Consider the following 265,514-nt stretch of genomic DNA (forward strand, 5'->3'; position numbering starts at 1 on the left):
ATCAAAATACTGGGAAATTATCATCGCAACTCGAGCGTCGCACATTGGGATAAGATTTGTACAGAACGAGACCAAATGAAATATACATACATCAACAAAAAAAATGTATTTCCATAAGAACATATATTTCTTGTGTTGGCCTTTAATGCTCAAGTTTTTGAGTTTATAAAAATCAAAAATAACAAACTATAATAGAAAATAAAGATAATTGGTCAAGAGGTATTGATTTTGTATAATAAAGTAAACAAAAAATGTATTTAAAAACCAAAGCACGCCAATTAAGAAGTAATTATTTATTTATAATTTAATTAACTCTGACTTAAGAAAGAGATTAGATAAACATAAACAATTTTCTTGGTTATGAAAAAACTTTAAATCTGCAGGTGCCAAACATCTTAGCATTTCGACTACAGGCCTTTCCTTACCTTACATTTTAAAAACAATAGAAAATTTTCGTACGATTGATTAACAATTCCATCAATGACCTTTAAAAATAAAGTCGTCTAAAATTAACTGGAAACATAAAAACTTTAACTTGGGAAAAATGGGCCCTTAAATCATTTTCCAATCGCCTTTGGATAATTTTTTTCTTAATTTTAGACCAATTTCGAGAAATATTTATGTCCAAAAATTCCCAAATCAAAAAAACATTATTTTCTTGCTCTGGCCGACCCACGGTGCAGACCACTGTGCGCCTCTCGAACATGTTCGAAGCAACACCCGCATGCCGATGCAGAAGGTTTGACGGCAAACCAGTTTTCGGTTGCGCCAGTCATCGACGGGCAGCTCGCGTTTTTGTTTCGTTATTTTGAATTTAACGCGCTCGAGAAGCGGACGAACGCTTCGCTTCGCTTCGGTCGCTCGTTTGCTTTGCGCGACCAACTCAGTTTGAAAATAAAATTTTGGCCAACCACAAAATTGGTTTTTTCAATTGCCAAAACCCTAAACCACATCGAGATACCGCAAAGAAATGCGACGCGACGCGCTGCCAACTAATTCAATCTAAAACGTAAAGAAGTATGTGCAACAAAACCAAGAAACCAATTACCATCGAAACCGAATTCAAGAATTAATATGTCAGCGGAAATATCAAAACAAACGTGTTTGGCATCCCATATGCGAAAGCAACGCGCCAAGAAAATATAAATAATATGCCCAACCGACGTCAGCAAACAAACTGATCGGGCCAATAAACAGCTCGAAAAGTGCCCGAGAATCGTTGCGAATGCCAAAAGATACATTTGTATCTTTCGGATTGCACTTTGCAGTTCAGTCCCCCTTCCCCTTCCCCTTTCCAAATACCCATCCACGCAGTGTTTTTATTGTGCGAAAGTAAAAACTACCTGCAACGGACTGCAAGACCTGCCCAGATCGAAAAACCCGAAAAAAGAAAACCAGTTTTGTGAAAATTATTGACTGCGCTCTTGTGTTGGTTTTAGTTTAGTTTGTATTTCTTTTTCTATTTCTTGGCTGCTGCACTCCTCTGTGGATTGCTGAAAGGAAAATGGCAACAATAACAAGCCGAAATTGGCGGCTGCCACTGCACAGATAGAGGAGTCATAAATTAAGTGAGCGGAATGGATAGCCGTGATAAGAAATGCAATTGAGGTAGACATAAATTACCCAAGGTGTCAAGGGTTCTAGCTTCAAAAGTGTGGTGTAAACAAGGGTTTGGTGGCGCATAAAAAGTTTATGTAGTTCAATTAATTGCTGTTAAACTAGCAATCACAGTTTTAAAAAGATTTAATCGATTTAATACATTTAAAATAGCATTTTTGTATCAGACTTCCGATCCACATTTGTTCTTAAGAAAATCTAGATTAAATAGTAAATAAAATTGAATCATCAGAGCAAACAATGAAATATATCTGAGAAACTGACGAACTAAACCAACACAAAGTTTGCTAAACACAAATAGAAAACCACAAACCTTATTCATTTTTAAACACACAAAGACCTGAAATAAAACGCAATAAACTCTTGTTTTATTTATGAAAAGTACCTAATGGAAACCTCCCTTCGATTCTCCACCCACAGTCAACTCGAAAAGTGCAACATTCCCCCATAAATAATAAGAAAGCGTTGCAGTTAAGTTACTGCTAAATTCAACGATCCAACTATATAAAAAAAAGAAAAAAACCCTTCAACCTAGGCTTAGTAAATCAAAAAGGAAAATGCTCATGCACACCACATCCATTTCCACAACGTCGACGGCCACCATGACCAACTCATCGTCCTCGGCCACGCCCACGCCGGGCTCGACCTCCTCCAACAACAGTGCCACACTGGAGACGCTGCACCAGCAGCAGCAACAACAGCAACAGCAGCAGCAGCAGCTGCAACAACAATTGCAGCAATTGCACACAAATGTGGCCAACAATTCGCGGCCCCCTTCCCGGGCGCCCTCCATCCTGGACAGTCCGACCCTGGCGCGTGTGGAGCGGGCTCGACTGCGGCTGGAGCAGCAGGAGCGCGAGCGGGAACGGGAGCGGAGCAGCCAGCGGGAGGGGAACGGCAGCATGGGCGGAGGAGGTGGCGGCGGAGGTGGAGGTGGCAGCAGCACTGGCACCGGCAGCACCGCCACAACCATGAATCGTGAGGATAGCCTAGAGCGCAGCATTTTGGATCCCAAGGTGAGCTTCCAATACACTCTACAAAATAAAGAACACCCAACAAATTGAAAACTTTTATCGAAATCAGTACAGACTGGTTTTGAAAAGTGGAGAACGCCTTGTCTAAAATCAAGGTTAAATACTCTACAAAAACTAAAAGAACATTCATTTTGGTCAAACTTTAAGAATCACTAAAAATATAGTTAAAATGTTTTTTTTTATTTGCCATTTTTTTATTTGATATATTTTGAAAGAATTTACAAAAATTACAATACAAGTTTGCAAAAAATCAATATTATCTTTGGGACTCTAAATTTTATACAATTGAAGACTAATGTAGTCTTGGATCTTTTGTTTTAAAAATTTTATAGTGATTTTTCTTCAGTGTGCCAGGTCTACACACTTGTAGGATATAAATTACAATTAAGAGGGGCGAGGTGAGGGGATCGAGAAAAGCCTACGTGATAATGAAAGCCCAAGTAAGCGAGTTCATTATCGCTGGGACTCATCTAAAAGAGCATCTCGACAATCTGGTCGAAGTATATATTTTTATCTTTTAATTTATTGAAAATTTGTCGTCAAATAATTCTTGAATACCTTGAGAGCTTGATAAATGGCTGGGCGGGATCTTCATTCGGGCTATAGACATTTCTTAAATGTTCAGACACTAGAGGTTTCATTATACGAAATGGAATTCTTTCAAATGGCTGGAAAAAATGTCTATCTCATATATATTAATTCTTTAAATGCAACATTCCTTAAGCTTACATCATCTAAAATAATCGCTAAAATGTGATCATTCAGATTACTTTAGAACCAAATGACTTGTTCTTGCAAAGAAAATATTCTAAATGTGGTTTCTTTACTGGCTTTCAAAAGCCAAATTAAGTTTCAACTGTTATTGATATTAATAATTATTTTAACTTTTAACTATTATAGAGTTTGGTTTAAATGAATATAAAATAGAATTCTATACCTCTTAAACTTATTGATAAAGAAATATGTTTATGATTACTTAACAAATATGCAAAATATCTTCCCAGACAAATCCTTATGAGTTTATCCAAATCCGAAAGCTATCCATAATGTTTAGTTAGATTTTCGATATTTTCCATCCCCATAAAGCTCTTATTAGATTTGGTCCATAAGCAAAAGAAACGCCTCCATGATGCTGCAAATTAGTGGCTACCTTCTACTAAAACCAAATGAAGCACGTTGAATGAGGAAAAGGCAAATAGAACAGACGTTAGGTGGATGGAGTGAATAAGGCCTTAACCAAATAAGCCATACACACATTTTTTTGCCGTCCAGACCGCAGTTCTTGACAGGGCCATTTCACTAATGGCCCAGGTCCCCTCCCCTTTGGGCTATAGGTGACTGACTTGCCCGTCTGAGAATATGGATACTGCAGGCTACTTTCCGCTGTCCGAACACGACCTTCTGGCTATATGTAAATGCTTTTTATTTTGTTATTATTTTGCTAACGCTCTTATCGCTGGCGGTTTTTTATCTTGACTGCGGTGGCCTCATCATCTGGCCAAAGCCTCTTTAGGCTCTGCTCATTTTTATTTCTTTAAAGCTTACTGAGGACCCCCAGAACCCAGTGCCTCTCGAGTATCTTTGCATACATGAAAATGAACGGGGCTGGGTTGTCTGGTTAGGTAGCTTAGAACCAAGTTCCCAGGTAGCTGGCCTCAGCCCATGGCTGAAAACATAAACTGAGATAATGAATGGCGAAATGTATATGTATATCTATTAGGTAGACAATAACAATGCTAGGCTAAAAGATAGCGATGAGCTAACACGAAATGTAGATAGGATTTGGTGAACTCTTATCTTTAAAATTTAAGGGGAAGTCTTTACCTCACAATAAATGGATATGATTGAAAAGATAATAGTTTTTTGTACCACTTTGATTAGCTTGAGTAACTTCCACTTAGTCCAGCCAAAGTTGTGCTCTCAGTTCTTATGTCACATCATCAATTCTGTTTGGCCCTTAGCCAGCCAAGTGAAGACTGATTACCTGATACAGGCAGAGCTTTTGCCTTGTCAACTCGTAACAAATTGTACGTAAGAGTTTTCGGGGCCAAATTGCCTGCATAATTTCAGCCGGGCCCAGGGGAAACTGCAGCCAAAATATTTGCCCAGCTTACTTGGTTGAACTATTCCTTTTTTTTGTGCTCTGTCAATGGCTGGCGCTCCTTGGTCTCCTAAATCTTACAGGATTTCCCCGCAATAAATCGATACAAATTGCGCAAGAGGCCTGCAAAAACGATTTTAGGTCAGCGTCAGCCCTTCTTGTAGCAAAGACCCCGAGTCCTCAGATCTTTGAACTCGTTGAGCGGCAAGAAAATAACACCTCAAGTGCCCGAGTCATAATTAGTCACACTTAAGAAGGCATTGGCCCAAAGACAACGCGGCCCGTTAGTTGGCCATGCGAAATGTGAGCAAAAGTGAGGTAGACACCGCAGAGCGAAGACAAAACCCGGTAACTAGAGCCCGAGTGGAGGAAAGCCAGAAAGTGCAGAGCAGCAAAAGCGGCGGACTATGAGGTATACCTATGTTTGACCCACACACACACACAGAGTGGAGGAGAAAGACCCATGTCCATGTCCATCTTGCAGCGGCTCGTTGCACTCGACTGCAGTTGCAAAAGGGCCCAGTTGAGGGCGGATCTGGAGCAGAAAGGTGGTTACAGTGAAAAGACCTCGAGAGGAGAAATCTCTTTCATTTTTTTTTTAACCTGACATCCGACTATATTATGAGGATCCACTGCCACGTAAACAATTTCAATAAATTTTACACTCAATGTCAATTTATTTTCTGCTCTTTTGGCGCGCAATTCAATTTAACGGCACACACATTCCACACGAATATGTGAAAATGTTCTGTTGGCCACACAGTGTTTTTGCCACAAATTACAAACAACAAAAAAATGTGGCAAAGAAATAGAATGATAAATGAAAAATATATGTTTTTGTATTTTACATGCCTGAATGCGCAGAGAGGCCTTAGAAATGGTCAGTAAATGCGAGTGGTCGAGTGTTGGGGTTGAGTTAAATTGAGTTGAGTTGAGTTGAATTGGGCCTTGGGCGATGAATGAGTCAGTTTTTGGGGGCACTGTATATTTAGAGAGAAAAAATGTGTGACGAGGAAGATCTGTCGGCGAAATGAGAAAGTTAACATCAGGGGGGCTGTGTTTTTATTGGTCAAATTGTTAATTCCCCATTTCTGGAAATCAAAAATATGACTCATATATTGCATTTAAGTCGGAAATGATATAATCGATTTAACAACCACTAACTGATTCAGACATTATTTGCACTCATGCACGAAAATAATAAATATACAATTATTTTGACACTGCGGTTACCAAATCAATATTGTATATATATTTAAATAATTTTCAAGTAGTAATGATTGTAGTAAAATATTTTTGTATTTCAAACAAACAAACCATAAAACCTTTTAAAATTTATATACATTGTCCTATCGATCCTATGATGGTATGATTTTATTTTGTTACCCATTTTTTTAACTAACCTCTGGAAAAAAGAACGCTAAGCTTATCTGTCCAAACCTCACAATAAACGAGATCTAAGCCTTTCCTTCAATTAGCCAGCCATAAATTTGTCCAAATATAGAAGTAGCTCACAAACACGGTTCGAAAAAGGGGAGATTGTTGAAGAAGTACAACAATAACAGTAGGCCCAGTAACCGCCGAAAGGTAAACAAATAGAAAACACAATTTTCGTGGGGTTAGGCCAAACTGCAGCCCGGTAATTTGAGTCGTTTGGCCATTTGCTTGTTGGAATTGCCTTCGTGCACGCAATGTTCGTTGAATAAATCGTTGAATAAATCGAGAGACAAGTGAGCGACGCACACACACACACACACACACATATTTTACTCTTATCGGCGAGGAAAATAGAGCAAACCCCACCGAAAAACCCCTTGGATAAACTAAAAGTAAACTAAACAACAGCAGCATTTTTCGGGGGAGTCGAAAAGCACAGAAAAAAAGAGCTGCTGAGGAAAGACAAAAGCGTTGCAAAGGCGACACGCAAGAAATGCGTAAAAATAAAAATGAGCCGAAAAAAACAAATAATACAGAGAAAATCATTTCATTCAACCCCACCCATTCCCATTCCCACCCCACCCCCTTCGCCAGCCCCACTGACAACCCCTCGATGTTTTCATTCATAAAGGCGAATAAGAGAGGAAAACTTTAGCGGAAAATATGCTCCACAATAAAATATACAAATAAATGGCCGGGCTTAATGCAAATAAAAGGGGGATGGGCTGTTTTTGGGAGGCTGTGTTGCTTTGATAGGCTCTTTGGAATGGTTAAGAGGGGGGTGGTAGGGGATGAAAGTGGGTGGTTTTGGGTGGTGGGGCAGCTGCTGTCAGCTACGCGAGGGAATTTTCCAGCCAAGGCAGCAAAACCAAATGGCACACAGAAGTGCAATTTTCGTCGGCGAATTGGGGTAAAAGGGGAGCAAATCACAAATGCAAAAAGGAAATGCCAATGGAAAAATATTTTTCCTGCTGCGGATTGGCGGAGCATGGGGAACCCCCACTGTCTTAAAGCCAATTTTTTGCGTTGAATTTTTCGATCTGAACAATTGCATTTAATATTTTGTGGCTTCTGTTTTTTTATCGGGTCTGTCGGAACGTTTTGAAGTTGCGTTCTTGTTTTTATATATATTTTTTTACATATCTCAATTTGGTTTCCCTCTCCGGGCGTGTAAAGTGATATATCACAATTAAGCAGTTCCACAGTGACCCACTAAATTCAACAGCAGCAACAGAAAGCACACTGAGAAAAAATTAAATATAGTACGTTTTATTAAATACTCTTTACAAACTGTGTTGTTAGTACCAAAATATGCAATGTAGGGAATACATTTGGTTTACATTTTGGGTTGTGCATTAATTAAAACTTATTTAGTTCGGTATGAATTTTGTTTCCCAATACACAACAGCTGCAATATTTCTCTCCATTTTCTTAATGCATTTTGATAGATTGCATTAAGTGCGTGGAGATGGCATAATGTAGAGCAACTTTTAAATTGATGGCGTTTGGAGACCAAAAGGGGTATTGTGGGTGGGTAAACGAAAAGTAAGTGTGAAAGGGCTGACCTCGACCGATGATCAAAAAACTTTGTTAAGCAGCAAATGGTTCAATTTGTTCCAGGCAAACATTTTAACATTTTATATTACATACGGCAATGGCATTAAGAAACACATGGTAGACTTTTATTCCGTCTGTATAGCCGGCAGATCCTTTTTCTATAATTTTGAAGTAAACGGTTAAAAGAAAACTGTTTACACAGTATATGAGAAATATGTTGGATAAAAATGGAAGACTTTTAAAGAAGAATAAATTTCTTTCCAAACATTTTAAAAAAGATTTTGGGGAAGATATACTTAAAAATAGTTTGTTTTATTTTTAAAACCAAACAAGGAACGTTAATAATGGTTTTTAAAATACCAAACAATTTAAGGATTTTATTATTTTAATTTTATTTCATTCATTAGGAAAACAAAATTGTTTAAATTTATTTTTAGACATAATTCGAAAAGATTTGACACACTTCTGCAGACGGTTATGGCTTAGTTTAATAGCCTTAACAATTTGTAGAGCCCATTAATTTCCTTGCTTTTTATCCATTACGATGAGTTAGAACTGCATTTTGAGCGGAATTTCCCAGATCATCACCCTCGGTCTGACAGTAAGTTCCATGGTTGAAAGCTTCTGGAAAAGCGGGATCTCAGCTTCCTGATTTTTCGCGACGACAGCAATTGGGCTGGGGGGAGAAATGTTTCTTAGGAAATCTGTCGAGACAATGGCAACGGCAAACGATTTGCATATTACATCAACATGTTGCATGCCGCCACAGTCAAGATTGCAGTTTGTTGCAACGAAATGTTGCATATGCAATTGAGTTAAGCGCCCTGCGCTCCCCCTTTGCCACGCCCCCCTTTGAGTTAAACGAGGCGTGGCAACGAGATGAATCCAAAGAAGACGATGATGATGATGATGATGACGATGATGATGATGTGGAAGACACAGCCGCATTGCAATGAGTTTTTGCTTTTGTTTTCGCCAGCATTTTTTCTGTGGCAAGTCGAATGCGTGAGTCGGGCGAGCATTTGTTTCCCAAGTTTCTGTAACTTTGTGGGGGGCTCTATACATGCACTTGCCTCACTTAAAGCCTGTCTTCGCATTAAATATTCACAAAACAGCGCAACGAGCAATGCTCAATATCTGCTTAGGCCTTCGGGCGACACGCCCCCTTTTGCCCTGTCGGAACAAAAAATTATTCATTGCTCTTTGTGTATAATTTCTTTATAATTGCCATTTCCCGTTTTAATGAATTGTTTATACTATAAAGAGGAATATACAACGAGGACTGCAATAAAGACAGGGGTCATGGCAACAGCAACAATGCAACCACACTCATGTGCCCCCAAAAGGGGCAACCTAAAACAGAGACCCAAACCCACTCCCAGATACGGACACACGCAGGTGCACTGAACAAAAATTTCATTTCTTAAAAATTCAAATTTGGTTCGAGAAATATTTTATCTGATTTTTTACAATTAATTAATAATTACACATAACAGTTTAACATCTTTGCATTAAAAGCTAACTTACCAATGAAGAAAATATAATAAATCCTTTCGGAATTTAAATTTAGACATATAAAATATAATACAATATAATAAACAATACAAGACAAGCATTTGATTAATGAAAAGTGTCTTCCCCGTTGAAAAAAATGTATTTAAAAAAAAAATTGTTATATATAATGCTGCTTAAATTATATTAAAACAAGTTTCTTTAACATAGCACATTTCTGTGGATCAACATTTTGAAAATAAACCTTTGATACAAAATTAAAAAAATAAAAAAAATTCGGATGTGATCATCAGTGCTGTAAAGCAAGAGTTTCTTAATTAAATAGCTAAAATATCTGTTTACCTTTTTTCATTTTAAGAAATTCATATACAACTTGTATTGTGAACTCAGTTGAATATTCATTCGGTTATATTGGCCTTTTTAAATACATTATTTTTTTCGGTGTATTGACAAATACAAGCTGAGGGGCAACCCATGGGCTGACCATTTTCATTGCTTCCGTTCTCCACTTGTTATGGTTGCTGTTGCACTTTACTCATTTTTTGGGGGTAGGTTGCAGCAACTGTTTGCATGACAAACGGAAATTGTTTTCATTTGATTAGTGCGAGTTGCGTGGAAGGTGTGTGTTGTGTGGGAGTGTGTGTGCCACATAGGGGGGTTTTTCGTTGAATCAAGGGGATGTTGGATACCCGTGAAACGACCCCCTAACCATAACCGCATTTTGCTACAAGGGCACGAACTCTTAATGCATTTGCCGACCGCTTTGGGGCTGCCAGCGTAAATTCCGTTGATCAAGATAATGACCGTGATGATGACGATGACGATGATGTGAATGTGGATGTGGATGTGGATGTGGTTGAAGGTGTGTTGTCCAGCCTAGACTTTGTTTTTTACGAGCTTTTAATGGCATAATAGGACCAAGGAGTGCTGCACTCACACATCATTAAGGCGAGTCGTGTGGGGCGGTATTTTATGGCTGTTTGTGGATAACAGTCATTCATCATGGTACTTAAACCCTAGTTACCTACATTTCATTTTTAAAGCAAAATAAAATTTAAGAAAAAAATCTATATCTCATAGCAAAACTGCAACAAGAAACTGTATGCTATCCCAAAAGCATAATTTAAAGTTTTATTACTCTCCATCCCACTGAGAGTGACTCATTTAAATGGATCGATTGCTTCAACCCTATTTATAGTTCACCTACCTCAACAACTGTGCTCATAAATTTTCTTAGGAATTTTATTTCTTGCTCCGGCTCTCTTGGAGCAAATTAGTCAACTCTATCAGAGAAGATAGCTTTATTTTTGTCGTCGGCTTATCAATCGATGGCGTTTAGTTTAACGTGCCTCGACTCTTATCGGTGATTTTCTAAATTCTTTAAAACACAGCGCCGGCGGCAATGAGACGCCAACCAATGGCCAGAAGTTGACATCATACCCCGGTATGTGTACTTACACCCGCTGGAAAATGAAAATGAAACACAACCAAGGCAAACAGAATTAAAATTGGTAGCGCGTTTGGCTTCGTATGACATCATAGTTGGGTGATTGTTTAAGGGAGGCAATATTTGTGGAGTGGAAGGAGGGTGCTGAGTGCTAAGTGGGTGTCAAGTGCGTGTGGCTTTTACATAACTTAGTCTCTATGTGAGGAACTTTTACCTATGTCATTTAATCTAAGTATGAAATCATTTTTTTTTGCTTTCTATATGAATAATTGAGAGCAAAAAAAACAAAAATAATAGTTAAATATTTATTAAGAGGATTTCTTTAGCCTTGTCTTTTGTGAATAAGTATATATCTTGACAAATCCACACAAATAATATACAATTTCTCTATTGAAAATCAGACCGATTTTTTAATTTGAGAAATTGAAAACCAGTTTAAGTCCCGTTTTACCAATTGCTTACTTAAGCTCTATATTGAAAAACATATCGTTTATATAATTTTATAAATTCCAAAACAATTTAAGTCTCGTTTTACCGAATACAACTTTTATTGCTTACATAAACCATAACAAAAACTATTTATTTTAGTTTTTCTCTATTCGAAAATTGGCAGCAATTAAATTGACAATAAAATTCCCATTTATTTCTGTTTTTTCGTTCCCACACACAAAACTCGAAACAAAAACCAAACCACCAATCTCTCTTACATAACCGCAAACAAAAAATATACAAAAAAAAAAAAACAATATTTACTCAATCCTACCCCTCGTTTCTACCTTTCCCCCCACCCCACTTTACAAAAACAACAACACAACAACAAATGATACTCCCCCCGAAAAAATGAAAACCCCCGTTGAACAACGATCATATCGGGAAAACGCAAAAACAATTTAGAAAGAAACGGCGCCCTGGCATCAGATGTGGACGCACATGAAACGCCTTTCGCACGCCTCCAAAGTCAATTCCACGAGCAGTCTGACCGCCCAGAAAACCGATGTGGGCGTGGGCCATCATCCCAATATGACACCCAATGCAACAACAACAAGAACAACAACAACAACAGCAACAACAACAGGGATTTCAACCACGCCCGGGAAATGCATTCTATTCCCGGATAAGATGTCCTCGCTGAAAAGCTCTATGTATACGCAACAGGTGTACTTCAGGCCCGATATGGTACGAACTTTAGTTAATTTTAGTAGATTCCTTAACTAGAGTTTATTGGCATGGTTTTGGATTGACTTGGTTTTGGTTCTTGGCTACCTCACAACTTTAGACATTGCTCTGAAAATTCGCTTTGAGTTTGTTACTCGTTACGTTTTATGGCACTTTCTTCCACCAATTTGCTTCATCTATTTTAAGACCTAATTTACGTTAATTTCATTTTTCGCTAATGGTTATATGGATCTTTAAATTTGGTTTCGTTATACAATAGTTTAAGCGTTTCGTTTCTTTAGCAAATTATTCAACCCTGAATTCATTGGCGATTTCGTAATGCATCCAAAACACTTCAAAGCTCAGCGTTTGCAGTAAACGCAGCATTGAGCAGAACAAATATATGAATGCAATAATCATAATCATAATAATAATCTTCATAAGCCAACGACATTGCAAAATGCCAGCAAAAACGGGACAAGTGCACCACAAAATCAGTAAGCATAGCTTTATGGTGCATGCAAAGTTGAACATTAAGGGGGTTGGCCATGTATTCTACAAGGGTACTACAGTGGAGCTCAACTAAAGATAAAGATGTTAAAAAATATACTCAAATCACAAGCTAACTTATTTTCAAATTGGTAAAATAAACATCAAAGTTGATTTTTTACGCCGAAGAAGATTAATAAACTGAAGAATATATTTAAATTTAATTTAATAAGAAAGGATGTTTTATAAACTGAAAATTTGTTTTACTGTGCAATTCCTGCAACATTTTATCACTTAAACCTCAGCTATCTTTGTTTTTTATAAGCAGATAAAGCAAAAATGTCGGTCTTAGACAAAGAAACAAGCTTCGGTATATATTTTAGATTTTTAGAATTTAATGGTTAGAAAAACTTTGAAAAACTATCTGCTAATAAAAATGCCATATAGTTTTTACTGTGCACGACATGACTGCTATCTCATACTCCATCATACACATAGCACATAAAAAGCTCCACAAATTTGCAACCCCTCAGTGGAAACCACCGCTCTTTATACGCACAGTACTATACTTATTTTACTACACAATATAAAAGTATTTTCATGCTGTGCCAGCACAAGACCACAACAAATTTAGTTTGACATTTTGCATGGCATTTTGTGCAACTTTAGGAAATGGCTTACAGAGAATATTTACAAGCCTTTACAGCGGCCAGCTATTTAATGTCAGCTACGTGCCGCTGTCATAAGCTTCAAGACAAATCAGCTCAGGGTCAGAAGTATCTTTAGTGGTGCCGGTGCCGATGGAAATGTAAACAACGCTTGCTCTAAACGAGAAACGAGATGCCAAGAATCTGGCTAAGGAGGGGCAGCTGAAAGGCGTGAAGGTGTAGGCAAAGGTCGGCATATGCAAATTGCATTTTTGGGATCTCTCAGCGATTCTAGTCGTTTGTGGTTCATTGTTAAGCAGCTGACATTTAGGTGGATGGACACAAGGGGGCGGTAAACAAAGGAAAACCGACTAAAGTTAAAACCAAGCCGGCCGCTATATTTTCGAAATAAAAAAAAAAAAAAAAAAACCTGTAAAACTCTGTTGTTTTGTTTTCAATATCAAGACACATTGGAAGCTTCATTAACATAATTGATGCGCCATTGGACGGCTCTGCGGCAGCGACTCTTCGAGCCATTATATCGTCTTCATGGCTTGGAGCAGAGCGAATCGTTGGACAGGTTTTCCGGCGCATGCGCACCGCCGAACCGGTTTCCGATGGCCAGTTACAACCCAACCATCCACCGATCCACCGATTTACCATCTACAAAATCCCCAGCCTGAAACTCTCATCTCCAATTCTGTACGCGCGATCCACACTGTAATTTTCAATTTCATTTCGAGATCTCTGCTTGTCGTTTGCTTTTTTGGCCGCCAGCGAAACCGACAAGAACAGCTTTGAGCCAACTTAATGGCCAGTCAAAAGCCAAGAACTGTGGAAAAACACACACATCACAACAAGTGATGGAAAACGTTCGAGTTTATCGAGTGGTTAGAGAGCTGCTGATTATCTAAGTAGAGTGAATAGGAGGAAACTATGATTGATAAGTGAATGTAGGCAATCGATAGCTCAACTAGGCGGTCCAAGTGGGTCATTTAAATGGGTGTGATGTCAGAGAGAAAAACTCCAGACTTCCAAAGTGATGAAATAATAAAGGCAACTTTCTGTGGCTACAAAAATAAAAATAGACTTTCCTCATCACAGATCCTCGATTTAGAATCCAGACACGCAACTGTTGTAATTATAATTTTGCCAACGGCCGCCAGACTTTTATTTATACTCGCCAATAAAAAAAAGCAAAGAAAAAACCCAACTCCACATGGCTATTAATTATGGCATCTGCTGTTTGATATGCGGGCAGCTGCTGAAAGTTAATGAAATTTTGCGGTTCGGCCATTTGACTTACATAAAATGGCTAAGCGATATCAATCAAATTCCCCTCTTTTTATGTTATTACATGATTCGTTTTATAGAGCAGAAGAAAATCCGCAAAAGGGGGCATGAAAAGGGAAGGCAAAAAGCCTCCAAGGCAAACAGGTTTACCCCAGACTTACTTAGCCGCAGGAAGATAAATTGGCCCACAAGGGAAGGGAAAAGTAGTCGAAGAATAATATCCCCATAATGCAGTCGCGGCGGCATCAGCACAATCTATATAAAGGCAATCCATATTGGAGTGCCAAAGGAGTGCAGTAAAAAGCAAAAAGCGAGTGTCTAGGACTCAGAGCAGCGACATAAAATCAAATTCAATTTATAGCCACTTTTCTCTGTGGCATCTCGAAAATCATATTTAATATTCCATATATAGTATGTAGCCGCTGGCCGCTGGCGATTCACTTGACAGATATACCACATAAAAATCAGCACACTAAAATCCCAGCCTCGTAGAGCGGAAGTAAAATTTTTGAAACACATTGGCCAAACAAAATAAGGGAATAGGAATGGAAAGCCCAAATCCAGCATGGCAATCACAACCTGACAGCTGCCTTTGGATAGAGAACAATGGATTGGACATGGCTATTGATATTGGTACTGGACACTGGACATTGGACCCTGGAACCTGGCTATTTCCACTTGATTCCTTCTGCAATTTTTTCATTTTCCATTGTGCAATTGTCCCCGGGAATCGAAGTGAGGCCACAGACGAACTGAACTGGCTTTTGTTGCATTTCGGCAATGTTTTCCTTTTTCCCAGCGACATGTGACGTTTTTGCGCAGGACAAGAGGAGTTGATTCGGCCACAACTCAACTGATATTAATTCTGTTTACCTTGATGACTTCAGTTGGTGGAGAAAAAAAATGGTTCAGCCAGTCACATGTTTCTCGCTTGTAAATATTTAATTGAAATCGATACGGGGCGCCGCCAGAGAACAGCTGCCGTATGACGAAATTCTAGTAAACTCCGGAGCCCAACTATTTGGTCAAATTTAATTTGCGGCTCTGCTGCAATTGCACTTCAAAGCGGCACCACTCGAGCCACCCCAACTCACCCACTTTCGTTTATTGGTCTTCTCGCTAATTAGCGGCCTGACCTTAATCACTTAAGAGTTTACATAAAGCCACCAGTGCCGCCGTCTTTTCCGCAGCTGAACTGAAATATATATAGATGACGCAATTAACACAGAATTTTGTATCTTTGGAAATTGCATCGTGAGAGTTTAAATCACAAAAAAAAAAAAAGTTGCACCCAGACCCGATAAGATAAAACTCTAACGATAAGTTTTCGTTCGCATGCCAGGCCAAAGTCAGCGGCAAGTGGCATAAAAAATAGACCCAAAAGCTTATACAAATATTCGCTAAAGTAGATCTCTGAGTTTTTATTTGGCCACGCGCTTAAACACTGAACAAGCACCAAAAAAATAGTTTAACCTTTTTGGGGGTGAGCAGCCAAAAATGGAAAAATTACTCGACAAATATTTCAAGTTTGGCTATTTTTTTTTTTATTTGTTTATTGAATTTTATTTGGTCGTGGGCTGATTTTAAAGGCGACATTTAAAATGTTCGACTGTCAGTTGGTATTATTTGGAGTTATTTATGGCGATGAACAGACCTTGTGTACGATGAAAAAGATGACTTCAGAGAAGAATAACTTCAGGTAGAATGGCGGAGTATACTCCTCTTCTTTTTCTTATAGTCGGGAGTCTACCACTTCCGCCTTTCAAAATTCCTCTATTAATTAGGAAAGCCGCCGCCGGATCGAAGCCCCCATACCAATTACAAACGCCACTCTCTCATCGGGCGCGAACAATGCAACGCTTTGTTGCCACTCAGGGTCAATGTGTTGCATGTTATATGTATGTGGTCTGTGTTTACGCCATCCATATCCATCCCCATGGCAGAAATCTGAAATCGAAGCTGACAACTGCGGCGGTGAAAAGGATGAATCTTTTTTTTATTTTAATACTGAATGTTTATGATCTCTATATGGTTCCATCTCTAGCAATCATTTTTGCCGGGTAATTAAGACGCCTGTCGCGCTGAAAGAGTTCGCTAACCCTCGATAAATAGTATATAAATAATTTCGCACTCAATTAAATGTCCCTCACAGTCGAATGCATATGCACACCAATAATGTATATATATACATATATATTGTGGTTCCGCTTGGTGATCTGGCTGCTGTTTTTTTTTCACTAGATCGCTCTCCTCGCATTTGACTCATTTTCCAACAAATTATTGACATTCTTATTCCTTGATTTCTTCTATTTCTAGGTAAGTCTTAGCATTGCTCACTTGACATTGATCTTCCGGTGACGTCAGTAAGTGGAAAGCTTTTAATAGAATCCCCCCACTCACCTTGAGTTGCGTTTGTGGTTCTCCGATTACCTTATCGACGTGAGTAATGCACCTTTAAAATGCCAAGCGATCAGTTGGGAAGCACTTCAGCTGCTATCAATGGGAATCCATTACTCCTCCGGGTCCGAGATGTATCGCGTGAATGTTTCACTCACTCCACCCTCTAGTTGTTGATGTTTTTCCAGTTTAGATTTTTGATTAATTGGGCGGGCCGAGATAAGTATGCAGGAAGTTAATTTGTCGGCTCCGCAAGCATGCAAGTAAAAAACACTCCGTCTAAGGTGCTCCACATGTGTATAAATGCACTCCAGTGCAGAAGCTCCAGAAATCGTGAGAAATGAGGAAATTTAACAGTGCTGATGAGACCTGAACGGCAATTATTTCCAGTTCATAGCTTTGAAAATAACTAGATCTAATTGGAATTTCTCTCTTTGAAGGTTTAATGAAGAAAGCAATTTCAGTCTAACCTTCTTCTGATTTCGTGTTTCCCATCATTACTTATTTCACAGTGATATTTTGTTACTATCTCCTCGAAAAATGTCTATAGTTATGTAATATTTGAAAACAAGACCCTTAAATACAAAAATGTTCCTAACTAAGAATAACAACTTTTTTTGTAATAAAATATTTTTGTCAATGATCTAAGCAAACCATTTTTTTTTATATATAACCCATTTAAGCTTTAATTTCTGAGCTTACTAATTTACTAATAAATTGGATTTGAAATAAAAAAACGAACTTATTACTTTAAAACACACAGAAAATACCCATTTTATAGTTTCCATTCCAACTAGTTTCAAACCTTATCTTGGATTAATTTGACCATTTGGCAGACTTAATCGGGAAATCGGTAAACTGGCTCCATAACTGGCTTCCTTATTTGTCAAGTTCTTATCTCGCTGTCACCGTGCACTCCTCAGCATTTCAATTAAGCGCCAACAGTTGTCCCAATTTACCGGCCAGGCCAGGAAGCCACCTGAGCCAAGTCGAAGTTAATTTCATTAGCAATCTAGTCTGGTCTTTGGACACACTTTCGTTGAGACCTGAGACTCCACAACTTCGATCCGTTCCGATTCGATCCGATGCGACCCTCGACGACTTTCACATACGAGTATCTGCACAGTGAAAAATTTTAATCAAATTTAACTGAATTTGAATGTTGGTATGTTTGGCTATAAGTTTGCTATTTGTTGATACTATGCGTAGATAATATTAACAGTTTAATGGCCACTTTAACTACCGGTTAGCCTGTGCATTTTAGTTTTGTTATGTCTTCTCAAAAGCTTATTTGCTGTTCGACCACAGGTAATATTATCACTTTATAAACCAACTTATATTGAAACCTAAACTGCCAATTAGCCAAACATAATTGGTGCTAACTAAAGATTAAATGAACGCTAAACCCAATTTAATGGTGACTAAAACAAAACTAAAACGTGAACATTTTCACATTATTGACTTAGCTGATGATAATTCAGAAAGCATTATTTCGCTAACTACCAAATTTAAAGGCAATACAATTTTAATAGAATCAGGGTTAAATTGAAAATCAAATATGTAATGATTGTATAAATTAGAAATAAAGATAGTGTTATGCTTTTGAACAACCGATTGCATTTAAATCAAGTCGGTAATCAAAAAATTATTTCCATTTTTTTCGGTGCGACGTGCAGCACATCTTCCATTGACTGTCCAAGCACACGATCTTTTTTGTGTTGATTAAAGAAGACGATTCGTGGCTTTTGCAAATTACTTTCATTTTCTGCACAAAAGTTGCTAGCTTGGCTTTTAGAAATTGCCATGGCTGTGGAGAAAATGCCATGGCTAACAAGTCATTGACAAACTGCCAGTCAAAGCCGAAGTTGTGGACGACTGAGGATTTAAGCCACCAAACGCCACTCCCTGAGTATCTCGTTGTCTGAGTATCTGAGTATCTCTGTATCTGTGTATCTGAGTAGCTCGACTCGACCTAAGTGTGTCATGCAAATTTTCCAGCTGCTCTGCTTGTAATTTGATATTGTCATTAGTTTGGTGTGTGTGTGCACTCGACTGTGCAACTGTGGAACTCGGCACTTGGACAAGGAAGTATCTTTGTATCTTTTTCCTGCCCCCATGCGAAGCGCTGCACTTGACAGCAGCGATTATGTTACTTGCGGTGGGCGGTGGGCGGTGGCTTGTGGGTGGTGGGTGGTGGGCCTTTGCATTATGCATGCCATGACGCTCATTAGTGCGGCTTGTTGAAGATGAGACAGTAAAGGGCAGTAAAGTGGGGAAAAGCGAGAACGGGCCAAAAGAACAATGGCTTTAAATTGCCCTCAAGGCAACGCGCCTCTTTCTCTTTAAATTAACCGGAAAAATCTGAGCGGTTTGACTTTCGGATTGCTATCATATCGTAGGCACTTTTTGTTCCCGCAACACCAATGACAAAACTTTTAAATGGTCCACTTTTGAGCGATTGCAACAGTTTTCAGTGGCACACCACTTAACTTTAATGTCAAATGTCAGTTTGCTATATTTCACAAGAACCCAAACTTTTTTCCTACATAAATCCACTCCCGCCCGATGATTTTGCAAAATCCATAGAAATTAGCTCTTTAAATGAAGAATGACACTTTTAGTGCCCCTTCTCGGGGTAAAATAAAAACACAATTGTGGGGAAGTGGGGAGATTTTGGGAGGGAAATGGGGATATGGGGAAGTGAGACAAGTGTTGACAGTTGCTTGATGGCGTCGAAATGTGAAAGTCAAGTGGGGAAAGATACTTTTTGACAGTTTCCTCTGCAAGATTTTACAGGCTATGTAAGGGGTTGGAAAGTGCGTGTGGATGGTAATTAGTTTAAATTTCAGGCAATTCTTCTTTGAAGTCATTCTATGACAGCAGATTTTGTTAGATTAAAATATCTTCAAAACTTCTTTGACACCTACTCCGCAAATGCAAAATTTTGATTTAAAGTTTACATTTTTTAAATGAAGTAACTCTCTTATTTGTAACTTAAACTTACAATTATTTAAAAATCGTTCGATTTCTTCTTTTCTAATTTAGACAATTCTAAATTTGTTTTTATATTTAATTTCCCATGTTTTATCTGTGATCAATTACATAATTAAGCTGTAAGCCACAACCAGTTTTCATTCGTAGGAGCACTCGCAAGTTATTTCAATCAAAGTTGCTTAACTCAAGCGATTTGATTGTGAGGCCCCAAATCATGTGTTAAGAAGAACCGTTAAAAATGACAGAAAATGTATATAAAAGCAAAACGACACAATAAACAATGGCAACGGCATCAAAACATGAATTTTACGATAAACTGACCTATCAGCCGCAACAACTCGACTATTTGTCCACTTTACGATTGGCCACATTAATGAAATTTATGCACTCCGGAAGACCACAACGAATGGGGAAAAGAAAAGTGTGGAGAGGGCAAAAACCATAAATACAAACCGCAGGCATTTTAATTTTTATATTTAAACATGAAAAACGCTTCGAAAATGTCACCCAGCATCAGCGCTACAGTAATTTGCATCCATCAGATACAGTTTACTTTGCTGGCCGCTTATTACAAACGCAAACGAAAAAAAAGAGCAGAAATAAATTTAAAAGTTGCAATTTGCATACAAATCACGTTTCTGAAACACAATTTGGCAAAAGCAGAAACGAAAATGTATTTTTAATTCGTAATAAGCAAACATTTCTTGAATGAACTTGCGTCATTTGTTTGGCTTTCGGCGAACTGCAGATACGTAGATCTATACGTAGATCGTATGTGTATTTGGGAAAGATCATCTGGTGATTCACTTGTCGCTCGAACTGCCCGGTAGACAACTGTGAAGTGAGTAAGCTCGCTCAGCGCTTTATGGTAATTTATGGCGCATAAACAACAAACACACAAAAACGGCAGCGAAAAAAACGAGATACTTTCGCTTAACTGGGGAATGCTATTTTGTGTCGGGATTATTAACTATATCTAATTTTCGAGAAGGCCTCAATTAGTCAGTTAGCCGGTTTGTTAGCGTGGGCAGGACTGGCTGTCTGGTAATTGTTTCAGATACATTTCGCAACTCTTAGATACGGGAATGACCGCTGAGGGAATGTCTCAATCTGATGCAGAGTTCGGCCTTCGCGGAATCCAGCTTGCATTTTTCTGTAAGCGTTTCATTTTTTTTTGTTAAACAATTAAATTAATTAAAATTCACGCTTATGGCACATTTTAATTACTGCTGCAAACAACTGTAAGTTGTGCCTCCATTTCATGCCATTCAGAGAAATTTACAACTTCAACGCATCTTTAAGAGACCAAAAAGGCGACAATCATCAGGTCTACACGGGAAACAAATGCCATTAAATACCGAAAATAGTAAATAATGATATATATTATTATTATACTTACCATATTTAAATTATGTGACCCGCTCACTTTGCTCAAATCACTTGCATTTATTTCCGTATTATAAGTATAAGTCAAATGGCTATTTAAAACATTACCATTTTTTCTTTCTCTGTCTGTAATTATAAGACAAATGACAATTGCATAAGACTCCAACTTGAACGGGAATATACCGCACCCTTTACACCCTCTTCAAACTTTTTCTTGGGTAATCGTTGCTCAAGTAGTTGAAGATACACATTGTGATAAAGAGCAACTCTAATTTGGTTTTGTTTCTATTCCATTGCCATTGTGCTTTCGTGTTTTCATTCATAATTTTCTGACTCTGGCTATGGCTCTGACACATTTCCAGATAGCCCTCGAAAAACTTTCCCAAGACTTTGTTTTGATTATATTCCATAATTTGGCAATGTCTTTGAACCCATTTTGAAACGTGTTAATGTGCATTTGAGCTTCTCGCCCGCCGACCATTACGAAATGGTCTTCAACTCCGAATTCAACTTCAATTCCGAGGCACAAAATCAGCTCTCTAGCTTTTCTCTGCCGCTTTCGCAAGTGAAATTGTTGGCAGAGTCGACGAAAAGAAAACCAAGTTGAACACACTGTGTTTAGTTTGTATACCTTTTTTTTTGGGCTTTAATGCCCGGTATAAATTATTTTTTGTTTATTTAGTTTTGCCGGGGCTTACTTGGGTTTGTGTGTTAATTAGATGAGTTCACATTTCGCTTAACTGCTGTGAAGAGGGTCGAAGGGAAAACAAAGCCGGGGTAATTACAAAACTTTACAAAAATTCTAGGTGAGTGGCTAGAAATATAATTGGGTTACCGCGCAGAAGTTCCGAAGTCCCCATTAAATTATTCTTAAATAACTAAAGTCGCACTGAAATCCCTTACATATGCTCGCTACCATTTTCCGATTGACATGGCAGCAAATTGCCATTTTATTCTATAGATTTGCTGACTAATGGCAAAACCCCGATTCTTTGGAAAACTTTAAAGAATGCTTTATTTTCGGGCTCCGTGCGTTTATCCCAAAAGTGTCAAACGGCAATTGTGTGGACCAATTCCGTTTCACTCTTGACATTGACACCAACAACTTTTCCCAACCTCAATTACAATCAATCACACATGGTGTCTGTTGGTCAGCTGGCCAAAAAGACCATTTCTGGCCACAGTCCAACTGAAACCGAAGTCGTGCGTGTTTTGTTCGAAAATTACAATAATGATAGAGGCCATTCATTTCCACACCCTCTCACTCCTTTTTGCTTTCAGCGGACAACAAAAGTTTGACCAACCGCTTGGTGCAGAAATTTCATTTATCATAAACTTCGTGCATCTCCTACTTTTGTGTGATAAAAATGACAAAGGACTGCCGTGGTTAATGATGATGATGCCGCCTGGCAGGAGACTATGCCATCTGATAAATCTCTTGAGCCACATGTTCCAGCCACTTGTTTTCCTAGTCAAGATTTCACTCTCTAGGCGACCGTCTATTCAGGACAAAAAAGTGGTTGAGAGCTGCCAAAGTTGTTTTCGCCACATTTGAAAATGTCACTCACGAACGCTTGACCAGTTTTTCATTTTCATTTGGCGGAAAAGCAACGAGTTTTCTCGCCACAAAACCAGCAAAATATTTATGTATTAATTTTTAATGTCTGTTAAATTAGGATCAGGTTTCTGGTTTTTTTTTTTTTGGTGGGCGTTGATTGCAAATTATTGATACCGAATGTGTGTGTTACGATATGGGAAACATAAGATATTTGATATTCACAAAACTATAAAACATTTGTTACTCTGTTTTTTTTTTTCGAAAATCAACTAAAGAAAACATTTTTCATTCGCCTTGGTTGTCATTTGGCTTCTTCGTTTTACATGACCCACTTGAAATATTTCCCCACGCCACTACGAATGCATGAAAATCAATGAAGCTTACAAAATATTTACCGCCCATTAGCACGTCATAAAAGGGGCGGGGTAGAACGACCAGAGGGCCGTAGCTATTTCCCACACAGCCTTGCCCCTCAGCTGTCGAGGGTCCTTCAAGTATCTACGCTAATAAGCAAACGCTGGGAAATACGAGACTTCTTTACTTTGCTTATGACATATGTGACAGGCGGTAAAAACAAAAGCGTTCAAACACATGTAAGACTTCTGTTTGGCATATTAAGGGAGGGGGAGGGGGGAAACATATATATATCTTCCTGAAGCGTAAGTAGTATGGCTTTGATTGGCGGAAGTTGGCAGTCTTGAGGGAAACACCAAGGAGGTTCTGCAGTTGGTCTTTTGTGGGTCAGACCACCCTCAATGAATTATTGAATATACCAGCCCGCTAGACGTTGAAAATGCAAAAATATTTTCAAGGGACAATCAGCACATATTTCAATATATTCTGTTTTAAGCATTATTTTCTTTTACAGTATTAAATTAACTTTTAATGGCAATAAGCGTTTACTTCTTTTGAATATCTATTAATTTTCTTCTAAAAATATGTTATATAGAAACAGATTCAATTAAAAACAGACTTGCCATTTTTGAGCAATACAAAACAGTTGTAATTTTCCGCACAAATTTCCATTCTAAACAATTATAAAATTTCCTTCGGTGCACAGTATTTGCGCATCAGTATTTTCCATTTCCCAAGAATCTTCCAGCCACTCCTTAAAAAAAATCAATATAAAACTACTGCCCAGAACTGGTTGCAGTTTAATTATTTATATACAGCGAGGAGTAGAAGGGACTCTGTGGCAATCACTACCCTACCTGCAGGATATGGTCTCCGACAAATGAGAGTACATTTTCTTAAGAACTGCAGCAGGTGCTAGGCGACAGGCGTTCATTAAGAACGTATCCCGGCATCCCATAGATACGCAGTTGCTCAGGCACTCAGATACTCAAATACATGTGGGTGTGCGCCAGTCTGGATCGGTGTTTGAGTTTGGTTGTGTGTGTGTGTTCTTCAGACAGTGTGTCTCCCTTTTCAGTCTTTTTGTTTCGCCTACCTCCTCTTTTTTTTGGCATGCATTACCCTTAATGAACTCAGGACAGTTTCTGGGGAGGTCTACCTGCATCGATGTTGCTTCCCGGGCATTAATGTCTGAAACCGGGCGCTATTATAAATAATTGCACAAGAAAATAGGTAAAATAGTGCAAACTTTTCCCTGCCACTGGCAACGGTTGACAATGGTCGAGAGGCGGAGGCGGAGGCAGAGGCATGTTCACCTGGCACAGTTCTCACGGCCCGGGGCAAATTGTTGGGCATGTGGGCAGGCCGACAAAGTGAGCCGACTTGGGTTCCTCTTTTGTCTGGCGCAAAGATTGAGATCGGAAAGTGGGCGACAAAGGTGTAAATCGATGATAAATGGAAAGCAAAATATTCAAGATCAATAATCTTATGGCGATCTATTTCAAAGAAACGGAAGTCTGGGCTCAAATCAGACTACTCCGATGAGAAAGAGAGGAATAAAAATGAATATACTTTCCATAACATTAAAATGCAAAGAATATATTGAATGAAAAGTCATTCGTTCTACTTTAATGAAAGTAAAAACAAAATAGACTCAAACGGAACATGAATGAATGAAAAATATTTGGTTTACATAAATCGGATTAAGTCAAAAGTAGAACATATTTACGTAGAAAACAAATTTGATCTTGGAAATTATGATATGATTTCTTTTGAAGAATTCAGAAATAAATCTTTTTTGTTCAGAATTCTTAGCTTAAAAAGCGTAGACCGACTTATCTTATCTTTTTTGTTAAAAATATATATTTACAACTTTTATTAATACATTTGTAATGCATTTTCCTTAATGATTTTTTTACAAATAAAGAATCATACTGTTTCTACAGACGAAATGGGAATGAACAAAATATAATAGAAAACTATATATCTATTCCTTAAAACTCTACTTAAGTGTAAGAGAAATAAACTCAAATGCGAAACATGAATAACAAATTTAAGTTTTAAAAATATTAAAAGTTGCTTAAATTAAAATAAACCGTAAGCGTAGAACATACTTTCTTACAAACAAGTTTGGGTCACATAAATTTCTAAAATAAACATATGATATTATATGATTTCCTATTAAATTGTCTTTTTTTTGTAATTTATTAATTAGGTTTAATGATTTGTTCAACTCTCACTGAATTTGGCGAGTACTTCAATTTCTTTAAACAATTTTCTGTTTATTTTTTTGTATATTCTTCCCATTTTCAATTAATTGAAAATCAAAATAACCCATTTTGGCTGGCTGACGGCAGACACCTTTCAGTTATTTTCGCCTAATCAAAACAAGTCATAAAATTGTTCACGATTTTTTTAGACAAAAGTGTGAAGCCCGCAAAATGATTGACAGCAAATTTAATTGAAGCATTGAACCTGAGAGCCGAGAGCTGGCCAAAACGTGATGGCCAAGTGGCGGTGGTTGTTAGTTGGCTGACCTGGCAACAGCCGTGACAGAGATGTCTCTTGTCATCGCTCAATCAAACGAAAGTCTAGACGAGTGCGACAAAAGCGAGTACTGAAAGTTGGCTAACTAACGGCTGGCAGGCAAAGCTAATTTGCCTGAACAGGACAGGAAACGGAAGTGGAAAGCCTGGTAGCTGGTATCTGGTGCCCGGACACATATGAAGATGGATGAACCGGCGAACTTTGCCCACCTGCCGATCCAACAAACCAACTGACAAGACAACTGACAGCCAATTTGGCCCGAAGCCACCAAGAGTTGTTCGAGTCAGTCATCGATTTTGGAATTTAGTTTGCGGTTAAGCCAAGCCCAGCCCCTCAACGAGCATCTTGTTAATATCGACTGGCTAATGTACTTCACACCTTTGTTTGCCCTGTGAATCAGTTTTGCCAGTCGTGCCAAGAGTAGCCAAAAGATACACTCAGATTTCCTCTGTTTCTGCCGATGCGCACATTCACTTCCTCGTCGTGTGTATTTAAATTGCTCATCAGTAGCCGGCAGCAAAAAATACAAAATTCTAATTTACATAAACAATTAAAGGCAGCGAAGCGAGCGAAAATAAGCCCCGAAACGGCAAGAGAAATTTTTAATGCAAACAAAAAAGATTATTGCACTTGAAAGCCACACAAATTGGGACTGTGCTGGATAATAGTGTAATTGTTTAATGCGACAATTAAGAAATTATTACTCATACGCACTGGTGAACGCCTGACCTTAGACAGGCCGGGTGTCAGTCTGTCAGAACGAGTGCTCAATCGCCCACACTCGGTCGCTGGGAAAAACAAAACATAACAAAACAAAACCGATATAGTGACAAATAAGTCGCTGGCACACTTGACTGGGCCAACTCGATTTTGCTTAATAGAACTCGTTTTTGTCGTTTATCCGCCACAAGCCAAGTTGTGAATACATATTTTTCCAGCACTTTAGGAATTTTTTTTCTTTTTTTTTGAGATTTATAACATTATCATCAAATGCATTTGCAGGTGAACTAAATTGAAGTTTTGAACAAGCTTAAACATTACAAAACTCTCATAAAATGTAGAGAAGTGTAAAATATTTGTCAGCTTAGCGACTACTCAACCTTTTAATGCCCCTTAAAAGTCAGGAATCACAAGGTATTAAAAATCCGAAAAGTACAAATTAGAATTTGTGAAAGGGATTATTTGGCTATTGGGGATTACTAAACACTACAAGTTTTTACATTAAACTAATGCAGTATATGTTTGATTTTTCTCTTTACAGGTGAGTTCCAATACCCAAAAAACGTGGATAAATTTCAATCAAGACGTAAGCAATATCCTCATATTTTTCGGCCAATTGTCTGCCAACTGCCATCAAAATTGTGTTTAAACTACCAATTTAAGCTATGAATAGGTAGCTCAAACTACTCAAATGTTGGCCCAAAGAACACTACAATGTTGGGGTAAGGAAAAGAAAAGAAAATTCGCTGGATTGCAGTTTTCTTGGTCGCTCTGTCAGGCGTGTCATGCTGTGAGCAGCGAACGAAATACCAAAAGACTGCGGAAAATACCAGAGCTGTCGCTCGCATGTGTTGCACTCGCTACGTGTTCATGTTAAATGTCATAATCAGGCACTGCAAACAGCTACAACCACTCGCACTTCTCACACACCAAGTTTATCTAGATACAAAGTTGACTTGAAACAGCATGTGAAATGGGTTTTTTAGGGGGCGGTCCTATGCTGGGCGTGACCTTACATAGTTGCGGCTAATAGATACACATAAGATACAGAAACATGTGAAGCCAGTGCCTTGGCCGAGAGTTTGCCATCAATTGCAGTCTCCCAGCATCTCGCACATCACCTCTGTGCGCTCCTGAGAAGCTGTCCAAATAACAAAAACCTCATGATTTTTATCGAGCCCGCATGACGCCATCGTCCCAAGAGGGAAATGTGGGGATACCGCAAGTGAGACGCAAGTGGCAAAAATATGCATAGAATTTTAAAAATACTACCAGGAGTAAATCGGCCTCTGTAAAGTCTGGCGAAGTTTACATACCCTTAAGTGTTTTTTTCTTGTTGGTTTGAATACCTTGAAATATGATAGAATTGGCATAGAAGGGTTAAAGTGTTAAAGTACATAAAACAAAATTATCCAAATATATCCAAATATTTTGTATTGAATTTAAATATTTCACCTTTGAATTAGGTATTTTAAATATGAGATTATTAAAAAGTCGTTTAAATATTTTTGGATTTGATTTAAATATATGAAAATTTATTTAGATTTGACCACATTTAACTCATATTAAATGAACTTTAATCAAATAGGAACTATTTTAAATATAATAATATCCACATTAATTTAAATTTTTAATATTAAAACAAATTGTAAATGAATCTTTTATAAGTAATTGTTGAATTAATTTGCCATTTCCTGTATGGTTTATTATTCTAAGGCATCTTGCTTTCAACCAATGCAATGATTTTTTTGTGAAAAACACCACATGTGTTGCAAAATTGAGGCACTCTGCCCATACCCCATACCCCATTCTCTGGGGATCAAAGAAAAAAAAGAGCATTTAGACTCGCATCCAATGGGCCAACACTTCCTGGGCCAAGTTCAAGGGCTGCTCCGACTTCCTGTCCTCTTTTTCTGCTCGCACACATGGCACGCCAAATTCTCAACACTTTTTTCGTTAGCATTTATTTCATTTAATTTTTGCCTTTCTTGGGCAGACCCAACGACGCCTGGGCCAGGGCCATAGCCACATCTAACATGATGGTGAAGATGATGGTGATGATGAATTTCTGAGAAGCCACGAGCACAACTGAAATTCTCGTTCTGGTTTCTGCTCTTTTATTCATTTCTTGGTGTGGCGCGGCAGGATCTCGTTTTCTTTGCTTTTATTTTTCTTGAATTTCTGGCCGTGCGAACATGGCTCGTTTTGAGGTTCTTCCTGGGCATCAAATGGTTTTCGGGCAGCCTCCCCACTGAGCATTTCCCATTTCCCGTTGCCAAGCCAAAATGCATTTGAAAATACCAAAAGGCACCAAAGCAATTGGAATTGAAACGCAGCTTGCCATTCTGAGTGACTGGCAGACAGGCACCGAAAAATGATAGAATGTATTTGGCTAGACTGGAGGGAGTCGGTTGAAGGTCGATGGGGTGAATTGCTTGAGGAGATTGTGAGTTATGGCTGCTGAGAGCTTAGTGGAAAAGTCCACAAGGAGTAGTCAAACACGAGCAACAAAGAATGGATTCAATCTTTGGCACACAAAAAAATGTGGCAATCAAAAGAATGGCTTTTTTATCAGGAAACTTGATCTAAACATTTAAGATAAGATACGTTTTTCTAAGTCAAACCAATATTTGCGTAGATAAACAGAACTTTAGATTAGTAAATTGTTTAACCAATTAATACATACATAATAATTCAAAAATACTTTTAAAATAGCTTGATAAATTGGTTGTCTGTTGCTTGAAACATTTGTTATTTACTTAAAGCCCGACATACACAATGGATGGAATTTTATTTTATACTGGCTCATTTATTTTTTCCTAGATCTTATTAGTTTCTTGAGAAATTTGACCATAAATATCTTTGATGTGGCAAAGCAGATAAAAACTCATTTCTCATTTTATATTCTCATTTACCACGCCCATTGCCACATTGGCAGCGAGTTGCGTTTGTTGTTTACCCGCCCAAAATGCCAACGAGAAGCATAGAAAAATCTCAGCTCTGTGGTCATGAAGGTCGCCTTATTAACACATAAACCATAAAAGCCAAAAACCGTAGGCACATGTTTGGCCAAAACAAGAACAGCAACAGCTACGGAAATCTTCATGGCTTGGCTGCTTAGAATTGCCCACATGTGTGTCACGTCACGGCAGACGACAATGCGCCGCAACAGATACAAAGATACAAAGATACACGCTCAGCTACTCGGATATTCGGATATTCGGATACTCAGATACTTTTTGCATGTGCTCACGAGCATGTGTAGAACACACACAGCCAGACCCCTTGAACTGGGCTTGTTTTCGCCATATGTGATGGGGAAAAAATCAAATGAAATAAATGTTTAGGCGGACTCTGCCATGAAAATCTTTGCTCAACAGAATTTTGAATAGTCGTCAATGGATGTTGGTGCGGTACGGGCTGATGCTGATCTTAGTGTGTCAGTGAAACTCAAGCGAAACTCGAGTGAAAAATTATTAAAAGAGACTCTTGAAAATATTTTATTGTGAAATTTTTTCTCTATCGAGCAATTAGTTTAAATTTCCATTTATCTGAAAGCAAGATGATTTTCTCTACGGATTTGCATTGGGTAAGCAAAAACATTGAAAGGCAACTTTCAACTTTAGTTGACTTTCAATTAAAACAGTGCAAACATTTGAACGTCGAACGTTTTCAATTTTTTTAACGTTGCCTTTTCCAATTGTTTCAACATGACTACTTGTTGGCAAATCGAAATTCATTTTCATTTGCGGATTATATTTGACTTTTGCTCAAAGCGCTGTTTTTCTTCAGTTTTATTTTGTTGCCTTTTGATGTTAACTCATCCAACCAGAGTCATAAATACTTGCTGTGCTCTCAACTGGCAAAAGAGAAAAAATTTTTATTAAATAAAAACCAACTTCTGGCCCACCTTTTCAAATGGCATATGCTTTTTCTTTTCCTTTCCCGATTTGGGCCCAACTTCCCCCACATTTCCAGCTGTTGCACAAATTTTCACTTTGTGTGTTCTTTTCACTGAACCCGCCAACGCTGAAAGTAGTTTGTGGATGCGTGTGCATAATTAAATTAAAAAAGTTTTTTGTTATAAAAGTCATCGACTCCGGAGGCTTCCTTTTAAAGAGCCGCCTTTGATAAAATATTTTTTGTTGGCTGGATTTTTACTAAATTGTCAAAGATTAATCAGCATCAACAGATAACACTTTTAATTGTTTAACCATATTTTTTCTGGGAAGAGACCATATGCTTACGTATTTTCATAATCATTATATTCCCTCCATATAAATACTCTTTTCTGGCCTTTCCCCAAAAAAAAAATACTGACATCATCGATTTAAATTTAAACATAATTTACACAAATAATTTCAATTTTCATCACGTTTTGACCATGTAAATTTTATTTCCCAAACGTAACCGTGTTCATTCAACATTTTCTGGCCCCATGGACAGGTTTGGGGTCAACGGAAATAAGGCATATAATTAAAAATATGTGCTCGTATAAGTCAAAGAACTATACAATTTTAATGCTTAAATTCAAAAATTTTAGATTTTTCTTAAAAATTAACTGATAAAATGATGGAAAATTGTTGTTTATCACTTAAGTTCGAAATCTCTGAAAAGATGCCCAATATTTTAATAGAGAATCCCATGGAAACAACCTAAAATGATGGTGATGACACATTTGGGTTGGGTGAGCGGAAATCAAAAGCCAAAGTGAAAATTTAACTATTCATAAGTGACTGAAGAGGCTGCAGGTTCTGTGTTGGCGTTGCAGTAGTACAAAAAAATATAAGCTGGGTGTGAATCCATCAAGATATTGTTGCGTGGCAGAGATTTTCAGTCCTCTTCCTCGGCCAGTGCAACCACAATTAAAAGCCACCATAAAAGGGGCGCCAGGCAGGCCAAACGTGGCCAGGTAATTATATAAGCCCAGTTGAGTGCAATCAAAAAGAAATACCAGAAATATATATTTCTGCCAGCTTTGGCGGCAACAAACACTAAAAACTGCAGCATAAATAATCAACTGTGTTGAGGGAAACGGAATTTCTGCCATTGCTAAAGTTTTCACACACGAAAAAATGACATGAAATGCAATGAAAATGAGGGCATTAAGACATTGAAGTCATGTGGGTTACGTAATCACTCGAACACAACAAAAATCAGACATCTTTTTCCATTTTTACCAACAATAGGAAGTCTGAAAAAATGCAACAAATTAGCTTGACTTCCAAAAATCTTTGACAACACCTTTTTTTTTGTCTTTTGAACTGTTATTTTCAGTTAAAGTCGAGCTGATTTGCTTTTTATAAATACCTTTGCTTGCTAATTACAAATACATAATCTTATTTAAATAATTGTTTAAGGAACGATAAGATATGATAATTTATCTTAAATAGTATACAAAGCAAAAAAGTAGCTGGGCAAAAAGATAATATCTGAATGAAAGGTAAACAGAGGTAGATCTCAGGGATATAAAGAAATCTATTGTAGCTAGCCAACAGTGGATTATTCCAGTTTTTAGGTTATAGAAGTTTATTCTTAAATATTGCACATATTTAGATAATTGATTTATTTTTGTATAATACAATTGTATGTCGGCCATTTGTTTTAGTTTTTCCACCCTTTAGTCATTCCGTTGACACACAATTCTATTTATTTTGGTCCACGATATATATATATATATATATATATATATATATATATATTGTTTTCGCCCTCGGCAGTACAAAAAAAAACCTACCAATTGGGGTACCAATTGCAAAAAGCAAACTCATTTTGCTCATTAACTGCAATGGCTGCAGCACGTTTCGTCCTTTCTCTTTTTCGCAGCATCATTCGTTCTCTTTCTTTGGCATTCCGGGGAGCACAATAGTTTTTAATGCGCCAAATTAAGTTTCAGCAGAGTTTTTTAGACATTCCCTCCCTTTGGTCGGGAATTATCCGCTCAAACTCTTTCGTTTTGCTTCGCCATTTCAGCCTGTTTCCCGCCCCTTGACCACATTGAGCTTGAAGTTGGCTTTTGTCTGGCCGAAGCTCGTGACTAACATTAATTTGACCAGAACTGGCTAAGAACTTCATTCCATTTATAGGATAGATGGCCCAGCACAGATAAAACAAGAAAAGTATCTTCAATTTCAGCGCCCAGAAGATTTATTGGCTCGTTTCGGGTATTTGCCAGATTTCGGTAGAAATTGCTTCTGCTACTTTGTAGCTTCCCAAATTCAGGGTCTCTTCGTCTCAATTATAATTCGATTTTCGCTTCACGCTATTGTCAATTTGCAAATAAAACGACCCGTTAGCATTTTGATAGATTTTCTCATTTAGTGTTTTGTTTCGGCTGTTGCCAAAATGCCTTTTGGCATTTTGATCATCTCATTAAGTTTCTGAGTTTTCGAATCAATTCGTTTTTAGATTGACTTGCCTGATTTTATGACTCCAACATTTTTGACATTTTTCACTGGGGACAAAGCTGATAATTTGCCAAAGGGGTTTCTGCATAAAGTTTGAATTGAGTTATTAAATCGATTTGGGCAATTCGATTGAATGTTTTTATTTCCGTTGAAGCTGAACCGTTGACATATTATATTGTGAAAATAATTTTTTAAAAGGTATTTTAAGATGGGCGATTTATCTTTATTTGATTTTTATCATATCTCCTTCTTTTTATTAAGCGTCCCGAGTTTTTGCTTAATAGTTTTAGATCGATGTGGCCAAAGCTGATAATTTGTCTTTGGGGTCACTGCCTAGAGTTTATATTGAGTTATTAATTCAGTTTGTCAAATCGATTAAATAGTCAATATTATTTTTCAAACTCTGTGTTTAAATTTATGTGCCATTTATCTATATTTGATTTCTTGTGTATCTCCTCTTTTATTAAGTGCTTTGAGTTTTTGTTTAACAGTTTCAGATCGATGGCAATTAATATTTACACCAAAATTAATCCCCTTATCCATCGATCACTGATGATCTATTTAAATATCTAAATTAATCTTTAACCGCAAAGGCACATTCAGATACAGACACAGTTACATGATAATTACGCCGTGCTACATTTGTTAATGTAAAATATTGTAACACTATGGTTGATAATAAATTGCCTTAATGCTCATAAAGCCAAAACAACAAACCGCACAGCACAACAAACAGAATTTATGGCAGAGTAATGGTACAAGTTAAGAACGGGAATACATAGACGGCGGTAGGCGGTGGACAGTGGGAGGGGCTAGGGGCCAGAGGGTGTTTGGGGTTGAAAAGTGGCGCAAGTGGCAGCGTTTTCAAAGCAACATTAATCATGGGCTCATGAGAGTGCCTCGCTTTCTCCCTACCGCTTTCTCCGCTCCTGTCTAGTGTGTGTGTGTGTGGGAAATTGGCTTTTTCATGCCGGGCTTTTTAATAATTTATAAAAGAATTTACGAGCAAAATAGCTGAGGCATAGAAGTGCGTTAACTACATGCACACAAATATTCCCATAATTAAATTTGAAGAATGCACAATCAGCAACAATTTCCCGTCTCTCCCGCTTTTGCAGCAATCCTTGCTGGCAGGACGCATTCCGGTGGCCTCCATGACAGGACCCATTAAACGAGGACTGCTCTGGCAGCAAAGGGATCGGCTCTTCTCTCGCTGGAAGGAACGGTAAGTACACTGAAAAGAAATTTTTAATTTTCAATTAAAATGCGAATTTTAATTACTAAAAGATTTTTGAAATTATAACGCAAATTCCAAATTATATAAACAGGAAATTGAAAACCCTTTTTGGGTTTGCTTTTAATTTAGGGCTGACAATGTTTAATTGAAAATTTATAATAGGGCATTGAAAACAAAAAAATTTTATAATTATATAAATATATATAAATTTTAAAACTAAAAAAATTCCAAACTTACGTTTATATATAAACCGAAAGTTGATATCAAAAAATTTAGTTTGCCCAGAAAAGATACAATTTTTAAATAAAATAGAAAAATTAAGTTGTGACCGTTTAACGGTGTTTTTAGAGTTTACGCTATTTATTTAAAAAGCCTTACAAATTTGATGACCAGTTTCTTTTGTGTGGTCGAATGGGGATGCATAAATGTTAAGCGCTTTTAAATTTACCTCCACCGCAATCTGCATCGGCTGAAAGACCAGACATGGACGCCCACACAGCCCCGGAAAATATGCAAATATATTTCACAACCTCGGAGGGTTGTTAATTGCAAAAAAGAGCATAATTGACAGTGGCTGCATGCTGGCTCGTCCTTTTCCAGATAATGCTAATAAGTGGGGGGGTTGAAGAGCCAACCGACTGATAGCTCTTTTGTTTTTGTTTCCCCATGCTGCATTTAATTGAAATTTAATTATGCTGCAATGCAATTCGGTGTTTTTGTTTGACTTTCGGCTGTTGCCCTTTGAACCGATAATTACATTTATCGCTTATCATTTATCGGCGCGATTTTAATTGACACTTAATTACCAAACTCAACTCGGTACTTCAATGGTCAATATTTGATTTGCATTTTTGCAATAAGCCAAAAACAATTTATTTAGTAGCTCTAAAGTCATGCTGATGAAAATATATTTCTGAGATTTCTGCAAACATGTTCAATATAATTAATTAATTTTAATAAGCAACTTGCCATGCTAAATTGGCGTGCAAAATAATTGATTTAGATTGGGCAACTATTTTAATCCTTAAAATGCATGCTGAATGGGATTTAGAGCATTAAACAATGTATGTACAAAATTAAAATTAATATTAATTGAAGTAACTATTGTTGGCAAAAAACAACCCAAAATAAATTATTTTTGACTATTTATTTTCATTTTTATATTATTTTTGAGCAATTTTATTTAAATTAGATTGAATTTACTACAAATTTGTACAAGTATTTTATTTTGCTGATCTTTCCCAGAGCTCAAGAAGTATTTACTGATTGAGCTTTCTCATCTGTGGTTTAGATCACCGCGCCCATTTGTGGTTGCATGACTCTAGCGTTTACCCAGCTCCACTAATAACTAAGCCGATCATTATCCCCAACAGACAGCCTTTCAAGGGAATGCCCCCCCCCTCTTTTGTAAACCACCCACCGAAGCAAACCGCTAGCCGTTTACCTCTTCCCCAACAATTTTCTTAGCTCAATTTGCTTGACCACATTAATAAGCTGAGCCGAACTAAATAAGAACTACCACCAGGGAAGTGAGCTATTAGTCGAACCGAAATCCAACCGAAACCGTTTAAAATTTCTTTTTAGCTTGGGAACTTTTTTGGTTTACTTTGTGTGCCTTATACGCTTCATACATTCTAAATAAATATGGAATTTATGTGCACCAGACAAATGCTCGGCACATTAATAAATCCGATTTTCATTGCTGCACAACAATAAAATAAAATATTAATATTATTATCGTTTTGAGGAAGTCATAAAACTTGAAGCACTTTTCAGCTTAAATCGAGTTTTCTTCGTTTTTTTTGCGCAAGATTTATGGATTATTAATAACATATCCAAATGCCATCAAGGGGAAAGGGCTCATTGAAAGCTTAGCTTTTTGATTTTGGAGTGTTTGATCTTTAACTGAAGACTGCCGGCAGATACACATTTAAAGGTCACTCCAGTCGTTAACAAATTTGTGTTGACTAAAGCCAATCTCTTCTTGCAGATACTTTGTGCTTACTCGTGACTACTTGCACTGCTTCAAGAGAGCCTCGGGATCGGCCAATGAACGAGCCTCGGATATGGGACAGTTTATCTTCAAGGTAAGTGGCAACCAAGTTTTGGTGAAATCTGAATAAAATACTTAAGTCCTCCTCACAAAGGAAGAGTTTCTTATAAAGTTTTGAGCCCAAATTCATTCTCTCTACTTTTCGCCTTTATAAATGTGAAGTGTCGAGCTAACTTTTTTATTTACTGCGCATTGTGTTAAATTCTATTGCAGTCAGCCAGAGATTTATGTTCAGCATTATGAGCAACCCATGACTATAACCAGTTCGCAGTGAAGGGGGGTAAAAGCGGGGGCTAGGACACACCTTTCGTGCAAAAAAAAAAAAAAAAAATATATATATATATATAGCTTATAAATGAAGTCTTTTTCGGTTGACAATGCCAGACACATCTAGTCACGTTTTGCAATTGACTTTTCAGCCAGATAGATGAAAGATATCCGGCCATGTAGGGGAGTCAATTGATAGGCAATCTTCAGTGGAAATCCGCTCGAACTATGCCAGTTGTCTGGGAGTTTTTTTTTCATTCTTATGCAAAACAAATCCTGATCGAAGAGGGAATAAAAACGGATAGAAAAACTTCAACTAAGCTCAACTAATTGGCTAAAACTTGCATCTACTGCATGTTAATTTGCCTAACTATTCCACCCCCCCTCCCCGCATCTTGGGGTTCCCCCATTTAGAGTGCCTCTCCCTAACCCCCCCCCTACACAAGTTTGCAATGAAAGCTTAACAAATACGAGAAATACTAAAGGCAAACGGCAAATATTGCACACAGGCAACAACTAAACACAAACAGGAACAACTGCAATAGCAACAAAAACTGTGAAAAAGAAAAACAGGAAAATGGTAATAGAAAAAAGACGAAGTATAAACACACTATAAAACTGTGAAGTCCAAAAGTTCATTTTTAGGATTAAGAACTTATTACAAAATTCAAACCTTTTTTTATTTATTATATATATATTAACATGTCAAAACAATTCTTTGGCACATCGAAAACATTTTAACAATATTTATGTCAGGCTTATAAGATTTCTACAGCCTACGGTTTAGATCATCGCACTATTTAAGGAACATATAGAAAATTTATAAATTTAATTTAAAATACAATTTTTCTTCACTTTACTATAATCATTACTTTATTTATATTTTAAGTCCTTTGTTTTCATTCCCATAAAAGCAAGACATTGTGTAGTAAGAGTATAAAGAACACGATTGCCGTGAAATTGTTCATTACCTCAGCTGCTGTTTAGAGTTGTTGTTGCTGATGACATTGTTTTTGTTGCTGCTTAAACAAATAAGGAAAATGCACACAAAACTGCAGTGGCTACAATGAAAACAACAAATGCCACGCCACTGCAAAGAGATCATGGGAAATTTACTTTAACGTAGTTTTTCCACTGTTGAATTGAATTTTATTTTGTTTAAATTTTGTGTCGTTTTCCTTTTTGCTGTCACTTTTCCGCTAAAATCTCTCTCTTAAAAGCAGTGCCAATACACAGACAGCAGCAGGTTGTTGTTGCTTACAGTTTAATTTAAAATTAAAATACATTTTTTTCTCTCAAATAAAACAAAGTGAAAAATGCTCCGTTGTTGTGCGGGCAATTTTCCAAAGTAAATAAGCAAGCGTGGCAGGGGAAATGGGGAAAAGCAGACACGGGGGAAAATAATGACATAGGTGGAACTAAATGGTGAAAAATCCCGCACCATGCGGGAGATTAACTTATTTAATGTGAGGGAAAACATTTATAAAGAAATTACGAGAAGAATTCGTTTCGTTGGGTAATTCGTTTCACGAAATTGGGGTTTTCAATTGAAAATCCCATCAAGAATATAATTAGGTATTTGGCTACTTTCCCAAATTTAAAAAGCAAATAAACACCCAACTACTGACCTTCAAGATTAAGACCAAATAAATTTAAATTCAACCAAAAATGGTCAACAAAACATCAAAGACGGCTGTCTGTCCCACTCACACTAAATTATCCAAGGGAAGTCAGTCATGAACGAGTCATTGAACAAAAGGGTGCAAAAGAGAGGCACTGCAAGGGTGTGAAAGAGATGACACTGCAAAGAGTGAAAGAGATAAAATATGTCTAAAAAAAGTTTACCTCATTAATGAGCAAGGATCAGCGCTTCTTTGTGATTTCGCTTGTTCATTGATGTTTTATCGACACTACAATGATTCAATATTATTGTCCCGTCAACGTAATCAACTTAGGCGAAAAAAGGTGCGACTGAGTAAGGTGACAGGAGCTCTTAGTCTAATTAATTTACTTGATTTTTGCATATATTCTTTCTTTATTTCTTTTATTTCTCAATTTTCAATTCAAAAAGTAATAAAACTGGTTAGTGCACAATTTTTTTATTTACAAATTAGGATAATGTTAATATAGTTATGTGAAAATGTATTATGCCTTATAATTTTTAAATTAAAAGTATTGATTTAAGACTAAAAACAAACCCTATAAGAAAATATTGATGACACTTTTTAAACTTCACTTTCAAAATTACATTTTTCAAATGACCCTTGTTTAGCAGACGTCTGGAGAAAAAAATATATATTTAATTTACAGGATCCTTACTTGGGTGAAATAATACAACATTTTTCACGTTAAAAAGGTTTGTAAGAAAAATTGATTCTGCAAAGATTTTAAATCTTGGCATGTGTAAGCATTTGATATTCTAAATTTCGTTTCAACAGTAAAAAATATTATTATGCAAATTGAGGTCGTATCAACGTTAGAGTTGATTAAACAGAATTGGTTTGATTGTCTGCCATCTACCTGGGGGAAATCAATCGGGCATAATTACAGGCGATGAAAGTGCAAGGGACTGAGGAAATCGGATGAGGATGACTTTGATGTTGATGTTTCGGTTCACCAGCCTGCGGGTGGATAAAGTTTTCTGCCTCAGAATTTTGCAAGTTTTGCACTTTGACAGTGATTGAAAGCAATATTGATTTTTGTCCTTGGATGGGTGGCAAGTGGATAATGTGAATGGAGGGGGCGGGAGCTGAACCTGCAGGGAAATGCAATTTCTGTCTGTTCAACGTTAATGAGCATTATTAATTGGGTTGCACTGAAGAGACTCGGATATCGATGCTGAAGTATTTAATTATGTTCAAAATGAGTGCACGCATAATTAAAACATGAAAGAGGAAAAAGGAAGAAAAGATATTAAAATTAATGAAGAAAAAAACGTAAATCAAAGGTTGATAGCAAAGTTAAATAAAGTATTAAGGCCAATAAATAATCCCTGTAAAACATTTCAATTACAATTGTTTTTTCGCTTAAAGCCGCACGCGCCTTAATTCAATTTTACTTTCCCAAATTGCAATGCCAAAATCTGAACCAATGACCAATTGAGCTTTTGTGTTAGTTTTGACAGCTCATGCTATTAAACATGTCAAAATTTAAAACGACAGCAACAACAATGGAATTTTTTCATAAAACTCATAAATAACAATAATAAATAATAACAGGCGAGCCAACAAGCCGATCATTATCGACCTTGAACACGTTATTTGTTAGCCAAACGTAAAACGGAAATTTGGAAAATGTTTAGCCATCGATTGTGGGTTGGCACATATCTGTATGTGGTATGAAATTAGTGAGGTCAGAGTTTTTGGGAGGGAAATAAAGGTCAACGAGAGTAGTCAAAGTTTCAGAAATAAAACCAAATCAAAACACGGCAATAAACACTTATATAATATTATATTTCGTGAAGTATATTAGGCAATACAAAACTCAATTCTCGACACACCATTTTATTTATAAAAACTTTTATTTAAAGACTATTCTAAACGATCTACGTAGGAGTTCTGACATATTTTCTGGAGAACATCGCAGAGTACCATAAATATTTTAATTTGATGTATTTCTTGCATGTAATCGCCCACACAACACTTATGTATACGACTCCCAAGACAGTTTCGATTTTGATCTTTGATCGTGGCACAAGCAAATCCCCAAAATCATTCATCAAACGAGGAAGAGCTTTGTGCAATATTCCATATTCCACCTGCCACTGCCACAACTTATCATGAAAAGCGATCGGAAAAAAAACGCTGAGCCCAGTACTTTAAGAACTTAATTATAGTGGCCATTAGAAGAAGAGAGATGGAGCCAATGAAAGAAATAAATAAAAAAGGAAAGAGGCTTTCTTGCAGGGGCCGAATAACTTGGCTAATTGCCACACGCCTCAGCTTCTTGATTTTTTCTTGCCTCAGGGACTGCTGACATATTTGCCTAATGGCCTCACATAGTTCTTGGCCATAAGCGAGCGACAGCACGATGAATCGGTGGCAAACTTAAAGTTTTACTCATAAACATGGACTACAAGCGAATTAAAAAAGAAGTTCAATAAAAAGTTCAGCATGCTAAAAAAGTTTGTGGTTCCTAAAGGGAGAAAATATCGAGCGGAGATGAGACCTTCTGGCCTAATGACTTTTAACCGAGTTGCAAAATGCAAACGGATGGAGAGGGGGAGGTGGAAATGGCAAAAGGCCGACACTTAATTGGTGCATTACTCAGCAAAAGTTGTTAGGACCTAAGTTGGTACTCAACATTTCTCATCAGCAATTTAGTTTTCTTAGTTTGGAAGCTTGTTAGATGTACCTTTTAATTAAAAGATTGAAAAGGGAATGATTCTTAATCTAAAAATTACATTCTAAGACAAAATAAAACAAATAAGAAAATCATATATTAAATCATTACATCAATCTCCACACTGCAGTAAAATAAATATAAAATTTTCCTTTGAAAAAGTAAGCAACACAAAAAACAAGAAAGAAAGGAAACTAGGGGAAGTTTATATACCCTTGCAGCTATTGCAAAAATTTAACATTTAAATTTTTACTTCAATGTTTTGATCGTTCCTAAGGCAGCTTTATGATTTCGTTTTTCCATTTTAATAAAATTAAAAGCTTAATTCTTAAACCATTCCTATGCCTAAACAAATTAAAAAAGAAAAGTGTAATTTGAGAAATTAATTATACAATGTGAAATAAGCTAAAATCAGTGAGGCCTTGAAATATAATATTAAAATGGTTTTATAATAAAATAAGAAATGTAAAGTTAATGCTGTAATACTATGAATTTTCGTAAGTGCTTAACCTTAGACTTACATACAATTTATAATGTTGTTTAGTAGTGTCAGCTTAACAAAATCATTAACCATTAAAAACTTTAGACCCCATTCCCACCTAAAATTCAATTGTAAACCATTCTCTCAGCGCCCCACTGAGTGTGACCAGGGCAAATCTTTTTGTCTTACATTCAGCGGAAAAACGTTTACATAACCTTTAACTTGATTGTCTAACGATTCGCATTGTCTTCTGTGGTTTCGCTCCAGGTCAAGCTGGTGGACGTGGAGAAGGTGGAGTGGCTGAATCGGCGCTCCTACAGCGCCATTGGACTTCTACTGGGCCGCGAGGGTCGCGTTCTCCTACGCTGCGATGATGGCCTCGAGGACTGGTTCGAGCTGCTGGAGGTAAGTGGCCATGAAATGGAAAAATAGTAGAACGCACAAAGCTCCAAATTAGTCAAGAACAAAATGTGAAAAATAAAGCGAATTTTGCAAAGTAAATTCACAGTGGAAGATAATTGTTAACATGGTCAAACGATTTGATAAGTAAAAATATGTGATGCTTTAATTGATCTCCCTAATAGTTCTTACTCTAAAAAGTGTTAAAAGTAAAAAATAAACATTAAATTGATTTAAACCAATAACAACATTAATTTACAACATTTTTTATTCATCAACATACTTACAAATTTAATGCTTATTTAACAGAGTAAATAATTTGAATAAAATCATTTTTATTATATACATTTAATTTAAATAAAACATTTTAAATTGCAATACACAAAAAACTTAAAGCATTTATTTCCTAATTTTGTAAAATTACTATACTTTGGCGGAACAATAATAAAGGACTGACACTAAACATTTACTTACCCATTTTAGGAATGCACAATGACCTCCAAGGAGCGAAGACGAGCCCTGAAGATTGCCCAAGGACCCAGATCCCGGGCCTCCTTGGCTGCTCCTGTGTCCCACGCCTCCCTGCAATTCCAGCACTTCGGACTGGGAGGCACCTACTCGAGTGCTCTGGATGACTGGCTGATGACCAATGGCACTGGCGGTCTGGCCCGTCACAAAATAGGAGCTGGCAGCCTGAACGGCTATGCCGGAGCCAATCCCTTCCTCTTCTCCGATTCGGTGCCGGATCTGAGTGCTCTGAACAACGAGAATCACAATCACCACCTGAGCGGCATCAGCACGAACCACTCGACACCGCAGAAGATCCCGCACCACAGCAATGCGAATCTCAGCCGATACTCCAACGGCTATGTCTCGGCCCAAAATAGTTTCACTCAGGCTGGGGCTCTCTATGGATCGCCGAGGAGGATCTTCATCAACAGCAGCTTCGGTTCCAATCAGGTGGTGGATGAGGAAACCGAGGAGACGGAGGTTCAGCTAAGGAGACCGAGACTTTTCCGCGGAGTGAGCGCCACTCCGGATAATGGCAACGAATTGGACCGAGATTGGCTGTACCGCAAGCCAAGGGCACCCACCGATATGAGGCACTCAGGTGGGTTTCACCATATAATGTGGGTGGTAGACGATGCATCAGCCACTTCTCAGAATATGTAAATTTGCACTTTTGCAAATCTATTTTAGTTATGCATAACCATTTTGATAATTATAAAATTATAATTAGCAGAGTAATTTTTCCCTAAATAAGAAAACCAGAACCCTTAGAATTTGTTGCAGATGCATCGTTTACAACCAGGCTTAATGTGTACAATTTTCAATTTAAAATTGCTATATTTATGTCCTTTCCTTTAGTTCAACCTATGTTACCCGTTGGAGGAGGCAGCAATGTTGGCCTGGCTAAAACCGAATTGGACTGTTCGGCCCATGATAGTGGCCTGGACACGCCCCCATCGACGCACCGCCCCTCGAGCTATCGGGAGGCGAGCAGGGATAGCACCGAGACAAATGGCAGCTCCTCGAGGGGCACTCTGCTGAACAACTCCTCGCCAGGTGGCAGTTTTCGGGCCAAGAAGCTGAGCAGCCAGGTCAGCAATCTCAATCAGCTGAATTCCTTACACGGATCGAGATACTCGGTGCAGGATCAACGCATCCTGAAGATGCGCAACAACGAGGAGGATCGCTGTGCTTCGATCAAGATGGCCAACCGCCTCAATCAGAATCAAGAGCAGCAGGCCACCTACGATCCCAATCAGAATCGCTATTATAAGAACGGCAATGCCACGCCCCCCACATCACTGACGCCCCAGCATACGCCACAGCACAAACTGCTGATGATGCACCATGGCAATGGAAACGCAAATTTGGGAACCCTAAATGGCAACAGCAATGGCACCGGATCGGATCGGATCAATGGATCGGCCATTTTCCGGGAGCGATACCAACATCCTGCTCTGGCGGCCATCATCAACGAAGCCCAGGGTCTTAAGTTCCGAGGTAGGTTAGAGGACCTATACGGTTTTGCTTGCATTACACATCATTCATCTGGCATGGTTATGGGATGGCTTTAAGATCATATGGTTTGGTTTAATTATCGGAATGCTCATAGATAAAATTGGTTTAGTTACATGATAAGTTTTACTGTCTTCGTCATTTATTTTTAATTTTATTTTAAACGTTTAAAATGGAATAAATTTATACACACAATATTTTCAAAATTATCAAGTCAAATGAAAAAGCAAATTAGAATTTTTATTTTAATACTTTAGAATGATTTACTTATTAGTCAAAACTAGAACTTTTATTTAAATATTTTTTTGGATCCTAATAAATTGCTCCCTATTCGTATTATTTTTAATTGTTATACAATTTGTATCTATTCTGTTTTACAACCATTTAGTATATAAGTGAAAAGTTTTGTAATTTAGTAATTTTTAAAAATTGATGCATCTGAATTTGTGTTTGTAAAAAAATGTATTAAATTCAAAGTTTTAAGTTTTTTAAATAAAACACACACCCACTTATCATTCATCTTGTATTGGAATCATGCCTTGCAACCCTTCTTCTATAATATATATTTTTTACGATTTTACTTTTGCATGTTATCAATTTAAAGAAGAATCAGAAAATATGTGGTAAACTCCCCAAAAACCAAATTGTGCATGTTTCACAAAGTCTCGAGAAGACAGGCTCCAAGTGCATGACAAGATCGGGATATATATCTACCAGAAGATATAGATAAAGCGACCCTTTCCCCAACTTGTAGAGCGCGCCTATTCGGACAGCCAGCAGCGTCGACTGAACAACAACAATGGACCGACCCCCCAACCAGCCTCGCCCCTCGCTCAGCGCCGGAATAATGGTGGACTCGGATCAGGGGCTATATATGGCACGCCCACGCGTGTATAGCGTCTAAAGGTCTAAGAATAATCCAAATCGATGGATTGATCACTCCCCACTAGTTTAAAAGAGAATATAGGCGGTAAATTAGTCAACTTGATTGAAAGTTTGGAAATTATTTGCATAGAGAATACTTCAACGAAGGTAGAAAATAATAATTAAATAATAATTATGTAGTAGTAATCTTAGTGTGTGTGCTCCAATGTCCAGCTTTATGTAAATGTTTAAATAAAATATGCATTAGAGAAAAACCTTAACAACGTCAACTTTAATTGGGAAATAAAAGATTTGAGTGAAAGAAAAATAATTACATTTGTGTTATCTTTTGGATTTTCTTGGTAAGTATGCCTATACAATTTGAGCTAAACTAAACTTATTATGTTTTTGATATAACTTTTTAAAAAAGAAGACGGGTTTTATTTCAATTTGAACTGGATTTTCATTGTATGAAATAATTGTCTTTATAAAAATAATTGGAAATTTTTATATTTTGTTTGCTTAATAACAAAGCAACTAAGTTTTACTTAAATTATCTGACAAATAATTCTTGTTGCCTCTACTGCATTTTATGTAAGAGTGTTTCAAAATAGTTGAAAACTTGTTCATATTTTCATTTTTATAAACATTAACCTAATATTTATATGCAGAACTCAAATATGCTGTTTACTTTCCCAAAATAGATATTTTCATTCCAAAAATCCACAATTTAGGAGCTACAACTTTGGGGGCGTAAAAGTGGGCGTAATCTACCGACTTTTGGTTTTGTTCAGAAAATTTTTTCAAAAACATATCCATTATTTACTACCCCTTTCAACCAAAAAAAAACATCAGTTTATACTACTAGATAAGTATACGAAATCATAATTTGAAACAATTAAAGATAAATTTTGAAAAAAGCAACAATAAAAAATTAAAATAAAAAAAAATAGTTATGAAAACTTAGAACTTATTTTTGTTTAAATTATAGGTTAAGCTCAACATATTTTCTTATGTTAAAAAAAATTACAATTTCAAATGATATATTTAATATATTTATATTTCGATTTAAGTTCAAATAAAAACGAAGGTTAGTTGCTCATAAGAAAAATTTGCGCATATGTTATTGAAATCTAAATGTAATTAAATAAGTATTTGTGATTAATGAACTTATTTATACTTTGTTTTATACATTTGATTTGCAAAATTACCCAATAAATCCAATAAAAAATATTTGCACTGGTTGCGCAAAAACCATTTAACTGCTTAAATACCCATAATGAAAAAATTTTATTTATTACTAGTTGATACTTTTAGGCCCAAAACAGCCAACTGTTGATTAGAAATAAATATTTATATTAATTTTCGGAAAAGTGCATAGAGGATTTAAGCTCTGACCTACTTTTGACCAAGTCCTAAAAGATCAAGCTCATACGAATCAGCTTTCAGGATGTGTTTGCAGGACTCCCATCGGGGAAAATCGCATAAGCTTCTTTGGCCAAACTTTTCCGAATTGCCTTATAAAAGATGCAACACTGAAAAGCTCTGCAGCTGGAGAGCTTTGTATGCGAGAGAGGACGAGCTGCAACCCTCAAAGGATGAAATCAGGGAGACCGAGACCCCCTTATGTGCGGGCAATGGAATGGGCTTTTTCGGAGTCAACAATAAAATTTTCAGTCAGCTTTGAGACGCAGCAGCCACAGCAGCAACAGTAGTAGAGAATTTTCCCAACAGGATGCGGAGTCGCACGGAACTGGTGACCACCACTTTCGAGGAGAGCGACGAGGAGGACTTCAGTCCGGACGATGACTCCGACTCGGAGGAGGACTGGCGGCCCACCAAGAAGCGTCCGACCAAGCCAGCTGGCACCGAAGGCGGCAGGAAGCGGAAATCGGCGGCAGTCAATGCCTCGAAGGCGAAGCGCCGCCTGGCCAAGGTGAGCGACGAGGAGTCCGACGACCAGGATGACCTAGAAACGGATCCCAGCGACGACGACTTTGACTTTCCCTCGACGAGCACTTCAAAAAGGCCCCAAAGTCTGCCGCCCAAGAAGCAGTTCGTCAAGCTAAGCCAACTGGATTTGCTGGTAAAGAAGTCTGATCTTTTGGAAAACGACTGGCTCAAGAACAATCGATTGTGTCTGTGGCGTAAGGACGAGCAGACGAATCTGCTCCAGAAGTATCTGCGTGTAAAATCGGCCTCTGAGGAGGAGGAAATGCTCTTCACCTCCAGTTCGGTGGTAAGTCAAATTTTCTTCTGGTTGTCATTTAAAGAGGGTTTTAAAATCGAATTTCTGTTTAAGTTATGTCATAAAATTGATTGTGTTTTATGAAACCAAATAGTGTATAATCAAAATTCGATTGGGTTTATCCGTTAAAAATCTAGTGATAAATGTGGTGACATAAAAACTTAAGTTTATAAAACTCAGTGACAGCCATGAGAATCATCAGATATTTTAAATAATATATACTATCTAATAAATTTGTTACTTTAGTATTCCAGTTGGGATGACCAGCAGGCGAGCGATTTCATAGAGGTCAAAGTCAACTGCTTGGATCCCAATAACAGACGCATTAAACTACACGATCTAGAGGCGGTTAAGAAAATCTCTGAGGAATTGCAATCGGAGAGGGAAAAATCGTCAACATCGGAAAAAGAAGAAGCTTCGGAGGCGGAAGATGAATAGCCAGATGAAGATGATTCTTAAACAACTATTAAATATACGCAAAACTAACATTTTCTTTAGTAATTAAATCTAGTTGGCCAAGTTAGCGTTAAACAACCAATTTCCTTATAACAGCAGTCATGTGAAGACAACTTTAAATTTAATTTAGTATATTTAAAGAATTCCGAAAAAGCAAGAAAAAAATCAAAAGAAAAGTAAAGCACTTTAAGAATATCAATTTAAAAAGGTTGGTGTTTTAATTGTAATACATTCATTATATGCATTATATTCGCTTATATGCATTATATGCTTATTTCGCCTATAAGCCTATATGCATTGTTGACAGTTACTGTATTTCATTTGTCTTTGCTGCAAATATCGATATATGCAAACACTTTCTTACAGCTTTTGCGTATAAGCGACTTTACAAAGTTGTATAAATCGGTTTGTATAGGAAGGGACTTAAGATTTGCACATTCGAGGACGGTTACCGCCGCCGTTCGCCTTTGACGGTTTTGCGCTTTTCCTTCTTTTCCTCACGCAATTGCTTCTGCTTTTCGCGATCCTCCTTATCTTTTTGCTTCTTGGCCGCGCTGTCCAGTCGAGCCTGCTCCCGCTTTTCCTTGGCAAGCGCCTGGACATCGGATTTGTTGGTATTCTTGGCTAGAACTCCACTTTCATCATCGCTTTCCGGCTCCGAATCGTCCTCGTCCTGGTTCACAACAGCAGTCTGTGGAGGGGAAAAGTATTATTCTTTGCTTTTATGGAAAATAATAAGCTCATTAAAAATAAGATTTAAATTTATTGTATTTATATATATATACAGGTTAGCATAGCTTTCGTTGGCCAAAAAAAAAAAATAATTGTAGTTAATAATATTTAATATACAGGAGATTAATCTTACTATCTCACTTGTTAAAAAAGCCACAATAGAGATAGTCTGGAGAAAAACTGGCAATATGTGGCAATAAAAATGTCACCAAAGTGAACAATCACCGACTTAAAACGAAAAATTGCTATAAAAACCAGATGGAGCTGGAGTAACCTGGTCAAAGTGTAATTTGTTTGTGTGAATTTGTAAACTAATTAGAACAGGATGCCGAGAAAATGTAAAATTTTAACACACAAAATTAAAGAAGAATAATAAAAAAGCATTAAAGTTATGAAGACAAAATTGAACTCAACCAAAACATAACTTAGCTGCTCAATGCAGGACTTTAAATTTAAGTATTTAAAATAGAGCACAAAAAATTAAAAAAAACTAATGCTACTACAAATAAAAATTGTTCAAGGTAAAAGTTGTGGTGCAGAGTGGCCCTGCTCAAGGAATTTTGACAGTATACTAAGCATTATAAGATGCTGTATTGAGTAAAAAACACTAAACTGACCATGCTTAAGTGGCAATAAAAATAAACACTTAAGTGAGGAATAACAAATTGCCTTTGAAGTCAACAAAATGCTGTGAAAACCGGATGTGCTGGGATATTTGCGACAATAACCTGGGAGTACTGGGCTAGAATCTGCTGCTTGATGCGGCGCTCCTCCTCCGTGTATTCACGCTCCTTGTTGACGGCGGGTTGCAGCTTCTGTTGCTCCAGCAACTTGGCCAGTTGGGCATTCACATCGATATCCAGACCTTTCTTGGGCGGATCGTCGGCGCTGGGGTGACATTGAAACCATTTCTGGAGTATGGTAGCCACCAGTTCGTCAATATTGGGAGCCTACAAAGTGAAAACTTCTTTTGTTTATAAATTGGTTCTACTATTGTCCTTAACTTACCCCTGTTTCGCTGAGGATTCCCTCGAGAGCCTCGGTTTTTTCGTCCGTCGTTTCCTCATCGCCCTCTAAAATGCCAATAATATAGGATCCAAAAATACTCTCGTCCGTATTCAGTTTACGTAGCTGCTCATTTAGCCAACTTTGGAACTCCTCGCTGGCACTCATGGCTTCTTAAGACTTAGGATTTATATCATATATGGAGGGTTTTTTTACCGAGATGAACGGGCAGTGACAAATCAGCCGCAAAAGGCAACAAAAAATTTTATTCTAAAGCATGTGGTGCAGTGTTGGTAAGTGGCCATGGAAAAACAGCTGTTATAACAGAACTGCCAATTGGCATACAAAAACTTTGACACTGGGAAACACGTTATATATATAATATATTTAACCAAAATCGAAAAATAAATTTCTTAGATTATATTAATATATTTATATTTAATATCATTTTTAAATTTATTTACCGAATTACTTTCCAAAAACTTTCTGCTGGCAACGCTGTAATGTAACACAACTGTTAATCAACTGTTAAAAATCCGCAAACAGCTGATTGCCAAGTGTTGGGTAATACCTGTTCACCTTTCAGTTGTTTGCCGACCTTAAAAATCTTTACGCTTTTTATAACAAAAGAAATTGTTAACTGTTGTGTTGTTAAAACTTTGTCAATCTTATTAACTATGTTCTCTGGCTTGCCAGCTATTTAGTTTTTATAAAAACTACGTTTCGTGTATAAATTGTAACTGTTTAATGAAGCATCTAAAGTTATAAACAAATTTAAACTGTTTTGTGCGTACTTCTGTATGTGTGATTTTACTTTGAACTTGTGTTGGTGTCTTCATTTTGTGATAACTCGCAGCGTACAAAAACAATAACAATTTACAGAAACAACGTCACACGTCTGCGACACCTGCGTCGTTGTTGTTATTGTCGCCAAAGTTGTTGTTGTTGTTGCTGTCGTCGCCTTCGGCTTTTGTTTATTTGTTGCTGGGCGTCTCGTCGGCAGACGCGTTATAAACAAAAAAAAAAGGAAAGCACACACACACACACACGCGTGTGCCGTTGGCAACAAGTAGAATATATACAAACAAATTTCATACATCGCTATATTCGTGTGTAATCACAAGACGTCGAAGAAATCCCTTAAAATATAAGAAAACTCTTGGGAAAGAAATCGAATTGCACTTTGGATTCAATTTTCACTTTTGAGGTGAGTTCTTTTTAGTATTTAAAAATATTATAAAGTTGTGGCAGGTCCTGAATTGGAAAAGTCAAAGGTTTGGATAATTGACAAATAAGACTGATTGTACTTTGCACCCGTTAAACTATGAACTAATTAGAAACATTTGTTAAATACTGATTGTCAACAATTAGAAATAGAAATAAAAAAACACGAGTTTAAGTATTCTGTATTTATATATATATTGCTGTATTGTTAAAAAAAAAAGTCAAAAGCAAAGATATTCTTTGAAAAAGTAATATCTTATTTAAAGTGTGCAATGTAATGTTTTTTTATTTAAAATAAATGTACAGCATATAGATAAAATTAGAAAAAAACAAGAAAGAAAGCAAACTTCGGCAAGCCGAAGTTCATATACCCTTGCAGCTATTGCAAGAATTAAACATTTTTGAAAACATTAAAATTATAATTTACTTGCGTATAAGTTTAAAAACATTGAAGCTATGATGATTTGCAGCTCAATTATTTGATAGTTATTTTATATATTTTTATTGTTCCTATGGGAGCTATATGATATAGTCGTCCGACTTTGATGAAACTTAAACCGTAAATTGGAAATATTTAACCATTACTAAATGTCGAAGAACTAAACAAAAAATTAAAAAACAGAAAAGTTATAATTTTTTTTCATTTATTTCTCCGATTGTTCCTATGGGAGCTATATGATATAGTCGTCCGACTTTGATGAAATTTAAACCGTAAATCGAAAATATTTAACCATTACTAAATGTCGAAGAATTAAACAATTAAAAAACAGAAAAGTTATAATTTTTTTTCATTTATTTTTCCGATTGTTCCTATGGGAGCTATATGCTATAGTCGTCCGATTTTGATGAAATTTTTACCATAATTCTGAAATATTTAACCATTGCTTTATGTCGAAGAACAAAACAAAAAATTAAAAAACAGCAAAGTTATAATTTTTTTTCAATTATTTTTCCGATTGTTCCTATGGGAGCTATATGCTATAGTCGTCCGATTTTGATGAAATTTAAACCATAATTCTGAAATATATAACTATTGCTATATGTTGAAGAACTAAACAAAAAATTAAAAAACAGCAAAGTTATAATTTTTTTTCATTTATTTTTCCGATTGTTCCTATGGGAGCTATATGCTATAGTCGTCCGATCCGGCTCGTTCCGACTTATATACTACCTGCAATAGAAAGACAACTTTTGGGAAAGTTTCATGCAGATAGCTTTAAAACTGAGAGACTAGTTTGCATATAAACGGACGGACAGACGGACAGACGGACGGACAGACGGACGGACAGACGGACATGGCTAGATCGACTCGCCTAGTGATGCTGATCAAGAATACATATACTTTATAGGGTCGGAGATGTCTCCTTCACTGCGTTGCAAACTTCTGACTGAAATTATAATACCCTCTGCAAGGGTATAAAAATTTAATCAAAACATGAAATACTGAAAATTTTCTTTTTCGGGTTGTAATGTTTTATTTACTAACTAACAAAATGTATTTTTATATTTAAATTGTGGTGTTATTTTATCTTCGAAAGTTTTAAAACATGGTCACTATTACATAGATATATTTTATAGCTTAATTAACATCCTTGCTTTGGAAGAAAATAAACGTAATGAAAGCAAAGTCTGGTTAATATGTTTTCAGTAAATGATATGACAAATATATTTATAATATAACAATAAAAGATATAACAAGTAACCTTTTGCTTTCCGTTTGGTTTTTCAACACTTATCTAATGTATTATTATTTTTATTAACATATTTAATTCTAAGAACATTTCTGATTTAAAAAAAACCTATAATCATTGGCTTATAACCCAATCCAATCCTTGAGTTTTTCCGGGGGAACTGTCAGCATCTTGCCACCCCAAACGCTTTCCCCCACTTTGCTCCTTCGCTTATCGACTTGTGGCCTCAACTCGAGCTGTGTTGACTGTTTTTTTAATGGCCCACAACGTTGCAGGGATTGTTTATGAGCTTGTAAATGTGAGTGTCTTACACTTTCCCATCTGTGTGTGCATATTCATGTGGGCTCCTTTGCGACCGCGTCTGTGTTTGTGTATGCATAATAAATGCCATTAAAATTAAGTAATTGACGCAAGCAGCGAGCAGACGACACCCGTTAAGGGGCCAAAGGGGCGGTGTTAACTGATTCGGCGGAAAAGGAAAGCAGGGGGAAAAGGTACAAACCGGAAAATGAAAAACACGGCAAACGAAGACTGCAATTTTTAAAAAACTTTGTTCCCCCTCTCACTCCCTCTTGGCCTCTACCCTTACACGATTCCTTCTCTTTCACTCACTGCAGAATTCGTCATTAAATTTGAGACTCATTTAAATTTCAGCGAGCTCATAAAATTCACACGTTTCATTGCTTACGCTTTTGAAGACAAGCACAGTGGGTTATAGTTAAAGGTTTCCCTGCAAAAAAGGTGTGCATATTTTTTTTAATTTTATAATTTATTTCAAATATGTATATAAAATATTTTTATAAAAAAAAATAGGCAACAAAAATAAACATTTTTTTGTGATAAAAAATTATTAAATCTTATATTACAAAATATAATTTTAAGCTTAAATGTAATTTATCATATCTTTTATTTTAACTATAATGTTTTGTAAACACCATTAAATATATTATAAAAGTGAATTTTCATTGAATACAACTTTTTAATTGTGGTTTCATAGTAAAAAAAAAATTGAGCGGCAAATTTTGTTCTTTCACGAATAATAAACGACAAATTATGGTAAAAAAAAACTTTAGATTTTGAAAGTTGTACTGCTAACTTCATGCACATATTGGTTTTATCATTATCTTTTGAATTTCGTGTCCCACTGTTCATAGTCTTGAGTTTTAACTGCCATTCGGCAGTTGGCACGCCCTCGCCCATAAAGAATTTCTTATTCGCATGTTTTCCTGGGTATTTTTTATGGCGGATTTGCTTGATGGCTTGTCGCTGCATCAGACCAAAATCTTGGCTCTAATTGTGGGAAAGAAGCGAATTGATTTCCATATCATAAACTCAAGCTTGCGGCCAGGCAATTAAATGGAAAACGCAACAAGTCAAAAGCAGAAATGAGACAATTTGCCAGGGGAGTGGTATTTTGTAGGAAACCCCCGCACTTCACATAACAAAATCAATTCAACAACGGGTGGGTGGGCTTTTCGGTCTTTTCGGTCTTTTCGAGGATGCCACGGGGCGCTTATCCTGTAAAGTACTTTCCATTCTTGTTGCTCGTGGAATTTTCCTGGACCACCAACAGCGAAAGCAAGAGCTAATTCTGAATGGGGTGGTGATGGGCGCTTTGTGGGGTGTGTGTGTGTGGCTGAGATCTCTATAATACCATTACTTGGGTGGTCGTGTTTCCACGTTGTGTGGACTGGAAACATATGGTCTCTTCTTGGTTTCCCAAATGAAGAATTTGCTACACTTACGTTGGATTAAATAAAAGGAATAGGAAATGGAGGTGTAAACATCAAGAGAATTTAAAACTATTAAAGGTTAATAAACAATGTATAACACACATATTTGCTTTGCAAATCTTATTTCAAATAAATGATAATATTGTAATGTAATGTCAATGCAATAAAACACGTTTTTTCATGATCATTGCACCAATCAAAAAATTAATATAAAGTTCGATATGTAGATATAAACATAAAAAGCATTTAAAATAATTGAGGCTTATTAATAAATATGATGTTAGGTCAATAAAATAAAACCCGTTTTATTTTTATCATTAGTTCAATCTAAGTAATTATAAATAGTTGTAAGCATTTGTATAATAAAAAAAATTAACAGCTTTACATTTGTAACTATTATCTTATCTTATCTTAATATTTATTATTAAACTTTGATCATTGCTTCAATCTAAGTAATTATAAATAGTTGTTCGTAGATCAGATAATTATTAAAGAATAAATTAACAGTTTTTCATTTGTAACTATTATTTTATCTTACCTTATCATTTTCATTTAATTTAAATCTTAACCTTTAAGTGTATAGTAACTATTTAACTAAGTTTGAACAATCGACAAAAAAGAAATTCACTTTTAGAATTACCAGTTAGTTTTATAAATATATATTTTAAATTTAATTCTATATTGGGCAAGAAAAACCTATAAAACCTGCTCCAAAAGTGATAGGTTGTGAGCAAGGCCATCTGCTTTCTGCTGGAGTCTTCCTAAAATATTCTACTTTATCGTGGGGTCCTTTGGCAAAGGATTTGCGATTCCAGTTGGGATGCTAAATAGCACCCTGGATTCCCGAACTCCATCCATTTGCCCTGGAGGACTGACTACGCCCGGCACTCGGTAATGTGATTGAAAGGCTTCTTCGGTTGGCTGCCAGTTGGATACCGTGCGCGGCACCATGGGCGGTTGATGGATTCCATTCACAGTGCCTCGTATCCACTTAACTATTTCGATGGATTGGGGGGTGGGGGGGGGGCTTGAGTTGTTGTTGCTACTGCCGCTGACATTTTCATTTTGTTACAGTTGGCTACAGTTTTCCCGCTGTCGCTTTACTTGTGCTGTATCATTGCCATGTCGTTTGACAAATTGTCTGGCCAAAGGAGGCTGGGAGGATCAGGGATACTGGTCGCCAGCCCTAAAATGTGTGTCAATAAATGTGTGTTAAAAATACCGTTAGGCAGAGTGGAGCCTCCACTTGGGTCACGTTGATATACGGGCCCGAAGAGCGCCTCCTGTTGCGTCCCAACAATCTCAGGCGGTGGTCCCTCCCCCTCCCCCATTTCTATCACCATTTTCATGTCGGATTCCCCTTCTTCCGAGTCTAGCCTGCTCGCAAACAATTTTCAATTAAGCGCACAATCACGATAAATAAATCTCATTGTGCAAAAAGCCAGTTTCATCTACACGAGCTTAGCTTAACTTGGATTTTCTCCCAATGTACAGCAATTTTCTGTGGTTTTTCATGCCATTACCAGGGGGGGTTTTCCATGAGCAGTAGCAGTAGTGGGCGGTGGGCGGTGGTGGGGAGCTGCCTGCAATAAAACTCCACCCAGGTAGCGACTTCATTGCAATCTTCAGCAGCTTTTCCTCCAGCGTTTGCTGGCTAACACGCTTTTGCTTCTAGCTGCTGATGGCTAATGCTCTTCGCACAAGCGGGTTAGTTGGCTTTATGCGGCAAAGTTGGTAACCCATGAATCATACAATTAATTATCGGGTTATTGTGTGAACTCACATAATTTAATTATACATTGTTCAAGCGCTGGCAATGGTTAAAAATTGCTTGCAAATTTTAAAACAAGTGGCGAACGCAATTAAATTAAAGCTAACTGAAGAAAACAATAAGCTGTCTATTGTTACTTGTGAAAGGATGACAAGTTCCCAAAACTCCTTCAAATTAAATTAACATTTGACCTAACTATTTCTTTGAAATATTAGACATTGTTATATCTAAACTAATTAAATTAATAAAAGGCAGACAAAATAACTATATATTATCAAAATTGACAAAATTCCTGATAAGTGAATTCCGAATTCGCATTGTTTTAACCAACATCCTTTTCCTGCTTATGTTTCACTTCCTAGCCATAAATTCTGCGGTTAAAGAGGCAAGTATAGAGAGAAATTGAGAGAAGTAGTAGTGGCTAGTGGGCAATATGTTGGAATAATGTTGATATATGAGCATGGATTGCTATTTACGGGTTGCACGATATTTTAAAGCTATATATTGCTGCGTGTGGTCGAATTTAACAAACTACAAAACGAACCCCAATTAATATACACAAATGAGCTAATTGAGTAGAAGTAAAAATAAAATACAAGCAAATTCAATCGAGCGAAATTTAACAAGATTTCCGTGAAGCGAAGGCAGCTCTAATGGATAGAAGCTGCTCATCCGCCCCCCTTCCCTCGACACACAAATTAAGCAAAACTTTATACACCCCCGTCCAGATCCTCATAGCTCCCCTATCAAAATAAAGCGACCGAGGGCCAAACTTGATTTCGCAGGAGAACATTTCTTATAAAGTAAATAATAAATCAGCGGCGAGACGATATATGAAAATGAAAGAAGTGTACATAAGCTGAGATTCACACACATGGCTTTTTTTTGGCTGCAGGGATATATCCACAGCATTGTGAGGCTGAAAAGAATCGCCTAAAACCTACCCATAGAAGATTTAGTGGCTTCGTCTTCTGGCTTTCGTTGCTTAGGTAGCTCAAAAGGAAGTAAACAGGATTTCAGCTTTACCAGGAATCTTTTTTTTTGGTTTTTTTTTTTTTTTTTTTTTTTTGACCGTGTTGTTTGTGTTTGTTATGTCTTTAACCTCTCGGACATTAGGTACAAAATAGTTTGATATTTGGGGGTCTTCCTCTGGCTTTTGCTTAGCTTTGCATTTGTGTGTGTGTGTGTGTGTGTGTGTTTGTATTTACTTAAGGAAATTCGATATATTTAAATATGTATATTATTTTATGGGCTCATTTCTGCTGCTGTTGGCGCTCCTCGCCCGGGCGTTCTCTTAATAAATTCCCTGAATTTTAATAAATGATAAGACTCGTGTAATTTGAAGACATTGTACATAATTTCTGTCGTCTTTTTCCATTGGCCATGTGTGAGAACATTTTAGAAGATTGGTTTGAATGTTTATACGAACGTTATAATAATGTATGTATGTTATTTATGTTTGTATAAAGTCAGTCACTTGATGCCCTTGTTTCGGAGAATTTTTTTTGGCACTAATATTGGTCGTATTTTTTATGTATTTTTTGTGGAATTTTAAGAAGCTTCAAATGGGGAAACGAAATGTATATTTTTCAGTATTTATAAACAAAACATTATAAAATAAAAACCCCTTTTTTCGACTTCTTTAAAGCTTAAACAACAATATGTAATAATATTTTTTTATGAATATTTTCTCTTTGTGTGTTTGATGCTGCCTTTTTAACCCGTTCGGAATTTGTAATTAAATTTCATAAATATGAAAAAAAAGAAGACAATTTCCATGGGGGTTCACATTGCACATTCGATCAATTATTCATTAAAATGCACTTTGGACTCGGTTTTATGGGCATTTCCTATTTACACTTATCGTGTTGTTTTCGGTTTGCCTGCCTGCCTGCTTATTTGCCAGGTTTCCATGCTTTTCTGCACAAGTGAGCAATTATTTGTGCAACATAATTAAAATTTTATTAATTCATAAACAAATGCGCAGAGAGCGTACACACAACTGGGCGCAGAAGAGGAAGGAAGGACTCCACGCTGCAGTTGCCTTTCAGCACTTCATCAACGCCAAATGTTGATGTTTCTGCTGTTGCTGTTGCTGCTGCTGCATCATTCATAAAAAATGCCATAAATGCAGACACAGCAACAACATCGGCACGTAGAGTAGCTGCTGCCGCCTCCCTTAGCTCACCTTTCCAGGTGCGATTTTCACACTCGACACACCCGCTCCTTTTCACCCACAAGCAAGCTTTTCTACCAACCTCGTCACCTTGTCAATTTTACATGTAGAGCACGTGTCGCTGCTCGTGCTCAGATGTTGTTGTTGCTGCTGCTGATGTTGCTGCTGTTGCTGTTGTTGCTGCTGTTGCTGTTGCTGCTGGCAATGTAAATTTCTTCCTCAACTCTAATTAAAGAGCTCTTCACAAGTCCTCCTTGAACCTGCAACACCATCAAAACGGGTAACTGCAATACAGAAACTTTTAATTTGATACACGGCAAACTCCAGGAAAATAAAAGCTGAAAAACACACAAGAAAAAAGTGCACAATAAAAACCGTGTCTTTTTTTCTATCTTTCACGGTTGCAACACCTGTCGAATTGTGGACATCAGCATTAAATAGAATCCAAATAAAACAGTGCCGGGGGAAAATATATATAAATATGTTAAATATAAAGCTTGCGGCGAGAGCAGTCACAGAGAAAACCCAGCAAAAAAAGCGAACACGGCAAATACGGAGTAGAAGAAATGCACACAGCACAATATAAAACAAACAGCACGAACAAAATATTAACAAAATATAACTCTCGAAAATAGGTAAAAAAAAAAAAACAAGATCGAGACATAGCTTTATGTGTGCTGAAACTTAGACAAATATGAATATAAGCAAATAGAAAGATATTAAATATTTACCAAATGGCAAATGGAAAGTTTTCTTACCGCGAATTCGAAACGCGTGTCGAAAACAATTGTAAAAGTAAATAATCCAAAATAATGAACTTTTGACACACTTTAAAATAAAAATACTGCTGCTTTAAAATAGAATTTTAATTACTTTTGTTCATTTTTTATTTACTGATTTTATTAAGGCTCACAATTTTATTTTTAGGCTCACAAACAATTTTAATCACATTTGTGTTATTATTTTTTTAGTACTATACTAATTTCATTATTATTAGTACTGTAATAATTAATACAAAGTGTTTTTCAATCAAAAAGTTTTGCTCAATATCTGTTTTGTAAGCTTATTAATGGAGTCAAGACGAACCAAAAAAATCATACTAAGATATAATTGTTTTGTAAATAATAAAAAAAGGGATAATACGAACCAAAAAAACACAAGTTCAATTTTTTTTTTATTAACTTATCGCCTTGATTCGCTAAATAAGATAACAAAATATTAACTCAAGAATGCTGCTCTTTTGCTGCTATTTTCGCTCAAAAAACTAATTTTAAACTATGATTTTTGTTATATAACCTATAATGATTTTACATTCCCTGATTTTAACAGATTATGATCAGTATCATGTTTTTTTTACACATATATTCCAATATTTATTATTAACGGGTGCATATAAAATTTTTCAAAATTACAGAAGGCATAAAAGTATACTATTTTTACATAAAAATAAATTATAACTTTATTTTTAGCTTGATATATAAACTACCAACTTACTAATCAACGTCTTTTAACGACATTAAAATAATATTAGTCGAACCAAATTTTCAGGAATAATGATAATTACAATTGTAAATGTTGTAATTATGACAACACATATTCTTTATATTAAATATAGTTTTTTTCATCTTAAAATGCTTATATATTTTTTAGTTTTCATAATTTTTCCTTGAAACCAAATGGAGTAACAGCCACTGAAAAAATCCGTTCAATGTTTTCCGCAAACAAATCCAAGGCAAAGGCCCTGGCAAACAAACAATCAAAAAATATAAATACAATCATATTCGCATGAAGTTTTGGCCAAAAACGCCTTCGTTTTGGGTTCCCTTCCCGGCTTTGATTTTAATTTTGTGTTGTTGCTCTAGCGTGGCAAAATGAAGAGGGGATTTTCGCGGGGGGGGGGGGGTCCACAAAACAGTAGGTGGCTGAGGGGAATCGTCTGCACACAGAGATTTATGGCGTCACGTTGGCAACTACTGGTTTTGATTTTTATTTTTAGAGTTTACCTTACGCCGCGCTCTAACAATTCGCGGCTTCATAGCTGCTGGCTTTATAATTGCTTTTTTTAAATTCACTTTTTTGACAGCTCTTTCTCTGCTCTTTTTCTACAAATTTATACTTGATTTGGCTCAGGTAAAAGTGAGACCCAACTTGAGGTTAAAATTTACAGAACTCTTTTAAGGAAAATTTGGAGGATCAGTTCAGGTTGCTGGGTGGCCATCAAGTGTCACCCGATTTACTCTATTCTTTAATGCACTCAATCATTTTTCTGAGTCATTTTGTATCTAATTGTTAGCAACATTAACAAAAAAAAAAACGCAAACGTAGACATAAAGAAAATGGCAAGTTTAAAGTTTTTAAACAGTCAGCAATTAAAGTTCCTCTTGATGTCGCTGTCAGTTTGGCAATGGTTTGGTGTTGCTGGCCATTATGTGCATAAAATCACCAACAACATTAGGAGGGCTAACCAAAAACACAAAATATACAATTGTCATGCATAATTACGGCTCGGAAAAATCCAAAGAAAACCTCGAGTGTTGACAAAAAGAAGGGTTTTCAGGGAAGAATCTTAAGTTGGCTTGCCAAATTCTTGGCGGGAATTAAGCTTAATTTCTAGAACGTTGGAGCTAGGAAATAGACAACAAAATTTCATAATGATGTCATTGGCAAGCGGTTAGCTCAATTCTCAGTTCAGTTTTGGCAACATTAGAAAAACTAAATGTTTAACATGAGTTCACAAACTAAACGAAAGCAATTTTCATATTATTAGGATGTTTTGTTTTCATGCTCTACAATCTTAAGTTCTAATAATTTTCTAACAATAATACGAATTTCCAAAATTTGTAGTTAAGTATTTAAAATATTTTCAACTAAAACGTTCTTTCTACAAAATTAAATAAATATTTTTATTTTTACTTGAACTTTAAAATTTTGTTTTATTTTTTTAGATCTTTAACAAAATTTTTAACTTTCAAGGGTAAGTAATTTCATATTTTCACATAAATAAATCCATTTTCAACCAACAAGAAAAGTTATTTTTCACACAGTTAAACTAATACTACTTATTTTCGGGCTTCGAGATTTAAAAAGAAAAACTAATTGCAAACAAAGGTCTAACTCTTATATCTCAGTTAGTAAAATGTATGGACTATAAAAAGACAAACATAACCATAATTTAGCATATGTATATTTGATTAAAGACAAAAAGGGAGTGCTTAAAACTGCTTAAAACCAACGTCTTATTTAGACAAATTTGGGCAATAAAATACATTTTTATAAAACAAAACTCGACCGCAAAAAAAATCCAAAACAAATTGACATAAAAAGTAGCTAAGTAGCTGCAATATATATACGCTGGTTCGTGCAGAATATACGTACTATCTATATAGGTATTTGTGTAGGAACAGCTAGCACTGGCTGCTATTGAAATTGAAGGCGACAACCGTCGTAGACGACGACGTTCCGCGGAGAGCTTTTCCATCTCTTTTTCTGCTTATTTTTGTGCTTAATTTTGCTTTGCGTTTTGCCCCTGCTACAAAGCTACAACTGAGAGGCCAAATAGCCTCTTTCGCTCACTCTCTCCTCAACTTTTGGTCTCTTTTTTGTGGAGCCCCCAAACACAACATGTGTTTCGTCATCAAAATGTTATGTTTTTTTATAAATATTCAAATAATTTTTTAATTATTTTAAAACCTTTAAGTTTTTTCAAAAAACAAAAAAAAAGCATTATCAAAACTAAAATAGGTTCGCTTTTGTTTAAAACACTACATTCAAGCTACTTCAACTTTAAAAAACTATTTAGTAATAAATAACCTCAGTATACAGTTAATATTATTTGTATTTGCTTTTTGTTTTTAAGAAATTGCAAATTTAGAACTGAATTCAGAAAGACTTTATCTCAAAAAAGCTTATGTGCATAGTATCTCAAAAACTAAAAGTATATTTCAACCTGTGGTTTTTAAAAACATTAGGTTCTAATTTTCTAAAAAAAAATTTTTTGTTTATTTGTACCCCAATTGTGCTTGTAGATCGGTCGATTGTATTCTTTAACTGCGTATTTCGTGCTGTTTTTCGACATCATAAAATATTATATAATATCAGTTTCATAAAAATCATATGATAGAATCGATAGAATTTTAACTTTGGCTTGCCGAAATTAGCTTTCGGTTTTTTGTTGTTTGTATAATAAATATACATATATTCCCTTCAAACTTATTTTATTTCAATTACAAGGCCATGCTGTAAAAAATTTAAATTAGCAAAAGGGAGGTCTTTTAAAAGTCGTATAAAAAAAACGAATAACAATTCTTGTAAAATTTAATAACAAATTAAAATAAATTCTATTTATTTTGCTGTTTTTGAAAATGTAAAAATTTCTGTCGTTTTGTCTTGGTTTTAAAACATTTTTTCTTTTTGATTTATATATATCGCATTTTAAGGCCTAAAAAATGACTTGTTAATGCAAACTAAGTGTTTACCTCTTATCTTGTTTAAAAATCTTGCGAGAAACTTTGTTTTTAAATAATCCAAAACTGGGTTCGTTTTTTGCTTTTGTTTTCGCCAAGCCGCCATTAAATAGCAATGTTGTTTTTGTCTTTGTTTATTGTGTTTGTTTGTGTTTTGCTTGTGGTGGAGCCCAAGCGAAAATGCCGGCACTTGAGAGAGTCGCGAAGAGCGTCAAAGAGAGGCAAAGAGAGTGGTCAGCTCCACCTGCCGTCCCGCTCTGATGGGGCCGCCCCACTGCGGCAGTGTAAAGAGGCCGGCAACAGTGATTGGCGACCGTCTCCCATCTTGACACTTGACACAGGTCGAAGAGCGGGCGGAGAGCGCACTAAGAGAGCGCCAAGCACGTCACACAGCTGGTGGATATGCGTATCCGTGAGATGCATTTCAGTTTCAGTTCGAGTTTGTATTTCGTTTGGTGAGGTTGACTGTTCGCTACAGTACGTTTCGGCCACTGTCGACGTGTCTCTCCGTCTCTCTTCGCCGTGCGTGTCTGTCCCGACTTTATTTACCTTTTAGCTGGCGTTCCACAAAGAATAAAGATCAACTGAAAGTTACAGCCGTGTATCTTGCGGATACAAAAGTGCGTAGAAAACGTAGAAAACGCAGCAAAACGAAGAGGAAAAGTTGGCGCAGCCCAAAAAGAAAGAAAAAAGCAAAGCAAAGTGCGCGTGTGTGTTTACGTGTGCGTGTGTGTGAGTGCGTGTCTTTTTCGTCGCTCCCTTTGCAAAAAATAGTTTCTCCCAGATACACGACAATTACTTGGGAGCAAAGCAACATATATCTAATAGTTATCATCATTAATTTTTCTTAACAATTTGGGTTTAAAAGAAATTTTCCTCGTTGCGGAATTTCTGTGTGACGTTCCGCTGCCCAAACGTTCCCCGCTCTCTTCGCGCTCTCTCTTCTTTTTTGGCTCTCTCGTGTCGCTTTGCCGCTTTCGGATTTCATAATTTTGTCGCTTTTCGCTTTGCGTATCTTTATTTATATTTTGCTCCGCTTCCACTGCGTTTCGCTCAGTGTGAATTTTAATTGCCCACTTTTTGGAAAATTCAAAATACGAAATTCGAAATTCTTCACCCGCTGCCCCACCCCCCGAAAAAAACACCAAACAATATTAATAGTTTTACATTCTTCTCGCCCAAACAGTTTCTCTGACAAAATACTATATGATTTCACTCAAAATCTTGGTGTATATATTTTGTGCGAAATAAATACAAATAAAAACCATAAATAAAATCAAGCTAGCCTTGGCAAAATCATTGAAAAATATTTTTAAAAAAATACACAAAAAAGAAGAGATAAAAACCAAATCGATATAAAGTTATATTTATACACACAACGGTTTCACTTTGCAAGTTGTATACAAAGTAAAAATAACAAAAAAAAAGCGATTTACAGTTATCCACACAAATTAATAAAATTGTTTGATCGTTAAAAAAACCTCTCAAAATGAAGTAAAACACAAAAAAGTGCAAATCAATGTGCAAAATCAAATTATATATTCAATAATTATCACATATAATGCCGCCTAACAAACTAAACAACCATGGATTAACGCATTTATTGTAGATTATTATCTATGGGATTATACTTGAAGTCAGCGAAAAAGGTTTGATCGACTTTTTTCAACGTAAATCATTAACTAAAAGGTATGATGAGTTACAATAACTGGTAAAGATTTAGTTAAAAAAAAAAAATTGGTTTTCAAACCAAGGCACAATAAATAGATTTATTTCTAAATATATAAAACTTCTAAAACTTTTTTTTTGTTAAACATATCAAAAAAAATATTTACATTTGAATAGAAAATATTTTTCTTATAATGAAAACATTCTAGATTTTCTTTGTCAATGAAATTATTTTGGAAAACAAAAAACATAAAACAAAAATGAATAAATCAATGATTGCTTAAAACATTTAAAATATACATTTTGTATCTAATTTTCTTGCGTAAATTGAAAATGCGTTCAGAACTAAGTATTTTTTTTTTAAATAAAAGCCTTTTTTTAAATAAACAAGTAAAACATCAGTTTAAAAACCATATAAAACCATCTCCAATTCTGATGACTCAGCACAGCGATTATTTCACTCAAGTTTGTCATTCATTGTCCATTTGAGTTGCCCAACATTTCGTCACGATCGTTCTTTGCAAAAGACTTATCAGAACTCCGGGTCGAAGAGTTGAAATAAATAATCTTTGGACATGGAGGTAGAGAAGTCGTTCGAGGAGGCCTATTACATAAGAAAACGTTCGTTGAGTTCAGTTAGAATTCTTTTGCTAATACACGAGCAAACATTGTAAACTGCCTCGGTGTTTGTCGTTCTCGGGCGGTGCGATCTCTCGACGGCAAACAAACCCCAAATTCTACCGGAGAGCTGAGAAAAACCGACTGTAAATCGGCTCACACGAATCTAAAAAGGTTTATTTCGTTCGTGGTTCTAACTTATTCACGCTCTTCAAACGCTACGCTTACGTATCTCACAGATACATTTGTCAAACCGCCGCGTGTGTGTGTGTGTGTGTGCGGGTTTTTTTATCAGCGCCAAAAGCATCGAGTTTTGCATATGATATTGAAATATTTATTTTGAGAACATTTTATTTATACCGTCAATGAAAATTCTCAGCTATTTTTACTAATCACTCTCTTACAAGCGAGACGAACGAAGAGCGAAGAGCTCTTGAAACAATTTGCGACGTATTTTGGTTTGATTTAATTAGTTTATTGTTGCTAGACTTGGTGTTTTTTTTTTTTTTGTATTCGGCTATTAACTGGCTGACGGCAATTTGGATGCTTTTTTTTTTTTTTTTTTTTTTTTTTTGCTTTTTTGGACAGGTCTAACCAGTTTTCCTGTTTGGCGGTGGTTCTACACAAAAATTACAAAAAAAAAAAAAAAAACACAACAAGCGAACACCTCAAACATACCACATTATTTCATAGTTTTTGCTTTGTTTGTTCTTTAAGTTTTTGTTTTTTTTTTTGGTTTTTTTTTTTGGGCGCCCCTTGAACCTAATCTTTGCCGCTCATAATTTAATAAAAGTATGAGGAAGAAACTAACAAAATGCTGCGCTTAGGCTTATCGTCAATGCCCCCACCGCTCAACAGAAAAAATAAACCCGCGGAGAACCACACACGCTGGCAGTAAAGCGGAGATTAGATAATGGCATTTTAAACGATGTCTCTACTGTACAGTAGAGTCGCGAAACACACACAAGAGCAGTGGCCAAGCGACAATGGAAATGGACTTTGTTTTGAAAACTGAAATCGGCTGATAAGACACACAAACACTGAGAATATCGACGAAACCGAGAGAGAAATGGGCAATCGTAGAGGGAACATATAACGAAATACAACCAGATTTAATGGGTAGGTTTCGAACGAACATGGCATGTCAACTACAACATAAATAGCTTCAAAATGTATGGTTATTTAAATGAAAAATTAACATTAAAAATCCTCTCAAACAGTTGAAGTCGAATTAAAAAGTTAAGGGAATCTATAGTTGTAGAATCTGATTATGTTTAAAGGGATTGACTTTAGAAATAGTGGTTCAGTTTCAGCAAAATAATTTTAAAATAAATAAAAACTCAGCATCTTCATTTATGTTACGAGTTTTAAAAATGTTGAGTGTTTGCTATCAGTTTTTAGTATTACATATATCGTTTTTTTACTACTCGTGTAAAACAAATAAAATACAGATACGAGGATTGCTTATGCCATAAAAAAAGGAGGACTTTTTGTAGCTGATATATCGATGGTAGCGGGTTTTTGCGACCTTAGCGTCAATGTCCTCGGCAAACCTTGAGAGCCTTGTCTCCACTTCTCCAATTCTCCGATTCTCCCTTTCTCTGGGGGAAAACTCCGGAGTCGAGTCGCACGTTTTTGGACTTACACGATTGCTTCCCTCGCGACAAAGTTGCTGTGAAGCGTAAATGAATTTGTCCCTTTGAAGTTTTTCATGTTAATTGGGAAATTAAGCTTGACCATCGCGCCAGTTGTGGATCCGTTCTCTTCACTCGACACTTGAAAGTACATATATAAGATACTTTTTTATTCGACTTGGAGTCGCTGGTTTGGTTCCTCTTTTTTTTTTTTTTGTATGTGTTGCACATGATTCTTGTTGGCCGGGACTACGTTTATAATTACGTTAACTTCAATTACTGCTTACGTACAATATCAGACCAATTTTTGTTTGTATTTTTTTTTTTCGAATTTTTTTGTTTTGTTCCAGGTAAACTGGTTTCTGTATGCCTCATTTTGTCTTTTTTGTTTGTACTTTTCTGTGTCTGTACGTACCGCTGCACGAGTTGTGCTATAATTTTAATTTCTTTTTGAAGTTCTGCGCAAATGTGTTGAAGGTCTCTTAACTGCTATTTAAATAGTAGTTAAAAAATTGTTGCCATCTTGAAATTCTTCGTAATCAAACTCATTACAGTTGGCTATGCGGCTGGCAATCCAAACATTTTTTAAGCTTTTGTCTGATCTTAATTTATTTTCTTTTAAACGCGTAGGCAAAGGTTTTTGTAATTTCGAAATTTTAACTTAAAACGTTCTATATTTTGGATAAGAAATTAAACAAGAAATTACTTGAACTTTTTTTTTCAAAATTTTAACATATTCAATGTTTTGTTTTTATTTCTTAATATTTGTTTTTAACAAATAATTTCGATTGGAAATTCAAATAATAGTTTTTCAATGCAATTTTGCAAACGTGTTTTAATTTAGGTTGTAGTTTTAATAATAATTTGGGAATCTTTTTTACATAAATTGAAATTGTTGACAGCACAAAAAAAGGTTTAATTGAAATACACCAATATTATGCAATTCAAATTGTTTACAAATTGTTTTGACTGAGAATTCAGGGTCACAAATAATTTAGTTATGGAATTCCCTAAAATCTTTAGCAGTTTCTTCACATGGAAGTGCGATTGACATTGCTGGATATTTGATTCTCTATTTCCTCCACACATTCACTTATCCACATTGTTGTGCTTTATTCAGCCTTTTTGTGTGCTTTATTTTGATTTTGATTTGTTGTTTGTTTGTTGTGTTGTGTTGTGTTGTTTCGCGAACTGCGGCTTCTCTTGGGGCGTTTGCCGCATTTGAATTTCATTTTTAGATTTCAATTTATTTTCGGCGTAGTTTATGCCAATTTGGTTTTTTGGGTGCGATTTCTTTAATATTATGTATGCCATATATTGTTCCCCACTGCTGCGTGTCTGTGTGTCTGTGTGCTGTTTGCTTCTTCAAATGAATTTGATTTGATACTCATTTTTTCTGTGCACCGCTGGGCCCAGCGGTGTATTTGTTGTATAATAGGTAAACCACCGACAAAAAGGAAAATAAGCCACAAAATTGCAAGCGCTTGCGGATTTTTTCGAGCCGTACTGTACTTGAGCGAAAGAAGCGTGTGATTATTATGGTCGGTCGTATACCGTATCTCATTCGCCCATTCGCAGCCTCTATCTGTGATTTTGTTGTATTTAGTCATGTGTCTCGTTTAGTCATAGTCGAAACACTGAAATACTGTGGACCACAGTTCGCAGTGCGCTGCCTTTTTTAAAAGCATATTAACTAATTGACGTCTGTGTTTATCTATAAGCAAAAAAAAAAATTGAAAAAATCGCTCGCTCGACCCACAAATATTTGACGAACGGACTGACATTTGGGACACAAAAGCGGCGCAGGAAGCGAGACAAATGTTTCAACTCATTTGGAAGACCATTTCATTGATGTCTGCATACAACACTCTTTTCCCAGTACTTTTGGCCACCGCCAACTATAATTATCTTAATTAAAAATCTAGAGTCAAAGTTGTTGTGGCCCAGTCTAAAAAGTCGTAGAGCAGCCGGCTATTAGCTCATCTGGTTTTCTGGCGAATTGGGCAATCAACTTTGTCTAAATGGTGGGGGAAAAGCTAAAGACAATCTCGACTCTTAGTGGAGATCCGTAGTTTCCATCGTACTACTTGCTCATTGCTCTGTTGAAATTTAAATATACGGAATATATAATTTTCAGCTGGCTTTTTTGGCCGAAATAATGTTGATGTCATAGGTTCGTTGGCTGGGCGTAAAAAGATCGTTGGTAGGCATTCAGTCCGAAGCTGTGTGTTGATTTTCTGCCTGTGTGTGTGTGTGTGTGTGGCTAATGCAAGCATCCGAAAGGCAAAAAAAAAAAACTAAAAACAAAAAACAACATTTGAAAACGACTCAGGAATGCCCATTATATATGCCAAATATTTGCTTTGTCAAAGTATTTTTCTGGTTTGTTTTATGAGTATTAGTTGAATTCGGAGTGATTGAATAGGCCTGGCCAGCAGAAAGGAAGGAAGGAAGGAGGCGGAGGGTAGTCCCATATAAACTATAGTTTTGACTGATTAGGGTGCATGAGTCACGGATCAGAAAGCAGATACCGGAACCTTGTTCGATGTAACCTAAGATAACTGCGTAATAACTTAACAAACTATAGAATCGTCATAGATAACGTCAAAGTTATAAATTTGTGTTCAAGGTGTCTTTTTTTTAATATTAAAGAAAAATTGGAGTGGAGCATTAAATTTTCAATGAAAATAAGATTTTGTTGCAGTCCAAAATATAATCATACATAACAATTGCCAACTTCAATGTTAAAAAAATATATGTTTTTTTAAAAACTTAATTTAAAAAAAAAACATATAATTTGACTAGCAAATTTAATTATTTTTTATCGGAAAGCAAGTGAATTTAAATGCAAATTTAAACCATTTAAAATTTGTTTATTATTTTTATTATTTTACTTCAAACTGTAATTTTACCGCAAAGCAAGTGAATTTTAACGATAATTTATATTGTTTAATATTAGTATACTGTAATTTAATACAGAAATCATTGCATACGTTACAAAAGTTGAAAAAAAGTTGCTTGCTTTATTTATATTTTTAAAACGATAAAAATAAACCTATGTATTTATATATAAAAAATGCACCTTAGAAAAAAGCCTTCCCAAAATGAATGTGTTTTTATTTTTAAACATTTCCAAGTTCCGGTTTTAACTGCATTGATATCTAGTAGATAGGCAGACCCCCAAAAAAAGTACCTTTTAGTTTTCACCTATCTGCTACCTGTTGCCTAATTCCCAAACGGCATACACACACACACACACACTCGCAAAGAGGCGAGCAAAATTTTGGGTTGTTTGGCCAAAAGCCTTTGAACTAAAGCCCTATTATTACCAACACAGAAAAAAAAGAAACCGAAATTGAAACCAAAGCGATGCCATAAAACGTGAAAACAAGAGCGGCATTTTTTGAACAGCGAACGTCAGAGCGACCACCTTTGGCCAGATACTTTGAGAACTCGCAGATATTTTGAGAATTTGAGAACTTGGGGATCTAGAATAATTATTATGTGCGGCTAACCAATACTCAGGAGACTCCAGAGAGAGAAAGAGAGAGAGACGTAGAGAGGGAGTGGGAGAGCGAGCTCCAAGACTTTACCTAACGCTCTGGCTCGATTTGATTCTCAAAGCCCCGTAAAATATCAAATGTGTGTGCGTGTGTGAAATGTGGGGGGAAACAAACGCAAGTGTACCTGTGTGCGTATTCACTCTGATTGTGTGCGAGTGTTTATAAAGTTGATTGCACTCGATTTTTAGATAAAGCTTTTCAAGGTCATCAACGAAAAAACGACGAAACGTAACCAAAAAAGCTGCACCAACGAAAAACGCGGGAGATTTCTTCCAGGGACATCTAACATCCTTTGTCTTATTTAGAAAACTTCTAATTAAAAACTATGCACTCCCTCTCTCTTTCTCTCTCTCTCTCTCTCTTAAGAATTTCTTTTACTAAAAAAATCAAAACAAGAGAGAGATTCTTCCAGCGGCATCGAACATCCTTTATCTTTTTCGCTCATTGCTGGAAAGCTTTTAATTGAAAACTATGCACTCTCTCTCTCTCTCTCTCTCTCTCTCTCTTGCAGAATCTTTTTAAATAAATAAATCAAAATAAAGATTTATGTCTGCCCTCCGCCGTTGAGAATTCAAATCTGACAGTCGAAAAAAAAATTATGCCGAGGAAGCCTCACATACACTGTATATGCATATAATTTGAGTCCCAAGACAATAAGAGTAGGGGTCGATTCTCCAGCCTCTTTACAAATTATTAGACGACTCGTTTTTGCTGCTCTCTTTCCCCTCTCTCTACCCTCCTCTCCCTCTTGATTTCGCTTTATTTTGGCATATGCAAAAATAAAAACACACTTTTTTGGGTATGATTTTTTGATTGTGTGGATGGGCTTGCAGCTGTTGAAAGTGAGCCGGTTTTTGGTTTTCCTCTCTTGGGCAGCTATTTATTTTTAAAATAACTTGATCGCTTTTTTGGCAAACACAAATTATCCTGTAAGACGAGAAGAAATGTTTTGAAAATATATGCTTGCATTTCCCCTACACCAAACCAAATAAATTTTAAAAAATGTTAAAATATCCCAAAATTTATTAGTATTGAGCTCAAAGCTTATCCTATCTATACTTTTTTTTTGCCATTTTTCTAGCCCATACATTTAAAGTGTTTTTATTTTCTAAAATATCTAGTATAGTAGTTTTCACTCTTTTGTTTTTTTAACTTAGTTTCTGCCACAATCTCAAAAATTGAATAAATTATTTCGAATACTTTGGCTAAAATTAAGAATCCAAATCAGTTTATGTAAAAAATGAAAACATTTGCTGTGAAAGATTGTGAAATTCCAAGGATCCCAAAGGGACTTTGTACTCCCACTTGAGTTTTCCACAACAATATTAGATGCACAAACAAAATGTAATATAAATTGTACCAAAAACAGTATACGCATATATTCTGCAGACAAATCAGTTTTCCACATGACTTGAGTTCAATTCCAATGGGCAATGTCAACAGTTTATTGATTTTTATGAGTGTCCATGTTATGGCGCCTCAAAGTATGCAATTAATGGTGCGTATTTTATTCTATTTCATGTCAATTCATTTCATTTCGATTTAATCGTAACACAAGGCATTGCCCGGGATATTAAATCGCTTGGCAAAGTGAGAGACTGAGATGTGTAATTAAATTAATCAATTTTCAATAAAAATAGGAGGACTGTTATCCAACACCTTTTTTATTGAGGGAGAGCTAAAATCTTTTCCAAAGCAATTCCTTTATTTTCTGCCAACGATTTTAATCAAATTTTGGTCTGACATTCCTCACACCAAAGTGTTATTCAATTAAACATGCATAACGCGCAATAAGCATTGAAAAATGTTCATGCGAATATATAATACCCTTTAATTAATAAAATATTATTATGCAGCTTAGGCTTCTTTAACAATTGTTTTAATCTGTATCCGATGAGGTACACACATCTTGGCATGTAGGGTATATACCCATATATTTGACATACAAATTTGCATACAACTATACCTCAGCAAATATATAGAGCAAAGCCAACAGAAAAGTATATACAAATATATATATTTCTCTGCGTCATCATTCAGCTGAAGTAGGAAAAGAATTTGTTACTTTTTATTTTGATGACCACCCAACGTTTTTGAGAACAGGCGACGTGTTTCATTTCGGTTAGTTTAAGTCGAGTGCTCCATAAAATAAATCCACACTTATGCAGCTACTGCAAATAGATTCGTTCGTCTATATATGTATATATATATATATATATCTTGGGTGGCTACATTGTATATACATATAAAGCATCCGCATTATGCAGAAAGAAACTGGCTGGAATCGAAAACAGTTTGGGAATGGAATTTTCTGCGCCATTTCAGGCACAAAACTAATTTGCATCCAAGTGTAAACAATGTTGAGAAATATATATACGAATATGAACAGAGATATCTATGTATGTATGTATATATAACAAAACTCGAGTGCCCCCAAAAGCTGATTAGTAATAATATTAGCAATTCCTTTTTATAAAGCATTTTTTTATTTTTTCGCAGACCTGATGTTTTATGTTTAGCAGTGAAATTGGTTGTATCTTTGATGGAGACATCTGCAGTCTATAAACAAATGCCCACTTATCCGCTTTTTGTGGTAGGCCTGCGTGTTATTTATTTAGCTTTTATGTAAATTTAATTCGATTGCTGAGGCCTTATTTTCTTTGGTTTTCTTTTCCGTTTCTTGCTTACTTCATAAATTTGTTTTTTTTTTGTTTGGTGCCCAATCTTGACATTCGGCAGTTGTGGAGATGACTCTTTTATCGAGGACTGGCTATTTTTGTGTTACTTATCTGTAAAGTGAGCAATTTATTATAATTTCATAGAATGGAAATGGTTAAATGATGTCAGAGATTAATAATTTATGGTACAGAAAATGCAAATACACTTTTGTGCTTTCTCCAATCAATATTTCAATAACTTGAGCTTTACTGAACATATCTTACCTAATAATTATCTGCATATATTTCCTTCCGACTCCAAAACTTCTGGGGCGTTTCCTGTAAAACGCTCGCTTTACGGCATTGTTGTTTATGACAATTTACACACACTTACGTGGAGGAACATACTTTAATGACCAACTAATAAAAATTCCCCGCGATGTCTTACTGAAGGAAAACGTATAAAAATGTCGCAGACAAATGAATAATTCAACCGTGTTCGGGACATGGAAAACTCTTCACATACAGCGATAAGAAGGCTAGGGAAACTCGCCGTCGTATGGATAGGAAAATATATATAAAACGTGCATATGTATAAATATCAACTTTTAGTTTTTGCCCCGATTTCAATTTTAACGACCGAGACTAATTTTCACACCAGCCGCGAGTGTCAACACAGTCGTTGACATTTTGTCAGTGAAAGCAACTAGCCAAAAAAAAAAAAAAAAAAAAAAAAAAAAAAAAAAACATTTCAATTGGCAAGCCAGCGAAACAGGAAGCAAAGTGCCCAAAGGAAAATGAATAATGGAAAATTAGCAGACAGCTCCTAGGTGTATCGCTCCCTCTCCCTCTCACCCTCTCTCACTCACTCACTCGTTTAATTTGATTAATTTCCCAAATTTGACATTAACACGTTTCGGGGCACAAATGAAGCAGAAGGCAGCGATATAAACTAAACAGCAGCCTCGCAGATGGAACAAAAAACTCTTGTCCAGATTCTCTGGTTGGAGTGATTAATGAATTGATTGAAAACAAAACGCAAAGCAGTAGAATCTCTGCCCGTTTTGTTTTTTTTTTTTTTATCTCCGTCCTTAGGCCGAACACTGACCACCAAAAAGGAACTAAAACGCTTCCGGGCATTTATTCTTGGCGAGTTTTTATGTGAGTTTTCGTTTTTGCTTTTCCAATTTTCTCTTGGGAGCACTAATGGTAAAGCCAATAAAAGATCTGGGTCTCATTTGGATAATTGATCTTCTTAAGTCATAAAATTGATGAATAATTATACGAAATTATTTTAAAATGCGTTATCAATGACAGAACTATTTGTAATTTATTCAATAAATTATTTCAATAAAGTGGAGCACAATTTTTACTTGTATTTTAAATGGCTAATTTTTCTGCTTTAGAACTTTAATCATTTGTTTTAAATGAAAACATTAAGCATTTTTACAGTTAGTTTATTAAAGTAAAGTATATTTTAAACCTGTTTTTTTTTTAATTTAAACTTAAAAAGTAAAATGGTTTGTATTTTTTGATTCTATAAAATGAACAATTAATTTAACATTTGATTTTAAAAGCATTTTAAGCTCCAGCTATGTATTTTATATATCGACTTTTTCTGCTTCACAAAATCAATCATTACGTTTAAAAATATTAAAATAAAATAACTTTTAAACATGGTTTTTTCATTAATACTTCAAATCTGAAAAGTATTTAACGGTTTGTATTTTTTTTATCTTAAAAGTTAACCATTTTATTAAAAGAACATTCAAAAGTTTGACTTTGTTGTTGTAACCATTCTTTGTCTTGTTGGATGGTTAATGATTCTTGTAGATATTCGGTTTGCATGCTAATAGGCAGTTAGGCCCCAACAAAATGTATGAAAATTAATGCTTTGGTTTTGCCTAATATACGACCTAATGTTGCAGACCGTGTCGAAGGGAGTTTTGAGGCTCGAACCGTATTGATTTATGCTATAGCATTGTTGCTGTTTCACACGCAGAAAATGTGGTGATAGGTTAACCCAAATTGATCAGCTCGGCGGGCAATTCCCACATTTGTGTTTGCCCAATTTGAACGAACATTTGGCCAAGTGCTCTGGGGATAATCTTGTGTATGCTCTGCTGTTGTCGATCGACAAAATAAAACCCAAGTATATGTCTTGGCTGGCGGCTTATCAGTGTCATTTAAACAGCTGCGGGGTGTCCCCTTGGTAACTAGTAACTGGCAAACTGGCAACTATGGAAAACAGTTAAAACCGAAATTCAAATGGCTTATGTCGCGATTCGTACATTCCAGGCACGTAAACCCGAGCGTACGGATTTTGCCCACTTGTTGCTATCTATCCGTGAAAAAGACTCCACGGGAGGGTTTTAACCTATACATATGTTGTATACCACCGATATGCAAAGCATGTGCCTCTAAACTCAGATAGTTTCGGTTCGGTTCGGTTTTATGTGGTAGCCCCCATGGAAACTCTCTGTACTTCACGGCCCATAGCATTTGATAGCGTCACATTACATGCTGTACTGTACTGTACTGTACTGTACTTCATTTTCACTCCATGCGGAAGCACTTTCCTAAGTTGATAAACTTCGGATTGCCCGAAACTGTTTGTGGTTTTCTTTGGGGCTATTGTTATGCGCCCACTGTTCGAACAGCTGCCAATGGGGGTAATAAAAGAAGTTTTCCATTTTTTGTAATCTTTAAGTATAAAATACTTCCTGTTTAAATATTTTAAGGACCTATTAAATCGATATAATAGTTTTTCCTGCAATGCTCTTTCTTCATATACTTAATATTATTAATAACAATATTAATCTTAAATTAGTAATAAAACGCTTCATAAACTTTTTCAGTCTAGCCTTTTTTTTTAAGCATTAAAGTATAAGCAGCACTTCCTGTTTTTGCGATAATAATAATGATATTTTATATGCTTTTACTTAATATGCTTTATACTAGTGTATACTACATTTAATATCAATATTAGCCTAATCTGTTTAAACCTTCGTACGTGATACAAGTTTAATCTGAATCTTAAAATGGCAAAAAAATACCGTGAGCATTTCATTTGTCTTCACCGTATGGTTTATCGCTTGTTGATTTTATTTCTGTAAATTTCTCTATTTACTTAACATTATTAATGTGTCATTGTTATTTTTGTGTTTTACTTTTTTGCTGTACTTGTACTCCTTATTTGGGCCACACATTTTTGTACGTTTTCTTGCGTACGCGACAATAAAACAATTTTTACGCCGAATGTTTTTTTTTTACTGTTTGTGTGCACAGCCACGAGCGCACACAGGCGGGCAAAAAGAAAAAAAAATAAAACCGAATAATGAGTTTATGTATTTTAAACTGACCTCATTATGAAGAAAAATTGTTTTTGCACACACAGAGAGCGTGGAAGGAACAAGTTGTTAGCAAATGGGAATTTCGAAGAAGTTTTGACTGGCCTAAACCACAGACTGTCACACGACGAAATGTGGAGCGTACAGTAATGTTAATAATTATTCATGGCGATAAGCTAACATAACAATCGAACCAAAACTGTCCTGATAAACAGAGTATTTCGCTTATCTCGACAACCGATTCGATCAGCTGTAAAAAAACTAAAGTGATATATATGCATTTTGTGCATTTCTTAGTGTTTAATGAAGTAGTTATTCCTACGTCACTGTCTCATAACTTAAACTAAAGACTCAATTAATCAAGTGCTTGAAAAATGTGTTTATCTTTTTGCTGCGGAGTTCATAACTTACACACAATTTACGGTACAAGTCTTTTCCGTTCGTACTTATATAAATAATTCTTGATTTTCGGTTATTTATTTGTTCTTGTATCGGAAACGGTTGAAAAAATTGTCACGTAATATTTGTGAAGTGAGTTGCAGATGAGTACGGTTTTTATTTTCTTTGGGGGAGTTAATGTCAGTATAATAACAAATTGGGTAATTGAATTATCGCATAGTTGTTTAAGATGATTATGTTTAAATGATATACGGGTAAAAGCAAATGTTTCTATTGGTGATTCTATAATAATCATGGTGATATTTAAATTGAAATAAAAGTGTATTGTGTATTAATTTACCTTAAAAAATTGCGCATTTGCGGCATTATCTCATTTGTGTCGACCACTGCAGTCAACTTTCGGCACTCACTGTAATTTTAATTTAATTTAATTCTAAGCACGTCTGCGAGAAAAATATAACCAACAACTGTAATTACGTTTTTGCAAAATACGAAAGAACGCAAAAAAATAATGCTCAAAGAGACGAAGAAAAATTGGCAAGAACGAGAAGCGGGGAGAATTCTTTTGAATTCTTTTTTATACCCTTGTAGAGGGTAATATAATTTCATTCAGAAGTTTCCGGCGCAAGTATATATATATTCTTGATCAGCTTCTACGCTTTTAGAAGAAGTTGCTTTAATTTTAGGTATATGTGCCTTAAATTTAAGCCTTCCATAGCAAAATTTAGGAAAACATGACCTAAAAAAACTTTTAAGGCAGTAATGGCCATTAATTTTTTTTTTATATTCTTTAAGATATATTAGTCGCTTAGTATTTTAGAATTAAAGTTACAATCCTTTTTAAATCGGACATTATATAGCTCCCATTAAAAAATCATTTTTGTTGTTTGTTTTTGTTGTTTTTTTTTAATATTCTTTATTATATAGTAATGGTTATGTATTTTAGAATTACGGTTAAATAAAATACGACGACCGTATTGTAATAATGGTTTATTCAGAAAAAATTTAATTTAATTTAATTTTCATTAAAATCGGATACAATACCAGCCTGCCATAGATACGATTGAATAATTAAGCGTAAAATCATCATAGCTTCACTGTTGTTAAATAAATATAGGCATAAAAATCAGAATATTGTTATATTAAGGAATATTTTATTAATTGCAGTAGCTGCAAGGGTATATAAATTTCAGTTTTTCGAATTCTGTTTAGTCTCTTGTTTTTTTTGTTTGAAGATGCCAGGAGTTGATGTTGAATTTCACCCAGCCCACAGCCACCCCCGCCCCCTTTGCGGCTACATCGTCAGATTCGCGGTTTTCTAAACGGTGATTTAGCCATTATGTTAACGGTAAAATGTGCAGAATCTCCTGGCCATGCGAAATGAAGTTTCTTTTCTTCGCGATGGGGCCCAAAAACCAGTTTTTGTCTCAGGTAGAAGAGGGGGCTCTTTGCTTTGGGCCTTCGTCGTCGTTTGCTTTGTGCAACTGATTCGCTTCTTTCGTGTGTTGCATAACCCGCGTATTAAGTTGCCTCGTTGTCATCGCCATTGTCGTCTTGGCCAAGTTATCTCCATTCGTCTTTGAGCTTCTGTTGTCGCCTTGTTGGCACGGTTCTAAGCCGGTCTTGTTGCGAGGTGGGCTAATTTTGCTCGGGTTTTAACCTCTGCACTCAATCACTTATTTCGCAGTTTGACAGTTGCGGAAATACAAATAAATATTATGTTTACTTACAAAATTTACAGGCTATAAATAAATGGTAAAAAGAAAGGAAAAAGGGAGGGGAAAGAAGAAGATAAGTGGAACCAGTCAACAAAAAAGGAACATTACCATTATCACAAATGCATTATTTCTTGTTTACATTTTTCTCGCTCGCCGCTCTCCACAATTTTGTCCTTGTCTGCGCTGATAAAAATAAAGTCCAGTCCACAAACAGAAATAATTTGAACGCGACGTCGCGACGATAATAATGTAAACAAATGAAATTGTTTTCTTCGTCATATTTTCCTTCCTCCCGTCTCGTCTGGCGACTTGTTGAAACTATTTCAAGCGCAAAAAGAAACTTAAACATCGTCAGCTCGTCAATAATATCGCATCCCGTGCAGTCAGCTCTGGCGTTCAATTAACATGCTTTTGTAAAAATGTATTCAATCTCTTCTTTTATTAAGTGGCATGTTTGAAGGCTATTGCTTTCTTTCGATTAGAAATGCTGTATGGGAATTTAGTGGCTGATAATAAATACATATACATTTTTAGCTGATAAATTTACGATTTAATGAAGTAACTTTTATCAAACATTTTCTATTTTATCCTTATTTAGAAATAGGAAACATAAATCAATAAAAAGTAGTGTGTTAATTTATTTTTTTACCGCCTTTAAAAAGATGTATTTATGAAAAAATATATAAAATAGTATAATAAAATATTTTAAACAATTACCCACATTTGATTTGATATTATATTTGAGTCTTGTGTTAAGAAATAAGTATATTTTAATTTCTTATAATTATTTTCTATTCAAAGACAAGACAACTTTTTAATTTCCAAAATACTTTTAGTCTGGCATCCGTTTGTCCTGCTGCCCAACTCACAAGTATTCTATACAATATTAAAAGATGTGATTCCTTGTTTTAATCAATCAAATGACAAACAGACTGGAAGAAGTGATATCAGAAATGTTGTATGTTGTTTTTGCGCTGCCATCCATTCGTCGTCACTTGATGTATCTACTAGATACTCGTACATGTGTATCTATGGATCTGCTAAGCTCGCACAAAGCAACAATTATAAACAATGACAAGAGCAGCAACAGCAACAGCAATACCAACAGCAATAGCAATAGCAACAACAACAATGAAATGCATTATTATTATCAGCAAAAATACATGACAAAAGAATGGACAGAGCGAGAGGGATTTAATGGAGATATTATGGGGAGAGAATAAGACGGGGAGATTATGCTTCTGCTTTTGGCTTTTGTGCCACGCGTACAGGAAATTATATAAACAAGTTTCTGGGCATCGGGAGGTTGGTGGGGGATTGGTTGGCTGGGGAAAAAACAATGAGAAAAACGCAATGCAGTCGCAGTTGCTGCAGTTTCATACATGTGTGTGTATCTGTATGTGTACTTCGTATGGCAACAGAAAATGTTGTTGATGTTTTAAAAGCAAATACAATAAAGCATTCTCCTCATGCCACGAACACTTGCATACATCCACATATACACATGGATATGCATACATATATGCATAAGAATGCTCCATGCGTGTGAGGAAAACTCTTTTGGGTGGTGGCTGCTGACGAGTTGAGTATACGACACGTTGGCCAAGTGAGGAAAGTGAACACAATAACAAATAAACGAGTGGAGAAGGAAAAACTGAAAAATGAAACTTTAATTTGCGCAGAATCTGGAGATTATGCAGCTTATGGCAGATAATACTGTTTGTTTACAAGCAGCTTACGAAAAGAGTTCGTCATTGCTAAAGCGTATTAATTTAAAAAATGTTCTAGCTAGAAAATATATATTTTTTTAAAAGGGATATTTTCAGAAAGCTGCATTAAGCCATTTTCTGTGCCACTTAATTGAACTCTGAATGAAAATGTTTTTTTTTAAATTTGGGTAACGCCCACTTTTATCAAAAGAAAATATATATATTCTAAAAATAATCTTATTGCTCGAAAACGTTGGATTAGTGAAGATTTAAAAATGCCAAATTTTACTTAATAGCTCAAAGCTTATTTTAAAATAATTGAATTACCTATTTGCTATTTTGCTCAATGCTTATTTTATAATAATTTAATTACCTATTTGCTATTTTTGTCTGCATAGAAAACCAAACAATCAAAAGAACCTATTCAGGCAACTCATTTTGCAGGCGGAAAACCTTTGTTGCAGCCCCTCGAAGCTCTTTCTTTGAATCATTTTCTGAGATACATTTAGGCTTAAGCCCTAACCCTTGCTTGCCGAAAAAAGTTTGGGGGAGGGGAGAGGCTTAGGAGAACCTACACTTTGCCCACGGCAACACAAAAGAGGCCTCAGTCAGTACCTTCCCCTTTTAAAAAGGGGTCCAAAAGCCCCATCTTCTTTCCTTCACCTTGCACAGACACACACTTGGCGCCTTTTACTCATTTGGTCTTGGGTTTTGCTAGGGTTTTCTTTTTATTTTTTGGGTTTTCATCATCAGGCGAATGGGGATGGTGATGGTGATGGTGATGGCGATGGTGAGATGGCGATGATGATGGAGAAAGGGGGCTCGGCTCTAAGTGTTTCTTGTAACTTGAGTCTTCAAGTGGCCAGCTGGCATTTGCTTTTGCCAGTTTTTCTTGTTTTCTCGGGGTCTCTTTTCTCTGTGTGTTTTTTTTCAAGTGCGGCAACTTATGTCAAGCCTAGCGTTTTGTTAAAAGTAATACTGTAAAATATATGAACAAAAGATATGAACAAATGAAAAAAATGGTAATAAAATTTCCTTTCTCTCTCTCTCTCTGTTTTGCAGTGTTTCATTTACGTTTCGTACGCGATTTTTATGTGTAGACATCAAATCAACGACAAACCAGAAATTAGCAGCATTATCATCAGGAAAACCAGCAACAACAACGAAGGGCACATCTAACGCTTCGGCTAACAGATGAGCCCCAACAACAGATGTCAATTGCTGCAGCCGAAAATGCAGGGTAAGTTGGGGTCAAAGGGGCACACGGCGGGCTCCAGAGGGTTAAGTGTGGAGCCTTATGGCTAATGAGGTAAATTGGCTAAAACAATGGCAGCTGAATGGAGACTGAGTCTAGTGGGGTGGGCAAAAGAGAAAAGTTCAAAGAACAAACGTGACTTTAGCTTAAATCGTAAAATAATTATGGCTCTTATGTATATATATTTTTGGTTAAAGCTACAAACATAAGCTTGTATTTAAAAGCCTTCTTAACTGAATAAACATAAAAATAATATTTGAACATATTTTAGACTCGAAAGAATTAAAATTTCTCTACCATGCTGCGTATAAGGATTTTTATTCTGAAATGGCTATAGTTAGTTTAGTTTCAAAAATAATTTGACTTTAGCTTAAATCGTAAAATAATTATGGCTCTTATGTATATATATTTTTGGTTAAAGCTACAAACATAAGCTTGTATTTAAAAGCCTTCTTAACTGAATAAACATAAAAATAATATTTCAACATATTTTAGACTCGAAAGAATTAAAATTTCTCTACCATGCTGCGTATAAGGATTTTTATTCTGAAATGGCTATAGTTAGTTTAGTTTCAAAAATAATTTTGAATTAAATATCTTTCTTTTAATTCCCTAATTATTTAAAAGTTTATTAAAAGCAAATTTAGATTTTTTTTCTGACTGCGTGTAATAATTTTAAAGTTAAACGAAATATTTAATAAAATCAACTCAAATGCCCAATGATTTGCAGACTATGCTTGCTCCTATCCAGCCTTACTATATGTATATGTACTTGAAATGGAAAAAACCTTCATTTATCACAGAGTCGATGGCCCCCTTCCCCTCCACCCGAAATGTCTGGGCTAGACATTTAATCTGAAATGTTATAACTGTGCTCCTAACACTCATGTGCCAGTCATTAGAAGCTCATTGAATATTGCGACATCACGCCTGTGGTATTTGTATTTAGTTTTTCGGCTACGCCCCGACGAAATCATTAATTGCAAGCTCTCTAGCCAGAGAATCTTTAGAGATACAGAAAACGTTATATCTTAAGGTGAACTACGCTCTTTTCAGAGACTGCATTCTATCTCTAACTGACATCCAATTCCCCTGTTTTCCTTGTTTTTCCTATAACATTTGGCGCATATTTCGGCATTTGATTTATGGCATCTTAATTTTTTCGTTGGACTTTTTTAGGTGTCCCCGCGTTCATTTCTTTTTCTTGGCCGCCCCTGCTCATAATTTCTCTGTGTTTTTGTGGTGGTATTTATTTTTCTTTGGTATTTTGATTGAAATTGATTTTATTACCCACTTTTTATTAGTTTAACTTGAATGGTGTGTGAATGGGAATTATGTGGCGAATTTTATGGTTGTTTTTTCGCCCTCTGCTTGAGTTTTACTGTCTAACGAACTTGTTTGGTTTTATATATCCAAAGCAGCAGGGTCTATGGCAAGTGGCATTTGGGATTTCGAAAGCAGTTGGACGATAAAAAGGGCGCCTGGCAACCATGGGTTAATAGCTGGCTTATCTAATGCCCGTTGCTTGATCGATTAATAAATACAACAATTTTGGTAAAAAGTTCCCTAATAAAGTTTGTGATGCCCACTAAATTTTAAAGCATTTCTCTCCCATTTTTTACCCGCCTGTTACTCAACTTTTCCCTCAATTAAACTGAAATCAACAGGCACTCATGCAAATCAAACGTTCAGGCCCAACAATAATTACAAGTTTTCCCAAAACTACAGTACAGTTACAGTTTTGGGTAACAAAAAATTATAACATTAAGCAGCTAGTAAAAAGAATTAAAACGATATTATTCATAGGTTTTGTACGTAATTATAAGGAGAAACGTGAATTGTTTTTATGCTTGGTGTTGATATTTTGCAGCCACTAATTGTCATTGAAAAAAAAGTGAAAGTGAGCATTAAGAGTCTAGTGTAGACGCACCACTTGAGAGAGCAAAAACGTTTAATAAGTTTGGCATGGCCAGAAAAATGGCAAAACCATCAATGTGATGAGTAATTCCCAAAAATTTTTCCATGCCAACCTAGGCCGAAATTAGCTTTTGTCTTTGCCTTATTTCGTAGGCCTATGAAATAGTTTTTTTTTTTTTTTTTTTTTTTTGAACTGGCAGTGCAGCAGCCATGAAATGTGAAACAACTTTATTTCATTGTCAGTGCGTCTCTTAACTTCATGGCTCTCTGGAAAACCGGCTCGAAAACGCTGAAAATAAAAGAGAAAAACCAAAAATGATTACGCTTGCAAGCCGAAACTAGAAAATGAAAGTGAAAGTAGGCCAAACTCATCAGCATGCTCGATTCCCCGCGACTTTGACTCCGACTTGAGCTCACCGGGTTTGGGTCTCTGTGTCTGTAGGCCTATCTAATATCTCCATGTACATGGATGGCCGCAGAAAACAATGCAATCACTCTACCCATTATTGCCAGTCCACAGGTCCACAAGTCCACAAGTCTACAAGTCCACATCACTCCATTCCACTTCGGTAACGGTGGCTTCGATGGTCGCCGGGGATTTGACTTTGCTTCACTTTCGTTTTCAGCGAGTCGGCCTATGAAGAAAAGTGAAAATAATTCAGTGAAAATCGTTTCTTTCTGCGCCGCAGCGGGAAAGCGAGTTTTGGGTTTTGAGAGCTTGCTGGTTATGAAATTGGTCTGGTGTGGGAATTAATTATAGTGGGATTTAAATATGTTTAATATTAAATATGGAACTCACACAAATGGAATCTAAATGATTCAGGATTAATTGGCTAGGGATAGCATTTAATTTGTCATTCATTTCACTTGGTTATTTAAAATTATTGTTCAAATATATTATGCAATTCATTCAATCGTATGTTACTGTTAGAATAAAAAACTTTCAAATAAAGCTATAGCAAAGACCACTATTATATTAAATAAATGGTATAGTAATATAGTATTTAAACATTAGAGAAGAATAAAATCATTGTTCAGTGGCGACTGGTTTTAATTGGATTGCATTGGACTTGGATTGACCGTCGATGATAAGATAAGAGTATATATATAGAGATAAGAAAACATCAGATTTTAGTTTAGTCCACTCAAGTTAATATTTCTCTCACTAAAATAGCTGTCTTTTGATCATCAATTAAATGGCTAATTGATCCCTGTTACCATTACAGCTTCTATTTCCCCAAAAATACCCCAACTTTTGTCACACTCCAGTTGGCCCGCAAGTGAATTTGTTACTTTATCCAGTGGCCACAAAACAGGACTAACTCTGTACGACAGGAAAATAAATTGAAAAGGACAAGGGCCAAGGGAAAGGGGGCGTGTAGGACTGGACAAACCATCTATAATTTACTTTTTAAGCGCCTGAAAACATACATTTTCCATTTGGCAACAGCGATTTTCAGAACAGCAACAACATCATCGACGATAACGATACCGATTGCCACCCACACACACACAGCAAGGGAAACAGCAATCGACACTTGGCAACGCCCGACAACAAAAATTAAATTCGTTTCCCCATCTCACTCAAACGCTCTCTTGGCGAGAAGAAATTATAAGCCGCTTACATAACAATCAATGCCACTAAGACTGCAGGCCCGTTTTACCATTTTATTGACAGTGGCGTACCCAAAAAGGGTCCCTAAATCCCCGTATAAAAATATATTTAAATTAAAAAAAAAGTTTTTTAGCTCTTAATACCGTTTTCTTAAGGTCATTGCTGTTTCAAAAACCTTAACTTTTCCAATATCAATATTGGCCTTCTATCATATTTCAATATAACCTGCAAAGATTTGTACTTCCGAACTATTTAACCTCTTGTTAACTATAACTTACTAATTACAAGCTTGCATCTAAACCAGACATTGAGAAATCCGATCTTATTGTTGCTGTCTTTCTGATCCTCTTTGAATCATATATTTACTTCTTTTGAAGATTTACTAATTACTTCTACTAGAATCTGCATGCCAAGTCTTAAATCTCTAGCTTTTATAGTCCCCGAGATGTTGATCCTGATCAAGAATATACAATATATAATTTATACTCTGCGAGTAACGGGTATAAAAATGAAAATTTTTGCAAACCTCAAAACAGCTTGATATATTAATTAAGCCCCCCATGAATGCACATACATTTCACTACGCCCCTGTTTCGTAGGCCTCCAGTAGAGTGTGAGAATGTTGCGATGGTTTTTTGCTCGCCCTAATTGCGATGGGCGTGGCAGGCAAATCAAATTTGTAAACAGATTTTCGTTGCCACGGGAGGGGGTAAATGAAGACTCTTGGTCGGTCGTGTTGCTAAATTTTCCTTTGCTGAATGCAATCAGGCAACTGGGAACTTGAGGAAAATTCCGAACAAAAAACAAAAATACCAAGAAAATGGTACAGAGCTCGTCTCGTTGACGCCCCATAGGAAAGTTTTTTTTTATTTTTTTTTTATGACTTAAGCTTTGTTGTTGGCCCGATATTTTGTCATTCCCTCGCTGAAATTCTCTTGTTCCATCGAGCCCCCCTACCCCCGTAATCCCCGAGCCACTCGCACCACCCACAAACTGTCCGTTTCTTCATGAAAAGCATTTGCGCAAAGAGAAAAAATTATCGCATTTTATTTTCATCCTTATCAGACGCATTTTCCCTCTGGCTCACTCCCTTTGTGTCGCCTAACCGAAATTTATATGCAGACAGCGCGATATTGCAGTTTGTGTTCTTTCTTTCCCTCTACGGATATTTCCCCCTCTGCGAGTTAGAAAAATAATTTTCGCTTCTGCTATTACACATACATAGTTTTGTTCTTCATTTTTCCTTGCCTTTCTTCTGGGCAAATTGCTTTCAATTTTTTATAGTTTTTTTTGGACTGCATATGGTCACAGCAGACTAAACAGATATTTATGGGAATGTGTATAAATACACTTGACAAAAATGACACAAAAAACCATTTTAAAGCAGTTTTTGCATGAATTTTATTAAATATACTTAAATATGTATTTCAATTATTTGGATTCTAATGTTGTTTATTCTGAGGGTTCACTGTCTTATCACTATTTTCATGAAATGTTTAAAGAAAAACGCATATTCTTTTGTAACTGCACTAAAAGTCATTCATTTATAATGGCTTTGTTGACTCTGACGTTGTAAGCTTAATTTATTGCCTTTCAGGGAAATGCAAGCAATCCATTACATTTCATTTGTAGAGTATAAATTTGACAAAGGAAATATTTTATTTTCAAAGTTTCTTTTTTAGAGAACTCAGCTGCTTGAAGAAATCAACAGTTTAATTTATTTCCAACCTGTAATTACTATTCAATGAACTTTCTTTCGACACATCCTTCAAGATGATTGAGAGGTAACATCAGAAATAGCAAAGCACATCGACCAAACAAATAACTGGAGGCTATTTATCACAAACAGAATTTGATATACCATCCGTCTATGTCATTAGCTTCTTATTATTATTATATGCGGGCATGTTGGTGAGAAAAACCTTTAGAGCATCTTCAAATGAAATCGAATCTAATATTGCCATCCACTTTGGGTTACATGTCAAAATATTAATTACATGCTGCTTACCCAAACAGCTGCAGCAAATTTGTTGCTACTGACAAGCAGAAAATTTGTAATGAGAGCTTATTTGCTAGCAGACAGTCGGTTAATGACTTTTGATCCTTCAGGTGGTACAGGTTAACTACCCAAGCCACTGGTTTTAAATATATATATCTCCTGGTTATTGGTTGTTATAGACATTTGTAAGGGTTCACACATTTATGAAACTGTATTACAACTTTAAAAGCTATTGAACACCAAATTTTACCCACTATTGTCTTTTACTTTGTCTGGCCACTTTTGCATTATTAACTATTTTCACTTAAGTTATTGCGACGTTGTTTCTATCGATTGCTTACTTTGCCAATTCAACATATTAATTATTAATACCAGTTAAATATATGAGTTTGTGGCAAAGTTGTTAGTGAAATGTATCAAAAATTTGCAGACGACAATTGGGAATATTAATGTAAAAATTAAACATTAAACTTCAATTTATTAAACATTATTTCAAAAGCAAAAGAGATATATCGATGATGTTAGTGTAAAGTTTTAAGATACCTTAACTTATGCATGGCTATAAACTATAAATGGAATAAAAGAGGCAGTAATCTCAGTCATTATGGCGTGCTTAAACTAAAGCTGGGCTTTCCTGTACTTCATTGGGGCTTAAAATTATCTTATCCTCTCGTTAAATGGCTCCTCTTGCAGTTTGCATATTATATGGAGATTTTTGCCTTTCCTTCTGCAAACTAGAAGGTTCGCCTCGATCTCAAGCCCAAGGTTTTGTGTCCCATGAGCCTGCTTAATTACCCATCGAAGCCGTCGGATTTACTTGTCCACGTATGGGTACCTACCTCAATACAAGCACTTCACCTTCAAAGCTAAAGTGTTTGCTCATATATATTTTTCTGCAAATCAAGTTTAAGCCCAAAAACTGAAAAAATTTTTTTTTTTGTTTTGCCATTTTTTGCTTGTATTTTTTGTGTCGTTTCTTTGCGCCGCAAAAGTTTTGATGTCTATAAATGTTGGTTAAGGTTGGCTTAACTTTGAAATCAAGTTTAGACAAACACAGCGAACGACCGTTGGTGTAGTAGCTGCTATTAAATTATGGTTTCGGCCGGGCTTTTTCGACGGGGTGGCAGGTAGCAAAACATTAGCTACACTTCTGTGCTGCTTCGTTTGCCAGTTGTAATTTAATGCCTTTGTCTTTATGGGCTGGCATATTGTATCCGTGAGTGCGATCTTGCTGCCATGTTGGGTTTGCTTTTGATATGTGCTCCAAAGCGACCGTAGATACGAGCACTGCGATGGTTCGTTTTCGGTATCATTGCCGGCATTAGACACGGTCTGATTATTTGATAAATTCATAGATATGTAAGCGATGGCATTAAAATAATGGCAAATTATGTTCAAATTGCCATGCGTTGCACTACAGCGTTTCGATTTGTGTATTGACAAGCATCAATTCGATTGTTTGCTTTGTTTTCATTTAATTGTTTACACGGAAGCGTATTAAATTGCCTCGATTATCTGAACAGAATGATGGAATTTAAACAAAGGCTGCTTTTAAAGTGAACAAATAAATCTATCTTATAAAACTAAAAAAAAAGAATGTTAAACACTTCAAATATATATAAAAACCAAAAAGTAATTTTTTTTTAATCAACAAAAATATTATATGTCTTATAACATGTTAGTTATTGTTTTTATAGTAATTTACTAATTCCCACATTAATGATAGGGAATAATATACTCGAAGGTTCAGGATATATAATAAATCAAATCAAAATCTAAAATAACAAAATTGATAAAGTCGTATTTCCAGTTTACTTGCATTAATTTTAACAATTTGGTATGGCTCTGATTGTACAAATAAGTAGCTCGAACTTAAAATATAGAAAATATGTCTTATGCTTGTTTTCAAAACTTATACAATTTTCGACTCTTTTAACTAGAAATTCCAAAATGCTGAAACGGAAGGTACTGCCATTAACTTTTACTTGTTATCTACCCCATTGCTTTGTGGTTGATATGGTCAAGCGATATTATCGTTGGAACTAACCAAGATAAACACATTACATGGTCAGCACACTCTTGGGCAATCCATTTCGAGGGACAAAAGCACCCCTCAGTCGCGAGCTGTGCAAACTTTGTTTTTATTACCGTATTACTCATTTATTGCTCGCTGCAGTTTGAAACAATGAAGCCGGGGATTCGGGTGGCAGGATGATGATGTTGATGATGATGATGGTGGAAAGGAATGCCCTGGCATGCGTACATATATAATTTTACGGCTTCATTTCGGCAAAAACCCAACCCAGAAAAGACCGGAGAAGCCCAGAGCGAGAGCAATAATAAAGAAAATCATATAAATGAAAACGATGGGGGGAATGAACAAAACAACAAAAAAAAATTAAAAAAATGGAATATATATGGAAACGAAACGAAAAAGAAGAAGAAAATAATAATAATTTTTGCCTTGGGGTAGGTCATGTCTCGTCTCGTCTCGATCTCCATCGCTGCATCCACACAGCAACCATATGTAATAAAAGCTAAAAGGCATCTCTGAATCTGAATCTGTATCCACACAGACATTCTGCATTCTGAGTATCTGTATCTGCATCTGTATCTGTATCTGTATCCGAATCTGCGAGTATCTGTCGCTTCGTTTCATGTCTCATCAACGCTCCGAAGACTTTTTGGTATGCATCAGCATCTTGGGGCCATTGAAAGCCCTTCGTTTTCCCCACCTTCTCCCCAAAATCCCAATACCATCATGCCATCACTGCACATTTCGTTTTCGTTTACAATAAAAATCCATTTCATTCCTTTTCACCCCGCCATAAACATACCAAAACTTTTACGACAATGTGCCAGACATTTAGTTTTTATTGTGATATGAACTTTCGAACGTTTACATACTTTATTCAATATTCAATATTCGATATTGGACAATTAGCCATTTCTGACTTTGCCAGGTTAGACTTTAATCTCTATAAAAATGTTCACCTTAATTATGCAAATGGCTTTCTGTTTGGACCAGTCGTCAATTAACTTAATGGCAGCAACAATGAGTTTTTATTGCTGCACTAATTATTATTAAATAAGTATTTGACAACGTTAAAAATTCTCATCATCAGAAATTTTAAAATACATATTTTAATTAAAATCCAGCACTCTAACTATTTATAGGAGGACATTAAGCAATTTTTATATTCATTTTGGGAGCATAAATCATTGACCTTTGCGGTTTTATTATACTACGACAATTTGCTAGAATTAATCATTAAACTTTTAATTGTGGGAACAATCAAGCTTATTAATCTTAAGAGTTTGTTACTTTTCAACTAAAAAAAAATATTTTACTAGCTTTTAATTGAAGGCTGGAACAAACCAATCGAAGTTCTCAAAACTAGCAGTATTAATTAGGGCTTTTTTTTGTAGAACCGAACCATTAACTTAGAAAAAATAACCTTTACTAATGAAAATTACTATTGCTAATTATGAGTGTTTTATGGTTGATTTTCGATTTTCGATATTTCATAGTTTTTTTATTTATAGTTCTCTTGGTTTTTTGCAACATTTATTTGAACATTCATGTTAATTACTGCAATTTCCGATTCACAGAACTTTCAAGTTCGACTCATTGGCATTGGCGGCCTTTGTTCAAAGTTTTCCTTGTTTAATTTCAATGGGGAAAAAAAGCGAACAAAAACTTTAATGAAAATGCCATTTAAAGCGAATTAAATTATTAATTGGATTTTAGCATGTAAGGATACTTTTGTCTTTCGTGGCTTTTGAAAGGAGTCTTTAGTCTTACTCAGAGTATTTTTTTTATTTTTTTGGGTGCGGTTGGCGGTTACTCCATTTCTTCCATTCCCTCTGATTAAACAGCAGGCGGTGCATTTTCATTTTGTTTTCCCCCTCCCGCGTTGCCTGTGCATTGAAATTTTCCCCATTTTCCATTTTCCAACTGCACTGCACGGCGCTGCAGCTGTTTTGTGTCTTTCAGCTGTGCGCGAAATTTCATGAAAATTGCTTCTGTATTTTCTCTCCGCCATGGCATTGTTTGTTTGTGTTTTTATTTTATTTTCTTGTTGTTTTTTGGTATGTGCGGGCGTTGTGTCTTTATTGCAATTAAACATGCAATTTGGGGCCAGACCAGCAAGCATACATACATAGGTGCAGCATGTCCATTGTGATGCATATGTAGCCTAATCTGAATGAATACCAGAAATTTGTTTCGAGTGAGTCACAGTTTTTACTTTCATTGTGAAGTGAAATAGCCATCAAATAAATGGTGAGAGGCTTTCAAATCGGGTTTGGCTTATGAATGGCTGAACTTGAAAGGAAACTGTTGGAGGCTCAATATGATTTTGGCTTATGAAAATATGTATTTTCAAAAAGTTAGTTTCAGATTATTTTAATTTAATGTTATGGTCTTAAAAGTTGCACTTCTGTGTTTAAGATGAGATATGTTTATATTAAACTCATAAGTAAATTTTTTTGAAAGTGAAATAAAGAAGTTATATGTTCGAATAAATACTTAACTTTGATGTGGGCAAACCATTTGTATACCTTTTGTTTTTCTATTAGTACATAAAAGAAATCGAACGTTAAAAACGTTAAACTCTGTACTATAAGACACCTATAGTTAAACAATTATTTAAGTTTAACACATATTTAACACAAGAAGTCGAAAAAACGTAATTTTATATTATAACTCACTTTTATATCACTTTATCCTCTTGGGATTCATCATATTTAGTTTTACCGCCATTTGTAATACAAAATGTTGTCTGTAAATTGTTTTGGCTCAATGTCCACAAATGTGGCGATTGCCTGACAGCTCCTTCAAGCGTCTGGGTCTGGGACACCACGCATCATTTCCCGACTGCACACGCGGCGTATACGCGACGAGCAGAGGAAGGCGAACTTCTTGCGGATTTTGATGAAATGTCTGCGTTGTTCGGCTGGCATGATTTATGACGATGCTATTGGCGAGATTATGGACGGCAGAGTGCCCAAGACAAATGTTCGGCAGAGCGACGACAGCTGCAATTTAGAAATTAAATTTGCCATGCAACATTAAAAGAACTTCAACTGCGGGGCGAAGAATCAGAAAGGCTAAAAAAAAAAAAACGAAAGACTGTGATTTCAGTTCCTAAGAACTCGCAACGCCTTCGCTTTTGCAGTTGCTGTTGCCTTCTGTTGCACGTTGCATGTTGCATGTTGCTGAGGGGACGACACATGTTGTCGCTTTGTTGCCAGTGCTCTAATATCCGGCAGATACAGATACAGATACAGATAGAGCCCGAAGATTCGGGATATAGATACTGCGGCTTCTGTTGCTTTGCTCGCTTTTCGCTAATAATTCATTATCGCTGGCGCTTTGTAAAATGTATCTATGTATTTGCAGCTGGTGGAAAAGGTGTTGCCATCCAAAAGGCGATTCCTGCCTACTCGCTTTCGTTGTTGTTAATTAAGTGCAATAAACTGTAAAGCTAAGACAATGAACTTTTCGTCGAGGGTTGATGCGTTCCTTTTTCCTTTTTTTTTTCGTATTTCGCATATTATTTTGTATTCCCCGCTGTGACGTCATCGGCGCCACATTCATTGTCTGACTGCTGACTTTTTATTTTGCCAAAGAATGGGTTGCCATTACGTTAGTGAAGCTACAAGTTTAATTTCCTCTATGAGGATTTAATTTTGATTTTTTTTAGATTTAGTTATATCTTTATTACTAGAGAAAAAATGAATAATCTAAATATGTACAAAGCAAATATAAAAACAAATTAAATTATCAAAGCTAAAATGGGGATATCTTTATTTATAGAACACATTACCAATGTTATACCCCAAGAATTTCCTGCATTTATTAGATTTAAGCTCCAATAAAAAAAAGAAAAATAAGTAAGTCGGTTGGGGTGAGTAAGGAAAATTTCTCCGGCATGGCAACTGTTCAGTCATGGGAAAATTGAATTGCGAAATTCAGTGTAAATCTTTTGAATTAGCCAAACATCATGTTCCACTCAAAACGGCACGAACTGTAAAATATTCTAAGCATTTTCGCAGAGTGAGGGAAAAAGTGGGGGGGAAATAGGGAAAATAGGGACCAAGCTCAACAGGGACACCATCATCATCGAATTGACACAGCCTCAGAGCTTTTCTTGTTGCCATTATTGTCAACACTTGTGGAGTCTTGTTGTTCTTGCCGCCGAGCATGTTGAGCCTTAATTTATGCCATTGACAGTTGTCGGCCATCCTGTGTCCTTGTGTCTGTATGTGCCAATGGATTTTTGAGGGCTCACCTTTGACCCAACAACAATGGATCGACCGAACATTTCGTTTTCAGTCTCATTGTCAACTGTATTTTTCGTTTGGCCGTGTCGTCTTGTTTATGATAATTTTTTATGGCTTATTGTATTTGATTACACGTGCAGGTGTGAACAACAATAAAAAAAAATCAGCCAGCGACGACGCCAACAGCAAAAGTCTGCATTTGGTCTGTTGCTATTTGTGGGTTTCTCATTGTTCGAAGGCCTTTGCAAGGTTTCCATTTCTTTGAAATTATTTTTAACCAACACATTACTAATTTTATTTTGTTTTTCTTCTCTTTGCAGGTACGTATCAAATGGAATTTAAATACCATCTTGATTAGTGTAAGTTTAAAAAGTATGTGAACTTAAAGGATTTACTTTGAAATTTAACGCATTACACCCGTAGAAAAATAATGGTTAATTTAATTTTCACTTTGAATAAAATATTTTCGGTACATATTTGGCCTCGAGGGGTGTTTTGTTTAAATCAATGTGTGTTACTCTTTCTTTTTTATTTTAAAGTATGGAAAAAGTTAGTATTAAATTTAAAAAAATTAAAACTACATTTTTCTTATTGGATAAACCATGTTTTTAGTTTATATTTAGTTTTTTTTTAGTTAAAATTTTTAAAAACAATTCAAGTATCTAAATGTTTAATTTTATTATGGGGGTTTTCTCTGGATGTAGGATTTAAACCCCATTCTAATGTCTATTATTAACTAAAACTGAAAAAAAATATTTCGAAATTTAAAATAGTTAAAACTAAATAAATTTTGTAGTAATAGCTTTGAAATAAATGTAATACATTTAATAAATTTATAAAAGCTTTCAAAAGAGGTTTAAGGCTTCTAATATTTGTTTTATGAATGACTTATACCAGTTTTTACCAAGCGAATTGATTTTCAAGCCATCGAAAGGAAACCTTAAATCTTTTTTAAAAAGTTTGTGGAAATTTTCCTTGGCTAACTTTTCGGCCGCTGGCGAAGAACAAGTTCCACCAACATCTGTTGGCAAAAAGCCGGCCAAAAGTTGTTACCAGCTTTCAACTGGCCAATTGCTCGTTGCCGGTTGTTGCCCGTTGCTGTTTATCAGAACTATAAATCTAAAATGGCATTTCCGTTTTTCATTAAGTATTGGCAACAAGAACTCATACTATTCGATCCGCCCCCGCTCACTCTTGGCCAGTTACTGGTGCTTATTAAAAAAGTTGCTCCAACCAATGCAATATGAGAGGACAAGGACCACAATGACGGATAATAAGGGTCGACATTATTTGTATTTGCTTTCGATTTATGACGCGGGCGAAACTCTTAAAGAAACTGTAGAAAAGAGAGAAATGCAGCACAAAAGAGTGACTTAGGAAAAAAAGTGGCTTTCGATACCCTTTAATGAGACACAAAAAAAACAAATTTTGGAAAAAAAAGTTTGAAGAAAACACACAAAGTTAGACAAAAAAGGGGACTTTTATACCATTTAAATGATAACTAAATATTTAAGAACACAATAAAAAAAAATTAAGGATCAATTTGTAAAAAGAGTACAGATATGTAAATATCATAAGAAAAAGTTGAATAAAATTTTTCATGGGTTTTTTAAATGTTTTTTTTTATGTTTTTTGCCATTTTTTTCTCAATAACAATCTTTTAAAATTGTTTGAATCCCAAAATTTTCTATGTGGTGTTGGTCCCACTTATTGAGATTAAAAACAATTTCGAAAAAATTCAAATATAGAAAAAGTTTAGTTAATGGAATCAAAGAATTTCTGAATTCCTGAAATGCAGACTACTATTCAAAACAACGTTTTAATTTTGTAAAACTTCTAATCTACAAAAGATAAAAATGGAATTCAGTTTTAAGAGCCCATGCTAAATCCCTTATTATGATATTATATGTATATTGGAAAATATTTTTTATTGACGAAACATTGATATAAACATCGGAGAAGAAAAGCGCCAAAGAGGGCTACACACACACACACATATGCGAATCTTCCATAATCCCCACTTCCCCATTACTTCATTCCACACACTCTCTCTCTCTCACACACAAGCACACACTAGCTCCATTCCAGAACTCCACGCTTACGTTTTTTATTCCATTCCGCCGTTCCGCTGGCCGCGAGAACATTTCTGCGTTCTGTGGGCAAAACACAAAAACTGCGACGCAATTCTGCCGCTGAACTGTAGGAACACTGAACTGTGAACAGTGAGGACATTGACATTTTGCATTTTCGTTTCGTTAGCGTTTTTCGCTCGTTTCTCAGAGAGATACGCAAGAGAGCGAGCCGGTGGGAGAGAAAGGAATGGTTGGAAATGGTCAGAACACGTTGCCTGCTGCCACTTTTTATTTTCTACCGTAGAACAACTCATTAAAGTTGTGATAATGCGCGGGTTTCATGTTCTCACTTTTGAGGAATCTCGACAGTTTTATGAAGCATTTTGTGTTGAGCGTTTTGGAAGGGGGAAGCTGCTGTTAAAACTAATCTGCACTTATTCAGACTCCCCCGATAAAATCTTTTGAGTGAATTTAAAGGTATTCCCGTGCAGATCCAAAGATCTCTGGAAATTCCAGATGCTTTCCAGTCGCAAACCAAATTGCACTTGTACACTGTTTCTTGCAAAATTAGCTTCATGTGTACAGTTGTGGTCAATATATTAGAAGTAATTGGAAATAAAAAGTTTGTACATTTCTTTTGTATAATTTGTGTAAGTTTAAAAACATTTTAATTTCTGTAAAATTATTTTATTAATTTTGCAAATTATTTATTGAAAACAGTTTTAATCAAGTTGATTTTGGGATGTGTTTTTTTTTTCTAATTTGTATACCCACCAGATATATTTATTTTTTTAATGGAACTAATTTTTTTGAAAATTACACACTTTAGAATATTTCTCCTAACTCACCAGAAAAAAAAAACAATACATTTTTATTAAGCGCTTAAGGTTATTACCAAGAAGTGAAAACGTCCCTTTTTATTTTTCGATTTTACGATTTTCATAGACACAACTGTGTCTTATTAATTTGACTTCGCCCACAACAAATTCATTTAATAATTGATTGCCTTTCGTGCTTCGTCTTTATGGTAAACAAAATAAACAACATCACCCTAATGTGGATGTGTGAATAAATAATACAGCTCCGATATTCGCATCTGAAAAAATTCAACAAACTATTTTTGCTCAATTGCTGAAAGCTCACATTCTTTTCCACACTCGGCACTTTTGTGTGTTAATTAAAAATGCGATTCTCGGCTGTTCATAAATCTTGGGGCCTTTCATTAAAAAGTCTTTTACTTGATTTGATTGGCCCATTGAGAGATTTATGAATGGGTACGAAATTGTGTTTGTACAACATTTAATTAGTTCCCCGCTCGATTCATAATGCTCATAATGATGCGGTAACCTTATTTTGAGTGTACTTCAATTCCCATGGTGATTAGGATTTTTTTTCGTCTTATCAATCCAAGGGGAGGCCACAAATCGAGCTGATAGTTATAGTGGTTATGGTTACATGTTCGTATCAAAAACATAATAGTTTCTTACTAATAGTTATTTGTATTTGTAGTTCCTTGAATAAAAAGTACAAGTAGGGGCATATAAGGCCTTCCAAAATACCTTCAGCAAAGGCTTAATTACTAACTTTCCCCAAATTTCTCTATTAGCACAGTGAAGACGGCTATAATTTGCAATATTCACAATCCTTTTTTCCCCGGTTATTTCCTTACCAAATTTTTTTTTTTTTTTTTTTCCATTTCCATTTCGTGTTCAACATTTTTTATAGGACTCTTCCTTGAAATCGTAACATACTTATTAGGTATTAATATAGTATATATATTATATAAACCACACCCCAATATAAATAATAACGAACATATTAAGACACGCAAATGTTTTAACCGAACTTCTAGTGTACCAAACTCATGAAAAAAGGTAGTAATTAAAAGAAAATAATTCGGTGATAGAGATGGAAAGAGAGAAAAAGAAAGGGACAAAACAATCCACAAGGAATACTATCTTTTAAACTAAATCACACTCATACATCCATACATATGTACATATATTTTAATTAAATATGGAAATATTTCAAGCAAAATGTTGTGGTTTGAAGCAGTACGAAATGATAAGAAAATTAGAGATAATTAAAAGTATTTTAGAGGGTGTCAGAGATAGAGAGATAAAAAGAGATAGGGCGTTTCACTTTAAGACCCTATCCCAACCGGCGTTTTTTTTTTGCTTTTTCTGCTTTTGCTTGATATAGTTGTTGTTTTCTTTTGGCGTCATCATGAATGAGACGGGATGACAATGAAACACACTGTGAAAGCTGCACAACGACAGGGCGACAAAGCGACAGCAGCTGTTTGGATTCCCAAAGAAAAGCTTTCACCGTGCAAAGAAAACGCTGTCTTTGTAAAGACAAAATGACGCAAGCGACAAGACCTCAAGAGTAGGAAAGAGAGAGGAGGAAGAAGAGCCTGAGAGAGAGAGCGAGGGCGAGCGAGTTGCTAATTGGAGCAAAACAAACACAAACAAAATGGCAATGGGAATGCTCCAATGTTCTGTTTCCATTTCGTTCCCGCTTTGTTGACGTAGTTTCTGAGTGGAACTTCTCTTCTTTTTTTTTTTTTTTTGCATTGTTGTTGTTGTTAGGTAGGTCGTTGCTGGGGTCTCATTTTGGTGCGAGGGAGAAGGGAAGCCTGGCGGTTGTCTCCACTGTTTGTTTTTATGTTGGTCTCCTCGGAATTTTTTTATGTTGGTCCTTACACAACTGTAACTGTAATGCGACAGGATTTTATGCTACTCTCTGGTTTTTACATGCTTTCCTTCTTTGTTCTTATTTTTTTGCATAGTTTCGATGTCAGCTGCACTCTCTCTGGCTCTCTTTCTTTCTTATCATTGCATTGATCACGCTACAATTTGAAAAAAATTTGTTTGTCTGCGACTTTTGCCGCTCTCTCGTTCTCTCTTTTTTTTTTTGCCGTCTTGTTTTGATGCCTATTACGTCACGAGGGTATTTCTTCTGCATGTGTGAGTGTTTGCCTGTTTGTGTGTTGTGATTGTTTGTTTCGCATTTTTGAGATACTTTTAATTTAAATCAGTTCTTATTTCGGGATTTTGCTGCTCTTGTTAGAAGTTAACGTTAAATTCTAAAAGATTCCAGCTAGATATGATTGTTTAAAAATATCGTATATTAAAAATAATGTAAAAAAATTGTAATGTATGATTTACAAACTACGATTTTGTTTCCCTGTTTTTTGTTATACTGTAAATATATATAATATTTTATAGTATGAATCAAATTCTTAAAATATACAATTTTTGTATCATATTAAAGTCTATCAATAAAATTTGATATAGTGAGCTTTGTATTTAATCCAGTTTTAATTAAAGGCATTACACTTAATAAAAAATAATCTCACACTACTTAAATGGCTTAAAGCTTCCTTTATTTTAATTAAATATCAGATTGTAATCCACGTCACCTTCAACATTTTCGCATGCAACGAACAGAAATTTAAAAACCAACTACCATTCCTATAAAACTGGAAGAAGAAGAAGCAGTTGCGAGGCCTCCAAACTTGGCCAAAGCTTTGAAGTTTAACTTTATCGACAGGAAACTTCATTATAAACGACATTGGCACACACATATACAAAAGTACGTCTAACGGCAATTGCAGTGGGCCAACGAGGCAACAACAGCGGCAAAAAAGCGACGACAACAACAACAAAAACAGCAACAACATCGACAACATGGGCAACTTCAACTTGACTTGGGGCTGGTTGTGTGGTAATAGGCCGTCTGCATTGTTGCCAGGGGCAAATCGGCACCTACCTTAAAAAACAAGCACCGAAAGAGATGGCCTGCGATGGGAAGACAAAGAGGGAAAAATAAAACACAGCGAGAAAATATCTATTTTGATTTACAGTCGAACTTCCATAACTCAACCTTTTATCATAGAGCAAAACAAGCGCGACCTCACATACTTCGAGTTATTGAATTTATTTAAACAGCATTTGTACCATCCATTGCCGATATATATTATTTTGAATTGTAGGGTCTTTGTAGGCACTTCAAGGATGCTCACATATTTATAGTATTTTTTTTTTAATTGGTTTAACATTTCTTTATTGAAATAAATAGATGTAATAGCTTTACCTTGAACAGTAAAGTGATTATTATTTAGTATATTATTTAATAAATACTCAGTAAATTATTTAATCAATACTAATTTGTCAAAAAAAATACAAATTTGACATATTTCCTGGCCGATTACAAATATTATACATAAAACTAAATAAATAAATATATGTATATATAAAATAAGAATTCAATCAATTTTTTTTTAGAGCAACAAAGTCTCTGTTGTGGCTAAGATTTCAATTTAAAATGAGATAGAGGGCTACAATTAAAGATAGGAAGCTCTGTCTTTACATTTACATTTAATTTGTATGTCATTGTGTTCTTTTTTCCCTTAACGAACTCCTAAATTGCTGAGATAAAAAAAATAAAAGTTAGTTTTTTTTAATTGTCTATCATTTATTTGCGATCAAAAGCAGACCAAAATGGTTATTCCTGCACGCCAAGCATTTATTATGGTTAACCAAACATAACCGTTAGGTAATATTGTAATAGAAATTAATTTCAAATTGCAGATGTACCGTTTTTGTTTATCGTGTAGCTTAGAGAAAATAACTGTGTGAAGCAAATTATGGCCTATGGGCGTGAAGTTGCTTGGCTGCCGCTAGTTGGAGATACACCAACAACAAATGTTGTGGGCAAAAGCGGGTGGCGAGGGGGCGGTGGATGTCTAACATTGCAACGTGACCATCGCGCATTGCCTTTGCACTTGTAACATGTTGTTGGAGTCGCGTTTTTTCGTTAGCCCGTTTTTTATTTGTGTTTTTTTTTTGTTTTTGTAGCTGTAAACTTGTTCGCGTTGCATGCCAATGAGGCGCATTCAGCGCCAGAGCGGGACAGACGGATTTGGTAACACAGAAACTGGATTAGACCCCTGCCCCGCTCGACAACACCACCAACCAATCAGCCAAAATAGAGAAAACGCTAAAAAAAAAATACAAAAAAAGTATGCAACCAAACTAGACTCAAAGAAATATAAACTGTGGGAGCTTAAAGGATATATATGTCCTTTAACCTGTGGCATATTGTTTATGAATCAATAATGATCAATACTTTAATGGGCCGAAAAGAAGTGACTAGTTTATTGTCGGACTTATAAACTTTTAAAGTTACAAATTAAATATATATAAGGAATTTATATAAAAAAAAAATATATAAAATATATATGTATAAACAAAAAGTTCCAGTCAATTTGTGCATCAATAGTTGTACTTGAATAATAGAGAAAAAAAAAGTGCTTAAGAAAAGAAAACATTTTTCGTAATTTTTCTAGCCAATGAGTTTTACACTTTTTCAATTTTAATAAATATAAATATTTGTAAAGCAGTTTGTACCTAAGACTATAAATACTTTTCAGCTGTTTAGTTTATATATCAGTGACATTGCATTATTAACTGTAGAATTAAAAGTATATACATTTTTGTATACTTTTCTATCGATTTAAAGGTAGCTGAAATATACATTTATTTATATAACTATGGAGACTTTTACTGTGTCAGAAAAAGTTTGTTAAAAATGCAAATATGAATTTATATAGGTGGTTATGTAATTTCCCATACTTTTAGCCCACTGTGCGCACGTCATCGGTTTGCAATGCCTTGTTGTTGCGTTCGGCATTCAGTATTCAGCTTTTTGGGTGTTGCATCGTCTACATCACTCCATCTCGATTTGGACCTTGTTGTTGCCGTGTTGTAAAATAGGCAAAAGTAGTGAAAACTCGTTTTTATGCACCGCGTTTTTTTTTTATTATTTTGTTTTTCCAGCGCTTTTCGTTTGTATTTTGCGTCTTCTTCTTGTCCGACGGCTTTTGAAGTTTAACTACTTTTGGAGGCAAGCTAAACAACGAAAAAAAAAGCAAAAACTTTTTATGGCCATCCCGGTTGTTGTAGTTGTTCATGCTGTTGTTAAAGCTGTTGTTGCTTGTTTCGCATATCCTTTCAGCCAATGACGCACCCACTCCCGCTTTTCCTTTATATTTCCCGCCTATTTTCATTGCGGAGTGTCTGGCTCTCAGGTGGGCGGCAGGTGGAAAAGGGGGCGAAATGGTGGTTTTGGCCGTTTGAAGTCAATGCAAAGTTGCAGAGTAGGTCAGGAATGCAAACGGTTTGTTGTCGCTGTTGTTGTTGTTACTGTTGTTGTTGTTACTGTTGTTGTTGTTGTTACTGTTGTTGTTGTTACCAGTTGTAACTGGTTGTTGTTGCTGCCTTGTTGAACAAGGCTAAAAACAACGAGACGCGCCTACTTTGCGACTGCACTTGCTATTGCTACCACTATAAAACTGGCGTATGTATATGTGCATGTGTATGTATATGTGCTTTTGTTTGTATTTCTGTTTGTTGTTAGGCATTCATTTTCCGCCTCTTTCTCACTCTTTCTCACTCTTCTCATATTTATATTTACCGTTAGAAGCCGCTAAAGTTTCTCGTTTGACTTTGCAAAGATGGCTCTTTAGTTGTTGCCTTTATATTCGCCGGTTAGGGCCGCCTTATCGACCAGGTTTTCATGCATTTGACAGACTGTACATTTGCATTTGCATTCGCTGTTGCTGTTGCTGTTTCTGTTGCTGTTGCTGTCATGTCATAAAATTAAATTAACATCATTGCCGTTTTGTTATTTTTAGACAAATGTTTTTCTTTTTTGTTCCATACCTTTTTATTGTTTTTGTTACTTTGCATGGTTATGGTTATGTTTGTTGTTACTACTTTTCGCTGATGAATGGCAGTGACAGTTTGACATTTTTTGAAAATGGGTAACATTTTCCTCTTGGCAGCCATGTTTAAAAGGTAAATAAGGGTTTTCTTGTTTTGTAACGAATAACTGAATTTTATGGCAAACTTTACTTTAAAAAGTCCATCAAATCAGTACTTGGTTAAAAAATGTATTATTTGTGCTTTTAATGAAAGTTACTAAACTATACGCAATGCTGTATTCAATGGAAGTGACTAAATTATACTTAATTTGTAGTTTTGCTTGTACTTATGTTTATTTATATTAATTAATAACGTAATTATAATATTAATAACTTTTTAGATATGTTGTAGGTACCAAAAAAATAAATATAACATTATTTTCTAAAGACCACCTTTTTTAAATATATAAATGAAAAAAAACGAACGTCTTCTAAGCTATGAATGCATGTAAAAAAACACAACTTAGAAGCACTTCGAATTCCAATCCTGGAAAGATCTACATTTATTTTTAACTAAAAGCATTATGTTGTTACACTTGACCTCCTTGGTTTCCTTTTATAGCACATACGAGCTTAGCTTCTAATCAAATTAACCTTAATAAAACTGCTATTAAACCTTTAAAATCCAACTAAATCCAACTCATTTCGATTTTTCCGACTTGATTGGGGATTGTCTCCCAAGGCAAATCAAATCGAGCTGTGACAACTCTTCCACGCTGCTTGGCAGGCCATTAGTGAACGAGTTTTTTTTTTGCGCTGAGCCCAGCCATATCTAACAGATACATTTGTATAGCTATCCAGCAGATACACATGTGTGCATAGATTTCTAACAGTAAGCCGCAATCATGCAACATCCCATGTCATTCCACTGCAGTCATTAACTTGTTCTTTGGCGACAAAATAGCATAAAACATAACTGCAAAGCACTCAGGCCAAATGTATCTTTGCATCTGTTGGATTCTAGCTAGCTGTATCTTGTATCTTGACTGCTGACTCTGTTGTTGACTGTAATTAAACAAAACTAATTAATGTTATGCAGAATGTGTGCCATGTTCACGGGGTTCGCCTAAGTTATTAACATCCTCTGAGACCAGCGAGAAACTCACTCCAACATTTCATTTCTCTCTACTTGAAATAAGTGACTCTAAGGATTAACCCAAAAGTTATTAATTAGCCCACTAACTTTGGAAAATGGTTGTTTCACAAGATTGAAAACTTAAAGAAGCATGTTTGTGCAACTGCAATTAACTATATTCTTAATAAATTTAATAAAATCTATCTCTATGCTAGACAAAGTAATGTTTTGTTTAAAATGTATTCTTTATTTGACATTCGTAATGTTTTCAACACGTCACATCATAGAAACGCTAGACTCAGACCAATTTCATTTTGTTGAATAAATCATTAGAAATGTCTCAAGTACAGTTGTGCTTGCCTAACAATTTTCCACTCAGCTGTTGCTTTTCCCTCTACTTTTCCACTCTTAAATGCTCAAGTTACAGCCATGTAATATTCCATTATCAAATAAACTAAACGATTCAAGTACGTGTGTAATTTTGTAAGAAAAAATTGAATCCCTTTTGAGCCTTCCTAGTTGCCAGACTTGGTCGAACAAATTAGCATAAAAAGGATAAGGCTGGCGTTGGTGGAGCGAAAGAAAAAAAAAAAAATAATAAAATCACTTGGCTGCGAGCGCGCTGTGTAAATTTTCTTTTCTGCCATTTTCTCTTGACGTGTTTTCCTCTTGTTATGCTTTTCGGCAGACTTTCGCAACGCGTCTCAAGTTCAAGGTTATTCGAGGCCGCTCTCTTTTTGGCCATTTTCGCTCGCACATTCTGTGTTCTGTGTTCTGCTTTCCCGAGTTTTTGGGCGTGAATTTCAGCGAGGATGTCATGTGCTTTTGGGCCAGGCTTTTACTTTGGCTGCTGCGCTGCTGTTTTGCTTTTGCTGCTCTGCTCTGCTCTGCTTTGCTTTGCTTTTTCGGGGTGTTGTCGCCCGAAAAGCAACATCAACATCACACAGCACAACGTGCCCGATTCGAGGTTATTTACCCAAAACGTAGAATTCGTTGAACTTGAATTTTTATTGCTGGCAAAAGGTTCTGGCCGCCGCCCCACCCACACTTGGTGGGCGGTGGCAGCTGCTCGACAGTTTCCAAAATAGGAAAATAAGGCAAACAAATGTTTGTAGCCTTTTTGCTGGTCAAATGTTTGCTTAAAGCCTCCGGAATGCCCAAGTTTTCCATGAAACAATCAATTATGTGGGTGGTTCGAAAGGACTTTGCTGACCTTTAGTACATTTGTTAGATTATTGGTTAAATTGATAAAATCTTGGGTTCATATCAGAATGAAATCAAATATTTAATTGAGAGAGATTGGGAATTTATTGGCTTTGAAACTAATCTAATCGTTTGTATTTACATTTTTTTTAAACCAATCAAAATAGTTTCTTTTGCAACCACCTTTTTAATATAACTAGTTTGAATATTACTCATGATTTTATTAGCCAATATAACCACTACTATACTAAATATAATTATTTCGTTAAATCACGTTTGAGTAATTTTGTAAATTAAAAAACTTGTATAAAAAAAATAAAATAACATAAAAAAACATAAGAAGTGAAGGTTATTTCTCTATACTAAAAACAAGTCGACCTTTCTAGCCAATACAATAAAAAATCTTTTGCTCATTTAAATGTCGTTAGAACCCTTTTGTTTGGCACAGCAAAAGTGTCCACAGTCAATTAACTTGGCCGCAAAGTCCTTTTTGGCCAAGACGCCTCAAAGTCGACCACAAATTTTCATTTAATTTGACGGCCGACCGGGAACTCAAGCCACGAAAATCACGAAAAATACCGTGGGTAAAACACAAGATGTCAAATTATTGTTTGACAGTCAGGGGCCGCAAGTTGCTAACAAAATCTAGCAAACCCGGCCACCGAAAAGAACAGTTAAAAATGTGGTGTGAACATCGGGCAAATACTGTGCTAATAGCAACAACAACAACAACAACAACAACAACAACAATAACACAATGTGTTACGCAGCATTACAAAAACAAAGACGGAGCAAAATCGAAGCGCTTTTGGGACGCAGTTGAACGTCCGCAGGTCCTGAGTTCATTCACCGTTGAAACCAAAATCAAGATACAAAACGGCAACTGCGACGCCGGCAGCGCAGTCGTAAGACGCGGTGCAAAGGCAAAAGAAGTAAAATGCAAAAAAAAAACATATACTATAAAGAACACACCAAAACAAAAGTGCACAGAGGAAAAGTATAATTTTAAATTAAGAAAATTGTATCTTTACAGAAATAAAATGGTTACATAAGTCAAAAAAATTAGATTTTAATAATAAAAAAAATTGTTTGTACTTTAAAATTAAATATTGTCTTAATAGGAAATACAAATATCTATTCAAGAATAAAATTAAATCAAAAATATTAAATTTATTTTTTAAACATTTATATTATATTTTCATTTTATAATTAATGTGTTATGAATGCACTTACTTCAAAAACTGCTGAAGAACTAATGACCAAAACCACACACAGATTAAATAATAATTTTAAAAAATGATTAGCCGATGATGAATTAGGAGTTTTCATTATACTTTGTTAAAACAATTAATTCTAATCACAAAGACAAAAGCAATAACTTTCCCCCTTTTTTCTCTTACTGTAAAACAACAAAATAAATAAGAACAAATGGTACAAAAAGCAAAATACAAAACAAAACCGAAACCGAACAAAAGCTTTTAACGCACTTCGCGGGAGGGCGCGAAAGAGATAGTGCGACTGCGTTGGAAAGAGATGCATAGAGTGCGAGCTATGTGTGAGTGTGTAATTGTGTTTGTGTGGGCGTAAATGTATGCAAATAAAATGCGTGTGCGAGACTTTTGAAGTGGGTTAATATTAAAACAACAAAAACAAACCTAGGGACAATCCCTCCAAGCAAAAACAAAAAATAATAACAAATTTCCAAAGAACAATTGTCAAACCAAAGAAAAACACTCCGAAAAGGAAGAATTCGAAGGACAGAAGATCATTGCCCGCAGTCAATGAAAAGAAAACCGCTGTTTTGGTCAGTCCATCATGAATAAATGGCATAAACATGCCTTAATCCTATAGCAGATAAAGTGCCATTTGATTGCTCTCAGTTAGACATTTGAAAAGAAATTATGCAAATTTTTAAGGGTATTTTCCCAACTGCCCTGGGAAATATGCTACCAAAGGCTTAAAACTGAGGCGACAGCGCCTAAAAGCAGACAATAAACTTCTCTGGATTAGTGGGTCCTTTTGGATAGAAAAAAAAGAAAATGTCATAGCATGTCAAAATAAATAAATAAAGTGATTTTCCATCTTTGGGTTTTGTTGTGAGTTATATTCATCCATTTTGTATAACCAATGCAATCAAATTTTGTTTAAGGTTCCAAATTATAAAATTGTTTGCTTGTTTCTTTATATTTTAGTTTATTTTCCACTTAAAAATAATTTGTTAAGTTTTTATTTAAGTTAGTTACTACAATTTTTTTAAATATTGCTGTGACATGTTTTGTAGTCCTGCAAATCGCCACGTGTTCTACCAAATAATCGCTTTCCCGCCCTCAGCTAAAATTTTTGACATGGGGCAGAACGAAAAGAGATGTCCTGCCGTTTGGCCGAAAACACGCGCAATCATAATTACACAATTACATAACAAAAGCGACATAAGCCGAATAAAAAGCAAACAAGATATAGAAATTGACAAAGGACAGCCGAAGCAATAGAAAAGCAGTGGGGATGATGAAAAGTTGCTCACATGTCAGTGATAAATGAACAATTTATTAAATCACCACGTAGCCAAATAGAAATCAAAGCAAATGGGGCCACAGCAGAATGAATTAGATGGATTGATGGCGACACCAGTGGAAATGGTGATGGAGACAGATGGAGATGCCATGTAAAGCTGGATTCCCGGCGGAAAAGTGAGAATATGTGTGCCTACCACTGATTTATTGTTCAAGTCAAGTGCCTGGAAAAGTGCAGGATCAGAGAAAGGAGACAGAGGTCTGAACAGGAACCTCTGGGAAGCAGAATGAAGTTGATGGATTATTTGAGGCCTACGTGAAAGTAAAAATAAAAATAAGTTATCCATTTTTAGGAAAAGAATGTTAAAATTGACGTTATATTTAAATAAAAAATCAGAAACGTAAATATGCTCTATGTCAATTTTATTTTTATTAATCTTAAATGTTACTTAGTAAGTAATTTTTGTAATACACCTGTTTTTAAGAAAACATTCAGGCTAACAAAAGTTTCTTTTTTAATTTGAAGTTCTATGACATGCCTATTGATTTTCTAATTTTCTTCCTCTTGCCAACTTTCCAATTGGAAATTATCCTTTCTAAGCACCCCGGATTTTTGTTTGCCAACTTCTCCCAAATGAAAAGCGAAACTCAATTGAAAATCGATTTTTCCGAGTACTCCTTTGAATAACATTGAGGAAAACGACATGCGGCTATAATAATTAAATCGAATCGAACAGGAGCACAAGAAACAGCCGACCGAACTGAAACCAGTCCAAAAGAACAAGTTCGAGTAACTCCGTACCCCGTTTTCGCTTCGTTTTCATGGCTTTTTTTTTGTGCCGGCATTTCCTAGGCTCCCAGAATGACGTCAGCGCATAAATTGAACTATTTTTATAACCAGCAACGTAGGAGCCACGCATTTCGAATAAAATGTGGGCATGTTTCTGGCCGAAAGGCAGAATGAAATTCGTTGTACTGTTGTGCTTTTGTTTGGCACACACACTTCATTAGGCGCAGTTCAGTGAACTCGAAGTTCGTTAGCAGGACATTAACCGAAATCCTTTTACGACTTTTATTCTAATTGATAAGCCCTCTAACCGGGGGCCAAACACCCCAATGGAAGGTGTTATTTTTTGTGGGGGCTTTATCTAATCAATTGATAACTTCCAATTTAACACGTGCCCTGCTCCCAAAAACTCTGGGATATCTTTATGTATTTGCTGCGGTTCAATGGCATTGACACCTTTCTTCCGCGTTTCTCTACTGCGGGTGCCTCCCTCCCAATTTCTCCTTTTTTTTTGTGGGTATATCTGGTATGCTGGTCTATCACTTTGTCAGAATAAACTGTCATTCGATTGCGCTGCTCTTTCAATTTGATTGCATGACGCGACCACTTTTCAGATTATCAAACGAACCCAAACCAGTTCGAGTCCGTTAAAGAATATATCATTGCACGGGCAATTTATTGGGGATTAATTGTGGAAATTGGCTATCGGAGAGAAAATATCTTTAAACTTTGAGAACATGATCAGATTGATACATTGCCTAAAACAGAAATCGAATTAGACCGACAAATATGGCTGGAATTATGTTCTACTTTTGCAAGCCTACTTGTAATTTTTTTAAACTGTGAATATCACAAAATACCACCATAAATGTGTAACAACAAATGTACATATGTCTGCTATTTAAAAAATATTTGTATAAAATTTAAAAGTTAATAAACTTTTTTTAAGAAAAACATCACCGTGTTTCTTGCTTATACATATGTATAAAAACACTTACAAAATACATTTACAATTAATATCTATATTTATAGTTTTCAAGTCACCAACTTTTAAGTCACGATTGATTGGCTTACTTAACCCTGAAAAATCAAGCGGCTAAAATCTATTTTAACACACGCAACAAAAGGCAATGCAACAACACAGATTTATCATACCAAGAAGCGTTTATTTATTTTTCGGCTTGAAAGTTGAGTTTGTTTTATTTTCTATTCGATTGCCTGTGGACCTCGCATGTTATATGCAAAAAAAGTTAGTCTCATGAAAAAAGTAAACAAAATAGTTGATGGCCAAGTGATAAATCATTTGAAATAAACTTGAGCATATCTGCCATCTACTTCAGAGTCAAAATGTTATGTTGTTTGTTTAATCAAGTGCGTGAGTCATTGCCAATTAAAATAAAATAATTAGTTTTACTATTTAAAATAAATTTACCATTAATTTGAAACTCTGCTAACTTTTTAACTAATTGATTTTTAATTCTTCTTTTTTTACAGGTAAGCAAAACTTTACTGTCCATATTTCTTTTGCGTAAGTTGTGTAAGTTTTTTAATATTTATGGACTTAGGTTTCTTGATACCAAATTATTTTCAAATCTAAAAAATGTCTAAAATGTATCTGTCATCCCTTTTTAATTAAGCCATGTTTCAAATAAATCAAAGCTCATATAAATGGTTTATGTCAACACGAAGAGAGAAAAGATTGTCCCTATTTTCTGGTGAATTGTTCATTCGTGCTGCTTGATTCGTGTTTAATTTAGCTTATTGCCTTGTAATGAAAATTAATTGCGGTCAAAGCAAAAGCATTATATCGCAGCTTCTTTTCGTCTTCTTTTGGCTTTGATTTTGCTGCTTTTTCGGGCATTAAGAAAATTGTTTGTCCCCAAAGTAATTTTTTTTTTTTGCTGTCTTCGGTTTGTGTGGGCGAAATACGTGTGGCATATTTACCCAACAGATTAATTATTTTGCTTTTATTCCGCGTGTATATGCTGGTAGATAATAGGTGGGCAGCACTTTGCTTGAAAGGGTCTAGTCAGGAGAGAACATTTATATAGATTGATTGCTTAAACTGAATAATATTAATTAGAGTGCAAGGATAGTTAATTCGATTTTTCTTAAATTATTCACTCGGTTCCTTTTAAAGACTTGCTCAAACTCTCCTCGCATCCGTTTTATTATCCTAACCATATTTACTGCACATTTACTCCTAACCAAACACTTGTGGCTACTTTTATTTGAGGATTTTCAATTCTATACCCACTTTCGCTGTCTTCGGTTTTATTTTCCGACACTTTTATTGAGCTATTTTCACTCACACTCATTCTCCTTTCGTTATTTTTATGGGCAATTTCCAGCAAATGCACTTTGTCGCATGAAAAACGGCTTCTGGCTAAAAAAGATATAATACTTGCGGTCTTACGACCGTTCCTAGTAACCCACAACAGACATTCGTTTTACGACCCGTACACAAGAATTTTAATTACCCCAATGGGTTAACCAAGTCAGTCCTGGATACCGAATTTATTAGCCACCGGTCAGACGTTTAAATCGGGCCAATATGGCAGTATATACTCTTCGTATTCAGCCCAAAAGTCATAAGGGATCACATAAACAGTCGGTCAAGATTTGTTTGGTGCGTGACTTGCCAGACCAAAAAATGGCGCATTTCCTTATTGCATATTTACCAAGAGATTTTTTGGTTTATTCTGGTTTACTTATGTTTTTTTTTTCGGGGCGTGCGACTTCAATTGCAAATATTTGCCGATGCGGCAGTTGACTTTGCTTTGCCTTTATTAGTCATAGAATCCGCACACACACAACCCCAAAGTTCGTTGCCCCAGTGCACAAATATTTTTATATTTAATTGATTTTTAAAAGTTGTAAAGTCCGTTATTTAAATATTTGTTTGCTCCACATAAAATGGAAACATCAAATGTGGCACTCAAAATTTGCTTTTTGCGCTCGCCTTTTTGTTTTATTTTGCGTTAACGAGAAACATTTTGTTTATAAATAGCTAAGACCTTTGCTTGACTTCGACTTGTGTTGGCCTGTGCGATAACCCCTTGTCACCCCCCCAAGACCCCTTGGGTCCTCAACTCTCCATATAGCGAGCCGATTTCGCGAATATAATCGAGCGTGGTGAGCGAAAAGGAAAATAATTTGAGGAGCGTGTTTGTAATTAGTAAAATGTTTGTGCAGGTTTGTGGAGGTGCAGGGGTCGCAAATAGCTGGCTGTTACGGCTGAGAAAGAATGCATTTTGTTAAGATTGCAAAATATTCTTAATTTGATATTTGATAATTTAGTGCCGGAAAATTTCTAGGGGTATAATTATAATATTTATTACTAATGAGGCTATTGGAAAATCTTTAATAAGAAAGCATTTTGTTACAAGAAAATCTCCGTTGGGTATAATTAAACATTTGAAATGAGTTTGACTTTAAACTTTTAGATGTTAATCAATTTAATGTGATGATTGTAATATGATTTGAAATATAGGAAAAATTAAACTAATGGCTAAAAACTTATTATTATGCAATTAATTTCGATTTACTGTATAGTTCAATTTTAAGTTATGAATTTGTAATAGATTTTACCTGGTTTTTTTTTCTGTCTAAGTTATTTATCTTCTTATTCACAAACATACACAAGATTTCCATGGCAATTACAATTTGTAGCTTAATTTTCCACTTGCCTGTTCTGCTTGCACCCCACAATTTGCAATATAATTCCAAAAACTGCCGTTAAATTTTCATTTCTGGTTTTTCCATCATAATGATAACTGTTAGAGGCAATGGGTTGAGGGGAAATTACACAGGTTGACAGATTTGCATGCGAGTTGCGTTTCGCGATTTCGCATTGTTTGTGGAAATCTCTTCTGCCGACCTTATGGCTAAATGGGATTTACAGTTGCATTGCTGTTTGGGTCACAGTTCCCATCGCTTTTAATGCCTCTCACGCTCATTTCCCTCCACTTCCACAGTTTATTATTTGGCTAAATGTTGGCCCGATGGCAGCGATAACGTTTTACATGTAGTTGAAGTCGTTTCGTGGCCAATTTGCATAATGGTTAGAAGGTGGGTGGGATTTTGGGAGGTGCTTTGGGACTGTGCCATTGTGATCTGATGTAGAATCACACAAATTTGGTCATTGGGGTTTTTCATCTACTTTTATGAAAAGGGATTTTAGCTCTTTTATATGTAGAAATATATGTGGAATCACACAATTTTGTTTTTGGGGGATTTTATATATTTTTATGAAAAGGCATATTAACAGTTTTACATTTTACACTTTTTGTGGTATAGTAGTAGTATTGATGTATTTTATTCTCCTGATACTGTTTTGTTAAGTCTGGCGTTATTATTTCAGCGAAATAGCCTTTATGATAATTAAATACTGTATGGTTTCTAGTTAAAAAAATATATTGTTATAATGTTTTTATTACAATGAACTTTAAATTGTTAAACAAAAATAGTTTGAACATCAACGAATGTTTTAAAATTTAAAACTGTAAAACACTTTATGAAATTGTACTAGTGAGGTTTTAGCTCGTTTATGGAACTCCCAAACCAATATCAAGTTATTTAAATACGAATTCTCCTGAGTTTTGTGAGGCGCTTGACAGTTCCTTGACATTTGCCTGATGAAGTTTCGCCTGCAACCCCATTTGAGCCCGAGCTTCTGGCTCAATACCACATCAAGGGTCCTGGCAAATATATACTGCCCATCAATCTGCCCGGCATCTCCTCATTCCAATGCATAACCACAGCCCCCTCCCCCTCCCCCCACTCTCCTCCTCGCATTCATCTTGGTGAAGTTTTAACATATTTTTGCATTTACGTCACATGGAATTACACTATGCGTGACAAGCTTTTATGTGGTTGAAAAAGTGTGTGCCGGAATATGGGTGTGGTTCTGTGTGTGTGAACATAACCTCGGCTAACGCAAATGCAGCGATGAAGATGCAAACTTCAACTTCAAAACAGCAGCAGCAGCAGTGCAAGCGATAACAAAAACATTACACTATGAAGAAATGCTATAGTTTATTCGTGAAACTAAAATCAAGTATACTATTTCTTTAAGATCTGTAAAAAAGGAGAATTGACTAGAAAAAAAAACATAATTTGCGATATCAAAAAATTAATATTGTCGTTCAACGAAATTATCTGTTTAAAGTGACATTGACTTCCATAATTATCTGCTTACATATTTTAAAAATATAACAAATTAAATACAGCGAATTCTTAAGCTGACATTCGTTTCAATGCGAATTTCATAAGCCCTCTTCTTAAAATTCATGATATCTAAATAACCTTAAAAATGCGATTTAATATGCATATATTTATATACTGAGGAGAAAGTTGAAACTGCAGCTACACAATTTCCGGGAAGAATTTTGCCAAGTGTAAGAGCGGTGACATATTTCCGCAATATCACCGCAGGCCAAGCACAAAGCGCACAAACCGGACAAGTTTTCATTAAAGAAGAAATGAAAGAGAGGCCCTCTGTTGCACAATTGAGAATTTGTTATGCAAGTCGTTGGCGCTGCAGCTGCCGCAGGCTGAATGCATCATGTTGCATTGCATTGGGGTAGGACTATACATACATACATATATGGTGCCTACACATATACTATATCTGAGGCAAAGAACTTTTCAACCCTCAAGTGCGAGTAATGAATTTGCAAAGCAGAAAGCAGAAAGCAGAAAAAAGCAGAAGGAGGAAAGTAACAACGCTCAGAATCTGTCAAAACTTGTTGCTCTGTCGCTCGTTGCCTTCTCTTGACTACTTTCTTCGTATTTTCCAGTGCCGTGGTGAATCGAAAAGGCGAACCTAACGAAGCATAAAATTGCGTAATTTACTGCGCATTTAATTTCGTGTTGCGCTCTGCAAAAGAATGAAACGATACGAAACCAGAACTCAAGGCAGAAAATAAGAGAAGCAAGTTAAAAATGGCCGATTCGGGTTCAGAATCGGAATCGGAATCGAAATCTGAAGCTAAGCTTTTCGATACTCTTGAAGCTTGAGCTTGAAATTATGATGGCGTCGTTGTTCAGACATTTGTAATTGGAAATAATGATGATGATGATGATGATGGGGGAAGGAGAAGGGTGGTGCGTGGGTGGTGCTTCCATATTAGAAAAATAACCAAAAGCATTACAACAAATTACGCAGTGGCAGAAGGTTGAATCAGTATTGGACTGTGCCAACGACAATTGTCGAAACAAATTACGATAAATTGGCTTCGTGTGTGGTAGAAAATATTGGAATTTATACAAGAATTGACGGTAGCAAATTATATTGACAAAAATGTCTTCAATTCCTTATTGGCTCTTATTTGGTATTTATGAAAAATAAATGTATGTTAAACAGTGCGTATGAGTGCTACACTTTTACACAAATTAATAATTTAAAATATTATAAATCCGTTAAAAGAAAAATAAGTACTAAATCTGTGCTGATCGTATCATTAAGCAATGTTTTCATTTATTTGATTACAGCAAAAAACTTTTTGATAGACAGAAAACAACATTTGGTTTTAAAGACTAAACGAAAGATTGGTTTTGAAAACTAGTTTCGTTTTACGGAAGTTAAGGAATTCGTAAAAGTTTTTGTATTTCTTTTAAACGTATTAACAATATAGATAGTGAAGTAGTTTTGCATAAATTATTCTCTTTTATAATTTTGCTGTATTATTTTCTAAATTCATTAATCATAAGCCCATGAGTTTGCAACGATTAATGATTAGTATGAAAGTTAAGCTTTAAAATCGCCGATGGCACAGTTATCGATAGCTGAGGAACTAAGAACTTAAGATTGCGATCCCTTCTCGCACCCTCGTCGTTCCATCGGCATTATAATGGCTGAGCTTCTGATCGACAGCGACGGTGGCCTTTGGAATCGGTAGACAAAAGGGCTCACTGCTCATTGCTAACAAAGGACGTCGGGCTAAAAAGCGGAGGTAGCTGGTTAAAATAAAAATAAATAAAAATAAAAAACAGGAGAGCAGCGAGCACCGTAATAGACCTACAAACCTACAGCTAAAGAGTAAAGCAAACGAGGCAGACAACTCTCCTCACCTTTCCACAGGTAAATCCAGTTTGAAAACAAAAAGCCGCAGCCAACACACAGCCAGTTTAAAGCTGCCTCTCAGACGGCCGGTAAAGGGTTAAGAGGGGCTAAAAGGGTTAACAGGGGGGGCGGACAGGGCGCTCTCTGCATACAACAAAAAACAAAAAACAGAAAATGGTAAAAATAAAAAATAAAAAATCTCAGCCGACTCTGTTTGTTTGTCGTCCGCCGCCCGCCCACCTTATTCCCCTTTTGGACCAGCTCCTCCCCTTTTTTTCTCTCAGTGCTCTGTGCGTTGGTGCAGCGCTCTGTAATTAATTTGGCAGCTATACACACACACACAACACACACACACACACACATCGCACAGAAAGAGAATTTTTAAAACCGGCGCAATATCGAATTACCATTGACGGACAACGTCGACAGACGTGCCAACGCATACAGGGTGTGCTCCTACGTAAATTTCTCTCAGTGTTCACCGAAGAACTTAATTTTTATTAGCTATAGAACAAACGGAAAAGCTAGGTAGAGAAAACTATGTTTTCAACAACTTCAATTTGATTAACATTTTTTCTTTGGCCTACCTACGTATGTGCTGTTGAAATTATAGTAGAAGAACAATGTTAGTTACTAAAAAAATAAAAAAAAAAATTATTTACCGTAATGGTTACCTCCTAAAAAATAAAAATAGTATAAAAATTGTAATATTGTTTAAGTTTTTGGTGTGCCAATAATTCTAAAGAAGTCACTTTTTAATATATGAGTAAATTATAGCACAACAATTGAGAAAATGATGTTCTATAATGAAAATTTGTCAGATTTCCTTTAATTTTAAGAGCAATTTTACACATAAATGTGCTGCTTCTTTAGTGTGAAGGGCTTAATTCATAGTTCAGATTTAAGAAAGTCTAAACAACTTTTTATTTGTACTTAAATTTGCATTGTTATTGTTTTCTCTGTATATTTAACTTTGTCAGGTGGGCCGCAGCTTAACCCAAGCTAAGAGCGTAGGCAGCTTTCCGAAACTGGTAAACAGATCATAATTAAAATTAAGCAACAACAGAAAAAAAGTGCCAAAAAAATTATAAACTTTTTCAAGACATAGTTTTGTAGTGTATGTGTAGGTTGATGTAAAGCGGACTCGAGGGGCATTTTTGGGGGGCAGCCCTAGGATTGGAGCTCTGTCCAACTTAATTACTTTGCTGGCTGCTCGCCCGACATCGCTGCTCAGCTTACAAACAAAACAGAAATGGAATGAATTAAAGAGTGAGCTGGAGTGGAGGGAGCGGGGAGGCAAGGAGGCGAGCTGAGCGGCAGAAGAAATCCATTTAATTAAATTTGCATGAGCACAACAACGCAACACAAACGCAAACACAAACACAAATACAAATGCACATGCAAACAACGGACCGGCAAACCTGCGAATGCAATCTGAGCGACGGCGTCAATGCCAGTTCCTGTCAAACTGTGACAGGCGACTGAGCGGCGGAAAAGGGTTAAGGATGCGCGGCCAGAAAGAGAATATGGTAATGATGATGACCAGCCAGTTGCAGTCGAAAATTAAGTGATTTTTATTGGTGGTGTCTGTCGAGCCGAAAGAATCGGAATTAATTATACTACAAAGCAAACATGACCGAAATAATTTCACACAAAAAAAGGCAAGACATTTTTTTTTTTTGCTTCGCGTTTGTTTATGTTTTAAGCTTGTGGGGCAATCGTTAAAATTTTAACCATAGATAAATTTTCTGTGGACAATTGTTTTTATAATTGTTTTAACTTTTCCTTGTAAATTAATGTAAATATACCAATGTATGAGGACAAACACGAATCGGAGCTTAAATTCAATATTCTACTTATTATGTTTTTAAAATTTAGAAAAAACAAGAAATAAAATAAAATTGCAGTTTAAAGCAAATTTTGATCTTATTAATACTTGCATTTTAATCGAAACAAGCCATATAGTCTTAATAAAAATTGTAACTTAATGTTTCAATATAATATCAATTTTAATCGGAAAAAATTATATAACAACAAGATGTTACCAAGTGATTGTCAGGACATAATAAAGATTAATAAGTATGTTCATATCCTGATTCTCTTGACATCAACAAAATCATTTTCGATTCAAGTGTATTGTTTTTATCCTGCATCTGTTGGCATCAATACTTTCAATTAGTTACATCCTTCTTTGTAACTCTTGGCTCTACACTGCTTTCATGTAATTGTTTACAATCCCCAACTTTTGTTGTCCGATTGAATTCCATATCAAATGCCACAAGCCAGTCCCATCAAAACTACTCGGTCCGAGCAAATAGAAGACCTGCCACAATATGATGGCTCTTCAATAACTGGACTTATTGCACCTGCCACAGCCATCAAGTCAAACAAATGTCAGAAACTGTGAAGCCAATACGAGATTTTGTGTGTGCCAGTCTATAGAAGTAGTGTTTTTTTGTGGATAAAGCCAGAGCTCGACTGATAATGGAAGTACTCCTGTACCCATCATCTGCCCCATCTCAAAGTTTTCGCCTACCATTATCGGTCAGCAAGACAAACAGACACAGCAGGAAGCCGCATGAGCGGAAAATTGGAAAAACTCTGGAAAAATACTGAGCACGGGACAGGCGAAAAAAAAAAAACGGGTGGAAAATGTTGGGGAAAGAGGAAAATGGAATAAAATGCTTGCTGACTGGCAATGTAAAGTGAAAAGCATACAAAACGCCGGGCAATTGCGGTGGGCGGAGGATATATGGGGGGTGTGGCATATAGAGTGAAATGTTAGACAAAGTGGCAGCACATACACACCTCCACACACACACACACACACACACACCGACTCGTATGCAAATCAGTTTTTGCCGCTGTAAACTTATACTTTTGTGCAAACAACAAACGAAGGCAACGTCAGAGTTTCCAGAGTTTGTCACATGAAGACGCACAATTACACGAGGGGGGGGCTCAAAAGGATATGCCATGGCTACAATGATGGCCATGGGTGGCGATAGGTTGGGGAAAAGGGGGACGGCTCGTGGAACAATTGCAGCCGTCGCCGTCGCCGTCGTGGAAACTGTGACAATGTTCAGTCGTGTGTGTAAACAATTGTAATCCGGTAGAAAAATCACAAGCACCCCATCAGCCAAAGGACAAAAACACACGTTGGCAAAGCCCATACCCAGGTTCAGATTTAGGTCCTGAACTAGGACTTTAGGCCTACCTATGAGCGAGTATCTAGACAACCAAAGTGGCCCTAATGGTAGGGGTAAACCCAGACAAAAGTGTAATACGATATTGGAAACTTAATTGTAAAATAAATCTTCTGGAAATATCACTTTTCGATATAATGTCTAATACAATAGGCAAAGCTATCAAAACCATAAAATGTATCCAACATTTTTAGAAATTTAAAAATGTTTTTGATTTTAATAACAAAGTACAGTTCGTTTCTCATTCCCAATAATAACTTAATTATCTATTTTATTTTCGACAGGACCATTTCTTTGTTAAACGCTGAAGAGTAATTTCTTGCTTTATGCTCTTTATAAAAATCTATTACTAAATCTATTCCCTAAATATAAAATAATTTCGTCACTTACGGTTTGAATAACTGGTGCTAAAGCATTTTTATATTATCTTATTTAATTATTTATATTTTTGTTACTAAAACAAACCACAGAATATAAAAATTTCAATTGAAACCTTGCCAATTGTTTTATGACTTATAAATATTAATAAAATTATTGTCCTAAATCTAGCTTATCTTGAAGCTTTATAAACCCTTTTCCACATGTGCTTATCGTGTTTCCCTCTTTCTGATTGCAGGTGAGTAATGCACGTGATTAAAAAGCGCACGCAATTAAAGAAATACTGTAGGCGAAAACTCTGGGAAATATCCAGAAAACATCAGGGTTACGGTTCACCTTAGTCCACGTCGTTAAAACTCTTGCCTGCGACATGTAAACAAAATGCAAAGTGCGCAAAGCCAGCAACAAAAGTCGAAAAAACAATCAATCCAACAACAGCACTGTGAAGGTTAGCTTTATACATTTTATTTACTCATAAATTAAATTTTTGCAGTCTGGCAGAGATTTCATTGAAACGCAGCCAAGACAGGCCGAACAAGGTAGAGGAAATCAACTTGAGAGATTGCTCAAAGATTAAACACACTTGCACATATTTGATTTTAAAGTGCGTTCGCAGATGTGCGACAGCCGAAGGTTTTAATTAAATTATTTGACACATCGTAAGTCAATCCGGCTGGGAATTCCAAAAACGTGACGTGACTCATTGTGCTTATAAGTTTCATAAATTTAGATCAGATTTATATCTGACTAATGTTTTTATTTCATAATAAAAAAATCGTCAAAATCTCAATGATGTGCGGAATATGACTACTGCTTTTGATTATAAACATTTGAAATAAATGTTAAACCACTCAAAGTACAAATTAAATATTAACGTATATAAAATTTTTCGATTTTTTTCAAAGGGTTTTTTTAAGGAGCTATTACTCACCCATCAATATTTGGGATACTCTTAAGATATGTCTATAAAGCTAACACAAGTTTATATTTAATATTTTGTAAGCTTACTAGCTTATTGAACGTCTTTAAACTCAAGAAGTTTCAAATTAAATGTAAAGTTCATTAAGAACATACAAATTAAAGTAACAAAGCATAAAAAAAATCCTTCCAATTCAAATTATGGTAAGCATATTTTATATATTTCCCCATAACTCTGTACATTTACCACAACGGCCATAAATCTTTGGGATACTACCGAAAAAATGTTGTACTTAACTGATTCTATACGATTGCATACAAATGCGCTGATTATTCGAATGGCATCGTCTATATGCATATGTCCGAAATGTCAGCACGTGCAGCAATGCACTTGGCCATTGCCACCAGAGAATGCAGAGGGCAGAACACTAACCAAACCCATTTTAAATTCTTTGGGACTTGTCTCAGTCCTAGCCCAGATATCAGAGTTCAGGGAGCGAGAGATATAGCTTCAGTTACATAAATAGGACTGAGCGTAAGGCAGTTGCGGCTTAAACAGCTGTTTCAGCTGCTCATGAGCTAACCTTACACACAAACGTAAACAAGTGGCGGCGTGGGGAGAAAAACAACAAGAGCAACTGCGACTGCAAAATGCTAAATCGACTCTGACCCACTGACATTATTTCACCGACATAGACGGCAACAACAAAAACAATAAACAACTGAGCAGTGTGCATTCAGCTCGTCGGCAGGTGAAACACTCGAAAAGCGTGCAAAATGTGCCGGAAAGAGAGACTTCTGGTCTATAGGGTCGATTCGGGGGGAAGGCCGTTTGTTCGTCCGCTCACTCATTAGATGTTATCATCCATAGATTGCCGTAGTTACTGTCTATTGAATCATTCAGTTACAGTTCTGATATAATAGACCTGCGCTCTGCACCGTTCAGATCAAACAAATTGCCTGGGAAGTGAAATGGTGAAGCAATCAAGTCGTGATTACAGTCTAAGTGAAATGGCTTTCGTAATGTACACAATTTTACCTATTAGAGCAACTGTATTATTATTGGTATTCTTTGAATTACTTAATTGGAGACTAAAGGATGTACAAATATTTTTTACTTAATAAATATAGATACAGATTATGAAAGTTATTACAGACTGAATATTTTAATAGGTAAACAATGTTTAAAAAACATTTAATTTAATTAAACAAAGGGATATTTTATAGCTTTTGAAAAATCACTTATAACTAATTAATGTAAATCTTTGAAATGAATTATAAACAAGACTATTTGATAAATTATCTCGTGCTAAAAACATAAATTTAAACACCCATAATTATGTCAAACGAGTATTTACCAATAATTTAACAATTATCTAAAAATTCTTCTTCAACTTTAATTAATTGAAACGTTTAATATTCCAACTATTTTCATTACACAAATTGGTTCGCCTTTCACAAAGTTATTAAGCAGTGTTTGCAGTGTTATTTTGATGGCGCTGAATGGAAAGTGAAAACTGTCAATGCCTGAGTTGGCAATTAGTCAGTGAAAGTGTAGCAGATGGCACGAGTCTTTCTCCCCCCTTTCTCGTGGTGCTCTTTTTATGGGGCAATTAAAGTGGCTAAACGCACAAAACACGAAAGACATAATAAAAAATAAATAAAAATAATTTAAGTATGTGTCACATAAATCAATGCCAATTAATTGTTTCGCCCGATTGAAACTGATTCATGAAGTCAAAATGAATTGCTTAACTGAAAACTAAAAAAAAAAACTTGAATCTAATTTTAAAAATTTATAAAATAAATTTAGTATTCTCGAAACATTTTTATGTCCTAATTGGGCACTTAATTTATGTATCGCAGCTTTATTTCCAAGATTAAAAATATTATGGAAATAATTATAAGCTTCCATCAAACAAAATAGACTACGGCGACTGGCCACACAAAACCTGAATCATGCAATTTATCAAATATCAACTTGACTATGCTTTTTTTTTGCAACAAAGTATATAGAGAGAAATATATATAAAAAAATCAGCAAGCAGCCGCAACAATAACAACAACAACGGCGAGCGGCAATCGAAATACACTTGAACGTGAGTGAAACAAAATTCATGACCCACTTTATAAAACGCTTTTTCTTTCATCCATGACCCACTTTATTATTTGTAGCAATGACTGTAGCCGAGAGCGACCCACAAACAGAAAAACAGAGGGACTGAGAGCATTCTGTCTCTCGGCGAGGAGAGACATGCCAGTCGGACCGAACATATGTTTTATTCACACAATTAGTTTGCTAAAAATGCAGGCTTACCCACACAAATTCGGAAAATACAAAAGCAGCTGAGCAAATGAGGTTTCCGAGAGGCAGTCGAGGGGTGGCGATGTCAGCTAGACGAGACTAGACTCAGTTAACCCGGCTTAAACAAGTGCACAGGTCTCTGGTTATGGCGAATAGCAGCCGAGACAGCTGAGACAGCTGAGACAAGTCAACAAAAGCTCTCACGAAAACATAAGGCGAGTTTAATTAAAGTAGATTCTGTGGGTTAAAAATGAGTTAAGATTTATCTAAATTGTCATAAAAGAAAACTAAGAACTAGTCAAATGTATAGATTATTTGATATGGCTAAGTCATAATGTTCCACTAGAAAACTAAGAACTAGTCAAATGTAAAGATTATTTGATATGGCCAAGCTAGGTCTATGAGTTCTGTGAAGTTTAAAACTCAAATTTGGATAAATAACAAAGGCTTAAGCTAAACAATATCAAATTATTAATGAATTTGTATTTATTTGCGTTGTGTGTATCAAATAAAATTAAATAATGTTTTAATTAAAGTAAGTTAGATAAAAATAATTCAGTTAAATTTCTAAAAAGTTATAAAACTTGAACTATCTCAGTTTAATATGTCTAGAGGAATACTATAATTGGTTAAGCCAGATTGTTTTTTTGTTTAAAATGCAGTGTAAGCTTCAAATAGTTGTTTATAGCGCCTAACAAACACCTTTGGGAATTCCCCAAGAAAGTTGACCTTACATAAAACCTTACCCGCATATTCGGTTTTGACAGTATGAATCAGCATATTTGAGCAAGTTGCCCTTTAAATTCCATAGAAACTCCGCTCGGCAGGCACAAATAAACAAACGATAAATATTAACAAAATGGATTTGTTGTTTTGGGTGATATCAATTCGCGATTGATGTCAAGGATAATGTTGAATTTGCGGAAGTGAGTCAAAAGGTGACTCAGCCATAAAACGTTTAAAATAAAGAACATATAAAAGTCTAACAAAAATCATTTAATAAAATAACTTTCAAGTTAAGTAATAAATCATTTGTAATTGTAATTTGTAATTTGTAATGTTAAATGTTTTGAATTTAAATTGATATTTAATTTTTGCAGATAATTTCTTTCTTCAATTTCAACTTTGTACGAAATTAATTCACAATTTCACACCAGTATATTGCTTATCTGTGCCGAAAAAAGCTTATTGAAATCTAGAAAAAAAATCCCTATCGGATATTTAAACACAGGTTTATTTATCTTTTCAATATTCTGACCGCAGACAAAAATTTTAATTGCATACATAGCTTTTTTTCATTTTTTACAATTTAAGCATAGTCCGAATTCAATTCCAAATTCCAAGTTTGAGGCGACAAGCTGAACATCACGTAGACCTTCCAAAAGCCACCAAAATCAAACTGATTTTTTGAGCTTTGCCCTCGAGGCTTGTTTCGCACTTTCTTTGCTTCCCTGCCTCATTGGCCAACGGTGCGTATGAGTGATGCGATTTTGAATTGCACAGCATACACTCCATAAAAATCATCATTATCATCACGTGAGTCGTGACTCAATTTGTCTAAGCTCTCGCCTACATAGGTGGAAATAAAAGCTCGAATAAAGCTAAAACCAAAATCCAAAACTCTTGACATAACAAAACAACATTAAATATAATGAGTAATTTGTTTTCTCTATACATTTTTTTGATTCTGTATGCGTTTCGATGTCGACTAACCGTCGAGAGCTGTGATTCATGTGAAATGGAACGACCTTGCCGGTGGGTTTATGTCTCCATTGGAATGTAAATTCATCACCAAAGAGTTTAAAAGCAGAGGTAGGGAGAAATCATTACCAGAACATTCGGGGAATTGTTGCTGCTGACAGGTTGTTATATGAATTCATGGGAATTTTATTGACAGCAGCGATCAAACAGGGCCCCAACGCTTATTTCACCATTATGTAATTTACTGAATCAATTTGTTTTTCTTTATTTACTATAGTTTTTTATATTGTTAAACAAAAATCCAATATTCAAATGAGAATAAAAAATTATAAAGTAATGTTTACAATTAAAATGTATTTGTTTAATAAACAAAATATTTATGTTATTAAGTAGTTATTAGGTAGTTAAGAAACTCAATAAATCAGTTGTCAGGAAAACTTTCAAAAAGCTAGCCCAAATAAAATATTCTCTCTTTCGACCTTAAATAATTCGCGGAATAATACATTTAAAATAATTATTTCGCCTTGATAAATTGTCGCTCATTCACTTTTCATTAAGGTCTCTGTTATACCATCCACTCAGCCAAACAGCCAATTTCCCGACGATCAAAAAAACACTTTTCATTGTCATTTTAAGACAAAATGTTTGTTTTGTTTTGGGGCGAAAGTTTTGTCTCTTCCTGTCTCTTTTCTCTCTCTACGCTCTGCATATATTTGGTTGTTTGTCTATAAATACTATGACGATAAAATGGCGAAAATAGCAAAACAGTGAGGCAGATTGAATGCCCAAGCGGCAAAGTGCAAATTGATAAGCCCAACAAAAAGAAAAAAAATGGAAAAACAACGGAGCCAACGGCAATAGCGCAAATAAGTCAACTGACTTACTGCATTAATTGTAATTTAATTAATTTACGCTGTTCGCCTCTGTTTTGCTCTTTTTTCTGGCTGCCTTAATTAAGCGCGTCAATCATACGCCCTGTGTGGCAGGCAGGCGGAGAGTGATAGAGAATAGAGTGAGAATGTGGCCGATGTGGATGCGGATGATTATGATCATAGCGGGCTGCCACATTTAAGTGTCGCCCTGTCAAAATAGCCAACAACAAGCAGAAGCAGCAGCGCTAAGAATTCGCACAATTATTGCGCTTGTCAAGTGGGAAGAAGAGGCAAAAAAATCCGCGAAGAGGAGCGGACTGGTTGGGTACGTCACTCATTTTGGCGCCCAACGGTCCGGTCATCACAGCTCGCCCAATTTTTTCTAAGAATGCGGTTTGCAGTTTTTTATTTACTGATGTTAAAAAAAAATGGGCTTTTCTTATTTATGCAGAACAAAAATCCCAAACTTGAAAAAGGCAAAAAAAATACATTTCTATGAAAATATTTTTTATATTTTCTGAACACTTTTGATGTTAGCTTTTAAGTCTTTACACAAAAATTGATTCTTTTCCCATTCCCGTTTCACTTACTATACATATGTTTTAGAAACTTTATTTTTATCACCAATAAAAAATATTTTATTGATATAGCATTTTTAATCTACTTGAATCAGTGTGAAAAAAGCTTACGTGTTGCAGCTAGAAAATAAACATTAAAGAAACATGCTTTAATAAATTTCATTGATTCCTTTGTTTGTCCAATTTTGGATTGTGTTGATAGCAGCATTTTGCCACCAACGACGAAGAGTTCGTTTAAAAATATATTAAGATGAGTCTAGAAACATTTAAGAAGATAGTTGTAGTGATTCCATCTCTGGCCAAGATAATGGTGAAGTTTAGGCACTTCATTCATCTGGATTTTCCGCTTAATTCAAACGTTATCTAAAGAACTTTTTGTAAAAACACGTTTTAGTAAAATATAAATGAGTATAAATACATTATTAAAATACAACAAATATTTTACGAGTGTATTTTGCGCATTGGCTTCCGAAACTACCTCGAAATTCAGGTTTCTTTTGCTTATTTTTTCCTTCTGTGCGCTGATTGCATCTCCCCATCATGTCCAGTTGTCTGTAATTATTTTGTGGCAGTTCTCTGTTCTTACCCGCTCCCTCAATCTCTGGGGTTCTCTTCATTATGCATATAATGTAATTAAAAAAGAAGCAGACACTGCACCGGGTGGTCCTCAATTTGGACTGACGGTTTTTTACGCTCAACTGGTTGACCGAATCTCAGAGTTGAATGCGGTCCAAAAAGAGGGGAAAACAAAAAATATAGTTTTGTGGAATCGAATTGTTAAACTTCGTTACCCGGAACAATAGTTCAGAAAACCAGAAATGTAATTTATTCGGCTCTTTAAGCAAGTGAAGTAAACAATTAATCAGATAACCAAATGAAAAATTAAATAAAATATTAGGAAGAGATGGGACAAAACACCAAAGCAACAACAAGAGTAATGGGCACTTCATGTCCGTGTTTTAAACTGGCTTCGGGATCCAACCCAGACCTAAGCTGACAACATTAATTTGACTCACGTTGCGGTGGCAACCCAAAAGCTGAAGTCGGGGTCATCAACTCCCCAAAACACTTGTTAAAATCCCGGCTAACAAATGATTAAGTTTTTGCGGAAAACAAGGAGCATAACTCAACATCCTTTGAAGTGGGCTACAGCTCTACAAAATGAAGATGTCACATTCCACAGGAAAACCGTATGTTTTTCGGGGAATGGGAATGGAATGCTGCCGTAAAAATAGTTGAGATTGCCAAGGGAATCCTCAACGCTAAAGACACAAAGAATAAACTGATTTTAAAATATAAGCATTGATGAAAACATTTTGAACTATAGAATATTAATCTGTATAAAAAATGTGGAAACCCATTTTAAATTAGTTTTCAAAAAACGTTTGCCAATTTATATGATGGCAATGCGTTACTGTGTTTGTTGTTTTTATTTAAGTATTTTGTTAAAATAGGCTCTTTCCGATTGATATATCGTGGTAATATCTTTTCCTAATGCGCAATTTTATACGAGTATTATATCACATAAAATTAAACGCCTATTCACGCCACCAACCACCAAGCTCAAAGCCTAACCACACAAACAGCTAATTGTTGTCGGTGCCTCTTGCGCTGCTCAAATGCAAATTAATTAGGCAATAAGGCGTAATTGAGGCAGCACATTTACCAAAATAATTTCAGTCAAATATGTAGAAAACAGAATAGAAGGCACAGGAAATTTTACAATGTGATAAGAATACGAGGCCAAGCCACAAAACCAAAGACTAAACCCAGAGCCAAGGCCATCAGACAATGGTTCGTTCACCAATTACGGACTATCTACATTATTTTTGGTTGTTCTTTGATTTTTATAAAAAAATATATATATTTAAATATAAATATTTAATACAAGTCTGATTACAATTAAGATCTCCGAATCTATTAAAGATTAAGAAAGTGTATTAGTGATCCAACACATTTGTTTAAAGCCTAAGCAATGCAAAGTTCAACTCATGAAAACATCGAAATACTGCAAGGTTTCCAGAAAATTTAAAATTTGAAATCATAACATAAATATTGTTTTTAGTTTATTTATTTATTTTGAATAAATAATTTAAATGTTTACAAATTTATATTTGCACTTGGTATAACCAACAGTACGAAAGATAAATTAAAATATTTTTTTTTGGGAAACGTCTTAAAATTTTATTTAAATTCAAGAAGAACTTTAAACGTTTTAAGATCTGTGAATCTGTTAAAGTTTGATAAATAATAAAATTGTTTTGAGCAAGAGCAATGCAAAATTCTGCAGAAGGTTCAGGCATACCGAAATTGGACGAAGATTGAAAATTAGACAGACAATTGATTCTAATTGAATTAATTAACTTACAAATTTATTAAAATTGGAAATAATAAACATTTTAAAAGAAGAATTTGAATATTTTCGTTTTATTTTAAGGAATAATCTGCATTAAATTGCTTCTTCCAAAAGCAATTAAAATTTAAACAAAACAAAAACCTTTCGCTAATTTTGAGTTTTCCTTTTTTTTTTTCTTGCAGGCTTAGCCCAAGTGACTTACCAGATCATTGGGCCTCAGGTACATCAAATCCAGCGACCTCAACCAGCAGCAGCGGCAGCATCAGCGCCAGCGGCAGCAACATCAGCAGCAGCAACAGTAGCAACAGCAAGTACAACAGCGGCAACATATCGGTCTGCAACCTGCCGCGCTCTTCGCCGGCCGCTGCCACAGCAGCCGTTACATTATCGTCCGCCGGCGGCGGCATTGGCAGCAACTTGTTGAGCGGATTGCATCACGGACTGGCGCCCGGAACGCATCCATTGCAGCGCGCGACGGCAGCCAGCGGAGGCGGGGCTGGTGCTGGGGGCGTGGCAGGCGCCTCGACAGCAGCGGCGCTTACACTCCAACAGCAGCATCACCAGCAGCACCACCAGCAGCACCAGCAGCAGCAGCAACAACAGCACCAACAACAGCAGCAGCAACAATTGGCCTACCAGCAACACCAGCAACTGCAGCAACAAATCAATTCGCAGCGATCTATTCAAAATAAAGCGGCGGCCGCTGCTGCCGCACAAACGGCTAATATTGCAGCTGCACTGCAGCGATCTGCCATTATGAATGCAGTGGCATCGCCGATCTCAGCCAACTCTGCCAACTCAGCGACGTCCGGCCGAAAGATACGACGCAAGACGGATTCAAAGGTCAATCTGGTAAGTTTCGGCCGGTAAAGTTAACTCATTAAATATCAAAGAACTCCCGCAAGCCACATTTTTAAAAACGTTCCCTGGTAGTTTTAAAAAAATTGCAAAGGTAATTGGTCCATATCGTTCAAATGTCTAAATAGAATTTAGTTTACAGAGAAGTGACGCAAGACGGTCGTATTAGTTTTAAACAGGAAATTTCCCTTTCTAAGTGCTCTAAAAATGTAAAATAAATACTCCAAAAAAAATATATTATAATATGTGTTTTAAATAAAACTTTCAAAATTTACAATCATATAAAATACAATATTGTTTCTATATGTCAATTTTGCACTACCTTCTTTTGACTGTCTTATTACAAAGTAATATTGATGAAACAATCTTCTTGAAATCAAATACTATGTGAAATTATATATATATAATAAGTGGTGTTGCGAGACCGTTAAAAATCCAGTTAATACTCAAAGTATAAATCAATCTTTAAAATTAAAAAAGAGAAATATAACTACATATTTTGTGGTTCTTGTTTTTGAAATATTCTTAAAAAACAGCTAAATTTCTCAATTGCACTATATAAACTAATTTTGATGAAATAATGTTGCTCGCCATTTATAACATAATTTATTATACGCATAAAATTTGACATGGCACCAATTTATGCCATTTAAAATATTGATTATGACGATTAACTAATTAGCGTAAAAACTCGTTTATAAAGGTTGAAGAAATAAATGTTGAGCATTTACCCTCAACGGAACTAATTTAGGAGCTCATATTTTATACATTTTTAGATAAGATAGCGAAATACTAAATATTAATTTTGTGCTTTTTGCAGCCTCAATCACAAATCAACAAATGCAACAATGAGAAGCGACGTCGCGAGGCAGAGAACGGCTATATCGAGCAGCTGTCGGAGATATTAACGCTGAACAAGCGTGGTGATATGACCTCAACGAAACCGGACAAGGCGGCTATACTAAACCAAGTGGTTCGAACGGTAAGAAATCTATGGATACATATGTATGACAACCCGAGCAGTCCACCCACTCCACTCGCATTCAAGTTAATTACCGTCAAGACCCCAATGCATAAACTCATCAAACGCAACTAATAAGCACGAAACGCGTCCAACACACAATAAAAGCAATACAAGTTGTTATAACACCCTGGGAATGGCTGACTTTGGTGGACTTGGCCAGTCGATTCCACTGGCCTGTCCGGAATACCAAATGATCAATTACAACACAAAAACGCAACTGAGCGAAATTCCCCAATGTAATTTCCATGCAGTTTCCCCGCGACTTCATCTTCGTCGTCTGCTTCTTTTTTGTACAAATTGTACACAGAGAAAAAAAAACAAACACACTTTTCTGTCTAGTCATTAAATTAGTTAAATTAAAATTATTTAATTAAATTTTTCCTGCTGATCCTACAAATGGAATGTTAAAGTAAAATATATTTAAAATCTTTTATTTTTATTTAAAGAAAAAAGCATTGAATCTTTTTTCTTAAAAATGAATTATAAACTGCTTTGGATTTTGATGACTATTTTTCTCCGTGTAACCAAAAACGCGTTCCAATTAAAAAGCAATTAAAAGCTCAACCGAAAAAGAGCTTAAAAGAATTCGCAAAGGGGAATGAGCGAGGTGTAGAAACGGCGAAGAAGAGTTGGCTGACGTAATTTGACCCCCGCCGCAACACAATTTAATTAATATTTTTATTTAATTTACATAAATTTATTTATGTTTCAATAGCCCGACCCGACTGCTCCTCGACCCAACCAGCGGCTTTATGTTGTTTTAGGCGGCATTATTATTGTTGCTGCGGTATTTCTTTCTATTGGTTTCAGGTAGCCTAAGCACTTTATTATGCAAATTATTTACGAGCCAAGCGCCACGCTTTGTCGAACATCCAAAAAACCGACAAACGACAAAAAGCTAAAAACAAAAACTGAAAAAGACAGAAACCAACACAACAAATGGCTTTTTAAATGAAATGCGGCGCACAGCCAACGCCAAAATGCAAAATACATAATTTTATTTTGTAATCCAGGAGGGCGAAAACAAAACAAGTCATCGGGCAATGAAATGCAATTAAAGGGCACAACAAGCTCGCACACATGAGTTCCGCAAATGATAAATAAATTGAATTAAATGCGTTCGTGTCGTGTTAGCTTTTCCCTAATGAGAAAAGCCATCGGATGGATCGAACGGAGCTCATTACGAGCGGTAATCCAATTGACGGACCCCTTGAAATATTATTATTCACTTAGCAAAAAAGAACTAGATTAAAGGGTTGATGTAAAAAAAAAATATTTTTATAAAAAATATATATATTCCGCTTGGAAAGGCCCCGGCGAGATTCGAACTCACGATCTCCTGTTTACTAGACAGGCGCTTTAACCAACTAAGCCACGGCGCCAGTTGTCATCGCTGGTTCTACGAGTTCTATTTGTTCTATATTCTCCACTCGTTCCACCCCACTTAACTTGTCTGTTATCGCTGATTGGCCGATTGGGTTCGACGTGGTGTGTGCGGTACTATTTTTAAACCCGTCGGTTGGAAATAGCCAGAATAAAGAGCCGAATAAATTGTTAAGAAATGTGGTAAGAATAAATGGTAGAATGTTTTATGCTTTAACAAACCATTTGCCTTTTTTTGTATTACTACTATTTTTATAGCATACTTAGTAATGCAAAATCCTTTAATATTATCACCCGAATAGTGTGTTTCAAACCTATTACCATCCGGGTGGTTTCATTTCAATTGGTTTTTGGTTATTTGCATTTAAAACAAAGTAAAAACATATTAATAGATCAAACAAAATTAAAAAAAAAAAATTAAACAATGTTTTTTAAGCGTTTTATGTTTTTTGAACATGATTTCTAGGTTTAAGTCTAGAGATTTTGATAGTTTTCACTATTTTATATATATAGTTTTTTGTTTATGTACCTTAAAAAATATTTTAAAGTATCTCAAGAACACTTAAATTGTATAATTAAACCTAATGATTAATATTATTATAATATTGGTTCAATAACCAACCTGAAAATCGGAATACAAATTGCGTAGTTTTTTAAAATTGCAGGTCGACCTAGCAAATCTTCTCTGTGCCAATGATGAATCTCTAGAATCTCTAAATCTGGAAAAAATTTAAAAACTTTAAGGACACGAAAAAATGTATTACTAAGATATAACTTGAAGAATAGATTCAGATTCATATGCTTATTTGATTTTTCCCTCACACGCTGAAACCCACACATCCTTAAATACACAAAAGTATCTCGAAGACTTCCTTCCACCTCAATTAAATTGAATTTGAGCTTTTTATCCCCGGATTCAGTGCCTTAAAGCGATACGTATACGGGTGTTGACAAACCCCTTTTTTTCGGTTGCACAGCTGCTGGTTTTTATCTCTCTCTGATTTTACCTGATGTGATCATTTTGGCAGAGTCTATGGGTCACAGCGCGCCAAAAAATGAAAGATAGGGTTGACGGGGAAGGGGAGCGGAGGGCAAGAAAAAGAGATAAAGGCAGACACGTTTTGGACATTTTCGCGACTGCACGCGCGGATCGCTTTTGTTGTTGCTGCTTTATTTTTTGCAACGGCTACCGTTGCTGCTCTTGTTGTTGTTCTGTTTACTTAATCGTTTGACTGATATTTTTCGGAGTGCCTTCACCCCAACAAATTTCGTGCTTGGGAGCAACTTTTCCTGGTCACGCACACAAGCGCAATCGGGAGGGAGCTTCCTTTCAAGTAAAAGCTCTTTCTCTCTCTGTTTTTTTCGGAGATCAACGAACTGCTTTGAAACGCTTTTTGGACGATGACGTCGCAGCTCTTTTTGCAATTTCACATAGTTGCGATTGCTGCGTTATATTCTATATTGTTCTTAACTGTTGTTGCTTTGCTTTGCTCCATAAGAAATTACTCTCTCCCCCGCCCACACACACACACACACACACACACACGGGCGCAAACAGGTGCACAATGTGATAAGACACAGACACATAGAGACTCTCTCCCAAAACAAGCCGGTAAACAAAACTGGAAACAGAGAGAGAGTATTCCAAAGAGAGAGCACAAAGCTTATTTTTTGTTGTGCCATTTTTTAAACACAATTGCATTCAAAAAATGTGTGTTCAGTATTCGGAAACTTTGTGCCTGTGCGAACGTTCTGTGTTCTGTTTTTCTGTATTTTCCGTGATTTTTCGTGAGTAATTGCGCTGCTTCTTGGCCCGAATTGAGTCACACATTCAGACCAAGGTTTTGGCCGATAAGCTGAAAGAAAACAAAACCAATAAGAATAAGAAGCCACGGCGAAACCAAAACAAAAGTGAAATGCCATTGACATTTGTCCACGCGAAGTTGAAGTTGACTGACCTTGAATTCCCATGTGTGAGAGAGGAACTGTTCCAGGAGAGCGAGTGGGCGCCAATGGAAAAGTGGGTGGCAGTGGAAGGTGTGCAGTGGCAACTCAAAGGAAAACGAAATCCTAACAATAACAATAATATTTGAATATGACGAGGGCTTTTCGCGTGCTTTTCGCAAATGTCAATGACTCTTTTTTTCAAACGCGCGCGTAAAAATAACACAAACATACATAGAATGATAAAATGCGGTTTATTGCACTTCCATTGTGTCAATACAATGAGTGAATTCCCCATGTCCAGCGATTTTCCCCTCTCATTCTGCCTTTTTTTTTTTACTACTCCACACAAAGTGTGCCGATCTTCGTGCTACAATAATAATTATATTACTGGCTGTGTGTCATAATATGCATGAGTTTTTGCACGGGATGCTTCCGCATCATCTTCAAATAAATGTCACCGATAAAGTGGGCGCGATATGAATGAAGTTTTATACTCGGAATATATCACAGATGCGATCTGAGGCGATGATAAGTCTTTCATAAGGCTTGTCACAAAGTGGTCTTTCAAATTAATATTTACAAGGCAGCACAAATCGAGTTATATATATTTTTAAATTACAATATGATGAGGCCTTGTTTTCTTTAAAATCATCTTGAAACATCATATTTTAATAAAATGTGTAGTTTTGCTCTGTATATTAAACATATTCATGTTAATATTAATTTCAAAATAATTGTACATAATTGAAAAAAAGTGTTTACGGACAATTTAAATAATTTATTATTTCCTGTTCCTAACAAATACTCTACCTTTGGAATTCTGAACTTTTAAAATTAAACAATTTCTTATATTTGTTTTAATTACAATAAATAATAGTGTTAGACATATATCTTTTGATTGATAAAGAAACTTAAGAAAAAAAGACAATAGTCAATATTCCAGATTACTATAGATTCCAAGATTTCCAACAATTTTGTAACAATCTTATTTATGTCAAAGTGTATCCAAATTTATAAAGCTTCAGAAATGTAAACGTGTTAAATATTTGTAAAACAATCTTGTATCCATTTTATTGCTAAAACTTAAAGATTTCCAGATTACAAAAGTTTCAATTTGTATCAAGTGCTTAACGGCCCTTTTAATCAATTAATGAATTTATTGTTTTACATTTTGTAACTCCATGTTTTGCTTATTTATCCCACAGTATCGTGAGATTTGTGACAAGGGCCAAAACCGTGATATATCCTCAACGTCGACGAGCAACAACAACAACAACTCCACGACAACGACCAACAACAATACGAATAGCAACAATAATAACAACAGCAACAGCAACAACAATAACAACAATAACAATAACAACACCAGCAAACCGCAAGCAACCTCAACGCGCTGCAGTCGCTGTGCCACGGACAACTGCTCGATCCATCCGGTGCAACAGGGCGAGGTCTCCTCGACGGAGCCACCGCTGTCGGAGACATCTTTGCTCCTTGGCCAGGTGCCAGAGATATCGGCGTACTTTGAGGCACTCGAACACTACATCAGCGGCGTCGGCTGGGTCCTGCTGCAGGTGAACGCCAACGGCATCATTGAGTCCTGCACGCAAAACATTCGCGAGCTGATCGGCTATGAGAAGCAGGAGCTGTACCACCAGCCGCTCTACATGTACCTCTATAAGGGGGATCACGCCAAGCTAGAGCCGATCATCAACAACATGAACGTCAATCCCAATGGCGCTGGCGGTGGTGGTAGCTCCTCTGCCAGTGGCAGTGGTAGTGGCGCCACCGGAAACGTAGGCGTTTGGGGCGATCTCGAGGAGCTGAACAATGGCAATGCCTCCCAGCAGTCGGCTGGCTCCAATTCCAGTTCAGGTGGAGCAGCAGCAGCAGGAGGCGGAGGAGGAGGAGCAGGTGGCACTGCGGTGGGCAAGTCGAAGCGCAGCATCTCCACGAAGGTGCGCATGCTAGTCAAGGACACACGCACCGCCACCCAAACGTTGTCCAACTGTGAGGAGAAGTCACTGCGACAGTCGGGTCATCAGGATAAGTACGAGGAGGTGGTACTCATAGCGGCTCCAGTCAAGGGTGAGTATGAGGGGATAGAGGCCAAAGCTATTCCAAATCGAAACCATTAATATACCATATATATATATATATATAATTTGCAGATGATGCGGATGCCAGCAGCTCGGTGCTGTGCCTGATCACCCGACCCGAGGACGAATCTCCGTTGGAGATCAACATTCAGCAGCATGTGCAACAGCAGCCGATCGAGCAGATGACCTTCAAGCTGGACATCCACGGCAAAATACTCACCCTCGATCCCACTGCCCTGCGGGAGCCCTTCAAGCAGCACCTGCAGACGTGGGTGGGTCGCCTGTGGCAGGATCTCTGCCATCCGCACGACCTCTCCACGCTCAAGTCGCATCTGCGCGACATCCAGGACTCGGCCAGCGCTCATTCACCGGGCGCCGGAGCGGGCTCCAGTGTGGTGTCGCGTCCATTTCGCCTGCGACTCGGCGCCCCCGATGTGTATGTGCATGTGAAGGCCAACTCGAGACTGTTCCTCAATCAAACGCCCGGCGAGGGTGACTTCATCATGTCCGTGCAGACGTTGCTCAATTCGGAGAACGACATGAACAGCAGCAACACGGGAGCGGCGGGCACGGGCACGGGCACAGCCGGAGGATTGGGTTTGGGGCAGCTGTGCGCCATGGCGTCGAGTCCCTCGCTGGCCAGCTCACTGCTCAGCACCCTCTCGATGGACGGATTGGGATCCGGTTCGGGTGCCTCCTCTTCGCCGGCCACTTCGGGCATGCTGCCCACTCATCTGCTGGGCGGACTTGTGGGTGGCGGTCAGCAGGGTGGCGGTGGTAACGGCACGCAGACAACCAGCGTGGGCGGACCGCTGATGAGCAGCGCCATCATCAACGGCAGCACCAGCGGACTGCAGCAGCAGCAACAGCAACAGCAGCAGCAGCAGCGATCCGGAGCCAGCTCCTCCGCGGCAAGTTCGTCGGTCAGTGCGCTGGTCAATGCGTTTACCGCATCGCCGGCCGCCGCGGAGCATAGTTTCTATGGCAGCGACACCTTCGAGTTCGACATTGCAGCACATTCCTCATTCGACATGGATCCCAGCGGCGGCGTGGGCGCCTGGACGGATTCGCGGCCCAATTCGCGAGCCTCGGTGGCCACGCCGGTCAGCACGCCACGTCCACCATCGGGCCACGGCTTCAGTCCGGCCGTGTGCGCCTCTCCGGCCACGCCCTACCAGCTATCCTCGCACTCCGCCGCCAGCCTGCCTTCGCCGCAGTCAAATGCCAGCGCCGGCGGCGGCAACTACGGTTTCAATTTCCACTCCTTCGACGCGGGCGATGTGAAGACCGAGAAGGATGTCCAGCAGCAGCAGCAGCAGCAACAGCAACAGCAGCAGCAGCAGGGAAACAACAACAGTAACAGCAACACTAACAACGCTTTAATGGGCGGTTTGCCAAATGGAGTGAGTGGACTGTTGCTCTCCCAACAACAGCAACAGCAGCAACAGACTCCGCCGCAACAGCAGCAGCAGCAGCAACAGCAGCAGCAGCAGCAGCAGCAACAACAGGAATCCTCAGAGCGATTGCGCCATCTGCTGACCAAGTCGCAGAGCATGGCCGGCGGTCTGGGCGGACTGGGTGAGGACGAGAAGGTGAGTACCGTCCGCACGAGTATTTCAGTTTTTTAAATAAATTTGTTATTTCATCAAGCTCTTATAAAACAAACATTAATATTTATAACTTCATTGAGTAAAAAATCAAAATGTAGTTGCAATTACCATGTCCGTCTGTATGAACGTCGAAATTAGGAAACTATAAAAGCTAAAGTTTGGGATCATGTTATCATGTTAGACTTCAGTTGTGAGTGTTTCGGTCACTTCTGTCATAAGACACCAACATTTTCAAAGTCGAGCTAATATTTTAAAAGCTATTGCTTTATATAGTAATCTGCTGCCGACACTCTGCCGCTGCTCTGCCGGTGATCGCTGAGAAGGTTTGGGCTGCTCCACAGTTTTAGCTTCTAGTGCTGGCAATACAGCGCGACAGATGGCGCCACCTACACGCCGATTTTTTATTATATATATAGTTTGAAATTTTGCTGAAACGGAGTAACGGGTATCTTGATTATAGCGCTCTTTCTTGTTTTTTTTTTGTTTTTATTTGAAAAAAAAAAAACAAAAATGTTTTAAAACTAAAAATGTATAAAAGAATATAATGTGATAAAATGTAGTATGTTTTATGTTATATTAAAATAAACGAAGTCCGTAATCATGTAATATTAACATTTATTATAATCTGTTTTAATGATTATATGGTTACATTTTTTATTCAATGAATTAGAACCCCCTGTCTTTATAAAGAAAATAGGTTTATAAAAAACGTACAGAACTCTGCAAATTTCCAAAAAAAAACTGCGGAATTATAAAATAGTTTTTTTTAAGAAACAATAATAAACATAGGGAAATTGCTGAAATATTTACATACTTTTAAACGGAATTTTTTTGATTTTTCAGTACTTTAAGCCGGAGATTACCGATGACGAGAAGCTCGCGGGCGGTGGCTTCAAGATGGGCGGTCAGCCGGGAGGCCTGGGAATGTTCGGACCCATGGGACCGATGGGACGCGGTGGTGTCGGCAACTCCAGCATGCTGCACAAGGCTGGTAACTCGCAGAATCCCATGCTGCTCAAGGTAAGTGAATGATGCTGAAAAGTGGGTCATTCCCCATCTAAATACTTTGCTTTAAACAGCTGCTGAACGAGAAGTCGGAGGAGGATGATGGCAACGGATCGGGCGGTGGACCGGGTTCGATGAACAACTCCCGCCAGAGCGAGCTGATGCGCCAGCTGAAGAATCCCGACGGCGGTGGTCATGGCATGCATCGTGGCAGTGCCGGCGGCAACATGAGCACCGAGGATCTGAAGGCCATGCTCAAGATTCAAAGCGATCCGTCGCTGCTGAGTCGCAAGCGATCGCTGAACGAACCGGATGACGACCCCTCGGCCAAGCGGTCGGAGGACAAGCCCAGCAAACTGTGCACGCAGAACAAGATGCTGGCCAAGTTGCTGCAGAATCCGCCAAAGATACCCAAAGCCCCCAATCCCGAGCAGCCGTTGCAGGTGAAGGTGCTGCCGGACATCACCAGCTCCAGCAGTACGCTGGCCGCTCCCGGAAACCTCATAAGTGCTGGTAGTACTGGGCCCAAAGCGGCCGCCAATCGCAACAGAAAACAACAGCAGCAGCAGCAACAGCAGCAGCAACAACAGCAGCAGCAACAGCAACAAGCAGCCGGCATTCCTTCCCAGCAGCAGCCAAACGATGTCTACCTCAGCCAGCAGCAACAGCAGCAACAGCAGCAGCAACAGCAACTCCAGCCGCCGCAGCTGAACTTCCAGCACCAGCAGCAACTGGCGACCACAGCAACTACCTCAATTACCACAGCGGCCTCCACTTCGGCTGCGGCGGCTGCAGCAGCGGCGGCAGCAGCGGCGACGGCTATTCTGGGCGACGGCGACACGGAGTTGTCCAAGCTGCTGGACAGCGTCATGGAGTACTATCCGGATGATACTCCCATTGTGACGAACGCACCGTCGGAGGCCTCGGCCATCAGCGATATTCAAAAGTCACTGATGCTGGACGTGGAGTCGGTTGCCTTTGGCAACGATCTGAACCAACACCTCATGATGGGTCAGCCGCAACAGCAGCAGCAGCAGCACCAGCAACAACAGCAACAGCAAATGTTGCTGGCGTTGCAGCTGGCCCAACAGCAGCAGCAGCAGCAGCAACAGCAACAGCAGCAACAGCGACAGCAGCATCTGCAGCAACCGCCTGCCTATCCGGGCATGCTCAGTCTGCAGCAGCAACAGCAACAGCAACAACACCAGCAGCAGCAGCAACAGCAAACGCAGCAGCACATAATGCAGCGCATGGAAGCCATGCGCAATCAGGTCAACCAGGGCTTCCAGCGACCACCGCCCATGTACCCAGCCCGCGGACGTGGACCCATGAATGCGGTGGCCACTCCCGGGGGCGTGGTCCTGCCCGCCCAGCAGCAATTGCGTACCATGCGGCAGCAGCAACTGGCCGCAGCCCAGCAGAAGGAGCGTTTGCTGCAGCAGCAGCAGAAGCAACAGTTGCTCGTCCCCGAGAATGCCAGTGAGTAGCAGGGAATGTAACCCTTATATACATTATTTTTAAAACTTAAAAATCTAAAGCTAACTTCAACATGTACTGTTTGTTTTTTGTCCTTTTTCTTATTCTAAATCGCATAATTCTTTGTAAAATCATTTTTATTGTCAATAGCAGTAAATTATAAAGTATTTTCAAACAATTAATAAGTGTTTCTGGTCATTGAAGCCTTTTTAATTGATTTAAGCATGATTAAAGAATTTGAAGTAGGCTAATGGTTAATGAGTTTCCACATTTTTTAAAGAGTAGAAACACATCAAAGATAATGATGCCTTTATTCTTATAACAAGCTTTAAGGTTTAAGGAAAAATAGCATAGTTTAATAACATTTGTTTTGGTCAACAGCTTTTTGAAATTTGCACTTTGATATTTGGAATACATTTTAAAGTAAACTATATTTAAAACCTGAAAATCTAAAGGCTTCTTTGATGTGTTTTGATTTTTTGTTGATCTTTTCTTAACTTTGAAGGTTTTTTTTATCACATATTTCGTTGTAAAAAGACTTTCAATTATGAAAAGCAGTCAGTTTAAATTAATTTTAAAGAGTCTTAAACTGTAAGTCAGAAATTTATAAGTAATCATGTATGCAAAACAAATTTCTGAAACAAAAATTTATAATTTTATGTCCCGATTGTTTTAGGAATGTGCTGTTAAATGATTGTTTTTTTTTGTTTAGGAACCACGATAAAGAATAACAAAAGTGTTCTATTAATTAAAAATAAATGTTTATCAAAAATAGTGAAGGGGAAATTTGTTATTAGATAAGGTTTTGGATTTGTGAGTGGTAAAATTAGAAACGCCGCGCTCTTTGTGCTAAATATCTGTCTAGATCTCTCCATTAAATCCCTTATAATATCAAATAATTTGTTCCGAAATTTAATGTAAATGTCAAAAATTCCCATTTTAGCTGGCATGAACGCGGGCTTGAACAACATTGGCTCTTTGCTGAACACGACGGTGGCTCCGAACGTGTCCCTATCCCGCACCAACCTGCCCTCGGACGCCCAGCTGAGTCCAAACTTTGCCCAGACGCTGATGCAGCAGCAGCTGAGTCCTGGTCGCAGCACGCCCTACAGTCCGCAGCCCAATCAAGGTGAGATCGATTTTGATGGCCCTATAAAACCTATTACTCACTACTTCTCTTGATACCACAGGCTATGCCCCTCAGTTCCCGCAACCTGGCCAACGTCTCTCCCCGCAGCAGCAGCAACAGCTCAACCAGCAGCAGCAGCAGCAGCAGAACAATGCCCAGCAGCAACAGTTGGCCTACCAGCAGCAGCAACAGCAGCAGCAACAGGTTGGCGATGGCGGTCGTTCCAACACTCCATTTGGCTCTAATTCGGGCATGCAATCGCCGGGCATGCAGAATAGCCCCCAGCAGTGGGGAGCTGGCGGAGGCGGGGCTGGCGGACCTGGTGGTCCACTGCCAGCCGGAAACGCTGGCCGAACGCTGCAGCAGCACAACCCCATGCTCATCGCTCAGTTGCAGGTGAGTGTCTGAGAATTTAGCCAAGTGAAGGGGCGGTCAACTAACACCTTTTCATGACCATGCTGCACAGGGCGTGAGTCCGTACAATGCGCGTCAATACCAACAGAACCAGAGACGTGGCCTCAATTCCCCGGGAGCTGTTGGACCCGGCGGCGCCGGCAATCCATCAGCGGCAGCGGTCCTCCAGCGGCAGAACTCGTTTCAGGGTCAGGGCGGCGGTGGTGGAGCCACCACACCCGATGGTTTCGGTGGCCCACAGTCGCCGTACGGCAGCAATGTCAACGTTTTCCAGCAGCAACAATTGCAGCGACTGCAGCGACAGGGCAGTGTGCCACAGGCAACCCAACATCTGCCAGGTAAGTGTAAGTTGGAGAGCGGCAAACTTGATGAACCCCATTGAACTGAGAACTAGGCATTTAGTCTGTTTATCAAGGGAAAAGCGTTAAGAATTAAGGGGGGGAAACTACAATTAGCATAGAGAGATACTTCTTGTGATTTAAGCACCCCTTAATCCACATACTAAACATTCAATTACATACTTAGGCAGCTTTACACACACAAACACATATACTTTACACACACACTTTACACACACACACTCCATACAAACACTTGATAATCTGAACTAGTTTTAATCAAAGCCAAACGAAAAAAATTAAAAAAAAAAACAAAAAAAACCAACCAAAACCGCTTAACCAAAACAGGCTCGCCACGCTTTGGCTCCTCAACGGGCAGCAGCAACAACACTGATAGCTCAGCTGCCGCCAGCAACCAGCAGCAACAGCAGCAACAGCAGCAGCAGCAGCAACAACATCAGCAACAGCAACAGCTGATGAACGGACTGAGCATGTCGCCACATCCACATCCGCATCCGGCGATGATGGGCGTGGGCGGGATGGGCAGTGGCGGTGGCAACGGCATCATTGGCCTTGGCGGCGGGGGCGGCAACTATGGCCTGGGCTATGGGCAATCGCAGCAGGCGAATGATTTCTATGGTCGCCCGCAGACCGGTAAGCCTGAGTGCTCTTCTCAAAACTCAAAACTCAATACTCAAAACTCAAACTGAAACTCTCATTTAAATTTCTGACGCGATCGCTGTATAAATCACCCCGCCTTGAATTCTGTGTACATATATGCATATAATACATATGGCTGTATAATCCATTGCCACGCATCGTAAAGCAAATCAAAATTTTTGGGAGCATTCTGTATATACATATATTTATATCTATATAAACAAGATTTACATTTAGGCTAAGAACCACATACATACATATCAACACCCCTAACCCACACATATGCGTATATATATAGATAACTTTGTATAACTGTACGATCATTGTAATTAACCTAATCGCCCTATAAGACAAGTCGGTTGAGCTGTATATAATATCTAGCAAACATAGTTGCAGACGCTGCACCCTTCACAAACAGCATTTGGTGTACCCAATATCCCTGTAAAATGTTTAGTCATAAGAACAAATCCAAAAAAAAATTGATATTTGATATTTGAAAAAAAAAAAAAACTAGATTATGGAGAGCTTAGAAACTTTCGATATTGGTTACTGCCATAGGATTTTATGTTTATTGACACCCGAAACTATATTTCCCAATCCCCAATTTTTTAGTGTGCCTCAACCGTTTGTGTTCCATGTTGTATTCTGTTGTGTATGTTTTGTATTTATTTTATGTTCTATGTCTAGACTTGAGCCAAAAAAACCAATGTGACTAAACCCTATATACATATATAGAGCATATGATTCGGCTGATAGATCTGCGATAATTGAGATGATCTCATTTCACTCTTTCAGCCGGCGGTGGAGGAGTAAGCGGTGGCAATGCCAATTCCGAGTTCGTCAAGCAGGAGCTGCGGGCGGTGGTCAGTGTGAGGGCCCAGCAGGCGGCAGCGGCGGCCACGGGCGGTGCAGGAGGCGGCGGAGGAGGCGGCGTGGTTCAGCGGGGACAGACGCCGCAGAGTCCGCTGCAACAGGGTGGAATTGTGGGCGGGGCCAACAGTACAAACGCCATGGGCAATGTAACGCCCACGGGCAGCGGCAATGTCGGCAATGTCGGCAACTCCATGCTCAATACGCCGCCAGATCCAACGCTGGGCTTTAGTTTTGAGACGCGTAAGTAGAAGACGTTATATACACATACATAATGGTCAAAACTGATAGCCAAAATATCTTGCCTTTCCAAAGAGGACTTCTTCACCAGCAGCGCCACGAGGTGACCCTAAGGTGGACACCACCGACCAACCCAGGATCACATTCAACCAAACTTCTCTTGCGCACGCATTTATGGCTCTAAAAACAACAACAAAAACAACAAAAAATAATAGGAAATCAATGGATGAAACGGAGGGAGAAGGAGAAGCGTGTAAATCTAATTTAAAATCTTAGCAGCACTATTTAAAAAAAAAATATATATATATACCTAAATATATTTATTTTATAATACTAGCAAATATTAATTGTAAAGCAAAATGGGAACCTCGTCGAAAAAGTAATTGCGAAAAAATAATTACCAGATACACAAGCTATAGTTAAATATTTTCAAAACCGCAAATAACTTCATAAAAAGATGGATGATGAAAAATGATTAAAGAAATGCATATTTATTACGTTTAAAGATAAAGCCTAATTCTAAGAGCTATATATACAAACGAAAGAAAACAGAAACCAAGCAGAAACATACATAACTATGCGTTAAGTGCTGGCCGTTTCGAGGTGTTGTTAAATTGATAGATGTATATTTAAAAACAAACAAAAAAACAATAACATTACTATTGTATAACATTTGGAGAGGCGCTGGCGACGGCAGCAGTTGGCTAAGCTCTAGACATAACGACAAGCGATAATATATAATGTATACAATTCGAAGGGAATCCAATCCATGTAACATGTAACATGTAACACACAAAACACAAACTTGCTTACGTATTCGTGTACGTAAGGCAAATGTATATTTTAAAAGTAGTGTTGAATTTTGTTCAGTGTGATAATTTGTTAAATTTTATGTACTAAATGTTGCTAAATTGTTTCTGGAAAAGCACTAGAACGGCAACCTCCAAAGGCTTTGCTTTATGTTTAGCTTCTAAACATTTTTAAGCATCTTCGAACATTAATGCTTTTTGAATTACCAATTTACCAACCGGACCCAAAACATTTCTCTTCGACTAAATTGTTAGCAAAACTATCCCTATAACTGTACATAATTTCACTAAAAAAATTTCACTAAGTTGCGCCGTCTAAAATTTTAATTTGTAATTTAGTTAATGCTCGTTTAAATGTATTGTAATTACTCTTAAATAATTTTATATCAAAGCGAGAAAGCAAAGCGCGCAAAGCAAGGTTGGCGTTGCAATTTCATGTGAAGGCTATTTTACAGGTTTTGTTTAAACTAATTTGTAATTTTAACCAATTTTATATTAACTATTACACATTACATTTAAAACATTGGCATGTATACATATATGTTTAATTCAAAACACTTTCAAGGAACATTTTGCAAGCTAAAGCAAAGCAAAGAACGTTTCACGTTTTCTATTATGTAATTTTTTATTGATTTTTGATTTTGTTTAACTCTTTTAAGTCTATTAAGTTGGGTTCAATCGTTATAAATATTATTTTAAAGAAGAAACGATACAAATGCTATACAAATATTATTGATATAAATATAGTTTATAATTTTATTAAAATACTGTTTAAACTGCAAAGCCCTAAATAAAAATTTATATACAATACATTAAAAAAATAAATGTTTCTTTACTTACCACATTTTGATTTTATTTAACAAATTATGATACTGAAACAAGGCCCCAAAACAACGACAAACAACACGAATAAAAGGAATACATAATTGAAGATAAAGAAGATATTAACACTTGGGAAAATAGAAATACCTCTCGTTAAGTTCAAAAGCGTATGATAAAATACAAATTTATAAAAAATATTGAGCATAACCGAATAATCATTGAAATATATTAAAACGACTAACATGAATTGTAAATAGTTTTGCCAATAGTTCACATCAAATTACTTGAAAATCTATCAAAGAAAATACTTTTTTGACGCTGCTAGCTAAATTACTTTTGTCACACTCTAATAAGTAGCTTAGGGTTGAGTTTTTCTTTAAGAGGCTACATTTAATGCAATTAAACTAAAAATTCAAATGCCCCATAGTTTTTATACTGACAAAACCTCAAACCAGGAAAGTATAAGTATAACAAATGAATATACACAAGTATACTGCATTTAGCATTATATATACATCTATATAAATAGTTTTAAAGCCAGTTATTCATATATACCGATTCATACATATATATATTTATACGGGATAAGGATATAGGAAAATTTCACACACAGCAACACAAAAAGTACATATAAAGTGCATTAATGAATTTAAGCATTTAATGAAATTAATTAATTTATAAGCATAACGAAATATAGGCGATTATTTCGAATATATTTAAAATAAATAAATATTTACAAACGGTATAAACTTCATGGAGGATCTAAGGAAATAACCTAATTACACTTAAAGATAACTAACCCAATGGCAAATAATGTTTACGTAAATGCAACGCGGACTTAATTTTGATAAGAATACCTACTATAGAGCATATTTTATTTGGTAAGTTATTCTGTTATTATGCACCTTTAATCGAACCAGTTGCGTATACATTTTTGTACATAATAAAGCATATTAGAACTTACCAATAAATTTAAACAAGTTTAATACCAGGCAACCGATCAAAGCTTTTTCGAAAAATATTAAATATATATTTCGATCATTGGAGGACAAATTGGTTTCGTTTAGACACATCTGATGAATATCATAAAGTTATTTTCTTTATTCCGAATCTGAGTAGCGGGTGTCCTTAAGTCGAAGCAAAGGCAGCTTAGGCGTAATTATTTGCTTATAATGTACAGAAATGGATCTATTTAATTTTTATGCAACCTAGTACCATAAAATTTGTACCAAATCACTCACAGACGATTTAAGATATTAGCAGAGGAAGGAATGAGAATGAGAATAACAAAACAAATAATGCAACGCCCTGTACCCGTGCATAATGCCTACAAAGATTTGTTAAACTTGATATTACAAATAAAATACTATTTACTAAACACAAAAAGATGCCCTGAACCGCAATGAGTAGTGCCCAAACATAAGAATAACGGAATACAAAAAAAAAGTAATATATATAAACTAGCATTTAAAAGTTATAACGAATTCTAAAACAACAGCCTCAAAAATAGTTTTAAACAAAATAGCAAAAAATAGCACAATTTTGTATAAAAGCGAGTAGAAATTTGTACGACCGCAAAATAGATCCACAAACAAATAAACAAAACCGAGAGCAAAATATAACAAACAAAATCTCATGCAGAATATGGAACACAAGTATTCAAATATTTGAATTTTTTTCCCTTCAGTCTATGCAGAAAAAAAATAGCGGAGCGAAAAGTGGGTTGGTTGGAGTGAAGATTGGCTGTGTTACAAAAAGAAAACAAAGTTGAAAGACCGAAAATTTGAAAGTGAAAACCATTTTTAAGTAGCAGTCGGGTTTGGAATAGTTAGAGATGCGTTCGTGGAACGCTTATAGGAACCGAAACCGACATTTAATTAAGTTGGTTTTCCCACGTAGAAGTTTGGATTAATGCTGAATTTATGGAAGGGATCAGATCTTAAAGAGTAGGCAACTTCAGTTCAAAGTGTCACATATGCATTTTATGTTTTATATTTTACATAATTTTATTCATACTTTGGCTAGGCTATGGTATCGTGATTTGGAGGGAAGACTGTACTGAAGAAAACGGCAAACTGTTTTAGATTTATCATGAGCATTTCGATTAGATTATACTCGTTTGTTGCTGGTTTTTTGGGCGATTGCGACTGTTCACCGCACTTCCAAAGTTATTAATTCCTTGAATTGTTTGTTTTACAAAAACTATCAATCCCTTAACCACACACAGAAAACCGAAAACTTATCCAAAAACATAATGAATGTTACAAATCTGAGTGTTATGTTGTTGTCATCTGTCACTGTTCGTTCACTGTCACTGTCACTGTTTACATGTATCAATTGATTGTCCTCATATGTTGTCTTTGTCTCTAAAAATCGTATTGAATAATTCAGTATAAACAAGTGTATTTTAAGTCTCTATATATGTACCTTTTTGCTATGTATTGTATTTTTATGTAACTGTAACTATATATATACTACACCCATTCACATCCACACAGGCATTTCACACTTAAATAGGAGACGACGAAAACAAATGACAAATTTAACACTATATACACTAAAATTAAATGATAATTTTTAAAATTAAATCTGTATATGTGTAAATGTAACTTTTGTCTAAGGATTCACATAATGCAAAGTGAAAAAGAAATGTAAGGCAAAACCAAATGACGTTTCATTTGAATTTACATTTGAAAGAAAAAACAATATACTTTAGTTTAACTAAGTACTTACAAGCATAATTGAGAATGGGCACCCACAGACACACCAAACAACACACACACACACACACACATGCAACACAATAGAAAAATGTTTAAACAATTAAATTTGAAATTAGTGGAGATGAAATTCTGTACGCTATGTTTGTACTTACAAATCGATATATATATATATATATATGTATATGTATATATATATATATACTTAAAGGTAATTAAATTTATTAATTAATTATACAACAATAAGCAAGCAAACTGCAGCAAACAGCAACAAGAACAACAGACACGTTCACTTAATGTTTAACAACTGAACAAAAACATTGAAAATGAGAAAATGAAAAAGACTAAATAAAATATTAACGAAATAAGCGTAATAATCATGAAGGTCTTTCGGTTCGTTCCTAGGGGTTTAGTCTTCCCATCTTGGCGGCCATATCCACGATCAATCCCAGATTGGACTTAAGCACTTTCACCTGGTTGAGGGTGTTCTCGTCCAGCTGCATTAGAACATCCCGCTTTACTTCGTTGATCTTGTGCGGTCTTACGGTGATCACGCCCTTCTTGGTGGGAATGTGCACGTCAACACAGCGATCTGGTGGCATCTGAACGGCCAGCGGACTTCCGGCCTTCGAGAGCACCTGCTCCCCGACCCTGGGCCATCGCACAAAGCTCATGGTGTCGCCGCGAAGTGCCCTATCCACCGATTGAGCCTGGGGCCGCGGCAACTGCGGATTCTGGGGAGTCCGATTCCGACCGCGTTGGTAGGTGGTGGAGAGACTGCGAGTTGTTGGTGGCTTGGGAGCTAAGGTGGAGCAGAACATTTGTTTATTACAAACTATAGTAATTTATATTGACTCCGCTATTTAGGAAATTTATTTCTTCCGAAGGCAAAACTAACGTATTAAAGCATATTACAAAATTTATCCACCTTTTCCTTACTACCATTAGTATTACCCAAAAGGGTATTAAATTAAATTTTTTTTAAATTAATTTTTTTAAATATTTTTTCTTGCACTTTTATTTTCGTAATTCATTGCTCGAATCACCACTTGCAACCAAAATATGTATGTTTAAGTTATGTCAACTTCTAGTACTGGAGTTTTACATGTATTTACTGTCTTTAAGAAAGTTTAATGGTAAATAAAATAATTTTGAAAACCCTTTCTTTCCCTTTTAAAGCGATAGTTAGCATTTTCTACGAAATCATTATTAGCTAGCAAAGAAATCGTAGAGATTTATTAATATTTAGTTAAAATTGGAGCTATTCAAAACACACTTTGTGGAAAGAGCACTGGGCATTGCTTAATTAACAACGATTTCCGTTGCTGTGCGAACCTCAATCTTAATATGGTAATATATCAACTATAATATTTTTAAAATTTTAGTTAGTCTAAAAAAAAATCTTACCAGCCCACTGATGATCAGCGAAATTCTTAATCTTTAGAGCCGCGAAGTCAGACAACTTCATCTGTAGCAGCTGCTTGTCAGTCCTCCCGCGGATCAGCTTGATTTGGTTGTCCACCTCCTGCTTGCAGCGCTTGCCCAGCTCATCGATCTGGTTCAGTGCGGAGTCCATCTTAATTTGGGCCAGACGCAATTTCTCATCGCGATCAGCCTTCTGGCGCTGAGCCTGCCTACGTGCTACTATCTTGGTGCGAGGCATATTTCCAAATGTTCCTTAGCCTGTCAACTAACATTAAGTCAAGTTAAAGCAAAGTCGCAGGGCTCTTTGGTAGAAACAGAACTCAAACTAGTATTTATCAAACAAAAACACCTCTTAACGAGGTCAAGAAGTCGTGACGGTCGCACCTTCAACATATAAAATGTCTAATATGAAATTTTGTGTTACAAACTGAATAAGCATTACTTTAAGATTGGTGTATTACTCGGTATGATCGGGCCAGCATAGCAGATTTTACGGCTATATATATTAGTCTCCTATGCACACACTCTTGGTGTGCATAGTCACTACATGTACTGTAGTCCATAGTGATTACTTGGAAAAGAACTAAAATAAAATATTTATAATATAACAATAATTTAAATTTAAAAATAATCATGTGCAAGAAGTGTCTCAAATCCAGGCATCTTAAGATGTTTTGTTTGGTTCCGAAATTTGAGTCTAGATTTCGCTGATAACTAAACAATAAATGTTTTTGTAATCCCCCTCGATTAAATAATTATCTTACCTTGTAGAAGAAGAATAAAATCTGGCCATTTCATTTAAATATAATTTAAATGACAATCTACATCTAGTTTACAAATTTCTCTATCTCATCGAATTTATCCATAGCAGAATTAAATTGGATGCGCACCTTCTCATCTCTTTCGGTTTTTCGGCGTTTTGCCTGAAGTCGTGTCATAATCATAGAGCGACGCATTTTTTATTTTAACAATGCACTTAAAAAATTACAATGAAGTCCCCGGACACTTACATGAACATAGAACTTATGAACTTGTGTTGAAGCTTAAATAGGTAAATAGGATATAGAATTTAATAAATGAAGACAAAATACTTGAACTATTTGGGTAATATGAAAACTGAACTTAAACAAAAAACGTACTAAAATATATGATATAGAATTTATATCTAGAAGAGCAATTCGAATGGGCAACTACTTAAAACCCGCCTGGCTGGCCTTATTCACGATCATCTGCAAGTTCTCGTGCAGTGTTTTGATCTGGTTTAGGGTATCCTCATCCAGATTCTCCAGTAGATTCGACTCGACCTCGCCAGCATCCAGTTTCTTGGGCCGCAAGCTGAGCACTCCGTTTCGAATGGGTATGTTCACATTGGCGAACTTGTCTGGCATTCTATTGATTACGAAAATTCATTGTTAATGGGTGACTTTTTGGGGAAGAGATGCAAACATCGAGAAACTTACACTTGAGCCACCATGGGGCTGCCGAATTTGGAGAGGGCCACCTCGCCGGGTTTGGGATAGCGCAGGAAGGCCATTGGCGGCGAACACGGTGATCCCGATCGCATCTGCATCTGTGCCAGCGGTGTGCGATCCGCACTGAAAGCCTTGGAACGCGAGGCCATTGGAGTGCGCATCTTACTCCGCGAATTGCGACTTCCCGCTGCTTTACTACTGTTTACTACTGCACTTTGTGGTTTGGCCGACTGCAGGATATTCAGCTCCCCGCAGGCCGACTGACTGCGCCGCCCACGTCGAGCCCTGGCCGAGTGCAGCGGTCCTGGAGTCCGCAGGGCCTTCGTAGACCGCAGCAAGGAGCCCGTGTGGGCGGACAGGAGACTGCCGCCGCTGGCCCCGATGCTGCTGTCCTCTGTAAGGTAGCCTAGATACAGTGACCGGCACAGGATGTGGATGTGGATGCGCATATGGGTGGTGGTGGTGCATTTTTTGAATGCAGTGAAATGTGCGGTGCGGAGTTAGAAAGCAAAGTTGAGTTAGTCACAAAGCCGGACACCAGTTAAAATACAATTTAAAGGGCAAAATGTAAACATAAAGAGAAGTGGGCTCGATTCGGTATCCGAAGCATTATCTACCTTATATATCATTTAAAAACTGTCGATACAGTAAGTGCAATTAAGTATTAGAATTATTAGAATAATACTATTCTGTAGCAATTTACTGAGATTTTTAATACTGTAGGTATTAAGTTATGTATTTAGTTTCTCATTGCTGTTTATACGACGTTTTGGATTTGACTTAATAAAGTACATCATGATTTTAAGATAAGCCATAGTAGAAAATAAATTATATGTATAATCAAACGAGTTTTTTTGGTTTTGTTTTTTGTATTGAAAGGCAATGGTAAGAAAAACACTATATCTTTTCAATTAATATTTTTGTATTCTTTTTTGATTAAAATAGGGAGGTGAAACGAAATTTGTTGATAACTGTTTTAGTATTTCGAAACTCTCTTTGACATACTTCTTTTCAATTTTGCTTATAACAAAGGTTTTTAAGAGTGCGACCCTAAATGTATATATTTTCGGACAAAATTGTTAAATAAACCCTATGCAAGGGAGAGAGATCTCATTTAATTAAAACAAAGTCCAAAAATATGAATTTTTCTTTTAAAATTGAGTAATAAACCGAAAACTTTAACGTGATTTACGGCAGATCAAATGCGTTCTGCAAAATAGTGCTAGGACTAAACATAGATCTTCAAGTAAAGGATCTGGAGTTTCTAAGATATTGCCCAGACTTTAAGGACCTCTGCTTAAAGATTTTGGTATTCAGTAATAGAACTCTAAAGACAGTGATGATAAGCCATAATAACCTTAACAAAATGGAAACAATTCAGATAAAATTTGGCAATAAACCATACATATGTATATACAGTAGGCAAAAAAAAGTTAAAATAACACTTTGTACTTAATGTTCGTACACCTTTTTACCCACTGTACATAAGGCGCCTCAAAAAGGGCGGACATACCTTCGTCATTGCGACTCCCGGTGGCCGTGGGGGCGTGGCCGTCGGTGGCGTTGCCGCTCATGGACATCGAGGCGAGCAGCTGCGTCTGGTCGCTGGCCTTAAAGTCGCTGAAGCGGTCAAGTTCGCCGAAGAGCCTCAACACCTCGGGCATCTTCAAGTTGGCCAGCTCCTTTTGGACCTGGCCCAGAAGCGTTTTCACCTGGTGGTCGACGGCGGACAGGAACTTGGTCTCCAGCGAATCGATGCTGATCAGGCGGGAATCCATTTTGAGCTCGTACAAACGCAACTTCTCCTCGCGATTCGCCACATCGCGATTGCGCTTCGAGTTCTTTGGTATCTTGGTGCGCGGCATCTTGGCGGCGGACTCTGCTCTCGAGCACTTTCCGGTTTAAGGTTAAAACTGTCTGATCTTGGGTGGATTTTAATACTTTTCTAGCCAGCGTCTGCGTTTTTAGTGTTTTTTCGATTTTGTCCGCTTAAATTCAAGCGTCATTGGTGCTAGCGATGGGTGAACTGAGATGCCAACATCTTTGCTATCGATGTTTTCGGTCTTATCGATGATCGGTAGGGACAATCGATGTGTATCCATCTCTAACTAGTATCGCACCTTACACGAAAAGATATACCCATGATTATATAATTTGTTTACAAAATTTATGGAACATTGATGGTTTCTGCAAAAAAACATTAGCAGAAATATTGCTTTTGTTCGGCACTTACCCATAGTTATCGATTGCATACGAGGCTCTGGCAACGCTCTTCAATGACTGATTAAAAACTACCTGGCAACGCTTGAATAGCTGCCAAGAATAATTTAATGACTGTTTAGTCTTACTTAAGGATGGAAGGGTTTTAAACTTTTTAATTTTCTGAATCAACAGTATGTTGAGAACAATCTGTACCAATTTCTAGTCCATCTGTGAAAAACTATCGGAGTTACAGCTTTTTAAACGCCTGGCCGTGCTACCAGATTGTTCACGTATGAATAAACGATCCCTTTGAAAATTTAAACATTACTTCTTCATTAAAAACAGCAGGTAATCACGAAAAGTCTTATTTTTAGTATATATTTTTTTAATAATAAATTATTCGCTTTTTTTAGCTTGAATTGCGTTGTTCACTTTAAAGTGCTCAAAAATATAGAAGAAAAAAAAACTTTTCGTGACTACCACTTTAAAATGCTTACACATTTTTTTTTCGATAATCCGGTCACGAGTTATAATGTTCACCGCAAACCAACATTTTTTCAAGGAGCTAAATGCTAATGCGCCAATGGAATCAGGAACATTTAAAAAGTGCGGCAATGGAATCAGGCTATTATAGATGTCGCCGCAAAAAAATTGCAGTTCGACAGATGGCGCCATCTATACTGCGATTGTTTTGTGGGGAAATATTTGGTTTGAAATTTGTAAGCTGAGTAATGGGTATCTAATAGTCGGGGAACCTGACTATAGCGTTCTTGCTGGTTTAATTTAGAGGTGTTTTAATAAACGGAGTAAAATTTAAAAAAAAATTACGGATATGGGTTGATGTATTCGGCTCCTCTGCAGAAATAAACTTTTGTTTTTAATTAAAAAAAAATTGGGTGGCACGATTCACATGGAGTGACCTTTAGCTTTTAAAGTTTCTGATACTCAAACTTTCTGATTCAATCTTTCTGAAAACAAGTGAAGTCGGCCGTAATCCAATGCCCCAAAAATTACAGCCGCAATCCTATTAGCCCGTTGCGAAAGCCCCCTTTCCCGGCCGTAAATTGTGTTCCGCACCACATTGTTTGCTATCTGTCTCTGCTAGTTGCACTTTGGCCCGCACACAATGGCAAGATTCTAATAAGCGTGGGTGGCAATGCGTGTGTGAATGGCACACAAATCAAAAGCATTTTTGTCAGCATTTGGGTGGCTTCCATGGAGGCGGTGGTGATTGAGGGGGCGTGGCTTTTGCGCCTTCGCTTCTGCACGGAACGTGGACACATCCTGGGGGAGGCATTTGAAAAAAAACACGCACCGTTGGCTCTGCACTTTATAGTTTGCCTCCTCAACCCTCGAAACACCCAGAAAAAATTCTGAGCTGAATCCTTATTTTAATATCCTATTTGTCCTGTTTACGTTCCCGAATAAATAATATCATATAACAAATCTATTTTGTATTGTTTGATTTTAAACCAGTGGTTCGCAACATTTTTATATAGATTTTCTTGAGATGGGCTTTGAAAACTTTCTTCTAGTTCAAGAAATGCGGTTATTAGGCACTGTGTTTTGTAAACATGATTTAAATTTATTATTGTTAATGTTAAATCAAAGCCTGAAATAGTAAACTTTTGTACGCAACTACATCTAACTTTAAACAGCTACTAATAATTGAGAAGTCCTCTTAAATACTTAAATTCCCAATTTCCTAGTTAATTTAAGATCTGTAGGAATTGTCGGCGATGACTGCAGCAAAATCACAAGTATTTAGCACACATTATGAATGTCTTCGACTTCGAGATTAAGTTCCGCAAGATTTTTGGTCTCAGCTTAACTGTCTGCCGTTTTATGACAATCGCATAATTTGAGAATTTTCTTAATTAAGTTGATTGGGTAAAAGTTTTAATTGGCTCGTAGCTCGTGCTCGCTTAAAGCCACAAAAGTGGATAAGCGATAAAGGATTGAAGGCTGATGCTGTCGAACGGCTTTCAAAATCGATGGCAGCACCAATAACACGCGCCAAAAGGATATATCCAAGCCATTCATCCTGGCATCCAGCTATCCGGTTATCCATCCATCCAACTGTCCATTGGAGAGAAGATATTTCAACGGCAACGACACTGAAACTCAATTTGCGCCGGCCAAACGATGCGTTAAGCATATAAAATGCAAAACGGAAGCGACGTTCACGGATAGATTACACAACTACTTACAAATGTGCGTTGCACAGCACACAGCACACAGCACACGGCACACCGCCCACTGCACCGCCCCACCCTCATTTCCACCATTTCTCAAGCTTTTCCTGCGTGTCTGCAACTGTTGCATATTGCAGAGTGTGCGTTGCCTTTATTGTCCCGATGTAAATGGAAACACCTGATCACGGCGGAGAAGTCAGCGCCGGAGTCCGTGGACGAGGAGTATTCCCGGATAAACGCGTCCGTAGAGCATAAACTGCGTCACTATCCCACTCGCCGGATGGCAGCAGACGGACGGAGAATGTCATCTTTCGGGAGCGTTTTCAGGTAATGCTGGCGAGGGATCCATTTCACAAAGCGCCGCAGGTAAAAGTGTCTTTGTGTCATCTGCTGGTGGTGCTGGTGCCCTGCAAGGACTAGTAACTACTTATAATGACTGGCCCAGAGGGATATAAACTATAATTTTGTTTCACAAAATGGTCAAATTAATTACTGCTTAGTCTATTTAAATAAAGTACTTAAATATTGAGACATACATTTATAAAAATAGGGATTGAAATATTTATAATTACATAATTCAATTCAATACTTAAAACAAACATTTATAAGAATAGGCTCCAATATATATTCTTATATTTTCAATATAATTATATTATGATTCATATTAGTTTAAAACAACATTAAAAAAAAAAACAGCCCAACAAAATTTGTTTTATTCGTGTTGTATTATTTGTACTTGTATTATTTTGTTTGATTATATTTTTTTAGAATGATCTCAACAAATATAAGTACGCTTTTTGCACATTAAATTACAAGCCTAATTTGGTTAAAAGATAATTTTCTGACCCCTATGAATTTTGAATATATTAAAGTAGTTAAATAAATCCATGTTTTTTTTTGGGAAAATGTATAAGTTAACATTTAATTTACAACTTCATATTTACTGTTGGTTTTTATTGATATGTTTTCTAAAAACTTCGGGCTATGTGGGCTTTACCAGTACGAAAGGGGTCAACAGAACTGATATCCAAAAGGACATGGGGCCAGACAGTCTCAACGGTCCTCTGCAACTACCAAGGCATTCATTAGAGGTTTATGGCCTTTCGATATAATTTCCAACCCTCCAACTTAATGAGCTGCAAGCGGGGAGCGGTTCAATTGAATTGTGTGCCGTAAGTTGGACAAACCCAATTAAAATTTCGACTGCCCGTTTCGGTGGCGATAAAGAAAGAATAGTGGAATAATAGGGCTCATCCGCCCATCCACCCCCAGCAATTGCACAGGTGTTGCGGAATGCCACTCGTTCCGGGGCACTCGATAGCTGCACCACATTGTAAACTCACTCAAAACGCACTCAAATTTCACTTCCACTCGTTCCGTGGCAACTCAACGTGCGCCTTGGCGTATGCAACGCATTTCAGTCGCTTGTGGGAGGCAGTTGCATTCGATTGCCAGCATTTTCATCAGCGGAAAAGCCCGAGAGCGCAGCGGAAAAGCCCGAGAGTCGAGCCCGAGAGTGAGCGGAGAGGGAGAGGCAGAGCACATTCGCTGTTGGTTGGTCCCACTCATTCGAAACATTTTCCTTCAGTTTTCCTTCGGCAGCCGTCGCTTATTTTTCCGTTCTGTTATTGTTGGCCTTTGTTTATTAGTGCGTGTCTTCGCTGCGAGCGGTTCTCGTAATTGAAACGAGAGCGACATAATTAAATTAAAATTTACTACCACACAGTAGCACATCGATAGACGGGCCAACTAATCACATTACCAACCATCAACCATCAGCCACCAGCTACCATTCGCCCATCAGCTATATCGTCAGTCGGAAACCGAATCGCAGACCCGCAACACATTGTATTGCATACTTTTTGGCGCGCTTCGAAATAAACACACCAATACTTCCACCAACAGGCAATACACCAACACAGTCAGGCTCGGTTTCTGCGAGAGTGCGAGTGTGTGTGAGTGCTTCCTGAAGTCGCCCTTCCTGCGAAGCGACAAAATTCATCAACTCTTGTGTCTGGTGAGTTGACGTTGACATAAAAGACAATAGAATTGCGGGCAATAAAAGGCAGAGCTCGATGCCAACAAGGGAATTCTGAGAAAACTGCTTGGGGCTGTCAAATGTTTGGCAATATTTGGTGCGAAACTGTCGGGATCATTAAGTTCAAGCTTCTGATCATTCAAGGTCTTAAAATGTAAAAACAAAAGCTCTTTGGGGTCGTAATTTCTGGAAACACTGTGGTACTTTGCTTTCAATATTAAAAAAACTGGGGAAAATATCTTTTAAAGCTGAATAATAAAGTAAGATATTTAAAATTAAATGCTGAACGTGATATTGTTCTTTTAAATTTATGATTTTATAACAATATAAGCTTTTAGTTCTTTTGCACAACATAAAGGAAATTCTCATTAATAGTATTTTTACCACATTATTTCCACGGACTCGTCTTCTCACTGAACTATACCATAAAATTTCAATATCGACAATAACAACATTTTTTTGTGGCTGTTTTCCACTTGGTCGGGTTTGTGTAACGAGCATTAAATTCTCTTCCATTACGTCGTGAATTCCCAAGAAATGCTATGACCATCAAAATTCCATGATGTTATCGGTTTCTTAATTTGGCGCCATAATAACATCTCTGGATCTCTGGACTTAATGGAGTTTTTGATTTTATTTCCTACTTTTAAGAAACCCCATTTAATAAGTAGAATGAACTCTATATTTGGGTGATTAAATTTGCTTCGTCATGCCTTCCTAGTTAATGTGATACATATTGGTAGATAATGACTCAAAGTCATTTTTCTATTGAACGAAAATCAAATTAATGTGATGCAAATGCGGTCAGGACGGGCAAATTAAATTAACAATTCGGTTGTTGCCTCACAAAATATACACTTTACTGGGTTGTAAGCACTGTATTTTCTCTGTTGAAATAACCTTTCATCCTTTAAAAAGAATATAACCGAGGAAGTATTAAACCGTAGACTTCCATTGTCTCGCTTAATATCGCGGTGGCTCAATGTGAAACAATTGAACCGAAATCGTCATTCATCCGGGATTCGATGAACATGCACCACCCATCCGTCCACGCTTATTATTATTCCTGCTCATCCTTGACCATCCGAACGCATCTGTGGTTAATGTGCGACAATTGTTCGATTTCCCTCATCGTATCCGCCATTGCAATTTACTGGGCTGTAATTATTTTACTTGCATGAATTAATTCTTTAAACTCAACTGCAATTATGTCTGGGACTGGAATTTTTTGTTATCAATTTAAAAACCATTTCGTGTATTATAATGTCCTTACTTCCCTTTCCGCAATGCAAATCATTTTTGTTTGCATGCCAAATTGGATGATTGAAATGCATTTGCATTAAATACGTGTTGTTTTACCTCTTTTGAAATAACCCCCTCCACAACCCATCGAAAATTACCTGAACCAACGCAATCACATTCGCTCACAATTCGCATTTGTCGCGCTTCAATTATAGTGGAAAATATTTGCATTCCAACGCATTGGGCACAAGCGGGGAAAAGGGAAAAACATGGAGGTTTATTTGCCTACGTGCCATTCGAAGGATATCCAGCCGAGGTCCTTTAGGTGGGGGTCTTAATGTGGGCTTTGCATTTCGCATTTGTGTCCATTGTCCACGTCTAAGCACGAGATCCAAATTATGCATGCTGCTTTAATAATGAATCAAAATTGAGAAAAATTAATTACGGCACAACGTATTTGTTTTATATTTGATTTATTGTTTGATCTGTGCAATACATAAATAATGTTTAAAGGCATTTTAGATGCAACTGCGTTGAGGTAACATGTCGGTGGGGAGATTTATTTATAAATTGAAATTTAAAATGTTGGGGCAGTGCTTTTATTATTTTTTTTCAAAACGAAATTTCAAATTTTTATCATAATTACTTAATGAATTCTGTTTGATAATTTGATTCTAACAGAATTCAATATATAAATCATGTGTTAATCAAATCCTATCCCTGTTGTATAATGCTAGTGCAGTTCTTAGGCACGACAACTGAAGTTTTCACTTTACAAAATCCTCGTACAAAAACGTATACATAATTTAATAGAATATTATATTCTGCTGAGACGGCGGGCGGCAGATGGCCAATGGCCGAGCCACAATAATGCATAGATAATGCGGCCGTCTGCAGAATCCGACTCCAGCTAGCCTTCCCGATTTTCCACCCACCGCTGTCATTGCCCAGAGTGAACAAGATGAAAAACTGCATTTCCTGGGGTTCCTCCGGTTCCTCCTGCATCAACAAATTATAATTGCAAGGGCTCCTCCAGCTCGGCTGGTAGTTTGAATGGGGTCTGCAAAAACATAGACAGGGGCGGTGGACTGGTCAGTTTCAGCGTGCGTTTGCAAAAGTCATAAAGAGCCCTTTACTTTTCCACGCCCCTTACAACGAATCGCCGACGAGTGCCGGACAAGTTGACGTTTTTGGTCCGCGACTCCTGTTCTTGCCGTTTCTTCCGCCCACTATTTTCTCGCCGGAGAAAGTATGTTAATAAAAATTTTAATTTATCGCCAGGCATAAAAAGTGGTAAAGTGCTGGGCAGGCAGCCGCCCTTCGCTTTCCATGCCGTTAACTTGAAGGGATATTTTCATATTTTCCCTTTTTATATTCCCTGTGTGCTTTAACACGCACCGAACGCGTTCGTTGGCATCGCCATCGCTCGAGCTCTCAATGGCTTCCACACTCAGGAAAATATGTTCTTAATTAAGATAATTGTCGACGATTTTTTACATTTTTATTTCTCAATTTTTAAAATTTTTTAAAATATAGTACCGTTTTGCGTAATGCTTTCGATTTTCCTTTGAAGCCGTGAATTTAAAAGAATTGTATTCTTCATCACAATTAAATACAATTTGGTGTTAATGAACAAATTACCTTAAAATTGGGCATAGATCTGATTGCCCTGATATATGGGCACAATTTTCATTATATTTCTTTTGAATTTGTAATATTTAACCATCACTAAGTAATAAATTGACTATAATGACCAATTGACTAAGAATCCTTAAAAGTAAAAAAAAAGAATAAAACAAAATACCCAATCTCTCTTTTAGGTTTTTAAAAAAACAAGATATTAAATAGTTAGTTAGGAATTTTCTTTTGATTTCTTATTTTTTGCTTTACAACATATTTTAATAGATGTCGTTAGTTTGACAATTATTTTTTTTAGGTGCATTTTTTCTTTGTCAGTCATACTGACGGTTTCAGTGACGCCCTCGTCCACTTGGGAATAACCTCCCTACGAAACGGGCGCCTCATCGATAATAGTTTCAAGAGTTTTTCGGCCAAGCAAAATAGAAATGCACGCCAAGTGCCGTCTGCAGATCCCTATCCCCACTCTCCAGACCATTTATGCCCCCCTACGCCCACGCACACGCCCCTTGAATAGCGCCCCTCGGCGAAAGTAACGCAATGGGAGGCGTGGCGTCCACTTCAAAAGTTCGATTTTCTGTATTGAAAATTGGCGTGCACTAGAGGCTCTGCGGGGTGAAGATGAATGGATGGATACGAGCTGATGGTTGGGTGAATGGAAAACCTTTCGGCTTGGCTTTAATTAGTGCGCAATCTTAATGTAAAAATTGCTTAGTATTTTCTGATTTCCTTTCATAGATTATTACTATTTGTATTAATCGTAATTCGTTATTTCTAATCAGTTGAAAATTAAGAAGCCATCAGTGTTCAAATATAATTTAAAAAATATTCTATGTAAAGATAAAATTATTCATTATTTCATTAAAATAATGCAGAGTGTATATAATGTTTTTTATTAAAAATCATATTCAAAATTTAAATCCTTTTGTTTGCTAATAAATTTAAGCATAAACATTTAATATTTATCAGTAAAGTCTCTTGACCTCTCAATGTTATTGTACATTAACTCAATATAAACAACACATTTTCCTAGAATATAAATCAGAATTAGTTTGTCATGCTCTGTAGGATTTTGGAATTTCCATTTGCCAAGATTAGCATATCTGGTGTTGTCCAAATAAAATTCAAAGCCTCTCTTCCGTCTGAATGAATGCATTTTATGCAGCAGCTCCATCAGAGTGCGGTGCACATAAAACTCAACGGAGATAGACCCTAAAATGGTGGCAGCTCGTAAATTGCGAAGGCTAATAGACTCGTGATGTTCAGTTGGCCCCGTCGCATTATAAATAACACACACTCGACACGGAGCTGGAATCCCGCTACGAACCGCATAATCCACAAATGCGACTATAAGCGGAAGTGCAGGCACAACATTTTCTCCAACCATCCGCCTTCCGGTTTCCGTGCGCTGTCTCTTTCTAGCCGTCTCCCCCTCTCGCTCACTTGGTCCTCTTCTGTCTCTTTCTGTTGCGGGTGCACCGTAGCAGAAGTTTGATAAATTAAATTTTACAACCCTCGACTCGAATTGCGACATTTCGTGGCGTATTTCCTTTTCCTTTTCTTTCCTAACCAACTATTAGAAAATGTAATAATAAAATATTTAATGACCACCTCTTTGGGGCAAAGCAAACAGTAGTGAGCACTTCTCGATAAATGTTGAATGACAAAAAGAAGAGTTTTAGTTTCTTCGTTTTATAGGAAGAAATTCCAAGAAACTTTCTTCGAACTTAGTGAGAATGTTTCAGTTAGTGTGTCAATTGGTTGGCGTCAAACATTCAATTTGTAAAAGGATTATGTTGGATTTAAGGATATAAGGCAGACAATGTTGTTGTTTAATTGGATTTCTGCAAAAAGAATTAGCTGAATATCCATATTTCGTTTTTTGGTCTTTAATTAAAAATATTTATGGTTATTTATTTTCTCAGTCATTTATTTTTTTTAACAAATTTATTTGAAGCTTAGCCAATAAATTCTATTCATTGCCTTTCCATTTAAAATAACAATTTAAGCCCTTGAAAAGGTACAAATGGATTTCCGCTTCCGTGTTAGTTTTTCTCCAATTAAAACCATTAATTGCGTCTGGCTAAATACGTTTTATTTGCCCGTTTTTCCCTTAACTGGATTTTTAATTGCTATTTGTGCAACATATTAAAAGGATCTACCACCAACTCCCAGTCAACTCACACAAGCAAAGCGATTGCCACACCGACATGAGGTGCAAACTGGCAATAGCGAAAAAAATAAGGGCATAACTTAGCATCAACGCCTTTCAAAGTAGGCCAAAATACATAATCAGGGGGCGTGGCTGAACATGGCAAGCGGAAAAACCCAGAAATTGCACCAAAATAAAAATTGCAAAAATGGCGGAGCAGAAATGATTGTAACTGGGAATATAGGAAGGAAGTAAAGAAAAAAAATCGGCTGCAAAATTATACGAGGCGGCATTCGCACACTACTGCACTTTTCTTCCTTTTGCATGTGTGTGTGCCAGGTGCCAGCTTCTCGTTTGTTCGTGTTTGTGTTTGTGTGTGTGTGCGTGTGTCTATCTATGTGTGTGTGTGTGTAGGAGGCAGGTCCTGGTCTACAGATAATTTCTTTGCCTTCCACATTGCAACGACGAGCATTTTCCCAATGTATTTTTCGCAAAGTTTCCGGTACGCTCGGCAGCAAATTTATTGAACCATGAAATGTTTGTGTACGTGTCCTGGCCGAAGGATAGAAGCTGACAAGCGGTGTCCCGGCGAATGGGGTTGGGGTTGGGGTATTCCGGACCGGATCGGAGGCTGCCGCTATAGAGACACCTACAATGGGGTGGCTGAGGGCGGTTTGGCTGGGAGGCGTGACTTGCTAGTTGTTTTTGTGCCATCGTTTACCCTGTAAAATAATACCTACGGGTGAAACCTTAATAAATAAAGTTATTAGAATTCAAATAGTAAAACTAGTAGTTTCCATAGTGTTCGAAATTTATTTGTCAGAGTTTAATCACTACTACTATGAGGAACAAATGGAAAATTAATTCTAATAAACAAAGAATCTAAATTTAGATTTAGAAAACTCAAAACTTGTAATATGTTCGAAATTGTTTCTCGTCGATAAACTATGGGGATTATATTTGGGATCACTCTAAATCAATTTATGCTTTTTGCCAACAATTTAACTTTTCCTTGAAGAAGTTAAACAGCAAAATATTTAAATTAATTGCATTTTTTAAGTAATGAACCTAAGCAAATTTTGTCCACCTCTTCAAAGTTTCGTAGCCTTGCCATGATTTGTTTTTATTGACTTTCAACTTTATATCATTGTTATCAAATTTCAAAAGAGACAATTGGTAATTAATATCCTGTTTGATTTATGAATACAAGATCAGTGTTTTAAGGGTCCGTTAGCTTAAGTCGAACATGCTTACAAAAAATTAAAAACAGCTAAATGAGCAATGTAAGCAAACCGGATAACTGCATTTATTGTGAGTAGGTGCCTGCAGGGCTAAAATATCGAGGGTATTCCCATGGTGAAGTCACCGCCTTCGACGAGAGTTTTACCTTGTAAGTTGTTGTCTTATTGCTTATTTGCTCAAGTTCTTTTGGTTTTCTCCGTGGCTCGTGTGCAAACTTTGCATTACTTTTACCGTTGCCCCCTGAAAGCTACCTATTCCCGAAAAAAAACCGACTATCACGTAACTGCTTTGTTTTTGCTTTGAAACATATTTAGTTGAACTTTTTATTTAACGCATCAATGGCCACTTGGCTATTGGCTTCAGCTGTGGAATCGACTTTGAATGGATCCAGCTTCCTTTTGTTGAATTCGAAGGGAAAAGCCAGAAAGGGTCGCAACCATTTTGTTGCTTCCCCGGGATTTCCCCGGGCTTTTCCCCGGGTTTTCCCCGGGCTTTTCCACGCTTAAAGCTGCACTTGCTGTTGTTGTATCTGCTGCTGTAACTGCCGCATGGCTCATAATTTTTCATTGCTGTCGGAGTTGCTGCCGGCTTCCCTCCCATGAAAAATTGATGCCAGTTTCGATTTGATTGGATTTGAAATGCTATCGAAGTATATTGAATTGCTTTTGCCGGGGGGTTGGTGGGGGCTTGGTATCGGGTGCTGCAATCAAGAGTTAATGGTGACTGGCTGACATTTAAGTTGCCCGTATTTTCTCAACTTGCCAGAAATTGCACTATGCATTTATTAAAACATTCCCAAGGAGTCCTGTTACTCAAGTCATTAATTCACCTGGAATCCCCTTGATCTTCATCTTTTGAGTGGCTTGATGGTGCTCGGAGCTGTGTAATAAATTGCCGGGCAAATGTGCATGCAAATTGTCCTTGTGTAAATGATTGCGAAACTGATATGCGTGAAAATGCGGTGACAAGGTGTTGGCAGGTGACAAGTTGAAATGGATTAAACGATTGTCAATGACACGCGGCTATGCCTTGGATGCCTTTTGATGGAGCTTTCGAAACACTTAGACAAGTGCTATTAAAGTGATTCGCACTTCAGTTACTCTCGTTTAAGGACTTCACTTAGAAGACCTCCCACAAAAAAAAGGACTTCGACAAAAGCAGAGCAGCGAACTCTATTCATTAGCAAATCTCCGCCGGGAGTTCATTTTGAGCAACTATTTTCGGGCCATTGCAGCATGGCTAATTCAATTAAACGCGGTGGATTTTTTCCACCTTTTTTTTGTAGGTGCGTTTTGAACTCAGCTTGGCTTGCTACGGACTTGTTCACCTATTGATCGTCCATTCAATTATTTGTGTCGTGGTGGGTGGCGGTGGGATGCTCCCCACGAACGGCCTTCAGCCCGCTCTTCTGTTAACAAAAATGCCAGACAAAGGCGCCAATCCCGGCCCCACCAAACCAAACCATCCGGATAATGCAACTTGGCATTTCTATGGATGCCTCGACATCGTTGCCGTGGCATTGCCTGGCACTATATCAAAGCCACCATTACCGCCCCTAAAATCCACCCACCGCCACCGCCACCGCCCCTAAAATCCACCCCCTGTGCGTTGCTCTCTTCGGTTGATCCAATTTTCAGCTCGACTTTTGGGGGAGCGGGAAAAGCTGTTTGGGGCATCCTTGGCCAAGGGCCGAAAAACTGCCGTAAACTAAATTCAATTAGATTTTTTTTTACTCTTCCCTCTCTGTCCTACCCCCTTGCCACTCTTCCCATCTCACTCGCTCTCCGTCCTGTCACAATAGATTTGCATAGTCGAATGGTCGAGGAGGAATTTGGGAGATTGGCTGGCAACATTTGTAACATGTGTAAAAGGGAAAAATTGATTTGATTAAATGTTGCCGGGCAACAAGTGCGTTCCATTTTACTCTCTTCCCATCGAATGGGCGCTGAGTGATTGGGGGCGTGGCTGCGATTTTTTACCATAGATTCAATTGCATTGTGCGTGATTGACTAACTGAGTCAGACTAATGGGGAGGTTTTTTACATTCGACATTTGCAAATGGAACCGGAGTTTCGAAAATGCTGTGAAACGAAGATTAGTCGTTAGGCAAAATTACAAAACATCACCAAAGGATAACTTCATTTTGCGAAGTAGAAATTAGTTAAATGCAGTTTAATTATTTTTTAATGATTTTCAAGCAAACAAATCTGGAACTCTCTAAGAACATCAATTATATTATTTGTATTCTTATTCTTTTGTTATTTATTCCACTTAATTTTTTAACCACTTCAATTAATAAGATGAAAAAACTCAGTTTAAAAAATGGTTAACTTTCTTAATCAATCAAATGATTTCTTAATTTGTATAAAAATATATTTTATAAACATGCAATCCATATGCATTTACAGCCACGATATCATTTTTGAACTAATAGCCTTCGCTATAACGAAAAAACATAATTTTATTAACATGGTTAGCTTCTAAACTTCCAAAAATTCATGTTAATCAAAAATACATATGGAAAAGAGCATACTAAATTAGTAACTGAAGTACGATAGCGTTACATTGTTGTACAACAATTGCATAAGTAATTGCTTGGGTTTTCACTTAAGCTTTTAGCTTTGAGTTCATCCCTTGCGAATTTTTCTTGCTCTTATCAAAAATGCACTTTTAATTTAATTTTGAACTAAATGAATGCACAGAAACAAGAAGACTAAATCTATTTGTACATAGACTTATGCTTTTTTGTACCCACTAAATTAAAAATCCACAAAAAGGTTTTTTGAGGCATCCTTTAGTTCTAAACTGGATTCAAAAGACTGTTCATTCCCAGTCTCTATCGCTTCATCTCTTTCTCTCTCCACCTCTATCTGTTTCACTCTTTGTTTATGTAAGCCTGTGTGTGTGTGTGTGTGTGTGTGTGTGGGTGGGGGATTAGTTAAATTTATGGCTGAAGCTTTAAGTAAATTGTATCGGATTTAAAACTAAGCACTCAACAGAAGTCGACCGACCTCTAACTAAATGACTCTCTGTCTGTGTTTGGGTATCTGTGTTTGAGTATTTGGTTGCATGTGCAGAAAAATATCAAATTTATTTTTAACACTACGAAAATATAGGATAACGTTCTTTGTTTTTTACCTCGTAACATGACTATTTTTTGATAATGCCAGACCTGTTATAATATCTAAACCAATTTAATTAAATTGCTTGCTGTGTAGACTTTTGAACGTTGTGTGTGTTGGCTAGAACAACACATTCAAATCCGAAGAGTAACCAAAGACCGCGCAGCTGTTTGTTGTACTTTGCTGCATACTTTGTGGCGCACTTAAATATGCAGACACACACACACATACACACACCACCTCGCACAGTCTGACACGCACACAGATGCAGAATGCAAGCTGCAGTCTGCAATGTAATTCATTTTTGACATACGCTACGCACAGATGGCTGAGGGGAGGACAAAGGAGGAGGGGAGGGAAAACGGAATGGGAAAGCGTTTTTCTCTTAATATAGAATCTGTGACTACAGTATAACCTGTACTCTAGCATTTCGTAACTCGATCTACCCATATCCTGTTCATTGTTGGTTAAAATTAAAAAGTTTTATATTTGAACTTTAAATAAGAATGCATAAGCATAAATGCAGACCCTTTAAAGATATTTGAGTACTTAATTTCGATTTACAAAAATAATATATACAATAACAAACATTAAAAGATGAGTTGCGATAGCAATAGCAATTTTGACCAAGCTAGCACCAAAGAATCAATTGAAGAACACATTTTCATGGTTTAAATATGGATCCCAATTATCAAACAAGTTTTTATTTCGGATTAACGTAAGTAAATAAAGGAAAGTATTACTACTAAATAGCTAAAAAAGAAAAGTATTACTATTACTTTTTAAAACTTTTTTTAATTCTAATAGTATAATGATATGAAATATTGCTTAACGGCCATGATGTCAATGTACCCGAATTCTTCTCAAGCACTGGGTATCAAAGGGAAAAGCGCAGAATAAATGAGGAACTCTCGGCAGCTGCGAACACTTTTACATATTTACAACTTAATACCTTGCCCAATGTTTGCCAGGGTGTGCGGGTGTGCTGGTCTACTTTAACTGTGTGCGTGTGTGTGTGTGCGAGGGCTTAACTTTGCATGCTGCAAATAATTAAAGCATGAAAGAAGGCGCTGCAGACAGAAGCAAACTAAGTGAGGACGAAAAGGGGAGTCAGCAACCAGCAGCCAGCAGCCAGCTGAGCAGCATGTGTCATCTCATGAAAGTTGCCTTCGTGTCATCCGTTGGACGCCATCCTTTGAAGCTCTCAAGGAGCAAATGTTGCTAGGATTGGGGGATGAGGGATGGGGGATGTGAAACCGCAGCCACAGAAGCAACTCGTTGTTGAATGTGCAAATGAGCTTGTCCTGGTTCTGCTGCTCTCTGTTCCTCGCTTCAAATTGAATATTTTAATGCAAATTTAATGGTGGTTTTTGTTTTCTGCCAGGCATCCCATTTAATTTTGTCTCAAGTTATTCTTTTAGTTGCTTTGTTGCTGCTACATGGCGAATGCTTCCTCCGGGGCTTCTTCCGGCTCACATTCCGGCCGGAGTGTTGGGGGATATGCATGTTGTTTTTGCGTGTCGGTAGCTTGCTTGCATCTTGAGCAGGAAATTTGCAAGATAATTGTTTCTGGAGTCCAGGCTGGGTATGTTTATATACACTCTGGGGAATCGTACTAATGGGGAATGGTCAAGTTTTCAAACATATTCAAGATTCAGTCAATAAATCCTTAACAAAAACTTTGGAAATAAAAAAGTCTTAAGTTATAGCTTTTAATAGAATTTTTATATGCAGCATACTGAGATTTGATTTTATTTAAAATGACTAGTGAAATCCTTATTGCTGGCAAATGAATATAGCACTTTTCGTTTTCAAAATTGAGTTGTGAAAAATAATACAAGTCTAACGTGCTTTCGTATTTAATCACCATTTATCATTTTATATATAAACTTTACTTATCTACTGATTTTTTAAAATAGCATTACCCCACTTAATCTAAAGTTTTTCTTGTATTTAATGCATTTTTCAGTTCTTCCCTTAAGCATCACTCATTTTAGACAGTTTGCCCTTTTGCCTGATGAAAAAGTCTCATTAGCCCTGCACTTCTCGCTTTCTTTTTTGAAACTGACCTTTTGTTTTGGACTTACTTTGGACTCAGTGAAGCAGTTAACAATTATCGCTTGTCCACAGTGCATCTCCATCTTCCGGCTAACTATTCATCATTGTGCCTGGCAGTGCGATATTGGGCTATTGGGTTCACCTGCAACCTGGACCCTTGCAAAAGAGGGAAGCCATCCAATCATTAGCAGGCCAGGCCTGGCCAAAGCCAAAGCCAAACAAACAGAGTGAGGGAATCAAGGGTATAGGGAAGATAGCAACTGAATTGTCACATGAAACGATTTTAATTGCATTTTTGTAGACTCCGTTTTCCTTGTTTTTTCTTTCTGCACTTGGCATCAACGGCAGGCAAACAACAATAAACAAACAGGCAGGCAAACGAGAGATAAACAAACAGAGCGTCAATGATACGGCTAAAAAATGATACCAGTTCCCCAACGATGTTTGCCTAGGTCGGGGGTCGTAAATTTAATAGCCTCTGGGCCTGACATTCGGATCGTTTGATTTATGTGATTTTAAGAAAGAAATACTGGACCAACAGTTCCGAGATGCCTTGGTCGCTTTAAGTTGCAATTCCCATCTACCTGGTGCTATGAAATCCTCATTAGAACGCACGTGTGGACACTGGCCAGGCAAACTTGGGGGAGGCATTGCGTAAATCACGCATACGCCGCGTTGTGCGTGTCAACGCATGAGTGGCGTGGTAGTGGTGCTACCTTGTCCAGTTTATAGCCAAATATACATAGCTAATTTGGAAACACTTAAAACATGCAAGCAATTAGGTTAACTGAGCCTGACAATTTTTGTGTATTTTAATTTTAAAGCTATACTGAGAATATGTCGTAAATACAAAAGTTGTGTAATTAAGCGATTGCATTAATTTGACATAATCATTAAAATATAATAATAAAGGTTTTGATTATCATTAAAAAGTCATGCCAATGAAATATCAGTTTATAACATCTGATAAAAGTTAAGCTAATGAAAAAACAATTTATTACTTTTTAAAAAAGTTATGCTATTGAAAAATCAATTGAGTTCTTTTTGGATTATTAATCATTATTTTTATACCCTTGCAGAGGGTATTATAATTTCAGTCAGAAGTTTGCAACGCAGTGAAGGAGACATCTCCGACCCTATAAAGTATATATATTCTTGATCAGCATCACTAGGCGAGTCGATCTAGCCATGTCCGTCTGTCCGTCCGTCTGTCCGTCTGTCCGTCTGTCCGTCTGTCCGTCTGTCCGTCTGTCCGTCTGTCCGTCCGTTTATATGCAAACTAGTCTCTCAGTTTTAAAGCTATCTGCATGAAACTTTCCCAAAAGTTGTCTTTCTATTGCAGGTAGTATATAAGTCGGAACGAGCCGGATCGGACGACTATAGCATATAGCTCCCATAGGAACAATCGGAAAAATAAATGAAAAAAAATTATAACTTTGCTGTTTTTTAATTTTTTGTTTAGTTCTTCGACATATAGCAATGGTAAAATATTTCAGAATTATGGTTTAAATTTCATCAAAATCGGACGACTATAGCATATAGCTCCCATAGGAACAATCGGAAAAATAATTGAAAAAAAATTATAACTTTGCTGTTTTTTAATTTTTTGTTTTGTTCTTCGACATAAAGCAATGGTTAAATATTTCAGAATTATGGTAAAAATTTCATAAAAATCGGACGACTATAGCATATAGCTCCCATAGGAACAATCGGAAAAATAAATGAAAAAAAATTATAAATTTTCTGTTTTTTAATTTTTTGTTTAGTTCTTCGACTTTTAGTAATGGTTAAATATTTTCGATTTACGGTTTAAATTTCATCAAAGTCGGACGACTATATCATATAGCTCCCATAGGAACAATCGGAGAAATAAATGAAAAAATATTATAACTTTTCTGTTTTTTAATTTTTTGTTTAGTTCTTCGACATTTAGTAATGGTTAAATATTTCCAATTTACGGTTTAAGTTTCATCAAAGTCGGACGACTATATCATATAGCTCCCATAGGAACAATAAAAATATATAAAATAACTATCAAATAATTGAGCTGCAAATCATCATAGCTTCAATGTTTTTAAACTTATACGCAAGTAAATTATAATTTTAATGTTTTCAAAAATGTTTAATTCTTGCAATAGCTGCAAGGGTATATGAACTTCGGCTTGCCGAAGTTTGCTTTCTTTCTTGTTTTTAATAATTATGAAAACTGATGTCACTAGCATTATAATTTTTAATGATTAAATAAATGTGTTGGAAATTACCAAATATATATTTAAACGTCTTATTAAAGATTTCGAATTAACAGGTCTTAGTTTATGCAGATTAACCAATAAATATAAGTCAAATATATGTTAATTTATTTCAATATTAATCCTATTTATTGGCTATTAAATAGTAATTTTGTTACATGCAGCATGCAACACTGCTGGGGAGTTTGCACATCTTCTCAATTTCCCATGGCTGTCGGCTGTAAACAGCATCATGTGTAAATTTGAAACTGTTGGCCATAATTTAACGCATTCTAAGCTTGCTAATAAGCCAGGCTAACCCAAGCATTGCCTGACCCGGCCACACAAACGGCAACAGATTGCAAAACCCCAAAAACCGAACGTCATCATTACTGTATTTTAATTATTTAGCTCTGCAAATTGATTTAGCAAAATGTGCGGGCTGGTTTGCTCAGCTTTTTGGTGATGGTGGGTCCTCGCTCTTCATCGCGGCTCCAACAACTAACTCATAGTCGGTCTGCTTGTTTGCGGTTCTTGTTAGTTGATGTCGACACTCTGCAAAACCCCGCTTAAGCCCCGCCAAAAAGTTTGCCAGTTGAAAGTTCTTTGGGACAAATTGTTGTCCCCCATCGCTATCGCCGTCGTTGCTATACAGAGAAAAAAAAGGGTAGTAGTAAAGAATACTTACTCAGTGCAAGTACGAATGTTCGTTCTACATCTTAAACGTTTTTTTTTTTAACAGTTCGAATTTATTTAACGTATTTGAATTATATTAAACATATTAGTTCTTTTAATAAAGAATAATTTTTCTCGGTGCAGCTTTAGTTTTTGTTTCAGTTTTAGTGTTAGTTTGTTGAAGTGTCGGCAGCCGCAAAAAGGTAACCGAGTGAAACGTCGCTAATGACTGGATAAATATTTGTCGCGCCATGTTTAGATTGTTTCTTCAAAACGTGACATCCGCGATTTGGCCAACATAAAACAAAGTTTAAGCGACTTTCAAGTTATAATTAAATGAAAATGGGTTTAGATGATTGTGATTTGATTGCTGTGCTTAGATGAAGAGAAAAGTAGAAAAGTGGCAGATGAAGTGGGTGCCTTAAAATGTTTGAGAAAATTTATCAATTGTATTAGTGACTTGGTGAATCTCTTTGTGTTCTTGAGATACATTTTTGTCGAGTGTGACATAAAATCCATTGCTTAAACTCTGACCTCCGGTACTCAACTAAATTTGTGACAAATTTTTGACTCGACTGTTGAAAAATGAGATAATAATGAGAAAAAACCTTTAAAGAAAGCGATTTTACACAATAAAAATACCATATATACTATTATACAATACTTTTTCCTTACGATTGCAGGGTGTTATCGCTCAAACCTGAGCAAGCCTTCGCAAATTCCTTCGCATCCAATTAGAGCAGCCCGTTTCTCTTTATATATGTTAATTCCTCTTTACACATTTTTTTTCAACGAAATTCTTTGGAATTGGCCAACAATGAAGATATGCCCCAAAGAATTTCGGGCCGAGCGGAAAGTTTGCGCATTTAAAATTAAGCTAACAAGCTGAAATCGTTTCTCGCACCCGCACCACAAAAAGGCAGCCTCCGTATGTCCGAACGGGAAGGACACTCCCCGGCTAATGCCAATTATTGTAACAATATCGCAGGGACACAGGCTCAAAGTGAGTCCAAGGAAATGCCCAAATTGCTGGAAAAATGGCAAGCGACCGTTTTGGGGGTATCTATTAACGAGCAAATGGATGCTAGTGTGCTGCACCAGATTGAGTAACTTCTACGGCAGGCTTCACAATTTGTTTTCCCTTCTGGGGAATCCAGGGAAAAGGAAAAGGAATCACTTGACTTGTCGCAGTTGTCCTTGTCGCTTCCAGAAGAGACCCTGCCTTATGAGGGGGCGGGGGCGGCCATGGTTTCGAAAAACTTGAACGCCTGTTGACACACACGCGAAACACTTGAGCGGCAGGCAGGGGAGTGGGTAAAATACTTTGGTTTGTGGCTGCCGCTTGTAGCCGCCAAAAACATTTTGCTAACGATTTATGTCCGTTGCATGCTGACTTTTTCGCCCCCACACAAACACACACATATACACACACAGTTGCCCCTCTGCATCTTCGCCCGCAGACAAATTTCTGCTACTTTTTCAGTCGAGTTGGGCTGCCTGCTTGTGGTGCATCGGTGCTTAATGGCGCATTGCCATCATATTGGGTTTCAGGACAGCCACAGCCGCAAAACGGGGGCTTAGGGGACGGATAGTCGATGGCGGCAATAGCTCGAAGCAATTAGTTTAGTTTTACGTTGAAGATTTGCCATCGAGGTTAAATGGGGCTCTTCGGTGGGCAGCTTCTCCGCTTTCGCTCCCTTTTATGGGTGGTGTTGCACTTTAAGTGGAAACGATGATGTCAGGGATTAGTTGGTGGCTTAGGCAGCCATGGTTTATGGGAGTAAATTGGTATTTGTTGTTGGAAGTCCCAGCGACGGAAAGTGCATTTGTAAGCTGAGCCACCAAAGGAAAAAATTCCACTTAATTTCACTCATTAACCAAGCTGGGAAAACTTACACAAACAATACAAACTGTATACTAACAAGTTTGTATTTATCTATACTTTCTTGGATTTTCGTTGCATAAATGAGTTTTTGGCTTTCAAAATGAACGCATTTTTAAACTTTTCTTAAATATCAACAACTTAACTTAAATTATTATCATCCTTTAAAATTAATTCTGATTACATTAGCTCTATAAATATATTTATTTTATTTTTTACAACACAAATGGCAGAAACTTATGTTATGTCGAAAGGGGTGAACTTTTTATACCCTTGCTGAGGGTATTATAATTTCAGTCAGAAGTTTGCAACGCAGTGAAGGAGACGTTTCCGACCCTATAAAGTATATATATTCTTGATCAGCATCACTAGTAGAGTCGATCTAGCCATGTCCGTCTGTCCGTCCGTCTGTCCGTCTGTCCGCCCGTCTGTCCGTCTGTCCGTCCGTTTATATGCAAACTAGTCTCTCAGTTTTAAAGCTATTGAAACAGAGCTATTAAAGCTATGAAACTTTCCCAAAAGTTGTCTTTCTATTGCAGGTAGTATATAAGTCGGAACGAGCCGGATCGGACGACTATAGCATATAGCTCCCATAGGAACAATCGGAAAAATAATTGAAAAAAAATTATAACTTTGCTGTTTTTTATTGTTTTGTTTAGTTCTTCGACATATAGCAATGGTTAAATAATTCAGAATTATGGTTAAAATTTCATCAAAATCGGACGACTATAGCATATAGCTCCCATAGGAACAATCGGAAAAATAATTGAAAAAAAATTATAACTTTGCTGTTTTTTAATTTTTTGTTTTGTTCTTCGACATAAAGCAATGGTTAAATATTTCAGAATTATGGTTAAAATTTCATCAAAATCGGACGACTAAAGCATATAGCTCCCATAGGTACAATCGGAAAAATAATTGAAAAAAAATTATAACTTTGCTGTTTTTTAATTTTTTGTTTAGTTCTTCGACATATAGCAATGGTTAAATATTTCAGAATTATGGTTAAAATTTCATCAAAATCGGACGACTATAGCATATAGCTCCCATAGGAACAATCGGAAAAATAATTGAAAAAAATTATAACTTTGCTGTTTTTTTATTTTTTTTAGTTCTTCGACATATAGCAATGGTTAAATATTTCAGAATTATGGTTTAAATTTCATCAAAATCGGACGACTATATCATATAGCTCCCATACAAATAATAAAAATATATAAAAGAACAATCAAATAATTATGCTGCAAATCGTCATAGCTTCAATGTTTTTAAACATATACGCAAGTAAATCATAATTTTAATGTTTTCAAAAATATTTAATTCTTGCGAAAGCTGCAAGGGTATATGAACTTCGGCTTGCCGAAGTTTGCTTTCTTTCTTGTTTTAATTGATTTCTTTGGTTTATAAAAACAGCAAGAAGGACCAATCAATTAACTCGAAACCTTTCACCCCTTTCAACCCAAGAATTTCAAGCCAGTTAGGAGCATTTGCACTTTCTGTTCTGTCCCCTTTTCATCGAATCCCTTTTGCGGGACAACTTTGAAAAGTTTTAATTAAACCAACTTTAAAGCTTTTAGTGTTTCTGCTGGTCAGTGCTGTCAACATGTGCCAGGACGCCCCGGACAGGATAGCAAGGGACATATACTTGTTTCATATCCAACTTCCTGTCCCAACTTCTCCCACAAACCCCATGACCTGCACTTGGGCTGTATTAAATCTGAACTGTTTTACAACATTTTTGCCATTAACACATTTGACCAAAAGTGTCACCAGAGTGGGCTCTGAGCTTTAAGCTTGGCTGGAAAAACAAAAATGGCAAACAACCCGCAGGTTGCCGAGAGGAGCAACTTTTCGTTGAAACGGCAGCAGCAGATTGGGTTAAAGCCTAAAGTCCTTTAGCAGCCTGACAGCTGTCCAAAAATGGGATCTCGGCTGGTCGGTGGGCGATGGGCAATGGGCAATGGGCGATGGAGATGCAAACAAGCCGTGAACAGAGGTCCAGGAACAATGGACCGAGGACACAGGACCTGTGTCAAAGTTGCCCAGCGAAGTGACAAAAAATGATGTATGAAACTGGACAGGAAAAAGGCAGCAGAGCAGGGGGCTGGGGGCGTGGTGCTGGCCAGTTCGTTCTTTTTTCGTATTTAAAGTTACACCTACAAAAGCGTCAGCTGTGCTTCGGTGTCAGCCTTATCCTTGGCCTGTCATGTTGCGTCCTAAGTCGCATCACTGGGTTCAGGGCAGCTCCTGTTCTTCCTTACTTTTCTTGTTTCCCTTGTTTTTGTGGTGTCCATATCCAGAAACTCATCTGGTTTTTGCCGCTTTCTGCGGCTTTTTATATGTGTTTTGTATTAGGTTTTGATTGTCTACCGATGAGTTTTGGGAGGCTGTTTTTTCCTCCATGTTTAGGGGTTTTAATGGACAAAATAGTTATTTTTACTGAAATTCAAGTCTAACATTATGTTAAGAAGTCTGTTGGGTTTCTCAGTTCTAGCATGCGATAATCGAGCACTGTTAATGTTAACCAGGGTTATGTCCTAACTAAAATGCTATGGAAATGTTATCTGCCAGGCTTCTGTTATTTAACATTAATGTAACTTTAACGTCACCTTATTTTATTTAAGTTTAACTATAAGCACCGAAAAACATGAATATTTTTAATTAAACAGTGAAAACATGATGGAATCTCTGCTTGCCATTATTATGCTGCCCAACTTTTATTTTATCCTTACTTGTGCTTGATTAAACCTACAACTTTAGTGCCTAAATACTGGAATGGTTTTTCTGGTTAACCTATTCCGCATCCCTTTATTTTATCATCCCGAAGTATCTAAACTTTGGCCGTTTATCTCACCCATTATCTCCATCACTGTCCGAATCCACCCCTCTGAAGGGCTCTCTTTAATGCCGGCCCAAAGGCCCAAAGTGTAAACAGCAAATACTAATTGTCTAAGGGCACGCAAAATGCTTCTTGGTTTTTCCGCCCCACATTTTCCGTGTTCCATGGATTTTCATCGCACGCCTTTTTGTGAGGGATATTTATGGGAGCCAAAAGCCCTTTAACTGGGTAAACACAATGTAAGGAAAGTTTCATATATTACAACACTGTGATGTTGTAGTAATGTAGTGTGCAGTCTCAGCTGTTCGGTTTACATCTGCATTTCGAAGTTTTGGTTTTTGGTTTTGGTTTTGGTCAAGGGACGCGCCCTTTTTATGCCCTGCTGGATTTTCCATATTCTTGCTCCGTCATTCTAGTTGTAAACAAATGCTCTCCACCCTGCGTGGAGGCGGCGAAAAAGTCAACAGAGTTTATGGCAGCCTTTTAGGCGGCACTGTTAACTGGGAGTCTCGCTCCCCCGAAAATTCTCTCTATCGATTTGTTATTCATGCTCTGCGCAATCGTCGCTCCAAACGGGGCTGCAAACTGGGACCAGTAAATGTTTTTCGGCAATATAGGGTGCCAAATTCCGGCTCAGTCCGCCCAAAAGTCACCCTGTCACCGCACATGGCATCCAATTAGCACACAACAGAGAGAGTTAGCCTTTGCAGCTTTTATGGCAAGTGCCATCTCTCACACATACACGCACAGAAAACACTCTCTCAATCTCTCACGTACACTTTCCTCTTTGCAGGGGTGGTATGTGGATAAATTTTAGCCGCCATGGATCCCAGTGCTCTACAAAACATGGATCGGGACGCATTAAAGAAGCAAATCGAGAATATGAAATATCAGGCCTCCATGGAGCGCTGGCCGTTATCTAAATCCATAGCAGAGTGAGTAAAAATAAAGCCAAGAATATTATTTAAAATTTAGTAACCAAGTGAAAAGTGATGGTAAATGTAACGAAACAATATATGAATGAAATCAGCATATAAATTGTGCTACTTTCTGTGATTGTGACTGTGTGTGTGTGTGTGTGTGTGTGTGTGTGGTGTGTGTGCTTGGAGTGACCTACGACCCCATTAGACATTTGCATCTCGTCTAGACTGGGAAAGAGAGTAAATCTGAGTTTTCACACATTTGTTAAGCGACTACCCGCAAAATATTCGCACACGTGTGCTAAGAGCCAGCAGCTCAGTTGGCCAAGAATTTCAGCCGCTTGTTTGCTAAATATTTACACAAACATAAAGCTGTTGTTGGCTGGCTCACTTCTTTCCAAAGACAACAACTGCGTCGTCTCAGGACTCCATTTCCCAGTGTGTGTGTGTATTTGTGTGTGCGGTCTGTCCATGTGTGTCTATGTGTGTTGCCCTTGTGTAGACAGCGGCTAGACATGAGCGGAGCCAGAAACCCCCTCCTCCAGCCCCCTCTTGCCACCCTGAAAAGGGGAAAAACGTCAAGTGAAATTCTCACTTCGCTACAAGAAATTACTCAGGAAACGGATTTCAAATAGGTTTGCCAAGGTGCGAAGGAGACGGATGGCCGCCGTCGGTAAATTGGTTTTACTGAATGACAAATTCCTGTACCGGCAATTACTTCAAAAGGTTGTCCTCCCCCCATTGCTTTCACTTTCATTATTTTCATTGGCAATTCAGTGAAACGGACACGACTCACAATGGAGAGCTGGTAGAATGACTTGGGAATACAAGAATTCAAGGTGTTTTTGTTTGACTTCTAATTTAGTTACTTTTCCTGGACTTCTTCTGATACTTATATATATCAAAGCAGCAGAGCAAATGGTTTAATTCTAGTATTCAATTAAAAGCATTATCCATTAGAACTCTGTGTAAAATTGGAAGTTGTCTCCTACAAATATTTCATTTGACTATGACTCTAAAATATTTCCCATTCGAAATATTTCCAACGAAATATCTTGACCTATTTATGCATTAGGTGTATTTTGGCAGAGTGTTATCTTGAAATAGGAAGGGCAGCAGTACAGCCACTCATATGCTTAAGTGATTCATATGATTCGATGATTCAATGTTTCAAAGATCCGAAACATTATGAGCAAAAGCAAACTCCTAATATCTACCCATTGTTTAAAATATAGTTTTTGGATGGTTCTTATCTTGAAACTCGGAAGTGCAGAATTAAAAGTAATCCGTGCTACAAAGATAAAAATATTGTAACTGAACCAAACTGGTAGTTCCACAAGCAAACGTTTGCTAGTTGTTAAAACGTTTGTTAGTCGTGAAAAAGTAAGGTTAATTAACTAAATTTTTTGTCTGACCAGATAGCTGAAACACATTTGTTAGTTGCTACCAACTTTTTTAAACTAAAATGTTCAATTGACAAACAGCTATTTTATTCCATTTAAGTAAAAAAAAATAATATACGTTTTGTTGTCAATAAAACTATATGTACACATCGATGTCAGAAAAATGTATCTGCTATGAATAGAATGTTTTTTGATTTTTTGTATATTTGTATACTTCGGCAAAAATGTATAAGCTTCGAATAGAATGTATTTCTATTATTATTTTATTTTAGTTGGTTGGCTGATCACACCCTGGAGGCAAATATGTGTTCAGCATTATTTCATTTAAATTTCTCCTCATATTTTATTTCAAACTTTCCTGAGCGGGAACAAAACATGCAGCATAAATCACAATTAACTCTGCTGCTTTATAGGTCAGCTTTTAATTTAGCTTGGAGCCCGAAGAAAAACAGCCACCCTGCAGAATTACCCGTATTTAGTCTCATGGATTGCGTTTCTAATGTCATCTTTTAAATAAACACCCAACTGAGGACGGCGCAAACGTCCTCTGATTTAGTTAAACATTTAGTCAGCAGCTAATTATGAATAATTAATTGGCACACAGTGAATTTGCGCTGCTTTTGCTCGCTCTCTCTCCATCTTTCCATCTCTCTCTCTCTTTCATCCAGCTTGCTGGCTCATCTGTGACTTAATGTGGCCCAAACTGGCTTCAAAATGTGTGCGTTGTTGGCGGCCGCCAGCGGCTTTCATAAATAATTTAACACCCGACTTTAGAGTCGGTTGCCGCCCAGTCACCCAGCTCAATTTGGGGCGTTGTTCGGACTCCTCCCATCTGCCACGCCCCCACTCGCCTACCCCCTCGAATTTGCCAATGTGCAGTTGAAATTTTGTTTACTAATTTGCATCCGTCGAAATGAGGCTCTCTTCAATTAGGGGAATCTGCTGTTTGTTTCTCTTCATATTTCCTTCTTTTTGGCCAACTCAACTCATTTATGTCTGAGTCACGTTGCCTCTTAAATTAGAGGTGTTAATTACCAAAACGTATATGGTAATGAATCCAGAGACTGCCAGGCATGATTTTGAAGAGTAATTAAGCTTAATGCTACCTAATGTGTTCACATACCTAACTACTTAAAAAGTCTTTTTATTTCAAAATGTCGGTCAAGATAAAATTAACCAAAAAATCCTTAAAAACATTAGTGGTTTCACAAATAACTTGTTGAAAACCTATGTATTTAATTAAACAGATGAGTTTAGTGAACTAAATTTGAAATAAGAGCAGCAAGAAAGCAGTAAGCCATTTTAATTGGATTTACAAACCACAATTTGATGCATTAAGCAAGTAATCACAAAGGCAAGCTGGCAATTAAAATTTGTTTCCAATTATAAAATGCCTAACCGCATTTATACATCGTTAAAAATTCGAAAATTAAAGTGAACGTAGAGCAAACCAACATCAAAGGAAGTTCAATTTGCCGAATTTCGAATTTCACGCTGCTGTTTTATCATTATTTTTTTTATTCATCGAAACATCGCATACTTGTCACTTAATGAGCATACAAAACGGGGCAAATTAGACGGCCATCACTCATTGACATACACATGTGAAACTTTGCAAAAGCAAAGTCAATTAAATTTTGAGAGCGGTATCGCATCGCTCCTGATTTCTGATTGATGGTCTGACTGACCACAAAGTGGGAGCCAAAGGATTGTAGGTGGGTGGGTGGATGGATGATTGGTTGGATGGTTGTATGGTTGGACGAAGAATGTACTCGTTAAGTGCAGCAAACACCGCACATTACGCCGATTTGTTGCAGGCAACGTAACGAGGAAATGGAATCCGAAACCCAGTCCTACACCCACATACACTCCTGCAGCCCATGATTGATGAACGTCCATGGGTTGGTTTGCTGCTGGCACCACTGAAACCACCATGCGTGACAAGCTCCTGTCCGCAATTTCCTTTCGTTTCGTTTCGTTTCGATCCGTTCTGTTCTGTCCTGTCCTGTCGGCCATTCGGGTGTCGTAGACAAAATGTTGCATAGCCGGAGGCGCATACATTTCACCTTAATGTTTGGCCAGGACACTGCTGCTATCCTGGGGGCGGGCCTGGGGTTTATTTCAACCAAACTTTACCATGCAGAGCGCTCAGGTGTCCGGAGGAGAAACTTTTACTTTACATCGCATAAAATGAATTTCGGTTCGCTCCACTCGGAAACTTCTTGCGCAGCTGCATATAAATCTTGGTGCTTCTCAATTTATTTGTAGCCCGCTTTTTTGTAATGGGTGTATGCTGTATAAATAATGCAGAATGAAACACTGCTCCAAAAAAAAAAAAAATGGGAAACGCTTTGAAGCGCATTTCAAGCGGAAAATTATGTTCCTTTTGTGGCTGTTTGGGTTTAAGGTTCCTTTTTCTGCACACATCTTTATGGCATTTCATATTTTACTGCCGCCCACCGGCAATATTGGGTCGCGGCCACCCGCCACGCCCCCTTTTACTTGCGGTTTATTATACGCTGTAAATTTTCCCCGAGGCTGCGGATGCATTCTGTTTGCTCTAATCTTTGTTGCATTCGGCTTTTGGTATCGCTTGTACATTGTAAACATAAAACACGATTATTTTATACCCGCCATTCTTTATTCTCAATTAAATCAACTGATTTATATCCATTTATTTACTTGGCGTACATGTATGGGCAATCAATTTTGGAATTGCGCATAAATCAACCAAAATATTCATATTTTTCTTGTGGATTTTTTGTGGCCTTTCGATTTGTCCTTTTCAATATCAAGTATCATACATTTTTGCTGTCAGTTATTTAGTACGTTGATGGCTGAAGATAGGAGTATAAATTATTTTTGCATAAAGCTATCTGGTTTTGCTAGAGTTAGTTCCGTCATAATGTTTGGGTGTCTTTCGCAGTGCGATGTGATGTATCATTTAAAAATCATTTCAAAAGCTTTTGTTTATCTTGTTACTTTTGTCCTTTGTGGATATCTAAAAATTATGCAATCAAACAAAACCATGAATATATATATTCTTTTCGTTTTCGGATAGTTAAAACTTCAATAAATGTAAAAAGCCAAAATAAAACCTTGAACTCTCGCAAACAAAACAGGTCTCTTTAAATTTTACTTTCTTTAACTCACCATTGATACCTCAAATAATGCTGTCTCATCGCTTGTAAAGGGATGAAAACTTGCCAAATCATTGGCTTTTCCAGCTCGCAGCGATCTGTTTTCTTCCATTTCTCGTTAATTCTCCTCCATTGATGGCATGCAACTTTTAAGCTTTTCGGCTGGCTGCCCCACAGACTGACTTCCTTGCCAAATGCCGGACAAGAAAGGAAGCTGTGACAAAAGCTGCACAAACTTTGATTAACTTACTGAAATGAAATTCAGCAGCGGTGCAGGGATAAATGGAAAATCCTCGCTGGCATTTTTCCCCAATGCCCCATTGCATCGCATTAAGCACACATGCACGCATTAGATGCTAATTCCAGAATGGCAAAAATGGTCCAGTTTTCCAAGAGCGGAAAACGGTGAAGAACTGTTGGTAGCCTGGGAAACTTTAAAATAGCTGTGTATGCAAATTAATTGCCAGTACATGCCGCAGACACAATGAAAACAGCAGGGGAAGTGTGAGTGGCAACTGCTCCTTTTGGCTGTGGTTTTGGCCACCTCTGGCTTTTGGCCTAACCTTTGTTTGTATGTGCCGCCAACAATGCCACGCCCATTTCGCCACCACCGCCCCACGGTGGACCGCTGAATTGGATTACAGGCTTATTCAATTTCATTTAAATGCGAAACATTTCGAACAAAAGGTTTTTGGTCAGCGGAACAAACTTTGAACGAAAAAAGTTTAATACATTTGTGTTAATTTTCTTCTTAAAGGTTTTTGCCATGAAATAAAAAGAATATTCAAATCACTTTCCTGCCGCAGTTTATTTAGGCAAAGTTAATATTTGCATTTAATCCAATTTTGACTTTAGTTAAAATAAAAGAATCATGGGATTGCGACAAGTTCGTTAAAAATACTGTTTAACTTGTGTCGCTGATCTAATTAATATATAAATAAATGTATTTGGAAACATTTTTATTACTTTACATTTTGTGGTAAAATTAAGAGAGACATTAAGGAAATGAAGTACATATTTAAGGGTTTTCCAATACATCAATAATCGCTGTTTATGCCAGACAAATATATACATTAATTTCATCAGGTTCCGGCTCAATTCGATGTTTGTAGAAATACTTAAGGGATATTTTCGACTGGAAAATTTCCAGAATGGGAGAGCTGCAACGCATTTTTCCCGAAAAGCAATTGCCCTTTCCCCAGGAAAAATACTCCAACCCATATAAACAACAATAGCAATAACGCGGTGATAAAAAGTCTTATCAACTTGCCATGGAGAATAAATTACACAGGCTAGCGGGCTGTTCTGTGGAATATGACAAACACCTGCTGATTGCTTTATGACTACCCTGTCTTCCACTCACCTTTCTCCGACTTTCTCCCACTTTCTCTCTTTCTCCGGCCAACGTCTTGGCAGCTATTTATGAAAGCTTTTCGCTCCTTTTGCTTTGCATCCAGCCAAGGAGTTGTGGTTGTTTCTGTTTTGCTGCCACAGTTACCACTCCTGTTGCTATTTCTGTTGTCGTTGACACTTTTAATGCTGATTAATGGCTGCGAACGCTGCGAGAGAATGCCATAAAGCATGCCACATACAAATGAATTGTAATGTGGCAATTCCATGAAATGTGGAGTCCAGAGTGAGTTGTAGTTGCGACGGCAAACGCATTAATCTGCCATGAGTTATGATTATTGGGTCTAAATGTATTATTGTCGAAGTTCATATACATTTTTCCTTACTATTTGTTGATATCAAATATGCCCTTAAAATCAATATTAGTTTATGCCATTCGTCAATTAAATCACATGGTAAAAAAACTCTACCGATTCTTTGTAAAAGCGTCAGTCTAATATACTTGGTATATAGGATTATATTAAGTCCATGTTTTTAAATATTAAACATTTAAGCTGATTCCGAATTCACCAAAAATGTTTTAATTGTTTAGCTTAGGCATAACACCATTGTTTTTTAAATTCCGATGTTTTAAAAAGATAAAATTCTTCTTATAAACTGACTCATTCAGCTGCACAATACCCCCCGTAGTTGCATCTTAGGTTGTGTGAACATCAAAGGAAATTCGAACATACTTTTTGGGTGTCCTTCCACAATGGCAACTGTATTAGCTGCGGAGCGCGTTCCACTCGCACCAAAAATGCAGTTTCGCGAGGAATTTCGTTGCATCCACAACTGCATCAAACAGGCCACAACGATCAGCCAGAAGCAGCCAATTATCGCCCCCAAAGGAATTCCAAAGCTTCTAGTTATCCGTTCCTCACTTTATTCGAGTAGGAGCAGCAGCAGCCAATTAAGCAGTTGTCTAATGAGAAAACCCTGGGACCGAAGGCCACGCCCTCCAACTACAAGCTGCAATTACCGCAGCCCCCACTATTTTCACCACCCCACGAGAGCTTGCGCATTCCCCCGCCATTAGCTACCGTTGATTAGCCCAATGATTGAACAATGGGCCCGGGGGACATTGTCGTTGACGTCTTTTATAATCATGGCCATGAAGATGAGGACACGGAGCAATAAAAAAAATTAACTATGAAACAAGCAGTCTATCTGCCTTTTTAACCATCAATGTAAATATGCTGGATTATACCTGTCTGTTTCTGTATCGTATCATTATAATCGACTTTTGAAAAAACCTGAAAAATTCGAGTAATCCAATTAGCAGTTCAATAACAGGGTACTTAACTGCAAATGTGCAACGAACATGACAGCCAATTAGTTAATGTCTAGGGCGGACAAGAGGGGTGTTTGGAAAATCTACTATAACTTAGGACACTAATGTTGGGATTAAGCAGCAATTAGCAATTGTAGAAAGTGTTGCTGGGAATTATGAGCTATGACTACGAATTCAGACCAAATGTGTGAAATGGTGAGGGGCAACCAACTTAGCACGGTATAAATAAGGTGGCAACGTCTCACGTAAAAATAAACAATTGAAATTAAACTCTTCTCGCCCTTTGAAGGTCATTTATTATATTTGTCTACACTCGGCTTTATTGTTGATTAGTTTCTTCGCTCGCTTTTCCAATGGTTAAAGTAATAATAATCAACTAAAATAATACTAAAGGAGCTGCCAGACATTATATATTAAAGACTTACATGTCTGTAATAAATTCATGAAATTCATGGTTTATTATCGTATTTAACGGATTTCCCTGCTGAAACATTTGTAACTACCCTCGCTGTTCTTTGCCGGTATTTCAAATATTTATGGCATTATTTGTACAATGTTATTGCTTTCTTTGCTGCTTCTGTTTCTGCTTCTGCTGTTGTTGTTCTTGCTGCGCTTGTCAGCTTTTTGCTGTTGTTAATAAAAGCTGAAATTATGAACACATGAACATGGATGGAAGATATAGAACGAGGGAGCAGCGGTCCCTTGAATTGTCCTGGAAAATGGCTATGCTTTGGGCTTTCAATTTTTTTATTGCGCGCATTTTTCCCATTGACACATGGCAGGCAGAGGGAAAAAAGTCAATGGCTGCCGTGTGTTTCAGCATCCGCATTCGCATTCGCATCCGCATCAGCGATGGCAGCACACATTATTGACATAACTACAAACAATTTATGGGCAAACAACGGTTACGTCTCGTTACCCCGACTGTTGGCTGCCATCAGGACTGTAATTGAATTTCGCTGCAAGCTGCCGAGCAGGGCTACCATTTTTCCTGCCATTTTCCCTGCTCTATTGCGATTGCATTTTTGACAGCCCGCAGTTCGCGGCTTAAATAATAAATGAAATGACTTAATACCGTATTAAAGCATCGGCCCCGCGTCCCCAATCCGATAAATCATGCACGTCTCTGCAAATCCCACTGCCAACTATGCTAACATTCTATATATAATATATGGCGAAAAGGTCGAAATGTTTTTGCTCCTCTGGCTGTCTGGGGAATTCCTTTGGCCCGGTTCCTACAGTTTTTGGCGGAAAAATGCCAGAATTCGAAATGAGCGGTCGGGATGTTGTTGCGAGACTGAATGCCATGGAGCACGAAGATTGAGTATTAGTTTTGGTAAAAAGGGTTACGAGAAAATGGTCACAAACTTTTATACTTCGAAGAGTTGTCTCTTGTCATAACCCATACCGCACACTGGACTAAAAATACAATTTAATTAAGGCTAAAGCTTTAATTGTTACGTCCAATTGATATTTTGTAATTTCTATGAATTATATAAAAACAGACAAACATATCGGCAATATAAAGTGCTATAAAATAAGTAATTTTTAAATTTAAACCAATTTTCTAATAACATATTTGTTTTATATTTTTTCAGGTAAGTGATTCTTGCCTTTACGGATAAAATTAACCTTTATTTGCGCTGAGTAAGTGATGTTATCATAAAAAGTTTAAAACTTTTGAAGCAGCAGAGAAGTTAAAAAGATATAATTATGAACTCCAGTGTAACTTCAAGTTTTAAAAGTTTACCCTTAATCGAACTTTAAACTTTAAGTCTCCTTCATACGATATCATCCGATACCCATCCGATTTCCCAGCTCACACTCGCAGCAAAACTTAGATGAGCTTTTTATGGGCAATTCCCCAAAGCCTTTTGCATATTTCTCGCCTCGACTGGCAAATCTCTTGGTCACGGTCGTTTCACTGCGCTATCCCTTCCTGTTTGCCGACATCCTTCCTTTATGCCAGCCCTCAATCCTTTAGGTCTTTCATTTTTTTAATTTGTTAAATTGTGTCTGGCTGGGGAACAAAAAGGGGCAGAGCGGAAAAGTTGCAGGCAGACAATGCCAACGAGAACGATGTGGGTTGGTGATTTTAATTTTAAGTGCAAGGCATGACTTTTGCCAGTCACTGTGACTGCGATTGTGACTGTGACTTTCGGGGCAGGCTCAACGTGCCACTTTTCTACGCCTTTTCTTACCCTTTCGTTTCCGCTTTCATTTGCGAAATTAAATTTTGCATACGTAATGGTGGACGGTCACGAGGAGAGCCTTTTGTCGGTGACTGTACCGGACACACACACACACTCATTCAGAGCCGTGCATTCATGCATGGGAGAGCGAGTGTGTCAGTCGGTTATTAGGATTCAGCTGAAATGGCAAGACATTCCGCCTCCGCCCAAGTGCCATCCATGTACCATGTAGCATGTACCATGTGCCTGTAATTAAAACAACTTTTCCCCGGCGAAGGCGTCTTCTTTGGCTCCTTTTTGGTTCGTGAAATGTACGCCATAAAATCTCTGGCTGTCTTCCTGCATCATTGTCCATAACAATGAGACAGCATCGTTCTCCAAACACCGAAATCCAACCACCGACCACGCTAGCTTTACGACCACACAGAGAAAAAATATTTCCATTTAGAAGTTGGAATTAGTAATTTTAGTAAGGAACCCCAAATAGTCGTTTTTTGAGACTTATACTTTCGAAGAACTTCAGTAAATTTCATTTATGTGAAAAGAATTAAACATTGATAAGCCCCTACTTATCGAATTCGAAAAGCAGTAAAATATTTAAACATGGGTATTGCATTTATTTTGCAAATTTCTTTCATTTTGTATATAATTTTTAAAAAAAATATCGTTTTAGGTGCGTAGGTAAATAGAAGCGTTCCTTAAATGAAAAAATACATAACTTATGAAATTGTCTTCTTTTTTCCCAGTGTATCTACAAACAGATACACAAAAGACACGTGCACATGTGTGTGTTCCATGATGGCCATTTCGGCATTATGGCCCATGGATGAAATCGCTTTGTTTGCGCCGCTCTCAGGTGCTGCAGCGCCAATGTGGGCTTAAAATTAAATTATTGGTTTATTTATGCAGCGAAATGGTCATCAAATCGAGATTGTGATTGCAGATTGCAGATAAAGCGTGGGATTGGCTTTACGTGGAGGAGGCATAAAATGCCTACGCATGCTGTGGTCCAGGAAACCCACAACTGAAGCACATCAACGAGATACAAACAATTGGTTATAGTCAGCAGATTTACTCTTTGTTGTTGTTTCATAATAATTTAAATAGCACGCAATGGGACTATTTGCATAATTTTTTGTTGCAATCAAATAAATGAAAAAATCAAACTTTTGTGTTAACAAATATAAATTAAATAGCATTATTTTTATACCCTTGCAGAGGGTATTATAATTTCAGTCAGAAGTTTGCAACGCAGTGAAGGAGACATCTCCGACCCTATAAAGTATATATATTCTTGATCAGCATGACTAGGCGAGTCGATCTAGCCATGTCCGTCTGTCCGTCCGTTTATATGCAAACTAGTCTCTCAGTTTTAAAGCTATCTGCATGAAACTTTCCCAAAAGTTGTCTTTCTATTGCAGGTAGTATATAAGTCGGAACGAGCCGGATCGGACGACTATAGCATATAGCTCCCATAGGAACAATCGGAAAAATAAATGAAAAAAAATTATAACTTTGCTGTTTTTTAATTTTTTGTTTAGTTCTTCGACATATAGCAATGGTTAAATATTTCAGAGTTATGGTTTAAATTTCATCAAAATCGGACGACTATAGCATATAGCTCCCATAGGAACAATCGGAAAAATAATTGAAAAAAAATTATAACTTTGCTGTTTTTAAATTTTTTGTTTTGTTCTTCGACATAAAGCAATGGTTAAATATTTCAGAATTATGGTAAAAATTTCATCAAAATCGGACGACTATAGCATATAGCTCCCATAGGAACAATCGGAAAAATAAATGAAAAAAAATTATAACTTTTCTGTTTTTTAATTTTTTGTTTAGTTCTTCGACATTTAGTAATGGTTAAATATTTCCAATTTACGGTTTAAGTTTCATCAAAGTCGGACGACTATATCATTTAGCTCCCATAGGAACAATCGGAGAAATAAATGAAAAAAATTATAACTTTTCTGTTTTTTAATTTTTTGTTTAGTTCTTCGACATTTAGTAATGGTTAAATATTTCCAATTTACGGTTTAAGTTTCATCAAAGTCGGACGACTATATCATATAGCTCCCATAGGAACAATAAAAATATATAAAATAACTAACAAATAATTGAGCTGCAAATCATCATAGCTTCAATGTTTTTAAACTTATACGCAAGTAAATTATAATTTTAATGTTTTCAAAAATGTTTAATTCTTGCAATAGCTGCAAGGGTATATGAACTTCGGCTTGCCGAAGTTTGCTTTCTTTCTTGTTTATCTAAACATTTGAGTTATTTAATATTACAACTGATGTGCAGAAAGCATTCTCTTCCACAAACTCAATGTTGTTTGGAATAGGTTTTTATTTTATTGCAGAAATATATAAATTAATTAAAAGGTTTTCTCTTTAACAAACAACATCGATATTTAAAATAAGTTTTTATTTGTTTATTCAAATATTTGAGTTATTTGACACTGCTATTGATTTGCAGAAATATATAAATTAATTAAAAGGTGTCTTTTTCACAAACGAAATCGTGATTTAGATACTCATTGGTTTTATATATCAATTTTTTTAATACGTGCATTTATTTACTTTGAATCAATATTAAAGTATTTCATGCGCAATATTCTCTTTAAAAGTCTTTTAAATTCAAATTTCTCTTGTACCTTTCGCACTTGTATGCAATGGTAACTTCTGAAAAGTTAAGTTTCCATTGTTAAGTAAACCATTGCCCAAAGTTTCTTAACCAAAGGCCAAAAACTAATTCCCAATTCGATGCACTTTGGCCAGACTCTGACAATTGAAAAGCCAATTTGCGAGTGCTCCTTTGTGTCCGTTTTTTTTTTTTTTTGCAGTTGTCCTCAGCATGACGGCACTTTAAACATTTGTATGCCATGTGTCTCAACAACTTTTCGAGCTGTCTACCTTGCGGCACTCATTAAGCTACCGCTGCAGGACTTAACCTGCTGACGTTTACCAACACTGAGTGGGGGGAAAAACCGCAGCTGAAAGTATCGACATCGGAATAACAGAAGCCACAGAAGATGATGACGGAGGTTGGAGGTGGTTGAAGGGGATGAAAAAGTTTTGCAACAAATGTCCAAAAGCCACTTAACAGCGAATTAGAGCGCAACAACAGCAACAACTGCAACTGGGGTGAAAGCGAGTAGAGAGCAGCGACAACTAACTAACAAAAAAGTACAGTTAACGCTAAAAGGATACGGCAAACTTTTCAAGCGTGCAGAGGCAACAACTTTGTATCCTCGTTTGCAATTGACCAGTTGGTGAAAACCGCAGGCTGCCCGAAATGATGGTCCTTTGAACCATTTCCACCATTTCCACTTACCATTCGCCAAGTACAGTTGTGTGCGCAGTTAATTGATGATGTCCCATCAAATTGTAACAACTTTCGGTTCTGGCCAAACAAATTGTAGCCTAGTTTTGGGCGGATATTGGGTTTTAGGGTGGATCGGAGGCGAATGCTCACGCAAACAGGGACAGAATTAATTGTCGCTGGTAGAATTTGCATTTAAAGCACTAGCTGAGCTGAGCTGGGCTGCTAAAAATTGCATAACAAAGTGCGGAGCACCATCATCATTTAGCTTGCAAATTGCTTTTCGGCTCTGGACATCTCATCCACCCACTGTCCTTCATCCTTCCATCACCCATTACACACCGACCATCCACTCATCCATTGCCATCCTCGCAGGCAATTTGTCAGGGTAGTCATGCAATGCTCAGCTCTTTTTTTTTTTTGTTTTTTTTTTGGGAGGGTGTTTGAGGAGGCGCCGAAAGAGCAAGAGCAATGTGGCAAAGTTTAATTAAGTTTTGCGGACCGATTAAATATGTATAAATATTAATAAGCAAAGTGCGTAACTCCCGGCAAATTACTAAGAGATTGAGGGATGGGGATGCTTTGCGGTGGCTAAAGCTCGAAAAATGAACTATTTTTGTTTTGTGGGGTCTCCAGGCCTCATTAAACTCAACTTAAACTATCAATCATGGCGTTTTGGTTGACTTTGCCATCGTGTTTCTCGCATCAATTAATCAGTCAGCGACAGGCTTTGTCCTCAAACTTCATAAAACCACAAATCTAGTTAAGATTGATTCACAATCTACTACAGCCTTAAGCAAGTCTCATTAACTTGCAATTGTCAAAATGTCTAATTGGAGCTTAAACTTAACTATATAGACACTCAATAATGTAATGTAAATAAGCACCTAAGACGCAGGCTACTGTTCAAAGTGCGGAATAGGTTCTGGCATCCTCATAGATTTTCCAAAAAAAAAAAAAAAAAAATAAAATCCGGATTAATTCGCCCAAGCTAAGTTCAAGAAAAACAATTTTCGTCACAAACATGTTTTAGTAATTAATTTAGGTTAGTGATTTCATGTGTTGATAGAATAAACGAAGTACGTTTGATAAAAGTAAAAGTTATTTGAATTGCTTGGTAATTGATAGTTTAAATATATAATAAAATATTATTACCTCTATAAAGATAGTTTGTGGGTATACTTTTTATTTTATCATACTATGAAACGAATAGTTTTGAAGATTCATGCTTTTATGGGGTTTGATGTCTAATGTCTAATGAGACTCTTTTGATATTTGTTGGGAAGAGGGACAAATCCTGGTTGCAGCTGCATAACTTGCTTCTCTGCAAATCAAATATGCAAATGCACATAACAAGCCGAACGGGGTCATATATTTCGGATTTGGATGTGGGGAAAGGTAGATGAAGGCAGAAAGCTTCCTTCCACACCGCTCGACAAGTTTTTGATAGCAGGAAATTTGCAATTTCTGGCATTAAATTTCCGCCACAACATTCACTTCATCGGCATGCAAGGTGGTGGGGGAGTGCTAAGTCGTAAAGGTAAGGCAGCATTATGCATTTGCATTAACCGGCTTCTCCGGGCCATGTGTGCGTATCTAAATGCCATCCGATCTGTAATTATCGAAGTGAGCTCGGGTATTATGTGCTTATGCTCCCTTAAAATCGACCTTCCTCTTTCCCCCGAGGATGTGCGTGCTGGGAATTGGCAATAAGCAAACAGCTCTAAGCAATATACATACATGCCTGGTATTTCTGTTTCTGTATTTTCGATTTGTGCACAGTTTCAGTTAAGTGGGCTTTGTGGCTGGGTGGCTGGCCTTCCTTAAGCGGAAGGTGGAAAATATTTCTTTATTCCGTATTCAATGAGTTCTGTCTTTTCCAGCCAGCACACAAAATATGTGCGCCTTGAGCTGAGCTCGTTTCCATTTTGCATTGATTTCGGTCTTTGGTATGTTTGCAATCGAATTTCACCTGGCGAATAGCATCGAAAAATGAGACAAATTTAAATGAAATTGCCTGCGAAGTCTGAGATGGAGCTGTGACAGGCTTAAGAAATCAATTTAATTCTATGAAAGTTCAATTATTATTATTGTTTTATTGTACTATTTTTCAATTGTTTTTATTATGTCACAATTGTGTATTTCCTTCTAGCTACAATTGTTATTGGTTTTTGAAATCCGTTAATAAAAATAAATGGGAATTCAAATATAAGTTTACTAATGTAAGTTTAAGTTTTACCCAAAAATATTAAAATAGCTAAAATAGCTAAGTACTTAAAGCTTTAAGTTTTCGGTAGGGATACAAATAAAAGGAGTTAAAAAAGTTAAAAATCGACTTTCTGTTTATTTTTGATATGTTATACATGAGAAATATAAATAAAAACACAATAGCAATCCTCTGTAGCGACCTTTTCTTCAATCCTATTAGTCTTAACAATTCACTTTCACTTTTGCTCTCTCTCCTGATGTTGTTGACTTATTATCGTTTTATTTATGTATATTTTCCAAGATAACCTTGCCTGCTGAGCCCGTTATTTGTCAGTACCTTTTCTGAGTTGCTTTTCGCATAAATATCCTTGCGGACCGCACTTGTCACACGTCATTTGATTTGCTACTTTTGAAATGAACAAAAAGCGGCAACAATTCCATGGCCTAACCTGGGGCCAACTTTGACAAACACTTGACGATGACGTTGAGAACTCTGAATCGAGAACCGAGAAGAGCTCGGTTCAAGTGTTTTTTGCACAATTTCTTTTCAATTCAACAAAAGTGGACCGACCAGAGGAGGCCTTTCCCGCCAGTCACCCATCTTGCCCACTTTTTACCCATTCTAAACATATTTTTTGTGCTGCTTTTTGTTTTTGAGGCTTTCATCCTCGTCATCGTGCTCGGCGTAGTTTTGTATGCATAGAACTTGCGGCTTTTGCCCGTCCAGGCTATAGACCCCGACCTCCGGAATCCTAGAGATCCGGCGGCGGTGGGGATTGCAGAATGTGGGCTTGGGTGTGCAAAAGATTTTGTCTTTTAGCCTGATTTGTTATTCATGAAAAGGCAGTAGCGGCAGAGGTGGGCTTGAGGCCAAAAGAATGCCAGCGAGCGAAGGAAATGGTTAAGAAAATGCCGAGCACACTTTTGCGGCGAGCCCAATGGAGGGTGAGAGGGGGATGGATGCGGGCTAGTGCATAATAAAGCTGTCTGTTAGTGGAGAAAAAGCAAGGGAACGAAGAAAGTAAGGAAAGAAACCCTTCATTGAGTGGATCATGTAGAGGACAGTCTTTTGGGCCATTTCCGTGGCAACGATTAGCGTTTTGTGCATTTTGGGTCATATCAAGTGGACAGATTGGCTTACCCAGGATTAACCAGTGGCCCTCTTCCCTTCCTTACCAATTGCGAAAGCAAACAATGACCAACATCGGCCAACAGTTGTTCATTCTTGACTTGGCGTTTTGCAATTCACTGCGCAATTCGGTCTTCTCTAATTCTGGATTTTCTTCCTTTGAAATCAGTTGTGACTTGCTTGTTTGTTCAAGCAGCCAAATGCATTTTGTTGGAAATTTCTGCTAGAAGAGCTTAAGTGAACTTCGTTATCCTAAAATATTTATTTAAAAGAAGGGAGGAGAAGTTTTTATTACATCTCAAGAATCGTTTTCGATTGAACCCGACCAGTGTAACCATAATTCACAATTTATAAAAGGGCTATCCATTATAGTTCCGCGAATTGTGTGCACTTTATTGGATCCTTTGCCATAACCTCCCTTAGTATGCAAATCTCTCGCACAGTTTACCTAATAAAATGCATCCACATTCATTTACCGTGTAACAACAGCGAATTTACATATCCCACATGCAATTTATTTATGCTAAATAGAAAAACAAACAACGACAGCGGTATTTTATGCATATTTCTGTGATGCAAGCACCTGAGAAATATGCAATGGGCAGCTAAATAATGCGCATTAAAATGCAATTAGCTGGAAGAACACAAGACTACGGCACACACATACCGAAGCAGGCACTCTCGTATGCACGACCACATATGTAAATTATGGGAGGAAGACCCTCAAAGTTTTGTCTGCTGAGTTTTAAGTGCCATTTGCGTTTCTTCGCTACGGGCTTGCTGTTTTTCTTGTCGTGGCGCTTAAAAGTGTGCTAAATTTAGAAGAAGGCCGCGACACACACACACCCTTATTCGGATGAGAGTGTGTGTGAGGGTGAAATGAGCTAGAAATTAGTTTATGGTGAAGGTCGTGCAGGGAAACATGCTCTATTTATGGGTGTACCAAAACTACAGAGCATTTCATTTTGATAATGACACTTTAAAATGTTGGAAAATAATTAAAAATTTAAGTTTTTGAAATCCTAGGTCGTTTTGTAACTTGGAATTTTAAGCTTTTGTCAAAACACAAACCTTTTATGTGCAAAAATAAGTTAAGCATCAGATAATCAAAAAAATGTATATTATTGTATTTCAGTGATAGGAGAATAATACATAATTTTCGGTTTCCACATTTTAATAAGAGCTAAAGAAAGGGTACATGATTAATAGGATGAAAGACAATAAGTGCTTTCGGATTTCCCCCAACGTCCAATGTTTGTAAACAATTATAATAGGCTCGAAGTGAAATTTTAAGCTTTTCATTTCTGTCACATGCGTGGCAAGGATGGGCAACATTTGTAAAGGGGGTTGAACCGACGGGGATTGGGACTGAGATAAAGGCGAGCACACACAGGAAAGCACACGCAGATGCAAATTGACATGTGGCTGACGCATTTGTTTACCCAAGCTGAATATGAAATGTTTGTGGGAGCTGTGACAGCGGTTGGGGTTTTTTTCGGGCTGAGGGGGGACTTGGGTTGAGCTTTGGGCTTTCGGAAAAACAGACAATTCTAATTTCGAAGCTCCTCGATCTAAGCCATCTGCTTTCGAATGCGAATGCCTTCTGCTGCTTTGGCTGCCATCGATAAATAATGCTTTTTGTAGCATGCTTTCAGGCGCTTAAGATTGCGTGTGATTACGTATACGCACACAGACATTTGCGTGTGCTTGTGGTTGTCATAAATCAACATTTACATCGTGTTTGTGTTTTTTGTGCAGCTGACAGACCGGAAAAGGTAGCAAACTTTCAAAGGTAAATGATTGCTTGAATGGTTTCAGACGGAAAAGGGAGGAATACCAAATGTTGTTTCGGCATTTAATTATAGATTGTGCGCGTGTCTCTCGTTCCATTAAAAACTAAATTGATGTGGGTGAGCTAGACCCCTAAATGAAATTTTACTCTGTGGAGTGAATACGACAAATTACTTCATTCATCGAAATCATCAGCATAAATTAAACGTTGATTTAATTTCGGTTTAATGTCAATCACAATGAGTAGAAAAAGAATAGCAAATTGAATGTTGTATTTTACTGTCAATTGAGCTTAATTTCCCATCTTTGTCCATTACAATTATTTTTTTATGTTTATGAATTTATTGACATACAACAATTTTAATTAATTTGGAAACTATATTTTCTTTTTGAAATGTATTTAATCAAATAACATTTTTTAAATTAAACAAAGTAGTTAAGCGCTTCTTCACCCCTTTTAAATTATGTCATTGCTGTTCTCTGAATTATTTATCCTTGCTAATGCATACATCCGTTGAATAGAATTATCGTTTAATTTCCATCATCATCTTTCGAAGTCTGCGACCAACTTCCTGATTCCCTTTGTTCTGATTTCATCATTGCAGAACATTAATTCTTCTAACCCTAAAAGCAAAATGTTGTCAGGGCTTCTGTTCCTTGTCTGATAATGTTGGGAAGTGCGTCCAAATGGCTTTTCATTTGAAGCTCTTACAATTATCAAGTCCAGTGGCGGAATGGGGAATGGAGTATGGAGTCCTTTTAATTGGCACATGAAAGCCCATGGCCAAGTGGGCTTGTGGCTCGTTGAGGGGGAACCAGTCTTGAAGGGGGACGACTACGGTCTGCTGAATTAGTTTTCGATGTTTTCCACGCTGAATGGCAGTTTGAGAGGCACTCAGCCTGTTTGCCTACGCTTTTCCATAAAGCTTACACATGATTTTCCCTTGATGTTCGGCACAGGCACTCAAATTAAATGCAGATGACGAATAAAAGTTTTTTATGTCCCTGTGGCATATCGTCTACTTATACTCACATACCCATTACCTTGTGTTATGAGAAAAGTTGGCCAAAAACAGGGGAAACTCATCACAGATGCTAATGATGTCACGCACTGGTGGGCCGAAAGAGCCCGAAAGCAAAAGGAAATTCTTAAGTATTTCTTAGCTTAGATAGTCAACTTAAGTCAGAGAAGGGCCGACGATCAATAAATTTTAATTGCGGAAAATTGTAAGTAAAAAAGTTCTCAATACATATTTAGTCCTCTTCGGTTTTACTTCGAAAACCAGACATCTTAGGGTCTTAAGCCATTGTTTTTTGGCCTTTTCAATCCGCTCTGATGGTCTCATTAAAAATGCATGTTCAGCAACACGCTTACTAAAGGGGTTTAATGGTAAGAGCCCGGCTGGACTCCACAACCTTGGGGTCAGGGGAAGCTGCTTTTTTGCTCGGTTTTTTTCCAAATTTACTTTTCGGTTGCCAAAGATCCAACGTCATCATAACAACTTTGTTTACTGCGCTTCGACCTGGCCTTGAACGCCGAGCCGATTCTCGAACCCCTGGAAACCCTTGGCCTTTGTTTACCCTTAAAAAGAGAGCAGAGAAAACAGCATAAAACCAAAAAGAATATTTCCTAAGCTCTGTGGATTTTCATTTTTACGTTGCTGGCTATATGTGTGTGTGTGAGTTTTCCCGGTTGCACAGGCTGAAACCGCAAAGTCATAAGCCCATTAGCCAGTTCGAATAGAGACGAAAAACGTGAAGGGATCCGGGTAGCGGGGCAGTGGGGCAGCGGGGGGCATTGTTTTAGGCAGTCCTTCGTGGAATGGGGATGGGATATATAGTAGCCCCAACCGCCGGCATGACATTGCCTTTTGCTCTGTTGATGCGGAAAATGAGCAAGGAAATAGAGAAAATCCAACACACACACACGCACAGGCGGAGGCATGAGGATAACGACACCGGGCTAACAAGGACATCGCTGCCGACGACATGGTCTTGTTAAGTTAAATTATGCATGCATGCCACGCCCATTATTACACGAAGGGCGTAGACCGCCCCCGCACACCTTGGCAGTTGATAATTGAGACCCAACCAGGAGCAATCGGTGAGGAAAAGGTTTGGTCGTAGCAAACAGAACTATTGTACATGACAGACACCCAAACACTTGCTGATAATTTGCAATTGCCGGCGCCACATGCAATGCAAATCATTAAATTTATTCGAACACACACACACACAGAACGTCAAAGCAACCACACGATGCTTAAAGCAATTTTGCGGTCAACTGAAAGGGCACTCAACACCCAAATAAATAAATTATAATTCGGACAAGTGGAAAGGGAAACTTTAGGCCAAAGAACAGCTGAAACATTTGGTCAAAAAGCCAAAAGAAAACATTTGTTCTATAAATAAAGCCACAAAGTGCAGCCGCTTTTCGGAATTTGCAATTGGTTTGCCGGAAAGCAGCAGAAAGCAGCCAAGACGAATGGGCAATCGAAATATTTATTTACTGGTTTTTGGGATGGGAAAGTGCTCAAGCTTTTCTTATTCTCTGCAAACTATGCATGTTTTTTCCAGGAAAACTTATCAGTCAATCGAAATTAAATAGTTGTCTTTGAGTAGATGCAAATAATAACTTTAATATTTGCTGATAAATAAAAAATTTTAATAATTTGACATTTAATCAATATGTAATCTATTTTAAACATCAATAACATGAATGGAAAATAATACGAATGAATTAAAACACATTTTAAGTTCTACCACACTCTTTTAAATGATTTCTCCGACATTCACTAAGACAAAGTTTTCTTGAGAAAGTAAATACTACTTGTGCCCTTTTAATTCAACAACTTTCGTGAAGTCTTATTAACAGGAAGGCAAGATTTTCTATTTGACAGACTCAGGAATAAAGTTTAAAGTAAGAGACAGGAAATTACCAACCTAGCAAATTGAAATGCAAAACTCATTCCCAGACGACTGTCCCTCAAACTGTATATTTCGCAGCTGCCATTAGATGTGCCTTCAAGCTCCTTTCTGCTCCTCGCAAATACTCCCTTTAAATAAAAAAAATTCTGCCAAATTTCGCAAAACAGAAAGAGTGAAAGGGAAAAGGGAATAAAAATAGATAACAGATGAAGGAGAAGCGACAGGCAGTCTGACAGAAGGAATAAAGTAAAGGACAAATGCAAACGGCAGGGCCACCATTTTAATGGCCCCAAAGGATAAGCGTATTACAACGAAAAACAACAATGGCAGCTCGACAGCAACACTCAAAATTTATATGCGAATATTTCGGAGGGGAAAAGGGATCCAGGGGGATTTTGAAATGTTAGTTTCCTTGGCGCGTGCAAACTGTTCAAACATTTTTAATGTCCATCTGTGTGTGGATTAACATAAAACCTGCTGTCCTCTGCCTTTCAGACCCGAATCCAAACCCAATCCCCAAATTTCCAACAAATAAAGTAAGGTATTTACAAGTTTATGTTCGCTTAGCTTTAAGTGCGGATGGCAGCCCCTTTTTTGTATTTATACCTTTAAAATGTCTTGATTTTTAACTAAGGCCAGGAAAAACGAGAGCTTACACATTTTATGAGCTTTAAAGAACAAGATTACCAAATAAAGTTGTTCGAGCTCAGTTAAGTTTTACGGCAAAGGTTTGCACCTTTATAAGCTAAATTTAAGAGAGTGGAATAATACTGTAAAGTGATATAGCTTTATCAAGAGCTATATAAAGTAATGTAAATTAGGCAAGTTTATAAGAGAAAATAATTTTATAAAAACTTTAAGAAATAATATGTTTTAAATATTAAATATGTTTTAATTGAACGCATTTATCAGCGATTAATTTATTTTAAAATATGTTATTCAGATCATAATTCTTTTTAAAATATGTTTTTTTTTAAAATACCTTTTTGTTTTTTGTTTCTTACAGAATGCGCTCGTTCATCGAGGAGAACGAAAAGAACGATCCGTTGATCAATGCGCCGGATAAGAAGAACAATCCGTGGGCCGAAAAGGGCAAATGCGTTATCATGTAATATTATCGTAAACCACAGAAATACCGCCATAACTATGATAACCAGCCAAACAACAATAATGCAACCCATTCCACGACTCATACCACGACAACAAGAACAACAACCACAACAACAGCCACAGCAACCAATCAATATAACTTTGGGGCGCAGACCCAAGGTCAACAATTAGAGACACAAAACCGATGTAGCAGCCAAGTTTCGGGGCGGAACGAATCCCTAGATCTGGTGCCGGTGGAGATGCAGCACTACAACAACAACTACTACTACTATTACAACTACAACTTGAGCTATGAACCGCCGGAGGATCGGTCGATGGGCGGCGGTGGGGTTAAGAGGGGCGGACGTCGCCTGCAGCAACTGGTGCGAAGGACAAGGTACGAGCTGCAGCAATGGCCGCTGCTCATGCAGTTGGTCCTGTTCGTCCTCTGGCTAAATGCCAAATTCTGGCAGCTGGTCAACGAACAGGTTACCTACCGCCGCAGGAGGTGGCATTGAGGTTCGAAAACGGAGACGGAGGCGGAGGACGTCGGGTGTTGCTTCTTGGTATGAGTTCGATCTAGGCTTAAGTTGTGAAAATTATGCCCACACTCTTACAATCTCATCTCAATAAAATTAATCAAAATGCGCTGCGTAGTGGAAGCAGCGAACCACAGCCAAAGCTTCTGAGTGAACTTAGCCTCCCGAAACGAAAGCGGAGAACAGCAAATATAACATCCTGAATACCAAGTGAAGCGAGCACGCACACTAGCAGCTCGCTAATCGGTACTCGCTACTCGTTACTCGTTACTTTATCACGAACTCGATTCATCATCGTGCGCTCCTCATCGTTGTCGATCTTTCGTCGTTCCTCTCTCGTCGTTTCAAGCTCGTCTATTTTACTTCTCTTCTACTCTACTCGCTCGTTCATCCCTCTTCGTTCTTTCTAGCTATCGTTCCTAGTCGTTATTGCATGCCATACATTCTTAGAAATATCGTTTTTATATCGCTATGTATTTCTTTGCACATATCATCATCAACATTACATTCCATCATCCAATCCCACCCGAACCGAAACCAAAACAAAATTAAAACCGAAAACACAGTAGTCGACAACGCTAACTCAATCATATCAGTCATGAACAAAAAAAATGGGCAACTCAATGCCTCGATAAATGTAACCCACCCGTCATCAGTAGAGTCAACAAGAAGCCTTAGAAGCGCCCAGAAATTCCCAAGCGAAACCAATAGATCTACAAACTTTTATAAAAGGTTTCTCCCACAAAGCTTGTCTAAGAAACTAACCCTCAGAATGGAAGACCCATTGAAATAATCAAATCTTTGTTTAGATGAAACTTTTTCTCGATTCACAGAAATGCGATTAAGATCAAGGGCTAACTCTTTAAGTAGATTCGTATTTTGAGTAGCGCTTTTTTATTTGGTAGCCAGGCAAACGCTAACCGTGCAAAAAATTCAATTGTGTTTACATAATTCAACATATGTATAGTATATACGAATATATGGATACTATAATTTTATATACAACATACATACTTGTAGAGTTATATGCTAGGCAAACGAGCTATTTAAAGGCAGACGCTGTAGTTACTCGAAGATGGTAATATTATATTTAGTTATAACAAATATGTTTACGATTAACTAGCGAGATATTATTATATACGCAGACAACATACACAAACACTGAAAATCATAAAAGAGAACAACTTACTATTAAAGAAGACCCCACAATATTTGTATGGATAATAGTTGAACCAGCTTAGTGAAATACTTTAGAGATCCCCAAAAGTCAGCTGAAACTTTATATGTTATATGCGTTACTGCAGAATGGACTTGACAAAGAAAAATCGAAGAAGAGTAAACTATATTATATTATTAACTATTATATACGATATAGAACGGGCGGCCCCCAGTGGCCGCTCCCATAAAAAAAAGGCGCTGTTCAGCTGTTTGAAATATGGTCATACAAATATCTATCAAAGACGATTTTATGGGTTTACGTTAATAAAATGCTAGGTTCAGCTTATCGCAATGATTTCCATTAAAAAGTTACATATATGTTTTCACCATTAGGATGAACAAGAAGATGAAAAGAAGAAGACAACAATACAAACACAAACACAATACATTCCACACGATACATACTTGATATTAGTGAAACGACAAACTGAGGTTACAAAAATATAAAACCAACCATTTATGAACAAAAATATTTCAATTATGTAGCGACTAAAATGAACACATTAAATGATAATATTAAGTTGAGTAACAAAGTAGCAAATTGAGCAGTGAGCGTAAAATTAATTATAAGTAAGTCGCGCAAAACTCTACAGCAACTCGAATTACAACAAACAGAAAAGTAAACTTACAAGTAAGCAGCTAACGAAGCATACCATGCCAATGAAGGCGTAAATTCCGAGAAAGCGAATGGAAGAAAGGAGAAGTGAAAGTCCCCAGTGGATAAGATAAATCAGAATCAGAACACGGAACACACGAAGTAGAAGTAAATCTTGAGGAAATCCATTGGATCTGGGCAAATCAAGCAAAGGAGCCCAAAACTACTGTGGCAACCATAGCAGCAACGAACCTTTTGGGCACCTAACTGATGTGAAAGTGAAACACGTTTGGGAAAACGAGAAGCACAAAGTAGCAAGCCGCTACGTAAAGATCGAACACCAGACATCCCGAAGGCTAAACAAAGTGTCTCCAACCCGAGATGAAAGAAGCTGCATCTCAAAATTGAGCAGATCAAACACACAAAACTAAACTAAGGTATTGGTGGTTACAAAAATAATATAAATCGAAATATTATTATACTCATACGACGTATTGGCATATAGAAGGAAACGAATAACACGATTCAGTGAAGAATAATCAAAAGGCCTGAAGGCTGGCCATGCCATCAGGGCATTGCCAGAGTTCACAGACAAGGGGAACGCCAATCAGTGTGGCCAGACCTCACTTGCATGCTTCGCATCCTTTAAGTGTGTACGTCTGCTTGGAAGATGAAATCAAAGCATAAAGTTCAAGCTAATATAATATATATATGTATATGTATAGTCTTGTACGCAAGAGCAATTAAGTTGTGTGCCTCAAGCTCAGTCCAGACTGACAAAATTTAGCTAGTTCCAGTTAGTTCCCGCGCGGAGTGTACACGTGTTCAAGAGCGCACTAAGCACGCTGAGTAGCCGGGCATGGAGTCTCGGCGAAACGGGTGTGAGGGTGCCACTAAAATTGAACAAGTGTCGCCGTTTAGATAAGGATAAGTTCTTGAGAAGTTTCCTTCGATTTGATAGCATACGATCTTCCGACGGTTTTGACTGCGTATGGGGCACTGCGACAAAGCTCGTTCGATAGGTGTACTCACACCTTGTCAGTATTTAATCGAAAATCGTTAATTAATCGTATTACAAATTAGTCACAAAAAGGCAAACCATAGAAAAAATTAATGTTGAGGGTCATTTGTGAAAGGATAGACGGAATGATGGAAAAGTTAAGCAAAGGATAAATCTAGTCATTTTCTCAGCCAGTTTAAGCATTATCATATGCAATTATATAAATGTTAAAATTTAAAATAACTATTAATATTTACATCTATAAATACCAGAGGAATATTACACCAAAAGTTAATGCAAGTTACATGAATCGACGCGAACTCAATTACAGAATCTAGCAGATAAGCGAACAAAGTTGACAATTGCACAGAGGCGGAAGTACAGTATGTGCCAAAAGCTGCGATAGCCGCGAGCTGCCTTGAGCAGAGCAAAAAAAGCGATGTCAGGCCAAAGTCGAACTAGGTAAATACAAAGAACACGATTGTCTAGGCGGTAAGTTGATGTTACAGTTCATTGCAAGTGTTTAAATTATATATGGTAAACCAGTATATTACCGATTAAAAGAATAACTCAATATTAAAGATACGCTTAATGGCAAATATTAATATGTGTATTCATTAAATGTGTGTACTATTTACCAGTAAAAAAAAAAACTTATTGTTACAACTTAGGGTATTAAGTCACGTAATTACTAAGATATATGGACATATAGATTACGATTCTGAAACTTATATAAAATGATTGATTCTTAAACTTGTCGAATTGCGAACTCAGACAAACAAAATCACGGTGCCGAATTACACCCAAGGCGAAACCAGAAACCAAATCAAACCAAACAAAACAATTATAATTTAGAAAAAAAAAACAAAACCAAAACCAAAGTTAAAAAACTAGTTAGTAAGTGAATTTTAACGCAGCAAAGCAAAAACAAGTACACCAGAAGAAAGCAAACATGAAACTCAAATAGTATGATATAACGAACATGTATTTAGCTGTTAAAAAAACATCTACTAAAAAAAAACAACAGTAAGCAAAAGGCAAAAGAGCAAATTGACGAAAAAACCAAAATGAAAAACAAAGCATAAGTATGATTATCATTAAAGGAACTTCTCTAAATAAAAGTAAACTTTGAAAATCCTTAGCGGAGAAAAACTACCCTCTCTATAAAAAAAAAACAAAAACCAACAAAAATGTCGATTGTGTTTTATTTCCCCCAATTTCCCGTCAACCGATGAAGCTTTCCCGACCGTGCTACGATCCTCCCCCGATTTGTTGATGTTGATGTTGATGATGATTATTGTGCTTTGATGATGACGCTGCCTTGTGCTTTCCCTATTCCTTTGCCATGCTTTGCCTAAGTTTCATTACCGTATTCAGTTGGTATTATTTCGTATATCTGCTTTTTGGCCTGTACATAATTGCGCTTGAGCTTCGTTTTTGAGCAAATTTAAATGTATTTACTCCAGATTAACCTCGAGTACTCAACGTCTCCGCTCTGGCGACCGTCAACAACTTTGGTATAAATCTCATTTCAGCAACCTTGCCTTGACAATGGCACTTGGCGTAAGTATGGAAGGATTTCAGGGAATAAGGAGCAGCTGGCGACAGTTTCTTAAATAGTATCTGTTGTTGCCAACTTTTGCTAGTTTGCCATCTTGCCAGTTTGCAAGCTTGCCGGATAAGCAGCAAACTTTTAGCCGGGACAAGTTTCGCTTTGAATTTCATCAAGTTGTTCAATTGTTGCAGAACATGTTACGAGTAATTAGCAAACGGTGCGTATGCGTGATGAATTATCCATTTAGTTGAGAGCTTTGTGCATCAAATAAAATTATTTAAACCCCCTTACGGTAACGTTTTAATGACTCATGATGGTGGGAAAACGATTGGAGCTGAACAAATCAATTGACAGGCATTGAACTGTTCCAATGACTGGCAATGTCAGGCAGTTAAATTCGATTAGAAAATGGATTGGCAATTGCTGCCCCCTTTGTCTGCAAGAAAACAATGAGTCATGCGCCTGGTTATCGCTTGTCAATGATTGGGAATTGTTTTAGATTCAATTGGTATTGAAAATTTGTATTGTTTCAGATGATGCAGAATTAAATAAAAATTAATTTAATTCAACACCTAAAGCCATTGTTTTTATTTTTGGTCAAGCAATTTTCTTTCAGTTTTTTATAGATTGCTTTTTGGAAAGCACAAACAGCCCATTTGAAACTCAGTATATGATCTCCCTAAGTGGCTGCCCGATATTGCACTCAAGTGGCTGGCAAATATCTCCATATTTAGACACATTTCATATGCAAATTGAACTGACTACGGAGCGAATCGCAATCACGAAAAATGGCTTGCTTGCCGAATTTATATGCCAATTGCTGGAGTGCGAAATTAATGCCACCCAGAGGCCAAAAGGAAAACAAAACCACGGATAGCGACTCAGGAGAAAATGTTCAGCCCGGAAGTGTTTAAATTACCATGAAGCTATAAAAAAAGGCAGGAGGGCAGGACGGGAAAATATCGGTCTCTCTCCCCGTCAGTACGAGGGTATTTATTGCCCATCGTTGGTTTATCAAGTATTCATTTCTCACTCTTTTGAGCGTCTCGGTATGTGGTCTTTTCAAATCAGATTGCAAAACCTTTCTCAGCTGGATGCAAATAAAGTGGGGTTACATTTGATCCAAAGCCACAGCGAAGGTTCTTGTACCTTGATTTACTTGGCCGAATTAAAGGGTTTAGGGCGAATTTAAGGTCGGCTTAACACATTTAAAGGTATCCTCTAGGCACACAACATACTGAAAATTTGTCAAATTTATTTCATACAATTCGAAGCACAATCAAATTTGCATTTCAATTGCCCAGAGTGCCGTGACAATTGCTAAAACACAATGGCCGAGCAATAATTGAACACGAAAATGGCTATCCCCTGGCAGCTATTATAAATTGGATTTTGTGCACGCAAATCAGTTCAGCTTGATATATTTTACGCTGTCCGACAATGAGTTAAATGTGATTAAAAACAGTGCGTGTGAAATTGACTGATTAAAAGCAGCGGTAATTAAAGCGCTCGAGTGCGATATACTTAAAGTCAACTGGGAACCCTTTTTGTTCGTCGATTCTGCTATTCAGCTATTCACTCCCCAGCAATTTGTTTGCCATTTTGCCGTCTCAGTGTCGCCATTTTCCTCACCATTTGCTGGCCCATCCCCTGTGCCTCTTGTGCTGTCCCCCATTTTCGCCTCGTGTCGCAGTGCTCATTAAGTGCATTTTCTAATGCAATTGACATGACTGGTTCTGCCCTGTCCTTGGGTTTCAGTGACTTTCGTTTCTGTTTGATTATGAAATGGTTAAGCTGGTTTTTAATGAGTCCCCCACAATATGGACAGGATTTCGTCAAGGTCTGTCCTGCTATCCTAATTAACATGTCAGCTAGGGGATTGCTTATCAAGCATACGCAGCGTGTGCCAGCGAAAGTTTTTTTTTTTTGCAGCCCAGGGGATCGGGGTCTCAGGTGGGCGAACAGCAGTCAACGAACTGCCAGCACAGAGATTTATCAGTGCTCAAAAAAGGTAGGAAAATGCTGGGAAATCTCACCATGGGGAAAGCCAACTGTTTGACAGTCTGGCTTAGTTACTCTCTCTTTCTGTCCAACTGACGAGCGGACTGGTGACAAACTGCAACCCGAAGAGCACACGGTGTGATTTATATTTTATTTACAAAGCTACAGAGAAATTATCAGACTTTACTTTTGCCTGCCCTTTTTTTTTCGTGTGGTCCAGGCTGTTTTTCAGTTGGTTTACCTTGCATTTCGTTTGTTTAACGTTTATCTTGCGGTCGCTTTGCGCCTTTTGCATGTCCTGATAAAGTTTCTTTGGGCAGCCGCCTGGTGATAAAAATAGCAAAAAAGGAAGCTGAATTTAAACATTACTAGTGAAAGCAGCTGTACATTTTCACAACCCTACGAATTTAAACCTAATGGAATTTTTAAAAGTTATCCTGTTAGTGTTTTTGTTGAAATGAAATTATAACTGCATTAACAAAAGCAGGGAAATTCTTGGGGAAAGCTTTTTGGGATAAAGTAAAATTAAATAATTATGATTAATTATATTTTTTTCCTGATTTTCTTAACTCAAGTGTATCAAGAGTCAATCCTTATTTGAGGTAAGTTCAATCCCATTCAAGGTTTCACCCCATTTCAATGGCTTTTGATATTTTCTATAATTTACCGCATTGGGCTTTTGAGACTCGACCGAGGGGAAAAAAATATGGCATCCAGTCAAATCTTATAAGCGTTAATTCTCATTAAATTTAATTGCAAGCGACTTGGGTCGAGGGCAGTCAGGTGGGAGACCGGCACATCCTTATATCCTGTGACCCGTGTTTCTGGCACAATTATGCAAATGACTTGCGGGCGGATCCCGCTCAGGACCGAAGCCGATTAACCCCTTTTGTGTGCCGAGGCGTTGAAAGGTTCTGCACTCAATTACGGGAGAAAAAAAATCATCATCTGCTACCCAAAACGGAAATCCACCTGTTTCCACCGTTCGCCGATCCGCAATGAAAGCAAAAACACTTGGCACTCAATTGCTGCTAAGGTGTCGATAGAGCGGCAAAAAGTTTGCGACGCTAAACTAAATAAGGAAGGGAATAAGGAAGATTTGTTTAGCAACAATTTCAAACGGGAGTCAAATTAATTTCGAGTGCCAAGTGGGGCCCGCTCATCCCACCTCGAATCAATTAATTTGCCAGCTGCCAAAAAGGGAGGGGAGTGGTGTAAATAGTTGCTGAGCAGCCCTAATATGTGGTTGGGTATATTTACACTCTGCGGTTCAACTTTCCCTGCAATTTGTTGAGTGTTTCGCCAATAGTTCTGCCCCATTCAGGCAAGTTCTCTTTGCGGTTGCGGCATCGGTGGAAATAATTATGCAAATGCGTTAACGGTCGAAACTGAGCTAAAAGCGAGTGTTCTTTTGAACTTGAGAAAATCCGTCATGACTATCACTTAACGGAAAGCGTATTTTCCCAATTCCAAACGAATGTTTTGCCACTCAGCAGTTCTGAGAGTTATCTAAGCGAAAAATCAGAGATTACAGTGTAACTAAATGGTTACAATATTATTTCACTCAAAATCAAGGCCTAAAATAATGTTGGTTTATATTTTAATCCCATATTCCGCTCACACACTCATGGACCAGTCAAGTGTAAATATCCCCAATACAAAATCCGATTTACACACCGTAAAAATAAACGCATGAATGAAGGAAAAATTCGCCCACATAAAATCAACAAAAAAGAATAGACTCAAAGTGACGTGTAAGCAAAAACTATTCACGCATAAGACCAGAATTTCCGCAAATAACAAAGGCAGAAATCAAGAGCGAGCACTGACGATGAATACGTAACTAGAGCGCCACAGAGTATGCAACGAAAATTCAGCCAAATATGGAAACAAAATATAAAACGTGGTACGAAATTAAATGCAAAAACTTGGCCAGAAGGGTGGCAAAAAACCAGCATGACATTTTTAATTATCTAGAACAAGTGCATTTAGCATACATACACAATCAAAGACATGGAAATACACATACATATACACGCGCATGTGGGAAAAGAGAAAGTGAGAACAAAAATCGTTGCATACTTTGCGGGCTGTTGGGCATTTAAATGAAATTTCGTACGCTAACTGCAGTGCACAGTGCAAGCTGGAACAAGTGCGAAAAGAATGCGAAAATGAGGCAACAGATGAGGGCGACTGACGAGGGACGAGGGGGGGATAGAAAAGTCAAAAGTGCTTTGCAAAAGTTAAATGAAATATTTGCCAGTCACGCAAGCATTTTTCACTCTACCATAATTAAAGCAAGAACTGTTCCATTTTCAGAAATGTACAGGAAAACATTTTTTCCTTAATCAGCCGAAGCTGCCACCACTTCATCCCCTCTCGACCAACCGTGTTTGCATTTCCAAGAGCCATGGAGAAAGCCTATAAAAATATGTTTTTCTTTTACGACCAACTTTTGTTTCCCTCACTGAGTGTGTGTGCGTGTATACAGATTTATTAAAATATATCCCGGCGAAGTGTGCAATGAGGCAGGGTGAAAAGCCAGTTGGACTTGAGCGAAGTGGCTTATACTCTCGGTGGCAGATTAAAGAGGACACCATTGGGAAAATGTTGGCTGAAAAACTTTTCAAAAGATTATGAGTCTTCCTCGGGCAATCATGCATCCGGTTAATTTTTATCTTTTAAATATTTTCAGCAGAGAGATAAATATGTTTGTTTTTATTTAGTTACATACAAGTATACAAGCATAAAACATGTAATTTAATGCGCTAGTCTTACAAAACAAGTTTTTTAGAAAATATATTTTAGATTTAATTAGTCCAAAGTACAAATCATGAAGAAATATATTTACATGATTTTTAAAATATACACACTTTTAAAAATTAACAGTGTTGGAACAGAACTAATAGCGGATATACTTAAATATTTTTTTAATTTGCAAACATATTTTAATTTGAGTTTAATTAAATGCATATAGTTTAATGCCCGTTTGTATTTTTCAAAGATATTTTATTAATTCCTTAAAATCCGAAACAGGCTAAAAGTATGTGATACTTAAAATCGGGCAGTATGTTCATCCGGCCCCTTCATGCATATCCATCTACATGGTTAAGTTAATTTATCCCCATCGACGGCTTAAAATGGCAATCAGGCAAGCGTTTCAGTTGCAGGCCTTTAATTAATAACGCCAAATGGTTTTAATTTTTTCAACCCACATTGGTTGTACTTGTTGTTTCCACTCCTGTTGCGAAAGAAGAGCTATCAGTTCATGCAGATTCTGCTGAAATGTACGATATGTAGCTTTTGCAGTGAACACGGCTCGTTAATTTGCACTTTGCACACGCAATCCGAAAACAGAGCAAAAGAGACCGCTAGCCAGACGGTGGTTATAAAAGCAAATAGAGAGCTTTTTGAGAGTTGCAAATATTTTAACAATATTAAACCGGCTTGCAGCCATCGAAAGTTGTTGCCGTTTCGGCTTATTTGCCAAACACTTTATCCTTAGCATACTTTTGGTTCTCCGCTCGAGCGGCAATAGTGAAAGTAATTTGTTTATTTATTTGCTCGGATAATAGCAAGAGCTTAAAGTGAAAAACGGAAAACGGAAAATGGAAAATGAAAACGCACAACTTTCCACGCGTATTTGTGCAGCTCTTCAATTTTCATTCCTGCCAGGAAAACTTTCGGCTCGAGCAGCTCTCTAATCATAAACAGGAAGGAAGGATGGGACAGGACGTGGAAATGGGGCTGATAACTTTATCGGCGTCAGGATTTTGCATACATCATTGGGCTCGAGGGCTGACCTCTCGGTGAATATGTTAATGCGCCTACAAAAGAGCAACAAAAGTGCACAAATAATGTTTTCAGCTGTGCTCGAACTATAGGCGGCAAACCCCCCATTCGCATAGTACACATACCATACATATCCGCCCATTGTTTGGCCTTGGCCTGCTTGCCTGAATGTTTGCTCTTGTGTGTCTCTGTGCTCTGTTTATGTTTGTTGACATGGAAAAGCCTTAAAGTTATGGTTCGGCATCATGGTTCGGGACATGGACACGCCCATTAGGGGCGAGTACCGGGCCACACATGACCATCATTTGCCTGGCTGCTAATAAGCGGCTCAAGTGTTGGCCCGGAATTAATGCGATCACTCTCCTCCATATCTTTCCCCGTTCGCCAGTTGCAAAAGGTTACTAACTACTAACCGGACAACAGAATGTGTGTGTTGTTTGGTTGGGGTTTTTGTGCCAGTGGCTTTGTTTGTTGTCGTAATATTGCCCAAGGCCGTATTAGTTACTGGCCTAAAGTGTGTTAGTTAAGTCACCCATGGTTACGATTTGCTAATGTGCCGGATAAATAAAAGTTGACACAAAACTGCAGGGAAAAGGCCGAAGGGTAAATGATAGAATAAACACTAAGCTACGTAGCCAAATTAAGCTAAAATGTTGTGTGTGTTTAAAGCAGTTGATCATAGCAATATAACAAGTTTGCAGGCATACAAAAATATCTCTTAATTTGCTAAACAAAAGAGCCTGTAGATAGAAATATATTTGTTCATTGACTTGGTTAAACAGTGAACACAAATAAAGCTAAAAAGTAAAGCAATTGCATTTCTTAAAGTACAATATTTGTTTCAATTGAAATCTAAATCAAAGAATTTCGACTTTTAATATGACACTCCATTTAATTGGTAGTCTCTTTTTGGAATAGGTTTTTTTCCACCTGCCTGGTCAATATCAGCCCCAAATCTTGTAACCCAGTGCTCTTCACAGTCCGTCGCCCTGAGAATGGCCAACAGCACTTCTGCTCCTCCGTGTCCTAATCTCCCCTTCAGTGTTTTGGCTTTTAACGACCTCTTACTGGCACTGCCACTTTGAGTTCGCATTCGCTTACGCATTCCACTCGAATAACAAAAGCTTTTGATTGATAAGCGGCCATAATAAATTTGTTATTAGTGCGAGAGCCAGGACCAAATGAAGCATGAACGAGACAAGAATGCGGAGGCGTTGGTCTCTGAGGCCGGGAATAGATCGCCCATAGCAATGGATATTAGTCAAATAGATTTTTTTGTGTTTTGTTTTTCGCAGAAGGAAATTTAATGCGCTTATTTGTATACACAAATAGAAGTATTCCGTTGAATGTTGTCTCATCGCTACACTTCAAGTCAGGTTGATTTGAGTTGACGAGACACGATAGAATTTCCTGGTGAAATTGCATAGAATGGAAAAGGGAAATAGTTTCACAAGAAATTTTGGGAGAAATTACATTTACCACCCCGGTTCAATTTGGCGCTTGTCCAGCAGCACACCCACTTCCGCCCACCGCCCCTGTCACGCCCTTTCAATTGTAATTATAACTTGGCAGCCCACGGCATGAATTTCTGTTTCACGAAAAGGGAAAAGGGAAAGCCACCACAATTTTGCGGTGGCTGGTGAAAATTTTGTATGCTAATTTCAATTAAAAATTTCATCCGCAGGCTTTGGGGCGGGACATCAATTGGAACTCCTGTTACCGTCGTTGATTGATAAAAACGGAGTTCAAAGAGGTGCCAAATGTTGATGCTCTCTAAATATTTAAATTGGAATTGAAAGATTCGACGAGGCAAAAGACTCTTAAGTCGCAGTTGGCCTAAACAAACAGGGCAAAAAGCTGGAAGAACCCTCCTTCCTCTCCGCAATTTCCCAACCGTCATATTAAGTTGACAAAAGAACTGGTACTGGCATTATATTTGCCTTGTGTCTCGCGCTCCATTGATAAATATTTTCCTCGATTATTTGTGTGCGGATGTGAGCTGGAAAAATAAATACAATAACACACAATACACAGCGAATTGTAGGTGGTACCGTGACACGAAGGCAAGTCAAGCGAAAAAGCATAAATGTTGTAATCTGAATTTTGTTAGTCGGAATAAGTCATGATTGCTTGTAACAAAAAATATATTGTTTGCCAATGAATTGAGAGAAAAGCATATCTAGCCACCCACTCAACAAATACGTTATTAAGAGAAAAATGAAATAAAATTATAATTTTTTTCTTTTGATTTAAAACTCTTAATAAAACACTTTAACTTTACTTTAACAGCAAAATTGCTCTAAAAATTAATGCGTCTTAAAACTATGGGATCATTTTAGCAAAAGTAAAATTAGGAAAAGTAAAGTAAAGATATAAATATAAATTAGAGTTAGAAAGTTAGGGTATTTTGTTGCATTCCCAGATTTGCATCTCCAATGCAGAATCAATAACCATTAACTATGGCATAGGAGTCAATCCCAGACATCCTCCACGTGTCACAGAGCACAAATAACGCATTAGCCTCCTTTCTCCTTACTTCTTTCACCACTCCACCCATTGATGTTCATCCTCAGTGTATAATTTTGTTGTTTGGAATGGTCAGCCATTGAATTTGCTTTCTGGGCTTTCGATTTATCGTCTGATTTGAGCCCAAGTCTCCGTGGCAATGGAACCTGTCCATCCTCCAGTGTGTTTCTATATAAACGCTCGTTTGATGATTGCTTTATTGAAATTGATTTCCTAATTGAACCAATTTGTGCAGTCATGGGATAATCAAAATGATTTTTACTCTGACATTTTTGCGACAGTTCAATGGAATCGTTATGGCAAGCGAAAGCCATGATGCTGTCCAATAAAATTTCCTTTAACTCCCCGAAATGATTACTCGAAAGTAAAAGTAGCTAAAGCTATGATGACCACTCAAGTCTTGTGCTAAATGCATTAATTTATTATCTCCCATTAAGCGCATCATCAGCATAATCGACCTCAACACCGCCATCGTCATCATCGTCAGCAGCAGCTGAATAAAGCTAAGTCCACAAAAAGCCGCATAAATAATGAAACATTCTTTTATGTCGACGCCAACATAAAATGAAGGTCGAGGAGAAAAAAGTTGAAACAAAAATAAAAATGAATGGCCAACGTACATGACCAGAGGCGCTGCGTTTAAAACAATTGTTGGCAAAGAGGCGGCAGAGTGGTGGCCACAAAAATATTTATATATAAATTAATATGTAAGGACCATGTGCAAAGTTAATTTAAGAGCAGCTCGTAAAATACCCTCACAAAAATATGCGATAATGTGGTTCAAGTTTACTTTACAGGTATTTCTTTCATCCTTTCATAACTTAATAATGATTTTTAGGAAACCACAAATAAATAAATACTTAATGAAATTAAAATATCCTGCAAATTTCCATAAATTGGCGTTGAAATGGGAAAGCCACATACGTGTTTACTCATTAAACATACGATTTGCGTGGCATTCTCAATAGAGAACATCCTTTCATTTACCTTTACTGTTCATCAGTGCTTAAATTATTTAAACAAGTCGCCTTGGTAGCACTTTATACTCTCCCACTACAACAAGATTCATTTGATTTATGCGCCATAATGCGGACTTCTTATTATATTTTCGTTTCCGTTACGTTAATTTGCTGAAATGACGTATGCAAGTTGCAAAGTTCGACATGGTGAGAGCCACCAAAGGCAAAAGCAACAAAAAATAGAACTCGGGAATGAGTAAGAGTTTTAATTTTATAACTTTTACTCGCTTGCGCACTTATTGCATTTTTTCACCGAGGTCCGAAACTTGTGTATTTTTTCCAACTGCGGCGCAAATGGCTTCCATTTTGTGTGCATTTGGTTTTTTCCTCACTTTTTCCTTTTCCACGGATAGTTTTAACTGGTCGTATTTTTTTGTTTTTATTATATCTTGTGAAAAGTTTGGCGTTTAATGAAAAGCTTTCCTCCGGACTATTTCATTTTGGCATTTCAGTCGGGGTTTTATTGAAAGTTTAACGCGATGGACACGCCAGATAAACGGTTATGAAACCAGCTAAAACTATAAAGGTTTCATATATATCTGTATTTTTTGGCGATTACACAAATGAGTTTAGATGGTTGCCAAAGCCAACCATTAGGAAACATTGTGTTGTAATAAAAAGTATGAGGAAAAAACAACAAAATACTTATATTAATGTGCTTTATTATAATGCTTCAAAGATTTCATTCACCATTGTCTCAAAGTCTAAGTATCCGCTTTTGACTTGTAAGTTTAACTTAATTTACATTATGCTTATGCATATTTCCATCTGGATCGAAAAAACTCTTGCCCTTTGTCTTGTCTCAAGTATCTTTTTAAGGCTGTCCAAAACGTTTTCTCCCGTTCCTCCAAGGGGACACAAAAAAACAACGAACCCCAGCAGTTCATTAGCATAGAACTCAGAACCGGGTCAGTTTGGTAGACTGCTGCCCCGATCCTACTGCTTCACCTCCGCTCATTCTATATGCATAAGTTCCATCGCTTTAAGGCTCAAGTCTACTTACATTTCACTTTGCGTTGCATTTTGTTGGGCCTTTCTTCTCGGGTTTTTTTTGCGACCAGGCCAGCTTAGCTTGTGGGTCACTTGGCGTCTTTTATTCCTCTGGTGTTCCGCACTCATAAACGCCCACATAATTATCGCACATAGAGGAGGTCCCATTGTCCTTTTATCATTACAAGTATAGACGGCACACACTCGAGTCCCTTGCATAGCTTTATCTGGTGATAAATGCGTAATGCGATAGAAGAGCCCAGAAGTTACTTTGTCTAGGCCTTTGACGCAGGCATTTTTCACAGACAAAAAGCGGTTCTGAAGTGAGACATCATCATCCGTTTGCGCTGGGTCCTGTGTGCTGGCTGATTAATTGAAGTGAAAAATGTGCCTTGGCCTTGTTGAGGCTTGATTGATGGCACTTGCTTTTAATTAGAATTTATTGCGGCATACTTTCATCCACTTCAAATTAAATTTGCAATTTTTCTGAAAACCCCACTGAGAGAAAATCCCCGCCGCCTCGGGGCAAAGATATTGAGCGTAACAAGGGTTTTCTTTTCTGCTTGGTGCCCCCCCCTTTTTGTTTGCCATTTGCAATTTAGTTAAATGTTTTTCCGGCTTTGCCTTTCGGCCGTATACTACGCCTTACTCAATTTTCATTTCGTTGGGCATTATTCTAAAAGCTTTTCCGACCGAGGCCGGTCCGAAGGGGATTTTCTTTTGCATACGGCTGGGCCAGCAACTCATTCGTTCATTCATTCACTCATTCACTCATTCAGTGACTCGTTCAATTGCAATGACAATAAGCTTTCCTGGCCGTTGCATTGTTGCCGCTTTTCTGGCAAATGTTACGCTGTCAAGCGCCTGTCGGCAGGCCATGCTTTTCCATTTTCAGCCCAACCATTTCCCCCATTTTCCACCTGCCACATGTCTCTGAGCCATCGACATCGCCAACGGCCTCAGCTCATTCATGCCCATTATACACACATTCCGAATGGAGGAGCAGCGGCAGGCTGACAGCTCTGCACTTTTCCTTTATTTTCCCTCGGCGCTTTCCTTTTTTTTCCATTCACGCCTGACAATCACATTATGATTCAACCACACGGGAGGAAAAATATTAAAGATAGTTCGATGTGGGAGATAAACCTAAACAAAAATGTGCAAATTTGTTCAATATATAAACTTAAAAACCCCCACTAATGAGAAAAAATTCAATTTAGAACCTTTCTGGAAGCCCATTGCAAACATAATGCAATCTATTCTTCATGAAATGCAATGTGTTTTTGCCGTGTAGAGTGGACTCGAAGGAGAACTCAACTAACCATGATTGCAATGACTGTGGGCAGGATCCGTCGCAGTCAAACTGTGGCACTAACCGTAATTGTTGACTACGACTACGACTGCGACTGCGACGTCTCCCTCCAGGATCTCGTCCTGCTGTCATTTGTACAATTGACAATTGTGATTGCATATGTTATAATGCAGGGGCTGAAGGTGCGGTGGGAATGGCAACAAGAACGGAAATGCCAGGGTGAATGGATTGACATTGAGCTAGTGCGTAGTTGCAGAATTTCTGCTGATTACGGATGGCATCAAACGATGAACTGCGAATGAATGGGAATGTCAATCTAATGAACACGCGCACTGATTTCAAGTTATTGCACTTTGGGACGAACTTTATATTTCTTGCCTTCATTTTATGTTTTCCATAGCTTGTTATTTAATTACTTTATGAACATTTTTTTTTGAAAACAGTGCTATATGATAATATGCTTCCCTCTATTAAAACATTTTTAAGTATCCACATGCTAACCGACAAATAAATAAAAAGGAAACGATAATCAAGTCTATCGAAAACCAATATTTTAGTCATAATGCATTTATATTCTTGTTTTATTTAACTTCTTTTATTTAACATAATGTGAAATTATTGACATTTTATTAACTTGTGTATTTAATGCATTGCGGTTGGCAAATCGATTAAGTTTAATATCTTCAAATCAAATGTCCAATAATTTAATTCCTTGTACTGCACCAAAGTAAACTTGAATTCAGGCAATTGTAAATGCAAATTCTTCTTGAATTTACTTTGGTGATCCTTTCTCTTGTTTAAATTTTATTCTCTATTTCCTGGCCAATCCCTGGAGTGGCCATTGCACGTAGTGCAGCTGTCGCTTTTTGCTGGCTTTTCATTTTGCCATTTTCCAGCTGCAAAGCTTCGTCTAGTTGTGAATGCGTTTGGCGTTCAGAGCCCTGGCTTTTCCAAGGCGTGCCGCGCCCAGAATTCGGATTTTCCAAAATGGCTGCTATGGCAGAAAGTGAAGACCAAACCCAGCTGAACGGATTGGCGAATGTTCTGCTCCTAGAGAAAGGAGACCAGACACATGGTGGCCATAAACTAACTGCATTGTTTGCATACTTTCGGCTGAGCCAAGCCAAGTGCAATTGGGTCGTCTCCTGGCGAAAGTTCAATTTTCCGCTACCGAAAATGGTCGGTCATAAAGCGCCCCAGTGAGGAGCCACGTTTTCCAATCAGCCCCCGTTCACACTTTCAGGCGCAATTATTCGCCAAAGTTTGGCTTGAATCGAAAGCGCTAACTAAGCGCATTCAAGTGGGCCAAACTGGTCAATTGATTTCCGTTGTTTGGCTTTGAAGTCGGCCGTGTCAATGTTGCAACTACAGCGACAATTTAATATTCTTTAAGCTTGGAAATTTTGAAAATTATTTAAAGAGCCTTGAGTAGAAGGCAAACATTTCTTGATCTACATTTTTTGGGTCTGGAAAAGCATAAGCAGTTTATCAACTTGGGATTTTCCGTAGTAGATAAAATGTAATTATTTTAATGCAGGAGATCTGAAATATAATTCATAGAGGTAGAAATGATATTTTTTGTATCTATGTAAATCGTATATTCACTTACAATTTTTCAATACTTTTCTTGAGCTTATGTAAAAATGGTAAGAATTCGTAAAAGGTACTTTCAATAAAAGTGTTTTTTAATTTAAGTTTTTTAGAAGAATTCTTTGTCAATGCATTGATAGCTTTAAATTGCAATCATAAAATTATTAAAATGCTGTAAAAATTATTAAAAATTAAATTGACACAATACCTCATAAGATTTTTAAAGGTAGCATTTTAAATATGCTGTGCAGTCAACTTCAAAGTATAAGCATGGCTGATTTAAACGAGGCGTTTTTATTTGGAACTATCCGGTGTGGCCAAACTTATACTTGTAATTCAAGCCCTATAGTCAGGGCATAGTCCACCAGCTAGTTTAGTTTATTTGTTCTGTCGCCCTTGCCCATCTCCCTGTGCAGCCAGCCACCAGCAATTGGGCAGAGAATTCTTGACACATTTTTGTTACGGTCATGTAAAAGTCAACGGCTATGGCCAAATAAAGAACGACACGCTGCCCCGCTCCTCGACTTCCGCCTCCTGCTCATGATCTGGTGTCCGTAACAAGTGGGCCACACTGGGCCACAAATGCGATTACGTATACGCAACGTGTGAGGCTGTCGCCGGCCGTTTGCTGGATGAGAGCGGATGGGGCAGGGCGGTTAAGGACAAACTAAACGCCGGAGAAAGCTGAGGAGAATACGGAATGATGTGTGCGTGGGTATAAAGTATACGCCTCGTTCGCCGGCATCGGTTTATTTGTGGGACACGCAGCGCATGTGAGCTGTCCTGTCTGCTCAAAGTTCGAAAATTCAAGGATTCGTGTTCTGCCTCTGGCAGGACTGCGACGAATGACACGTGTTCGTCTTAAAAATTTATTTATGTGGCAGCAGGTTCACCTCAACAACTGAAGCATAGTTGGCCAAAGAATCGGCAAACTTTTACCGCACTCAAAATTTGTCAGCGCCTCATTCTTCTCTCTACAAAAATCGCATTAGCTTCATCTGTCTTTAATCTTTCTGGAAAAGGAGAAGATATATATAAAGAGGGGAAAAAAAGTAGCCTAGAATAAAGGCGATTATTAAATCAATAGTGTGGTGGAGGAAAATCAGATGGGGGAAGTCAGTGGATCCCAACAATTGCCGGCAGTTTACTTAAAAGCAATTTATGAAAATCGTAAACGATGTTGCCCTGCTTTTCACTGTCTTGTTCAGTTATGAACGGAACTGACTGCATTGTTGAAAAAGTGAAAAGAACAAGACCGAAAAATGAAAAGGCTCGAAGGAAAAAAAACAAAGGAAAGCGCGTAAAAAAAAGTAAGAGTTAATATACAGCTCACTGGCAAATATTAAATAACTTTTCCATTTAACTCGCTTAGAAGAAATAAGGAAGTGTGTTAACATATAAAACGGGTATTCGGACTAAAAAATCTCCAGTAAAACCCTTTTATAACACTATAAGTTTTTCAATCGCTGTCTAACCAAGCAGGCGATATCCAAATATTCAACTTTAGCCTGCCCTTAACCTCTGCGTAATCTCTTCTGATGGCCAATATACTAGAGTTTTTTTTGTTCAAACGATTCTTTCACCTTGGCATTAACTTTAAAGCTTTGCCCATCAACCAATTTCTTATCGAAGGGCACAAAAGAAAGCTGGCAATCCGGCACTTCCCCTGCAAACAGACACACACTCATACACATACACACACACGCGCTCGCAGACAACCCATTGAACACATATGCCAAAATCAGGATGTGGCGGTAAGGACGCCAAAGGATGGCGGACGGAGCGGAACCGAAACGGAGCATAAATCGCCCTGAAATCTGTGTCAGCTGGGAAGGGGTGCGTCGAATGCCAAACGATTCAGAGCATTCGCACCCAGAGTCGTGGGAATCCGGACTCCAGCCGCACAATGAGGCCACGCTCAGTTGGCAGACGGATCCTTCTCAGAATTCAACCGAAAACCCGCCTGCCCCGCCCACCGCAGGAAGCATCGTCAGTCTGTCAGTTTGACGCCTTGCAGCTGCTTTTGGCATATTCAAATGGGCTTGGGACTCTCAAAAAACGCTGCATACTTTACAGCGCTCTTACTGAGACACACCTGTGCACAGGAGCAAGAAGTTGACACCAAAAATTGGGAATAATGTGCTGCATCAGGCAGAAGACGCCCTCACAGGTTGATTTCTTGAAACCTTTTTTCAAATAAGCCTTTTATTAAAATTAATATAAATTTATTTAAGCAAAATCCGTTTAGGTTTGATTCTAAATTTAAATTTGTACATTTTCTGTTTTAAGTTAAAACAATAAGAATTTTGGTAGAAAAAGTGCTTGTTAAGTAATAGATACGAATAATATACCAAGGAAACCATATTTTAAAGCTTTTTCTATTTAATGTATTCATTTACGTTAAGGCCATTTTATTTCATTGTATTTTACTTATTTTAAAATTTTAATTATATTTTGTTTAATTTCATATATCAATAATTTAAGCCGTAATATGTTCCTAAATCTGTATTATAGTTTTATATATTTTATTAGCCAGAAATGGTTTTTGTCAATATAATGCATTATTCATTTTGGTGTAACACTTCATCAAATAATCAAATATTTTATGATATGATGAGCAAAAGTTGAGCTTGTTTTGTTTTTGCCATCTCGTTTTTCTTCATTTGCAAATAATGTTACGCAACCAAAATCATTATACCCCTTGGTACCCTCTGTGGAAATGCAGCACTCTCACTAAGACTCTGCCTCTCATGATGCCGTTGATGACAAAGCTCTGTAGAGCAGCCGAAGCGAGAAAAGAACCTATCCATATCGCAAATGTATTTTCATGAGCGAGTCTGGGTGTTATGTGAAGTGAAATGGAAGGCTATGAAAACGGAATGGGAGATCTACCTTACATGGCGATAAAGTCAGCTGAAGTTGGATATCTAATAGATCCAACAGAACGGTATGTTTCGGTTTCATGCTGACACTTTATTGGCAGCTTCAATATGCCTCCCCTGCTTTTCCATAAAATCCTTTGACGCTTGGTAACTCATTTCACAGTTGAATGACACAAGCCCTTCAATTACATATTTTAATGCGGCTCATATCTGGTAGGCTCAGAAAAGCCTTTAACTACCAAAAATTAATGCATTACTTTGGCAAAACAGCCATTAAATTAAAAGAACTACCAGAAATATTATTTTCTTTCAAATATATGGTTTAGCAGTATAACTACCGAATATTTTATTGATTTTTTTGTGAACTGCTTCATTTTAAAAACGATTATAAAGAATTATCAGAGAACTAAATTCTTTTTGCAACATTTTTTCTTAAATTTTTTTTTTACTCAAAAGGACATGTGATGTCTACACCAGTTATTGTAAAGGCAGTCGTGATTGTGACTCGTTCAGATGGAAGAGCTGCCATTATCTGTTTAGAAGTACTTGTATTAAAACGTGCACATTGGACACATTTTCAAATGCAGCTTTTGACTTTGTTTGTCAAAAAACACAACGAAGTCTGAGTCTATTTTCGGAATAGAAATGGATTTAATGTACAAACTGTAATCTCGCCTGCATTTATTTACTTACATATTTCCTATCATCTCGGATTAACCCTCAAGGAAGCGAAATCGAGTTCAAGTTTAAAATTTAATATGCCACTTTGGGTCGCAAACGGTTGTCAATTTGCACGGCGAAAGTGAAGCCATTAATTGTCCGACTACCCATGCCGATTCCCCAACCTCCGGCAATCAAGGTTACGCAGTGGGAGCGTGTTTGAATGACTCCGCCCCTTGCCAGCCACACCGCCCACCGCCCCCGCCCCAATGAAACTGCCAATTGGCGACGACATTGAGGATTGACCAGGACATGAACAACAAGAACTACAGGGAAAACTACGTCAACATCAAGGAACCGGATGTGGGGGCCTTGGCGTTCCATTTAATTGTTTTGCAGGACGCACGTGTTTTGCATGCCAAAGGGATTGTGGAGCAAAGCTTCTAATTTCTGTTTGTGGTTCCGTTTTTGGCATTGCATCCACGTAGACGCGACCGCCTTTTAATTAGCCGACTCAGCCCAGTCCAATGAACTAGCCATCGACACCGCTGTCGCCTCACTTAATTAGCCGCGTCCAGGTGTCGAGCTATGGGCGAAAATTGTGGCTTATACCGCTGCGCGTGGCAGCAATTCAATTTGGCCCGCTGAGCACGTCGAAAAATATGCGCAGCCCAGGCTTCAGGCTTGATTACACTGCAGATATTAAAAGTAGGGTAATTGTTCTGCCAGCTAAGAGCAAGGGGTCATCATCTTTTGGCAAAGGGCAGGAAATATCCATTTATTCCAAGACCTTTCATTGATGTAGAAAGTTGTAAGTACAGTCACCAGAAAACACACTCATCATTTGTATACCTTTGGATTTAAAGACCGATTGCTTGTCCTCACGGTATTCTTAAAATGGAGTTTGAACTAAACCAAAAATATATTAATTTACAAATTAAAAAGGTTTTTTTAGCTAATCATAAAGATAGGTAATCGCTTCTAAGTTTAGTGTATATAAGTTTTCTTAAATTGACATGATTTGGTATCATATCTCCTTCTGTATAAAAAAATATCAGTTCTCGAAATCTATAGAAAGAAACCTTTAGAAAGGAGATTATACAAATAGACTTTAAACTATGTTTTTCAAGATTTCGGAATAGTTAATTTAAAATGTAGGATATAAAACAAACTATACCATTTAAACCTTAAAAAATACCTAGGGTTATTATTACGAAAAATTATTAACATTAAACATTTGACAAGTTGATTGTAATAATCAGAAAAAAACTTTTGTTAACCGAATCTAGTATACCTTAAATAAACAGTAATATGTTATGTTAGCTAAATTGCACACAGTTTATAACACTCTGCCTGAGTTAAATAGCGTAAAGCTAAGGTTTTAAACAAAAGACCATCTCTTTACCATATATTATGTAAATATATATATAAAACTCTGCTTATCAAAGCTGTTTACGTTAGTGTGTTGACCCGTTTGCCGGCAGGGTGTGCCAACCATTACACTACAATGGAAGCAGGCAAGTACAGTCCCGGCAAAGAGAGTCGTTTTAAACAAAGCTGCGTGTTTTTCGGGGGAGTGCTGGCAAATTGCATGCGCTTGACCTCGACGCGACTCTAGATGCTTTTGGGACGTAACCCCCATCTGCCCGTGCTCTCTGTTTTTGGGGATGGAGCCCAGAAGGCCAAGGGGGCCGAGGGGATGGAGGGGAGGAGCTGCGCTCGAAGGCATCTTTTGTGGCATGTGTACTCAAAACTGCGTGAAAAATTAGCTTCATTGCCAGTTGTGCAGCAACTGCGAGTGTGTTTGCCAATGTGGCCGACCGGCTGTTGCCGCTCGCACTGCTCCTGTCCCGAAAGTTTTTCACATTTTCCTCAACACTTTTCTATTCCTCTATTTTTTGGGCTGCGCTTTTGTCATGACTGCATGCAGCAGCAGCTGGGAAAGCACTAGCCCCACATTTTGTGGCTTTGGCATTGCTCGACAATGTGCTGCCTCCGAGCGGCTGAGTGGCTAATAAAATGCCCCAAATTGCAAGTGCGTGCTGCTTTCCAAGTTTTTTCCGTGACGCTGGCAAAGGCTGCAGTTTCATTCTCACTTTTTACTGAATCGAAAAGTTTTTATACGGCACAAAGATGCAAGTCATGCGGTCACTGACTCTAGTTTTTTGATAGTTGCTTAATAGTATTAAACTAGAATTTTTAAAATTATTTCAGTATAACATTTTTTTTTTGCTCCTGCATGCTTTGTTCAAAAATTTAAAGTTATAAGATACCATTATTATTGAAACGTGGGTATTTCCCAATTTTAACGTACAAATTAATTTTCAATTCGTAACATATAAGCTTTTGTATCTTTCAGTTTGTTATATTTATTACAGCTCTTCTAAATAAATATCTCAAAACTTTTGCTTGCTGTCTGGGCAATTTAAAATAAACGAACTACGCTAGAAACTTTCCTGGATTTTGTAAATCCCTCACACGCAGAAAAACAAAAACATAAGTAAAAAAAGTCATCAAGAAATCGTGCCATCTTTTACTTCATCCTTAGCCACCTTGGCAGAATTTCCCTACCAAACAAGAAGATTTAGCAAGAAACCTACGGTTCCTTCTTCAGGGAATTTAAGGAATTTTCCGTGAAATCTGTTATCCTCTGAGTGTGCATGCACCCTCGGTGTGTGTGTGTGTGTGCGTATGTTGTTTTTGCATTTGTCATCGCAAACTCTTTTACTGCTTACCCAGCAGCCAATTTGGAAGCACCCAGCTCCTCTCAGACTATTTTCCACGCCCCCCTACGAATTTCCCGGCTACAGTGCTTGTACACTGAGAAAAAAGTGGCGTTATCACATCACTGTTTGACTTTGTGAATTTTCTTGATATTTGGAGTTGTAAGAATTGAAGGCCATATTAGAAGGCCATCTATCAAATGTACTATTTACTTACTATTCCAAGTTTCCATGCTTGATTAATAAACATATCGGATATTGGTGCCATTTTGATAATACATTATTATTTCTATTATTTCTTCTCAGTATATATGAATATCAACGCTAAAAGTAAAAAAAAAAAGCGCAGTGGAAAACACGGAATCGAAACTTAAAATTTATTGTAAGCCACGTGCGATTTGAAAACGGCGAACAAAGTGCAAAAACCGCCAGTGTGTGTGTGTGTGTGTGTGTGTGTTGTTGAAGTAGGTTGGTTGGGGTCAGGTGAGCCCAGGCAGGACCACAAGAGAGAGTTTTTGGGAGAAAGAATTGGCAGAGAGAAAGCGTACCTTTGGCAATTCCAATTAAATTGTATTGAAACAAAAGCTGGGAAATCAACATTGTTTGCATGGGACAAAACAGAAATAATGAATGCTCTCTAAACATGGTTATAAATGGACAAAAATATTGAAGAAATATTAACAACTTGTTTAACTTTTCTAGAAGAAAAGAAATTTAGCGATTTGTTTAAAAGATAAATAATTAAGTAAAATTAAATGGTGTTAAACTTATCTGTGTTTTTATATTTTAAAAGCATTCATTATTATTAAATTCTCCAACATTTTTTTACGCGGTACTTTTCAAATCCCCACGTTTTTCAAGTATTTGGCCTTTATTCTCCGCTTGGGTCCCCCATTACTCCCAACTTGTTCCCATAATTTCTCTACTTTGTATCAAAGCTTTTCTAATGTCAATGGATTTTGTTGCGAGACATAAAATGGATTGCTAAATTCGAAACAAAACCTTCACAAAGTCGCTCGCCAATGCTGGCACAGTGGCTGCTCTTGCTCTTGATTCGAGTTCGTAGCCTTTTGTGCCAGTTCGATTTGGTGTTCAAATTGGAAACGGTGTTATGTGAACTAGATGGAGCATACAGAATGGGTCCAAAGGGAAGGGGGTGGAGGGCCCAACAGACACATGGCCAAGTGAGACAGAAAGCCGCCGTAGGCACAAATACACACACAGGACGATAGAGAAGGACATGGCAGTCAGTCAAGTGTAAGAACAAAGTACTCGAGGGCATATCCCGGGCCGAGCTTAAAGGGGGCCAAAATGATTCTGGCACCTGGTCCTTGGAATTGGGGGTTGGGGAACGAGGTTTAAGGTCCATCAGCCAGCATCCTGCCCACCCTCCCGTATTGACAGACATAAAGTAGCTTAGTGACGGACAAATAACAAATAGACACGTAACTAAGCTAAGCGCCTGGCTGGCAGGACAGCAAACATTGATTTGATTAACTTTTGACAATGACCCAAGAGCCCCAAAAAGGATTGTCCCGTCCGAATTGGATTAAAATAGGCTACGAATCTGACAGTACATCTAAGTAGATGATGTTCAGGAAAACCCAATCGATCTTGATGGAGATAAATTCTTTATCACTCTTAATATTGATTTTTAAGAACACATATCATATTTTAGCTTTTAAGAGCATTTAGAAGAATAAGATAGAAACATGAATGTACTTAATTTAATAAAAGTGTTTTGGTCTTTGGTTACATCTACATATTTTAATTTCGGATAAGGCGATCATGTTCAAGGAAAAACCAATCGTTATTGATGAAGGTACTATTAAACATGCTAAAGAGGTTGAGGAAAGGATATCGTTGAATTTATATCACATATCATATCTTAGCTTTTAAGAGCATTTGAAAAGACAGGGTAAAAGTTGGAGTGTACTAATTAATTTAGTGTACTAATTAATTTAATTTATTTTTATTTTGAGTTTGGACTGGGTGACGATGTTTAAGAAAAACCCAATCGATCTTGATGGAAATTACTACTTTAACTCACTTGATACTGATTTTTGAACACAGATGAGAAAAGGACATGGCAGAGTTTACACTGCATATCGCATTTAACTAGAAATAGATTATATACAAACTCAGATAAATTGAGTCAATTTATTGAAAGTGTCATGGTCTTCGAATAAACTTTATTATATTGATTTGGACTTTCCTTGTGAGTTTTGCTGTTGGAATTAATAAACTTCAACAATACAGTTTTGGGATACCAATTTTAGAATCTCACAATCTTACAGCTTCCCATCACGCACACCAGAAACTTTTTGCTTGTGAAAATTTGCAATTTTTGTTATTGTTTTGGTTTTGTGTTTGTCTTTTGATTCGGTTTTTGGGGCAGCTGAGGGTGATGGCAGAGGGTGGTGCAGGGGTAGAATCCCCACGGCAGAGTAAAGCACACTCGTGTGTGTGCGTCCGGCTCTGATTTCAATTGCGAGTGAGTGTGTGTGCCGGCTTGATTATGTTTGTATGCCAGGGTGTGTGTGTGTGTGTGTGTGTTTACTTGGTATTGGCCACTTGGGCATAAATATAATTAAAAGCGGGATTTCATTTTGGATTTTCTTGCCGGTCGTCGAAAGGGGTAAAAACTGATTGCCAAGTGGCGAGGGCACGGTCGTGTTTTCTGTGTGTTTTCGTTGGGACATGCGATAGAGCCAAGGATAAGCATCTTATGTGCGTGGCTCTGCTGCTGCCCTGAATGGCTTCCGCAGCAATAAAGTGGCAGCCGTTGAAACAGTTCTGCACGAGCAGTTCGCTTGAAAAGTTCCGCCCAGGCCAGAAGTGAGACAGATAAGACCGAAAGGGGAATTGGATGGATGAAAGAGCTGCAAAAATTGAAATCCCTTCAAAGCGAAAATATTAACTGCAGCACTCAAAACTAGTTAAGATCACAAACTCTTTAGGGTGATGATTTTAACCAGTTTTGCGTGCTAGATTTAAATTCCCAGCTCCTCCTTCATCCAATCATTTCCAATGTAAAGAAAGTCAGATGTTTTAAATCTGTTACAACTTTTGACAGGACAATTTAATAGACTTAAGTTTATTTAATTATTAACTACAAGTTTCTTAGTACCAGATGTAAGCTTAATCTGCAAGTTGAGTAAAGGGAAAATCTCTACAATTGAACTTAAATTTGAGTTCCTCATCGACTACCTCATCAGTACTTTAACAGAGGCAAATATCTCAGATTACTGGAGAAGTCTTGCATTGTCCTATAGCTGCAAAAAATCCGGGTCAGGTTGGCCCTATCTGGGACACCGCTTCCGTAGAAATGTCTGACATAAATCATGGAAACGCACATTGAAACTTCTGCAGCTAAGCTCTTCGCCCACGAAATCAGAGAGCGGAATGGAAATTGAAATTCAAAGAGCATTCCACATATTTAATGTTTCGCACACGCCATTCAAATCCAGCCCAGGACGCATAAGAGGCACAGGACGAAAAGAGGCCAGGACTTTCAGGACGAGGCCAGGCAGGACTGAGCCTGAGCCTGATCTAACAATTTGTGCGCTCAGTGTTCGTTATTTATGATGCGAGCAATTTTGAGGGCTCTGCAAGATGCGAGTTTCGGGCGATGAGCGTTGCTGGCTGGCACACAAAAAATGGCACAAACTTGCTATAAAATAAATTAATCTGCCGCACAACACTTGTCAAATGGGCGTGGCCCACCGCCCACCGCCCTGCATATATATATATGTATGGTCTGGCTCATTTGCAGCGCCGACAGCGTCATAATCATCCTCATCATCATCGTTTGGAGCATCTGGCGAGGCATTGTCGTCGTAGTTGGTGCTGCTCGTTTGTCCGCGCTTCCTTCCTTCCGCTCTCGCCTTGTTTTGTCCTTCCGCGGCTGCCAATTTTTATATTTACCATAAGGTATAATGGATATTTGGATTTTAAGCACTTTTTGAAACATTTTGGAACTTAAAATAAATTCAACTTTAAGAACAAATTCCATATTTTTTTGTCAATTTAAGACTATAAATAACATTCAAAATAAAGCAAGAAACAAAGAAAGATGCTATAGAACGTAATAATAATCTCATAATCTACAAAGATATGTAAGAAATGTGATTTATGTCACAGTCACAGGTTTTAAGATTTTACGTTTTAGTATTATGATTTGCAGACTATATAAGAAAATTACTAGTTTTTTGTCCATTACATTTTGACGTTTATTTTTATGTACGATTTTATATCTTATAATTTTATTATATTGAACGGAAGACACAGGTTAAATATATTTCTTTTTAATTTGGTATCAAGAAAATGTGCACAACTTTTAATAAGCTTGATTTGATTCCTGCTCTTTTAAATTAAATTAAGCTGAATAGAGCCTGTAGTTTTTAAGCACTTGCCAGTTAATTTTAATTTTTAGGGTATTTAACAGTTCTAAAATCTCTTCCAGGTTTTCCTTTTCTAGGGGATTTCCTTCAGTGTCAATGCGACCATTGTTTCGACGCTGCTCGTGATTTTTCTTGGTCTTCCCTGGCGGCTCCGCTTCTCCCCATTTCCCCGCTTTCCACAACTCTTCACACCAAATGTGTTTACTTCTGCGCCATTTATCTTGCTTTGGCGCCTTGCGACTACAACAAGCGAGTGGGAACGGGAGGGAAGAGATGCCCGAAAGAGATGGCTTGAGGCCTGGCCTTGCCGGGGCTTTCTTTCCGTTTCTATTCGGTTTTTTCCCATTTCGCCGTCCTCTGTGAATGGAAAAGTCAGCAAGGAAATTCCGAATGCCACTGTCGCTTTTCGCGGCCCTTTCTGTCCTCGTGGTAACAATTTAATTTTCCCCGCATAGTTTGCCCCATCGCTGGCTGCATTTAATGGCAGGCAAATGTTCACCAGACGGATTGAATACTTTTTGGCCCCGCGAATGAAATATGCAAACGAGCCAAGATTTCTGTTGATTACTAGAGAGTAGTTGGTGGCTGTGTACCGAATTGCATGGCCTTCTTTTTGGGGCAGTTATGCAATAGCAGGAAGAGCTAAAAGACAACCAAAACTTCCGGTTGCTCTTGCTCCAGTTTTCTTGATTTATAATTCATTATTTTAGTGATCAGTGTCATGTTATCCCCTTCCTCTCGTGAAAAGTTTCTCAACTAAGTCCTCCAACACACAACTTGACGTTTGAGCAAAGCAAAGACTTCGCCTGTTTTAATAGCAGCCACTAAATCGCTAGTTAAACACAACACAAGCAAACTGGCAATAACTTCGACACAAAGCCAGCAGAAGCAAAAAGGATCAACCAGAAGCCACTAAAAAGTGGCATTGTCGCGGAGGCCAGATAATGACGCAGTGCAGAGAAAGCAATTGCGTGGAATCAAATACTTATTACTTGTTTTTTTATAATTATAAAGCATTTAATATTTAATGGAACAAATCAAAGTATATTTGGTTTGATTTTTACTTGCATATTATCAAATTAATTCAAAACTTTGTAATAAATAAATAACATTTTCTAATATTTCTATGGCTCATATAACTAGCTTGATTTAAAAAGATTTCAACATAAAAATCATAAAATAATAAAAAAAATGATTAGATAATGTAAAGAAAAAATAATTTTGAAGCAACTATCATTGAATAACTTATAGTAACAAATTTTTTTACTAAATCAAAAAATTACCAGTCCACATTATAAATTACAACTAGATGTGTTCAATGTATATTTCGGTTTGGTAAATATTAATATCTAAGAATCATTTACAAGCTGGAGCCTAAGAAATCATATTGATGTAAATAACTAAGACATTTGGGCTTTACAAAATATTTAACCAAGCACTTTAAAATGTTCATAAGCCAAACTACATTTTAGAAATCTAATTTATTGACTTTATTGATTTATTTTCTGAAGTCCATCTATTCTCAGTGTATGTTGCACAATCAACTAAAGTTTCACGGACATTGTTAGGAATCCTGTGAAAAAAATCCATTGACAATCTATCGAATGACCATTAAAAGTCGAGTCCAACGTATGCAGGCAATTTCTCTTTCATTCTTTCATCAATCAGGACTGGGTAAACCAATTTGCTGGCCAATCAGCCCCTCGTCAAAAATACCTCCCTTCCACGATACGCTTCGCTAAATCTGTCTAAAAATTGTAAGCGCAAAATTCCGCTGCGAGGCGGTTAAAATAATTTTTTTGGCCGCAGTCCGCTATCGGCATCTGGCACTGACAGTGATGCACTGTCCATGAAGTCTGCGGAAAAGTCCTGGCCGAAATGCTGCACCTAATGGCGGGGGCGCATTTATATTTATTAACTTGGCCAACAGGGAGACCCTGACCTGAGTCAGCAACTAAAACTGACCTTGCTGACAAATCTCACTTCAATCAACGGGGCGGGGCCAGCGTAGGGCCACGGAATTCGTAGGAAATGCGGAAAGGGTATCAATCAATAGCCATTGATTCGAGCCTGTGGGCGGGACTTGGTCTCGTTGGCGCCAATTAAGTGCCCATAAAAAACGAGCTCGAGCGCTGCCAGTTTGTTGCTTTTTGCCCGATTGTCTCAACAGCCAGTGGACGTGTGTGTGTGTGTGCGGGCATTCGTGTTTTCCCTCTTTTCTTGAAAGTGTTGGGTCTCCAAGTGGCCGTTAGGGGAATTTAAGCTTCGCAGGCTCAATTGGGGATGGTCCCAGATGCAGATACTCCAAGTTTTATGCGCCTAAATGTGAATTAGTTCTCCTAGTAGTAGTAGGCTAAATATGAACTAGTTTTCTTCCACTCAACAAAAAAAAATGAAAGTTTAGTTTTAATAAGTTAACAAAAACTAAACTTAAATAGGTACTTCATTACTTATTATTTTAAGTCTGCCTTTCAACTATTGTCTTTTGTTTGATAATTCCATTTACCAAACTCAAGGCAAAAAAATGTTCCAATGTTTATACTTCCCCAAATCACAAAATAAATTTAAAAAAAAAGTATAATTTAAAAAAAAAGTATATTTGCTAGTTTTCTCTGTGTGGCAGAAAAATATTATGCTGAGTAAAAAACAAGTGAATAAATCTTTAAAAAATGTGGAGTGCAATATAGAAAACGCAAAAGCGATTATGTCTTCGTTCCAGAAGCTTAAGCTCTATCGGAGAAGCCATCTCTGGGAACAACCTCAGATTAACAGCAGTAGCCATTGCTCCCCTGGCAGAGTGGTGCAAAATGTTTGCCCAAGGAGCCAGCCACTCTCAAGTACTTCACATGGCCCACGATTCTGTGAGCGGGGAAGCGGTGGGAGGATGACAGAGGACAGTGGGGGAAAGTGAGGGAAAGGAGAAAGCGAGGATAGTGTCGAAGAGGTGTGTCAACTCAACCCACGGCAGTCAACATGGCTCATGTTCTGCAGTGTTGCGTGCTTTTTGGCGCCTCAAATGTTTGCTTGGTTTAGGGCGGGGGGGCGTGGCCAGTCAGATGGAACATGCTGCAGCATTAAAGCTACTTTGCATATCTGTTGCATATTTTCTCTCCGAGCTGCGGCACCCAAACCAAAACCCAAATGTAATTAGAAAATGGAAGTGGCAGACGTTTTTCACGAAAATCAAGATTTATTTACCAGTTGTGGACTTTGTATCCAAAGAACTCCGCCATTTTTATTTATTAATGGACAATATTAAACGTGCTACGTCATTGCACTTCAGACAGTAAATGAAGTACTGATAAAATAATTTTCAACATTCTCCGCAGTGGAAATCTGATAAGTACGTTGTTCAAAACTTGTTTTGCTTGTCAAAGATTTACACACATCAGTAATGTCTGTAACTCTATATTTTATCAAACGATATTAATTAAGTGACGCGAAAAGAAAAAAATATTTAATGCCAAACTTAATTACAAGCATACAATAAAGATATAAGTCATAGCTTGAATGATTTCTCTGCTGTTTTCTTGGATTTCGTTAGAAATAGTTTTCCGTCCACTTAAGTATTTTACTTAAGTAAAGTATACAGCAACCAGTATTTGATTTTTCAGTTTAACTTAAATAAATTCGATAGCTCAGAAAAAACGTATTACTTTTGATACACCCATACGAATTCCTATACACATTCTTAAGAGTCGAATATGTCATAAGATTCCCTTGGAACTTAAGCTTAGATATTAAAACGAACAATACGGAAGTGGCCATTAAATTAATTAAACAATGCCAGGGTTTCCTTACTCTTTTCTCTGTTGTGTACCCCTCTTTAATTTGAGATCAAACTTAGGTAAGGCTGTCTCACTGATGTACATTTATTTTTAGATTCAGTCTTAAGCCTGTCCCAAGGGCCTTGTCTCCTCCCAGGCACATTGACCTTTTCGGCAAACAGGAGAAAGCTCTTCTTACTCGGTTTTGTGGAAAGGGGAAAGGAATAGGCAGGAAATTGGACAGAAACAGGACGGAGCTGGTCTGCAGTTGGCCTTGGGCGGCTAAAGACGTAATTCGCAAATTGACTGACAATCATGGGGCGTTACGGGGCATGAAACCGAAACACCTACTGCTGGTGCTCTCGAGCGGTTTGCATTTTGATTGGGTCGAACGCAAATTCTGCCTAAGCAGATTTGACAGTTTGTTAGGTTGCTCCGGGCGGATAGCTGCCCCTCAGGTTGTGATGCTCGTTATCTTCCCATCCGTTAGCCCGTTTTTATGCCTGTAATTTCAAGTTTTTTTTATTTTTCGCACTGCCTCCACCGCATTTGTCTTACTCTTACTGTCTCATTCGGAATTGCACACTTTATGGCTGGCTCTAATAAAAGAAAAAGGGGACGAACTCGCTTATTACTTTAAGTAGCTTCTAAGCTAACAAAAACGAGTGAATGGAAGGCTAGACAACAAAGAAGCTGCGACCAGAAGGCTGAGAGCATTTAAAGTCGCCGCCAAGTCGGGCAGAAAAGCAGCCAAAAAACGTGCCGCGAACTTAACATTTTTATAGGAGAGAGTGCTCTGTTCAAAGCATATTACTCTCACATTCTGCAGCATTCTCTTGGTTGTGAGTTTTCCCTGTTACCCGGAAAATTCAGAGTAATGTTTATTATACTGCAATAAAAAATGAATAACTATTTGGGAAATCAAACCGATTGGTTTCGATACGAGTTTGTTGAAATTATGAAAGATGAATAACTTGAGGGGTTGAATTTAACAGAGGCCAACGGTTATGTTAGTTTACATTAGCGAAGACAACTACCGCGTGGGTGCAGCCAATTCGCATGCGAGAACAACAAGCCTACTTTCAAGACCCTACAATTTGGCTATTAACATTTATCATCTAAAATCTAAAGGACATAAAATATACCATATAATTTTCAAGTCCGTAAGTGAGCATTACATTTTCTGTTTATATTTGATCATGTAATTTCATGTTATTATTACCGCCTAACCTCGTTTCCACGCGGCTCGAGGCAACTACAATTTGGAGCCATCATCAAGGGGAGGAAATATTCAAAACGCCGGCTCCGAAAATGTAATTTCCTCCTACATAATAATTATAAATATTATTCCAATTTTTCAAGTTCCCGTCCCGCTGTCGAGCGGCTCTCGAGGAAAAGTTATCCACTCATCTCGCATGTCTAACGAGCATAAACGAGCCACCGACTCACGCAGACAAGGCCAAGGAAAATGGCTAATGCGTGTGGTAGGAGGACGCTGGCTGGGTGCATGGGGCGTATGGATATGAATTCGCATGTGGGCGAATTCAACCCATCAGCAGACAGCTGTTGCTGCCACCCAACCACCAAATCTGGGGAGTCATTCGGGCGGCTGATTGCGCCATCTTCTGGTTTATATTTTTACGGTATTTTAATTTAATGCCTGTTGACATTTGGTTACACCGCCAGGACAACAATGTCCTGGTCGGCACCTTGTTCCCGCCCAATTACGAAACTTCCAGGCAGTGAGGCGGCTGCCTCGACAGTTGTTGCGCCACATTTACTTGGAGATAAATTGTTTGGTTTCCTTCTCCCAAGCTGATGGGACACTTGTGGTGTGGTGGTTCAGTGGCTGGTGGCTGATGCTTTCCAAGGACCTCACTCTTAATAATATTTTTCGTATGCATGACAACGAATGTAAATTGAGTTGCGCAGGCGATGAGCTAAGTTTGCTCATTAGTCCAATTTTTGGGGCTAACACGTTAATTTGTTTTGAAATAGAAGGCAACCAAATGGAATCATTTGACATGTCTAATTAACGCTTAGAAAAACAGAACATTAAATGGGAAGTTATTCTCTAATAAAAAAGTGTAAAAGTTAAGCAGAACTTAACGAAACACCTGCAAATTAAAATATAATTTATGGTTTAAAAAATTTGTTATATTATTTTTTATTATTTTATTTGGATCAACAAGTAAAAGATAACACCTTTAAGAAATAATTTCTTCATGTATAGATTGGTGGAAAAACGCAGTATAATAACAATAATTTTGTACACAAGCTACAAAATTTTTTACTTTGATTTTCACCCATTGCGGTTTTCAAGTTATTTTAATTTCAACATTTTAAAGATGTTGAATGGAATAATTTTAATTACTAAAAATATTTAACATAAGCTAAATGAATTCAAGTTAAATATGAACTATTTTTAATCTTATATATTCATGAATTGATTGATTATGAATGATTTGAAAACAAAAGCTCTTGGCGAATAAACTTAAAAACGAAACGAAACTACTAGTAGACCCTAAGTCAGATTATTTACGCTCTTTACATATCAATTTATTTTCTCGATTGTTAAAGTTTTTAGGAGTGAACATTTTTAAATACGTTTGAAACCCACTTTTCAATAAATGCCCAATTTACATTTTACGCTCACAGACCTAAGAAAGTGCAACAAATCAACCAAATCTGCTTCACTTCCTAGCATGTAGGCTCACTTTGCATTGGAAGAACGAATTTTAAGGCTTTATTTGAAAAGTACAGGAGGTAACAAAATGGAAATTGCTGAGTTTGAAAAGTAAATTGCATTATTGCTTGGCCAAAAGGTCAAAATGAACATAATTAATCGCTTTAGGGTCATGGAATGCCTTCGGCCCTGCGGTCACACCAACACACATGGCTGAGGGAAACTTTAAGCTAAAATCAAGTAATTCCTTTTAGCCATAAAAATCATGAGCCAAGTTAAAGCGGGAATGCGGCAAAATGGGAGGACTCTGGTGTGCTGTGCTGCACATGAAAGTTAAGCTCATAATCCATTTAATTGATTTATATACGTTTTAATGAAGCTGCAAAACAGGAAACCAGTCTAGTCACGTCCCTCCATCCTGAGGCGTGTAAAATGCATTAGTTGCACTTAATTAATACCAAAATGATTGCCTTAAGGATAATACTAACCTTACCGTCAAGGGAAACGTTCCGCTTAAATTTAATCCCCGACAATTATTTCGGAAATTTCGAAACAATTTTAATTAATATGTCCACTCCCCTCCTAACTTACCCGAATATGCAAAACGACGTACTGAAATTACTGCCGAAACAAGGAAACGAATTAGCTACTGACCACGGAAAACCAACCAAATTATGTTGATTTGTTTGCCATTTTGCGTAATATTTTAGATATGCCATCGGTTTCTGTGGGTGGCGGGATAGGTGGGGCATTTGTGTGGGCTGTGGCATGTCATGTCCTGACAACGTTGTTGCATTTACTTATTAACATGCAAAATTGGAACGAATATGGAAATGAGTTAGTGGGGTTAAATTGATTGCGAGCAGCGGATTAAAAGATACACAAGTCAAAGCCAAACTCGACAAATTTTGTTCCGCAATTACAATGAAAACCTATTTCGAAAATGAAAACAACCCAAACTGAGTTTATTTTATTCCTATAGAAAATATTTATTTTGTCATCGATTTTAAACAAGAATGTATCACTTCTTTGTCGTTCAGTAAAAAATACAGTTCCATTAACTTTGCTTGATGCCCGATTGGAAATTGCTTTCAGTCGAAGTAAAGTTTTTATCAGAAGCAAATCGAAGAATGGTTTTTACCTTCATGGTACATCGATAGACTCAACGACAAATGCGAAAACCACAATGACAACAACTGAATCTGCCGAATTTACATATCAATATGGTAAGCCGAAGCATCCCAAAAATAAGTTAAGCTACAAAGCGGCAGAAAGCATGCTAGTAACAAGCCACCCACCCACAAACTCATACAGACAAAATATGAGACAGCCAAAAAAATAGGAAAATAACTGCGAGATTTGTATTTATACAGTTGCCAGGTTTTGGTGTAGAAAGACAAACAATTGCAGGAGATTGCACAGCAAGAAAACAACAAAAACAAGAAGTTTCAGGAACAACCCAGGAACCCAAAGAAATGCAAACAACAAACCAACGAACTAAAAGCGCATTTCGAAAATCGAAAAAAGACCCCAAATGGCCGCAAATATGCAACCGCAAATATGCAACCGCAAAAAACCAGCTCAAAAGCCACGCCCCCACATACACAAACACTCCTACGTGGGAGTATGTGCACGAGTGTGCGAGTGTGTGTGGCTAGCGAGATAAATGCACGGAACACGCACAATTAAATATTCAGAGCGAATATTTTTTGTCGGTTTTCGCCAGTTGCCATTGCAGTTGAGTATCAACCACGCAACCAACTAACCGAAGATAAATAAAAGAAGCGATAGGAAGCATTCAATACTCTTACATATGTTTAAACAATTTTGTAATCCTCTTGCTACTGCAATAAAATTAAGTGAACAGATTGTAGAACATATTTAAGCATACAATAATATTTCAAAACATTTATATCCTATTTGTCAAATTTATTTTATTTATTTATTTAGAGATTTACTGTTTGAGGGTATCAACAACGTTCAGTCCTTAAATGCAAAATGGCCAAAGTAAAAAGTTTCTTTGGAAATTTTGTTCAAACACGTAACGTCGGAAAAGATATGCTCTAACCATATGAAATGCATTAGTTACAGCAACCTTTGGGGATAAATTTCGGAAAGGTAGGCAATTATTTATTCAGCAGGCAGAGGGTTGTTTCTTCATAAAGCGAATATTTGGTAATTTATTGGTGTGTAAAGTTTAGATTAAAAAGTACTTGTCATTATTAACGTCAAACAGGCTTCTAAATTGTTTACGGTGTCAACCGAATTTAAAATGAAAATATAAAAACAGTAAAACAAAACTAAGTTACACTTGATTTTGCATAAGGCCTTAAAGGTTTCATTTAGTGCATTTGCAATTGGTTGTTTGCAAATCCAGTAAGCTTTGCCGCGCATTGTAGACACAGGCATGAAATGAATATCCCTGTCTAGTGGCAATCGACTGGGAAAAAGGGAAAGCGGCCGACAAAGCTGCTTGCGGTGCATGTGAAAAGAGTTGGAAAAGCGGAAGGGCGGAAAGGCAAGCTGGCCCAGCTGTCAAAGGCACAGGTACGGTATGTGCTTGCGTGTGTCTGCATATAGGAAATGGACTCCAGCTGCTGTCAGGGGAAGAGGCTCTCCACTGTCGATGACGACAATGATGGCGGTGATGATGACGGCGATGGCGTGGCGGATGCGGTTTCCGTTTCCGGTTTGCGGTCCAAGGCTGGAAAAGCGTACTACTCCGGCTGCCTCTTTTTGCCCACACTAAGCCGTGTCCATTTGCTGTTATCAGTCGATAACATGTACAATTTGGGGACTTTTCTGGTATTTGTGTATCCATTTTGTGTGTTGAAGTTTTCCCATTTAAATGCGACAACTTCCTGGCCCTTGAAACGACACTGGCACACCGACCGCTTGGCCCCCTTGGGAAAAGTTACTTGGGTGCATTTCCTGTTGCAAAATGTTGCATTTCCTCTAGTTCTGCTGGACACTGGGGCAAGTTTTCGGGGCTAAGCTTGTTTTGATGATTAAGTGAGACAATTTCGACTGATAAGCCAATAAGCTTAGCTACAGGGAAACGACTTCGCTGCAAACAGGTTAAATTAAAGACCAAAACAAACCCCAAAAGTGCATATGGATATGCAATTATTTTCCACACTGGTTAATGCCTTAATTGCATTTTCCTAACGCTCCTTGAACAGGCATCTCTACCTAAACCCATATTTTCGTTATTATTACTTTTTCAGCTCTGACAATGAGAAAGGGTCGAAAATGTGCACTCGCACATGGAAATAAACAAGAATAATCAAGTGGGAGGTTCGTCCAGTAGCAATTGCACCATGGCGTATACGTAATTTGCATTACAATGAACTCGCAGACCCCTTCAGGCCCCTCGCCTTTCATTCATAGCTGCAAGGTGTATAATTTTGATAGCAATTCTACAAAGGCCACAGGACTGCGGTTGGAATGGAGCAAAATGGGAGCCCGTAGATTGGGGATGGCTGGAAGATTGCCGGGGCTTGCTGAACGCTGCATTTCAATTGGAATAACAATAATTGTTTGCAGCAGCCAGAGCAACAGAAGTGTCCAACCCTCCCCTGCCCCCAAAAAACCCCCCTCTTCTTTCCTCCTATATTGTATTGCTTTGTTTTGTGGGTTGGCAATTCTTGCTCTTCTGGCGCTTTTCATCTCCTCAATTTCCCCCCATTCGTTCGCTGGCATTCGCATGGAAATGGCAAGAGCGGATGTTGAGTGTCAGTGACTGCCACGCCCCCTTTGAATTGCGCCACCCCAGACCGGCTATCTAAGCCTTTGTTGCTGCGAAAGCCACTTGGATTCAGGCCAACACATACGAGTGCACAGAAAGTTTCATGAGCAATTAAATATAATGCAAAACAAATACAATTAAGTTGCTGAATTTAAACAAATATTTCATTTATTAATTTATGATGCTACAATGTGTTTGGTTTAAGTTTATGGCATTTTTATTAAAAGCCCAATGTAAAATCAAAAGTATGCTAGCAAAAATGATTGGGGGACTAATTTAAATACACATTTAAGCATTAACCAATATTTAGAAACCTGATATTTAAGTTTTGCTCAACCTCTTAAGCATTTTAATCCCAATAATTAAGAAGCTTCAAGATAAATGCTAAGTAAGTTCTTTTAAATGTCACTTAATCTTGCTAAAGCAGTTTATCGCGCTTATTCTGTAGCCGCTTTCCTTTGCTCTTAACCCCTTGCTTACCTCTGGCTGCGAAAATGTTTTTCCGCACTTCACGCTCTAAGTGATTTTCAATTATGAAGCGCGACAGATGGGTGAGGAGGTTGCTTGGAGGGACTACAATAACTGAGGCAATTTCAGGCACTGGGTACAAAGTTTTACCTGGCGACGGGGAACGCTAAAAAATGTCTTGCATAAAAAGTTTTTAATTGGCCAAAAGCTGGCTTGTTGCAGTAATTAGTTGGGCCTGCTTCAAGTTGCGAATTACGCCATAATTATGCACAGTCAGCGACACTCTGAAGGAGTTGACTGAGCCATCAAGGGACTCAGTACCCGAATCCTTTGATATTCCCTCCATCGCAAAGTCTAACCACAACAATTGGACAACAAGTTGTCGCTGGTCAACAGTTCATGCCACATAACCAGCCCAGGAAAAAAGTATACAAAATATTTGCTTAAAACATAAAGTTGGTCACCCCCACCGGGGAATTGAGCTGGAACGTGTGGAAGTGCAACGGTTTGAGTGCAATGCAACGTTGGCACAACTGAAACACTCAAATTCTCTCAGGAAAAGGACTCGCCCAAGAGCAACAAGATGATGTGTCCTGAAGAGTCGCCGGCAATTGCAGCTGCCTCGTATTCTTGGATTCCTGTATTCTGGTCATAGACCATTTTCCACCATTGTTATGCCAGATTGCTGATGATGGGCAGGCGGAGTGGCAATTGGGGGTAGGGGGTTGACAAGGACGACTGATAAGCTTGGCAGCGACGCTGTCAAAGGTTGTGATTGATGCACACAGGTTGTAGCCACTGTCAGGACAGTGGCCATTGAATGCGAGTAACCATCAACTGCATTGGATATGTGTGAAAAAAAACGAAACTGAATGCCGACAGGCTAATAGTAGCCTCTATTAATGGATGGCAATGCATTACTTCAAAGTGTTAATTAGCAATTAATTGAATGAAGTCTAACTGTTAGGACTAAGTTTTATTAAATTTACATTTTCAAAGAAAGGCATGCATTATTTTACAAGTATAAGTTATGCCATCATGGCTATGCTAAATCAAAGCAAAGTAAGCATATGTAGCTATCTTGTATAAGGGCTCAAACAATTTCTGAGATCTGCTTGTTTAACAACTAAAATCAAAAAAATAAAAAAGGTGGCATTCAGATTTTTCTCCCCAACTTCTGTGAATAACGATTGTGGATTAAAATCTTAAAATTAAATCAATTAAAAAACAAAAGCATTAACGAAGACTGCTGATATTTAAGTATTAGTTAATGGTGTCAAATTGTATTTTCCCTTCTTATAAATATTAATTTAGGCATTTTAATTTCTTTGATACTCCTTTTTGTTCGGGGCAGAGTCAAGGACGCCCCACTGTACTATAATTGCTGTTGGTCTTCCACCTTTGCCGCTGTCAGCGCACTAACTGTAAACGATGTTTTCTCGATGAAGCTCAACTGCAGTCACACATGCAGACTTACCTGAAGACATGCCCACACAGCCAAGAAGAAGAACGAGAAACGAGGAAGGAAGTGTGCGTGTGTTGGACTTCGCCTCTCGGCAGGAGGTTTGTTTTCCACCGTGGCACTAATGTCTTTTTCTTGCTCTTTTGCCCGCCCACTTGGCCTTTGGCACTTTGTCAATTCACAAACAAAAACGAATTGCACACAGGATTATCGAAGAACACACAAACGCACAGGTGTACACGGTTGCCATCTCACTTTCTCGCTTTGCATTTCGTGGCCCAGTTTTTTAACAGCAGGAGGGCCACCAAAAAGCGTGTACAAAGCAATATGAAACAGAGCTGGGCGAATAATTCATTTTATAATGGTGTTAAAACCGCAAAATAAATGTTGATTATACGTATTTTTAAAGTATTCGAAAAGGTCGAAACATTTGGGTAAAAAACATGTTTTGTTTTCAAGTCGACGCAATTTTGTTATTTTAAATTATTTTATTTTGAAAGTGGCCAACCCGATAACGGCATCTTTACTAATAAAGAACTTGTTTAATTTTTTTTCTCCGATCACTACAAGGGTTGAAATTATGTCAACCAGGACCCGCCGTTTCCACCTCCCTGAATCTCAACTAATTTTGTTTTTTTTTCTTTTTTTTTATAATCTCAAAATGTTAATAAACAAGTAAGAAAGCTAACTTCGGTAAGCCGAAGTTCATAAAACCTTGCAGCTACAAGTATTGCAAGAATTAAACATTTTTGAAAACATTAAAATTATAATTTACTTGCGTATATGTTTAAAAACATTGAAGCTATGTTGACTTGCAGCTCAATAATTAGATAGTTTTTTATATATTTTTATTATTTCTATGGTAGCTATACCGTTATTCTAAAATATTTAACCATTACTATATGTCGAAGAACTAAAAAAAAATTAAAAAACAACAAAGTTATAATTTATTTTAATTTATTTTTTCGATTCTTCCTATGGGAGCTATATGCTATAGTCGTCCAATCCGGCTCGTTCCGACTTATATACTACCTGCAATAGAAAGACAACTTTTGGGAAAGTTTCATGCAGATAGCTTTAAAACTGAGGGACTAGTTTACGTAGAAACGGACTGACAGACGAACAGACGGACGGACAGACGGACGAACAGAAAGACATGGCTAGATCGACTCGCCTAGTGATGCTGATCAAGAATATATATACTTTATAGGGTCGGAAATGTCTCCTTCACTGCGTTGCAAACTTCTGACTGAAATTATAATACTCTCTTCAAGGGTATAAAAACACAACATGTATTTTAAAAGTTCAGGCTTCTAGACCGGATTACCGGATTAAAATAGCACTACATTTTGTGACAGGTCAAAAACACGTAGTAGTCAAAAGTAAGATTTTGTGTGAGTAATTTTCAGGCTGCCGCAATATATATTTTGGAGTTAGAAATGGAGGAGGCCCTGTCGGCTCCCATTGCGGTTCCGCCAAAGAAGCCATGTGGCGAGATCCAGCCGCCACCCATTTACCAGAAGCTGATGGTGGACAACCTGACCATCGTTCGACCGCCCATTCTGAAGATCTACTACTGGGAGAGCTTCGACATACCGGGGTGGGATAGGGCATAAATCAATGTGAAGTTATATCCTGACTGTTCCTTTTGCCATTTGCAGTCTGAACAGGAAGCTGCGTTCGAATCGCCCAGAGCACGAGCACACCATTTCGATTCCGATCCGCCAGATCCACAGCCAGCCGCTGAAAATCGTCTTCTGGCTGCGTAATCTGTCTTCCAAGAACGCCACTCTCACACTGAAGCGCATTCAGAACTGCCATTGCCAGCCGCTACAGACCCAAGTCGGGTTCAACCAGTTTCGCCAGCTATTCCACTGTCCGCACCGCAGGCTGCTCCACATCAACCAGGAGTTCTTGGCCATCAAACCAGATGAGGTGGTGGCCCTCACAGTCACGGCCTTCTTCTTCCTCTACGGAGAACACATACTCACCTACGAAGTAAAGTAAGTTATCATCGAAACAAGAAGACAATTTATAGCTTAGTAGGGTTAAACTTTCTTTTTTTTTAATTTTGGAATTATTATATAGTTGATACTTTTTTTAACCATTCAAAAATAAATGGTTTCCCTTAATTAAGAATAAAAAAACATATTTTGTAATATTAATTACCAGTAAACGGATTTATGATATCAGGCATATAATGCTTTGCCACCTAGCAGTTTAGTTAATAATTTAAGGTAATAATTTTAGAAATCTTAGGGATTACTTAAATATAAACAAATATAAAAAATAAAGAAATTTATTATTAGGCGGCTTGTTTTTGTGTTCATTTAAGAGAGGTATCTAGTTCAAAAAGTTAGGAATCTTAAGACTATCGTATTATTGTATTTTGTTGAATATTAGTATTAATCATTTCGCTAGTTAACAAACTCGTTCTCTTTGTTCAGTACCGAGGACAAACGCAAGTTCCTTTGGCACTTCCACTTGGAGATCAGCTCCTTCGATCCCGAAAAGTGCCTGCTTAACAAAGAGCTGCTGCCGGTAAATATCAGGAACTATTACCATGTCACTCAGCCGTTGTGGGTGCAGAATATCACGATGTCGCATCTTACTTTCTCGTTCTCCTCGAGGGATCGCGGCCTCAAGCTGCTCAACATGAATCTCACCGTGCCGCGGCAGAGTGTGTGGCCCCTTCTGGTTGATTATCGACCCCTGGACTACGAAAACGAGGTTAGTTTTAAGCCAAAAAGTAATTAGCCAGAGTGTGTCATGATGTGCCACATCTTTCGCAGGCGGAGGTGGTCCTGTCCTACGAAAACGCTAAGGCTCGCTACAGGATCAAGGCTCGAGGTGTGCTGACAGACGAACAGGAGCAGACGGACATGCCCTTGAAGGACTGCGAATGCGCCGACTTCCTGCACGTCATCTATCCGAACAGATTGAGCTTTGAGATTTGTCTGCGGGAAGACCGGACACAACTCGTCAATGTCCACAACTACGGGCAGAAGTGCATGGAGTTTCGCTGGCAGAGGTGTGTTTAAAAATAAGGTTGTGCTTAATTTTCAGTTTAGATTTTTGTTCCCTTGATCAAAGGCAAAAAACATTTAAACAAGCATTTTAGTATAAAATGTTAAACGATCTCTATATTCTAAATGATTTGCGACACTGGCATTCGGTTTGCAATTCGCTAAAATATATAAAAGATGATTAAATCGTGTTCAAGTCGGGAAAGTATTTTCCAAATTAAGTAACTAACTTTATTCCCCCCGCAGCTACATAATCAACGATTTCTTTTCGGTGCTCTTCAACCCACCCATTTTTCGGCTGAAGCCCCACCACTCGAAGCTGTGCGAGATCAGGGTGTCGGTGCTGGATCGCCTGGTGCACTTCCGGCGCATTCCCATCGTGATGGAGGTGCACCGCATCCTCGACCGCGCCACCGTCATCGCCAAGCAGGAACTGGAGGAGGTGGAGTCCATCGATGATCCCAAGTGGAAGGAGGACAGCTACGTGGAGCATGTCTATCTGCACCTGAACATCCGCACGAACGTAAAGCCCGCCCTGGACACTTCCGAGGAGTCGGAGCCCGGCGACAAGATTGACCCCACGGCCGGTCCTGACCCATGTGCGCAGTTTGGTCCTGGAACTGGTGGAGGAATGGGATCGGGAGACGGGCCTTCACAGCGCACGCCGCCAACCGAAGAGCAGCGCAAGGAGGCCGAACGCAAGGAGCTGATCAGTCGGCTAGTCGCCAAGAACAAGCTCAACTACAACGAAGTCATTGAACTCAGCATGGCCATCGACCAGCGGATCACTATCTTCGAGAAGCTCTTCTGGAAGTACCTCAGCAAGTCCAAGTTCATGCGCATCACTGGGGATCGCAAGCGGCAGAGGGTGAACAAAACCTACGAGCAAGTGGTGTCCCCGGATGAGCAGTTGCCCCCGGAAGAGACTACGGAAATAGATCGCAAGTAAGTTATTGACTAATGTCAGGGTAATTGTTCTTTTTATAGCATACATCCTATTTAATAACTTAAAATGCTTGTCTTGAGTTTTTATACCCTTCCAGAGGGTATTATAATTTCATTTGAAAATTGTTGACATTTTTTAGAAATTTTTGACAAAAACACTGAAACATAAAATTATTGAACACAAAAATGTACTTAGTTTTAGCAAAAGTGATGCTCTGAAACCAACAAATTAGTTTATCATTATATAAACAACAAAAAACCTAACTAAAAGTGTCAAATTTGAAAAAATAAGAGGGATCTTATACATATATTACAAAAAATTCATGTAATTCATAATATTCATAATGTTCACCAATGTCCTTTTACTTTCAATGAGCGTGTTATCAAAATCAATAACTAGTAAAATTACTTACCAATGCACTAACCCTTCTTCTCTATTCCAGCCGCATTATAGAGATATTAACCCGACTGATGCAGGAGGCCATCAACGACTTGGCGAAGAACTGGGTCTTCATCCCGTCGCAGTACTACGAGCGCAACCATTAAGTGTTTCCTCCGTTAACTAAAAGCATTGCAATTGCACCACCAACGAATTCGTTTTCCTGCCACGGTTGTCGGCACCGCGAAATTTATATAAGATTTCGCACGAGTTGAGGGCCAACGCCTTTGCCTTCCGTTGCGGACACTATGCCGGATTTATGTGTCTGCACGATGCCTTTTAGGGTTTTCCACGCAGACTGGGGGCGTGGCAGGGGGCGGCCAGTAATGGTCAGACAGTTAAACGCGAATATTTATGTTTACCGCTCGCATTTAGTTTGTGTGGGAAGTTTTGCAAGCGGTCAAGTTCTCGCCAATCATATAGTTTTCGCATAAGTAATCTTAACTTTTACGTTTGTTAACTAGGGTTTACTATTGCTTAAGTTTTCATTTAGAATCGCTTTGGCATCGGGTCTATAAAAGTTATAACAAATATGCGGGATTTAGTGAGTTCCGTGGAGTGAAAAATTCCCTTCCAAAAAACCAGGAAGCAATCATAATAACGTGGATGGCCTAAAAAGACTGTTCACTATGGAAGAATATGCCAATGGAATCATCCTCTCGGCCGTTGTTCAGCTGAGGCGCCGGGATATCAGGAACTTTTGCGGCAAGCTCATACCGCTTACCGCACTTCTTTTGGGTCGACGGCGTTTTTGAATCACTGAAAGGATAAGAACAGAAGTTTGTCGAAGATCGGGAAACAGGACTTTCCTTGCAGCTCCCTTAAGTTGCTGAAAACCCGGAAAATTTCGCTCTATTGTTAAATTTTCTCACTTTCCGTCAATTTTCTCTCTATCGATCAAATTTTTCACTACCGAAATTTAGGTGAACAAAATCATTTTGGGCGGCATCTAACGGTGAGCAGCAGGACTTCGTGAAGAGAAACACCACGCACAGATGGCGCCGAGTCAAAATGTACCAAATTAGGTATGGCCGACACAAGGCAGAGGGCGCTAGCATGCGTTTCAAATTTCAGAAACTCATTAATTTTAATGTAACAGCTAACTATTTTTGGCGGATTTAAAAGCGACACCTAGCCGAGGCGATACGAAATTCTAGCAGATTCACATTTTACATTTAGCCAGTACACAGCCCACGGGTTCGGATATTTATTTATTACAACAGAATAACTATTCAGTGTCACAGGGCTCAAGGCAACAAGGGGTTGTAAATATAAATAACATTCAATTCCATTCTCAGAATTTAAAAACAATTTTTACATTTCTTACTTGAGAGATGTTTCAGCAGATGTTCATAATTTTAACAGAGGGTGTGCAAGAACTGGATTAGAACCAGGCTAAGTTTGCAGAAACTTGATGTTGTTATCGATATCGTCGTTTCTCCACCTCTAGACACGAAACCACATCGATATCCCTGCCAAACATCGATAGGACCGATACTTTGAAAACATCGAAGGCATCGATGTCGTTATCGATATGGTCGTTTGTCCACCTCTAAGCGCGTCACTTTTTGATTTAAAAACCATTGAAAACGTAAAATTGTGCTTGCAAATCGAACCAAATTGTGATAGAAACTAAGAAACGAAGACCAAAAAAGCAGTTGTAGTGTTTGTTAAGTGATCAGCGTTTGGGGACACGTGGAGTATTGAGATCCAAAGAAGCCGCCTTCGCCGGTCCAGAAAAGACGCCGAGTCTCGCAGCGCGCTCTCCGCATTCCATTGGTGCATAATTCAGGGAAATATCACAACCAGACAGGATGAGCAAGGACATATATTACTCGGACAAGTACTACGACGAGCAGTTCGAATACAGGTGGGTTTGGCTCTTGAGCCGATAATTGAATCGAGCGAAGACAACTGTAAAACCCCCCTTGCCCCCGCAGACATGTGGTTTTGCCAAAGGAGCTGGTGAAAATGGTGCCCAAAACCCATCTGATGACGGAGGCCGAGTGGCGATCCATCGGGGTCCAGCAGTCGCGCGGATGGATCCACTACATGATCCACAAACCGGAGCCCCACATCCTGCTCTTTCGTCGCCCCAAAACGGATTAGCCGGCCCTCGCAAAAAAAACAACTGCAGCAGGGGCCCTCACCAACTCACATACCCCTAATCCATAAACCCTATGTGGCCTGTGCCACATACCTATATATCCGGCAGCTGCTGCTGGTATTTTGTATTGGTGGTGGTGGTGGTGGTTGCTGCGGAACAACCAACTGTTGCACAAACATCCACAACAACAACAACAACAACATCACCATCATCATAGGTACTCATGCACGAATCCCTCTAGAAAGTACTTTTTATTCTGTGCGCTTCGTAATACTCCTTTTAAATATGTTCTCCCCGCTATCAACTGTCTTTACCTCCTACCTTTTAATATAGCACCTAGAGCTAAAGCTAAATTTGCCATTTTAACACACTTAGTCCTTAGTCCTGGGAGATGGGAACCACGAGGAGGTGGTATTCCATAATCATTCCTCGCCCTCCCACGAATTTTACCATAAATTATGTTGCCATTTCGAAACGGAAGCGAAAAGATGAACTTGCTCACTTGATAAGCTTAAATGAAATCTGATTTGTGATCTTGAAATTCTTAATCAATAATACATATGTTTACACATAATATAATGAACTTAAAATAAATATGTTTAATGTATGGAGAAGCTTGAGGCGTTGATTGCTTGAAGTTTTCCCAAATCGATCAAATCCATCTGTTTCACTTGGTCAATTTTGGGTGCAGACTTTTAACAAAATAGGCACAGTACTCAGAGGACAGTAAGTAAAAATGGATTTTTATTTTAGGCACCAGTAAATTTCACATATAATTTTTTTTCAGAGAGCCGATGATTATCTGAATAGCATATGCAGTTGAGATAAAATCTGATATTAACATACAGGTAAGTGTATAATTGATAGGATTAAGGGATAACATTTAAAGGGAAATGTTTACCATAGCCGTCCTCTGTAAAAATTGTATTCAAAAATGTTTCATAAATTGATGGTATTAGATATCCAAAAACATTGAGCTAAATGTATTTGTGAGAAGTGAAATTGTGCTTCTATTTAAAATGCTTTCTTTTTTATTTTTTTTTTTTTTAACAGGTTATTTGACATCTAATCCATTAATATCTTGTCTGCACACCTTAATATCCTAGGGCACCATGATAACATTTTTTTTTCTTGGAAGATATTATTGTCCATCGTATAAATCTAAATAACCTTTTTAGACGTGGAAGTTGACTGTATTTGCAAACCTCGAAATTATAATTCCATCCAGAATGGCTAGAGCTGGTTTCAACTCGATTGTTTCTTGAGCCCCTCGAAAGGCTCATCCTCATTACGAGGCACTTTCCGAATTAACTTCGGACCAGCAACACCGACGAGCATCTAATTATTTAGTTATTTATATATCAAAACATAGCAACACGATTGGCGTGCAATTTGCAACCTCAACACTCTGTGCTGGTGTGTGACTTTTGAAATTTCCAGTGTCAAAAATGAAGATCGACAGTTCCGGTCCGAATGTGTGTGTTGTGTCCATGGGCAGCTCAGCAGCCCAGCACCTCAGCACCTCACCTCTCCACATGAGAAAGCGGTGACCCATCCGAAGGGGCAGATCCAGTGGGTTGGGGGTGCGGGTACCACGTTTAGGGACTACGGCAATCGCTGTCAACTGTGGCCCGCCACTTAGCAGCATCCCATCCTCCGGCCTGCTCTTCCGCAGTTAGAGCATACCACTCTCGATTCCCACCAGCATGGAACTGGAACTGAACTGGCCCCCAAGGCAAATCGAATTGAAAAGCAGATCAAAGGCAGCTGCAGCTGTGACGATGCTGCTGATTTTTATTGCTTTATTTCTACTGCTGATATTTATTGTGGAATGGAATGTGAAACCGGAAACGCTCGACTATCATTTCGGTCAGCCTAGGACTCAGTCCCACCTTCTTGCTGGCTCCCTGGCCTTTGTATTCCGGACACACTCAATCAGGTTCAAGTAGTCCATGGCTCTGGCCATTGTTCGCTCTTTTTTTTCGGGGTGGTTTGTGTCGATCTTTCGCAACATGAGGTGTAATCAAACCTGGAATTGGGTAATGCACAAACTTGACCCACTTTTAGGGCGAGCTTGTTGTGACACAATATTAAACCAGATCTAAACAGAATCTTGCTTTCTTTTGGCAGGCACAGAGGAGGACCTTGAGCGACCAGTGAATCCCCTGATTGCCATTAGCCACAATGCGAGGATGATCAGTGAAGTTGGCGTACAATGCAGCCACTAATGGAAAGGAAGTAATCGAAAGTAGATGCCAAGACACTAATTAGTTCCTTTCACTACTGCACTCCTTGCTTTAAGGGAAAGCGAAACAAGGCGCGACAAATTACGCGGCCAACGCTGCGTATGCGTTACGTGAAATGCGCTGAGCTGAGAGCAGCGCAGTCGGCAGCGGCAGCAGCTTTTGATGAATGAAAGTCAACCCCCCAACAACACACACACACACACCCGCAACACAGATGCCGACGTCGGCGTCGCTGTCGCCGAGCAATTTGCGCGGTAGCTGGCTATATTTCGAATTTGATTTCGATTTAGTTTCTAGTACTGTTTTACAAACCGACGAGTCCGGTTCTACTGCCCGCTGCAAGCAGAGCCGACTAGACCAGATCGGAATCAGTGTGTGGGATCACTGCCTGATCAGTAGTCAGTTGCAATTTCGCCGCGTGCTCGGAACAACGCGCCTTTTCCGATCCTCCCCCAATCGATTCGGGCCCGTGCCTGAAAAGGGTTTTTAAATACGTCGGAAGTTATACTCAGCCTGCGGCACATGTGAATGCTTTTGATTGTAAGTGCTCGGACGATTGCCCATTGCAGATGAAAACTATTAAAATATGTATCAGCAGTTGTTCAGAAAACAAATATAAACCTACATTTTGCTTGAAACAAAATGACAATGTAATATTGGGCCTATTGCATCCTGTGTTTTAAATATTATATTGTGCAATCCTTCAAAGGAATAATAGGCCATTTTAAGTGTTTTCTTGTGCAATCCTCTAAGGGAATTGTAGGCTTTAATTAATTTCATTTTCAATTATGAAATACTTCTATATGTTTCCAAGTGATTGTCTCTTGGCGAGAGGGAAATATTTTTTAAAATTTTGGAGCTAATGTGCTACCCTTTAAAATCATTTAAATTGTCTTTTTTATATAAACACACTGTTTTTTTTAGATTTGTAATTTTCTGATTTTATTTGATAAACAGATCAATAACATTATTTGCGAATCTATATTCGCTAATAAAATAATGTTGAAATTATAACAAATCTAGTAACATGTGTAATAATGTTATGTTTTTCAAATTAAGCCATGCAAATCCAAATGATAAATAAGAATCACATCTAAAACTTAATGAATTTACTTTAATGATATATAATAATAAGGAACAATCAAAATTAAGCAATTATAAGTTGTGACCTCATATTCTCAAAAAGGGATAAGAAACAGTCGGTTCCCTATATTTAATTATTTATTTATTTACTCATCTCATCGATTTACTCTTCTTGAGACCCAAGGGAGAAGCGTGAATAATTTCCGATTTCTAATGCTGATAAGATGCTGAACAACCGTTTAAATAACCTTGGTAGAACACCCACCCATTTTTGCACAGACAGAGGCTTGTCAGACAGTTACCACGGTTTATGTATGTTTCGCTTTCTTTTTAATTATTTTTATTTATAGCGCACAAAGCACGATGCACCAAAATAGTTTTATCTTCTCTCTTGCTATAATGAAGAGAAAATGAGGGAATAGTTTGACTTGTAAACATAAATTATCTAAACATATAAACATATAATATCTAAGGGGATAAGTAAATTTAATGTATAATAAACAAAACAATTTGCAAATTCTATGAGCTTCCCTCGCGTATCGCCAACATTTTCTCACCTAAATAAAATATGTTTATATGACAGGCGCGTGGAAAATTGTTTAAAAAAATCCAATAAATGGTCGTTCTAATCGAGAACTAATCAGTTTGATCTTAACACTAATTTATGATTACATTTTTAACCGCGTGCTCTTTGCGCTTTTAACTTTTATTTTTGCGGAACTGTGATGATCTTGATTATGCAAAACTGAGAGCTGCAGAGCTGTCGTTTTGAGATAGTCAGACATACAGTCTATAGATTAAAGCGGCAAAGGCCGTCGGATGACTCGAGATTATAGCGTGATGCACCTTTATGCATGTGGAGGTGTACGTTCATGTTCTATATGAATTTATACCCATGGCTAATCATTTTATACAAATTAAAGGTTAGACTACAAAAAAAATATTGTTTTCGGCTTTGACATTTTTATACCCTTGCAGAGGGTACTACAATTTCCGTCAAAAGTTTGCAACGCAGTCAAGGAGATATTTCCGACCGTATAGGGTATATATTCTTGATCAGCATCAATGGGAGAGTCGATCTAGCCATCTGCCCGTCCGTCCGTTTCTAAGCAAATTTAGTCTCAGTTGAAAAGCTATGAAATTTAAAAAAATAACTTCTGTTTTTTTCATAAATCTTCGAAATATAGTAATTGTTTATTGTTTCTGAATTACGGTTAAAATTTGATAAAACCGGACGACTAAATCATATAGCTCCCATGGAAACAATCGGAAAATTAATAAAAAAGGGGAAAAAATTGTAACTTTTCTAATTTTCAATTTTTTTTTAAGTTCTTTTGGACATAGTAACAGTTTATATTTTCTCATTTAATGCCATACGAACGATCGAATAATTGAGGTGAAAATCATCATACCTTAAATGTTTTTTAACATATACGCATATGGATGTTTTAAAAAATATTTAATTTATGTAACAGCTGCAAGGGTATATGATCTTCGGCTTGCCAAAGTTAGCTTCCATTCTTGTTTTTACTTCTTTTAAAATTGTTTCTTCATGTTATAAACATCTAATTTTAAAACAAAATCTGAAGCAGAAAAGAATTTTAAGACAGTTCAAGATTTAAATGTTCTTCAAAAACTTAAACTTATTTTTATATTAAATTGTAAAATTATTTTTCCCTTACGTTAGCTGTTTGTCTTCCCCAACTTTGCAATGGCTATAAACTAAATTACATAGAATTGTAAGAGTAAAGTTTAGTTAATACATTTTACACTGGAAGTGCAAATAAATTCATAAAGAGAATAGCTGTTTTAACATTTGTGTAATAAATGGTGATAATAACTTTTATAGCACTAAGACATTAACAATTTTCAGATAGGTTCAGATCAGCTTAAACTGGTTCTGCTGAGGCACTTTATTAACAAATTTCCTCACATCGAAGACAAGTGGGTGGGTCAACCTTATACCCCTCGTACATCCCCTTTGTCTAATCCAAACCCCGCGAAATGCAAATCAATTTGCATTGACAATGAATTTGCTGGTCCTCGAACATGGGCTCTGAGTTCAGTTTGCATTGCATTAATTGGCTGGGTTGTAAAAGTGTTCCTATGTTATATAAGGCAAAGTCTAGCGTGTTAATTAGTATGCATCTCTGGGTACATATTTGTGTTTGACTATCAACAATAATAAACTTGTTCGGCATTTGCGATCATGTAAACTGTCTGCCAATCAAATATGGCAAAGAGATGACTCCGATAAATACCCAGAAAATATTTCATAAATGCAAAAACAGCATAATATATTGGAAGTCAAGTTCAAGTTCACCCACGATCACGTTGGGTTGAGTGCCTAAGTGGGTTTTAGGTTACTAAATAAATATGATGGCGGTCTAACTTCCGTTTAGTGTGTAACCCATCCTTTTTTCAATGAACTAGAATGATACCCTCGTCCGTTGATCAATGAAACTTCCTGCATATATTGCAATTGATATTCAAAGGCATCGGCGTCACAAATTTAACTAACTGCACATATTTGCATCGAACGCAATTTGTGCCTACGGCTAAACTTTATGTAAATAAATTCATTCACTGCCAAGTTCAAAATAGAAAACTATGAATAAATATCTGTAAACATATTTAATTGTATACAAAGACAATTTAATTAAAGTCAAACGCGGCTTAGTAAATAAATTAATTTATGCAACTACATTGCAAGTGCACTCAAATTCCGCTTCATATATATTAAATTGATTTCTTATCTGTGCAGTGTGACAAACTTAAACGGATTGTTTATTAAACGATTGAGATAAACACCCCTTAGTTTTGAATGACTTTACATGGCTCACTGGACTCACTAAATACAATTCCCAACTACACCTCAACCAGTTGTGTTAACATCAATGAAAAGCATACCCAACTGTTGCCCCGATATCACCCAACAAATGACCGGGCACATGCCAATCATCCACTCAGAATCGGTTTCAGTTTCTGGACTGTAGTTACATCAATTAGGCGAACCGCAGATACCGACCACGGACCGAACCGAGAACGTGGGGCACATAATGGCATTATCATCGCGTCGGCCTCCCAAAGGGTGTGGAGCACCCAGACAATTGTGTTCGGTGATCTCATAGAGGGTGAAATGCTGCAAGAGCAGAAAAAAAGTCGGTACGAAAGATACTCTACGTAACTAAAAGCTTTAAGACAGGTCTTTTTATAAAATGTACCAAGGAATGTTTTAAGTTGACTCTAAAAGTGTCTGTGGCCCCCAAATTAAAAAGAGAATTAAGCCGTTAACATAGTTTCTTAAATAATTTTCTAACTCGGTTTTTTTTTTTTAATATACCTTATGCGTTATCTGGGTACAAGAATGTGAGACTTTTTACCTTACCTAGGTTATTATTTGTATTTATTTTTGTTTTCAAATTAGCTTGATACCATTACTTGAAAATTATATTATTTTCGCCAATATGTTAAAAAAAAAGCATAATTTCACTGCAACTTGAAGAAATATAAGATTTTTCTTGTTACATGTTTCTACAAAATATCATAATTCAAAAAAATTGTTTTTTTTTTACCTTTTATCTTACCTAGATATTTGACAAATTGTTTACATTTTACCTTACCTAGGTATATATCTGTGGTTTAATAATAATGTTAATATGTATATAGTCTTTGGAAATTGCATCCTTGGGCATTATTCGTAAATTGTGTAGGAATTTTAAATTAACAGAATGAACAATTTTAAAATTTGCTTAAAATCGATTTTTTTAATTAGTTTTTTCTTTTTATTGAACAAGTGTTTGTTGGCGACCCGTTAAACTCTTGTATCCCCTCAATAAATTTGTTTTAAATTGAATAATATATTCATAAGATTCTATCAATTTGATACCTTGTCGTACTCAGTTGTTACTATTTTAGTTATTCTATTTTGAAACCGAGATTTCTGTCACATGTTTAGTCACCTAACTTATTTATCTCTACCCCAAAGTGTTTGCTGCGGTCTCATCTCGTTGTCTCCTTGTCAATTGCTATACAATTGGCTAAACAATTTCAAAGTGCTAAGATTTCTTGATTAATCCCAAATTGCCAGTCGTGTATCCCAATTGAGAGGATATTGTAATGACCATGATGCAAACCGTGTCACTTCGAGTCAGATCTGTCTAAATCATTGATAACCGTCGGCTTGCATAGGCCCGCCCTTGCACCCACTCAAGACGTTGTTTCATTTGTTTTCATTATTCGATCGTTTATGTAAATTTATTAGTTTGACACGTTTCCCAGCCACAAGGCTCTGATTAATTGAGCTGCATTCTTCTAGGAATTGTTGCTGTTTATCTCATGTTGTTTGTTGTTTCTCGCACATTTGTGCATAATGGGAAAAAGTGTCAGTGCTAAATGAGTGCTAATAGCAAACGATAGCTTCTTAATTGCCCTGCAATGTTTGAGTTTCGTTTGTTGGGATTAACGGCATCAAGCTCGCGCTTCCGCTCTTTTTTCTCGAAAAGTATTCTGAAAAACATTTCGAAATATAACCAACACTGAACAACATCCGTCCGGCTTCGTGTCGAAAGTAACACCCCTCGGAGGGCAAAGGGGTGGGCATAAATCACAAAAGCCCAGCTGCCTGACTTGACTCGTTTTGGGGTTGTAAATGTCTGCTTTGTGCGAAAGCTCAGTCGTCGATCGTTGGTCGCCCGGTGTGGAGGAACCGCTACTGTTTAACCCTTTGGAATCATCTGTGCATCAGCAGAAACTAGTTTAACAGTTGGACTCTACGAGCATTTAGAAAACTTGAGGTCCCTTCCACCTCTCCTGTAAATAAACAAGTCATTAGGATTTCTTTTGTTGATAAATACTAAAGAATGGCAATCAATGTAGATTAATGTATACTGCAAGCCTAAAAGTCGGTTAAACCATTCTATCTAATGCCTATTCAAATGTAATATATTGTATTGTATGTTTATTTTATTTTTCAGGAAACCCTTTACTAGCTGACCGGATATCTTAGGGGCAGAGCATCGGCTTGGGCGACGCATCGAAAGTGCGAGAGACGGGTTTCCAGCAGGACCCAGGGTTGTCCAGACCCTAAGCTAATCCAAGGACCGCAACCATGACGCGACCCAAGCAAGATGGCAACAAGTTTAAGTCCTTTATGCAGGAGAACGTCCTCACCATGGCAACCGTTATCGGTGTGTTCGTGGGAGGACTCATCGGCTTTATCATCAAAAACAGCACGGGCGAGTGGTCCAAGAGGGAGATTATGTACATATCCTTTCCCGGCGAGATTTTTTTGCGGTAAGTGAAGAAGATATAAAGAAAATGTGAAAATGTATATATATGAAAAGGATAATGAGGAATTATCTTAGCTGGAAAGCTATACAACACTGTTAGCATGCACGATAAAAAAATAAAATACTTTTACAGAATGTTGAAATGTTTGATTGTCCCGCTTTTGGTGTCGTCAATCACCAGCGCTATTGGTGGCCTCGATCTAAGTATGTCCAGCAAGATTGCTACCAGGTAAGTCAGTAAAGTCATAGCCCTTCCCCAAGCCTTAATATAATATCAACCAAAATTCTCAACCCCTTTAGAGCCATTACATACTACTTTGTGACCACCATTTCGGCCGTCATTCTGGGCATTTGTCTGGTGACCACACTGCGTCCCGGCCAGGGAGCCAAGATCGTGGAGACCCAGACGGAGAGCATCGATAAAGCCTCCAAGGTGCTCACCCCAGACACGCTAATGGATCTAGTGCGGTATGTGGGGATCTGCCGATAACTGATAACCGATAAACGAACCCCCAATCTGAATCATTTTATTTCTTCCAATAGAAACATGTTCACGGATAACATCATTCAGTCCACCATGTTCCAGGTGAGTCTCTCATCTTAAGCGCATCGTTCATACGCACTGTTGAACGGCGATTTAAGGGTACCCAGCAACGGTAGCAATTATTCAATTCTTTGCGGCTTAGCGAGAATTTGATTGAAACAAAGCGCGACACATAATCAAAACTGACATGGTAGGGATACCACAATTTCAATTACCAACCAGATTCAAGTAGGGGGACTTTCACACAAGTGTTCTCGGTGTAAGTGAGTGTCAGTGCTTAAATTTCAATTATAGAATGTACGGCGAGAGGGACAGACTGCGAATCTAAAGAGAGAGAGAGAGAGGGAGACGGAATCGGTCATATCAACACGGTTTAGGAGGCCCCAGACGCAAATTGAATCAAAGTACTTGGCTCGGGTTGTAGCAGATATGTGGACATTGTACCTCCATAATTATATGCACATACGTGTGTCTGCTGATGTAGGTAGGCAACTAAATGAATATTCATGCGTCCAATTAGATTATTGTCGACTCAATGAAGGACAATAACAGACAAAACTAATGTTCCCTTATCCAGATTAAAACGTGGAACTCAAAATAGCTGCTATATTAATAGATATAAAAGCTTGCTATGGGTTTATAGATCAATGAAATTATGCGTTTACGATTTTGTAGGCTTATTCATGTTTGCGATGATCATAAAATCACATTTAAATTCATTTTACTCGGTGTGTTTTTTACTACAAAATTGTTATCTACATCTGTTCCATTTCAGCACCGCACTGAGATCTATGAGAACACCAGCATTAGCCCTGCACGTAAGTTCTGTTGCCCATCCAAAACTCGTTAAGAGATTTATTCCTTGTTTACCCATATAGAACCCATGGAAAACTGGGAGTTCAAGTCGGCTCAACGCGAGGGCTCCAATGTCCTGGGTCTTGTGATGTTCAGTGTGATCCTTGGTACCACCATCGGAAGAATGCGAGAGAAGGGACAACTGTTGCAGGATTTCTTCACCACCCTGAGTGAGGCAATGATGACCATCACCTCATGGGTTATTTGGTAAGTTCAGTTTGAGTTGCAGAAAATTCAAAATCTTATAAGCAAATGTTTAGGATTTCGCCGCTGGGCGTGGCTTTCTTGATAGCCGCTAAGATCATTGAAATGGACTCCATAGCGGCGACAATACAATCGTTGGGATGGTATTTCATAACGGTCATGATAGGACTATTTCTGCATGGTTTCGGTAAGTACTCAAAAATGAAGTAAGAACAGCGCAGTTGCTTTAGTTATCGACTTTTTGAAACTTTTTAAATATGATTGACAAATTTTTATGGATTTTGATGTACGTGTTTTTTTGGTTGAAATTGGAGAACGATTAAAAATTGTTAGTTGCTATGCACTGATAAATAAAAATATGGTAATAATCAAATGTTATGTACTCAATTTAAATATTTTCTCTTTGATTTTCATCCATTGCAATTTTTAATTATTTTAAAAATGAAAATTTTGAAATATTTTTAGTTGATATATTCGGAATTGATTTTAATATCTGAAAATTTATTGATTACCATATTTAGATAAAAGAAAATGGATTTACATCAAATAGGAACTTTTTAAATCTAATTTTCAACATTAATTGAAGTATTTAATATCAAATCATTACATGCATTGCAATAAGCATTGCATTTAAATTATGATTTAATTTAAATATTAAGTATACAATTTTGAATTCAAAAGTCAGATATTTATTTTTACTATTCCATTTTTTTGTCTGTGCGGGATTTTTGTTTTTGCAATTTGAGTATCATACATTAATCATAGCATTAGGGCTCGGAATGTTTTAAAAGGACACTTTAATTTGATCAATTGTTAAAAAATATACATTCACTGAATAGCTTAAGTCTTAACGCACCATAGTTAACTTCATGAAAGGTTCTAAACATCATACATGGATTATTATTCATTTAGGCACCATTGCTGTGATCTTCTTCTTGGGCACTCGACGCCTTCCGTACCGCTACATTGCCAAGCTGAGTCAGGTGTTGGCCACGGCTTTTGGAACTGGCTCCAGCTCGGCCACCATGCCACTGACTATCAAGTGCCTGGACAACATGGGCATCGACCCGCGGGTCACTCGCTTCGTAATACCCGTGGGCGCCACCATAAACATGGACGGAACGGCTCTCTACGAGGCTGTGGCGGCGCTGTTCATCGCCCAGTACCGTGAGATGAGCTACTCCTTCGGCACCATCGTGGCCGTCAGCATAACGGCCACGGCAGCCTCGATCGGAGCTGCAGGAATCCCGCAGGCCGGACTCGTCACCATGGTCATGGTGCTGGACACTGTGGGCTTGGAGCCGAAGGATGTGTCCCTCATCATAGCTGTCGACTGGTTACTGTAAGCAAAGCAACTGCAAACAGAGAGGCTATTATTTGAGAGACCATTTATTTTCAGGGACCGCTTCCGCACCACCATCAATGTGATGTGCGATGCCCTGGGCACTATTTTGGTTAATCATCTGTCGAAGAACGATCTGGCCAGCGTGGACAGGGTGAGTGAAAACACTTTACCACTGAAGTAACTAAATTCTTTAAACTTCAAGTTCAAGAGATGTGTTGCATTTCCTTAATTGTTTTAAATATTTTTATATATCTAACTGGTCTCTTTTTTTATCCAGCTGAATGCCGAGCCCCATGAGCTCCTCGAGCTGGGACCCAATGGTCACGAGATGAAGGAATGAAGGCAGTCTTCGCTTGGCGCCTATAACCGCAAACGATGAGTGGACATGTCCCGGCTGTGGGCCTGTTTCCACATCCTCCCCAGCAACGACAGTGATAGCGATGACTACGACGACGACGACGAGGAGTTTTAAGGGACGTCGCAGGATCGAATCGAATCGGGGCTGGGGCGGAGTCATCATGTTTGTTTGCGGATAATTTGGGGTGACCAAGTCGCATCTAATTTCCAGATTGATCAGTTTGAAGCAGCTCCTCCGGCAGAGGCTAGAGTTCTGCCAGAGTACAAGTACTAAGACAGCAACGAATTTAAGTGACACATTCGTTAACTAGTTTGTTTTTCCCAAAATTTAAGATCAAAGAAAGCGAGAACAGAAATAAGAGATTTAAGATGAAAACAAAACAACATTTATCGTCTAAATTAGAGATACTTTGAAGGTGTAAATAATTTTTAAATATAATTATATTAAATTGAGTTCAAATTTGCATTACATTCTCCCATATGATTAGTATTAACTGCAAAGCGAATCGAAGGGTAAAACCTAGGTTAATTTCAAGCAAACAATCCCAACTCTAAGCAATTGCATTTGATTAGGTCGCAAATTGTTGAGATTCGTATATAGTATTTGTTAAACAATATTCTACAACTTTTTGACTTAGCAAAGCCAAACAAAACAACATAAAAAATGACAAACTTAAATTAGAAAAGAGATTAATTGACACACTAACAAATAAAATCAATTTCAAAGCGAATCAGAATTTCAAATGCCGTTACAAGTTCGTGTTCATAGTTGAGCTTTGTAAATACTTAATAGCTTAAGTATACATACATAAAACTTTATGGAAATATTTATATTTAAAGCGTGGAAATCGAATTCTTGAACGACAATAATAGAGTGCTACAATCAGACATACAGTCAATTTATACGAGTAACAAATAATTTATTACATATTATTAAAATAAACATAAATTAGGTCACACCACTGCGAAAAACCCACGAAGAAAAGATAAATACACAATAAAATAATTAAAATATTTAAATGTTTGCCATGCTTTCAGCCAAAAAGGACAATTTTTTAGGTTACGAATCATCGAAATGTTTGTAGTTGTGCGTAGTCTAAATATATCTTTACTAATAAAACATTATGAATATTAAACGAACTACTTTGAAATTTTTATTCAAGGCTTAGGAAACTTATGTTTTATAAAATTGTATTTATTCTGGCGCAATTTAACTTGGTTTGAGAGGCATTGTATCGATGGTTCACCAAAAGTCAAAAGTTTTGTCAAGCTTAAAAATCTTTGGAAAAAAGCTTAAATGAACTATTATGAAATTTTTATTTTAAGCCGAAGCAACTAATATTCAACACATCTTTATCTGTTTTGGGCACAAATAAATTTTGATACCCGTTAAAAGGTAAAAAAGGACGATCAATTCCAGCATATGCTGACTTGAAAACTTTTAAATTGGTTTGTAAGGCAGTGTGTTGATGGTTCAACAAAAAATAAAAAGTTTTGTCGAGCTTAACCACCTTTTGAAAAAAGCTTTAGAAAAGCTCATTTTACTAAGGCTGGAATAAAATTAATAGATTATACAGTATTGTTTCTACGCAACTGTAATCAGTAAAGAAACATGTTATAAATTAATATATTAAAAAATCGTTGCTAAATGTTATTTTGGTAATTTAGCTTAGGCGGTAAATTAAATTAAGCTATTGTGTTTTTATGTTATATTTCGATTTCCTCGGAATATAGTTTTTGTTTTCGTAAATGCGGGAAAGGAAACCATTCTCGCGATACAAAAGTTCCATAACTTTTCTTTTGTTAAAAAACACGTCACTTTCCCTTTAAAGTTTCGACCCCTTTGATCTATTTAGGGTCCCATATGCGAGTATTTCTGTTTGCCTGCCATTCTGAAACCCTTCTCCAAAAAGTAACTGCCCCTAAAACAGAAACAAAAGGCCATAACAAAAAGCAAAGCACCCGAAATATAAAATTGGGGGCCATCGGAAGGGGAAGATAATCCAAGTAGAACCAGAAACTCATCCAAACAAACAAATATAGTAAAGAAAAATAAAATAAAACAGAAACAAAACACAAGTATATTTTGATGACTTCTCAACAACTACAGTTCTGATTTATTACCTTTTGCATTCGAAAGATTTTATAATATACAATTTATGAGTCTTAAACTGACACCACTCCATTATTTACAAACCAAAATTCAAATTTTAACTTTATTGACAGCAGACAGCATTAGAAACATCAAAATTTTGGGAAAACAGCTTTAATATTTAAACTTTGCGAGATACGCCTCCAAAATTATCCGTGAGTTTAGTGTTCAAACTATGCTCCAAAGCATCAGCTAAGCCACTTGGACCATCGCAAGCCATGCGTCAGAATGCTGTTAATAAGGAGCGTCCAATTTATCGGGGTGTCCAGCTGCTCACAGATGACCAGTTATCCACCCTGTGTGAGAGCTATCGAATCCTCCTCGGTCCGATAACGCCCAGAAATCGGCGCTTGGCGGAGCGCCATCTCCATATAGCGATGATCGGGGAACGGGCCAAGTACCGGGCCCAACAGCAATTCGCCGAAGAGTGCAAGCTACCGATCACCGCTAGCTTCCAGCCAGTTCCCCCGCCTCAGCAGCACTATGGTTCGGTGAAAGCAACGCCGGACTTCCGGCAGCCCATCCCGCCACCTAATTTCTGGCCCTCTTTCGGTTCCTTCAAATTGCGTAGTCCACCGCCGCCTACTAGATATTTTAAATATCGTGGGAAGCGCCCGGATCCGGTCCTCGAGCCACGACAGTATGTTACATGGCGTCAGCGAAACAGTTTGGCCAACCAATCGAGAGCTGAACCAGGACCCAATATCCTTGGCTTTGAGATGCCCTTCTCGATGGAGGACTTCAAATCGAGAATAAGTAATACCATTAAGCGATTTCAGGGCGGAGGTGAGGAAGAGGCTGAAATAAGGCTCCAAAATCGATGTGCTGACCCAGATCGGGAAAAGGATCAGAAGTACGAAAATAGATTTCAGAAAAAGTGTCATGATAAGCATCCCGATAATTACCATTATGCATATCAAGAAAGTTATCGAAATGCTTATCAAAAGGATTTTCAAAGGGACGACGAAGAGCAGTTTGACGAGGATGACGGAGAAGAAGCGTCTGATAGGTTCTTCCAAAAGGACCCTGATCACACTTACGCCGAGCGAGACACGCTCTCCGATGTTTCAGATGACGAAGGTCACCAGCAGGATAAGGAAAATCAGGACTCCCGTAAGTCTCCCTTTCCCTTCGAAATTCGGAAACTCCAGGGGCGGTTCAACGGGGCCGATGGGGAATCTCAGAGCGAATTGGGCGGCTTTATGAGTTTTCACAGCCTGGCAAGCGTTTATCACGAGTTCACCAATCAAGTGCCGATGGCGCGAACGCAGCCACGCCCTCGGCGTTGGTGGTGGCTGGGGAGGGAGGCGGCGGGGGACGAGCGGATCCCCGAGGCGGAGCGCACCACGGAGCAGGATCTGGTGCAGGAGCGCGAGCTGAAGACCATAAACTACCTGAGCGAGGCTCCGTCGCGCGTGGATGATGGAATGCTGGAGCTGATGGGCAGGGTGGAGCTGCGCGACGACAGCGACGAGGAGGAGGGAACAGTGGAGCAGGGTCAGAGCGGTCCGAGTTCCCGATCCTACTCTGGGTTTTGTCGCCACATCTTCCATCTACTCTGCTGCGATCGCCACGGAAAACTCGATGCGGAAAAGCTGCGCTGCAATTTCTTCTGCTGCTGCATGGCCTTCGCCATTTACATGGGTTTTAAGTTGATGCGGTAGTGGTGCAAATGCAGTGTACAATGTTTGGTAAATGTCCATGGAAAATCAGGCATATCTCAGTCGAGAAAATATTGCACGTTGAATTTGAAATTGTGTTTCACAGGCTTTTCTCATCATTTGCCTTAATTTTCTTACGTTGAGATACACACTGTGTTAGAAATAAAGTAAAATGCAATAATCTTGCTAAGCTGTTCTGTTACTGATTAAGAATCTTGGCCAAGGAGATCTAGATAAATCATTTTGAGATTTATTTTATAATACCAAACAAAAACAGTTGCAAGATAGATGCCAAGACTTTTCATTAGCATTAGATTTTTGAAAATCTAATAAATGATTTTTTCAGTAGCATTACTTTTGAAAACCTTATGAAATATTTTTTCAGTAGCATTACGTTAACATGTAATTGAATGTTTTTCATAATCATTAAATATTTTAAATGCTAATGATATATTTTTTGTTGGCATTACTTTGGAGAAATCTAATGAAATATTTTTTCAGAACGATTTTTTTATTGACTATCTTGTGGATGAAAATTTATGTTATTAGCATTAATATTTATTTTTATGATAATTGGATATCAATGCTAATGCTTGTAGGCACAACTCTGATATTGACTAAATTTCTCTGTGCACCAAAATATATTAAGTTCGTTGGTAATTTTGTAGGTCATTTACATTCAAATAATTATCCACTTTTAAGTTCACTGCTCTGGAAAATAATCAGGACATGTAGCTGCATCTTGAGGGCTTGAGTTCCATTTGTAAGCAAATGGTTTTTCGCTGAAGAACGAGAAAATACGTGTCCTAATGCGCCACGTGTTTCCATCTTAGCCAAGTTGTCGTTTCTGGCCCAATTCCCATTTTCGAGCTAGAACGGAAATGAAACTGTAATTATATTTATGTCAGCCTCAGTCGGATATAAGAACCAAGCTGTTTCTTGAAGGCGACCTTCCCAAATAGGAATGCCTAAAATTAAGCTCTTTAATTTGCTTTTTTCTCGCTTCTCACCGTTTGCAATATGTTGAAGATTAAATAATTTAAAAACGTTTATGTGCCAAAGTGATTTAATCTGATGCATCCAAAACTTTTTGACAGAACACCAAATTAAAGCACTCCTAAAAATAAGTTGTAATTGTGGCGAGTTTTGTATACTTTTTTTTCTTCCACAAAACTTTCTAAAAACTATAATAAAAAATAAATTATTTAATTAGTTAAAAAAATAAAAAATAAAAGGCTTTGCACATTTTGGGTACTAAGAGTATGCTTATTTTTCAATTTGTATGCAAAGCAAATTGCTTATCCCAGTTGCAGCTGAGGAAATCTCATTGCTTTTCCACCGAGGCGCAAACTTAATGACTTTCGGCCATTTGCCAGGCTCAAATCTCCTTGCTGGACCTCGTCCCCGCTGCAGTTTCCGTTTAAGCCAGCTTCGAAGCCGGGAATCCATTTGCTGGCGAGGAGTGGCCGTAAATCTTCTTAAATGTCGCAAATCAACACGGCAGGTAACCTTTATCTGGCCCAATCTCAGTGCCAACTGCAATATCTAATTTACACAGGTAAGTACGGGAGGTCATCCTCCTCATCCTCCAAATCTCCCAGTTACTCCACCTTCTGGAACGTGATTCGGTGTAAATGTCAAACTTACACAGAAGAAAATTTCACTCAATTAAAACGTCATTGGACTGCTCTTTATTTTTTTAGAAGATTTATTTTCGAAATTAATTTGCCATAAATAAGGGGAATAAACCACAAACCGAGACACACTCATCTTTGGCGCTCAACTTAGCAAACAAAATGTAATCAAATGCAATTGGCGTGACCGAATACTCAAGCGGGGGAAAGACATAAATAAAAGTTTGGCCATAAAACCACAAAGAGACATAAAATGGGCATAACAAATTTAAATGGCATAAACAATTGGCAACAAAGTAGCCTCCCCAATGGCCCCCACCCGCCTTGCAAACTGAACTATAGTACAAATCGCACGGTTTTTGACTTCGGCATCGGGTATATATCTGCAGCTATAAAACGGGACAAGACTCTCGATTGGATTGGCAGGTTGGGGCACACAAATTGAGACACTCGCTTTAGGTTTGTCTTTATGCCAATTCAATTTACCGGCAAATCGGGCAACTGCAGAGCCCCAGCTTTAGACGGACCCCCAATTTGAGCCTGGGACACCGTAGGAAATAAACATAAAACGCAAAATTCCAAACGAAATGCGGACATTTAATTTATATTCTGCCAGCATTAAATGGCATTTTAATTTCTATGGAAGTCGTAAAAAGTCCTGAAAAGTATTTTCACTTTCTCTCTCTCTCTCTGTACTCACATTTATGTCTATAAATTTATTTTGCACTTTTCCATTTCTCAATTGCGTGCAAGAGATTTTTATATTTAATTCAATTTGGCATCTAATGGATGGGGCGGCTGTTTGTGGGTGCTTCCCCGAGGGGCTGGGAGATGGCTGCTTACCAACTGGGCGTGGCAATGTCTGTTTTGTAGTCGGTGCGTGAAATATGGTCCTGACTACTTAGCAGTCTCATCTCCCCAAAATTGAAATCCGGTGGACGCACAGGCTAAATTACCGTTACAAATTTGCGCTACTTTGATGGCCACCACCTCATACTTCTTCCTTGCGAGGAGTCAAGGATTCATGCTCTAGGTTCCCGGCAATGTCATACAAAATTTATTTACCCTACGTGCCTCTGGCGCAAATCTTCGCTTCGTCCAGAGGGTCAAGCAATTTCGACTTGGGCTAGTTTGGGACCCTCAAAGTGGATGTTGCTAATGGTTTCAATAGGGAAAAGGGGACCAACTCACGGTTCATTGGGAAAGCTTTGGGCAACCCTCAAATGTTTTACTCGGAATTTTAGAAATATTCTCTATTGAGATAAAGTGTGGTTAATTTTGATTAGAATTGATTATTCTGGTATTAAATATGTGCTTACTGAGTGAGTTTAACTTCCGAGCAAATAGAAGAATTTAAACATAAATTGGTAGGGTACTTTACAATTCTTAGCCCGCAAAAAGCGTTATTTTTTTCTCCATTTTTTTTAAATAAATATTTTAATAGGTTTTTTTTAACTTTTATTGGACTTCAATAAGCTATAACTACCACACGAGCAAAGAGACTTAACTCTACAAAAAAATCTATATATTAAAATTTAAGGTTATTATAGAATCGCGTTAAAAAACATGAAGTCTTTGTGCTTTAGCTTTCATAAACGTTCCTATAAAATTAATCAATTTTATAAAAACAAGTTTTTATTGTTGTTTAGAAATATTTAAATAACAAGGAATAAGTCAATCAACATTGAGTTCGAAACATAATTATTTTTTTGATCAAAAATATTTTTTAAAGTGCCTTGAATATTAAAAGTTGAACACTTGAAATGCAAAAAAGTTATTGTCTGAAATATTTGTTTTATAACAAATATATTTAACTCTAAGAGAAATGCTTAAAACTTATGGCTCTAGTTAAATGTAATTAAAATTAATTTGAAAACAAAAAAGAGTTTACTTTTTGCTTCAGGCATGGTAAATATGTATGCAAATGTAGCTCAATACTTTCGCCACAAACTTTTGCAACTCCGAACGGAACAGGCTGCTTCATATTCGCCTACATTTTGGCAGCCAATTTAAAAAAAAAAGTTTCCAAAATCCTTGGCTTTTACAAATAAGCAAAACTGAAAAGCGCGGCTAACGGAAAATTTTGGAACGGTTTGGATTTTGTGGTGGTTTTCCTAACCCCGTGGGCGAAAATGCAATTTTGTAATTGACTCACAATCAGTCGTGCGGAAGTTGTTCAGCTATGCAACATGGCTGCCAAATGCGACAAACGGATGCAATTTGTGAAATATGCACGAAATAAGACGATAAAGCGACGTTCAAAGAGCTGGGGAATGCACAAGTCTCACCCAATGTAAGTGCACCCTTTTCCACCAGAGATTGAAATGTCAATCCGTTTATGGGAGTGAGACATGTCCCTGTCCGTGTTTTTGGTCCTGTCCCTGCGCTCGAGAGGAACATGTTTGTCGGATAGATTTCGATGCGATTTTTTCACCAACTGGAGCTAGTGTTTAAGGGTATATTGGTTTTTCTAAAAATATAAAACGTCTACAAAGATATGATGGTGTGTTAGATTTAAATTAATTAATAGTCAACAAGGTCAAGCTTTGTTTGCTGTAAAACTAATTAGTTATTACGATTTTAAATTATATTGAATGCTGTAGACATTCATTTCGCTAGCACAATTTAAATTATATATTAATTTTTTGTTAAAGCCATGAAACGCGTGAGCTTAATGTATTTAATATCTTATTCTACGAAGATAGAATCAGTTTTTAAGTACAATTTTTTTTGAATAACAGTTTTTTCTGAAAAACATAAAAAAAATGTGTATAACATTATGTAAGTTTTTAAACAATTATATAAACTTTTCTTAATTGACTTTATTATTGTTGGGTCATGATAAGATAACATAAGTTGTTAAATACATTATATCTCTTTCAGTTCAACGCTATTGGCATGTTTTTAAATTTTGTTGTATTAAATTAGTTTATTATTTATCAAACAGAAATTTATCAGTTGCTACTCTCGAATCAGTCATTTCCTTTTCAGCCTGCAGTCGAGCCACAGAATGCTGCCAAAATGTCCGGTTGTCGCCCACATGTCTGAGCTGCATGTCGCGCCGAATGCCGCTGACAGATGTTCCACCTTTGGACAGGAAACGGGCTACGGAGACAAACTATTTGGCTTCGCCGGGAACCTGAAGTCCTCGTAATAGTTTTTATGTGCGGTTGTCGCTTGAACTTCTGCCTGTGCCCTGCCATAAACGAACAATTTGTGTAATGCATTTGGTGAATGATTAGGTGGGCAGGGAAGGTTGCGGATCGGTTTGGTGACCGTGGGGCGACAGGTTTTTGTGTCTCCATGTCCGGAAAGGAAGTCGTTCTCTGCAGTTTCATTTTTTATGCTTACAGTTTTCCGAAAGTTGGGAAAAAGTTTGCACATATAAAATGTTTACATATTGACATTTTCGTATGCTTTTTTCACCTCAAAGGGGCAGGGGGTCCGCTTGAAAATCGTGTATATTGAATGCATGTAGAAGATTCTGCTTTAATTAAAATCAACATGATTGCGCTGAATTATTTTAACAAGTAGTTTGATATTTTGTGGTTGCTATTAAAGCTTTTTTGCCCCGAAACGCTTGTTGTGGTTCTAATTTAATAATGAGGAACATTTTTTTTTATTCAAAAACATTAAACTTCAATAAATTAATTTAATATAGCGATTAGTTAAAAAAAAAAAAACAAAAATAATTGACAATTACAGCATTCAGTCGATTAAATCAGTTGCTCAATCTGTTCACAATTATTTCTGTATCGCATCGCTTTCAACCGCCAATCAAGTTGAACAAACGCTCACTTAACCAACTGGATACAAACAAACCAAATAACATTTCTTATAGAGTTTTCCTAATTAACAAGACAAAGAAAAAAAAAAGCATGACCGACTCATATAATACTCTAGCAAAATTAATGATTGCATAGATTCATTTGGATGACCTAAGAAATTTTCTCTATAGTAAGCAATAAATTTACACAATTATTTTTTGTACTTTGAATTTGTGTATGCTTTCTTTCTACTTTGTTCTGCTGTTCAAAGTGGCAATACCTTGTTCTAGGGTA

At 37.4% G+C, this 265,514-nt stretch overlaps 12 protein-coding genes, 1 non-coding gene and 1 pseudogene across 23 annotated transcripts; 10 read left to right on the forward strand and 4 right to left on the reverse strand.

The window, feature by feature from the left end:
* Nucleotides 1-779: 779 nt before the first annotated feature.
* On the forward strand, nt 780-44,600 carry LOC108141793. 8 transcript variants are annotated; one of them, XM_017265337.2, is made up of 10 exons: nt 780-1,017; nt 2,038-2,633; nt 11,600-11,881; nt 26,787-26,831; nt 33,771-33,877; nt 35,880-35,976; nt 41,299-41,436; nt 41,914-42,541; nt 42,799-43,440; nt 44,210-44,600. In XM_017265337.2, the coding sequence occupies exons 2-10, from the start codon at nt 2,175-2,177 to the stop codon at nt 44,350-44,352; spliced, it is 2,541 nt and encodes an 846-aa protein (XP_017120826.1). In that variant the 5' UTR covers nt 780-1,017; nt 2,038-2,174; the 3' UTR covers nt 44,353-44,600. The 8 variants fall into 8 exon arrangements, with proteins under 8 accessions (XP_017120826.1, XP_017120830.1, XP_041566596.1 ...); XM_017265341.2 differs by lacking the exon at nt 44,210-44,600 and adding an exon at nt 44,060-44,088; XM_041710662.1 differs by lacking the exon at nt 44,210-44,600 and adding an exon at nt 44,063-44,088.
* Nucleotides 44,601-45,974: 1,374 nt separating this feature from the next.
* On the forward strand, nt 45,975-47,038 carry LOC108142105. Its single transcript, XM_017265802.2, has 2 exons — nt 45,975-46,558; nt 46,814-47,038. Exons 1-2 carry the CDS (start codon nt 46,055-46,057, stop codon nt 47,003-47,005), a joined length of 696 nt encoding a protein of 231 aa, XP_017121291.1. The 5' UTR covers nt 45,975-46,054; the 3' UTR covers nt 47,006-47,038.
* Nucleotides 47,039-47,218: 180 nt separating this feature from the next.
* On the reverse strand, nt 47,219-49,037 carry LOC108142106 (coiled-coil domain-containing protein 43). Its single transcript, XM_017265803.2, has 3 exons — nt 48,764-49,037; nt 48,484-48,705; nt 47,219-47,714 (listed from the first exon to the last, which is right to left on the reverse strand). Exons 1-3 carry the CDS (start codon nt 48,926-48,928, stop codon nt 47,472-47,474), a joined length of 630 nt encoding a protein of 209 aa, XP_017121292.1. The 5' UTR covers nt 48,929-49,037; the 3' UTR covers nt 47,219-47,471.
* A 461-nt stretch (nt 49,038-49,498) lies between these two features.
* On the forward strand, nt 49,499-141,333 carry LOC108141773 (neurogenic protein mastermind). Of its 3 annotated transcripts, XM_041710242.1 has the most exons (15): nt 62,262-62,438; nt 63,005-63,507; nt 80,197-80,374; nt 126,187-126,856; nt 127,683-127,844; nt 132,422-133,301; nt 133,385-134,904; nt 135,766-135,942; nt 136,002-137,406; nt 138,347-138,532; nt 138,594-138,928; nt 138,999-139,284; nt 139,633-139,938; nt 140,740-141,057; nt 141,130-141,333. In XM_041710242.1, the coding sequence occupies exons 3-15, from the start codon at nt 80,346-80,348 to the stop codon at nt 141,159-141,161; spliced, it is 6,306 nt and encodes a 2,101-aa protein (XP_041566176.1). In that variant the 5' UTR covers nt 62,262-62,438; nt 63,005-63,507; nt 80,197-80,345; the 3' UTR covers nt 141,162-141,333. The 3 variants fall into 3 exon arrangements, with proteins under 3 accessions (XP_017120762.1, XP_041566176.1, XP_017120764.1); XM_017265273.2 differs by lacking the exons at nt 62,262-62,438; nt 63,005-63,507 and adding an exon at nt 49,499-49,967; XM_017265275.1 differs by lacking the exon at nt 139,633-139,938 and having other exon boundaries at nt 62,262-63,507.
* Nucleotides 129,195-129,268, reverse strand: Trnat-agu. The gene has a single exon. It is a non-coding gene; the product is annotated as a tRNA-Thr (tRNA).
* Nucleotides 141,334-145,655: 4,322 nt separating the features above from the next.
* On the reverse strand, nt 145,656-147,092 carry LOC108141774 (borealin). Its single transcript, XM_017265276.2, has 2 exons — nt 146,813-147,092; nt 145,656-146,207 (listed from the first exon to the last, which is right to left on the reverse strand). Exons 1-2 carry the CDS (start codon nt 147,066-147,068, stop codon nt 145,807-145,809), a joined length of 657 nt encoding a protein of 218 aa, XP_017120765.1. The 5' UTR covers nt 147,069-147,092; the 3' UTR covers nt 145,656-145,806.
* Nucleotides 147,093-147,770: 678 nt separating this feature from the next.
* Nucleotides 147,771-150,340, reverse strand: LOC108142135 (borealin). Of its 2 annotated transcripts, none has more exons than XM_041710561.1 (3): nt 149,816-150,340; nt 148,291-148,696; nt 147,771-148,219 (listed from the first exon to the last, which is right to left on the reverse strand). In XM_041710561.1, the coding sequence occupies exons 1-3, from the start codon at nt 150,165-150,167 to the stop codon at nt 148,021-148,023; spliced, it is 957 nt and encodes a 318-aa protein (XP_041566495.1). In that variant the 5' UTR covers nt 150,168-150,340; the 3' UTR covers nt 147,771-148,020. The 2 variants fall into 2 exon arrangements, with proteins under 2 accessions (XP_041566495.1, XP_017121320.1); XM_017265831.2 differs by having other exon boundaries at nt 148,291-148,708; nt 149,816-150,339.
* Nucleotides 150,341-154,464: 4,124 nt separating this feature from the next.
* Nucleotides 154,465-156,997, forward strand: LOC108141649 (annotated as a pseudogene).
* LOC108141888 (guanine nucleotide-binding protein subunit gamma-e) lies at nt 154,527-196,655 on the forward strand. The gene is made up of 3 exons (XM_017265497.2): nt 154,527-154,716; nt 174,609-174,750; nt 196,546-196,655. Exons 2-3 carry the CDS (start codon nt 174,638-174,640, stop codon nt 196,649-196,651), a joined length of 219 nt encoding a protein of 72 aa, XP_017120986.1. The 5' UTR covers nt 154,527-154,716; nt 174,609-174,637; the 3' UTR covers nt 196,652-196,655.
* Nucleotides 196,656-196,888: 233 nt separating this feature from the next.
* LOC108141887 lies at nt 196,889-197,303 on the forward strand. Its single transcript, XM_041710322.1, has one exon. The coding sequence runs from the start codon at nt 196,889-196,891 to the stop codon at nt 197,144-197,146; it is 258 nt and encodes an 85-aa protein (XP_041566256.1). The 3' UTR covers nt 197,147-197,303.
* Nucleotides 197,304-238,928: 41,625 nt separating this feature from the next.
* Nucleotides 238,929-242,124, forward strand: LOC108141714. The gene is made up of 6 exons (XM_017265199.2): nt 238,929-239,164; nt 239,226-239,567; nt 240,012-240,294; nt 240,357-240,595; nt 240,837-241,535; nt 241,979-242,124. The coding sequence occupies exons 1-6, from the start codon at nt 239,004-239,006 to the stop codon at nt 242,079-242,081; spliced, it is 1,827 nt and encodes a 608-aa protein (XP_017120688.1). The 5' UTR covers nt 238,929-239,003; the 3' UTR covers nt 242,082-242,124.
* Nucleotides 242,125-243,503: 1,379 nt separating this feature from the next.
* Nucleotides 243,504-244,738, forward strand: LOC108141944 (cyclin-dependent kinases regulatory subunit). The gene is made up of 2 exons (XM_017265587.2): nt 243,504-243,844; nt 243,915-244,738. Exons 1-2 carry the CDS (start codon nt 243,789-243,791, stop codon nt 244,081-244,083), a joined length of 225 nt encoding a protein of 74 aa, XP_017121076.1. The 5' UTR covers nt 243,504-243,788; the 3' UTR covers nt 244,084-244,738.
* Nucleotides 244,739-246,612: 1,874 nt separating this feature from the next.
* Nucleotides 246,613-257,146, forward strand: LOC108141943 (excitatory amino acid transporter 1). The gene is made up of 11 exons (XM_017265586.2): nt 246,613-246,867; nt 252,387-252,705; nt 252,835-252,930; nt 253,002-253,169; nt 253,245-253,287; nt 254,021-254,063; nt 254,124-254,307; nt 254,361-254,491; nt 255,217-255,646; nt 255,704-255,800; nt 255,927-257,146. Exons 2-11 carry the CDS (start codon nt 252,521-252,523, stop codon nt 255,987-255,989), a joined length of 1,440 nt encoding a protein of 479 aa, XP_017121075.1. The 5' UTR covers nt 246,613-246,867; nt 252,387-252,520; the 3' UTR covers nt 255,990-257,146.
* A 1,057-nt stretch (nt 257,147-258,203) lies between these two features.
* LOC108141700 lies at nt 258,204-260,001 on the forward strand. Its single transcript, XM_017265183.2, has one exon. The coding sequence runs from the start codon at nt 258,377-258,379 to the stop codon at nt 259,820-259,822; it is 1,446 nt and encodes a 481-aa protein (XP_017120672.1). The 5' UTR covers nt 258,204-258,376; the 3' UTR covers nt 259,823-260,001.
* Nucleotides 260,002-265,514: the final 5,513 nt, after the last annotated feature.

This window comes from Drosophila elegans, unplaced genomic scaffold (assembly GCF_018152505.1).
Source record: "Drosophila elegans isolate 14027-0461.03 unplaced genomic scaffold, ASM1815250v1 contig_814, whole genome shotgun sequence".
Taxonomy (NCBI): Eukaryota; Metazoa; Arthropoda; class Insecta; order Diptera; family Drosophilidae; genus Drosophila; species Drosophila elegans.

Bases quoted from the DNA above. Each gene is read 5' to 3' on its own strand.
- LOC108141793 (XM_017265337.2), top strand. From the start codon at position 2,175: ATGCTCATGCACACCACATCCATTTCCACAACGTCGACGGCCACCATG. The intron at 41,437-41,913 runs GTAAGTGGCCAT...TACCCATTTTAG, and splicing joins ACTGGTTCGAGCTGCTGGAG to GAATGCACAATGACCTCCAA. The intron at 43,441-44,209 runs GTAGGTTAGAGG...CCCAACTTGTAG, and splicing joins CCAGGGTCTTAAGTTCCGAG to AGCGCGCCTATTCGGACAGC.
- LOC108142105 (XM_017265802.2), top strand. From the start codon at position 46,055: ATGCGGAGTCGCACGGAACTGGTGACCACCACTTTCGAGGAGAGCGAC. The intron at 46,559-46,813 runs GTAAGTCAAATT...TTGTTACTTTAG, and splicing joins TCTTCACCTCCAGTTCGGTG to TATTCCAGTTGGGATGACCA.
- LOC108142106 (XM_017265803.2), bottom strand. From the start codon at position 48,928: ATGAGTGCCAGCGAGGAGTTCCAAAGTTGGCTAAATGAGCAGCTACGT. The intron at 48,706-48,763 runs GTAAGTTAAGGA...TTCACTTTGTAG, and splicing joins GAATCCTCAGCGAAACAGGG to GCTCCCAATATTGACGAACT. The intron at 47,715-48,483 runs GTTATTGTCGCA...TCCCCTCCACAG, and splicing joins TTCTAGCCCAGTACTCCCAG to ACTGCTGTTGTGAACCAGGA.
- LOC108141773 (XM_017265273.2), top strand. From the start codon at position 80,346: ATGTCAATTGCTGCAGCCGAAAATGCAGG. The intron at 80,375-126,186 runs GTAAGTTGGGGT...TTTTTCTTGCAG, and splicing joins GCTGCAGCCGAAAATGCAGG to GCTTAGCCCAAGTGACTTAC. The intron at 133,302-133,384 runs GTGAGTATGAGG...TATAATTTGCAG, and splicing joins CATAGCGGCTCCAGTCAAGG to ATGATGCGGATGCCAGCAGC.
- LOC108141774 (XM_017265276.2), bottom strand. From the start codon at position 147,068: ATGCCTCGCACCAAGATAGTAGCACGTAGGCAGGCTCAGCGCCAGAAG. The intron at 146,208-146,812 runs GTAAGATTTTTT...GCTCCACCTTAG, and splicing joins CGCTGATCATCAGTGGGCTG to CTCCCAAGCCACCAACAACT.
- LOC108142135 (XM_017265831.2), bottom strand. From the start codon at position 150,167: ATGCCGCGCACCAAGATACCAAAGAACTCGAAGCGCAATCGCGATGTG. The intron at 148,709-149,815 runs GTATGTCCGCCC...CACTGTATCTAG, and splicing joins CGGGAGTCGCAATGACGAAG to GCTACCTTACAGAGGACAGC. The intron at 148,220-148,290 runs GTAAGTTTCTCG...CGTAATCAATAG, and splicing joins AGCCCCATGGTGGCTCAAGT to AATGCCAGACAAGTTCGCCA.
- LOC108141888 (XM_017265497.2), top strand. From the start codon at position 174,638: ATGGATCCCAGTGCTCTACAAAACATGGATCGGGACGCATTAAAGAAG. The intron at 174,751-196,545 runs GTGAGTAAAAAT...TGTTTCTTACAG, and splicing joins TTATCTAAATCCATAGCAGA to AATGCGCTCGTTCATCGAGG.
- LOC108141887 (XM_041710322.1), top strand. From the start codon at position 196,889: ATGCAGCACTACAACAACAACTACTACTACTATTACAACTACAACTTG.
- LOC108141714 (XM_017265199.2), top strand. From the start codon at position 239,004: ATGGAGGAGGCCCTGTCGGCTCCCATTGCGGTTCCGCCAAAGAAGCCA. The intron at 239,165-239,225 runs GTGGGATAGGGC...TGCCATTTGCAG, and splicing joins GAGAGCTTCGACATACCGGG to TCTGAACAGGAAGCTGCGTT. The intron at 240,295-240,356 runs GTTAGTTTTAAG...CATCTTTCGCAG, and splicing joins CCCTGGACTACGAAAACGAG to GCGGAGGTGGTCCTGTCCTA.
- LOC108141944 (XM_017265587.2), top strand. From the start codon at position 243,789: ATGAGCAAGGACATATATTACTCGGACAAGTACTACGACGAGCAGTTC. The intron at 243,845-243,914 runs GTGGGTTTGGCT...TTGCCCCCGCAG, and splicing joins GACGAGCAGTTCGAATACAG to ACATGTGGTTTTGCCAAAGG.
- LOC108141943 (XM_017265586.2), top strand. From the start codon at position 252,521: ATGACGCGACCCAAGCAAGATGGCAACAAGTTTAAGTCCTTTATGCAG. The intron at 254,064-254,123 runs GTAAGTTCTGTT...TTACCCATATAG, and splicing joins CACCAGCATTAGCCCTGCAC to AACCCATGGAAAACTGGGAG. The intron at 254,492-255,216 runs GTAAGTACTCAA...TTATTCATTTAG, and splicing joins ACTATTTCTGCATGGTTTCG to GCACCATTGCTGTGATCTTC.
- LOC108141700 (XM_017265183.2), top strand. From the start codon at position 258,377: ATGCGTCAGAATGCTGTTAATAAGGAGCGTCCAATTTATCGGGGTGTC.